Raw genomic sequence first — 213,564 nt, forward strand, 5'->3', positions numbered from 1 at the left:
AAACAGTGTAATCTATAGGTAACTTTAAGAAACCTTTGCCCCGGGACCAGAATTAGTGCATTTCCCCGCCCTTATTCCCACCCACAATCCGAAATAATCTATAGGTAACTGGCGCTGGGAGGGATTGGGGGCAGGAGGAGAAGGCGACGACAGAGGATGAGATGGCTGGATGGCATCACTGACTCGATGCAAGAGTCTGAGTGAACTCCGGGAGCTGGTGATGGACAGGGAAGCCTGGCGTGCTGCGATTCAAGGGGTCGCAAAGAGTCGGCCAGAATTAGTGCATTTCCCCGCCCTTATTCCCACCCACAATCCGAAATAATCTATAGGTAACTTTAAGAAACCTTTGCCCCGAGACCAGATATAGTGCATTTCCCCGCCCTTATTCCCACCCAAAATCCGAAATTTTTAAAATGCTTAGGAGTAAAACAGATAATACTAAGCCGGCTTAGAAAAAGAAAAAATAAGTTACAGGTTTTGTCTGTGTCTTTTTTAAAAAAAATTTTTAAGTGTTTCAGGTGTACAGCACAGGGATTCAGTTATATACATTCTTTTTCAAATTATTTTCCATTATAGCTTGTTATAAGATATGGAATATAGTTCTCTGTGCTATATATTATGTTCTTGTTTGTTTATTTGGGGTTGTGCTAGGTCTTTCTTGCTTCGAGGGGTACTACTTTTCTAGTTCAGTGGTCAGGTTTCTCACTTCATGGCTTCTCTTGTTGCAGGAGCACAGGCTCTAGAGCTCCAGGGCTTCAGTAGTTGCGGCTCCGACACTAAGGCACAGGCTCAATAGTTGTGGACCATGGGTTTAGTTGCTGGGCATTTGTGAGATCTTCCCTGACCAGGGATCTAACACATGTCACCTGCAATGACTGGTGGATTCTTTACCAGTGAGCCACCAGGGAAGCACTGTTAGTTTTTTATAGAAGGTTTTGTTTTGTTTTGCTTTGTAGAGAACCCTTGTTTATTAATTAACCCGTAGTCCAAATACTTTTTCATGGAATGGATATACGTTCAATTCAGTTCAGTCGCTCAGTCGTCTATAACTCTGCCACCCCATGAATGGCAGCACGCCAGACCTCCCTGTCCATCACCAACTCCCTGAGTTTACTCCAATTCATGTCCATCAAGTCGGTGATGCCTTCCAGCCCTCTCATCCTCTGTCTTCCCCTTCTCCTCCTGCCTCCAATCCCTCCCAGCACCAGTCTTTTCCAAAGAGTCAACTCTTTGCATGAGGTGGCCAAAGTATTGGAGTTTCAGCTTTAGCATCAGTCCTTCCAATGAACACCCAGGACTGATCTCCTTTAGAATGGACTGGTTGACCTCCTTGCAAGGGAGTCTCAAGAGTTTTCTCCAACACAACAGTTCAAAAGCATTAATTCTTCGGCACTCAGCTTTCTTCACAGTCCAACTCTCACATCCATACAAGACCACTGGAAAAACCATAGCCTTGACTAGATGGACCTTTGTTGGTAAGTAATGTCTCTGTTTTATAATATGCAAAAAGACTAGAGATCTCTTCAAGAAAATCAGAGATACCAAAGGAACATTTCATGCAAAGATGGGCTCGATATAGGACAGAAATGGTATGGACCTAACAGAAGCAGAAGATATTAAGAAGAGATGGCAAGAATACACAGAAGAACTGTACAAAAAAGATCTTCATGACCCAGATAATCACAATGGTGTGATCACTCACCTAGAGCCAGACATCCTGGAATGTGAAGTCAAGTGGGCCTTAGAAAGCATCACTACGAACAAAGCTAGTGGAGGTGATAGAATTCCAGTTGAGCTATTCCAAATCCTGAAAGATGATGCTGTGAAAGTGCTGCACTCAATATGCCAGCAAATTTGGAAAACTCAGCAGTGGCCACAGGACTGGAAAAGGTCCATTTTCATTCCAATCCCAAAGAAAGGCAATGCCAAAGAATGCTCAAACTACCGCACAATTGCACTCATCTCACACGCTAGTAAAGTAATGCTCAAAATTCTCCAAGCCAGGCTTCAGCAATATGTGAACTGTGAACTTCTTGATGTTCAAGCTGATTTTAGAAAAAGGCAGAGGAACCAGAGATCAAATTGCCAACATCCGCTGGATCATGGAAAAAGCAAGAGAGTTCCAGAAACACATCTATTTCTGCTTTATTGATTATGCCAAAGCCTTTGACTGTGTGGATCACAATAAACTGTGGAAAATTCTTCAAGAGATGGGAATACCAGACCACCTGACCTGCCTCTTGAGAAACCTATATGTAGGTCAGGAAGCAACATTAGAACTGTACATGGAAGAACAGACTGGTTCCAAATAGGAAAAGGAGTACATCAAGGCTGTATATAGTCACCCTGCTTATTTAACTTCTATGCAGAGTACATCATGAGAAATGCTGAGCTGGAGGAAGCACAGGCTGGAATCAAGATTGCTGGGAGAAATATCAATAACCTCAGATATGCAGATGACACCACCCTTATGGCAGAAAGTGAAGAGGAACTGAAAAGCCTCTTGATGAAAGTCAAAGTGGAGTGAAAAAGTTGGCTTAAAGCTCAACATTCAGAAAACGAAGATCATGGCATCTGGCCCCATCACTTCATTGGAAATAGATGGGGAAACAGTGTCAGATTTTATCTTTTTGGGCTCCAAAATCACTGCAGATGGTGACTGTAGCCATGAACTTTAAAGACGCTTACTCCTTGCAAGGAAAGTTATGACCAACCTAGATAGCATATTCAAAAGCAGAGACGTTACTTTGCCAACAAAGGTTCGTCTAGTCAAGGCTATGGTTTTTCCTGTGGTCATGTATGGATGTGAGAGTTGGACTGTGAAGAAGGCTGAGCACCGAAGAATTGATGCTTTTGAACTGTGGTGTTGGAGAAGACTCTTGAGAGTCCCTTGGACTGCAAGGAGATCTAACCAGTCCATTCTGAAGGAGATCAGCCCTGGGGTTTCTTTGGAAGGAATGATGCTAAAGCTGAAACTCCAGTACTTTGGCCACCTCATGCGAAGAGTTGACTCATTGGAAAAGACTCTGATGCTGGGAGGGATTGGGGGCAAGAGGAGAAGGGGATGACAGAGGATGAGATGGCTGGATGGCATCACTGACTCAATGGAGGTGAGTCTGAGTGAACTCTGGGAGTTGGTGATGGACAGGGAGGCCTGACGTGCTGTGACTCATGGGGTCGCAAAGACTCAGACATGACTGAATGACTGATCTGATCTGATCTGATCTGATCTGCTGCTGCTGCTGCTGCCAATTCACTTCAGTCGTGTCCGACTCTGTGTGACCCCATAGACGGCAGCCCACCAGGCTCCCCCGTCCCTGGGATTCTCCAAGCAAGAACACTGGAGTGAGTTGCCATTTCCTTCTCCAATGAATGAAAGTAAAAAGTGAAAGTGAAGTCGCTCAGCTGTGTTCAACTCTTAGAGACCCCATGGACTGGAGCCTACCAGGGTCCTCTGTCCATGGGATTTTCCAGGCAAGAGTATTGGAGTGGGATGCCACTGACTTCTCCTAATATGCTATCTAGGTTGGTCATAACTTTCCTTGCAAGGAGTAAGCGTCTTTAAAGTTCATGGCTACAGTCACCATCTGCAGTGATTTTGGAGCCCAAAAAATAAAATCTGACACTGTTTCCACTGTTTCCCCATCTATTTCCCATGAAGTGATGGGACCAGATGCCATGATCTTGGTTTTCTGAATGTTGAGCTTTAAGCCAACTTTTTCACTCCACTTTGACTTTCATCAAGAGGCTTTTTAGTTCCTCTTCACTTTCTGCCATAAGGGTGGTGTCATCTGCATATCTGAGGTTATTGATATTTCTCCCAGCAATCTTGATTCCAGCCTGTGCTTCCTCCAGCTCAGCATTTCTCATGATGTACTTTGCATAGAAGTTAAATAAGCAGAGTGACAATATACAGCCTTGATGTACTCCTTTTCCTATTTGGAACCAGTCTGTTCTTCCATGTACAGTTCTAATGTTGCTTCCTGACCTGCATATAGGTTTCTCAAGAGGTAGGTCAGGTGGTCTGGTATTCCCATCTCTTGAAGAATTTTCCACAGTTTATTGTGATCCACACAGTCAAAGGCTTTGGCATAGTCAATAAAGCAGAAATAGATGTGTTTCTGGAACTCCCTTGCTTTTCCTATGATCCAGCAGATGTTGGCAATTTGATCTCTGGTTCCTCTGCCTTTTCTAAAACCAGCTTGAACATCTGGAAGTTCATGGTTCACGTATTGCTGAAGCCTGGCTTGGAGAATTTTGAGCATTACTTTACTAGCGTTAATAAGGTATAAATATGTTTTGAGTTTTAAAATACAATAAGAGCTTTCTACTTGGCACTCAAGTAAATGATACTGGTGTATTGGTTTCATGTGAGTTTATTTTATGAGTTAATAATGTTTTTGTGCCCTACAAGTTTACTGAAAATGAGTTCAGCTAGGTGAAAAAGTTTTACCTGCAGGACTGGCCCCCCCAAACCCCACAAAATAGCTGTACCTGACATCTGTAAGGACCTGGCTTTGGATCCCTCCTGGCTTCCTTTAAGGGCTGAGAAATGTGTCCAGGACTCACCTACCATGAGTCTTGTTTTGATCACATTAAACTTGAGATAAGTATATTTTTTGTTTACTCAAAAGTTGTACTAGGTGTAAATTCCTTATTTTCCTAAGACTAATAAACTATTCACACATTACAACAACTATAAACAATAAAGCCTCTTCTTGTTTTCTACATCACTAATTTACAATTTACCCCATCCTAAGCAACCTTATAAACCTTTTTCTAGTCATTGTTCTTTAGTTGCTAAGTCATGTTTGACTCTTTTGTGACCCCATGGACTGTAGCCAGCCATTGTCTTCTGTGTATGGAATTTCCTAGGCAAGAATACTGGAGTGGGTTACTATTTCCTTCTCCAGGGACTCTTCCCAACCCCAGGATCGAACCCGGGTCTCTTGCATGGCAGGCAGATTCTTTACCTTTGAGCTATCAGGGAAGCCCATTTCCAATTAAATAAGTCATTGTACGTCCACGTTAAAGTGTGTTTCCAGAGAGGCACCATCTTTACTGGGCTTCCCAGGTGGTGCTAGCGGTAAAGAACCTGCTTGCCAATGCAGGAGATTTAAGAGAGAGAGATAGGTTGGATCCCTGGGTCAGGAGGATCCCTTGGAGGAGGAAATAGCAACCCACTTCAGTATTCTTGTCTGGAGACTCCCATGGAAAGAGGAGCCTGGCAGGCTACATTCCATAGGGTCACAAAGAGTTGGACAGGATTGAAGCGACTTAGCATGCACCATCTTCACTTACTCTTATTGGTGAAGCCTTATGCTTTTACCTATCAACTAGGTGATCTTCCTGTTATAATCAACCTTTTGGAATTTCCCCAGGTACGTCTTCAGTCTCTTTTACAAAAGCTTGTTAAAATGGTATCTGTTCTCAGTTCAGTTGCTCAGTCGGGTCCAACTCTTTGCAGCCCCATGGACTGCTGCAAACCAGGTTTCCCTGGCCTTCACCAACTCCCAGAGTTTGCTCAGACCTGGGAGTTGAGCATCGAGTCGATGATGCCATCCAACTATCTCATCCTCTGTCATCCCTTCTCCTCCTGCCTTCATTCTTTCCCAGCATCAAGGTCTTTTCCAGTGAGTCAGCTCTTCACATCAGGTGGCCAAAGTATTGGAGCTTCAGGTTCAGCATCAGTTCTTCCAATAAATATTCAGGACTGATTTCCTTTAGGATTGACCAGTTTGATCTCCTTTCAGTCCAAGGGACTCTCAAGTCTTCTCTAACCACAGTTTGAAAGCATCAGTTCTTTGGCACTCACTCTTCTTTATGTTTGAACTCTCACATCCATACATGACTACTGGAAAAACCATAGCTTTGACTAGGCAGACCTTTGTCAGCAAAGTAATGTCTCTGCTGTTTAATATGCTGTCTAGATTTGTCATAGTTTTTCTTTCCAGGAGCAAGCATCTTTTAATTTCATGATTGCAGTCACCATCTGCTGTGATTTTGAAGCCCAAGAAAATAAAAGTCTATCACAGTGTCCATCGTTTCACCATCTATTTGCCATGAAGTGATGGGGCCAGATGCCATGATCTTCGTTTTTTTAATGTTGAGTTTTAAGCCAACTTCCTCACTCTCCTCTTTCACTTTCATCGAGAGACTCTAGTTCTTCTTTGCTTTCTGCCATAAGGCTGGTATCATCTGCATTTCTGAGGTTATTGATATTTCTCCCGGCAATCTTGATTCCAGCTTGTGCTTCTTCCAGGCCAGCATTTCTCATGATGTACTCTGCATATAAGTTAAATAAGCAGGGTGACAATATACAGCCTTGATGTACCCCTTTCCCAGTTTGGAACCAGTCTGTTGTTCCATGTCCAGTTCTAATTGTTGCTTCCTGACCTGCATACAGATTTCTCATGAGGCAGGTAAGATAGTCTGGTTTTCCCATCTCTTTAAGAATTTTCCACAGCTTGTCGTGATCCACACAGTCAAAGGCTTTGGCATAGTCAATAAAGCAGAAGTAGACGTTTTTATGGAACTCTCTTGCTTTTTTGATGATCCAGCGGATGTTGGCAATTTGATCTCTGGTTCCTCTGCCTTTTCTAAATCCAGCTTGAACATCTGGAATTTCTTGGTTCACATTCTGTTGAAGCCTCGCTTAGAGAATTTTGAGCATTACTTTACTAGTGTGTGAGATGAGTGCAATTGTGCAGTAGTTTAAACATTCTTTGGCATTGCCTTTCTTTGGGATTGGAATGAAAACGGACCTTTTCCAGTCCTGTGGCCACTGTTGAGTTTTCCAAATTTCTTGGCACATTGAGTGCAGCACTGTCACAGCATCATCTTTTCAGATTTAAAATAGCTTAACTGGAATTCCATCACCTCCACTAGCTTTGTTCCTAGTGATGCTTCCTAAGGTCCACTTGACTTCACATTCCAGGATGTCCGGCTCTAGGTGAGTGATCTTTTTTGTATAGTTCTTCTGTGTATTCTTGCCACCTCTTCTTAATATCTTCTGCTTCTGTTAGGTCCATACCGTTTCTGTTCTTTATTGTGCCCATCTTACATGAAATTTTCCCTTGGTATCTCTAATTTTCTTGAAGAGATCTCTAGTCTTACATTCTATTGTTTTTCTCTATTTCTTTGCATTGATCACTGAGAAAGGTGTTCTCTCTCCTTGCTGTTCTTTGGAACTCCGCATTCAGATGGGTATATCTTTGCTTTTCTCCTTTGCCTTTAGTGTCTCTTTTCTCAGCTGTTTTACCATTTATTTAAATAGAGTGGATTAAAGATGTAGATTCAGTTGAAAAGATGGGTATGTGGAGTGGTTCCTGAAGTTAGATTCATATGGACTACTTAACCATGGTTGGTGGTTTTGTTTGTTTGCTGTTTTGTTGTTGTTGTTTCTGAAGTGAAAAATCATAATGCTTTATTGAAGAAACACAAAAGGACTTTCTTGGCAATAAGTTGTACTTGCAAGGAGAGAACTGGAGGGTTAGTGTGTATTCAAAAGGCCTGCAAAGAACTCAAGATGATAAGGTATCTTCACTCTAGTGCATTACCACTGATGTCAGGGAAGGGAGCTGGCTATTTGTTGTCCTCTTTCAAACACATGTTACTAACTCTTGCTTCCAAGTAACTGACTGTTGGAAACAACCTCACCTGTCTCCTATTTGCTCCTCCATATCTGCTCTCCACCCCTTCCCTGCTCTTGTGTCAGGAAGAGCTGACTCCGCCTGGATTACACCTGTGATAATCCCTTGTCCTGCTTGGTATCTCTGTGGATTCAGGTAGTGAGACGTATCTGCTGGAGATTCAAGGCCAGAAGATAGTGGGGTCATAGTCCTTATTGCCTAAGATGGATCACCAAGGGTTGACTGCAGACTCTAAACATTCCCTTTGCCTCTAGAGGCCTAAGTGTAATAATAACCACTAGCCCTTGAGGTAGTGCACCATCACTTGTTGGTTTTCCCTGACTCTTACCTGCACCTCTGTAAGTAATTTAATGTATGTGTGTGCTCAGTTGTGATTGACTCTTTGGGATGCTGTGGACTGTAACCCACCAGGCTCTGTCTGTCCCTGGGATTCTCCAGGCAAGACTACTAGAGCAAGTTGCCATTTCCTCTTCCAGGGGATCTTCCGGACCTAGGGATTGAGCCTCCTGGGGCTCCTGCATTGGCAGACAGATTCTTTACCACTGAGCCATTTGTTGGGAAGCTCTCAAATAATTTAATAACTCTCTTCAAATTATTCAGTTTGCACTTTCCACCTGATATCTGATGGGAACTTACCTGACCTCATTTGCCACTGCTGAACCTCTGTTAGGTTAAGTCATTTGGCCTGTCTTCTGCCAGATTCTGCCTCTGCTTCTTAGTTCAAAATAAATGAAAAAAGACTCGATTTAATTTATGTTTTGTACCCAGATCACACAGATCATTAGCCATCCCATGAATTATCTGCCCTTGGGTAGGCTCCCTATCTGGCCTGGAGAAAAAAGTTATTTGGTTCAAAATACTGCCATCAAGGCAATGGGGATGAGAAAACCAGATACCAGTAGGAATGTGAGAAAGGTACATCCTTTAACCAGGTTTCCTTCCCTTTTCCCTATCTTAGTGAGTGTACCACCATATAACCTAGGAGTGACCCTTTACTCCCTTAACCCTCACTCTCCATAATCTATTAATTTACAAATATCTCTCAAGCATCTGCCAAGCAGGTTCTAGACACTCACCAAGACCAGTTGATTGTACCTCCTAAGTGTCTATCACAAAGTCTTACTTTCTCCACTGCCACTACCCTACTCTAACTGCCTTTATGCTTCTGTAATACTGTTACATTGAAAAGACTAATGCTGAAGCTCCAATACTTTGGCCACCTGATTCTAAGTGTTCACTCATTGGAAAAGACCCTGATGCTGGGAAAGACTGAAGGCAAAAAAATAAGGGAACCGCAAAATATGAGATGGTTGGATGGCATCATAGTCTTGATGGACATGAGTTTGAGAGAACTCTGACAGATAGTGAAGGACAGGGAAGCCTGATGTGCTGTGGTCCACTGGGTCGCAAAGAGTCAGACATGACTTAGTGACTGAACAACAATACTGTTACAATCTTTTAACTGGCCAGCCTCTCTCCCTCCACTTAGACTTATTTAATATAATTACTGTGAAGATTATATAAGATAATATGTGTAAAATGCTTACCAAGAGCTTAGCTCAATACTACTACCTATTTTTATGCTTTTAAATGCATATGCTTAACCAACCATTAATTTTACTGCATTACCAAGGTTAGAAGTCTGATCTTTTTTTTTTTTATTATTTAAATGGGAAACTGGAATCTGGAACAGAGGTATAGGATTATCTTTTCAAAAAAGAAAGAATGGGTCTCTAAGGCTCAGAAGTAATGGAATATCTAAAGTAATTATACAAACTTGATGATCACATGTTCAAATGAACCTCTAAGAGGTGAATCTTGTTTTTCCTGTTTATAATATGTTAATATATATCTTCAAGGGACTTTCCAAAGTCCTAAATTTCAAGGATAAGATAAAACTGAGCCCAGAGATTTTTTTTAGACTTTTTTTTTTTTTGGTTGTGCTGGGTCTTCATTAATGTGAGAGGGCTTTCTCTAGTTGCAGAGATGGGGGCTTCTCTTGTTGTGGAGCACAGGCTCTAACCACACAGACTTCAGTAGCTGTGGTGCATGGCTTAGTTGCTCCACAGTATGTGGGATCTTCCCGGACCAGGGATAGAAACTGTCTCCTGTGTTGGCAGGGGTATTCTTAACCACTGGATCACCAGGGAAGTCCCCTAGAGATTTTTTTTAATTCATATATTTTTGGCTGTGCTAAGTCTTCATTGCTGCGTGCAGGCTTTCTCTAGCTGTGGCAAGTGGGGACTACTCTTAGTTGTGGTGCACCAGCTTCTCATTGTGTTGGCTTATCTCACTGTGGAGCACAGGATTTAAGACGGGTGGATTTCAGTAGTTGTGGTGCACAGGCTTAGTTGCCCCTCTGTATGTGCGATCTTCCCAGATAAAGAATCGAACCCATGTCCCCTGCACTGGAAGGCTGATTCTTAACCACTGGACCACTGGGGAACTCCCGAGTTTTTTTTTTTTTTAACTACCTATAAAATAACATTTTTTAAAAAGATTTTTAAACTAGATATGCTACTGCTAAGTCGCTTCAGTCGTGTCCAACTCTTAGCAACCCCATGGACTGCAGCCTACCAGGCTCCTCCACCCATGGAATTTTCCAGGCAAGAGTACTAGAGTGGGTTGCCATTGCCTTCTCCGATTGAGCCATTCTTACCTCCTATTGAAGAGCCTTAGACTCTGTTTATCATAATTGCTTTAATAATAAGCTAATTCTAAGGTAAGTAGTAAATGCTTCCACTTATCTCTAAGCTTCAACGTAGGATCAATGATAATGTGCTTTGCTCCTTCCCTTCACTTAATACAACTGAGGTATTCAATGTTAGATAAAGTCAGAATAAAAGCACCTTTATAAAAATTTGCTTTTTTTTTTTTTAACCTTATCTGTGTCATACAGATAGGTAAAAACCCTGTGCTTATCATAGCTTCAAAACAAAACTAGGCTACCTTTCAGTCAGATTGCCATTCCTAACAAGGTAGATCTCTCTATTTTTAGGTAGGTTCAAATTCAGACTTAAATTGAAGAAAATAGGGAAAACCACTAGATCATTCAGGTATGACCTAAATCAAATCCCTTATGATTATACAGTGGAAGTGAGAAATAGATTTAAGGGCCTAGATCTGATAGATAGAGTGCCTGATGAACTATGGAATGAGGTTCGTGACATTGTACAGGAGACAGGGATCAAGACCATCCCCATGGAAAAGAAATGCAAAAAGGCAAAATGGCTGTCTAGGGAGGCCTTACAAATAGCTTTGAAAAGAAGAGAAGTGAAAAACAAAGGAGAAAAGGAAAGATATAAGCATCTGAAGGCAGAGTTCCAAAGAATAGCAAGAAGAGATAAGAAAGCCTTCTTCAGCAATCAATGCAAAGAAATAGAAGAAAACAACAGAATGGGAAAGACTAGAGATCTCTTCAAGAAAATTAGAGATACCAAGGGAGCATTTCATGCAAAGATGGGCTCGATAATGGACAGAAATGGTATGGGCCTAACAGAAGCAGAAGATATTAAGAAGAGGTGGCAAGAATACACAGAAGAACTGTACAAAAAAGATCTTCACGACCCAGATAATCACGATGGTGTGATCACTCACCTAGAGCCAGACATCCTGGAATGTGAAGTCAAGTGGGCCTTAGAAAGCATCACTACAAACAAAGCTAGTGGAGATGATGGAATTCCAGTTGAGCTATTTCAAATCCTGAAAGATGATGCTGTGAAAGTGCTGCACTCAATATGCCAGCAAATTTGGAAAACTCAGCAGTGGCCACAGGACTGGAAAAGATCCGTTTTCATTCCAATCCCAAAGAAAGGCAATGCCAGAGAATGCTCAAACTACCGCACAATTGCACTCATCTCACACGCTAGTAAAGTAATGCCCAAAATTCTCCAAGCCAGGCTTCAGCAATACGTGAACCGTGAACTTTCTGATGTTCAAGCTGGTTTTAGAAAAGGCAGAGGAACCAGAGATCAAATTGCCAACATCTGCTGCATCATGGAAAAAGCAAGAGAGTTCCAGAAAAACATCTATTTCTGCTTTATTGACTATGCCAAAGCCTTTGACTGTGCGGATCACAATAAACTGTGGAAAATTCTGAAAGAGATGGGAATACCAGACCACCTGATCTGCCTCTTGAGAAATTTGTATGCAGGTCAGGAAGCAACAGTTAGAACTGGACATGGAACAAAAGACTGGTTCCAAATAGGAAAAGGAGTACATCAAGGCTGTATATTGTCACCCTGCTTATTTAACTTATATGCAGAGTACATCATGAGAAACGCTGGGCTGGAAGAAGCACAAGCTGGAATCAAGATTGCCGGGAGAAATATCAATAACCTCAGATATGCAGATGACACCACCCGTATGGCAGAAAGTGAAGAGGAACTAAAAAGCCTCTTGATGAGAGTGAAAGAGGAGAGTGAAAAAGTTGGCTTAAAGCTCAACATTCAGAAAACGAAGATCACGGCATCTGGTCCCATCACTTCATAGGAAATAGATGGGGAAACAGTGGAAACAGTGTCAGACTTTATTTTTCTGGGCTCCAAAATCACTGCAGATGGTGACTGTAGCCATGAAATTAAAAGACGCTTACTCCTTGGAAGGAAAGTTATGATGAACCTATTAAAAAGCAGAGACTACTTTGCCAACAAAGGTTCGTCTAGTCAAGGCTATGGTTTTTCCTGTGGTCATGTATGGATGTGAAAGTTGGACTGTGAAGAAGGCTGAGCGCTGAAGAATTGATGCTTTTGAACTGTGGTGTTGGAGAAGACTATTGAGAGTCCCTTGGACTGCAAGGAGATCCAACCAGTCCATTCTGAAGGAGATCAGCCCTGGGATTTCTTTGGAAAGAATGATGCTAAAGCTGAAACTCCAGTACTCTGGCCACCTCATGTGAAGAATTGACTCATTGGAAAAGACTCTGATGCTGGGAGGGATTGGGGACAACAGAGGATGAGATGGCTGGATGGCATCACTGACTCGATGGACGTGAGTCTGAGTGAACTCCAGGAGTTGGTGATGGACAGGGAGGCCTGGCGTGCTGCGATTCATGGGGTCGCAAAAAATCGGACACGACTGAGCGACTGATCTGATCTGATCTGTTCTGAATACACCAGTTTAATGAAAGTGAAAGAGGAGAGTGAAAAAACTGGCTTAAAACTCAACATTCAAAAAATGAAGATAATGGCATTCAGCCACATCACTTCATGGCAAATAGATGGGGAAACACTGTAAACAGTGACAGACTTTATTTTCTTGGGCTCCAAAATCTGCAGATTTTGACTGCAGATCATGGCTGCAGATGCTGACTACAGCCATGAAATTAAGAGATGCTTGCTCCTGGGAAGAAAAACTATGACAAACCTAGACAGCATATTAAAAAGCAGAGACATTACTTTGCTGACAAAGGCCTGTAGTCAAAGCTACGGTTTTTCCAGTAGTCATGTATGGATGTGAGAGTTGGACTATAAACAAAGCTGAGCACTGAAGAATTGATGCTTTTGAACTATAATGTTGGAGAAGACTTCTTGAGAGTCCCTTGGACTGCAAGGAGATCAAACTAGTCAATCCTAAAGAAAATCAGTCCTGAACATTCATTGGAAGGAATTATGCTGAAGCTGAAGCTCCAATACCTTGGCCACCTGATGTGAAGAACTGACTCATTGTAAAAGATCCTGAAGCTGGGAAAGATTGAAGGCAGGAGGAGAAGGTGATGACAGAGGATGAGATAGTTGGATGGCATCAGCAACTCAATGGACATGAGTTTGAGCAAGCTCTGGAGTTGGTGATGTATGGGGAAGCCTGGTGTGCTGCAGTCCATGGACTCGCAAAGAGTCAGACATGACTGAGCAACTGAACTGAACTGAACAAAATAGGAACTTTCAAAAGTTTAAGTGTCTTTCTTGAAAACTCTCAGCCAGTAATGCCTAGAGTTGACACTCAACAACTGTCTGCCTTTCCTGCCACATTATTTACTCTTTGTGCTTTTACAATAACTTGAAATAACACAAATAATAGTTAAGTAATATTTAATCTTTAAAAAAATGTTTTAAAAGTATAAGCTCAAGGAAGCATATCTTTTTCTCTTTCAGTTTTCAAAGAACAGATTTTCAAATAGTAGGGTATACAACAAATTAATAACCCTTCTGAATTCTTCAACCAGTTAGATTTAATATTAGTATAGCTTTATGAATACTGGCACAAATTCAAGTTCAAATCAGTGGTTGACATAAGAAGAAGTAAACTTTGTAGAGAAATTAAGGAAAAGTTTTTATCACCTTCTTAATATTTAACTGGAGAAGGCAATGGCACCCCACTCCAGTACTCTTGACTGGAAAATCCCATGGACGGAGGAGCCTGGTAGGCTGCAGTCCATGGGGTCGCTAAGAGTCTGACATGACTGAGTGACTTCACTTCACTTCACTTTCACTTTAGTATTTATCATAGTTTATTATTGGTAAATTAATAAATATGCACTGGGTGCTTACTGTGATCCAGTGGCTGGGCTAGACCCTTGGAATACACTGGTGAACCTGGTCACTGGTTAGTTCTGAAACTTATACAGAAAGGCAGAATGCATAGTACAGTAGCTTTCACACCTCGTGACTCTCTCTCTCTATATATAATTGAGTCAAAAGCTTCAAAACCAGTACTCATCCTTACTAAATGAGTAAGGATTTATTCTTTTCCATTTTAATTTTTTTCAAGAAGCCCTAAATTTCTTGATACAGGTACATATAGATTGTAACCTACAGTTAGAAAATAAAAATGACAGTGGCACTGGTTAAAATGAAACTACACTGCCTGCCCAGTTGCTTCAGTCATGTCTGACTCTTTGTGGCCCCGTGAACCCCTCCAGGCTCCTCTGTCCATGGGATTCTCCAGGCAAGAATTCTGCAGTGGGTTGCCATGCCCTCTTCCGGGGGATCTTCTCAACCCAGAAATTGAACCTGTGTCTCCTCCAACTCCTGTATTGGCAGGCGGTTTCTTTACAACTAGCACCCCTGGGGAGCCCATAACTAGACTGTTGTTGTTCAGTCATCTGGGTTCAAATAGCAGCTCTGCCACTTCCTAACAGTTATTGTTCAATCACTCAGTTGTGTCTGACTCTTTGCAACCTCATGGACTGCAACACACCAGGCGCCCCTGTCCTTCACCATCTCCCAGAGCTTACTCAAACTCCTGTCCATCGAGTTGGTGATGCCATCCAGCCATCTCATCCTCTGTCATCCCCTTCTCCTCCTGCCTTCAATCTTTCCCAGCACCAGAGTCTTTTCCAATGAGTTACTTCCTTGCATTAGGTGGCCAAAGTATTGGAGCTTTAGCTTCAGCATCATTTAATTTTAATTGGTTTATGTTGTGTTCTCAGGCTGCATCAGTTTTTCAAAAGTTGAGCCCTGCCCCCTTCCCTCCTGTTTCATTTATGGTCCACCTTGGAACTGTCATAGTGCCTGTGGATGTTTCATTTAGTTTGCTGTGTGTTGAAAGTGAAGTCGCTCAGTTGTGTCCGACTCTTTGCGATCCCATAAAAAGAAGTAAATCCTCCATCCATGGGATTTTCCAGGCAAAAGTGCTGGAGTGGATTGCCATTTCCTTCTCCAGGGGATCTTCCCGACCCAGGAATCAAACCCGGGTCTCCCGGGTTGCAGGCAGACGCTTTACAGCCTGAGCCACCAGGAACTATTAATTTGTTGCTATGTGTTACAATGAGCCTATACTGCAGCTCAAGGTTTAGTGGAAGATGACTCATCTGCCTTCTTGAACCCATTTCGTTCTAATCAGTTTATGTCATGTCCTTGGGCTATATCATTCTTTTAAATGTTATGCCCTGCCCTCCTTCCCTCCTGTTTTATTACTATTATAATAATTATTAAAGGAAACTAACAAAGAGCAAACAAACTCATTACTTACAGATTATTGATAAATGTTATGAAGGAAACAAATAAGGTAAAATTTAACTGACAATTAAAGGATGAGAAGAACCAGGCTCTGGGACAAGTATTTAAAGTTAAAATGAAAGTATTTAAAGTTAAAATGAAAGAAGTTTGGTGTTAAGGACTGAAAGAAGATGAGTGAAGAGGGAGTGTTTTTACTGAGGCCTGATAAGAGGACTGTAGCTAGGACACAATAAACAAAGCATGGGTTGGAGAGATTGGAGAGATAGCCTAAGGCAAACCTGCAGCTTGCAGAGGTGGTGAAAGTGAATGTGTTAGTTGTTCAGTCAGGTCTGACTCTTTGTGACCCCATGGACTGTAGCCTTCCAGGCTCCTCTGTCCATGGAATTCTCCAGGCAAGAATACTAGAATGAATTGCCATTCCCTTTTCCAGGGGCTCTTCCTGACCCAGGAATTGAACCTAAGTCTCCTGCATTGCAGGCAGATTCTTTTCCATCTGAACCACCAGGGAAGCTATAAGTGGTAGGGCTTGAATTTTATTCTCAGAGTAATAGGAAACCACAAAAAGGTTTCTATCATTGAAAACAATTGCTGCAAAATGGAAAATAAAGGGAGATGGGCAGTGACAAAAGCCAAAATGTGATAAAAATAAGTGATTGTAGCAGTCCAGGAATGAAACATTGGTCTGGATTCAAGTTGTGGCAGTACATATGGCAGTAGAGTGACTTAAGATTCATTTTGGAAATAGGACTTGCTGATCTAATAGCTGTTCAAAGTAAGATAAAGAAAAGAATCAAGTTCTAAATTTCTCCCTAGAATAATGGGTTGAGATAGGAGTGTGGGTATAGACACTTTGCCTCATCTTCTTAGTATCCTTAGCATGTAATTAAGTCAGAGAAATTTTTAAGAATTGACTGAGAGTAAAATCGGAATCAAAATGTGAGGACTAAACATGAAAATCAGGTTCAACCTCATTCGAAATTAGGGGAAAGCATGGGAATTCCCAGGCAATTTAGTGGTTAGGACTCCAGGTTTCCACTGCAGGGGTCACTGGTTGATCCCTGGTTGGGGAACTAAGATCTCAAGAGCTTTGTGGCATGGCAGAAAAAGAAAGAAAGAAGTCAGGAAAATACAGCTTAAAACCACTATAACCCATCAGTGTGGCTACAAAAAGGTCTGACACTTTCAAAATTATTGATGAGGATGGGGATTAATGAGAACTTTTATACAGTAGTAATATAAATTAGCACAACCATTTTGGAAATCTGTTTGCCAGTATGTAGTGTGGTTGAACATGAACATATCTCTGACCCAGGCATTTTACTCCTATGTATATACCCAACAGTAACTGGCGCACCAGAAGACATGAACCAAATGTTCATAGCAGAATTAGTTTGGTTTTGTGTGTGTGGGGGGGCAGGGGAGGGATGTGCCATGAGGCAGGTGAGGGATAGAACCTGTGTCTCCTGCAGTGGCAGTGCAGAGTCCTAACCACCAACCAGGGAATTCCTACTAGTATTTCTTACAATGAGAGTATTTTAAAATTTGAACATCTCAAAGTTGTGATAGACATATCTGTCCACCATAAAGTACATAGGCATGAAGATACCTCCTAACTCTTACTCTCCATTGCTCTTGAGTCTATGATGACCAAACCTGTCTTTTCATCAAAAATTTGCCTATTGAGGACTTCCGTGGTAGTACAATGAATAAGAATCCACCTGCCAATGCAGGGGACATGGGTTCAATTCCTAGTCTGGGAAGATTCCACATGCTGTGGAGCAACTAAGCCTGTGTGTCCACAACTACTGAGCCTGCATGCTGTGACTACTGAAGCCCATGTGTTTAGAATCTGTGCTCTGTAACAAGAAAAGCCACCGAAGTGAGAAGCTCTCACTGCAACTAGAGAAAGCCCGCACAAAGCAAAGACGACTCAGTGCAAACCAAAAATAAATAAATAAAAAAAAAAAAAAAAAAAAGATTTGCCTATACAGAAGGGATTTATGGATTATCTTGATCAGGACTTGGCTAACTGTAACCTCTGGATCAAACCCTGTCCACCACTTATTTTATACACGTGCAGTGTAAGAGTAGCTTTACATTTTAAAATTTTAATTTGATTTTTATTTTATATTGAAGTATAGTTGTGGCTCAGATGGTAAAGCATCTGCCTACAATGCAGGAAACCCAGGTTCGATCCCTGGGTCAGGAAGTTCCCCTGGACAAGGAAATGGCAACCCACTCCAGTATTCTTGCCTGGAAAATCCCTTGGACCAAGGAGCTTGGTAGGCTATAGTCCATGGGGTTGCAAAGAGTTGGACACGACTGAACCACTTCATTTCACTTCACTTCATAGTTGATTTACAATGTTGTGTTAGTTTCAGGTCTACAGGAAAGTGATTCAGTTACACATATTCTTAGATTCTTTTCCCATGTGGGTTGTTACAGAATACTGACTGGCTTTTACATTTTTTCCCTCTTTTTTGTTCCTTTTTTTTTTTTTTGTATCTTTGGATATTTTTTTAAAATAAAATAGTACATATTTAAGGTATACAGTATGATGGTTTGATATACATAAGAATAGCAAAATGACACTTTCAGTTCAGTTCAGTTCAGTCGCTCAATCGTGTCCGACTCTGCAACCCCATGAATCGCAGCACGCCAGGCATTGCTGTCTATCACCATCTCCCGGAGTTCACTGAGACTCACGTCCATCGAGTCAGTGATGCCATCCAGCCATCTCATCTTCTGTCCCCTTCTTCTCCTGCCCCCAATTGCTCCCAGCATCAGAGTCTTTTCCAATGAGTCAACTCTTCACATGAGGTGGCCAAAGTACTGGAGTTACAGCTTTAGCATCATTCCTTCCAAAGAACACCCAGGGCTGATCTCCTTTAGAATGGACTGGTTAGATCTCCTTGCAGTCCAAGGGACTCTCGAGAGTCTTCTCCAACACCACAGTTCAAAAGCATCAATTCTAAAGCACTCAGCTTTCTTCACAGTCCAACTCTCACATCCATACATGACCACTGGAAAAACCATAGCCTTGACTAGACAGACCTTTGTTGGCAAAGTAATGTCTCTGCTTTTCAATATGCTATCTAGGTTGGTCATAACTTTTCTTCCAAGGAGTAAGCGTCTTTTAATTTCATGGCTGCAGTCACCATCTGCAGTGACTTTGGAGCCCAAAAAGATAAAGTCTGACACTGTTTCCACTGTTTCCCCATCTATTTCCCATGAAGTGATGGGACCAGATGCCATGATCTTGATTTTCTGAATGTTGAGCTTTAAGCCAACTTTTTCACTCTCCTCTTTCACTCTCATCAAGAGGCTTTTTAGTTCCTCTTCACTTTCTGCCATAAGGGTGGTGTCATCTGCATATCTGAGGTTATTGATATTTCTCCCGGCAATCTTGATTCCAGCTTGTGCTTCTTCCAGCCCAGCATTTCTCATGATGTACTCTGCATAGAAGTTAAATAAGCAGGGTGACAATATACAGCCTTGACGAACTCCTTTTCCTGTTTGGAACCAGTCTTTTGTTCCATGTCCAGTTCTAACTGTTGCTTCCTGACCTGCATACAGGTTTCTCAAGAGGCAGGTCAGGTGGTCTGGTATTCCCATCTCTTGAAGAATTTTCCACAGTTTATTGTGATCCATACAGTCAAAGGCTTTGGCATAGTTTTACCATATATTTTTTTATGATGATAGCAGTTAAAATTTATGCTCTTAGCAAATTTCCAGTATTTTATAGTGTTTTTGTTTTTTTTTAATATCCATTTATTTTTTTGGCTGTGCCAGGTCTTAGTTGTGGCAAGCAGGATTTTTTGTTTGTTTGTTTTGGTACCAAATTAGTTTATTTGAAGGAATGGTACTAAAGAAAGAACTTAAGTAGATGTTTTGGTACAACTTATAGAAAAGATGCTGCTACTACTGCTGCTAAGTCGCTTCAGTCTTGTCTGACTCTGTGCGACCCCATAGACGGCAGCCCACCAGGCTCCCCCGTCCCTGGGATTCTCTAGGCAAGAGCTCTGGAGTGGGTTGCCATTGCCTTCTCCAATGCATGAAAGTGAAAGTGAATAGAAAAGATGATTATAACCCAAATATACATGTACTGCCTTGGTGACTAGGGAAGTCACCCCTGTGGCTACGGGAAGCCAGCTTGAGGCTTAGCTCTCACCGTGTCCCAGGGTGTGCTTGTCAAAGAGGTACTCTGCCATGCCAGATCCAGGGGCCCAGATCTTGCGCAGACTGGTTTTGTGGTCACCCAATTCTTTGATGGCTTCCACCTGCTTGTTCAGGTAATGCGTCTCCATAAAATCACACAGATGGGGGTCATTTTTTTCAGTGGCCAGTTTGTGCAGTTCCAGTAGTGACTGATTCACACTTCTTTCCAAGCATGGTGCACATTCCATTGCATTCAGCCCATTCTCCCAGTCATCGTGGTCTGGTTTCTTGATATCCTGAAGGAAGATTTGGCCACCTCGTCGGTTGTGCAGCTTCATCCGTTTCTCAGCATATTCCCTCTCCTCATGAGATTGGTGAAGAAAGTATTTGGCAAAGTTCTTCAAAGTCCCATCATCACGGTCAAGATAGTATGACATGGACAGGTAGACATAGGAGGCATTAGAGCTCCAGGTTGATCTGGCGGTTGATGGTGGCCTCTGAGTCCTGGTGGTAGTTCCAGCGCACCTGCGACTGGGATGCGGTCGTCATCGTAGGCGGCTGAGAAGAGGCGGTGGTGGTGGCCGCTGTGCGGCACTGGAGCAGCGGCGGGGACCTTGGGCCTGTTGGAGGGCACTGTCAGGTGGTGAGGAGTCCGGCTGGGGCGGGGACGAGCAGGCGGGGGAGGAGCTACCGGGTTCCCTTCGAGCACTGTTGGCGCAGAAAACCCGGGCGACTCTCCACGAAGACTGTCCATGCAGGAATTTCAGTTGCAGCATGGGGACTCTAAGTTGTGGCATATGGGATGTGGTTCCCTGACCAGGGATTGAACCTGGGCCCCCTGCTTTGAGAGCAGAGTCTTAGCCACCAGATCACCAGGGAAGTCCCTGATACAACATTAAGAACTGTAGTCATCATGTTGTATATTAGATCTCTAGACTTAATAAGCCAAACTTTTAAACGACACTTCTCCATTCACTTTACTCCCCCTCCCCCCACCCCACCAGACTCAGTTATTTGCTTGTCTTTCAGCATCTGTCAGGAACTCTTACAAGTAATGCAGGAAAACCTGAGAAAATCAACTTCCTGAGCTAGCTTGCAGACAGCTTACAATGAAAACCCCACTCCAGGACAGGAAAGGGCAGTTTCTGCCTTTCGGTACTTCAAAAATTGTCCCCGAGGTGGGTGCACCGTTCCTGGAAGTACTGCAGTATCAGGTCGTGAACAGAGCAAGTTCCTATTCCAACTCTCTGCTTCAAAAATCCATTTAATATATTGTTCTCGGATAGAGGATGTATCAGATATTAAACTGATAAGAACAGATACTACACTTGATCTTAGCCAGAAGGCTGAGAAGCCATAAATTCACTTTTAAATATGATAATGGCTGGGGTCAATAGCTATTAGCTTGGAATTTGACCTCCATCAATGTAATAATTGTATATTGCATAAAATTTTAAAGTCTAGAATATATTTGATGCAAACTTTAAAAATGTTGGACCTTAGACATCTTGTTGAGGTTCCCCTCCAAGGAAACCAAAGCCATAAGGTCAGTTGTATAATTGAGTAGCTTTTCAGAATAAAAATCTAGCTCCTTCTGACTGCAACACCTTTTCTAACCAGATCTTTCAGCCTAAAGGCCTGAATCTTAATTTTCCTCTTAACTTGTTATTATATCTTTTAGTATTAAAAAGTAAAAGGAAGTTTTTGTGGTACATAAAAACTATATGAAATTTAAATTCCAGTTGTATAAATAAGTTTTATTGGGATGCAGCATGCTCATACATTTATGTACTGCCTATGGCTACCTTTGCACTACAATGGTAGAGTTGAGTACTTGTGACAGAGACCATATGTGGTGCTTTAACCACTTTGTACTATTGCTAAAAGGCAGATATCCAGAGAATAGAGTCTAATCAAATGCTGTAAATGGCTTCCAAAGGATGGTGAATATGTTTAATTAAAAGCATTTGCCTTAAATGGATATCAATCGTTTGGCAGCACATATCTGCATGAAAAGTTGCTTTTAAAGTTGAAATATGTGAAATTTCGTTATGGAACAGCATTTACAGATGACTATTTGGAACAGATTTTGATGTAGATCTGGAGTGTTTTCTGACACCATCCATCAATTCTATTTCCTGACTCTCCTACACCACCTGGGTGTCCAACAGTTCAGTTCAGTTCTGACATGAACTACTTCAGAACTTAAAAAACACCCAGTCCCATAAGTCTGCCCTCACTTTAGTTTTTATCATTTTTTTCTTTTTTTTTTTAAACTTTTTATTTTGCATTGGCGCATGGTCAATTAACAATGTTGTGATAGTTTCAGGTGGACAGCAAAGGGACTCAACCATACACATACATGTATTCATTCTCCCCCAAACTCCCCTGCCCTCACTTTAGGCATCAGCAACAAACAGAGTACTCAGGCCCCCCACACTTTTGCCCAGCCAATTACAAATCAGAGGTTCCCACAACCTCCTCTTTAGGTTTGATAATTCATTCGAAAGGCTCATACAACTCAGGGAAACACTTTGTTTACATTTTTTAATTTATCATGAAGGATACAACTCTGGAACAGCCAGATGAAAGAGATGCACAGGGCAAAGTATGGGGGAGGAGGGACTGAGTTTCCCTCCTCTCTCCCAGCATGTCACACCCACCCTCCCCTTCACAGCACCTTGATGTGTTCACCAAAAGTTTCATCACTTAGCCATGTTGATTAAATCATTGGCCATTGGTAATTAATTCAGCCTCCAGTCCCTCTCTCCCATTGTACTGACTGTACAATAAAAGCCAAAAGAATGTACATGCTGCCAAGGTAACCTGCAGGCCAACCATGTATATCAGCCGCAGAGGTGTCCATAAGAACTCTACAGAGCTGGCTCGCGACCTGTTCACTAATTTCAGAGAGAGAAAGGGAATTATAAGATGTGCAAATAACTGCATGAATACAGGTAAAAACAGAACCAACTAATGGGGTAACAGAGGGAGGGAGGCTCTTCTTTGGATGTTTGACCCTAGGGCAGCAGGGGCCAGGCTGAACAGAAAAGGGAGCTGCACTAAAGCTCCCCTCCTTTTCCTGAAGGATCTCTCAGGGTAACAAGCAAAAGTATGACCAGGCCCCCAGTCTGGCCCCAGATCATCTATGGAAAGGAAAAATGTGCCCCCAGACTGGAGGAGGGCATGGCAACTGGAGGAGGGCGTGGTAACCCACTCCAGTAGTCTTGCCTGGAGAATCCCATGGACAGAGAAACCTGGTGGCCTACAGTCCATGGGGTTGCAAAGAGTCGGACACAACTGAGGCGACTTAGCATGCACACACAGGCAGGGGCCACACTGTCACCTGGAGCTCTGTTTGTCTCCGCTGGCTTTGCCACTGAACCAACTGTGTCACAGGATCTTCAAAGGTGTGAGTTTTCTAGCCAGGAAACTGGAGGTCTAATCCCAAATCAGCAGCACTCCTGCAGCCAGAACTCAGGCTTCACAGAAAAGTCTCAACTGCTGCCTTAGAAGCCTGCCTCTGCGAGCGTTTCTTTCCGATCTCTCCTCCTTCACTAGAAGAGTGACAAAACCAGTTGCATGGGGTATAAGTCACACGAAGCAGGACTTGGGTGGCCCTGCTTACCCAGAGGAATTGGAGCTGGGGCAGCTTCTGTGGCGTGGCCGGGGAAGCGGAGACTGAGCCACCAGGGGGCCCCTGGCGGCATCCCCACCGCCTGGGGTGGAGAAGGTGGGGGCAGCCTGCTCAGGGGGCCCGCACAGCAGTGACGGCGATCCCCTGGTCACCAGTGTATCCTCTGTCCGCGTGCTTCAGGGCCTTTGTACCTCCAAAGGGATTTTCAAACTCTACTATGTGGCCTGCAGATAGATCTAGATGCTTTCTTCATACAGGCATTTTCTTTGTGTCATTCATTTAAATTTCCCCACAGGTGGAGAATATCTCCATGACAAGATCCTTCATCACATGCTTCATCAGCTTCCTGATACGCACTTTGTGGGGTTTCAGGAAAGGTCTCTGCTTTTTTTCCTTTTTCATCTCTTTTAAGTGGTTTGCATGGGAAGCAGGAACACCACCTTTTGGCACATGTGCGTCGAGAGAGACTTAAGTGGCACAGGAGCTGCTGGGAGCTGGAGGTGCTAGACGGACTGACTTGCTGAAACTTTCCCTGCCCTTGAGCTGCTGCTAGTGTTGGGGTCACAGCTGGAGGTGGAGCAGGATGAAGATCTGCTGCTACCCTTGGAAGCACTGTGTCTATTGTTTTACCCCTGTCTCAATGCTTCTCACTTTACTCCTTGGTGCTCCTTTATCTTTAGAGCGATCCTTAGATGTCTCACTTCTAACTTGAACCTGGGAAAGTATCCCTAAAAGATGGCTGCTGCTGCTGCTAAGTCACTTCAGTCGTGTCCGTCTCTGTGTGACCCCATAGACGGCAGCCCACCAGGCTTCCCCGTCTCTGGGATTCTCCAGGCAAGAACACTGGAGTGGGTTGCCATGTCCTTCTCCAATGCATGAAAGTGAAAAGTGAAAGAGAAGTCACTCAGTTGTGTCCAACCCTCAGCGACCCCATGGACTGCAGCCTTCCAGGCTCCTCCTTCCATGGGATTTTCCAGGCAAGAGTACTGGAGTGGGGTTCCATTGCCTTCTCCCTAAAAGATGGCACTTCTCACCAAAGAATAGGATCTTCCACCAAGGCTATCGCTTCCCTCTCTCCTCAGCTGCTGAATCTAATGTACAGTTGATCCTTGAACAACAGGCGGTTGAACTGCTTGGGTCCGTCCAAAATACCTGGACTTTTAAAAAAGTAATAAACACCACAGCACTGCAGGACCAAAGCAGTGTTGGTAGAATATAGGAATGCTGAGCAGGGAATACTTTGGAACCAAGTACACCTAATGTGGGGCTGGCTATAAATTATAGAAGGATTTCTTGCTTTGCAGAGGGTCAAAGCTCCTAACTTAACCCCTGAGTTTCAAGGGTCAACTGTGGTTTAAAATTATAATCTGGTACACGGAAAAGAGCACTACACTCGGAATGGACCAGCTGGTAGTCCTTGAACTATTCCAGCATAAAAAATGAATCAGACCTGCTTGTTTTACAGACTGGGTTTGGAGAGGGTGGGGCACAAACAGTTGAGTACTTAAATATAATGAGATAAGGGTAAGATAAATGTAAGCTCTGGGGGTTATAGAAAGAAAAGATTAGAAACTTTATTGTTGTTGTTCAGTTGCTCAGTTGTGTAAAGCTATTTGGGAGCCCATGGAGTCTCCTCAATCAGGAAGATTCCCTGGAGAAGGAAATGGCAACCCACTCCTGTATTCTTGCCTGGAGAATCCCCATAGACAGAGGAGCCTGGTGGGCTACAGTCCATGAGATCACAAAGAGTCAGACATGACTGAGAGACTAACACACTAAAGTAGACATAGTAATTCTAGCCATTATTGTGAACTCATTTGTTACGATATAGCAAGATAAGTGAAAATATCTTTAAAATTGCAAAACATTAATAAATGTGTTAATATGAGCATCCATTTTAAAGAAACTTTTTTAGTGTAAAACAACTTGAAATTTATAGAAGTGCTATACCAAAGCCTTTGACTGTGTGGATCACAATAAACTGTGGAAAATTCTTCAAGAGATGGGAATACCAGACCACCTGACCTGCCTCTTGCGAAACCTGTATGCAGGTCAGGAAGCAACAGTTAGAACTGGACATGGAACAAAAGACTGGTTCCAAATAGGAAAAGGAGTTCGTCAAGGCTGTATATTGTCACTCTCCTTATTTAACTTCTATGCAGAGTACATCATGAGAAATGCTGGGCTGGAGGAAGCACAAGCTGGAATCAAGATTGCCGGGAGAATGACAGAAAGTGAAGAGGACCTAAAAACCCTCTTGATTAAAGTGGAAGTGGAGAGTGAAAAAGTTGGCTTAAAGCTCAACATTCACAAAACTGAGATCATGGCATCCGGTCCCATCACTTCATGGCAAATAGATGGGGAAACAGTGGAAACAGTGGCTGACTTTACTTTTGGGGGCTCCAAAATCTCTGCAGATGGTGACTGTAGCCATGAAATTAAGATGTTTACTGCTTGGACGGAAAGTTATGACCAACCTAGATAGCATATTCAAAAGCAGAGACATTACTTTGCCAACAAAGGTCCGTCTAGGCAAGGCTATGGTTTTTCCAGTAGTCATGTATAGATGTGAGAAAGCTGAGCACCGAAGAATTGATGCTTTTGAACTGTGGTGTTAGAGAAGACTCTTCAGAGTCCCTTGGATTGCAAGGAGATCCAACCAGTCCATCTTAAAGGAGATCAGTCCTGAGTGTTCATTGGAAGGACTGATGTTGAAGCTGAAACTCCAATACTTTGGCCACCTGCTGTGAAGAGCTGACTCATTTGAAAAGACCCTGATGCTGGGAAAGATTGAGGGCAGGAGGAGAAGATGACATGGTTGGATGGCATCACTGACTCAATGGACATGAGTTTGGGTAAACTTTGGGAGTTGGTGATGGGACAGGGAGGCCTGGTGTGCTGCGGTCCACGGGGTCGCAAAGAGCCTGACACAACTAAGGGACTGAACTGAACTGAAAGGAAGTAGCAAGATTTCCCAAATGACTTTCATTGATCTACACCTAAAATCTTAACGTAACTATGGTTCATTTGTCAAAACTAAGAAAGTTTCCCACTAATGTCCTTTTTCTGTTCCAGGATAGAAAACAATGGTTTTTAATGAATTAGAGAATGAAAAGTTAATATGGTTTGAGATACCACATTGCATTGTTTAAGAAACGATCACTTATGGTATTTGGGTGTAGTATCAAGGAGGAATATCCTCAATTATCTAAAAAGGAAAACACTTTTCCTTCTTCCAGCCAGATTTTATTCACATCCTTTTAACCTTTCAGAACAGATCAAATGCAGAAGTGGATATGGCAGTCCAGCTGTCTTCTCTAAAGTTAGATATTTAAGTTTCACAAGACTAAAATAATGCTACACTACTAAAAATATTTTTTTGGGGTATTGGAAAACAAGTTACTTTTTATTAAAACTGTTAACATTTGTGAGTGTTCCAGTCTTTAAAAGTATTTATTAATGTTTGACTGCATCTGGCCTTAGTTGCAGCTTGTGGGCTCTTCATTATGTCATGTGAGATCTTTTGTTGGGGTGCACGGACTCTCTCATAGCTTCCTTTGTGGCTCAGCTGGTAAAGAATGTGCCTGCAATGTGGGACACCTGGGTTCAGTCCCTGGGTTGGAAAGATTCCCTGGAGAAGGGAAAGGGTACCCATTCTAGTATTCTGGCCTAGAGAATTTCGTGGACTATATGTATATGTATAGTCCATGGCGTCCAAAGAGACGCAACTGAGCGACCTTCACTTTCATGGACTGTCTACTTGTGACACACAGGCTCAGCTGCTCTGTGACATGTGGGGTATTACTTTCCCAACCAGGGATCAATCCTGTGTCCTCTTGCATTACAAGGCAGATTCTTAACCATTAGGTCACTGAGGAAGTCCCAAGATAAGTTCAAGTCTTAACCTCCAGTACCTTGAATATGATCTTAGGAAATGGATTTTTGCAGATGTAATCTAGTTAAAATTAGATCGTACTGGATTAGAGTGGGTCCTAATCCAATGACTGATGTCCTTATAAGAAGAGAGTAATTTGGATACAGAAATGAGAATGCCATGTGAGGAAGGAGGCAAAGATTGGAATCATGCATCTACAGGCCAAGGAATGCTACAAATTGTCTTCAACCATCAGGAGCTAGGAGCAGGGCATGTAGCAGATCTTTCACTGTAAACTTCAGAGGGAGCAAGGACCTATGGACACCTTGAGTTTGGCCTTCTAACCTCCAGAACTGCGAGGAAATTTCTGTTGTTTGTGGCTGCTGCTGCTACTGCTAAGTCGCTTCAGTCGTGTCTGACTCTGTGCAACCCCATAGACAGCAGCCCACTAGGCTCCTCTGTCCCTGGGATTCTCCAGGCAAGAATACTGGAGTGGATTGCCATGTCCTTCTCCAATGCAGGAAAGTGAAAAGTGAAAGTGAAGGTGCTCAGTCATGTCCGACTCTTAGCGACCCCATGGACTGCAGCCTACCAGGCTCCTCTGTCCATGGGATTTTCTAGGCAAGAGTACTGGAATGGGTTGCTATTGCCTTCTCCTTCTTTTGGTTAAGGCCATTTTGTGTTACATTTTTCACAGTGACCCTAGAAATCTAATACAACATGTATTGGTTTATTATTTTAAAATTAATCAATATTTTAAAATATTTCTTAGTTTCAATTTGTAAAGTGGTAATATTGATAAATGTAATCCACATAACTGAAAGCTCCCTAGGGCCTTCACGTGTTAAATGTATAAAGGGTTCCTAAGATCAAAAAGAGAACCGTTGTCCTTTTTCTTCCCTAGATGCCTCAAAATCTTAACCATACCTATAATATCAGTCACCCTATAAACACTGGTGGTTCCAAGTCTTTTTTTTCCCCCCTTCTGTCCAGTTCTCTGCTCTGAGTCTCTGATTTACATATCCTACTGTCTATTTTTTAGACATCAAAAATCTGTATATGCCAGACTGGGTTCTAGATGCTTTCCCTCACACTGGTCTTCTTCCAGGGTTCTCTTCGAAAGGCTTATACCTTATACCACTTGCTTATACCTCATTCCAACTCATCACCAATCCATCATCTGAAATCCATCCAGCTCTCTCTGTATCCACCCACTGCTATCATAATCTTAGCTATAATCATTCTTCACCTGGGCCACTTTAATAGCCTTCTAGCTTATCTCTGCAAGGACTGCCGGCCCCCTACAACTTGTTCTTTTCATTGAAGCCAGAGTTAATTTCTTAAAACACATGAAATCATATATTTAATCTCCACCAACTTCATGTCTCCCCCACTTCATCCCCACCTGAAGAAAACACTTCATGGCTTTCTGTAGCTTTGCGTGAATACCAAAATCCTTAACCTAACCTACAGGACAATGCATGATCTAGTCATAACACTTCTAAAATATTTTTAGGAGCAGATTCCGTTAAACAGACTTAACTCTTTGATCAGTTCTTCTATGCTTAGTCACTCAGTTGTGTCCAACTCTTTGTGACCCCATGGACTGCAGCTTGACAGGCTCCTCTGTACACGGGGGTTCTCCAGGCAAGAATACTGGAGTACATTGCCATTTCCTTAGAGCAGCAGTTAAGCTAGTTTTATTTTTATACTGTTTTTTAACTAAAATAATTATGGGGGTGTGTGTCAATTCTTGTCCCTTTTAATTTTACATTGTGAATGTTCTTTAAAGATTTTTTTTTTTTTTGGCTGTGCCCCACAGCTTGTGGGATCTTAGTTCCCCAGGCAGGGATGGGACCTATGACTCCTGCAGTGGAAGTGCAGAGTCTTAAACCACTGGACGGCCAGGGAAGTCCCAAATTAGGCCATGTTAATCAAATGTGACATGGGTGTTCTGTATTTAGAATAAAACCTCTTGAACATAACAAGTAATTTTTTAAATAGACTTTTATTGTGAATATAAAATATCTGGAAATGATTTTAAAATTTCAGTTACAGAGTTAATAATTCAATGATCTTTACAAAAGAAAGCACCACATTAAAATTTACATTCATAAGACACAATCTAAAAATGCATATGCTAAAATGATTCAACAGTACTTACAGTTTTATCTTGGAATTTTTTTAAACCACAGATCTAAACTGAGGTCTCAAGCTCAGATGTCTTCAGGGCCAAGTGGGAAACACAAAGTAGTGAAGTAGTCTCATGTAAGAGCCTGGAGTCTGGTGAGCTATGGCAAACGGGGGACTGCATACCCAATACAAAGACTTTCTGAATTCAGAAGTTTTGGAGTTATGCACACTGAATAAAACAATTGTGGGCCAAGCTGGCCTGAATTGACTGTCAGTTTGCAGCTCTGGGCTAAATGAATTTCTAGCAAGTTACGTACCCAATCTTAAAAATGAGAACATTTCTTTAGGTAGTTGTGTGGATATGTTCTTAAAACATCTGACTAAGAGAAGAAATTTTTAAAAATACCTTTTTTCACATTTATTTAGGAGAAATTAGTTATGCCTAAGAGTTTATTAAAATTAAATGAATTTTATTCTTTTACAAATAGAAAGTTACATACATTATTATGTACATTATTGCTTATAGGAAATATTTATGTGAAAAATAAAGTACTGGGTTTGCTCAAGCCATTGCTCAGAAAGCATTCAATCACCTCACTAAATACATAAGAAAATACTTGTATTTCAGTTAACCAACAAGTTTATCTTTAAAGAATATTTTGTTGGAGAACTTTAGTAATTTCATACTGTCAGTATAAAGGTTCTAATCTAAACAAGTAAAATTTTACAGCTCAAACCATGTTTGTTCATTATGTCAAAGCAGTTTTACAGAATTTACAACATTGTATGCCATTGGTGACTTCACGTTAATCATTTAAAAATAGTTTTTAAAAATTAAGGTGATGGAGGCATTATAAGGACAAATAAAATCTCCTTTAAAAAGGCTGCAAAAGCACCTTATAATTCAAATATCCTTACTAGAGTACGACTACTTATAATAAAGTAACCCACAGACAACACATACTTCAAACAAATGCAACTCAAATACATTTATTCCTACCAAAATATCTTCTACTTTTAAAAAACATTTTAGCTCTTGGCTTCAGAAGTTTAACATAAAAAGAAAGCACCAAGTGTAACCATATAATACTTCTTTTTAAAAAGGTTTAAAAGTTACTAGTTATTATATCTTTTCTATAAAGTGAAGTGTATATGGGACAAATCAATTTTATAAGTGGCCATTAATTTCTGAAATTAAAAAGTCAAAGCTGTTTAAGTATCTGGCTTAAAGTTAGATGTTTAGCAAACTCTAAGTATGTATACAAGAAAATGTTAAGAAATTGTTATCAAGTAATGCAATAGGTCTGTGTCCATTTTCATTTTTCATGAATTGAAACTTTTCAAGTAGGGGAAATATGTTTGGCATTTTTTTTTTCTAACCTCATATTTGGCAAAGTTTTAAAGTCTTATGCATCTTATCTTCATTCTCACATTCAATTATTAAAAGCACTTAAATACAAAGCAATCAGGATTTCTTAGAATTCAAAGTTAACATTAACACTGATTTTACACAGAATTATCCATGGCAGAAAATTAGTATTGAAAATAGGATTATAAATTCACTATGGATCCATAGAAGAAACATGTTTCTCAAATCAAGTCAATAATAGAAATACCATGTAAGGGAATATGTACAACACAGGCTGACATATTACAAACCAAGTTTGATTTAGCAGTTCTTTAAAAACCAAAAGGGTTTCTATGAATGCCTTTATTTTAAATCAATAAATTATTCATAATAAAAATGTAAAGTTTTCATAAATAACAAGAGAATAGATAATTGATTTTTATGGGACTCCCACAAACTAACAAAATATTTAACATTATTTCACCAAATGTTGGTTTAGAATTATTCAAATGTATTTAAAGATAACAGTTGACTGATTTGTAATATAAATTCCAGGCTCAACTGACAGCAGGTAGAGTATATAGTGCTGTCTGCGCTTGTTCTTCACATCATCAAAGGGTGGAGCTCCTTTTGTGAGAAACATGATGGCTCCACTGGCTGCACAGAGTGATCCCATTAGTTGGCGTATTTATGGAGGAAGCGTTCAAATGCATCATAGATGGCTCGCCTAAAATTAAACATGAAAGAAAAACTTCAAGTATTTGGCAAAAAAGGGGGACAGACAATGCTTTTACTATAAGTTATTTCCAAATACCCTGTAGCTTGCAACCTGGCCTTGTCTCCAAACGGACAGGTACGTGAGGGTGTCTGGATCCATGTAATTCACCACTATTGGAAAACTTCAAATGTGCTTCCAACTTATGGTTCAGAAACTGATGGTTTATAAACTCAAGGTTGATAAAAGCCATCTTTTCCTGAGAAGCACTTTTTTTGTGCCTTGAAATTTATGTTATTTTAAAATACGATAAAATGAAAAGGAACTGGTTCTTTCTATTCTTTCTACTTGTTGAAAATTAACTGGCTATATAACTTTTCAAATGTCATATTCAATCTGTTTCATAGATTATGATATAGCACATGAACTCAAAAGCCTTAGTTTCCTACATTAACTTCACTAGGTATTTTAATATTTTAATTGGAAAGAAATAGTCAAATTGACCTGGCCCAAGTTCATAAGATATTATTTGTCAGGCTTATTTTGGCTTTTTTTCCTATTGTCAAATACATTTTCATTGTATAAAATTCAGAAAAAGAGAAAAAAGTCATAATCCCATCACTCTAAGGTATGTATGTTTAATCTTTTCCTACAGGCTTTTTTTTTTTTTAATGCTCATGTCTGTATTTTTTCCTCAGTTTAAATAATAACTGAGGAACTTCCCTGGTGATCCAGTGGTTAAGTGTCCACGCTCCCAATGAAGTGGGACAGGGTCTGATCCCTGGTCAGGGAACTAGATTCCACATGCCACAACTAAGACCTGGCATAGCCAAATAAATAAATAAAAATTTTAATAAATAAATAATAATTGAGATCATATTAATATTAATCCTATATTGTACTTGTTTGACTAAGCATTTCCCTACATCCTTAAAAAGATACTAAGATTAACTTTAAAACTGGCACCTGCTATGTACTGTGATTTCCAATTTGTTGGAAAGAAAAAGTTTTGTATCATTCTTGTGTGGCTCAAAAATATATAAAATGAGACCCAAGGTTGCAATCTGGGCTACTGTACATGGTATGAGAAGGGTTAGTAAAGGTATACATATGCATTTTAAATCACTTGAATAGTCTCTTACTCACTTGTACTATCAATCCAAACAGCTTAACCCAAATTCTTAGAGCACACAAAGGATTGGCTTGTTTTACTTTTAAATCTGATGAGTGATAAGGATGAATTTGTCAAGTTCTGCTATTCCAATGTCATCTAAACTTCGTTAGGTTTTAAAGTGACTAGTGGGGAGTATAAGTCAAATAGCTTAGTATTTATTCCTCCTGAGCAAGTTATTTAATCTTTTTTGTTCTCTGTGTTTCTGTATAAAAGGGGATATTAAAAGTAACACCAGAAGAAATCGCTCTAGTACCTGGCACATACTGATAGCTAACATTTATTTCTTTCTCAAATGAAGCCTTCAAGTGAGCACTGAGGAGTTTTTATAGCTGACTTTGATTACATCTATTCTTCTTAATGCCTCTCAGCCATACTCCCACATTTATACATAAAAGAGTAATAAAATAAATTTGATAACAATTTACTAAAGCAAGCATGTGGGTTCTCTGCATTCACATGTAACAGAACTTTAGACTCTTCTTGGGCAACCCTAGCAACCCTCCCTACGCACAATTTTTGTTTGCTTTTGTTTTAGTTTTGTTGTGCCAGAGGGTCACTTGAGTGTTGGGTAAATAGTCTGCTCACTGACTAACTCACTGCTTTACAAATGAGTATCTTTTTTTTTAAAGATCATACTATATAAAAAGAAAGTGTTACATTCTTGAGGACATTACAGACTTGAAGAATTAATCTGTACCTCAAGAAGGTGACATCTCTACACTGAACTACATAAGCAACAACATACAGATAATTATTTCTTAGATTAAAAAAGAGCTAAAAACATGTCAAACATACCACACACACAATTCTTCTATGATATGACTGTCCAGTTGGCATTTTTGGAACACTGCACAGGGCACTGGTCTAACCTCTTGATGTGAACTGATTAATGATAAATATTCTAATAATAACTGTTACAATCAAACGAACAGAAGTAGAAAAAAACTGGCATATCAAAAAACTAGAATAATAGCATAAAAGTTTTTATAAGTGAGTGAGTGAAAGTTGCTCAGTCGTGTCCAACTCTTTGCGACCCCATGGACTATACAGTCCATGGAATTCTCCAAGCCAGAATACTGAAGCGGGTAGCCTTTCCCTTCTCCAGGGGATCTTCCCAACCTAGGGATTGAACCCAGGTCTCCCGCATTGCAGGAAAGCTTTTATTTATAAGTTCTAACAAATATGGAGTCATACAAGATTATTAACAATAAAATCAGTATTTCACTTCTCATTTAAGGTTCAATATTTACTGGCTGCTGGAACACACTGCTAGATTATTCCATGGGATGCTCAGGTCATTCTGACAGAACATCAGAGTGGAGTGAAAAATTCATCATGAGTCAAAGCAAGTTTTACAAACCCTAGTGTTCCTCCCTACACTCTAAAATACCTGGTTATTAATATTTGAAGAGGGTAAAACCACACAATAAAACACGCCTATCACATGCTATTTCCTAGTTCTCTAGAAGGAAAAGAAAATAAGACAAGATAGGAAAGAGCATCACAATGTGAGAATTGAGACAAGCAGGAAGGAAATAAGAGGACTAAAATCTATAAGACAAATATCAATTTTTTCATATTTATTGAGAAAAAAACAATCCCCCAAACAAGTAACAGACACCATACACCAATTAGACCAATCATCTTACCTGAAGAGTCCTTGTTTAAAAAGATAAGCACTAATATGACCCCCTTCTAGATATCGGATTTCACAACCAGGCCAAATTTCTTGCAGACTTCGAACTCCTGTTCGTGGAATATAGGCATCTTCTTTGGCTTGAACCACTATGATGAGGCTTGGGTCAACTGGAACTAGGCACAGGATTTTTTAAGATGCAACATATATACTTTGAAGAAGCTCTAAGAATTTTATATATAAATACTGGTAACCATATTGAAAAGTAAAATACGCCATACAATGCAGTAAGTATGCAAAAAATACTTGCCAAACTAAAACTTTTGATCATTAAATTAAAAATCAACTATACTGGATTTTCCTGGTGGCTCAGTGGTAAAGAATCCACCTGCCAATGCAGGAGACATGGGTTCTATCCCTGGTCCGAGAAGATCCCACATGCTGTGGAGCAAACTAAGCCTGTGTGCCACAACTACTGAGCCTGTGCGCTAGAGCCCAGGAGCCGCAACGACTGAAGCCCGAGCACCCCAGAGCTGAGCACGAGAAGCCACCGCAATGAGAAGCCCATGCAACCAGGAGAGTAGCCCCCACTACCTGTGGCTAGAGAAAAGCCCACATAGCAATGAAGACCCAACAGAGTGAAAAATAAACAAACAAAATAAGTTTTAAAAAAATCAACCATACTAAACCATAACATTATAATATTCATCTCTAATACAGTAAGATGAGTATTCTAAAGAAGATACAAACCCCAATGTTTTTAACGAATAAAATGGTCTTGGATTTTCATGGATAAAATTTAAATATACGTTTAAATAACTCACTTATCTTAGAAAACACATTGTGGAGCCAACGATAAATGAAATTATCTTATAGCATACTTTAAAAATATTTCACACATTTTACCTATCATCAGCATATATTCTCAATTTCATATGAAAATTAATACCTGAGAAATTTGCTACGTGAGTACATTCGTCCATAACTCCTTTCATAAATATTAAAGATTCTTTCTGAAGATTGTTTCTTCTTTGTTCTTTACTGAGTAGGTGGCATGACTGAGGACTGCAACTTGTATAACTACTTTTGTTGGTTGAAAGTGTGTGATTGAAGCAGTCCATCTTAGAGGTATCTTGTAACAAGAGTCCTTCTGATGTGGCACTGATAGATGTTTTACTAGATTTATGGCACTCAACAGGTTTTTGGGACACAACTTGGTCCGTCATATCTAAATTTAAAGTTCTAGAAACCAGATTAAGGTTAGTTAGCTTGTCTGCACTGCTAGGGAAGCGTTTCACGAACTCTTGTCCCATTTTGAAAGAATCTGTCTGAACATATGAAAGAGAAGAAAATGTCATTTAATATAAAATAGGGTTTTATGTAACAACCCTGTCAAAACAAAGAGAAAACACATATATCCATCAAGGAATAAATGGACAAACGAAATATAATATATACATATAATAGATTATTACTCAATCTTAAAAGGGAATGAAATTCGGACACAGGCTACGCCATAGATGAACTCTGAAGACATTCTGCTAAATGAATAAGCCACACACAAAAGGACCATATTGTATGATTCCAGTTTTATGAGGAATCTAGAGCAGTCAAATTCATAGAGACAGGAAGTAGAATGGTGGCTGCCTGGGGCTAGAAAGAGGGATGAACAGAGTTTAGTGTAATGGGTACAGAGTTTCAGTTTCAGATCAGATCAGATCAGTCGCTCAGTCATGTCCGACTCTTTGCGACCCCATGAATTGCAGCACGCCAGGCCTGCCTGTCCATCACCAACTCCTGGAAGAGGAAAAAGTTCTGGAGATGAATGGTGGTGATGGATGGAGGTGATGGTTATACAACATTGTAAATGTACTTACTACTACTGAACTGTACACTTAAAAATGGTTAAAATGGTTAATACTAATGAACTGTACATTTAAAAATGGTTTAAATGGTAAATTTTATGTGATATATATTTTACCATAATAAAAAAAAAAACAGAAAAAAAGGCATCCAAATTTAACTGAGGACTAAGACAAATTGTATTTTATTGCTAAATGTTTCCTACTAAATGATAAAGATTATCATTTAGGCTGTGACACATTTTGTTTTGTTTGTTTTGGCTGCACCACTAGGCTCGCAGGACCTTAGCTTCCCAGACTAGGATTGAGTCTGGGCCCCCAGCAGTGCAAGTGCAGAGTCCTAACCACCGGACAGCCAGGGAAATCTTGCTTGTGTCATGTTTTTATTGTCACAGTTTTGAAATCCATGATTTGTTTTAACCTTAGAACTTCTAAAATTCTTAGGAGTGCATCCTAGCAGTAATACTTTAGTCACCCCAAATTCTTTTCTTAGGCTGAACTAAGACAAATTAAAAATTATCAAGAAAAAATATTAATTATTAAAATTCCCAAAGTATAATACACACTAAGTTTAAGAACTTACAATTTAAGTAAAAATAAAGTTTGTCAGATACTAAAAGCAGTCAAAGAAAAGAACAACAGCCTGGGAAAAATATATTTGCAACTTTTATGACAAAGAGCTAACTGCCTTTACAATATTGTAGTGGTTTTTGCCATACATTGACATGAATCAGACGTGGGTGTAGATGTGTTCCCCATCCTGAAAAATTTTAAGAATGCAGAATGTCTGGTAATTACAAGTATCTCAAAAGCTAAAATGAGAAAAATACAGAAAGTAAGTACTCATTGAATAAATATTATTTTGCTTTGAGGGAGCCAGAAAAGATTCCCTTCCAAGAAATAAGTAATAATGATAAAAGATGTAATTAATGCACTATATCTCTTTTAAGCCTTAGCATGCATTTCACCTCAGGACAATTCTGATTTTGACATTCTTAATCTCCTTTGTCTAGAACAGGACCCCATTTTAAGCCATTATTGGAACAGAGTTCATAATCGAAAGCCATTTTTCTCCACAGGATGTATTCATTTTAATACAGAAGCTGCAAAATGGCAAATGACTAAGTCAGTTAAAAAGAATCCATAGCATAATAAATATAAATTTACATTAACTGTCAACAAACTTCTACATGAAGCCTAAAAGTTGATACAGTACAGGTGAGAACATGATTCTTCCATGTTCTCAGACTTTGTTTACTAAATAATACTGTCATAAGATCTGAAAATAAACTTTAATGGGTCTTCCTAAAGCTGCATAATTTTCCAAACAATTTTCCTCTGATTACAGAGCCTGTTCATCCCCTCACTCCTTTTTCGTTTTTCTAAATTTTTTATTTTGCACTGCTGCTGCTAAGTCACTTCAGTCGTGTCCGACTCTGTGCGACCCCATAGACAGCAGCCCACCAGGCTTCCCCGTCCCTGGGATTCTCCAGCCAAGAACACTGGAGTGGGTTGCCATATAGCCTATTAACAATGTTGTAATAGCTTCAAGGTGAACAGTGAAGGGACTCAACTATATATGTATATGTATCCATTCTCCCCCAAACTCCCTTTCTATCCATCAATCCTTTTTCAGTCCTTTAACTTTCGAAATATTTTCTTGACATTTTTCCTTGGCCTCAATCAGCCTTGCCAATTTCTAAACCAGTGCAGCACTTGCCAGAAACAATGGAGTAAGGACTAAAATAACTGTTGTAAGGAAGCCATGTGGATCTTTTGCAAGCCTATACCACAACATACTCAGCCCAGGCCTGTACATCAAACATCTTTGTAGAGACCTTATGCTTGAGTGAAAGTGAAAATGTTAGTTGCTCAATTGTGTCTGATTCTTTGCAACCCCATGCACAGTAGCCCACCAGGGTCCTCTGTCCATGGAATTCTCTGGGCAAGAATATTGGAGTGGGTTGCCACTTCCTTCTCCAAGGGACTGTTCCCACCCAGGGATCGAACCTGGGTCTCCCACATTTCAGGCATGTTCTTTACTGTCTGGGCCAGGAGGGAAACTTGAGTAGTCTCTGATTTTGTCCTGGGATTATTAGCCAGTCACATTTTCAGGTGACCCTTGGTTGGTTGTCTTCTTTAGCTCTACCATACACTTCTGAGATAAGGCTTAAATTCTGTTATGTTCTCATGTACCTCAATTTCAGATTCCAAGCTCATGCTTGGAGGAATAAATATTATTTCTTTAAGGAATATTCTTCCATCCAAAAGGGACTGAGACTGGGTTTGATCTCCAGACCAGACCAGCGTGGCACCTGAAGCCATCTGCACTTTTCCTTCATACTGGTGTTTCCCCTTCACTCACTCACCCTTCCTCACCAACCCCCTCCTCAGCCCCCACCGCCATCCCACCTGCATCCGGCCCCTGGGGCCACACTCAGCTGACCCTCCCTCCGCCTGGGGCTCACATGGTGGGGGTGTGTGAGAATCAGGGGTGGTCCCCGCCACTCCTTGCAAAGTACCATGGCTGCCTCAGCTAACACTGGGGCAAAACCTGTGCAGTGGGTGCCACCAGCCTCCCCGACTCCCAACTCACCCAGATTATCAGTAACTTTCAAACTGAATGTGCAAAACTTTAAAATTTATGAAAAGAATGGTTACTTTAGGAGAGTAATCAGGAAGCAATTCATTTCCCTGAATTGGTAAATTGGTAAATTAAGGGAAAGAATTAACCCTTTCCTATATGATCTGAGGCTCAGGGGCAAAGAATCTGTGTGCCAATGCAGGAGACTTGGGTTCCATCCCAGGGTCAGGAAAATCCCTTAGAGAAGGAAATAGCAACCCACTCCAGTATTCTTGCTTGGGAAAGCTCATGGACAGAGGAGCCTGGCATGGGTTGCAAAAGAGTCAGATGAGACTTGGTGACTAAATAACAACAATATGAATTGAACTATGAGACAACCAAATAATTAGCAAAGGAAGTGACTTTTTAAAATAAAAGTATTTAAATTAATAAATGAAAAAAAAAAAAAGGACAGAATTAGAGTATCAGCATTTTGCAACTCTCAATGTAATAGACATAGGCATTAAGCATCAATGGCTGCTTACACCACAGGAAAGAGCAGCCAGACATTACCTGCTCCCTATACTCTTGACAAAGAACATGGAGGAATATACATGAGAATACAAACAAAAATCTCCACTGTGAGAAACTCTACAAGTAAATAGCCTATGTTCTTCAACAGATAAATTATAATGAAAAGAAAGGAATGAAGAAGAATTTATAGATTAAAGATACTTAAAAGACACATCAAATAAAAGATGTGTATCTAGGAATGAATATCTGGACAATAAAATTATCTTAAAGACAGAAGGAAGTAATTACTATAAAAATCAGGATGATGATAACTAAACAGTAGAGGGAGGAGGGCCTTTTGATTAGGACACATGAAAGACGTTTTTGGTTTGGGTGCTAAAGTGCTGAGCTGGGTGGTCAAGTTCTATTCTTGACCTATTACAAATGCATTAGCTATTTAATAAACGTAGTAAGCTATACATTAGCTTTGCATGATTGTGGTTAGGACTCTGTGCTCTCACTGCCGAGGGCCTGGGTTCAATCCCTGATCAGGGAACCAAAGTCTCACAAGTCATGCAGCACGGTCAAAAAAAAAAAAAAGAAAGAACAAATATACATATATTTTTAAAAAATCTGCAATTCTTTTAAAAAATCTGAATCATTAACCATGGTCAAAATCCACCCCCCGCCATGTTATGCAAAAGTTAAAAATACTTACTCCACAGTATTCAAGCATGTGAATAATTTCTTCTTCATAAACTGTCTGTGTATAATACTGCTTTTCTAGTTCCCTCCAATTAATTGATTTACTTAGCACGCCCTGAAATAACAAACTAAATTAAGATCAGATCACATCTGTAAAGCATGTTGTCCAATAGTTTGATTATTCTTACTGTGCAGAAAAAAAATTAACAAAGCAGGCTTGAGATTTCCTATCTCTGGACAAGCCTACTTATAAGGTTGGACCTATTTAACTAGTAAACAATAATTCTTTACCCTGATATAAAACTTCCAAAATGATGTGGGTCTCTAAGCCTAAACTGCTGATACAAACAATGCTGTTTCTACTAAACACTGGATTTCCTTCTGGAATTTCAGTATGTGAGGCTGAGAATACCTAAGAACTCTGACCTCTGATATAAACCCCGGACTTCAAGGCTCAGGTGAGTTTCATTGATGGACAACAATTTGCACCTATTGTCATAACTCACTGCTGAAGAAATTAAACACATTCTGAAAGACTCCTTTGGAAGCTTATGCTTGGTTTCTTCTGGACTGTACCCTGTGTGCCTTTTTCCTTGGCTGATTTTATAGTGAATCCTTTTGCTGCAATATGTTTTAGTTGTGAATATGACTATATATGGAGTCCTGTGATTCCTTCCAGTGAATCACCAAACCTGGGGGTGATTTTGGGAACCCTGAAAACTATTATGTTTAATTATATATAGCTATCTAAATATTAACTGCAATTAAATTACCGTAGTGAAGACCCCAGATGCTGTGGACCACGACAGACATGGAATCAATGGCATGGGCTTAGGCCAGTTGGATACTGCTAAGGAAGCCATCTGTAAGATAACACAGAGAGATTCAGTTTAAAGTTCACAGTCATTAAATGAAAAATATTTAATATTAAGAAGCACTTTGGGACTGGGATGGGGAGGGAGGTAGGAGGGAGGTTTAAGAGAGAGGGGATAAATATATACCTATGGCTGATTCATGTTAGATGTATGGTGGAAGCAATCACAATATTGTAAAGTAATTATCTTCCAGTTAAAAAAAATTTTTGTATAGTAGTTGGTGAAATAAAACATGAACACAAAGTCTCTTAAACACTCATGAGAATGTCTAGCAACCTCTCCAAATTCCCCAGATCATAAACTCAACAATGACATATAATTGCCTCCTAAAAAACCAATAAAGTATATTAGGAAATTTTAAGTATCTTTAAATTTTAAGACCCTTCACAGAAACCTACCTTCTACTGGGTAAATATAGAGCAAACATGCTGGGATGTAGATCCTGGGCAGTAGGCTAAGCACACTCATTACTTAAGTGACCTGCTCAGGCTGAGCAAGATTGTAACTAAAAATCTCAGACTTTTGAGGTTGACTGAAAGGTGTCAAGAATTTGGTGAACTACAAAGCAGATTATATAGCTGATATAAAATGATGCAGTATGTTTAGAGAAGTGAAATGTTACTTTTGGCTAGAGGAATTACAGAAGGCTTCATGAAATAGCGATCTTTTAGGGGAAAAGATAGACGGGGTCTTGTCTTCTATATAAAGAAGACGGTATGATCAAAGGCAGATGGTGAGAAATACAGGGTCTGGTGGGGAAACAGCCAATATACTTCAGTTAGGCTGGTCAATAGGGCACATGTATCCAGAGGAGTAGGGAGACAGGTAGGGCCAGAAAGCTTGATCAGGATCAGATCAGAGGTTCCTTTGTTCCATAGATAATGGGGAATTAATAAAGAAACCGGAACAAAGTAGCATTATTGTCAAAGAATTGATTCAATGAAGCTAAAAAGTATTTTATAAGATTGATTAGAGAGGGTGAGATTTGAGGTAGGGAAACCAGTTAATAGGTAGCAGTCCAGCTTATAAGTTACAACACTCTGACTTAGGTCATAAAAATGGAAACAGTACTAGATAGGAAAATCAATCTTTTGCCACCTTTCAGTTTCAGTGTCTTTAGTTGTTTCAAATTTGAGTTTTTGAAGCTAATTTTATCAGTTTCAGCCTTTGGTAATTGCTTTGAATTTGAGTAAGTTTTTAAACTTAATCTTATAACTCAAATGAATTATAAAAAATATGTATCTATAGATATAGATATAAACGTACTGAATGATTGTTATGTCCAAGAAATGAGCCAGAGGGTCATGTTCCTGGCCCTCACTGAATCAATTGCTTTACAGAGAAAATGGACTGCTAGACAAACAGCCACAGTGCAAAGAAATAAGTACATGTTACTGAAAAATGAAGTGTGGTCTGGGAATCAGGAAGAGCTTCTTCCAGCTCTAACCTGGAAGCGGAAGGGCAAGCTGCTACCTGGCTAGGTGATAAGGAGTGAGGGGGCACTAGAGGGATGCACAGCTAGTGCCAGTTCCATAGTAAAACCTTTGGCAGGTTTTAAGCAGGAGAGAGCAGAGAACAGATTTAGGAAGACCACACTAGTTATAGTGTGGGAAAAAGCTCTTAAGAAAAAGATTGAGGAGAGAAAAGACTAAATGGAGAAACCAATGAGGGGACTGTACACTCTAGAAAGCAAAGATAAAATAGGTTGATAGTAGGGGATGGAGGGAAGAGATAATCGAAAAGTGTTTTGCAAATCAGCTATCTTCAGGAATTTAATAGCAAAATAAGGCATTTATAGTTGAGATTTGAAAAGCTAATTTTTATTATCAACTTTTAACAAAATATTAAATCTAATACCTGAGACATAGCTGTGAAGTAAGTAGTAAAATCAGTATCTCCATAAATCACAAAAAAATCATTATTTAATAATTGGAATAAAAGTTTAGAATCTGTTCCTGCAGGATTTCCCTGGTGGTCCAGTGACTGGGACTCTGCACTCTCAATGCAGGAGCCCGGGTTGGATCCCTGTTCAGGGAACTAGATTCCATATGCTGCAACTACAAGATGCTGTGTGCTGCAATTAAGACCTGAAGAAGCTAAGTAAAAAAAATAAGAAGAAATATTTAAAAAAATCGGTTTCTGCTTTCACCAAAAGTAAAATTAATTCTATACCTAAAGTGATTTCTTTTCTTTTGGCCATACCATGCAGCATTAGTTCCCTGACCAGGGATCAAACCCACACCCCTGCACTGGAAGCATGGAGTCTTAACCACAGGACCTCCAGGGAAGTCCCTAAAGTGAATTTGTAAATAATTAGATTCTCTAGACCTTCCACCCACTTCACAACCCTCTTCAGTGCTCATAGCCCACAGGTAAGGAGACAGGGCAATAGTTTGAAGCTGCAGTTTTCTCTGGCATGGGTCTACTGTTAGATGCCCACAGAGGACAAGCCATAAATCCATTACCATGCTTGATTCCATAGATCTTATAAACATAACCACAATTAAATATAAGTTGAAATGAAAATGCTTACGTGTCCTCCCATGGATATTCCGGTCATTCCTAGAGGTCCATAACCCTCCCTCTCTAGCCAGTGCAAGAGAGCTGCAGACTCTAAAACGAGAGCTCCTCCCATCACAAAAAGGTCGGACACGTTTTTTAAGCTGGACCTTCTAGCCTCACAAAACAAAAGAGAAAATTATTTATGTTTTTACATTTTTATACACACAAATTTACAATAGGCAGCCAAAATGCATGTTTTTCTTTTAAAGGACCAGATAGCTAAGTATTAATAAAACAATGGTATAAATTGATTAAAATTAAATTGCTGCTAACATTGTTCTACATATTAATCACCTAAAATTTAAAAAGTTGTATCTGCTCTACAACATACAACCTTCATTGAATTTCAACTACTGAACTATTTCGAAATCCAGAGGAGAACATATTATTTATTTGACAGAACTTAAAAGTGTTAAAATATGTATGGGAAAATAATATTTCTATATTGTCAATTTTTAGTTAAATTACCACATCAATAAAAGGAAAAACAAATTTACAGTTGTCCCTTCTTAGGAAAAAAAAATTACAATAGAGCTTAAAGCTCACATTAAAAAAAAAATATATATATAAAAGAATTGAAACCTAATAGTAATTTTGTTTAGGTTTAATTGAAACCTAATAATAATTTTCATAGAACCAGAGCAAAAAACTCTTAAATTTGTATGGAAACACAAAAGACCCGAAAAGCTAAGGCAATCTCGAGAAAGAAAAATGGAGTCTGGAGGAGTCTGACTCTCTGATTTCAGACTGTACTACAAAGCTACAGTAATCAAGACAATATGGTAATGGCATAAAAACAGAAATCTAGATCAATGGAATAGGATAGAAAGCCCAGAAATAAACTCATGCACCTATGGTCATTTAATTTATGACAAGAGAGGCAAGAATATACCATGGAGAAAAGACAGTCTCTTCAATAAGTGGTGTTGGTAAAACTGGACAGATACATGTAAAAGAATGAAATTCAAAAACTCGCTAACACCATACACAAAAATAAACTCAAAATGGATTAAAGACCTAAATGTAAGACCAGAAACTAAGAAGTCTTAGTGGGCTTTCCTGGAAGTCTAGTTGTTGAAAATCTGCACTTCCAAGGCAGGGGGTACAAGTTTGATCCCTGGTCAGGAAAATAAGGTCCTACATGCTGCATGGTGTGGCCATAAGATTAAAAAACACAAAAACCTCTTAGAGGAAAACACAGGCAGAACACTCTTTGACATAAATCACAGCAATATCTTTTTTTTTTGGCTGTACCACACAGCATGTGGAATCTTAGTTCCATGACCAGGGATTGAACCTGTGCCCCACGCATTGGAAACACAGAGTCTTAACCAATGGACTGCCAGGAAGTCCAGCAATATCATTTTTGATCTATCTCCCAGAGTAATGAAAATAAACAAATGAGGCCTAATTAAACTCAAAACCTTTTGCACAGCAAAGGAAACCATAAACAAAACAAAAAGACAACCCACAGGCTGGGAGAAAATATGTGTAAACAAAGCGACTGACATACAGCCCATGCAGCTTTATGTAAAAAAAAACAAAACAAAAAACACCCACTCAAAAAAATGGGCAGAAGATCTAAAAAGACATTTCTCCAAAGAAGACAGGCAGATGACCAAAAAGCACACGAAAAGATACTCAACATCACTAATTATCAGATGCAAATCAAAACCACAATGAAGTAACACCTCATACCAGTCAGAATGGCCATTAACAAAAAGTCCACACAAAAAAAAAAAAAAGTCCACAAACAGTAAATGCTGGAGAGGGTAAGGAGAATAGGAAACCCTCCTACACCGTTGGTTGGAATGTAAATTGGTATAATCACTAAGGAGAACAGTATGGAAGTTCCATAAAAAAATAAATAACTACCGTATTATCCATCAATCCCACTCCTGAGTATATATCTGGTGAAAACCAAAATCCAAAAGGATACACTCATCCCAGTGTTTGCTGCAGCACTATTTACAATAGCCAAGACATGAGTGAGTGAAGTCGCTCAGTCGTGTCCGACTCTTTGAGACCCCATGGACAGTAGCCTACCAGGCTTCTCCATCCATGGGATTTTCCAGATAAGAGTACTGGAGTGGGTTGCCATTTCCTTCTCCAAGACATGGAAGCAACCTAAATGCCCACTGACAGAAGAATGATAAAGATGTGGTACATATATACAATGGACTATTACTCAACCATAAAAAAGAATGAAATAATGCCATTTGCAGCAACATGGGTGGATCTCAAGATTACCGTACTAAGTCAGACAAAGAAAGACAAATATCATAGGCTATCACTCATATGAGGAATCTAGTTTTAAAAGGATACAAACGAACTTATTTACAAAGCAGAAACAGACTTACAGATACTGAAAATAAACGTATGGCTGCCAAAGGGGAAATGTGAAGGGAAGGGATAAATCAGGAGTTTGGAATAAACATGCCCACAGTACAATATATAAGATAGATAACCAACAAAGACATACTGTATAGCACGGGGAACACTACTCAATATTCTGTGATAACCTATGTAAGAGAAGAATCAAAAAAAGAATGACTAGATGTATAACTGAATCACTTTGGTACACCTAAAACTAACACAATGCTGTAAATCAACTATACTCCAATAAAATTAAAATATTAAAAAAGGAACAAGGCAACAATAACAAAAGGAAAATAAATAGCAATGTAAAAGAATTCAACCTAATACTAGTCTCCTGGATTACTGAAATCTCGACTATTAGAAAAATAATTTTTATAAAAATACATGTTTTAATGAATTTAAACACACCAATTCAACTGAAACTTTGTTTTAGAAACTGATTGTACATACAAGTATTTACTTGTAAGAATTATTTTATGCCATATTTTTAGAATCCAGAACCATTCTTATATAATGATAAAAAATATGACTTTATTACTAAAGTGACCAAGTTATAATCTATTTTTCAAAATTTAATTCACATAAAGACATACTCCTATAGGAAACATTGCCAGAATGTATAAAAATTCACTTTGTCAATGGTTATTATATGTAGAATAATTATGTAGACTTATTTTAATGTAGACTTATTTATGTAGACTTAATTAATGTAGACTTATATTAATAAATATGTAGACTTATTATGTGCCTATGTAGAATAATTATGTGCAAAGAACCAAGTGCCATAGGAATGCAAAGCTTTGAAAAACAGAACTCTGGCTCCCAGAAGACCTTATCTCCACTGTCCTACCATATCCTCTTAGAGTTAAGTCCACAAAGCAGCTTTCTCTTTATAGAAACTATGCTATCTTTTGCCAAAATAAATTATATTCATCATCATAAAAAGGCCTATTTATCGCTACATTGGATTTCTATCCTTGTTCCAATTTTCTATTTATGATCATAGTTCTCCTGATTACTTATTTTAGCCTTGTATGGAAGTTTGAAATCTTAGTTTCACTTCAGTTGGTTCTTTTACATAGAAGTTACTAATGTAGGTTCTAGGACAATGGTTCTTTGTAACAATGGACTGAGTCTCAAATGGTTTAACCATTTTTGATGAAAGCAGGCATAGATGGCTTTGAGAGAGAGAAAGAGAGAGAGATGAAAGTGAGAGAAAACTGTTTATTATAATTTAAATTATAGGCAATTTCTTACTTAGGATGAATTGTTCAAGAAAAACAAAATAAAGTATTACATTTCTTGGGTATATAATATCTGATAGGATAACTTATAAACATAATTCTCAACAATCCTTCATGGAAGAAATTATTTAGTATTCCCACTTCATAAATGAGTTAACTGATACTTGGAGAGACCAAGGCCATACAATTAGCAAATGGTAAGTTATGATTCCAAAGTATATTTATGACTCCAAAGTCACAGTCTTCCTATTAAACTTACGCTGATTCTTAGAACTCAATAACCTCTTGTACTTTTTAACCACTTATATGACACACCTAGTTCTGAATTTATGGCATGGCTCCTGAGTAAGAATTCTTGGACTATTTAGTTTTGCATTTTAACTTTTCACAAGGTTTTGAAAGGAGATTCTAAACTACCCTTCACAGAATATAGGTTTGCCTCCACTGCACTGTGCTTTTGTCTGTACCTCCTTCACGTTCTCACCACTTTATAAAGACCTATGGTGGTGGTTTACTCGCTAAATTGTGTCCATCTCTTTGTGACCCCATGTACTGTAGTCTGCCAGGCTCTTCTTCCATAGGACTTCTCAAGCAAGAACACTGGAGTTGATTGCCATTTCCATCTCCAGGGGATTGTCCCAGCCCAGGGATCGAACCCAGGTCTCCTGCTTGGTAGGAGGATTCTTTACCACTGAGACACCTGGGAAGCCTGTTACGACCACTTTGAACACGTGACTTCTCTCTCCCCAGCACTTTCCATCTTCCTACTTCTTCACTTGAAGGTCTAACAGTCATTACAAGTTTAACATGTCCAAGGAAGAACTTTTGATCTCTTACCTACAATATCCAATTTTTTAACAAGTCGTCTTATTTCAACTTGTAAATTTTATCTAAAGTACATTAGTACTTCATTTCCTCTGCTACCACTTGACTTTAGTCAAATTTTCCCCTGCATTATTGAAATTAACTTATATGCAGAGTACATCATGAGAAACGCTGGGCTGGAAGAAGCACAAGCTGGAATCAAGATTGCCGGGAGAAATATCAATAACCTCAGATATGCAGATGACGCCACCCTTATGGCAGAAAGTGAAGAGGAACTCAAAAGCCTCTTGATGAAAGTGAAAGTGGAGAGTGAAAAAGTTGGCTTAAGCTCAACATTCAGAAAACGAAGATCATGGCATCTGGTCCCATCACTTCATGGGAAATAGATGGGGAAAGTGGAAACTGTCAGACTTTATTTTTCTGGGCTTCAAAATCACTGCAGATGGTGATTACAGCCATGAAATTAAAAGACGCTTACTCCTTGGAAGGAAAGTTATGACCAACCTAGACAGCATATTAAAAAGAAGAGAGATTACTTTGCCAACAAAGGTCCGTCTAATCAAGGCTATGGTTATCCCAGTGGTCATGTATGGATGTGAAAGTTGGACTATAAAGAAAGCTAAGCACAGAAGAATTGATGCTTTTGAACTGTGGTGTTGGAGAAGACTCTTGAGAGTTCCTTGGACTGCAAGGAGATCCAACCAGTCCATTCTAAAGGAGATCAGTCCTGGGTGTTCATTGGAAGGACTGATGTTGAAGCTGAAACTCCAGTACTTTGGCCACCTGATGCAAAGAGCTGTCTCACTGGAAAAGACCCTGATGCTGGGAAAGATTGAAGGCAGGAGGAGAAGGGAACGGCAAAGGATGACAAGGTTGGATGGCATCACCGACTCAATGGACATGGATTTGGGTGGACTCTGGGAGTTGGTGATGGACAGGGAGGCCTGGTGTGCTGCGGTTCATGGGGTCACAAAGAGTCGGATACGACTGAGCGACTGAACTGAACTGAATTGTAATAGTCTCCTATGTGAAGCTACTTTATTGCTACTCTTGCCCCAGTAAGCCAGATAGGCCTTTAAAAACATAGATCAGATCACTCCTTTGCTTGAAATTCTCCAGAGGTTTCCCAATGCACATACAGTAAAATTCAAAGCACGATTGTTGTTTATGTCATGTCCGACTCTTTGTGACCTCATGCACTGCAGCATGCCAGGCTTCCCTGTCCTTCACTGTCTCCCGGAAGTTCCTTTTCATTATATCATGTCCTCATATCTAATACTGCTTCAACCATGCACTCACCCCCTATAATTCTTTCTCCCATTTATCTGCTTCATTTTCTTCATGGCATTGATAAGCACCTAAAATTATCTTTTATTTTTATCTAGCTCCCATACTAGAATATAAACTCTATGAAGGTAAGAACCTTGTCGTTTTGTTGCTATCTTACCAGTGGTTAGGGTCAAATATCTATTGAATGAACCAAAATCAAACACAATATATTAATAAATTATGGAAACACAAGAAAACTGATTTAAAAGTTTATCATTTTAAAAGACAAGAAAATAAAAAAAGCTTATCTTCAGATTACCTATACTACACATTGCAAGAATAAAAAGAGTAGTGTTTCATTTCACAAACTAAATGTACCTTAAAAAGGGAAAGTCTTTTAATTTCTTTGGTTACAGTTTTACAAATACAATATATCTTTAGTCAGCCTATTAAAATTTCTTATTTATCTTTTTATTAGACATTGCAAAAAGCTTAAAACAACAATTTAAGATAATATGCGTTAAATTTTGAGTTTTATAACAGAAAATCTTCCCCAATAACACTTGGATATTAAACTTAAAAATGTTTAGCCTATCAAAAATTTCAGAATTGCTGAAAATTTAGTATAAAGAATGGAAAATGAAGGTAACACATACTTACATTTGGTCCTTGGGTTTCCTGCAGCCATTTAAGAATGTGGGTCAAAGAGAAAGTTTGACAATAATTAAATGTACTGTGTCTCAAAACACATGAACTTAAGCAAAACAGTTAAATTTGAAGACAATTTAATGCTGAAATTAACTATTTTCCAGTTATCTCATATAGGCTGTTTATAAGTTCTCAAGTTTTTCAACTTAATTCTTTTTCTTTTTTAAAAAAGCTTAATTGAAATATAGTCACAACCAGACAATTCACTCATTAAAGTGTACAACTCAATGTTTTTAGTATATTCAACAAGGTTGTGTAATTGTCAACTTAATTTAAAAATGAAGTTTATTGGTTTCTTTCTTCATGTATACATTTTTATAGAAAATCTTGAAAATACAGAAAAGCATGTTTGAAGAAAAACTATTTTATCTACAGAAAACCATAATAATATTTTGGTATACTTCTTTCCAACATTTTCACTTCTGCACAGTTTTTTTTTTTGCACAGTTTTTTAAATGAACTTACTGTTCTAGGTTTTTTTATACCTATGTCATATCATAGTTTTATACATTATTTTTGCATTAAAAATACTTTTCATTCATTATTGTAAACTTTTAATAATAACTTGCTAAAATCTACTGAATGACTGTTATTTGCCAGGCACTGTTCTAGAAAGGAATAATCATTTAAGACTTTAAATAACCTAAGAGATTATTCCCATTTATGAAGGAAAAGTTGAGGCACTAAAAGGTTCAAGGTTATACAGGTAGTAAATGGCAAAAAGTAACAAACATAAAATAACCAATCATACAACATTCCAATGTTATAAACCACAATTTAATTAACCATTTTTCTACTATTAGACATTTAATTTATTTCCAGTGGTTTTATCTTTAGAGTAAACGTCCCAGAATTAATATGACTCTGTCAAGGGATGTGAGATTTTTAAAGGCTCACAATGCATATGGTAAAAATGCTTTCAAAAAGTTGAACAGTCATCAGTAATGAAAGTGCCCATTTCACAACAGCCTCATGGCTACCGTGTTTTATTTTTAAAAATTTTTTGTAATTGCTGCTTTAACTTTACATTTCTGTTATTACCACCAATGCTGAACATTTCTTTATATCTGTGCATCAGTTTCCTTCCTTCTTCTGGGAATAGTCTGATGTCATCTTGAAATTTAAGTTAAGAACTATTTCTAAACCTCAACTGATATTTAAATGTAAATGCATTTAAAATATGAGCTTCCAAAAAAAAAAAAAATAAAATAAAATATGAGCTTCCTTTGTAAGTCAAACACTTACTTCCCATATAAAACTCAAAGGAACCAGAAGGGCAGTTTATCTTTATTATACAATAGAAATAAAATCTATAAATTGCCTTTTAAAAAGGTATGAAACAAACAAAAAAAAAGATATGAAACAATTTTTCACTTCTTTTCATTCTTGCTTCTTACTTCTTAAGCATTTTCTGAACTGACAAATTTCACTGCTGTAGAAAAGCTGGATAGTATCTATCATGCCTTTTGATAACTAAATCTATAAATAAATAAATAAAAGATTTCAAGGTATTATAAAAGGATATAATAAGGGTTTTCTAACAGCAAAGAGGCCATTCGGGCTTCTTTAATCATAGGACGAGCCATTAGTGTTCGTCGTCTCCAGTAATGCTAAGGAAAGAAAAGATGACTTACTTAAGAATACAGTAAGTAAATTAGAAGTTTGAGATTAACATATACAACTACATATAAAAATAGAAAATTAAGGACAAGTAGCACAGGGAACTCTACTAAATATTTTGTAATAACCTATAAGGGAAAAGAATCTGAAAAAGAATGGATATATGTACATGTATAACTGAATGACTTTGCTGGACACCTGAAACTAAGACAACATTGTAAATAAACTATATTCAAATATAAAATAAATAAATCAAATTTTAAAATATAATAAACACATCTATTAAGGAGAGTAGGTGGGTGTCATAATAAAGTCTTACATGATCTCCTGTTCCAGCAAGATGAATGCATACAGGTCTGTATTTGCTATTCCACTCTTTAGGCACAATAAATTGGAACCTATTTAAAATAAGACGGCACATCAGTGAAACTAAAAGGTTTTAAATACATACTTTGAATTCTTTAAAGTTCCATAATTAAATTTTTTGGGAGAAAAAATCATTTAGAATTTTGACATTTATATTGTAAGTGACTGATTAAACTACTGTTTGCCCAATGGCAAGAAAGATATTGTAAATTTGCTTTGTATTACAGTGTTAAAATATTTAATTATAAGCACAGAATTTAGCATAGTCATTTTCACCTTATTCAATACCACAACTTTATATATGCAAAATGAAATTTTCTCATTTTGTAAAGACATCAACAAATATAATTAAGTCCTAGAAAAGCAATTCTTTAGACAGGTCTACTTTTTCTCCTTGCAGGAATAATGCTTGGCTGTACAAGCTGTTGATGTATCAACAAAATAGTTCATGGTTATCTTTTTTTCAATTTGGAGTGTATGACAGGATTTATTAAAACTTTTATGTTTGACGGTAAAAGCAAACCACGCCCCTGCAGCAAATATCTATTTGTCGTCTTCTTATTATAGTATTTGGTCTCCTCTATAATGTTTTTTCCTATATGACTTTAGCCACTGTAGTAAGATATATACAGATAAAATTTACCATATTTAATTGTACAGTTCAGTGACATTAAGTACATTTACATTGTTGAGCAACCCCTACCACTATCCATTTTCAGAATTTTATCTTCCCAAACTGATTTATTTTTCTCTTCAGTTTTCTTAGCAGTTGACATTCTGGAATAATTATCATAGTAGAATTCTGCATTCTGTCAGCTCAAGGTTTGACCTCAGATGGTTGCAGTCTTGGGCAATATAAACCTGAATTCTGAGCTTACTTTGCCTGGGCAAGGGAAAACACCACTACTTGTATGTGCTTAGTCACTCAGTCATGTCTGACTCTATGCGACCCTTTGGACTGTGTCCTCTGTCCACAGGAATCTTCAGGCAAGAATACTGGAGTGGGTTGCCATTTCCTTCTCCAAGTGATCTTCCTGACCTAGGGATCAAACCCGAGCCTCTTGTGTCTCTTGTACTGCAGGCAGATTCTTTAACTGCTGAGTCATCAGGGAAGTCCTACCTACTGTAAATAAATTGTTAAATAGAATATAGACAAGTAAATTTAGGACAGTTTAATGATTATTTCTATTGTATGCTCATGCAAACTAACTCTTAATTTTCTATCTCATAGTCAAAACTACCAATGTTAACAGTTCTGCTTCATTTTGGGCTTCCCTGGTGGCTCAGTTGGTAAAGAGTCTGCCTTCAATATGGGAGATCGGGGTTTGATCCCTGGGTTAGGAAGATCCCCTGGAGGAGGACATCCCCTGGTGGGCTCCTCCATGGGTTTGAAAAGAGTTGGACACGACTAAGTGACTAAGCACAATGACTGCTTCTTTTAGTATTCCCAGCACTGTACTGCTTCTTGATATATTGAAGATTATGCTGGTAACAGTTTAAGTTCAAATGTATACTAAACTTTAAACTTTTACTCTCCCTCCATATTTTAATGGAAAAATACTGAATAATTACTGTAATTAAAAAGTAATTTGAAATAATGACATTGATATTAATTGCATACATCAACATAAACAACCTACTACCATAACTTTCTAAATAAAAATTCTTACCTAGCAATAACAGATTCAACTGGCATGATATCAGGCACATAATGGGCCATGGGGGAAACAAAGTGTCCATCTAGGATCTTACAATCTGATTGCTCTTCAATCTAAGAAAAAGCAAAACCAAGTTGTATACACAAGGATGAAGATATCTCAGTCTATCATAGATGTTTTTCTATTTAAAAGTTCTATTTATCTGTTCTGGAATTAGACAGGGATAGCTGCACATTTTGGAATATAATAAAAAACTACACTGAATTGTACATTTTAAAAGGGTGATTTTTCTGTATTTGAATTATTTCTCAATGTTTGAACACTGAGAGTGAGAGTGAGATAAGGTTGGGGGAGAAGAAGGATATCTCCAAGAAAGCATTCTAAAATCCTAACAGTAATTCCTCCCAGGGAGGAAAATGGAAATAGGGGGTAAAAAGTGCCCGGAGTTAGAGTTCTGATCTTTATGTGGTATGTTTTAAATTTGTTTAAGCCTATGAGTCTTTCTTCTCATTGGAGAAGGAAATGGCAACCCACTCCAGTGTTCTTGCCTGGAGAATCCCAGGGACAGGGGAACCTGGTGGGCTGCCGTCTCTGGGGTCGCACAGAGTCAGATACGACTGAAGCGACTTAGCAGTAGCAGCAGCATGAGTCTTTAGTAGAAGAAAAGAGAGAAAATGGAAATATTTAGCCACGTTTGAGGGAGAAATGTTCTAAATCCAGAAGATATAAGGAGCTGCTATATGGTATAGAGGAGGGATTTCCAATTTACAAGATTCTGTGTTTAGCAGTGAAAGTCTTTTATCCAATATACAAAAGAGATGAAAGTGGAGTTATTTTGGTTGATGGCAGTGAGGGATATGAAGTTTAACCATTTGCGGCTCCTCCCCAACAACACTAAATATCCAATTACATGAACCTAGAAATATTTTACAAAAAAACATGGCTGCTTAAAAACAAAACTATTTCAAACATGTTCTCATATTCTCTAATTTTATAGCATTTTCTTTCTACCCTTCTCTCAGCAATTAACTGTATCCCATAAGAATTCCCTGATGTTATATAACAATTGTTTGGCTAACAACTTCTCATGTGCTGATTCTCTAACTAGAGTACTTCCCTGTATTATTTGTAATTCTTCTGAAATGTTGAATAATTTACTTTAACTTTCTTGAGCCTAAAGATAAAAGATGAGGTTCAAAAAGATCCAGCCCTAAATATTTTCTTGTATTTATCTAAGTGTTAAAAATATGCTCCTATATATAAACATGCAGATAGTTATTGTAAGCATTCAGTTAGAATATATACAATAATAACATTAAAAAAATATTAAATGAAAAAAATCTATACTGTACTCATTGTTTTAGAATTCACTGTTATTATACTCCAACATTAAGCCCACTCTTGCCACAGTTATATAAAACCTGAATTTCTATAATTGCATTTCTTTCATTTGAATACCTTATCGATGTACACTGGATAATCACTTGAAACCAGATTCTGACATCTTTCTCGATTTCCAATAATCTTTCTGAATTCAAAGAGTCTATTATGGGAAGGGAGGAAAAGGGAAAAATTCATTATTCCCATTATATTGAGACTGTTGAAAAGTAACTAAAAATTAGCAAGTCCAGTTTACAAACTGTATTAAAATTTTATTTTAATAATTAAACAAAAAATTAGGCTTTGGTTTTTTTCAAGACTGAAATTTTGTTTCAGAAAAAACATGAGAAATATCATTGTTCTGAAAGTAATTAACATATGCAAGCCTCAAAATTAAAGTTGCAAATTCTGAATTTTCAGAAATCCAAATGTTTCCATGAGCTATATAGTATATCACAGTTTTATAGTCATCACAAATTCAAGTTACTCAAGAAAGTTCAGTCCTTGAAAACTCTAAGCAATAATTCAGATCAGATCAGATCAGTCGCTCAGTCGTGTCCGACTCTTTGTGACCCCATGAATCGCGGCACGCCAGGCCTCCCTGTCCATCACCAACTCCCGGAGTTCACTCAGACTCACGTCCATCGAGTCAGTGATGCCATCTAGCCATTTCATTCTCTGTCGTCCCCTTCTCCTCCTGCCCCCAATCCCTCCCAGCATCAGAGTCTTTTCCAATGAGTCAACTCTTTGCATGAGGTGGCCAAAGTACTGGAGTTTCAGCTTTAGCATCATTCCTTCCAAAGAAATCCCAGGGCTGATCTCCTTCAGAATGGATTGGTTATATCTCCTTGCAGTCCAAGGGACTCTCAAGAGTCTTCTCCAACACCACAGTTCAAAAGCATCAATTCTTTGGCGCTCAGCTTTCTTCACAGTCCAACTCTCACATCCATACATGACCACTGGAAAAACCATAGCCTTGACTAGACAGACCTTTGTTGGCAAAGTCATGTCTCTGCTTTTCAATATGCTATCTAGGTTGGTCGTAACTTTTCTTCCAAGGAGTAAGCGTCTTTTAATTTCATGGCTGCAGTCACCATCTGTAGTGATTTTGGAGCCCAGAAAAATAAAGTCTGACACTGTTTCCACTCTTTCCCCATCTATTTCCCATGAAGTGATGGGACCGGATGCCATGATCTTCGTTTTCTGAATGTTGAGCTTTAAGCCAACTTTTTCACTCTCCTCTTTCACTTTCATCAAGAGGCTTTTTAGTTCCTCTTCACTTTCTGCCATAAGGGTGGTGTCATCTGCATATCTGAGGTTATTGATATTTCTCCCGGCAATCTTGATTCCAGCTTGTGTTTCTTCCAGTCCAGCGTTTCTCATGATGGACTCTGCATATAAGTTAAATAAACAGGGTGACGGGGTGCGCAGGAAAACTAAACCAGTTGCGATTTGGTGAAGTCTTCTAATATCTTTGTGGGCGCAGGAGGGCCTAGAGGAGCTATCCTACGTTGAAGGTCAGGAAGGGCGGCGGTGAGGAGATACCCCTCGTCCAAGGTAAGGAGCAATGGCTGCCCTTTGCTGGAACAGCCATGAAGTGATACCCGACACCCAAGGTAAGAGAAACCCAAGTAAGACGGTAGGTGTTGCAAGAGGGCATCAGAGGGCAAACACACTGAAACCATACTCACAGAAAACTAGTCAGTCTAATCACACTAGGACCACAGCCTTGTCTAACTCAATGAAACTATGCCATGCCCGTGGGGCAACCCAAGACGGGCGGGTCATGGTGGAGAGATCTGACAGAATGTGGTCCAGTGGAGAAGGGAATGGCAAACCACTTCAGTATTCTTGCCTTGAGAACCCCATGAACAGTATGAAAAGTAAGCAATAATTACCAAAGTTAAAAATCTATGTCTGAGAGCTCTTTAAGTCTGAATTACTTTAAAAATAGTTCAATTTATGATTATGTGAGTTAAAACTTAACAGCAATAATTAGAGAGAAAATAATTTCTTTTTTTATTTAATAGTTAATGCTTAACTTACCAATCACTTTATATTTATAGAAAAAGGCTTTTTTAAAAACTGAAATGAAATTTTAAATGTTTACTAAAACAACGAACTTGGAGCAAGCATGCAGAGAAACTGCTTACCTTTTGAGATCCTCTGGCCTTCCCCATCCTCTGATAAAAAGTTTTGTAAGGAGTAGTCTCCGGTATAGAATATCTAACTTGCTCACACCCATCAGTAGCAAACAAACATCTACAAAACAAACATTTAAACGACCTTGAAATATTTTATTTTACTCAGCAGGTCAATTTTCTAACTCTCTCTTTACATATTAGGTACAAAGTAAAGATTGACCTACTCTTAGCAACTTTCCAATATACAACACAGTATTGTTAACAATAGTTACTATGCTGTACATTACATCCCTGTGACTTATCTTATAGGAAAAAAAAAATTGTAACTCTGGTTACAGACTGATGGATGTTATCTAAACTTGTAGTAAATGCATCACAATATATACATATATCAACTCATTGTGTTGTATACTTAAATATAACATTATATACCAATAAGACTGGGGGACAATGAAATAATGAGATTAAACTAGAACCTTGAATTTATTCTCTTGGGAATAAGATACAAGATACAGGAAAAAAGAACTAGGACGAAAGTAGAGAAGATGAAGTAGAGCTCTGAGCATCAGTAAACTGAATTCTCTAAGGCAGCACCTTCCCATTCTCAGCACAGTGACTGACAGCAAATACTCAATATCTGTTGATAACAATAGGAGTGGCTAATATGTAATACTGATTTATCTGCCAGTCACCATTTAAAAACTACACACACACACACACACACACGTTCTTGTTTAAACCTTCCAACATTTTTATGAAGAAAGATATAGTACCCCAAGACAAGGAGAGGATAGGTGATTAAGGTCACGCAACAAGTGGGAGACAGACCTGACTAACGCATGACTAAAGATCTAACTACTCTTCTGTACTACAGTGCATGAAAAGTCATAATTAATCAGTGTGACCTCTTCTGTACCACTTATCTGTCTTTCCCAAATAGTTCTGAAGCTTTTAAAAAAATATCTGCCTCAGTCTTTTCAAATCGAATGGTGCAGTTTTGATTTGCAGGCAAAACCTGATTCAGGTTCAGGGTTTATTCTACTTAGAAAAATGGATAATGGAAACTAAAAGTTCAATCAATGAGGTTTCATAAGTACTTACCTATTATTACTCTGAATGTTGGGGGAACCACCATTTACATCTTATATTTTTACTCTTTGATTTGTAACAAACAAGTTCATTTTAGTGCTCTTCTTTATATTAAGTGTACAATCTAATCCACCATCAACTGCACTAGCACTTTATTATTTTTATGACTGGACCAGCAAAAACATTTATTATTGTGAAGAAATTTCACTAGAATTCCATTCAAAACTTCTATCACCATTATTGTATTAAGATATTATCATATTATTGTGGCCATGTTAGTATATCAATGTATTGAAGGAGCAAATCTATCAAATACTAATCATATAGGACTTCTATAATTTATGATAGTTTATAGGAGGAAAATCAATTCCATTTAAAGAAGAGGATGAAAGCAAAAATCAATTTGAAGAATCCTTATGTACTCATTTATTTGCCACTTCCTCTGAAAAAGATTTTTTTAAACATTTCCTAAAACATTCTAAGAATTTTCAATAGTCACTTTAAAAGTTAATCCAGAACTGAATGACATCAGCTTCCTAGAATACCTACAGATGATGATAAAATACATTTTCGGCTTTCTTTTACTACTTTACAAAAGTATAGTCAATATTTTAAATACAGTCAAAATTTAATGTTAACAAGGGAGAAATGTCAATAATGTTGACATTATCTGTTAATAATTTTCTACTCAACTGGTTTGCATTGTTAATCAGAGAGGGGAACTCCTGTTACTAGTTTTTGTGGCAGTGGCTAAAGCCTTTGTGTGTTATTACCTAAACTTAACAACTTTAGTTTCAGCTGAATCTTGTGGGACAAAAAAACTTAAGAATTTCCTTACCTTAATGCACCAACCTCTTAAATAACATTTTCTCTCTCTCTTTTTTTTTTAAATAACATTTTCTGACTGAAAGATTTTTAGAACTGGACATGGAACAACAGACTGGTTCCAAGTAGGAAAAGGAGTCTGTCAAGGCTGTGTACTGTTACCCTGCTTATTTAACTTATATGCAGAGTATATCATGAGAAATGCTGGACTGGAAGAAGCACAAGCTGGAATCAAGATTGCCGGGAGAAATATCAATAACCTCAGATATGCAGATGACACCACCCTTATGGCAGAAAGTGAAGAGGAACTCAAAAGCCTCTTGATCAAAGTGAAAGAGGAGAGTGAAAAAGCTGGCTTAAAGCTCAACATTCAGAAAACGAAGATCATGGCATCTGGCCCCATCACTTCATGGGAAATAGATGGGGAAACAGTGGAAACAGTGTCAGACTTTATTTTTTGAGGCTCCAAAATCACTACAAATGGTGACTGTAGCCATGAAATTAAAAGACGCTTACTCCTTGCAAGGAAAGTTATGACCAACCTAGATAGCATATTCAAAAGCAGAGACATTACTTTGCCAACAAAGGTCTGTCTAGTGGTCACGGATGGATGTGAGAGTTGGACTGTGAAGAAAGCTGAGAGCCGAAGAATTGATGCTTTTAAACTGTGGTGTTGGAGAAGACTCTTGAGAGTCCCTTGGACTGCAAGGAGATCCAACCAGTCCATCCTAAAGAGATCAGTCCTGGGTGTTGATTGGAAGGACTGATGGTGAAGCTGAAACTCCAATACTTTAGCTACCTTATGAGAAGAGTTGACTCATTGGAAAAGACCCTGATGCTGGCAGGGATTGGGGGCACGAGGAGAAGGGGACGACAGAGGATGAGATGGCTTGATGGCATCACTGACTCGATGGACATGAGTTTGGGTGGATCCGGGAGTTGGTGACGGACAGGGAGGCCTGGGCGTGCTGCGATTCACTGGGTGGCAAAGAGTCGGACACAACTGAGCGACTGAACTGAACTGAACAAAATTATATACTATTTTCAAGCTTTCCTCAATTACCCATTTCTACATGTTTTACAAGTAGAACATGTTTTACATGTTTTACAACTACGTGGTATTCTGACATTAATACATAGTTTGCTGAAAAATCTTTTGCTGTCACCTAGTGAAGTCAAAGTCTGCATATGATAAGAATCGTCCTATGAAGTATGAATAACCAGATGTGATGTACTAGCAAAGAGCTGTGATGAAAGGCAATGTCATTTGAACATTCGCAGAGGCTGCAGAGATGGTGTAGAAAGGCAAAGCTTGGAGACTTTCTCAAGTAGTTAGGAGTTCACTCAATTTGTTGTTGCTGTTTCTGTAACTTTTTAAATAAACTGAAGTATAAAAGTAGAAATCCTAAGTATAACTGATTTATTTTCATAAAATGAACAACCTATATTTTATATAGATGCTTATAGTTAAAAGCAGTTAGAAAAAAGAAGGAAAGGTTATAAATAAAAATCAATGTTTTAACTGAGTCTTCAGGGAGATTAGTCAGGCAGATAGAAGATATGCAAACACAAAAGGGAAGATGTGAAAAAGTGTGACTTGCTGAAATAACACTGAGGGTCCAAAGAATAGGATCTCAAATGAGCAGGAAATACGTCATGCTATTATTAACATTTATCTAGTGGAGACTGATTGTTGACTTTAAAGATTCATAATAATTTTCTATAGAGATTGGATTTGAAGTCTTTACCTATCAGATTCATAGCAAAAAGCTTTCACCATTCCACTAATTTTAAAAATTAGTTTTTTATGCATTCCACATGTTTTCTTCAATGTTTATATAATCAAACCAACCCATTGCACCATATCCAAAAGAACTCCCTAAAACACTGCAGTAAATATAAAATTCAATTTTTTTAATGTTAAATTCCTTTTTCTTATCAGAGGTCACTTGGGATTTTGCTTAATGGGGGTTCATAGTTGGTACCCCTATCATCAAACTGAGTACTAACACATCTGTAAAAATTATTCTTAGCTTGTAGACCATACAAAAACTGGCAGGTTGGCCCATAGGCCATAATTTGCTTACTCTTGAGCTAGAAAATCAAATAAATCATAGGTATGTCATGAATATCACAACACTGTCAAAAATGCAAAGATAAACTAAAATTGCATAAATAAAATACAGATATTGATTTTAAGAGAATTCATTATGTCAGAAAATTTAAAGTGTTAGTTGCTCAGTTGTATGGACTGTAGCAACCCCATGGACTGTAGCCTGTCAGGCTCCTCTGTCCATGGAATTCTCCAGGCAAGTATACTGGAGTGGGTAGCTATTCCCTACTCCAAGGGATATTCCTGACTCTGGGATCAAACCCAGATCTCCCACATTGCAGGCAGATTCTTTACTGAGCTGCCAGGCATTATGTCAGAAGGTAGACCTAAAATTTGTATTCTATCTAAAATAATTTCAATTAGCCATATTCTGTCTTAAAATTTAGAATTTGGTAGCTGTAAAAAGTGGAAGCAAGGCAAAATGTCGTGTATACATTGTATGTATATATACATGTGCTGTGCTTACTTGCTTAGTTGTGTCCACCTCTTTGCGACCCCATGGACTGTAGCTCGCCAGGCTCCTCTCTCCACGGGGATTCTCCAGTCAAGAATACTGGAGAGGGTTGCCATGCCCTCCTCCAGGGGATCTTCCCAACCCAAGGATTGAACTCAGGTTTCCCACATTGCAGGCAGATTCCTTATCATGGAACCAGCAGGGAAGCCCCAAAATACTGGAGTGGGTAGCCTATCCCTTCTCTAGGGGATCTTCCTGACCCAGGAATGGAATGGGGGCGTCCTGTGTTGCAGGCAAATTCTGTGTCAGCTGAGCTACCAGGGAAGCCGGAAATATACACACAATGACGTATTATTCAGCCTTAAAAAAGGAGTAAAATTCTAACAAATGTTACACTATATGATGCTACATTTATGAGATACCTAGAGCAGCCAGATTCATACATGGAAAGCAGAGTGGTGGTTATCAAGGGCTGAGGGGAAGGGGAAATGGAGGAGGGTGATGGGTGTGCAGTTTCAGTTTTGCACACTGAGAATTCTACAGATGGATGGTGGTGACAGTTGCACCTAATACCACTGAAGCATACAATTAAAATGGCTATGTAGGTGAATTTTATGTAATGTGTATTTTACCATAAAAATATGAAACCATTTTAGAAGTTGGAGTTGATTTGATTTGATAGTTTCTCTTCAAAAATTTTCAGAGGAAGTAAACTGACAATTTCACTCTTAACAACTTTCTCAGTAAGCAGAAATAAATCATTTGTAAGTAATTCTATTGACCCCAAAACAGAACTCAAGGCTCTTACTATTCTCTCTAAAAAACACTACTGTGTAATTTAAATATTTGAAGACTTCACTAAGACCTTTAAATAAAAGAATCTGAGAAACAAATCTGAATCAAGTTGGTCCCTCCCCTCCCTCTGCCCCCACCCTCTGTCTTCTCACTTCCCCTGTCTTGAGGATTAGTTCCAAGAACACAGGCTACTTGGGTTTCTGCTTCAGGGTATCATGTAACTCTTATGAAGGTTGTTGGCTGAGCTGCATTCTCATTTGGAAGCTTGAATGGAGAAGAACCGGTTTTAAGTTCACTCAGGTTGTTAACAAAATTCATTTCAGCTTCATTATTTTGCTCAGCTAGAGGCCAGCCTCAGCTGCTACAGACTACTCACAGCTCCCTACCACATGGCTCTCTTCATAGCAAGTTCACAAAAGTCTACTTCTTTAAGGCCAACAGGACAGTGAGAGTGAGTGTGCTGACAAGATAAAGTCTTATACAGTCCTGCCCACTCAAAGGGAGGGGACTACCCAAAGAAGTAAACAGGAGGGCTACCTTAGAGACGGTCACACGGGGAGAAACCAATTGTACATCTCAGGCTTCTCTCAATGCCAGAGGTGACAATCACCATCTTCTCACTGTACCACCAACAGGAAAACACACAAATTGCATAGATCTGAATGAACATCTGTCTATAAGCAAGTAAGCTCTTGAAAGTTTTTCTAAATCACATTTATATATTTCCATTCACTCAAGAACACCTGCCCAGAGAAACAAACAAAATCCCTCAAAGCAAAATAAAGACCATTGCATCTTAGTATTTTTTTTTTTTTATAACATTTTGTTTTTTACTCACTAAACAAATTATAAAAGGTAAACTGGCTTCTAAAATGTTGTCCTCATCATATATATTTTCTAATTTAGTGCAATTATTAAAATCAAGTAAGTATATAAAGTTTATGTTTAAATTGCTTGATCAGCTTTTTTTTTTTTTTTTTTCTTTACAGGGTAAATGTCAATATGTGTAGTCTTTGATCCCAGTTCCTGGGGTGGAGCTCCTAAAACTTTTAGAATTCCCTGAATGATAGGAGTGTCTTTATGCTAATGAGGTGACTCAAGGTGAGGCCCTAGATAGAGTCAGGATAATTTCTGCCTGGACACCAGAAAGACGAACTATTTGGTCTACCCCAGCTGGGTATACTCAGCTCAACTCTGATATTAATCACCCACAGATTAACACCACAGGAGTTAGTGCAGTTCCCACCAGTTAAAGGTTCAGTCCTCCAGATGCCATTGCTTCCAATGCCAACCACATTTTTAACTGACTTGGCTATAGGGAGTTCCTGTGACCACTTGGGTTAATAATTTGCCGGAACAACTCAAAAGAACTACTTAAACCACTATACTATTCTTCTTCTAGCTTCTTAATAAGGGATACAACTTAGCAACAGCCCCATGAAGAGACAATTGAGGCAAGTTATAAGAGGGAGTGTGAAGTTTCCATTTTCTTTTATTCCAGAGTCAGCGTGCATCATTCTCCAACACAGGTTCATTAACCAAGAAGCTCTGCCATGCCTCAGTGTCTGTAGAGTCATCATCGGGGTCTTCATGATTGATTGGATCCTTAGCAATGTGATTCAGTGCATCTCTGGCTCCTTACTTCTCTTGGAGGTCAGGCTGGCCCGAAGTCAGCCCTCTAATCAAATAGTTGGTCTTTCTGGTGTCCAGGCAGAAATTATCCTGACTCTATCTAGGGCCCCACCTTGAGTCACCTCATTAGCATAAAGACACTCCTATCATTCAGGGAATTCCAAGAGTTTTAGGAGCTCCACCCCAGGAACTGGGATCAAAGACTACACATATTGACATTTACCCTGTAAAGAAAAAAAAAAAAAAAGCTGGTCAAGCAAATGGAACAGTTTATTCTTTAACCAAATAGCAAAATTCTGAGTTAGTGTTCCATATTTCAAATAAGGGCTTCCCTTGTAGCTAAGCTGGTAAAGAATTCACCTGCAATGCAAAGAACTGGGTTCGATCCCTGGGTTGGGAAGATCCCTTGGGGAAGGGAAAGGCTACCCACTCCAGTATTCTGGCCTGGAGAATTCCATGGATTGTACAGTCCATGGGGTTGCTTAAGAGACCAACTCTATATATTAAGATATGCAACTCTAGCATAAAGAAAAGACAATACTGAGTGATAAATGATAATTTTAATTATTTTATTCTTTCATCTTTCTGGAATTGTTAAAAAAATAGTATTGATACATTTTTGTGTACATTTATCACACTGTAGGAGAACAATGGCATGTCATTACAACACAGGACTTCATAATTTTCTGCAAGTATTTTAGACTACTTACTTTCTTTACAGTGGCAGGAAAAAAATGGGGGAGGATGGTCCATATCTTCCTGTTACATCCATACCATCAACAGCAATATGCATATTCCAAGTTAGTGTAAAAAAGAACAAAATCCCAACACTTGTGTTTTACGGTAACAAAAGTATATGAGACAACCCATTTTTCTACATCATATTCTTCTGAGTTGGTAACAGATAAACAAGCTAAAACAAACACACAAAAGTAGAAAGTTGCAGGGACTTCCCTGATGGTCCAGTGGTTAAGATTCCGTGATTCCAATGCAGGGGACATGGGTTCCACCCCTGGTCAGGGAATCAGGATAATGCATGCCACACAGCATGGCCAAAAAAAAAAGAAAAGGTAGAAAGTTGCCAAAGAACAGGAAAAAGTGAAAGTGAAAGTGTTAGTCACTCAGTGGTGTCCAACTCTTTGCGACCCCATGGACTATAGGCTGCCAGATTCCTTTATCCACTTCAGGTAAGAACACTGGAGTGGGTAGACACTCCCTTCTCCAGTGGATCTTCCCTACCCAGAGATTTAACTCGGGTCTCTGTCATTGCAGGCAGATTCTTTACCATCTGAGCCAGGGGAGACCCCCAAAGAATGGAAATGAACCTGAGAAAAGTGAACTCTTCAAATATTTTGTAAAGTACTATATTTATTGTTGTTGCCGTTTAGTAGCTAAGTTCAAAGTGTCCAACTCTTTTGCAATCCCATGGACTGTAGCCCGCCAGATTCCTCTGTCCATGGAATTCTCCAGGCAAGAATATTGGAGTGGGTTGCCATTTCCTCCTCCAGAGGATCTTCTTGACCCAGGGATCGAACCCTCGTCTCTTATATCGCCTGCATTAGGCAGGCGGGTTCTTCCCAGAAGCCCTCTGGGACTCTGGGGTTACACTAAAAGCTCAGTTGTTAAGTGGTGTCGGACTCTTTGCGACCCTGTGGGCTGTAGCCTGCCAGCAAGGTTCTCTGGCAAAAATAGAGTGATTTGCCATTTCCTTCTTCAAGATCTTAAACCCCATTTCATCACTAAGAACAATATAAAAGACCAAGTTTTCTGGGATGCTCTAAACTTGTAGGTTTTTCCAAGCGGGGCTAACTGCTATCCAGTGCCACCATAAACAGATTTTAATCCAAACCCAGGGTAAAGATAACTCCCATTTGCCATGAGAAGGTACCATCTGGAGCCACATCAGATACTTTTTAAAGCCCTCGACTGACATTAGTGAGCTTCTGCAGAAACCGGACCCACTTTCAAAGTTTGTATCAAGCCAGACTGACACAATTGTCATCTATACTTTTACATAGCCAAGGCAAAAAAGAAAAACAAAGTGAAACAAAAATAGAAGTTCTAGCACAGTGCCAAGGAATGAAAAGTCTTTCCTAGAAATGTGCTCCATTGCTAAATCACACTCAACATCTATTATGCCATCTAGTACTTTCATCTCTTATCACTCTGTACATAAGCATTTAAATGCAACCCTAATTGTTTCTGGACATTTATCCTCAAATGGTTGATAATGGAGATATGTGATACACACATATCTCAAAGGCATACATGAAATTATAACACCATGTATAAGAACTTTAATCCACAAAAATCTAGACTTAATTTTTACATTTTTAAATAACTTATTTTCAACACAAATTTAAGTAGCAGTTTATACTGGAGTTAAGATACACCTGATATCCTCTATTAAAATTTACTACCCTACCTTGACAAATTTAACTCCTTTTAACCTTACACTGCTGCTGCTGCTGCTGCTAAGTCACGTCAGTTGTGTCCGACTCTGTGCGACCCCACAGACGGCAGCCCAACAGGCTCCTCCGACTGGAGAAGAGTAAAAAAACAACTTTATTTATTTGTTTGGAGGGGTATCTAGTCTAGCTGTCTATCTGCTATGTATTCTATTCTAAGCAGTCACCTATGGAAATCCAACAGGCAGACTGTCTCATATGCTTATGTGAAACATTCAGCAAATAATCAAATTTCAAATTTAGTTCTACTTTTCCACGGGCTTTAAAAGAAATATTTAGGTTTTTAAACATTTTTTAAAAATGTTTACTTTGAGTGTGTATGTTTCCTAAGAAATGATTTGTTCTTTTTCTTTTTTTTTAATTGGTACAATTCACAAAGCTTATTTACATTTCATCAGTTGTTTCATTCCATGTACTTCTGCCATCTAAAGTCATCACTTGGAGGCAACAATGGAAAACAGCCGTGTCAGAAGACCTGGGTTCCTCCACTAGCAGTGTGACCTTGAGTAAGCCACCTTAAACTATAAAAGGGGAATAACAGCTGGCCTAATACATAATAGCAAATTATTTCATTTATATAAAAATTGATAATCTATTTTGAAATATTTTGAGAAATATGGGAAAAGATTCTTCTTTACATTTTTTTCATAGGAAGACTGGTGCTGAAAAGCACAGGCTTTATAGTCAAGAGTCCTGTGTTTATGAGATTCTAGTTCTATTGCTAATTACTTACACATATTACTTAATCTCCATATTTTCAATTTCCTTGTATGCTCGAGACAATTCCACTTTCGAGGATCGTTGAAGGGATGAAATGAAGCAATTCAGTAAGTATTCATTCAACATATATTATTTAGTAACCATTCTGCTAGGTGCAATATTGGCTAAAAATTCCTTTGTCAAATATATATATGTATGTATATATGCCATACACTGTGCTAGACTCCAGAGATTAAAAAAGAAGTCAAAGATATATTAAAGCAACATCATGACAAAAAATACTAATTTTACCCATGTACTTTCTTGGAACCAGTCATAGAAATCCGATATGTTTTTGTAAATTGTTACAAACAAATCTGCAAGACTGAATCCAGTACACAGTGTCAGGTCTGGATTCAGAAGATAATCCTGAACTAATAAACACATTTCAAGTTTAGTTGTTTACCAGTGGAATGTGTCTAACAGGATACACACAAGGTCACAAACAAGACAAAGATCAGAAGTGATGGTATATTACCATACAACACATTAACTAGTACAGGGCCTGGCACAGGATAAGTGCTCATAAATATTGATCAAAAGAATTGAATCTGGGTCCCAACTCTGCCACTTTCAGTGAGTGATTCTGGGTAAGTTATTAACTTCTCTAGGCCTTAGTTCTCTGTAAAGTAGAAATGTGTCTGCTTTACCTATCTCATAGGACTGTTGTGATCAGATGAAATCACATAAGAATGTATCTAGTGCTAATAACAAGGTAATTGTGACACACATGACTGCTGCTACCAATTAGCTTACTGGCCTGCTTGTAGGGGTAAGATGTTAACATGTAAGCGCCAGGAAAGAAACAGCACCATGATCTACTGAAACAAACAAAAACAACCCATAACATACTTCTTAAAATTGTCATATTCCTTGTGATGAAAAGAGCTGGTCATTGTCAAACTGGTGCTGTGTCTTTTCTAACCCCCAGGTTACAGCAGCAGACTCTGCTAAGTGACCTCTTGCAAGGCTGAAGCCCCCAGTCCACGCAGGCTGCAAAGGGTTCGAATCTGAGGAGCAGCTGGACCTCATCTCCATTCCAGGTCCTAATAAGGCAGCACGGATAAGGTGCCTTTGAAGTTAGCCGAGCAAAGAAAACCACGGCGCGTACACACTTCCACCTTCCACAAGCGGAGGGACAGCCCGCCAGCCCACCTCACTCCGGCTGGGACCCCCCGAGTCTCCCGCCAAGCCTTGCGCTCTCGGTACTTGCCTCCTGGCACGTAGGCAAGCGCTGCAAGAGGCTTGGGAAGCGCGGCCTGGAACAGCTACTCACTCAGTGGCCGCTTGGCGGACGCCTGCTGTCCAGCTGGCCGAGACTCCCAGCGCCACGGCTCCCTAGGCTCCTGGGACTCGCCGTCCTTCTGAGCCCCAAACGCAGTGACAACAGTCTCCCCAGAAACTGAGAAGCGAGAGGTAGACGACAGAGCCGTGTAGGGAGGAGGATGAACTCTGGGCAGAGTGGCTGTTTGGACACGCCCCCAACCCTCCCTGGAGGCGGAGAGGCTCGGACTCGAGAGGAGGATGAGGACTTAAAGCTCCGCCCTTAACCCCCATCATCCGCTCGGCACCGCCCCGCCGCCTGCGTGACTCCGCCTCTGACCCGGGGGCGCTCCGCCCTTTCTGGTCGCCTTGCGTGCCCGCGCACTTGCCGGCCTGTTTTGACAGCTTCAGGACGTCCTGAAAGGGAGGGAGCAGGAGTTGTCGCGAGAGTTGGCCCCAAGCCTTGTGGGAGCTGTAACTATGGCGAATTTAGGGGTCGATTCTGAGCAGGAGCCGCTCTTAGGGGACAGGACACCCGGAAGCAGGTGAGCGGATGTTGGGGGAAGGCTCCCCTCACTCTCCTGCGCAGTTGGAACTGGCGCCTTTCCCTGCGTCAGGCTTAGTGGGCAAAATAAGGGGTGCCAGAGCGGCTGCAGCCGGCGGCAAGTCGCGCGAGATTGCAGGATGCGCTGCCACTGTCTAGAAAGGGTATCGAGTCGCGGAGCACCTTTGAGCCGGCGGGTTCTGGTGAAGGTGTTAGAGAAATGCAAACTGCTTCTTGTGCTTTCACTCCGTTGGTGATGCAGCAACCAGTTGGCCTGTTACATAACCGACCACTGTATACGTTTCACGCTGTTTTAATCGGTACTTGGCCTTAATAGTCACTTGACTGATTGCCTGATAATGATACTTTTTTGCAAGTAAACCTAAGATGAACTCATCTTTGTCCTATGCCAAATGCATAAGTAATAACTAATTTTTAAGCATTTAGGTGATGAGGTGTATTTTGACCCTAGTTTATGGACTGTGATTCAGAATTGTTTGTTTCTTACTACGCAATCAAATACGTATTTTCACATTTAGGAATACGAAGTTAAGTATCATTTTATGTTATACATACATCATTATCACAGTAAGTTAACCAATAAGTTCACAGGTAAGCTTCAGCTGTCTACAAACATGTTAATTTTAGCTCTTTTGTCCCTCTTAAGTACCAAACCTTTTTTAAAAATCACTTCTTCTGAAAGCCTGTGGAAAATGTGTTCGTCGAATCCCCGATCCACTAAACAGAATATATGAAATGTAATTTTATTTAGTTTTTTTTTTGAGATTATTAAAATGAATATTACTTCGAAAGTATAGTGTAATAGAGTGACGTCCTCTGGGCTTAATGAAGCATTTGTGACTATGCGCTTCTATACTGATTTGTTCTACAGTGCCATACTTTTCACGTCGGTTTTTTTTTTTTTTTTCCCCTGCCTATTCTGTTTCTAGCAAACTATTTCTCCTCGTATTTTTGTTACCTGTTGGCAACCTCTGCTTTTGTTGGTGTCAGCAAACCTCTCTTCCCCCAGCTTTACTTGGGGATTTCTAATTTGCTGTGGCTTTGAAAATCATATATGTAAGTTTAATAGAATTGTGGGTAGTTAGAACACAGAAGCTCTGAATGAAAGCTAAAGATCTCTCCTACTAGTTAAGTGTATGAACTTGAGTGCATGGACTATGGGACTTTTAAATTTCTTAGTATTGTTTTGCTTCTTCCTAGTCCTTGGGAGTTTTCCACGTAGATTCAAGGATCCTTGAATTATGGTTAGATGTAGTCTTAGGGTACATTCTGTCACTTTGTCCAAATAAGGGTTACTCAGTCGTGTCCGACTCTTTGTGACCACATGGACTGTAGCCAGTCAGACTCCTCTGTCCATGGAATTCTCCAGGCAAGAATACTGGATTGGGTCGCCATTCCCTTCTCCAGGGGAATCTTCCTGACCCACGGATCAAACCTGGGTCTCCTGCCTTGCAGGCAGATTCCTTACCGTCTGAGCCACCAAATAAATCTACTTTAGGAAGGGAATTTTTTTTCCACTTAATTCTTAGCTTCAATTTTGTCCAAGTAAATGATAATGTTGTTATGGTTGTTGCATCGCTCAGTCATGTCTGTCTCTGCGACACAGTGGACTGCAGTGTTCGAGGCTTTCCTGTCCTTCACCATCTCCTGACGCTTATTCAAACTCATGTCTGTTAAGTCAGTGATGCCATCCAACCATCTCATCCTCTGTTGTCCCTTTCTCCTCCTGCCTTCAGTCTTTCCTAGCATCAATGTCTTTTCCAATGAGTTGGCTCTTCGCTTCACGTGGCCAAAGTATTGGAGTTTCAGCTTCAGCATCAGTCCTTTCAATGAATGTTCAGGATTGGTTTTCTTCAGGATTAATTGGTTTGATCTACTTGCAGTCCAAGGGATTCTGAAGAGTCTTCTCCAGCACCACAGTTTGAAAGCATCAATTCTTTGGTGCTCAGCTTTTATGGTACAACTCTCACATCTGTACATGACTATTGGTAAGACGTTAGCTTTGACTAGATGGACCTTTTTGGCAAAGTAATGTCTCTCTTTTAAATGAAGTGTCTAGGTTGGTCATAGCTTTTCTTCCAAGAAGCAAGTGTCTTTTAATTTCATGGCTGCAGTCACCATCTGCAGTGATTTGGGAGCCCAAGAAAATAAAAGTCTCTGTCATTGTTTCCATTGTCACCCCATCTGTTTGCCATGAAGTGGTGGGACTCTATGCCATGATCTTCGTTTTTTGAATGTTGAATTGTAAGCCAGCTTTTTCACTCTCCTCTTTAACCTTCATCAAGAGACTCTTTAGTTCCTCTTCACTTTCTGCCATAAGGGTGGTGTCATCCTCATATCTGAGGTTATTGATATTTCTCCTGGCAATCTTGATTCCAGCTTGTGTTTCATCCAGCCCGGCATTTCACAAGATGTATTCTGCATGTAAGTTAAATAAGCAGGGTCACAATATACAGCCTTGACGTACTCTTTTCCCTATTTTCAACCAGTCTGATGCTCATTAGGTTCCATTTAAACTCAGATGTTCTATCCATCTGAATTTAGATTTAGCATTTTTATGAATAAAAAGGGAGTATTTTGAAAATAATTCAGTAAGTTTACTGTCTTTAAAAACATAGTTTCCCTAGTAAAAGGAACAGATGTAACACTAATTAGTAAGCCCTGTTCTCTTTGAATAAATTGCAAAAACATGAATCTATTTCACCACCAACCGTTCATCACTAAGAAGGCTGATTCTGATTTACTGATGTGGTGAGTCCTTAGTGATCCCCACTGACCCTATCCATAGAGTTTAAGAGCACAGGGGTTGGTAAACTTTTCTTGTAAAGGCCTGTATGGTAAATATTTTAGGCTTTGCAGGCCAGGAGGCAAAATCAAAGTTATTATATACATACTTAGATGTATATAATACATCTAAGTATGTATATAATACTTATACATTACTTGTATAATGTATACAAGTAAGAAAGTAAGCTTCCATAAAATTTTTGCAGTAATGAAATTTAAAATTCAACAGTAAAAGTACAATTTTTTATAATACAGGTCTAATAGTGAGACGAATAGAATTCTTGTGAGGGTGGCATTTTGTTTAATTGGAGTTCAGAGTTAATGTTTTCTGTCATGGAATTAATCACAAGTATTCATCTGTAAAAACTATTCTTAGGTCACAGACCACACAGAAACAGGTGGTAGGACAGATTGGCTTATATAGACAGTAGTTGAATATCCTAAAGTCTTACAGGTGCTTAAAATTTTTCTTTGCAACTTCAGCCTAATCTCTGTAAAACAGATATTACTAGCACTCATGGTTGTATAGAAGATCCTTTATGAAACACTCTCAGTTTATTTCTGTCTTTTAATTTCTCTAACTTTACATCATTACACTATTCTACCAGTGACCACAGACTCCTTTCTCTTATCCTCTGTCAGTATGGGTTCTTTTTTGCTCTTCAGGAGTTAACAGATGCTCTCTGGTAAAGGTACGATTTTATTTTTTCCCTCAGGAAATCCAGTCTTTTTTTTGGCAAGTAAAGTATGGCTGCTTACCCAAGAATCCTTCTGTTAGATCTTGATCTATTGAGCCTAAATATGGTACCTTTTACTTATTCCTGTTGAATTTTATCTAGCTAAGTTTGGTTATCCATTTACTCCAATACGTTGTATATTCCTCATTGTTTAAGTCACAACTTTGATAAGCATGCTGCTGTTTGAGGTATAGTTTGAAATGAAAATATTAGACATGGTAAAACCCTTAGCACTGCAATTTTACTTGAAGGAGAGTCTCAAGTGGAGAACTAATACCAGAATACAGCAATGATAATAGAAAGGAACCAAAATGTTAAGTCACCTTGGCAGTGCAGAATATTTTCTTTTCCATTAATGATACAAGAACAAAGCCTTTGGGAAGTTACTCTCAGTCATGTGACAGGGTTGGTTGAATCATCAAGGTTAAGAAAATGTAGTAAAAATGATAACTTGATTGAAGGACAGTTATATTCTCCTATACTCCTACTATTTCCAACAAGGAAAAAAGATCCATTTCTTCACCAAAGTTTTATTTTTTGAATTGAAAAGAATGAAAAGTAAAATATTTGTTTTGAAACATTTTAAATTCAGAAAAATGGACAATACAGTATAATAAACATCAAATTACCCTGTCACTGTTAGCCTTTTCCACACTGTTCAAATCTCTCTTTCTACACACACACACACACACACACACACACACACACACACCTCTTGCCAAACTCAAAGTAGGTTGCAAACATTATGTCACTTTATCCTAAATATTGTATTCTTCAGCCTACATCTCCCCAAAACATATTCATTCTTTTACATGGCAGTTTATCACTGTTAGCACAGCTAAAATACACTATTAATTCAAAATATATACACTGTACTTATATTTTTCCACTTGTTCCAAAAATATACTTTATAGCTATTATTTTTTAAATCATATCTAAGTAATGTTCAAACTTTGATCCTTTAGGTCTTTTTAGACTCTACCATCCTAAAACTGTCCCCTGACTTTCTGTTTCTGTTCTTCCCAACGTTGAGTCCTCTGGCAAGTCTAGGTTAGTTTTCTGTTTTCTTTGGAACATCTCACATTCTGGATTTGTGGACTATTTCTGAGTAGATCCTGGTCAAACATTTCTGGCAAGAACATCCCATGGCTTATGTTGAGAACATCCCAGTATGTCAGGGTGCAGTGGATGCCAGGCTATCCCACTGTTGGGAATGCCAAGCTTGACTACTTGGTTAAGAGGGTTACTGGTATATCTCTCAATTATAAAGGCTCATTTTCCATTTTCTGACTAGTAAGTCACCTGACAAGTGATACTTGGAGGCCATGTGACCTTCCAACCAGTTATTTTTGGATTCGCTGATGCTCTTTGCTTTTATCCATTGTTATATGGAGAGTAATAGTGATATTCTATCCTCCTTTTAATATTTGATAGCTGTCATTGAAAGAGAAAGACTTTTGACTGACTTTCCAAGTCAAAGTTACTCAAAAAATTTTATTACATTTTTTTCAGAATCAAATAGTTTTCTTCTCTTGGTTGTTTCTATGACTTAGATAGGATCTGATAAAATTGATTATTTGAAAATGTTTAGGCTTATTTTAGTGATACTTTTCTTTATGGTTATCAATTAGATTTTTGTTCTTCAGAAAATAAAAATGAGTTCATTAAAATTATAGTAGTAACCCAGTACTTTAAATATAAGCCAGAATTCCGTGTGAGGATTGAATGGTGTATATTTTGCTGATATATGGAATGTAAAAAGTCGTTTTCTGTTATGTTTGTCTTAATTCTTTGAAAACATAATGCTCATATTAAGGTAAATTTGCTCTTTTTTGTATGTATATGTGAAAATGTAAGGAGTACAGACACTAATGTATCACCTGACAAAGGTAGTCTATATGACTAATATACGTACCCTTAATCCAGGTCACAGGCTTATATGAAAACTTAGCCCAGCCTGGAGGGGCTTGGTCTCTCTTCGGTCCACTAACAGAACTTGTCTGGTAACTCATGTTGGAGCAAAGGCAAGTGTTTCAGGAAGTCTCAGGGCTAGGAATGTCTTAAGTCACATCAAACCTTCTTGGTGTCACTTATATTAATTTTGCTTCAAGTATCCAGCCAAAGTAGTTTCCTACAGCAAAGTTAATTTGATGTCATCAAGTAGAGCATGTCATCATGGTGACAGTTATTATCTTTTTTTTTTTTTAATTAAAAATTTGTTTTTGGCTGTACTAGGTCATTGTTGCTGCTTGAGCTTTCCTCTAGTTGCAGCGAGTGAGATCTACTCTCTAATTGCCCTGCACCGGCTTCTCATTTTAGTGACTTCTCTTCTACCGGCTGTAGAGTGTGCAGGCTTCTGTAGCTGGGGCACCTGGGCTCAAGAGTTGTCGCTCCCGAGCTCTGGAGGGAGCATGGGCTTAGTTGCGCCACAGAATGTGGGATCTTCTGGAACCAGGGAATGAAACCATATCTCCTACATTGGCAGCTGAATTCTTTACCACTGAGCCACCAGGAAACCCCTGTTGTTCTTTTAATAGTTACTAGTTATTTGTCCTACCTGTAGGAGATTGAAGTAACTATTTTATTTATTTTTATATACTTTATTCATTTTGTCAGTTTAGCAAATTTCAACACTTTTGTTTATAAGTTTTGTAGCATGCCAACAATAGCAAAATAATTGGTTCACAAAATATTTTGCCTTTTCAGCTACCTCATGTCTCCCTAGTTTCTATGCACAATGATGCATAAATACAGTCCATGGAAATTAAAAGATATAATACTTATTTATAGATGAATTAATACAGTAGAAACCATTATTGGTAAATTAGACCTCTGTCATGTAATTTTAATGACTTTAGGAGAGAGAAAATAAAATTGTGCCACAGAAAGATTTGCATATAATGAGCTAACTTGATACTACTTTTTTTCTTCTTTACACTTAGAGAATGGGATATTATAGAAACTGAGGAGCATTATAAGAGCCGATGGAGATCTATTAGGATTCTGTATCTTACTATGTTTCTTAGCAGTGTAGGTAAGTATTAAATTATAAGTAATTTTAAAAATTTAGGTAAAATTTGACATATTTGACATATTTGAATGTCATTTAATTAAAAAAAAAATTTTATTGTGGTAAAATCCATATAACATCAAATGCACCATCTTAACCATTTCTAAGTTCAGAATGTTAAATGTATCTAGATGGTAGTAACCAGTCTCCACAAATGGTAGTAACATTTGTGTCTTGTAAAAACGGAAACTCTATACCAATTAAACAATGACTCATTTCCCCTTCCTCATCAACCCCTGTTAATCATCATTTTGCTTTCTGTTTCTATGAATTTGACTACTCTAGATATTCACATAATGGAATCATACAGTATTTTTTATTTTGTGACTTGATTTATTTCATTTAGTATTACGTCCTTAAGTTTCATTCGTGTTGTAGCATGTGCCAGTATTTCCTTCTTTTTTAAGGCTAATAGTCTGTTGTGTAAATTGTAGAGAGGGATAATTTTTCCTCTATTTTCTTAGTATTTACAGCTGGGGCCTGTGAATTAAACTGACAAAAGGCAGGTCAACAGGAGAAGATCATAAAAATTTAGTTGATGTTAATATTTTTTATGTTTCACAGGGGGCTTCATAGAAAAGAAGTGAAAACCCCAAAGAAACATTCATGATGTTATATACTTACTATTTTAATAAAGGGCTGTGATTGTGGAGAACTGACTAGACAAAGGAAAGGGGTTGGGCTTCTGGGGATGGTAACTGTGGGAAAGTGACTTGGAAATACATGGGCGACGCTAATGGAGGATGCAGGTGGTTTTGTAAGGTTTGTTTGTAACAGGCTTATCTCAGCACCTGTACTTCATCTCCAGTGATAAGAATGTTTTCTTCTTCCTGGTACTGGAAGAGTACATTTCTCAGGGGAAATTTATGCCCTATTTTTGGGCAGAAATAGGGAGGGCAGAGAGCCCTACTGTGTCTCCTGTTAGTTACCTTCAGCTCAAAATAATCAATATGCCAAAGCAGCATATTTTGAAATAACATGTTTTGATCCCCTTCAGTGTACACCACATCTTGTTTATCCATTTATTTGTTGATGAACATTTGAGTTAATTCAATGTCTTGTTTCTTAGAAATAGCTGCTGTGAACATGAGTGTGCAAATATCTCATTAACATCCTGCTTTCAGTTCTTTTGGGTATATAAGAAGTGAAATTGCTATATCATATGATAATTCTATTTTTAATTTTTTGAGGAACTGCTATACTTTTTCCCATAGCTGCTGCTGCATTTTACATTACCATTGACAGTCATGGTCCAAATTTTTCTGCATCTTCACCAACTCTTATGTTTATTTAATAGTAGTCATTCTAATGGGGCTTCCCAGGTGGCTCAATGGTAAAGAACCCACCTGCCAATGTAGGAGACTCAGGTTCAATCTTTGGATAGGGAGGATCCCCTGGGAAAGGAAATGGCAACCCACTCCAGTATTCTTGCCTGGGAAATTCAGTGGACAGAGGAGCCTGCTGGGCTACAGTCCATGCAGTCGCAAAAGAATCTGCACAACTTAACAACTAAATAGCAACAAGTCATTCTAATGGGCATGAGATGGTAGCTCATTGTGATTTTGATTTGCATTTCCTTGATGATTATTTACACTGGGCATCTTTTCACGTGCGTATTGGCCATCTATATATGATCTTTGAAGAAATGTCGTTTAAGTCCTTTCCCCATTTTAAAAAAAAATAATGTTTTTGTTGTTTTGTTTTTGAGCGGAGCCTGATGGGCTGCCATCTATGGGGTCGCACAGAATCGGACATGACTGAAGTGACTTAGCAGCAGCAGCAGCAGCAGCAGCAGCAGAGTTCTTTGTATATTCTGAATATATTTGCAAATATTTTCTACCATTCCAGGACTTTTTTTTCTTTCACTCTGATGATTGTGCCCTTTGTTCACAAAAGCTTTAAATTTTGGTGTAGTTCAGCAAATCTATTTTTTTCTTTTGTTGCCTGTGAACCTCATTTAACTTTTATATTGATACATACAAATAGTAAAGTGCTCAGTCATGTCCAACTCTGCGACCCCATGCACTATACAGTCCATGGAATTCTCCAGACCAGAATACTGGAGTGGGTAGCCTTTCTCTTCTCCAGGGGATCTTCCCAATCCAGGGAACGAACCCAGGTCTTCTACATTGCAGGTGGATTCTTTGCTGGCTGAGCCACAATGGAAGCCTGAGTGAAGTGCAAAAATCTTAATTTATAAAGCTTGATGCATTTTAACCTATTAACATTATTTTTGAAAATATATTTACTAAAAAGTTAATCTTTATCAGGAAAAAAAATTAAGAACTGTAATTGTGTTCGAATGCTAAGGAATATACATATTTTTTCTCAAATACTATATATATATATAGTATTTCTTAATACTGTGATAGTTTTTAAAGGAATGTTTTAGGGGATTAATTTTTTTTTTTCCAAGCTTGGACCCTCTAAGTCAATAGGCACTAATTTTGCAACTGCTTTCTTCCTGAGATGGATTTAGTGGTCATTTGACTAAATTTTTTTCCATATTCTTTCTATTAATCCTGGGTCGTTCTCTTGTTTTCTGTCACTTGCCAATCTTCCTTATGATTCAGCATTGAATAAAAACAGATTTTATATAAAGCTAAAACTAAAGAAAAGTACAAAATAAAGGATATTTTCAATATTTTATTGGATTGTATATTATTATGATCTCTACAAATATCAGGAAAAAAAATGTTGATTCAAATCGGTTTGAACAAGTATGTTAACAACCTGACAATGATGACCAGTAAATGTAGGACATCAAAACTGATCACTTTAATTTATATTGGTAATTTTTTCTTTATTTTTTCTGTCAATAAAATCCTTAAGAAAAGCAAACAAACAAAAAATTGGCTTGAACAGTGATGTTTTCTTATAAGATGTCCACAGGGGAACAACTCCAGGTGACCCTCCCTGGCTCTGCTTCTGAATAAGTATTTTGGTTTCGCTCTCTTCTGTGTATGGCCTTCATCCTTAGGCTATGGCAAGGATGCAGCAGCACTTCCAGGTGTCAGTCCTTTCACAGAAATTTTTACTGACTGAAAGGGGCTTATTTTTTAAACCTCCAAAGAGATGAGGAGTTCTTTCCTGGAGGTCCCAAAGTAGACCTCCCCTCGTTTCGCAATGATCAGAACAGGGTTACCTGTTAACTTCTAAACCCATCATCAGCTAGAATGTTGGGACCTAAGGACTGACCCTCTGGAATTTGGGGTGGACACAGTGTCCTCCAAAGTATGTGACTTTGTGAACGAGGATAAATACTTGAATACAACCAGGATTCTATCAGGAAGTGGGGCTGCAAATGAATGTTGTTTAGGTAGCAAGCTCTGCAACAATTGTTTTTCATTTAAAACACTTCTAATTTTTTAGTACTCAATTATCTAAAACATAAGTAATAATTTCAAATTGAACAGCAAAAAAAAATTTAACTTCAGATTTTAATTGGTTTAATTGGTTAAACATTTTACCTGTTTACAAGTTTCTTGATTGTGCAATAGTAGTCTTGTTTTCAAATATTTGTTGACTCTTTCAACCCTGTTTTCATTGAAGTCATTGTGTTAATTCAAAATACACTAAAATGAAACTAATAATTAAATTATTTTTTAAGTCAGACTTTTCTCAAATCTGGTGCTCTGTGACAACCTAGAGGGGTGGGAATGAGATGGGAGGTGGGAGGGAGGTTCACAAGGAGCGAGACGTATGTATATCTATGGCTGATTCATAGTGATATATGGCAGAAACCAGTGCAATATTGTAAAGAAATTATCCTCCAATTAATAATAAAAAATAAACCAGGCTTTTAAAAAAGGAACGAAGTATTGACACTGCTACAACATTGATGAACCTTGAAAGTATTATCAAAGAAAGAAGCCAGACAAGAAAAACACATACTGTATGATTCTGTTCATGTGAAAATCCAGGAAAGGAAAACCTATAGAGACAGAAAGTAGATTTCTGGGTTGCTTATGGCTGTAGGGGAGAGGATGGAGGGTAACAGAGGATAACTAAGGGTCCAGGGTTTCTTTTTGAAATGACTGTGGTATTCCAAAATTGACTACAGTGATGGTTGCATATATTTGGAATACTAAAATTCATTGAATCATACACTTTAAATGGGTGAATTCTATGTGAATTCTATCTTAATACAACTTTTTAAAAAATAGCTTTGATATGATTTTGATTGGATATGCCTAATATTTAAAATTGACAAATAGTATTGGAGTTAATCATTACAGTTGTGTGTGTGTTAAGTCTTTTCAGTCATGTCCGACTCTTTGCCACCCCATGGATTGTAGCCCTTCAGGCTCCTCTGTCCATGGACTTCTCCAGGCAAGAATACTGGAGTGGGTTTCCATGCCCTCCTCCAGGGGATCTTCCTGACACAAGGATCAAACCCGGGTCTCTTATGTCTCCTGCATTGACAGGCAGGTTCTTTACCAGTAGCACCATCTGGGAAGTCCAATGATAATCATCGCAGTTATCAAGCAATAAAAGCTAGCAGAGACAATTTTCTGTTACGGTATGCCCATCTTGAGGAATCCTGGTTCTTTTTAGCCACTGTCCCCTGTAAAGGTCATTTTCCTTCTTAGTCCTCCCTACAGTCAATTATTTCTCTCAAATAAAATATTACAAATTTAGCATTCCTCTATAACAGAGTGGCCTTTCCTCCATTTATTTTTGCTGTAAACGCTTAACAAAGCTTTCAGTAATTTTCAGCTACAATAAAGACATGTGAATAAGGAGAAATATAGGTCCTCTGCTTTTATTATGATAATTATAGTGAGGGACTATAATTATATATATATTTTCAAGTCTTAAGTATTTATTTTTCTTCTGATAAATAAAATCCCATTGCTTGATAAATTAAACATTTGTGGTAATAAATTTGTAAATTCAGAATGATGTTTTAAAATTCATGTTCAAAAAATTGTATCTGTAGTGATGAAATTGTAAATATAAATAACAGAATTCGCCTCTTCACAGGATTTTCTATTGTGATAATGTCAATATGGCCATATCTCCAAAAGGTTTGTACACTTCATTCTTCTCTTAAGTAGCTGTAGTAGTAACGTAACTGTTATGTAGTTTTCTAGGGGGTTTCTGTAGTATTCTGATTTAATCTTTACTAGAATAACATGAGCATAATTCCTCTAAAGAGGGTTATAAGTAAGGTGACCATATGCTTTATTGTGCAAACCAGAACACTTTTGAAGTGAGAAGAGTATTATAGCAGAATATAGGATTATATCCAGCAGTCCTAGGCAAACACAGATATATGGTATGTGTGTGCTTGTGTTCAGTCACTACAGTCATGTCCAACTCTTTTTGCAACCCCATGAACTATAGCCAACCAGGCTCCTCTGTCCTTGGGATTCTCCAGGCAATAATACTGGAGTGGGTTGCCATGCCCTCCTCTGGGAGATCTTTCTGACCCAGGGATTGAATCCTGTCACCTGCATCTCCTGAATTGCAGGCAGATTCTTTACCCCTGAGCCACCTGGGAAGCCCTTAGATATATGGTCACATCCTTATTAGCCATTTTCCCATCCTCTTCATACCCCTTCCCTGATAAAAAGGAAACTAGGTTAGACATAGTCTGAATTCCTAAAATGTACACATTTCATACTTTCCGATAGAATTAATTTGGGTTGTCAGGTGACATTGTGGAATGAATTGACAATATACATATTTTGATGCTGTGGTTACTGTCAGTAATGCCTAACGCGAGTCCTAGATGGGAAGGAGAGAGTGAAAAGAAGATGAAAATTTGGTGGGTACCCTGACATCAATTGATCATCAAGTCCTGTCAAGTCTACCTGTTACAAAAATATATTTGACATGTAACTGTCAGTTTTATCTTAAAATTCCAGTAATGAATTTATTTAAAAAAATCAGTATTTAAGTTGGAAGCATAATGAATCTATAATAATATTTCAGTCAAGGTTTCTGAAGGAATTCTTCTTTAATTCCTAATTCCTGTTCACTCCTTAACTTGCTACAATGTGATTAACTCCTCTGCTACCCTGAAACTGCTCTTGATGAGTTCTTCAAAGACTTACTCACCAAATAAATACTAGATACTTTTCAGTCCTTACTTGAGGTGACATTTGGGTAGTGCTTGACATTGTTGTCCTTTCTCTGCTTCTTGAAACCTTCTTTTAGCTTCCATGCCATTACCCTAACTCTTTATTCCTAAATTATTTTGTGTATTGTTCTTTATCTACTTGCTCCTTGTATTTTGGTTTTCTCCAGCAATGTGTATGTGTGTTTCAGCCCAAATCCTGAGCCTTCGCCCACATTATATCTATAATAAGTTTTAGTTTCATGAGTATTGATTTCATGTAAAATAATGTTTTAATCAGTTATAGTTAATTTTCAAAATGGCAATGAAAATGTGGTACTAAATCACTAAAAGTAAAATTAGTATTTTCCTTCTATATTTCCTTTAAAAATAGCATAAGAAAATAACATTTTAAGTTAACAATCATAAAAACTACTGTCCCTCACCTCGCTTTGGGTTAGAACGTTTTCCTATGTGCTTCTATGTCCCTTTCCCGTTAACACTTATCATTGAGTGTTGTAACTGTGTGTTACAGAGAGTTTACCTGACTTCCCTGGTAGGTTGTTAGAGTGGCTGGAGGGCTTCAGCAAAAATACTAGATATATTTGATGACTGTTTAGAGTTTAAAAATTATACTGTACTAAAAAATCCAAAATGAAATATAAGATGTCAATAAATTTTTTATGCCTGGTTTTTTTGCATGCTCACTTGCAAAATTTATTAGATACATGTACTTAGATGAGCCTAAGATGCTTCAGATCTTTGCACATTTTCCTCCTTTTTTTTTTTTTGGAATGATTTTTTCTCCTGCATCTCTCCTTTCTTCTGCCATTCCCCTCCTCCCTTCTTCTCCACTATTTTCAGGCCTTTGCTCCAGTGTCCCTTCTGAAAAGCCTTTTCTTACTGTCCCTCACCTCACTTTGGATTAGAAGGTTTTCCCTTGTACTTCGATATCCCTTTATCATTAACACTTACCATTGAGTGTTGTAACTGTGTGTTACAGAGAATGTACCAAACTTCTCTACTACGTTGTTAGAATGGCCGGATGGCTTCAACAAAAATACTAAACATAATGTGATGAATGTTTAAGGTTTAGAAATTATACTTATTCAGTGGTAAAGAATGCACCTGCAATGCAGGAGACATGGGTTTGATCCCTGGGTTGAGAAGATCCCCTAGAGGAGGAAATGGCAACCTACTCCAGTATTCTTGCTGGGAAAATCCCATAGACAGGAAGGAGTCTGGCGGGCTACAGTACATGGGGTCGAAAAGAGTCGGATGTGACTGAGCATGCAAAAACACATATAAGGAATTTATTGACATCTTATATTCATTTTAGATTTTATTAACTTAAAATTCTACTTCTTACGCTATCTTTAAAAGAAATATAGGAAGAAAATATTAATTTTACTTTTTAGTGATTTAGTGCCCCAGTGTCATTGTCATTTTGAAAATTAATTTAAACTAATTAAAGCTTTATTTTACATGAAATCATTACTCATGAACTTAAAAACTCTTTCCATACCGACAGAGTTATTAGAGTAGTATATGTCACAATTCTGAAGCAACATCTTCTGTGCTAAAATATATATTTCCATATATCAAAACTCTTGATTTCAGTGGTCTCTGTGTCTAACCTCAAAATTTTCAAAAAAAAAAGGTATTTGCACAATTAGGTCTACTCAGCATAATACATTGAATTTTGAAATTCACTGCTTTCAGCAAATACTTGAAATCTCTTCAAAAGAAAAATTATTGAGGTCACATGAACATATCACTAGTTCTTTAGCAATACAAATATAACATTTTCACCCAAAATCTTGTGAAATAATTTTGTCAAGTTATTTCATAATAGTATTAATATTATTATAATAATTATAATTATTAATAACTTACTGTGTGCCAGGCACAAACATGTAAATTATCTTTTGATTTTCTTAACAACTCTGTGAGGTGGTTATTATCACTCCTGTTTAACAGATAAAAAAACTCAGAGAAGTTATGTAGCTTGCCCAAGATCACAGCTAGAAAATGGCAGAATCAAGCCTATCTGAAACCAAAATCTGACTCTACAGTACTATGTTACCTACTGCCTTAAAATTTTTCATTCTTTCTCTTTCTAATTTTATTTATTGAAGTGTAGTTGATTTATAGTGTTTCAGATGTTCAGTAAAGTAATTCAGTTACACACACAGACATACATATCTACATATATATTTTTTAATTATAGATTATTACAAACTATTGAATATAGTTCCCTGTGCTATATAGCAATTTCTTATTGTTTATCAAAATTTTCATTATTAATTTGAGGTTACTATCTCTCTTATGATAATATGTTACCACATATTGCTTAGCTTAAAAGTCATCTCTGAGAAAGCTAAAAAGCTGGGCCACCCCTCTCCCCCCTGCCAGAAAAAAACCCAGAAAACCCAAACAGTAAATTATCTGTCTGAAAGAAATTTGCTACTACTGTGAATCTCTGGCTTGTGCTTCTGGCCATGGTTGATAGACCGCTATCAGCTGGGTGGTTCCTTAGGCTGTATTGCCCAGCTGCTACTGCTGCTGCTAAGTCGCTTCAGTCGTGTCCGACTCTGTGCGACCCCATAGACGGCAGCCCACCAGGCTCCCCCGTCCCTGGGATTCTCCAGGCAAGAACACTGGAGTGGGTTGCCATTTCCTTCTCCAATGCATGAGAGTGAAAAGTGAAAGTGAAGACACTCAGTCGTGTCCGACTCAGCGACCCCATGGACTGCAGCCTACCAAGCTCCTCTGTCCATGGGATTTTCCAGGCAAGAGTACTGGAGTGGGGGTGCTATTGCCTTCTCCAGTGTTGCCCAGAGTTGTGCTTAATTTCCAGGAAGAATCATATTCTTAAACCTAGATTTTGAATTGGGATAATGGGTTATCTATAGGTCCAGGAACATAGTGGGGGTACCCATGCATGAATTACAATAAAATATAATAATAAAGCTGACATCAGTAAAAATAAAATGCTAAGAAATATTAATGTTTTTATTGCATAGGTGACATTCATTTAGTGCATACTATGTGCAGATATGGCTCTAAGTACTCTACATGTATTGCCTTGAATAATTCTCATAACAGCTCTGTGAAGTTATCCTTATTTGACAGAAAAAGAGTTAAGCATGCTGGTTTTTTCCCCTCGGTCAAAAATGCAGGATTTTTCTAAATCAGATGAGTAGAACTTGATTTGGAATCTGCTTGGTGGCAGGGAAGTGTTTACTCAATTTGTATTCGTATTGCCTCACACAGGTTTTGTCACAGTGAAGGCCTTAATAGCTGTAATTGGATGAATAAGCAATAATCTATAAGTAAATAATTGAGGGGGCTTCTAGGTGGCATAGTGGTAAAGAATCCACCCGCGAATGCAGGAGACATAAGAGGTGCAGGTTTGCTCCCTGAGTCGGGAAGATCCCCTGTAGGAAATAGTAACCCACTCCAGTATTCTTCTGGACAATTCCATGGACAGAGGAGCCCGGTGTGCTACAGTCAATGGGGTCGCAAAGAGTCCGACACAACTAAGCACACACAGCGCAGCCCAGCAAATAGTTGAGAAGGCTTGGAACACATCTCAGCTCCCATGGCAAAGCTTTAAGATTTCTAGAACTTTGTCATTATTATTAACATGTTTAGAGAAGAATATTTTGAAATTCAATATATGCTTTGTCTTTTGTTTTAAAGAGAAGCTAACAGATCTGACTTTCGCTGAAGTGTGCAAAATCAAACAAGTTTACAGATAAAAAGTGTGTGTGCGTGCATGCCTTTGTGTGCTCATGCACAGGGCAGAGAGAACTAGAGATGGGGAGAGAGGCAGGCAGAGAGAGAGAGAGAAGGAGTGAGCAGGAGGGGTGATAGACATACACAGACAGACAGACATGGGGGTTAGGAGATGTTGCTAATCTAGACCAAAGAGATCCTGGAAGATTTTCCAAAATCAGTTATATCAGAATTGAATTGGGAAGGCCCTCCAGAAATTGACCACCTGAAGGAATGATCAGGGCCAGGAAGTAGGAGGTTAGAAAGGCATTCCTGATGGAAGGTGCAGTAGAGAAACCTGTGCAAAAGCCTGGAAGCAAAGAGCTTGACTCAGTTTGGAAACTTTAAAAAGTTCTGTGTGGCTGGAAGTTAGTAGCTGGGGAGGAAGCATGCAGAGAGATGAGGTTGGAGAGGAGAGACAGTGGCCAGCTAGTGAGCTAGTTTTTCTTAAGAAAGAGTTTAGGTTTTATCCTGAAAACAATATGAGGGGGATCATTAGAGGTGGCCAGAGGGCGGGAAACAGGATGCTGTTATTACAATGAGGGAGAAGCACACAGGAGCACAGCTAACAGTTCAGTTACTAAATTGAACTTTCTGTTGTAGTATAGAACCTGTATCTTCCAAACCATGTTACTTTCCTGTTACAATTCTAGCAGAATTCTAACAGATTGCAGTTTCCCAGTCATTGTAAATAGTATCCAACTAAAATAGCAGATACTGTTCCAAGTGTTACAGGCACCTTCAAGAATCAGTTCACTTCTGTCCATGCAATGGACACTTGACTATGATCAATTAATCTCCTGAGAAGACACTTTTATCCTTTGCTTTCAAATTACTGGACATCTAATATTAAAGTTTAGTTTTCATTGCTTTTTAAATTGTTACATGTAGGACATGAAGTTGTTATACTTATTCACTCTTATTTCTCATCTGTACAAACAAAAAATATACCTAAATATAGTCATTTTCAGCTATTTAAAAATACCTTTGGAAAAAAAAGCCCATGGTTTTTCTTGTTAAATTATTCTACCATTTAACCTGCATAGGTTTAACCTTATGTCCCAATACATAATGGTTCTTACTTTTCTAAATTATTATATAATCTACTGTATATAAAAACAATCTTCTGATTTATTCCATAGTCCCTTTGTAAGCTAGAATTCTCTGTTTTCTGAAAGTATTTTCTGAGTTTTAATCATTTAGTTCTTCCCTCAACATTCATGATATATAAATCCTCTTTGGTAGAACTCTGGATTGTCGATGCTGAAAGGAAGAATTAGTAGTAGGTTTAATGAGATAAATTTTATTTGGAATTTCATTATTGTGTGCAGTTAGTCCCAACAAATAATAATAAAAAAGCTAATAAACTGTAGCTTATTGAGTTGCATAAGGGTAAATAATTGTATTTATAAGAATTAAAGAATGGCATATAAATTTTATGATGCTATTGTTAGGTATATAATGTGAATATTTTTTTAACAAGTTTTTTTATGATGTAGAATTTTTATAGTTATTCTAAAAAATGAAGCTTCTTAAGCACTTTTCCTTGTGTACTGAATTGTTAATATAGTTAATGTCAGAAGCTTGAATTCCTTATTATAAGTAGTAGTGTTATAAGACTTATGCGTTAGAATTATTGATTTTATTTGTTTTAATAAGAAATGTTAAATGGTCAGAAAAAAATGTATGCAGCTTTTTAACTTTACTTTTCTTGGTTAACAATTCTTAAAGCATATTTCTTTTTTCTACAGATTGATCAGACTGCTGATGCAAGTTTTTTGGGCTGGGTTATTGCTTCATATAGCCTTGGCCAGATGGTAGCTTCACCTATATTTGGTTTGTGGTCTAATTACAGACCAAGAAAAGAACCTCTTATTGTTTCCATTTTTATTTCGGTGGCAGCCAACTGCCTCTATGCGTATGTCCACGTTCCAGCTTCTCATAATAAATACTACATGTTGGCTGCTCGTGGATTGGTAGGATTTGGGGCAGGTAATATGTATGCATATATATTTTTGATTGTTTTGAACTTACATTCATCCTCACATTCATGGCCTTTTCTCATCTAGGGTCACCTCTTTTCAGTCTCCTATACCTCATTCATCATACAGATGTCTCATTGCAAATATCTTTGCTATCATTTTGCCTTTTCTAATGATGTTGCCGTTACTTATATTTTCTCTTTTCTGTTCCATGGTTCTTCATCCTTCAAGATTCAGTTCAAGTTCTGCATCTTCCGTGAAGCTTTCTTAGGCTACCCTACACCTTAACAGATCTTTCCCTTTAACATGTCTCTGGCATTTGCTTATGTACCTTTTTGTACTGTTTTCATCCTTTATCACCAACTAGATAGTAAACTTGGTGTAACTAGAGACAAATGACCACTCTTAAAAATACTCTGTAGCCCCTAGCAGTGTCTCTTCAACATAAGTGCTCAACAAGTTTTTTTGAGTTAAATTGTTAGGATTTCTTTTTCTGTTTCTTATGTCATAGTATAAGTATGCCGAGTGTGTAGCAATTAGTAGTACTCCACTCACTCAATTCTTTCTCAGTATTTAATGATGAAAAAAATTTTAAGTTTCCTGTAATGCTGTTTTTTTTTTTAATTCATTCAAATCTTTAACCGTTTTTTCATATTAGTAAAAGTAATGGTTTCTATTAACTGATGGATTTATTGACTCTAAATGCTTTGTATAATCATAAAGAAGAAGCAGTGACTATGCTGCAGATTAATATTTCTTCCGTATAGAGTCAAATTAAATTGAATTTTATAAACTATAAAATATTTTCTTTTTTTTTACTTTACTTTCTTTTGGATTGTTGTGTCTTTTCTTAGGAAATGTAGCTGTTATTAGGTCATATATTGCTGGTGCTACCTCTCTTCAGGAAAGAACAAGTTCCATGGCAAACACAAGTGCATGTCAAGCATTAGGCTTTATTCTAGGTCCAGGTAGGTGTTCTTCAGTTGTCATTACTTAGATTTGAATTGGGTAAACTTTTGAAGTTCAAATGTTAGGTGAAATCCAAGAATAAAACCCCTGTGTGTGTGTGTGTGTTAGTCTCTCAGTTGTGTCCGACTCTTTGCAACCCCATGGACTGTAGCCCACCAGGGTCCTCTCTCCATGGGATTCTCCAGGCAAGAATGCTGGAGTGGATAGCCATTCCCTTCTCTAGGGGATCTTCCCGAGCCAGGGATCAAACCCAGGTTGTAGGCAGATTCTTGACCATCTGAGCTGCCAGGGAAGCCCATAAAACCCCATAGCAGATGGAAAAGGAAGGGAAATGATATTTTTTAATCCAGCTGTGAGGCTAAGCTCTTTATATGTGTTAACTCATGTTCCACTAGATTAAGTGTTATTAGTCCCCATTGTACAGATTAGAACACCAAGGCATAGAGAATATAAGTAAATTATCCAGGGTCACTCTGGATAAATGGGAGGCGTGAAATTCAGTCCTAACTCTTTGAATCCAAAGTGTATGTTTTGTCAGGTTATCATTTAGCTTGGTATCTCAGCAAGAGTTTCCTTTTTTTTTTTTTCCCCTGTTTATGAGAAACAGAGTTCTTTTAACTGAAGGATTTGAGGAAAGTTATAGCAAGTTCTTTACCCTTTTGCCTTTTGTCCTTACCTTTAAAGAAAATTTACTAGTCTGTTCTTTCCAAGCATTCATACTTTAGCTGAATATAAAAGTATGTTAATAAGATTTAATATTTCTGTAAGACCAGTTAATTTTCTGCTAAATGAGTAGAGAAATTAATTTTTATGCCTATAACAACATTGAAAAGACATATAATTTGCCCATGCTTTTAATATTGCAGTTATAAATGGCATAAATTTGAATGTAACTCAGTTTACTTCATCATCACCCCAGGCCGCTCTGGTTTCCATCATTTCTTCTCTTTAACAATAGAGAATCTAATTCATCATTCACCAAAATCTAATATTTCAGTTTGGTGTTCTGGAATAAAATATAAGAAGAGATCTTATTTTAAAACATATTATAAAATACAAGAGGGCGTAGTCTGGGTCTTTTTAAATTTGCCATTTCCCCTCAGTGTCTAGCATAGTACCTGGTATATAGGCTCAGGCTCTCAGTAAATATTTTGACCATCTAAAAAGCATTTTAAAGATTATTCAGTAAAAAATTTTGTATTAAAGATGAGCAGCTGTAAGCCTAAAAAGATGAGACGACTTTTCCAGTAATAACCACACCACTAAGTACAAACATTTATTCACTGCTTGTGGTTGTTGCTGTTTAGTTGCTAAGTCATGTCCGATTCTTTTGGACATTCAGTTTAGTTCAGTTCAGTTGCTCAGTCATGTCCGACTCTTTAGACATTAGCAGACAGATTCTTTACTACTGAGCTATCAGGGAAGCCCATTGACTGCTTACTATGTGCTAGATATTGTTCCAAGTGCTTTAGGTGCAATATTTTACTTAATTTTCATTCTAAGGCTATGTGTAAAGTAATGGCAGAACCAGATGCAGAATCTAAATCGGGAGATTAGATACTTTTCCAATCCAATTTTTGCCACAGATCCAAGTTGAAAATGATATTAAATATATAGTTTAAATACTTTATCCACGGTAATATTTAATAATATTAAGTTAAAATGTGGCATTTTCTTATAAGGAGATTGGTTAAAGTTTAATAATTTTTTATGGAATAAATTGTATAACTTAAATATTCTCAGTCAGTTCAGTAGCTCAGTCGTGCCCTACTCTTTGCAACCCCTTGGACTGCACCACTCCAGGCTTCCCTGTCCATCACAGAGATCTTTTTTTTAAAAAAGAAGATACATGTTATGTGAGGAGTAATCCTTTGTGAATGTCTGTACATCAGTGCTTCTCACCCATTTTTTACATCATTGTCTCCCAAAGGAGGCTTTTTAGACTTTTTTCTCCTAATTATTCCATCCAATGAAATTATAATATCACACATCTGCATCACATATATTTTTTGTACTGTTATATCTGTGTTTTGTACAGAAAAAGTAAATTTTTTGTCTCTTCCCCCCCAAGAACCAATTTTCTTGCTTCTTGAAATCCGTGTTGAGATTCCATACAGTATTTCCAATTTTGTGGTAAATGTTTTTCATATTTGTTTTATCCTGTACCTCCCATGTAATAATTCACATATACATATTTTGTTTTAATAAGTTTTTCAGACTTGTTTTGCACTCATTGGAGAAAAGGGCGTGACGTGGGATGTCATTAAGCTGCAGATAAACATGTACACAGCACCAGTTTTACTGGGCGCCTTCCTGGGAATTTTAAATATTATTCTGATCCTTACTATATTAAGGTAATTAGATAGAAATGATAAAACTACTCTTGTAAATTGTGAAAATAAATAAGCATTATCACTATTGAAGAATTATTTCTGTGATGTCTTTATTTGGTTTTTGATGTCTCTTGTACTTATATTTTTTAATAAGCAAATGCATGTGGTACTCTTAACTAAAATAGTGGATGATGAGTAAGAACAGATTATAAATTCTTTGAAGATTCAAAGTTTGGTCTTGATTTACTAATTATAGGTTTCTAAGTAAGGTAATAGCATGAAAGCAACATTTTAAGTAGATTAATGATTAGTATCAACCTTAGATACAAAAATTCCTCATAATATGTATTTCTTATCTTTTATATATCAGAAGAAATTTTATAAAACTACAGAAGTTTTGTTACTATATATTACTTTGGAGTGTTTTATCCAAGAGTCCACAGATGTTTATAACTCATGTTGAAAACCATTGGAAAACTTCAAATACTGATTAAGGTAGCTCATGTGTGCTCTTAGATTAATTATTTTTTCCATTTTATATGATAAAGTAATACAGTAATAGTTGTAACATATCATTTTAATTTTATTGGTTATATCATAATAATTTCATTACTCAGAAGGCAGTAAAAGAAACTATCAGAATGTGAAAAAATAGAAAGCTAATAATAAATTTAAACCATTCATCTATTATACTAAGCCTTTCATGGATACAATATTTATGTTTTTCTTTTAAGAGAACATCGTGTGGATGACTCAGGACGACAGTGTAAAAATATTAATTTTGAAGAAGGTACTATTAACCTGTTTGATTAAATTACTATAATATTACAGAGTATTTCTAATGATTCTATCTGTTTGATATTTACTTGAATCTTATTTCTGAGGACAACACAATGGGTAATTGGGGAAGGTCTCCAGAGTTGAAATTTACCTAATTTATTATTTTTACAAAGGCATACCTGTATCAGTGATTTGGTGTGCACAGCTGGCAGGGTAAAACCATTGCTAAAAATTACTTCATCTTGTTTTCCAAGAGCAATATCCTAAAATCCTTGAGATCTTTGAAATGAATTCAGTAGTTTTGCTATCAAATGTATCTTTCTGATTCAAGTATTTCTTTGTTCACTTAATCATCAGTATAAGTATGGTTTCTCTTTTGCATTTTTATTCTTTCGGTATACTCCACAAATGCACATTTTCATCCTATAGCTCTTTCTCTGGCCCATAAATAGGTTCCCAGTCTGGTAAGTATGTATAGTTTACTAAATAAACCATTATTTAAGTACTTCTAGTTATACCCTCTTTGGGGAGTGTCCCTTCGTGAAAAAGAATGCAATTTAGTCCTTGCCCTCAAGGAGTTTATAAAGCTTTGGAAAAAACAGTATTATTTTGCTGAGTTCTTTGATAGGCATTTTATTTAATTTTCACAGCAAACTACTGGAAGGTAAAGTTAAAAGTAGTTCGGAGGAAAGCCGAGTGATGAGAAGCTATAGCAAATTTTGAACAAAGGAAAGTATGATGTTAGTCACATTCCAAGTGAGGCTAATCCAGGTACGTGAAGACCTGAACTACAGCAGTAACTGAGAATGGAGAAATGATAGATATGAGCTCTCAAAGAAAAAAGAAAATCAAGATTCTTGACAGGCTGGATAGGTAATGCTAAACAATGGAGGAGGTTGTTGAAGATGTCTGCTAGGGTTTGATTCCAGATAGTTGAAAGAATGAGAGAAAAAGAATTTAAGAAGGGATATTGGCTGAAAAGACAAAACGATTTCAGTTTAGATCAAGCCAAATACAATGCTACTCTAGGAACAACTAAAAAATTCCAGAGGCATTTGTAATTTTGATGGTAGAAACCAAACCTAGAGATAGAAATTTGGGAGACATCCAATGAAAAACACTGTAGCAAAAAAGAGAAAGGAGGAAAGGAAGGGATAGATGGATCAAGTGTGGCAAAATATTGTTGAATGTAGGGCATAGATGGATAAGAATATGTTTGGAATTTTTCAAAAGAAAGAATGCATGGTGAAGGAGTACCAACAGTGGAAATAAGCTACTTTTGGGAACAGGTGTAAAATTGGATGCTAACTTAAAGGACCTATCAGATAAAGAGAAGGAGCAAGTTAAAGAGGATGTAGTTGGGGGCCGAGAAAGGGAAGATACACAAGAAGCAAAATCTTTCACAAGTTGAAGGAGATAGCCATATATAGATCCTTGCTTTATTGACTTTAATATGCTTAGAAAGCACCTGGGAACCGTGTGAAAACACAGACTGTTTCAGTAGGCCTAGGGTGAGGTCTAAGTAGGGAGAATCTACATTCATAATAAGCTACCATGTGAGCTGATGCTGCTGATCTTTGAACCACACTTTGAGTAGCAAAGACCTACAGCTACACTGTCCAGCGTGGTAGTCACTGGTCAAATTTGACTGCTTAAACTTAGTTACATTTAAGAAATTCCTGGAAATTCCCTGGCATTCCGGTGGTTGGGACTTGACACTGTCACTGCCAGGGTCCTTCTTGTCAGGGAACTAAGATTCCTCAAGCTGCACAGTGAGGCCAAAATAATGAAGAGTAATCTTAAAGAAAAAGAAATTCCTTATTTTCACCATCTCACTAGCTACATTTCAGATTTTTGTGTTGTTTTGTTTGTGTGTATTTGCTTGCAGTTCTTTGTGGCTTGCAGGATAGTAAACCAGGGGTTGAACCCAGGCCACAACCATGAAAGCACTGAGTCCTGACCACTGGCCTGCCAGGGAAATCCCACACTAGCAAATTTCAAGTGCTCAGTTGATGGGTATATGTGACTAGTGGCCAACTGTATTGGACAGCACAGAGAAAGGACATTTCCATCATGTCAGGGTTCTGTTGGACAGCACTGCTCTGAAACACAAATGAGAGTTTTAAAAGGAGTAATCTATTATGTTTCATAAGATTTCTAGGACCTTCAAAATAATTTTTATAAAACAGATGATTTTTAAATTTCAGTAAATGTTTAGATGAAATATATCAGGTTTGTTCCTCTTATTAAAGGTGTTATCATGGGATCAGTTTTGATTTCCAGTTACACAGTTTTTCAATCAATACGTTAATGTAGTGTTTTTTTAAAATTCTTATGATACCTAGTTAATTCCCGCAGTTTAGGATGCATCATTTCTGAGTCTCCCCACTAAAGCTAGCGCTGGTTGGAGGCTGTGGAAAACTAACCACCCATTTATAAACTATAGTCTAATTTGGGGCAATGTTGGTATTTGATTCAAAGGATTAAAGACTGGCTTAGGTGGTAATTGAGAATCAGGGAGGTCTATCCAAATAATTTAAGGCCCACAGGGACCAGAATCTACCCCAGAAAAGGAACTGGGCAAAGATGACTGGTTTTCTTTGTGTAAAAGGGAGGTTATAACCCTGTGTTGAGTATTCAAGGTGCCTAATTGCCCACAAGTATAACAGACTGATATTGGAAAAGAAACTCATTCTCAGGAATCTTGAGATATAAAGGCAGGCACTACTATGAAAAAAAATATAGAAATTTGCTACGTCTTAGGAAAGTTACCCCCTGCTCCTACTTCTGCTGTGCATACACTTAAAGATAGCATAAGTAAATATATTCTTGTATTATTTACCTCGTTTACTCTGAGTAAGTAGGTAAATTATTTAAAAAACATGATGAACATGTATGTAACTTCATATTTCTCAATTACATCAGATACAGCTTATATTGAGTTTGTTGCTTAACTTCATAGTTCAAGATCAGTGAATATCTGAACTCATTTGCCTTCCTAATTTATGAAACTGCCATCAAATCTTGGTAGTTCTTTGCAAAAAATATAAATGGTAATGTGAGGACTTTCAAAAATTCTGGTAAAAAATGCAACAATATTTAGTAGTACTAATTCACTGAAATTTATAATATGTATCCATTGAAGTGAATCATAGAACTGAGAACTGATTTAGTAAACTATTCGAGGTCTTCATGAAATCCTTGTAAATTTAAAATTTCAGTAAGGTAGAAAAAAAATTGCAACTGAAATGTACTTTGCATGAGATGATTTTATAGAATTCTATGGACATACAGTTCTCTTTTTGAGAGATGCCAAATAGAAAATCTGAGTATTTCCTATAGATAACAGAATTGAAATGTATGTCTTGGAAAGAAAATTCACTTTAATTTTCAATGCCATTTAAAAATTATTTCTATCATGTAAATTCTGTTACTTTTAAACTATTTTGAAGCCTAAAAACCATTTTAAATGTTTAGTCATTGAATTTTCTACGTATAATTTTTACATTATTTTAGTGTCATGAGAAAATTAAATATATAAATAATATAATTTTTCTTTTGTTTACTGTAGCAAGTACAGATGAAGTTCAAGTCCCCCAAGAAAATATTGATCAAGTTGCTGTTGTGGCCACCAATATTCTGTTTTTTGTGATTCTATTTATCTTTGCCCTTTTTGAAACGTAAGTTTTTTTCTGTTTTCATCTAAATCAGATTGTATAAATAATCTGTATTTCTTTATGCAATATTAATCCGGCTTATAGATATTCTCAAAAACCTTATGTGAGGCATATTTTTCTTATGATGTAAAAAGGCAAGTATAAATTATTTGCCTTTTAACTTGAGTGTAGTTAATTCTCTGTCGATAAACTTACTGCCTTATCATGAGTCTGTTTCACTATTCTTCCTTTCCTTTTGAGTTTTATGATAAATATAGTTATAAAACTGTGTATTAATTTACTTTAAGCTATGTAGTTCCCGACTTATGTATATTGGATTCAGTCTAGAAATTTTAACTCTATTTCAGCCCTAATCCTGAAAAAAACTAGTATATCTGCCTTGTGTAGGCTTTATTGACCTATAAAAGTTATCATATGGCTTTATTTTTAAAATAATTTTCCATTATATTATTAAAATAATATATTCTTGTTAAAAATATTCCAAACACTGCAACTGTATTTCCATATCCACTACTTTCCCTGGAGGTAGCCACTGCTAATACATCAGTGTGTGTTTTATTTTCCTAACAATTTTTTCTATACAACTGTAAGTATTGAGGTTTGTGTGTATGTGTGTGTCCATTAAGCCAACATAGAATATGTGATAGTATCATTTGACGGCTTGGTGTATTCACTTACCAATATATTGTAACATTTTTATGCTGGTATATTTTATGCCAGATCTACTTAATTTTTAAAAAATTATTGAGATATATGAAAGTTTTACCTCATCTCCTTTTGTGGGCATTTATTTTATTATGGTGAATATTGTTGTTCAGTCACTCAGTCATCTCTCTGTGGCTCCATGGACTATGGCACGCCAGGCTTCCCTGTCCTTCACTATCTCTCGGAGTTTGCTCAGACTCATGTCCATTGAGTCAGTGATGCCATCCAACCATTTCATACTGTTTCTCTCTTCTCCTGCCCTCAATCTTTCCCAGCATCAGGGTCTTTTCCAGTGAGTCGGCTTTTTGCATCAGGTGGCCAAAGTATTAGAGCTTCAGCTTCAACATCAGTCCTTCCAATGCGTATTCCGGGTTGATTTCCTTTAGGATTGACTGGTTTGATCTACTTGCTGTCCAAGGGACTCTCAAGAGTCTTCTCCAGTACCACAGTTTGAAAGTATCAGTAAAACTTTTTTTTTCAATTTTAAGAATTTAATTTATTCTCTTGTATATTTATTTCCCATTAATCCATGTTGAGCCATGTTAATGGTGGTGGTGGTTGTTTGGTCGCTTGGTTATGTTCAACTCTCTTGCATCCCTATGTACTGTAGCCCTCCAGGCTCCTCTGTCCATGGGATTTCCCAGGTATGAATATTGAAATGGGTTGCCATTTCCTTCTCTGGGGGATTTTCCCAACCCAGGGATTGAACTTGCATCTCCTGCACTGGCAGGCAGATTCTTTACCACCGAGCTACCAGGGAAGCCACGTGTTACTGGACATGTATTAAACTTTTAGTCTGCTATGATTCTTAGAACTTTTCTGCCATATTTTCTTTTTTTTTTTTAATTGAGATCAAATTTGTATATAATAATGTACTTGTTGATTAAGGTATACCACTTTACTTTTTGTTTTGGCTGCAATGGGTCTTTGTCCCTGTGCGGGCTGTCTCTAGTCACAGTGAGCAAGAGCCACTCCCTGGTTGTGGTTCGTAGGCTTCTCATTGTGGTGACTTGTCTTGTTGTGGAGCACAGGCTCTAAGGTGCCGGCCCTTCAGTAGCTATGGTGCCCAGGCTTAGTTGCCACACAGCATGTGGAATCTTTCTGAACCAGGGCAGTCAAACCCAAACCCTGCATTGGCAGGTGAATTCTTTACTACCAGGCGTGTCCCTGTTTTAATTATCTTTAATTATACAATTCAGTGACATTAAATACATTCACAGTGTTGTGCAACCATCACCACCACCCATCCCTGGAACCTTTTTATCATCCCAGACAGAAGCATGACTACACCCATTAATCAGTAAGTCCCCATTCCTTCTCACCCAGCCCCTGGTTGCCTCTATTCTACTTTGTTTCTCTATGAATTTGCCTATTCCAGATACTTCATATAAGTGAAATCATGCAATCTTTATCGTTTTGTGTCTTGCATGTTTCACTTGGCATGTTGTTTTCAAGGTCCTTCCATGTTGTAGCATGTGCCAGAATTTTATGCTTTTAATAACTGAATTATTCCATTGTATGTATATACCAGTTTTGTTTATCCATTCATCTGTCAGTGGAAATTTGGGTCATTTCCACCTTTTGCCTATTGTAGATAATGCTACTATGAACATTAGTATATAAGTATCTGAGTCCCTGCTTTCAGTTCTTTTGGGTATATACCCAGAAGTGGAAAGGCTAGATAATATGATAATTTTGTGTTTAGCTTATTGAAAAACCACTGAACTGTTTTCTAAAGCAGCTCATCTGATTTTAAAATAAAAAATGATGTTAAAAAAATGGTGATGTTCTGGCACTTGACTGGTGGTCCCGTGATTAAGATGCAATGCTTCCAATGCAGAGGATGCTGGTTCAAACCCTGGTCAGGGAACTAAAATCCCACATACCATGTGGCCAAAAAAAGTGATTTTTTTCTGAGATTTTTTTTCCACTTATTTATTCATATCATGCCTTATGGAAATTTCTCTTTTTCCAACTTTTCTCTCTTTGATGTTATTTGCCTGGTTAAATATTGCTGTAAAAATCACTAAGGCAAATGGAAATGCTCTAAATCTGCCCAAAACAGGTAACGCCTGGAGTTCTAGAGCAGAGTAAATAAAGGTTCACCGAGAGGCCACGACACCAACAGATGCCCCTTCCTAATGGAGTGGATGGGCTGAGGAACCTGCTGATGGTCATTACTTCCCTCTGGAGCAGTGGCCACTCACCTTGGCTGCATATTGGAATCACCTGGGATGCTTAAATAAACACCAATGCCTGGGTCCTACCCACCCCACACAGACTCTTACTTGGGTATAGTCTAATAGTGGAGATATTCTTTCCAAAGTCCCTGGCATTCTGATAAGAAGCCAAGTTGAGAGCCACTGCATTAGGAGATTGGATTGTTTGATTTAAGTCCTACATCACCTATCAGTCTAAGGGATAAGCTATGGGGCCTCAACTTTCCTTTGACTCTGTTTAGCCATAGCCCTTTATGTACATCCATATCTTTGTTAGAAAAAATATGTCCCATTTGTGGTAATTTTGGTAGGCTGAAATATGGATGGCTGCTATTATCAAGACACGTCTACCTTGTCAGATGTCTGCAGAAGCTTTCACTCTTGTTCTCAAATAAACTTTCTTTTTTTGAAAAAAAAAAGTGACTTTTTTTTTTTTAAAGAATGACTATTTTAAATATTTTAAAATTCTTTTTGTAGCAATTAACAGAAGGAGATAGAAAGTCAGAAAAGAAGATTGTCAAGGAAGGAGACAGATAGTCATATAAAGAAAGAGTAGCCTTAGATATAGGGAGAAAAATATGTGCATTCAAAGTTATAAAAGAAATTGAGGAAGAGAAAAAGCAATCCATAAGTTTCTCATAACTTAATCATAGTAATATTATTTCATTGAAAAGAGACCAATTTAAACCAAAATGCAACCATGACTTCTTATATTAGAATGGTAGGAATTATGGTTTGTTTTCTTTTCCTGTTTTTCAAACTTTTTGCAGTGTGGTATATTACTTATATAATTATAATAACTATTAAAAAATAAAAATGCAAACAGCCAAACTTAGTAGCCTGTGTTACTGTGATATTATGTTACAATAAAATGTCCTTAAAATGTGTTTCTATTTTTGTTTATGTAGATCTGATGTCATTGATAAAAGGGATACAAATTCTTAAATGTGTTGGTATCTAATGAAGCTTACTATTTCAACTTTAACAATGACTAAGGTTTAAATAAAATGAGAATTATTTATTTTTTGTTTCTATTAGCATTGTGACTCCATTAACAATGGATATGTATGCCTGGACCAGAGAACAAGCTGTATTATATGATGGAATAATACTTGCTGCTCTTGGAGTTGAGGCAGTTATTATTTTCATGGGGATAAAATTACTTTCCAAAAAGTAAGTTATGTGTCTTTGTTTTTATTTCACACCTATTTTTTTTTTAAATAAGGCATGAAACAGAGCTAATGATGTAAGTGAATGTATTAGTAAAATAATGTGAATCTTTTTTCTTATTATTGTATGAGTTTTAGTCCTTGAACGTTTGCAAACATTTAAAATTTATTAAAGGAGCATATTTCTATACCATGTAGAAGATTTTTTGGTAAAGCAAGAATATCTTACAAACTGAATAATTGTCTTCTAATGTATCTTTTGTATATTTTATTTAAAGTATCTCTGTAAGTGTATTTCATAAAATATTGTTCTTCTATGTGGTAATATATGTTATACAACAAGAAAGATTAATAGTTAAGTCTGGAAAATTCTGGTTAAAATAATCAAACTCCTTTACTCTAAAACTTCTAAATCTTCAGTATATATACTATATCATCATGACAAATAGAGAATGTAGCATTTCTCAAAGTTAATTGCAACTTTGATCATAGAACACTTTTTTAGTTTTTTTATTTTTAAAATTTATTTTTAATTGAAGGATAATTGTGTCACAGTGTTGTGTTGGTTTCTGCCATATATCAACAGAAAATAATAGGCACAGGTTTACGTATGTCTCCTCCCTCTTGAACCTCCCTCTCACCTCCCACCCCATCCCACCTCTCTAGGTTGTCACAGAGCACCAGGTTGAACTCCCTGTGTTATAAAGCAACTGCCCATTAGCTATCTGTTTTACATATAGTAATGTATATGTTTCCCTGCCACTCTCTCAATTCGCCATTCCACCCTCTCCTTCCCCCACTATGTCCATAAGTCTGTTCTCTGTGGATCATAGAACAGTTTTTTAAAGAAGCATTTTGCAAAAGTAAACTGTAAGGAAATTCTTGTATAAAATTTAGTTCATTCATATAGTCTGTGGTGGCATGTTAGTTGATGAATTCAGCTTTAACAATTTAATTATTCCTGAATACTTTAACAATGTAACTTTAATAAAGTTCTAAGATCATTTGACAAATACTGAGTCAGTGCATAGGGTTGGGTGCTATGGGGAATACTACGAAGATTCGTGTCTTTATAGAGCCAAGAAAGAGGCCAAATTATACAGTGGAAGTGAGAAATAGATTTAAGGGACTAGATCTGATAGAATGGTGACTGCAGCCATGAAATTAAAAGATGCTGACTCCTTGGAAGAAAAGTTATGACAGCATATTAAAAAGCAGAGATATTACTTTGCCAACAAAAGTCCGTCTAGTCAAGGCTATGGTTTTTCCAGTAGTCATGTGTGGATGTGAGAGTTGGCCTATAAAGAAAGCTGAGAGCCAAAGAATTGATACTTTTAAACTGTGGTGTTGGAAAAGACTCTTGAGAGTCCCTTGGACTGCAAGGAGATCCAACCAGTCCATCCTAAAGGAGCTCAGTCCTGAGTGTTCATTGGAAGGACTGATGCTGAAGCTGAAACTCCAGTACTTTGGCCGCCTGATGTGAAGAGCTGACTCATTTGAAAAGACCCTGATGCTGGGAAAGATTGAGGACAGGAGAAGAAGGGGATGACAGAGGATGAGATGGTTGGATGGCATCACTGACTCAGTGCACATAAGTCTGAGTAAACTCCGGGAGTTGGTGATGGACAGGGAGGCCTAGCGTGCTGCAGTCCGTGGGTTCACAAAGAGTTGGACACGACTGAGTGACTGAACTGAAAAAGGCCAATATACAGATATGGACATAGACATCGATTCATATTCAGTTAAAGTAATAGTAGATGTATTACATCTTGCTACAAAGATAGAGTGTCCTGCTGATATTCTTACAGGTTATCCAATTTCATACCTTCCAAGAGCTTGTATTCTATGGAAAGCCAGTAAACACAAGTATGGAATCAGGTCATAAGTAGTATAAAGAATAGAGCACAGGAAGAGAATGAAAAGTGGCATGGGTAGTGTTTTGATTGGCTTCTCAAGGAAAGCAGCTCAGTTTGAAGTTATATCTGGGTTGAGACTTCAGTGAAATCAGAATAGCCATTTCAGGGGCCTGGAACTCTTGCCTCAGAAGACTGACCTTCATATGATTAAGGAACAAGCAGGAAGGCCATTTTTGCTAGAGCAGAATGAGAGAAATGGCAAATGAGAGGAGATCAGGTTGGAAAGATATGAAACCTTGTAGGCATTCTGAAGGTGATGGGAAGTGTTGGGTTTCTTTTGTTTTAGGAACCTTTGATCTTGTTTGTGTATTTCACATTTTATTATGGAAAATTTCTAACATATGCAAAGGTGTAGAGAGAATCATGTCCTGAATGTCTAACATCTGTTATCCAGCTTCAACAGTTATAACCTTGGATAATCTTGATTCATCTATACCACTCCCTATCCTCTACACCTGGATGATTTTGAAGCTAATGTTAGACATCATTTCATGTCTTCCATAAATATTTCAGTATGTATCTCTAAAAGTTGAAGATGACAACATTATCACATCTAAAAAAATTAACAGTGATTTCTAAATATCATCAAATATCCAGTGTGTATTCAGATTTTCTACACTCTTAATTTTTTTTAAAATTTGTTTTGTCTTACATTATTTTATAGCTTACTCACTTGACTCAGGCCCTTGTGTTTCTTAAATCTCTTAGTATAGCTTTTAGAAGAGAGATAGAGATTCTTTCCTTTTATTAACTGATTTTTAAAATAACTAGTGGATTCTGTAACATCCTCTTAAGTTACCAAGAATATTTTATTTTAATATAGTATGTATTTATAGATTATAACATTTTTATGTGTTTCAAGTCATTGTCACTACTATTCTCTTTGGTATTCATGTCGTGTTTTTGGCCAGCTTCCTCAAACTGACTCTGAGCCCTTATTTTTGGCTGCACTGCACAGCATATGGGATTGTAGTTCCCCAGCCAGGGTTCAAACCTGTGCCCCTGTGGTAGAAAGGCAGAGCTCTATCCACTGGACAGCCAGGGAATTCTTTTATGACCAGTAGTCACTGATAATTTCTATTGTTTCTGGTATGGTAAGATGTCAAGGCTCATCTTAATGCTTCTTGTCCCAGACTTGAAATCAGCCAGTGTTCAGAGGAGTCCTAGTTCCTCTTAGTGGGAAATTATAGTTTGTATTTGTTTTAATTAATATATCACTTTAAGTATCAAGATATTATTTGTTTATAGTTTTAAAAATTATAAAGGTAATAGAACTATATGTTATAATATACTGTTTCATGTTTAAATTACAGAGTTTCTGTTCTTTAACAGGATTGGTGAGCGTGCTCTTCTACTGGGAGGACTCATCATTATATGGGTTGGCTTCTTTGTCTTGTTACCTTGGGGAAATCAGTTTCCCAAAATACAGTGGGAAGGTATAGCCATTCATAATTCTATAATGTTAGCCCCTGTTATTCATCTAAAATTAACAAGTAACACACTGTACTAATTTTGTTTTCATAGATTTACATAATAACTCAATCCCTAATACCACATTTGGAGAAATAATTATTACTCTTTGGAAGTCTCCAAGAGAAGATCACAGTGAAGAACCAACTGGTTGCCCAGTTGAACAAGCGTGGTGCCTGTATACCCCCATGATCCATCTGGCCCAGTTCCTCATATCAGCTGTGCTAATTGGAATAGGCTATCCATCCTGCAATGTTATGTCCTATACATTATATTCGAAAATTCTGGGACCAAACCCTCAGGTGAGTCCGTTATTCTGACGTTGCAGTTATGTGGGGTATATGTATACTTGCAAGCACTCACATTTTTTTTTTCCATCCATTGTCCATTTTTACATAAGCTGATTTAGGGGATTTTTATCATACTCAGCATTTTAAATTTAAAACCCCACCACTTTCATAAAGTACTTACAAGATTGTAAGCTGAAATTTAACAGAAAGTACTTTAAGTTAGAACTAAGGATGTTTTGAACTCAGATTATGAGCTCTAAGTTATTTTCATAGAAAAAATTATCTGAAGCATACTTTTCAGAAACTCATTGTTAAACTAGGCAACAGTTAGCCAACCAAAATTGATAGCCAAATTTGGATCTAGACTTAATTTCATGTGGTCCTAGGGACAGTTATTAAGAGATGAAAACACAGTAGTTGGAAAAGTATGCAGCAGTTTTGTTATTTTAAATTTGTTCTTATAAGAATTTCCATATTCATTATTTAAAACTTAGAAAAAGTATAGAAGCAAAATGGAGAAAAGTATCAAAGAGACAAGTACTACAGTTTGGTGAAATATACTTCCACTTAGAGTCTTTATCCGTGTGTGTGTGCATGGGTGTGTGGGCCTAACACAAAAATAGGACTATATCTTTGATACTATTTTTTAAACTGTTTTTTTAAATTATGCTGCAAATATTCTCCCATAACATTTTATATTAAGGAATTATTTTTTAATGGAGACATATTCCATCTTATGTATGTATCATCATTTACTCAGTCATTTTCCTGTTATTGTACATTTAGGTTATTTCAGATTTTACTTCTGACTTTCCTTCATGCGTGCTTAAGTCGCTTCAGTAAGTCTGACTGCGATTGTGTAGACTGTAGCCCGTCAGTCTCCTCTGTCCATAGGATTCTCCAGGCAAGAATACTGGAGTGGGTTGCCAAGTCCTCCTCCAGGGGATCTTTCTGGTCCAGGGACCAAACCTGCATCTCTTATGTCTCCTGCATTGGCAGGCAGGTTTTTTACCACAAGCACCACCTGGGAAGCAGTTATTTAAATGGCAACAAAATGAAAAACAGTATCTTCCTTTTTATAAAAATTAAACTGATGGTTTTGCATTTTCAAGGTAGAAATTAGTGTTTTTCTTTAAATAAAGCAAAGATTAAAAAAAGTTCATTATCACTGTTTTTAAACTAAAATCATAAACATTTTAGTAATTTCTGGATTTTTTAATCTATAAAGTTATATTTTCACATTTTCAAAATCAGGAATAAATGCATATTAGTTACAAAAACAATACATGATAGTTGCAGGAAAAGTCAAATAATTTGAAATGTATATAGCAGAAAAGGAAGGATCCCCTTAGCCCATCATACTATAGTTAACCACTTCATAGTGTACTTCATTTGTACCCTTCATGACTTTTGTTATGCCTTTTCAAGTATATCCACCCTCATGCCTTTTAAAAAAATATGAATTATATCTCAAGTATATAAAGTTTTTTCTACATTTTGGATTTTTTTCCCTTTAATATACCATGACTTTCTATGTCAATGCGAATAGATGTTATTCTCATTATTCTCATTATAAGATCTTATTCTGTATATGGATGGCCTTTTAAGCAACTGTGTAGCATTCCACTTATTAAATGTGCCATAAATTATTTACTTAATCCACATTTGACAGGTTATTTACAATTGGGGGGATATTAAAAGTAATGCTGCATTTTGGACATTGTAGTTGGAGCAGTGACATTGTGGTGACATGGAAATTAATACAGTGGAGTCAGCCAAATAGGGCTTCGAATCTCTTGGATAAGTTACTTGAATTTTCTGAGCTTTAGCTTCCTTGCTTGCTAATTTGGGATAATACCAATCATAGAAATTTGTGAACATTGGAAATAATATATGTAAAGCACCTAATGTAGTGTCTGGAAAATAGCAAGTACAAAACAAATGTTAGCCTTAAAAGGTAAGTTTATAAATCATTTCAGTAGACAGTGTTTGTTCTTTTATACACTTTTATTTTTCCTAAATAGTATATCAAATAAGTTTATCATTCATTATTTGTGGTATTTATAGAGAGGCACTTTGTAATTAATTTAAAAACAACAGATAGAGAAAATGACTACACCTGATTACGAGTGTGCTTCTCCCTCCACAGGGTGTGTACATGGGCTGGTTAACAGCGTCTGGAAGTGCAGCACGGATTCTTGGACCTGTGTTCATCAGCCAAGTGTACACTGCCTGGGGTCCACGGTGGGCTTTCAGCCTAGTGTGTGGGATGGTGGTGCTCACCGTCACACTCCTGGGTGTGGTTTACAGAAGACTCATTGCTTTTTCTGTAAGGCATGGAAGGATTCAAGAGTAACCTAGCTAAGACTGTGTGGAAAGTACACTTGTGTGGAACTTTCTCTTTTTTAAGACTCTTCTTGACAACTGCTACGAGTCAGTTTCCTAAAGTCAGGTTGTAGGTAATAGTGTATGTTGCAAAACAAGAACGTATATTGAATAAAATAGGGAATTCTATGTGTAATTGTGACTAGCAAGGTAATATGAAAATTCTAGATTATAGTTTTCCTTATCTCAAAAAAAGAAACAGTTTCCATAAGACCTTTTTTGGGGGATGGCATGAAGTCATGAATGAATAGATGGTGCTCTATAAATGTGAAGTTATATCCTTAAGTCAAACTGCAGAAGTGTCATTAAAATAATGAGAAGATCTATGCAGTGAAATCATAGGGAGAGTTCTGTATGAATTACCTGTGATAGAATGAAATCACAGAAATTATTTACCTAAATAGGGGGATTTTTATTGAAAGACAGCTCCTTTTTATTTACTAAAAAATATATTTTCTGTTATTATCAAGTTTTCCTTATAAAATAAAATCATGACTTAAAATTTCCACTTACCATGCCTGTCATCCTGCCTTAGCTTCTATAAGTCATGATTTTTAATACTATACTTTGCATCTTACTTTAGTTTTGGTTCTTACTAAGTAACCCCTAAGTTAATAAATGTGTATGAATAATGCTCATATTTGAGCAATAAAGAAAGATCATCAATAGATCAAAATGGATTTCACTACCTGTAGTAGGGATGACTACTTTTTTCTTTCAAGGCCTAATAATTAATTCAACTTTAGAAACATAAGCCAGATAATGTGTTATTATATACATATACTGAACACCAAAATGTTAAAATTATTGGCATTTTCCAACTCCCTTAAGTTCTAGAGAAAAACTATTATTTTATTTACTTTTTCTCTTGTCTCAGTAGTGGTAGGGAAGACCCAGCAGTTTTCAATCTTGTCTGCATAGCTACTCAGAACCACAGGATTTAAAATTTGGATAGGCTATGGTAGCCCCAATATAGTTATTTAATGACTATCTAGGTAAAATGCCTTTAACAGTTTACCGAGTTTACTAGAAGTTGGCTAAATTACACTATGTACACATCACTACCTCACACGAATCTGAATGCTGCTAAACGGGACTAGTACAGAGCTATATAGATGGATGATCTGTATTACCCCAAAACGCAAAAATGTTTCTAAATACTTTCCCAAGTGTTTCCTACTGTTATAAAAATTTTCAAAACCGAGAGTAAACATTATAATCTGCACTTTATATTGTTTGCTGTCCTTTCTTTGGTGGTAGTGGTGGGGTGGCTTGAATAACAAATTTATTTCTCACAGTTCTGGTCTAGAAGTCTAAGATCAAAGTGCTAGCAGGGTTGGTTTCTTCTGAGGCTTTTCTCCTTGGTAAGTAGTGCGTGCATACTCTGTCATGTCTGACTCTTTGCGACCCCCATCATTGTAGCTTGCCAGGCTCCTCTGTCCATGGAATTTCCCAGGCAATACTGGAGTGGGTTGCCATTTCCTCCTCCAGGGGGATCTTCCTGACTGAGGGATTGGAACCACACGTCCTGTGTCTCCTGCATTGGCAAGTGGATTCTTTACCACTGAGCTACCTGGGACGCCATCTTGGTATGTAGAGGGTTATCTTTTTCCTGTGTCTTTTTGTTTTTTCTGGCTTTATTGAGATATAATGGACATATAACGTTTAAGGTATACAACATGTTGATTTGATCCTTGAATAATGCAAAATGATTACAATAGCATTAGCTATCACCTCCATCATATCACATAATTAGTTTCTTTTTTTATGGTGAGAACCTTAAAATCAACTCTTAGCAATTTTTAAGTATACAGTAGTGTTACTAACTATAATCACCAGGAAGTTTGTACTCTTAGACCAACATCTCCCCATTCCCTTCACTCCCTTGCCCCTGGCAGTTATCATTCCACTCTGCCTCTAATAGTCTGGCTCTTTTAGATTCCACATACAAATGGTGTCATACAGTATTTGTCCCTCTCTATCATTATTCACTTAGCATAATGCCCTCAGGTTCCATCCATGTTGTCACAAATGGCAGAATCTCCTTTCTTATGGCTGAGTAATATTCACACACACACACACACACACACACACTTAACTGAAAACCTCCCTGGTGGCTCAGATGGTAAGGCATCTGCCTGTAATGTGGGAGACCTGGGTTCCATCCCTGTGTCGGGAAGATCCCCTGGAAAAGGAAATGGCAACCCACTCCAATATTCTTGCCTGGAAAATTCCATGAATGGATGAGACTAGTAGGCTACAGTCCATGGGATCACAGAGTTGGGCACAACTGAGCAACTTTACTGGCTCACTGGTTCCTTATCCATTCGTCTGCTGATGGACACCTAGGTTGTCAATCATCTCATTGCTGTTGTAAATAATGCTGTAGTAACATGAGAAGGCACATGTCTCCTGATATCCTGCCTTCATCTTCTTTGGATATATACCTGGTGGAATTGTTAGATCACATGGTAGTTAATTTTTTGAGGAATTTCCACACTCTTGCAGAGGCTATACCAATTTACATTCCCATCAGCAGTACATGAATGTTCCCTTTCTGTACACACTTAGTTTTTATATTTATCTTTTTGATGATAGCCATTTTTAACAAGAGGATATATTTCACTGTGGATTTTAAAAATTATTTAGGCTGCCCTTGGTGTCCACTGCTGTGAACAGGCTTTCACTAGTTGTGAGCGGGAGTTCCCCTTCACTGTGGTGCGGTCTTCTCACTGCAGTGGTTTCTCTCGTGGAGCACAGGCTCTAGGTGCACAGGCTTCAGTAGTTGTGGCACGCCGGCTATAGAGCATTATGTAGATCTCATTTTGGATCTTGTTTTAAGTCAAATGTAAAATGATATTGTTGAGGTAATTGGAGAAATTACCTCACTGGAGGGAGTGAGGTCAGTGGCTCAGTTTTGGAGCAAGTAGTGTCAGGGTTCCCAGAACCTAGTCCCCTAGCTTCATCAGGGTGGGTGTGGGGTCTGTGCTGAGCATGGGTGGCAGGGTGTCTTCTGGGACAGCTCATGCATTGTGATAACAGCCGTTGTTCCTAGCTGCAGAGCCTGAATCTCTGTCCCTCCTAGAGGGTCTGAGCTAATATCCTCTAATAAATACTTTCTCCTTAGGTTAGATTGTGTTTTAGTTTGTAACTAAAACCCCTGGCTGATATAGGAGGCCAGAGTAGATGTTTGAAGATGTGAAGGAAGCTATTGTCATAGTAAAGATGTGTGATGCTGGTGACTTCAGTTATGGAACTGACAGTGGAACTGGGAATTAAAAGCATGTTGAATGCAGTTTAGAGGTAGAGTTAGCAGGATTAATTTGTGACTAGATTAAAGGTAAAATAAGGTGTTAAGAATGAGTGCCAGGATTTGAAATGAAAAACTAGTGATGCAGATGCCATTTACTGGAATTACTGAGGAGAAACAGGGAAAGTGTGCAGTTGACCAAATGTTCTGATAGATAACAACAGCATGCCAGATAGATATGCCCATAAACAGATAAAAACACAATGTATTATAAAATGAGCTGAAAGAAACTGTGAGCGAAAGGCAAAAAAAAATGACAAAACTGTATTTTGAAAAACTGAGAAATGGGAATATTTCCCAATGAACTAGGAAAATAAGATAATAAGGTATGAAAATATTGCTGGCAGAGCTCAGGAAATAAGAAACTTAAAAAAATAATTTCAGACATGAACAAATTAGAAGGAACACAAGAGTAATAAGATGCCACAGATAATTTTATAATGGAAATTAAAGATGGAGGAAAATTAAAATACTAGAGATAATATGCATACGAAAAGGAAATTCAACCTGAAAGAAGGGAGTAAAGGAAAAGAAAAGCAAACAAGTAGAAAACACAGAATAAGCTGGAAAATAAAATTTTTTAAAAAGTTGGAAAATAAATACAACAGAACTGTAATGACAGTGAAATCAGAAATGATAATAAATGTAAACAAAGTAGACTACAGAGCATATTACATTGGATTGAAAAAATTTAGCTATATAGTATATATAAGAGAAATGCCTGAAACATAAAGACACATTAAGACTGAAAGAGATAATTTAAAAAAATACTTAAATTCAGTCAAAGCAAAATATATTTGAGTCTTTAGCTTCAAAATTAAGCTAAGAACTCCTTTATTTCTATTTTTAAGAGGAAATTCTTACATTTAATCATATTTTTCTCCCTAAGAGAATGGTTTATATAATTTTCTTCCCCAAAGTTGGATTGCCAGTGTATTAAAATATGTTAATTCTAATATTGTCAGATTGCTTTTTCATTTATACTCTAATCAACAACACCTGAGAACGCCCTCCTCATGGTAGCACTAGGACTTTTTTTTTTAACCAATCTCTTTGATAAAAGGAAATTATTTTTTAGTCTTATATTTCTCCAACTTCAGATGTGGTATGTTCTGACTCATTTATGGATTTTCTCCTTTGTGAATTATCTGTTCATATCTTTTGTCCTTTTTTTTTAAATTGGGTTGTCTTTCTTATTAACTGTGCAATTTATGCCACAAACTATTATCTTCTCATTGCTTTAGACCGCAACCTCCAAATCAGTGTTGAATAACTGTGACAACAGGTATTCAATGGAATGGCTCCAATATTCTCTGATTATAAAAATCAGCAGGAAAAAAAACACTGTGTAACAGTTTATTATATTTAAGTAGTTTCATTTTATTCCTACTTTACCTTGAGTATTTCATTAAGAATGGCTGTCTCACCATCGAATATTCTTTTTCCTTATGTCGCTCAGTCATATCTCTTTGTAACTCCATGGACAGTAGCCCGCCAGACTCCTCTGTCCATGGGGATTCTCCAGGGAAGAATACTACAGTGGGTTGCCATGCCCTTCTCCAGGGGATCTTCCCAACCTAGGGATCGAACCCAGGTCTCGCAGATTGCAGGTGGATTCTCTACTGTCTGAGCCACCATTCCTCATGTTAACTGCACTGTTGAATTCTTCATTGTTAAAATGTTTATCATTAATATATAGATATTTTCAGATAAAGGTAGAGAAACAATGTACTTACCATTTAAAAAGTTAATTTTTAAAATTCATTTGCCTCCTCTTAAATAGGCAATAAGTTTACTAAGTTATTTTAAATTAAGTAAATAAATCAATAAAGTAACTTATCACTATTTATTTTTTTAATAAAAATGCATTTGCAGAAATGTTTCATCACAAACTAGTGCTACAAAAATAAATATAAAACAAATATACATGTTTACATATGTTACTTATAACATATACATTATTTACATGTTTAAAATTCAGAAACTCCAGCATGTTTTGTCCATGATTCTTAACATGTCTAAAGTAGGGATAACAATAAAAAAGCACAAATATACCACACACCATCTATATTTTGGCTTCAAAAGACTGTTCAATACAAACATATAAACACAGTAATTTCAAGGGTATATGTTCTAAGAGCAAAGTTAGGTGTTCTATTTTAGTCTATGACCACTACATTTTGTGACTGAAGTTCCATTCTGCTTTGTTCTCTCATTGGAAGACAGACATCCTTTATGGTACAGATTAAAATTCTCTTTTACAGAAAGGCTTTCTGAAGAAGTTTTTTAAAATAAAAATGTCACTTGAAAGCCAACAAAAAAGTTATTTATTAAACATATATCTAAAAGGAGCTTTAATCAATGAAAACTAGGAGTTGGATTAGAAAACATCAAAAGGATGGAAGAAAGACACTGTAATTTCTGTTTGATGTATTCTGGTAATTTTTCATTTTCTCCATACCTAAGTGAAGCAGAAAAGAAAAAGATAAAATCATAACTTAATCACTTGGTTTGTATGAATACCAAAAGGCACAGTAATTTTTCAATGGCAAAAGGCAGTGCAGAAAGATTATACAAAATTATTAAGACACTAAATCATACTCATTTGTATCCTTTTAAAATAGATCAATTTCTAAATGTATTTAAATAATAAAATAGATCAAAAAACTTGAACAGATTTTATACAAGCTGAAAATCTAGATTCCTCATTAAGTTGAAGACCCTAAAGAAAATACAAGCTAAACACATTATAATAACATTTCCATTAAATATCAAGATTTTCCAAACTACCATATCAAGTAAAAATCTGAACTTTTATCTTGAACATTTTATACCTGTATCTTTCCACTTTCTAGAACATTTGGAAGATGTTGTTTTAACAAGACCCCTCAACCTGTGAGTTCTTTAAATGATGGTACTGCATATATACACACAAAAGCAGTTGGTAGACACCCACAAACTATGTGTATCCCAAGTATTTCCTCCACAATAAGCACTTTTCATAAAGTAGCATGTTTGTATTGGCATCATTGGCACCCTCCCTCTTTTTAGGAAGTTATGGTTTGAAATGTGGAAACCAAACCACTGCTTTTGTTGTTGTTGACAGATTTTTCTTTGTTAGCATACGTATTGTATTAGCCTGGCATATACCCTCATTCAGAATGAATATATACATTCAAAAAATTCTTTTAATCATTAATCCCTTTACATTAGATCAGGGGGTACAGCCTTTCATTTGGGAAAAATAGTCTGGTTATCTATTAAGATAAAGATTCTTTGTTTCTGTGTTCTTTTATATAAACTATTAATACATTACTTAGAACTCAGAAGTCCATTACTTCTGAAAAGAGTCAACTTAGTTAGACTGAAGGAACAGTAAGGCTAAAGCAATCTAACCAACTGGTGTGGATAATACATACCAGCTACCTTGCATTCCTGTAGATAATCATAAAATATGGATTTCAAAAGACCATAGCTGCTTTGAATATGTAACAGTTTAAATAATAAGATGAACTTTGTCAACATGAAAAGAGTAACTTATGTCATTTATTTCAACATATAGAGAAAAAAAATTATAGCAAAGGGCTGAATCTCAACCAGTATTTTAAAACTTACCTAGTTGTTTGACCATCTGGTGATGTATAACTAATAGAAGACACTCCTGCCTGCACGACCAACTGGGACCCATCATTAAACTGAACCCACACAGCTCCACTAGTTAACTAGAAAAATAGTAAGCATACAAAATTACTATATAGCAGAGCATACATTTTTAAAAGGCACTTGTGTTTAACAGGTTTTTCACATAGTTAAAAAATAACAACAAAAAAACAACCCTTTAGGTAACTACAAATTTGGGGCTGTGATGGCAGCAACATTTGAGAATACCCGTATTTTTTTCAGGTGATTCCTTTAATAGATAGGACATCAGAAATTAAATTTATTCTACATAAATCCTGTTTTCCATTAATTTCTACTAGGATGTCTGAACAAGTGTTTTTCCTTTCCCATAGTATTTCTAGCTAAGAACAGATTTAGAAAATTACCAATCAACACTTCATTAGATTACAATTTTCATCCATTCTTTGTTCTTAGGCCACAAGAATTTTTGTTCTGCCTGAGAACGTTACATCTGTGCTTTTGAAACTTGTTCCTTTAGTCACTAATCCTTACAAGTGCCTGCCACTCCAAACTGTACAGGAATCCAACACTGGGGTTTACATCCAGATTCTGTCAACTAACTAGTAGCAATGTGCAAGTCAACCTATCCATCATAAGCCATAATTTTACTATCTGAAAGGAGATGGCATCAACTTTACTAGGTTTTATTTTGGGAAATAACGTGACAATGTATGTGAAAAACATGGTACTACATAGGAGGTACTCACAAATGCTGCGTTCCCTTCATTTCCTACCTCCATAAAGGACTAAGCTGTATTTTACTTCACTGGTAAGTAAAAATTCCATGTGCTATACTCAAAAGTCTCCAAAATTCAAGTTTTCAGATAACATACACATATAGGTTTACACCTACATAAAATTCTTTAAGTTTGCAATTCAGTGTAGACCCAACTTTAAAATTCAAAAAATCTTTTCAGCCAAATCAAAGTTACTCTAATATAGATTACAAATACTTTCTAAAACTTAAAATGCCTGGACGTTCTCAAGTCCTAATGTTTAGCCATTATTATGACCTCTACTTGGTATCAACTAGTTATCTAGAGTTTTCCAAGTGTATACAAATAAAAAATTTTGAAAATTATTAATGACACACCCAATGCAAAAAAGGTGTAAAAACTTTCTTGCAAAGAGAAATCTTTAATTTATATTTTTTGGTCACTGCCAATCACTGTGGAAACCAAATTACTACATACTTAGAAAATTAAAATTCACTTGCTTAAAAGTTTCTCACCTGTGTAGCCCAACCAACATTTTTCACAAAAACAGACTTCAAAAGTTGTGCTGATTTAGGGAGACAATCTTTAAGACTTCTAGGAGAGCTGTTTGTTTCAGAAGCTGCACCCATAAGGCCAAGTCCTTCATTTGTAACCACCTACAAACAGTAAAAGAAAGGAAGATATCATTTCTAAGCATTCCAGTAAATGAACCTTAGCAAAAGTAGATAATGACCAGATTTTCATTATCTTAATTTATTAAAAAAAAAAAAAGGTAAAAAAATATTATCACGTTATAGAAAATAAATGCACAGGATAGGAAAAAAACATTTTCATTTTGGTAGACTTCTTTTATTCATTTCCCCAAAGATATAATTTTTCATAGCTACAATTAAATGTTTGTGAACACACACACACACACAGATCTATTTCTTTAATCTTGTATTTTACTATATTGCTATATCATCTTCATTGGCATGATAGTTCATTTGGTAAAAATATAAGTTTATTTAACCATGACCCTATCATGGATATTAAGGAAGTTAATGATATTTTACTAGCAAAAATAAAACTATATATACGTTAGTATCTTTGGTGTTTTCCCTGAGGAGTCAGGTTAGGCCTTGCTGAGGTAATGCTTAAACTGAGAGCTGGAGGAGGAGAAAGCAAGCCATTAAAGGGTTCAGGAAAAGAAAAGCAGGTCAAGTGAACAACATGTGAAAAGGCCCTGAGAGTTTGACATAATTAAGCACAGACAGTGCTGGGGTAAAGTAGTTCAGGATGAGGCTGGAAAAGTAGCTAGGTGATGGTAAGACCACAGGTGGTTTTAATTTTATATCAAGGACATTAGGCAATCATCAAAGAGTTTAAAAGTACAGAAGTGACATACATTTACTTACAGGAGGATTAAGTACTGGTGCCTGTTTTGGAGAAGCAGCACTATTTATGATCATTCTATTCAGAGATGGTGTCTCTCTCATTGGGTAGTTTGGATCCACAGGAGGAGGAGGTGTTAAGGCCTTAGGTGAACTAGTACTACTAGGTCTTCTGAAGGAGAAAGACATGTCAAATACATTCCCTTAAAGCTTTCAATTTACAGAAAACAGAAGAATGCTCATAATGTAAACACTAAACTTAAAAAATTTACACATTTTAGTCATATTTAATACATTTCAAACATTTACCTTCCTACGATTATGGGGAAAAAGGGAGCACTTCCACTTTTCTTTTCCTCTTCTGAAATTATGGATTCCAGTGCTAAACAAATACGGTGGCCCTGTTTCAAAAGAGTGCTTTCTGTCATTACTTCACCTATGTCATTTGTAATGTTATTAACTGGTTAAGAAAACACCTACTAAAAGTAGGTACATACCTCATTAGCATGGTTCATATACATTTTTACCTCCTCTTTTAAGCTATTAACTTCACTTTCACCTTTTAAGGTGTAAGATCTGCCAGTCTTTTCGATCACCTGAATTAAATCTTCTGTTTTGTGTATCTTTGCTCCTTAAAAATTAAGCAGAAAATGTTTTATCATTTCTATAAATATTCATTATATGTATATAAATATATATGTGAATATATATGATATTATATTCATTATCATACTCCAGTATACAATAGCTCCTAGATCAAGGTATCATTTACATTTACTCACTGGCCATTAATAAAATGAGGCTCTCAAAGTAGTATTCCAATAAATATATGCCATTTTTCTTTTCTGCATACATCTGGCTTAAGTTTGATACTTTTATATTTTTCAAAAACCACTACTCATACAAATACGTAAGTGAAGGACAGCTATAATTATGTGTACTGTGTGAGTATATATTCTGTGTCCCTTAGAACACATAAAGGAGGAAACTTTACAGATTAAAAAGTAAACATCTTTATAGATTTAGAAATTAAGATTCTCTGGTTCAACCTTATCCTTTTGCAATATTTATTATTCTAAACATCTGGTATATGTCCATTTAAGTTCTAATAAGAAGTAGCATATCAATCAATGTTGTTAAACACACACGCACGCACGCACGCTGTGCTAGGGAATTCCCTGGTTCTCTAGTGGTTAGGATTTTGAGCTTTCCTTCCTGTGGCCTGGGTTTTAGTCCCTGGTCTGGGAACTGAGATCCCACAAGCACATGGTGTGGGCAAAAAAAGAACCAAACTGTGCTGAATTAAAAAAACAAACCCACAATTACAAAGTTACAAGCTAAAGGGGAAAAAAATAACCATTTCTAAATGGCACTTACCATCATAAAACCAAACCTCAAAATCAGCACCAGGGGAATTCTCCATCAAAACACATTTAGCATATCTTGTAAAATAAGTAATTTTAGGAGATTTAGATCTTACAAGCTGTACAAATCTGGAAGCATATTGATATTTTCGCCAGTACTTTTCTAGGCAGACAAAAGAAAGAAGTTACCTAATCTTAGGGAATGAAAATGTTGACATAAATTCAGTAATGGTCTTAATATTTATTTCTACTCTTTCTCAAAAATTTAAGTCAAAAGTTAATAATTCCATTACCCATGGTTAATAATCCTATTAAAAATAAAATATTTTAGAGATGGAAGTCTACTATTTTAATGAAAACTAAAGACAGTATAATAAAATTCCCAAGATGTATGTAACAAAATCTGATGGATTAGTATCATGACTATTAAAAAAAAAAATCTCTCTTTGAATCACTGACTCCTTATTAAAAGTAAGATAATGACTCTAGGGAAGTTTTAATAAATGAAAAGAGTTCTATCTAAGATATCAGAACCAAATGACTTTGAGAAAAAGAAATGTAGCACTTTTTATATTAGTAAAGTACAGCATGCTAAATTTTTGTAGTTCCCTATAACCGTGGTCATTTATGGGTTTCCCTGGTGGCTCACGGAGAAGGCTATGGCACCCCACTCCAGTACTCTTGCTTGGAAAATCCCATGGACGGAGAAGCCTGGTAGGCTGCAGTCCATGGGGTCGCTAAGAGTCGGACACGACTGAGTGACTTCACTTTCACTTTTCACTTTTCTGCACTGGAGAAGGAAATGGCAACCCACTCCAGTGTTCTTGCCTGGAGAATCCCAGGGACGGGGGAGCCTGTGGGCTGCCATCTATGGGGTCGCACAGAGTCAGACACGACTAAAGCGACTTAGCAGCAGCAGCTGGTGGCTCAGATGGTAAAGAATCTGCCTGCAATGTGGAGGACCTGGGTTCACTTTCTGGATCAGGAAGATCCCCTGGAGGAGGGCATGGCAACCCACTCCAGTGGCTCTTGCCTGGAGAATCCCCATGGACAGAGAAGCCTACCGGGCTGTAGTCCATGGGGTCACACAGAGTTGGACATGACTGAAGTGACTAAGCAGCAGAAGCAGCAGTGGTCATTTATAATATTTAATAGTCTTGCCTACCTGCTTTAATTCTAATAAGGTTAGGTTAGATAGGTTCTCTCATTTTCTTTTAAGTCACCTTAGGGAAGTCTTACTGCTCAGTACTTAATTTTCTAATTCATAATATCCAGAAACTGAACTGGGAGTCAAATTTGATTAACCACAATTACAAGGCATCATTATGTAGCACAGAAAGATTTCAAAAGTAAAAAACCAGATACTTCACGTTGAATTTTTAACACTATTCTAGACAAATTGTAACTAAACAAGTGTACAAAGTATATTTGTGGACACATGACTAATATTCCAGAGTTTTTCCTTAAATAAAGTAAAATTCCATTTTAACACAGAACATGCCTGAACACTGAATTAGTAAGGTACAGCACATCTCACCAGATACAAAGTTATAACAACATAACTTACAGCCCAAATGAAGGCAAAATACCTACAATTTATGATATCCACATGTATAGAGTTTATGTCTATGGATTTATATAAATCCATTATCTAAATTTATTCCCTGGTAAATTTACATACCTGGTAAATTATCAAAACTGTACCTACTGATGTTATCAGTAGGTGAGGGTGGTCTATCAGCAAGAAGAAAACCTCTTCCATCATTTGGATAATAAATAGTGATCTGTCAAAAAATTTTAAGAATTTTAATTATATGCCATTAAGTTAAAGAACTATATTTTGTCACTAAAATTATAAAAAGAGCTCACATGAATATTAAATTTTATTTTTATTGAAAACACTAAATATTCTAAAAGTAATTTTTTCACTGTTTAAACTTAAGCCTAAAGTTTAGATTTTGTTACTAGTTATAATTATTTTTAAACCACACTATTTTAGTATGCTATTTTAGTTTTTGAATTCTATATATACTATCATATCAGGAAAAGTAATTTAAAAAATTGTTTTGTAATAGAATGAATGGAATGGTAAATACTTAGGTGATGAAGCTGCAAGATAATAAAAGTGATGAAGCTGCAAGATAATAAAAGTGAATCTACATTACCATACTCCCGTCACTAGATATCTGAAGAACTTCTTTCACATATTCTTGAGATGCATAATCCTTCAGAAGCTCCACACATACCTCCTCTGAATCAAGTATGCTCACCTAAAAAAAAAAACAAAAACTAAAATCAGTAACAATTATTTATCAGAACATTCTGACATATATATTAGTGAAAAGCAAAGTACTTAACCATGGCAAAACCAAAAATTAACATAAAATAGCTGCTTCACTGCAATAGTCTAGATCACAGGTGTATGTGAGCACAACTGTGAAACATAAGGAGTAAAGGTGAGATGGTATAATGAGGCGTGAAATAACCAGTGAGCAGAAAGGAAGCAGAAGGCAGGGTGGAGAATTTAAGGGCTTTGGAAAGAATAGCCCTCCAATTAAAGGCAAGACTGGGTGAAATGGAAAACAAGGGACAAACAGGATGAATAGGGAATTAAAAAGTAAATATCACTATTCCCAATACACACAACATTAAAAAAAAAAATCCTCTACTTATTTTTCATATTCCTGTTAAAACATCAATAGTTCGAGATGTTAAAAAGTTATATTTTCTAGTTTATCTTTTTGAGACTGGATTAAATATAGAAATGAAAACAAAAGATAAAATACTAATATTAATTTAGTGATTAGGATTGTGAATAATATTTAACACAGCATTTGGCCAATATTACTTCTAAATGTTTTTCATTATCAACAATTTAAAGTTCATATCAGTTCACCATTCTTAAAGTATCCAGAAGAAAACAATAGCTATTTTTCCATAAACATGCAATCTCTTTTCTCTTACGTGAGTTTATCAAGTACATATAAAAAATGCAGGGACATTATAGGGAACCGAAAAGATACCATGCTTGATACCAGAAACCATATACTCAAGGAAATCATACAGTGATTTAGAAAAATAACAGACATACCACGGCCTTTTTGGTTTTCTGTCGGATTGGTTTTAACCTATAAGCAGTCAAAGGAGATGTAATGCTTCGTAATGTACGCTTCTGATAGACCAACGGTGGCTCCACACCCCTAGTCTTGCTTTGTTCACAAGAAGGATCTAAGCCAAAAACAGATTCTTGTTGAATTATTTCAGGTTTAGTGTGATATGCAGTCATATATTTCACGGTATTCAAATGTTTTACAGAACATGCATTGTCAGAAGCATTGCGGCTTCTTTTGGCTCTTGTATCAGTCTAGGCATTTCCTGATGTGTCCTGCAAATCTGGATGGCCCTGGAAATCTGTTTGGGCTAATACTGTGGTGCTCAGTAGCTTCTCTTAAATGAGCTACAGTATACATAAAATAAAGCAACTTAGTGAATAATTAAAGTCAAGTCTACACAAAACAATGTCATGCTGGTTACAACAGCATAATTTTTTATGAAGAACAAAAGAAATCTAGTTTAAAAAAAAAAAACATAATTTTTCAGTTTAAGATATGGCATAAGGGACTTCCTGGCAGTCCAGCCATTAGGAATTGGAGCTTTCACAGCCAAGGGCCCAGGCTCAATCCCTGGTCCGGGAACTAAGATCCCACAAGCCATGCAGTGCGGCCACAAAAAGAGAAAAAAAGATATGGCATAATAGTGACTTTAAAAAAAGATAGTGACTTTAAAAGGATATTTTAAGCTAGCCTGCAAAGGAATACCTTTAAATCTAAGACTAAGAAAGAAAAGATACCAATATGAAATTAATTTTTCAATCAAAGCAAAAACTAGTCACCTACTAAATGGGTCACCTACTAATGCTAAACAAGCAACTGCCAATGCTGCAATAAATACAGATTTGAGAGGAGTTCCCAAATAATCATTCTACATAACATGTAAGCTAAGGACTATTTCATTTTTACTTACAAAATATGCAACTAAAGCTAAAACACACTGAAATATACTAAATAGCTTTAATATGATTAATACTTAATATTACAAATGTTATTTGTAGCTACATTTCTAAAAAAGCTCTTGTTGAACTTTACCTATTTAAATTTTATATATCAACAGTTCTAGAGTTCACATGGAGACAGACATTATTTTTTTAAAAGCCCTTAAAATGATTAGAGTATATAAAACTTCGTAAGGCAATTTTTCTAATGCTAAATCTAAAAATCTGTATCTAGGTTTTCCCCTTAAGTGACTTTTACATGCTTCCCCTCCTCACCACCATTATAATAGGAAATATCTTATATCAAGTAATATACTTTAAAATTGCAGCAGCACTACTAGAGTATTATAAACAAGGTTACCCCAGACATGTCCATGTTACCACACAAGAAGTATCTATAAACACAGTAGAAGGTTAAGTACAAGATTTAAGCACAGGGCAGTTTTATAGTTTAAAACACATAAGGTTGAATTATCAGCTTTAACAAGTACATACGAGAAGATTAATTATCTTTTGGGCTCTTGAAAATAATACACATACAAAAAAATAGATTTGTGGTGACAAAACAACTCTACTTAAATTACACCCATATATTATGTACTTTGTCTGAAGTAATATGATACTTAGTAAAAAATTATCCTCTCCTCTCCATATGTTTCTTCCATATGTTTCTTTTTTATTCTCACTTTTGCCCATAATTATTTTCCAACCCACTTCTGTGAATCTAGCATGTTCATGAAGGAGAAATGTTTAACTTTCAAACTCTGGGTCTATAAATGAAATAATGACTTAATGACAGCTGTTTAACAGTGTTTAGGTTTTAGTAGCTGTGTAGTGTATGCGAGGTCCCACTGGTATACTATGATATCCATACCCCCTTATAGTTAAAAATAAAATCAACCATCTTTTGATTATTTTATAGGCACTGATACAGGTACTAATTACAGAGCGACTGTGAGAGCAGAGGGGTTTAGAGACTGAAGTCTCTGAGCCAGAGCGTGTGTTAGACTCATGTCTCTTCTATTTATGGACAGTGTGGCTTGGCAAATTAAGCTTTGTGCACTCTAACTTCCTCATTTGTAAGACAGGGTAATAATAGTGTCTTCCTCCTATAGTTTTTGTGAGAATTTAAAAAGTTAATAATATATGTTAAGCATTAAAGACAGTGGTTGATAAATACTCAAAATGTATTGTTTTTACTATTATTATAACTAGGTTTATTCAAAATGCCATTATTTCCTTAAGAAAATCCAAAGAGAAAACTGCAATGCTTGCTAAGTGGCCAAATTATTAATATTTTATTAAATAGTCCATTAAAAACTGACCATTTATTTGCAGATTCCCAAACCATTGTTGCACCATTTCAGTCTGAGGTGTCTGTTCAGGAAATGGAAAGGGAGTTTTTCCTGGACAAAGATGATTGGAGCTAAAGAAAGAAAAAAAATTTTTCCATAAACTAATAAAAAATTATCTGATAATAACTTTGTAAGATAAAAATACTTTAAAAAGAGATTTCTTTTAATACGAACACCTAAAAACTTAGATTAATAGTAGAACTCAATATTTACATAACTAAATTGTCTCTACAAAGCTAAATTCCCATGCCAAAATGCCCAAAGCACTGTGACACTATTTCTATATGGCTACTATCCTCTTGTAATTTAAGAATAAAAATTAGAGGGAAAAAAAAAACCCAAACACTAGTCACTAAAAACCTAGTCTTCACATGAGAAGCAGGTAACAGTATGATTACTCGTCACTTAAGCTCAGCTACTCTGTGTGTGTGTTTATGTATGGTTACTGTTAAGAGTACTTTAGGGATCACACATGTTTAAAATATGATATACTGCACTTGAGACCTGCTTCATATAAAATTAAACATGACACTAAAAATTCCAAAGTATTAAACACATACTACAGATACATCCATGAGCACATATACTCATTTTAATTCTTAACTACAATTCAAAATTATCATTCTGACTTTCTCCCTATTAAAAAATAGAAATCATAGTTAAGAAGTGCCCCAGGAATATCTGATAGGATTAGAAAAAAGGTACCCCCAACCTAAGTTACAAGCAGCTTCATGTTTGTGATAATACAATGCTTATCTAAAAGTACAATGCTTTTGATAGAATTATTCTTACAGTGCTTGATTGTTATCAGGTCCTTCAAAAGATCCAGAACTATTGGATGTTTTTTCCTTAAAGAAGTGAAAAATATTAGCATCGTTGTTTGTGGGTGAGTATCTTTCATTTTCCTCCACTCCTGATCGTTTGGATTTTGAAAGCATTTCTGCTGAGTAACATCGTTCCATTGTGTATGTTTTCACTCTAGACTGACCATGAGAAGTCTCAGATCTATCAGACGAATGGGCTCTACGAAGGTATCGAGAATGTGGTCTTTCTTCTGCCTCTTGGATTACTCTTCCCCTTCCACTATTACTGGTTTCTTGTTCTTGATTGCCCCATGAAGTATAAAAGCTGATTCCATCTCCTGAAGAAGAAAAATCACTTGGATTTTTATTCTTTGGAAATATAGTCATTTTATTTGGGAGTGGCTGTTCAATCAAAAGTCGTCTTCTGTCAAATAAACTACCACTTATACTGGTACTGGAAGAAGCTGTAATTGCTGTAGAAATTGTGGCATGTCCACTATCAATCGAGTCTTCTACAGTTCCTAAATCCTTGCTTTTTTTTGAAGAATTTCGGGACATAAAAGGATGATCTAATACTGAAGACAGACTTAAACGATCTGCTGGATTTCTACGAAGTAACTGGTGAATAAGGTCCTTGGCTTCTCTTGACAAAAAAGTTGGCATTTCATAATCTGCCAATACTACTTTATTTAATGTGTTCTTGACTGTGTCAGTGTCAAAAGGCGGTCTCCCAATAAGTAACGTATAAAACATACAGCCCAAGGACCAAATATCAGATTCAAGTCCATGTGCACTTCGAGTTGCAATTTCTGGAGAAATGTAATTAGGAGTTCCACATAATGTATAGTGCTTTTCATGTGGCATTTTCAACTGAGCTGCCAGCCCAAAATCAGCAATCTTGATGTTCATATTACGTGTAAGTAAGAGGTTAGAAAGTGTGAGGTCCCGGTGTAATATACCATGTGAATGGAGATATAACATTCCTGTGATGATTTGGTGCATGAAGTGTCGAGCTGTTAGAATGCAAAAAATAAAAGTTACAACTTATAAAATCTGAAGATTCAGTATTTAGAATACATTACGAAACCCAAGCACATAAGCTAATATTACAATTAATGAACTGGTTTGTGGCTTAGTTTCACCAACCAAAATACCACTCTGATAATTTTATAATATTCTTTAATATTTCCCTTTAAGACATCGAGGCACTCCTTGTAATCTTTGTCTTTTACAACTGATGAGTTTTCTAATACAGTTAAGGGATACTTACTTTTATTAAGAATTGAGAATGACTAGGGTTAACTAGGGTAACCAGAAGTCCATAGAAATTAAGAGAAAATATTTATAATTAAACAAAAAATTCATAAACATGCTCAAATTTTAAAAAAGAGGAAAGCAACCTAAAGTTCCTTTGATGTCCCTATGTTCTGCACGCATACTCAGTCGTGTCTGACTCTTTGCGACCTCATGAACTGTAGCCCATCAGGCTCTCTGTCCATGGGATTTGGTTGCCATTTCCTTCTCCAGGAGATCTTCCTGACCCAGGGATTGAACCCGCATCAGCTACATCTCCTGGATTAGCAAGTGGATTCTTTACCACTTCACCACCTGGGAATTGGCCAGCTATACTTTCTCTTCTGTGAACAGTGTCCTTATATCCCTCATCCATTTTCCTATTCATTTGTCTTTTTCTTTTTAGGCATGCCTTATTTTTCTTTTTTGATTGCGCTGGGTCTTTGCTGCTGTGTGCGGGCTTTCTCTAGTTGCAGCGAGCAGGGGCTACTCTTCACTGCATGGTGCATGGGCTTCTCACTGTGTGTGCAGAGCATAGGCTCGTAGTTATGGCACATGGCTCAGGTTTCGATGGCTGGTTCTACAGCAAGAGCTTAGTCTCTCTGTGGCGTGTAGAATCTCCTGGGTCAGGGATTGAACCTATGTCCCCTGCATTGGCAGGGGGACTCTTAACCACTGTACCACCAGGGAAGTCCAGGCATGCCTTATATATTAAATGTTAATTGGCCAGCCATTTATTTTATAAATATTTTCTTCCTATCTTTAACTTTGAAATTTGTTGAAGTTGCTCAGTCGTGTCCAACTCTTTGCTACCCCATGGACTGTAGCCTACCAGGCTCCTTGGTCCATGGGATTTCCCAGGCAAGAATACTGGAGTGGGTTGCCATTTCCTTCTCCAGGGGATCTTTCCGACCCAGGGATCGAACCCGGGTCTCCTGCATTGTAGGCAGATGCTTTACCGTCTGAGCTACCAGGAAATTTGTTGACAGTATCTTTTGTGATATACATTCTTGGTTTTAATTAAATTGGTAATTCATTTCCTTCCTACTTTTTGTAAATTATGTCTTATATAAGAAGACCCTACTATATAAGAAGACCCTACAGTATTATGAAAATATACAGTATTCATCATCAATATGTATATGAATTTTTCAATTTGTATAATGTACTTACTTTCAGTCTAAGGATATAAACGTTTCCATGACTCTTAATATGTGTGACCAAATTGTTTTCTAAATGGGTTAAATATAGAATCAAATGGACAAAAAAGCCTGTCAACAACCATCTTTCTTAGATTTCAATCTAGCCTGCAATCTCAGTTAGCAGGGTAAGATAATTTGAAAACCATCATTTCTGGAACTTCCTTGGTGGTCCAGTGGGTAAGACTCCAAACTCCCAAATCAGGGGGCCCGGGGTTCAATCCCTGCTTGGGCAACTAGATCCTGCATGCATGCCACAACTGAGTCTGCAAGCCTCAATGAAGATTCTGGGAGCTGCAACTAAGACGCAGCACAGCCTAAATAAATAAATAGACAGATAGAAAACAATCATTTGTATGATGATACATGGACCTTACTTGATCCTGATCTGAAATATAAAAATGTTACTTCTAAGAAACTGTGGAAGCTGAAACTGACAATGTGTTTGATAGTAAAGAATTATTAGGTGTGATAGTGACTTTGTGCTTACTTTTTTTTTTTTTTAAGTCTGTCTCATTTAGAGATAAAAAGATGTCTATGATTTGCTTCAAAACACTCTGGGGCACTGGGGGAATAAGAAGAGTAAGATGAAACTATTTGACCATGAGTTGATAGTTCTGAAAGATGATTGGTAAGTTCATAGGGGCTCATATTACTCTCTCAGTTTAAATGTTTGACATTTTCTACAGCAAATGGGTTCAGAAACTACTTTATAATTTTCTAGATGTCAAAGGATACACATTAAACCGTGACCAATGATTTAAAATAAAGGATAGTAAATTTCTCCTACTTTATTTCTATAACATCTAAATTATTCACATGAATTAACAGCTGTTTAAAGTTTGGTGGGGGGGAACAGTCTCCTTTTGTAGCCTAAAGTAATAATTGAAACAGTTTTATTAAATATTACAAAATAGTACATTCGTCAAAACTACAAAAAGTAAAACTCATATCTACCAAAAATTTTTTTTAAAGGAAAAAAAAGAAGTATGGCTTACCTTCATTTTCTGAGAATGGTTTTCTTCTGTTTTTTAAATACCTGTTCATTTCTCCGTTATGGCACATTTCTAATACTAGGTACACATAATTGTTATCTTCAAAATAGTTATACAGCTGAAATGTAAAAGGGTGTAATAAATTATAATAGAGAAAAATTCAATGTCCTTGGCCACTTTTATAAAATGTGTATCTTACCTCCAAGATAGAAGGATGTTTCAATTGGCAATGTATTTTCACCTCATTTTGGACTCTCTGTACCATTCCAGCTTTGTACATGGCTTTCTTATCTATCTAAAATAACATGAGAGTTTCAAACATTCACGATAAACTTTCAAATGTGAATTTGTCATGTTAACTTTGAAAAAAGAAAATATACTTTGAAATATTATTTAGTCCTTTTATCTACTTTTTAGATCAATTTATTCTGTTGTCTGTTTTCCCCATGCACCCAGCAGAGTGCTTGGCAGAATGAACATTCAATAAATTTCTCCAATACATTCCAATATACTCTATCAACTTAAAGAATTTATAGCTCAACTATAGTATCTATGATAACAACAACAACACAAATTTAGCAAAGTTTTAAAAGAAAACTTCCCTTCCCTTTTTCTACTGGTTTAGGTGTTTATTAATCTGCTTTTATTACTCCAGTTAGACTAACTCCTAACAATCAAGAATAGTATTTTAGCTTGTTACAGTGCAAAACAGAATTATGCACAAGGGTATTCTTCTTCTTATAAACAAATTATTATTTGTTCTTTGATTTCTACCAATTACTCCAAGTATGCATAATTAGAACAGATACTAGATCTAATGAACATTAGTAAAGATAAGGCATTTATTTAAGATATCCTTAAATTCACCTGTTGGAATTACCGTCTTTTGCTTAAGCAATGGGTTTTTTACACCATAAAGGAAAGGCTGGCAGGTAAGGAGTTTCTAACATCTCAAGTAGCAAACCTCTCTAGTTATTTGCAAAGTAGAAGTGAGAAACTGATTAATATATTCTTACCATTTTGATTGCAACTTCCAAACCAGTGTGAATGGACTCAGCTCTATAAACACCAGCAAATGATCCTTTACCAAGCAGATTTCCAACTCTAAAATCCTTAAAAGTTAAAATTAAAGAATATGTGTGATGACTCCCAGAAGTAGAAAGGAAGAGAAATAGGAAGGAACTGGAAAGAGGATAAAAAGGATCGAAAGGAGAATTTGCATTTAAAATTCAAGCAGGTATTACACCTCAATACAGCTGGTGTCTGGGGTAGACAGCATGTTGACGGCTTGTGTGTCTGTGAGCTTCCAGGCTGGTTTCTAGATACAGCACCCTAATGATCTGGTTCCTTAGCCTCAGCAACCTCTTCCCTCCTCCCACCTCCAGCCAACCCCTGAGAGCTAAGGGCTGGAACGGAATCCCGCCGCAGGTCCCGCCGGAGGTAACCGCCATCCCCTTGGAGAAGGGGGAGACACCCTAGCCCAGCTCTAGCGCGGCAGCTCCGGCGGGATCACTGACCAGGGGGCGCCGTATCTACGGACAGAAGGGCGGGGCCGCAAGGGACTCACCTGTCCCACCGCCGCCGCATCTCCGAGGGGCGGGCCGCTCCGCCCCCAAACAGCCGGGCCCGGGTGGTTGGGACCCTCCCCAGGCACTTCGGAGCCCGCCCAGCAGCAGTTAGTTTCGTCTTATCCCCTTCCTGCCAGAGTCTCGAGACCCGGCACTCCGACTCCCGCCCGCCCTACTGGGGACTGCCGAGTCTTTTCACCTCGATCTTTTCTCCGATGCAGGTCGCCATATTTCCAGGCCGCGGCCCGTGCTCCCCGGATCAGCTCCCTTCACGCAGTTCCTTCGAGGCAGCACTCCAAGCAGCCAGCAGGTCTTGGCGCCCATCAGGCTCGGCTCTCTAGGGCGCCGCTCTTTGCGACGACAGCACAGCCACAGAAAGGTCTACCGGGCACCTTCTGACGCCTGGGCGGCGCCTCCGCGCTCCCATTTTGAAAAACTCCCGCCGGTGGCTGTCCTTAGAGGTTGGAGGTGACGTAAAGAGGCGGGTCGCTCCGAAGAGGTTGAGCCGGGCCGCGCATGCGTGGTAGGCGCCTTAGCCCTCCCGCCCCCGCACGAGGACCGGAAGTGTTTCGGAGTCCTGCAGTCTTGGCCGGAAGTGTTGGCAGTTCGGCTTTTGGGAGACCAGCTCCAGAAGGATAGAAAGAGTAACTTGGAATATGGACATTTACTTACTTCAAGGTGGGAAAAGGTCCTGCTTCCAATTCCGTAAAGAATTTAAAACAATTTTTAAATTCCAAATACTTAAAGTTGACGGAACAGCTTGTTGTTCAGTCTTTTCCGACTCTTAAAACTCATTAACTTAAGCAGTCCTTTATAGCTCAATGCTTACTCCGGTGTTTCATAACTGAAATGAGTGGACGCGGTACTTTTAAGAACATGGACTCCTTTATTTGTTTTGGTAAATTTCTGTTAATTACAATGCTATTTGTGTAATAACTCATGTTTGAGAGATCTTACACACGTGTGATAATGTATGTTGACTTAAATGCAAAAGGTATGAGTTACGAGTAAAGTTTTACTTGAGGCAAAATGAGGTTAATAGGCGGGGAGACAGCATTTCAGATAGCTCTGAGAAAATTGCTACAGAGGCAGGAGGGGAAGCTTAGTATATATATGTGATTTTGGTGAAGGGGAGTACAGTGCGGTCAAGCACATATTTTTTGCATAATGTTTCTGCTAGTCTCCTGCTACCTCTACAAGTACTTTAAATCATGTGCTGCTGCAGCTGCTGATTTTCAACACTCGTGAAAGGAGTTAGGGTGGAGGGTGGAAGTGAGGCACTCTGTGCTCTGTAAAAAGCTGGCAGAACAGGTCTTCAAATAGATATTTTCAGGAGCCGATTTTATGAGCCCAATTCTTATACCTCCTCATATCTAGAAAAACACTAGAATCCGCATGGTGAAGACTGTTTCTCCTGACTAGCAAAAAGCTGCTTTACGGTCTGAGCCACCAAGGGAGCCCCAAGAAGGAAATGGAAACCCACTCCAATATTCTTGCTTGGAGAATCCCTTGGACAGAGGAGCCTGGTGGGCTACAGTCCATGGTGTGGCAAAGACTCTGACATGACTGAAAGTGACTTAGCGTGCATGCATAATCATGCAAAATCCACCCTTCACCTTAGAATTCTCTTTTGGTGTTGTATACATTCTATGGGTTTGAAAAAATGTGTAATGACATATATCCATCATTATAGTATTTTCACTGCCCTAAAAATCCTCTGTACTCCTCTTGTTCACCTCTCTCCCACCCCCAGTGCTACCTGCTAAGTCCCTTCAGTCATGTCAGACTCTCTGGGTTCCACTGGACTGCAGCTGGCCAAGCTCCTCTGACCATGGCATTCTCCAGGCAATAATACTGGAGTGGGTTACCGTCCCCTCCTCCAGAGGGTCTTCCCAACCCAGGGATCGAATCCATGTCTCTTAACGTCTCCTGCATTGGCAGGTGAGTTCTTTACCTCTAGCGCCTGGGAGGAGAAGGCAATGGCAACCCATTCCAGTGCTCTTGCTTGGAAAATCCCATGGGCAGAGGAGCCTGGTAGGCTACAGTCCATGGGGTCTCTAAGAGTCGGACACAACTGAGCGACTTCACTTTCACTTTTCACTTTCCTGCATTGGAGAAGGAAATGGCAACCCACTCCAGTGTTCTTGCCTGGAGAATCCCAGGGACGGGGGAGCCTGGTGGGCTGCCATCTATGGGGTCGAACAGAGTCGGACACGACTGAAGTGACTTGGCAGCAGCAGCAGCAGCAGTGCCTGGGAAGCCCCACAAATCTTTTTACTCTCTCCATAGTTTTGAATTTTCCAAAATGTTGAATAGTTGGAATCATATGGAATGTAGCCATTAAAAGACTAGCTTTTAACTTAGGAAATATGCATTTAAGTTTCCTCCATACCTTTTCATCATGTGTTAGCTCACTTGTTTCAGTGCTAAATAATGTTCCACTGGGGCTTCCCGCATGGCTCAGCGGAAAAGAATCCCCCTGTAATACAGGAGACGTGGTTCAATTCCTGGGTCTGAAAGATTCCATGGAGAAGGAAATGGCAACCCACTCCAGTATTCTACCATGAAAATCCCATGGGCAGAGGAGCCTGGTGGGTTACAGTCCGTGGGTCACAAAAAGAGTCGAACGTGACTTAGTGACTAAACAATAATAATGTTACATTGTCTGGGTATATTACAGTTTATTTATCCAGTTACCTGTTGAAGGACATTTTAGTTGCTTCCCAGTTTTGGCAGTTATGTGTGAAACTGCTATAAATGTCCTCTTGCAGAATTTTCTAGCTACACATTTTCAACTCCTTTCAGTAAATACCAAGGAAAGCAATTTCTGGAGCATATGGTAAGAGTATGTTTTAATTTTCTAAGAAACTTCCAGACTGTCTTCCAATGTGGTTGTACCATTTTTCATTCCCAGCAACAATGAATTAGGAAGGTTCCTGTTGTTCCACATCCTCACTAGCATTTGACCTATTATCATTGTTCTGGATTGTGGACGTTGTAATAGCTGTGTAGTTGTATCTTGTTTTCATTTGCATTTCCCTGATGCTGTATATTGTAGGGCATCTTTTCATATGGTTATTTGCTGTCTGTATGTATCTCTTTGGTGAGGTATCAGTTGAACTCGGACTTATTTTTTTTAATTGAGTTGTTTGTTTTCTTGTTGTTGAGTTTTAAGAGTTCTTTGTATTTTTAAACATTCCTTAATTAATTTACCTGGCTGCCCTGGGTCTTCGTTGCTGTGTGCATGCTTTCTCTGGTTGTGCCAAGTGGGAGCTACTCTTGGTAGCGGTCCTCAAGGCTTTCCTTGCAGTGGCTTCTCTTGTTGCGGAGCACAGACTCTCAGCTCATGGGCTTCAGTAGCTGCAGCTCTCGGGCTCTGGAGTTTGGGCTCGATAGTTGTGTGTGGGCTTAGTCGCCCCACAGCATGTGGGATCTTCCTGGACCAGGGATTGAACCCACGTCCCCTGTAACAACGGGCAGATTCTCATCCACTGTGTTACCAGGGAAGTCCCAAGAGTTCTTTGTATTTTGGATAACAGTTGTTTAGCAATGTTGGGTTTGCAGCGTCTTCCCAGTCTGTGGCTTATCTTATCGTTCTTGATGCTGTCTTTCTTTAAAAAAAAATAATTTTATTTACTTAATTTGGCTGTGCTGGGTCTTCGTTGCTGTGCGGGTTTATCCCTGGTTGCTGTGAGTGGGGCTACTCTAGTTTCAGTGCTCAGGTTTCTTGCTTCGGTGCCTTCTCTTGTGGCTGAAAAAGGGCTCTAGGGCGCGCAGGCTTCAGTGGGTGCGGCACATGGGCTCCATAGTTGTGGCTGCTGGGCTCTATGGAGAAAAGGCTCAATAATTGTGGCACATGGGCCGTGTCATGTGGGATCTTCCTGGACCAGGAATCAAACCCATGTCTCCTGCATTGCTAGGCAGATTCTTTACCACTGAGCCACTAGGGAAACCTGATGATGTTTTTTGAAAAGCAAAAGTTTTTCATTTCTTAAAGAAGTCCAGCTTATCGATTATTTTTTTCATGGATTGTGGCGTGGTGTCGTATTTAAAAAGTCATTGTCATTCCCAAGATAATCTTTTTTCCTGTGTTATCTTCTAGGAGTTTTATATCTTTACTCTTATGTTTATAATCCATTTTGAGTTAGTCTTTGCAGTGGACATCACAGAGACATGACTGAGCGCGCAGGGGGACACACACCCCCCACCCCAGTTGTTTTATCACCATTTGTTGAGATGACTGTCTTTTGCTTCATCCTGTTGCCTTTGTTATCCTTTGTCAGTGATTATTGGCTGTATTTCTTTGGGTCTGTTTCTGGGCTCTCTCTTTTTTGTCATTGATCTACTTGTCTGTTCATGAATACCACACAGTTTCTAGATCGCTGTAGATTAGTAACCCTTAACTGTCGAGCAGTACCACTCCTCCAACTTTGTTCTCCTTCAGTATTCTATTGGCTATTCTGGATCTTTTGTCTCTCTGGTATACAGTTTAGAATTAGCTTATTGATAGCCATAAAATAACTTGCTGGGATTTTGATTGGGATTGCATTGAATCTGTAGATCAAAGTTAGGAAAAAACTGGCATCTTGACAATATTGAGTCTTCCTGTCTGTCATCATGGAATATCTCTCCATTTATCTAGTTCTTCTTTGATTTCTTTCATGAGAGATTTGTTGTATTCGTCATATGAATCTTGTACATATTTGTTAGATTTATACCTAAGTATTTCATTTTGGGGGTTGCTGCTGTAAATCACGTATTTTTCATTTCAAATTGCACTTGTTCATTGCTGGCATATAGGAAAGCAGTTGACGTTGTATATTAACCATGCATCCTGCAACCTTGCTATAATCACTTACTGGTCTCAGGAAGCTTTGTTGTTGATTTGCTTGGTTTCCTAAATAGGTGATAGTATCATTTGCAAACAAAGACAGTTTTATGTCTTCTTTCCAAACTTGTACACCTTTTATTTCATTGTCTTGTTTTATAGTATTGTTAGTACTTCCAGCATGATGTTGAAAAGTCATGATGAGAGGAGACATACTTGCCTTGTTTCTGATACCAACAGAAAGGCTTCTAGTTTCTCACCATTAAGTATGATGTTAGCTGTCGGTTTTTTTTAATAGATGGTCTTTATTGAGTTAATGGAAGATTTCCTGTACTGCTAGTGAGAGTTTTCATCATCAGTGGATATTAGATTTTGTCAAAAACTTTCTCTGCATCTGTTGATATCGTCATGTAATTTTTCTCTTTTAGCCTGCTGATGTGGTGGATTACATTAATTTTTGAGTATTGAACCAGCTTTGTATACCTGCAGTAAATCTCAGGAATTGGTCCTGAAAAGGAATTGGTCCATTTCATCTAGGTTATCAAATTTGTGGGCATAGAATTGTTCAAAGTATTTTTTTATTATCCTGTTCATGTCCATGAGATCTATAGTGATAACCTACCTCTCTATCATTTCTGGTATTGGTAACCTGTAACCTTTTTTTCTTAGTTAGCCTGAGTACAGTCTTAGGAATTTTATTGATCTTTTCAAAGAACTAGGTTTTGGTTTTGTTGATTTTTCTCTATTGATTTCCTGTTTTTAAATTTCATTGATTTCTCTATTATTGTTTCTTTTCTTCTGCTTACTTTTGATTTAATTGGCTCTTCCCCCCCCCCCCCCCAGTTTCCTAAGAGAGAAGCTTAGATGAATTTTATGAATGTGTGTATATATCTATTACTTTTGATTTAATTTGCTCTTTCCCCCCCCCTAGTTTCCTAAGAGAGAAGCTTAGATGAATTTTATGAATGTGTGTATATATCTATCTATATGTTTATTTTGTTTTTTCTTTTCCACTGTGGTTTATTACGGGATATTTAATACAGTTTCCTGTGCTATACCATAGGACCTAGTTGTTTATCCATTCTATATATAGTAGTTTGCATCTGCTAGTCCTAAAGGCCCAATCCATCATTTCCACCCTCACTGTCCCTCTTCACAAACAAAAGTCTGTTCTCATGTCTGTGAGTTTGTGTTTCGTAGGTAAGTACATTTGTGTCATATTTTAGATTCCACATATAAGCAATATCATATGGTATTTGTCTTTCTTTTTCTGACTTATTTCACTTGGTATGATAATCTCTAGGTTCATCTATGTTGTTGCAAATGGTATTATTTCATTCTTTTTTTATGGCTGAGTAATTTTCCATCACATGTGTATACCATATCTTTTTTTATCCATTCATCTGTTGATGGATATTTAGGTTGTTCTCTTGTCTTGCCTATTGTAAATAAGCGCTGCTATGAATACTGGGGTGCATGTATCTGTTCAAATTAGAGTTTTGTCCAAATACGTGCCCCTAAGTGGGTTGCTAGTCATATAGCAACTCTACTTTTGGCTTTTTGAGGAACCTCCATAGTGGCTGCACCAATTTACACTCCCATCAGCAGTGTAGGAAGGCTCTCTTTTCTCCACAACCTCGCCAGCATTTGTTATTTGTAGACTTTTTACTGATGGTCATTCTGACTGACCTTAAGTGGAACCTCATTGTTGTTTTGGTTTGCATTTCTTATAATTAGTGATGTTGAACGTTTTTATCATGTGCCTTTTGGCCATCTGTATGTCTTCTTTGGAGAAATGTCTATGTAGGTCTTCTGCCTATTTTTATTGCATTGTTTTGTTATTGAGTTGAATGAGCTGTTTACGTATTTTGGATAGTAAGCCCTTATTGCATCATTTTCAAATATTTTTCTCCCATTTTGTAGTTTGTTTTGTTTATGGTTTCCTTTGCTGTGCAAGAGCTTATAAGTTTGATTAGATCCCATTTGTTTAGTTTTGCTTTTATTTCTATTGCTTTGGTAGACTGATCTAGAAAACATTGGTATGATTTATATCAGAGAATGTTTTGCTGTGTCCTCCTATAGGATTTTTATGGTGTTGTGTCTTATATTTGAAGTCTTGAAACCATTTTGAGTTTATTTTGCATATGATGTGAGGGAGTGTTCTGATTTCCTTGATTTATATGAGGTTGCCCAGCTTTCCCAGCACCACTTGCTAAAGAGACTGTTTTCTCTCCATTGTATATTCTTGCCTACTTTGTTGTAGATTAATTGACTGTAGTGTTTATTTATGGACTCTCTATTTTGTTCCACTGATTCATGGTCTTTTTTGTGCTGATACCCTTCTGTTTGATGACAGTAGCTCATTGTAGTATTGTCTGAAGTCTGGGATGGTTATGCCTCTTGCTTTATTCTTTTTCCTCAAGATTGATTTGTCAATTCTGGGTCCTTTATGGTTCCATATATAAACTTGAGGATTATTTATTCTAGTTCTGTGAAAAATATAATGGGTATTTTGATAGGATCACTTTAAATCTGTAGATTGCTTTGGGTAGCCCAACGGTTGTAACATTATTAATTCTTCCAAATCAAAAGCATGGGGTGTCTTTCCATTTCCTTAAATCATCTTCAGTTTCCTTCTTCAGTGTTTTATATTGTTCTCAGCATATGGGTCTTTTACCTCCTTGATCAGGTTTATTTCAAAGTATTTTTTTGATGCCATTTTAAAAGGGCTTTTTTTTTGCTTTTCCTTTATGTTATTTCATTGTTTGTGTAAAGCAATGCAACTGATTTCTGTATTTTAATCTTGTATCCTGCTACCTTGCTAAATTCATTTATGGGTTCTAATAGTTTTTGTGTAGTCTTTAGGGTTTTCTGTATTTTAGTATCAACCATTTACATATAATGATAATCTTACCTCTTCACTTCCAGTTTGGATACCTTTCATTTCTTTTTCTTTTTTTAATTGCTGTGGCAAGGACTATGTTAAATAGAACTGATGGGAGTGGGTATCCTTGTCTTGCTCCAGAATTTAGCAGGAAGGATTTCAGTTTTTCACCATTGAGTGTTATGCTGGCTGTAGGTTTGTCATAAATGGTTTTTATTATGTTGAGATATGTTCCCACTGTACCCACTCTGGTAGGAATTTTTTATCATGACTGGATGTTGAATTTTGTTAAATGCTTTTTCTGCATCTGTTGAGATGACTGTGGTTTTTGTCTCTTCTTTTGATGTGGTATATCGCACCGATGGATTTGCAATGTATTGAACCACTTTGTGACTCTGGGATGAATCTTACTTGGTCATGGTGTGTAATCTTTTTTATGTGTATGTGTTGTTGGATTCAGCTTGCTAATATTGTGTTGTGAATTTTTGCATCTATATTTATCAAAGATACTGGCCTGTAATTTTCGTTTGTGGTAGTGCCTTTGCCTGGTGTTGACTTCCCTGATGGCTCATACGATAAAGTATCTGCCTGCAATGTGGAGGACTCGATTTTGATCCCTGGGTTGGGTAGATCCCCTGGAAAAGGACATGGCTACCCACTCCAGTATTCTTGCCTGGGAAATCCCTTGAACAGAGATCCTGGTGGGCTGCAGTCCATGGGGTCACAAACAGTCAGTAACACTTCACTTTGTCTGGTGTTGGTATTAGGGTGATGGTGGTTTCGTAGAGTGACTTTGGGAGTCTTCCCTCCTTTTCTTTCTTTTGGAAGAGTTTGAGAAAGACTGGTATAAGTTCCTCTTTGTATGTTTGGTAGAATTCCCCAGTGAAGCCATCTGGTCCTGGACTTTTGTTTGCAGAAACAGTTTTTTCTTTTTTATTACAGTTAAGTTCGGCTCTCTGCTTAACCGATTTCTTCCTGCTGTCTGTGTTCATTTCTAAGAGAATGGTGTTTGATGTCTCCAACTGTGATAGTGGATTAATCTATTTCTCCTTGCTGTTGTATCAGTTTGTGTCTCACACAGTTTATGCTCTATTGTTATATTTTATACACGTTATAAATTGTTACTTTTTCTCAGAGTATTCACCCCTTTATCTTATGTAATGTGTTGTTTTCCCCTTTATCCTATAACTTCCCTTAGAGTCTGCTTTGTTGGAGATTAATATAACCTCTGCTGCTTTCTTTTGACTAGTGTTAGCATGTTATATTTTTCTCAATCCACTTACTTTTGATCTGAGTCTTCATATTTTAAGTGGGGTTTCTTGTAGTAAGTTTAGATAGTTGAGTTTTCATTCTGACAGCCACTTCCCTTTGATTGATGCATGGGCTGCAAAGTAATTATTGATATATTTGGATTAATATTTACCGTATTTGTTACTGCTTTCTGTTTGTTGTCTTTGTTCTGTGTTCATCCATTTTTCTTCCACTCTTTTTCTGCCTTTTAATTAGCCATTTTATTTGATTCCATTTTCTCTCCTTTTTTAGCATATCATTATACTTTTTTTAAAAAATCATTTTTTAGTGGTTTTCCCAGAGTTTGCAGTATGCATTGACACTAATCTAAGTACACTTTCAAGTACCACTACATCATTTTGCTGTAGACTGAATGTTTGTGTCCCTCCAAGTTCATATGTTGAAACCTTATGGTATTTGGAGGTGTGAGGATTATGCAGTGAAGTGGGAGACCTTCCGAATGGGACTGGTTCCCTTGTGAGAGAACCTAGAGTGCTCCGTGCCCTTCCACCGTGTGTAGACGGAGTGACAGGACAGCGGGCTCTGAACCAGGGAGCAGTTTCTCACCAGGCACCAGATCTTCTAAATAACTTCTTTTAACATTTTTTGCAAGGCATTTTTTTTCCAAACTTATTTTGAATAATTTCAAATTTACAGAAAAGTTACAAAAATAATAGAGAAGGTTCTCTACCAGTGACCTCTGTGTGTCCAGGTGTACTATGTATCCTTCAGGACCTGTGAATAATAAACCTTGCTGGTTTTGTTTTTCTCAGAGTTTCATGATGTTTACTGCTGAAGGCATCTTGCAATCATAAGAGCCACAAGGGCTGGTTCAACTACAGCAGTGGTTCCAAAAGGGGAAATGTCCCTGTGCGGGACTCACTGACTTCTAGCCCATAGAAGAACACTGTTGATATGCTGATGCTGGTGCGAAACGCACACTGTTTTCTTTTTGCGTTTTCTTATTGCATTGTTTGTTTTAGCTGTGCTGGATCTTCACTGCTGCACGTGTGCGTTCTCTGGTTGCGGTGAGCGGGGCTGCTCTCTCGTTGCGGTGCATGGCCTTCTCATTGGCAGATGGATTCTTTTCTTTTAAATCTTAACATGTATTATTGAAGTATAGTTGACTTACAAAGTTTAAGGTGCACACAAGGTGATTCAATTATACATATATATTATTTTTGAAATTATTTTCCATTATAGATTATTACAAGATATTGACTATAACTCCCTGTGCTATATGGTAGACCTTTGTTGCTTGCTGCATATCCGTTTTCTTTTTAATTAGAAATCAAGCATTCTATTCATACTAAGTCAAACAAGTGGAATCAAAATGTCATAAATTTTTTAGGCAAAAGTTCATAAGTTTTCTAAAAAATACACATATATATTATATATACTATTTATACATATGTATACAAAAGCTTTTCTGTTATGTTTGATAAAGACTCTAGAAAACATCAAAAAAATAGAAATTGGAAAACATAAATGAATGGGAGCACTGAATATGAAATAGAAATAGTGAAACAAACTAGATAAAGTATCTTATAGTCCAGTTGTTTTTAAACACTGCTTCTCATTACAAATATATCTGAAGCTTTGGAGGAAAAAAAGCAATACCTGGGCATTTGTATTTTTCAAAAAAATTCCAAGATTATTCTGATAAGAATCTGGAGTTTAAAAAGTGATTACAGATTCTTCTATTAAATACAGTTTTGGTGATGTAGAATTATATTATTTTTCTGTGGACCTATCATGTAACAGTGGTATTAAGTGAGTAATAGTTACATAATTCCAATAGTAAAAGATGTTTTATCGGTTTTCACAGTCAATAGCCAAAAAATAAAAGATAATTATAATTGCAAGCCATAATGAGAACATGATTAACCTAACAACATAAAATAATTACGTACAATTTGGGGTGTCTAACCAAGTGATGTGGTAAGTGGCAGTGAATATATGCACATGTTTTTGAAATATTTATGTTCATCCTAAATATTCCCTCTCTTTCTCTCTCTCTCTATAACTTCACAAGGGTTGGATTCTCAGGATAAATGCTCACAGTTGAAATAAATGTCCTCAAGTGGCTCACATATGTATGTCTGTTCATGATGGGTATGAAGGGTGCATGGTTTTTCAATCAGGACTGTGATGTATTTTAGGAAACTAACCTTTTTATTTGTGGTCTGTGACTTAGTAGCTACTCTTATTTTATAGCAAATGATGAATGAGGACTGGCAAAATGAGTTTTCGTGGCTGCTTGTTTAAGGATGTGAATAGGCAGTCTTGGCAGCTGGAATCATTTGTGTCCACACGACAGGCCACAAGGCGCTTCCGTGGTGGCTCCAGTGGTAAAGAATCTGCCACCAATGTAGGAGACATGGGTTTGATCCCTGGGTCAGGAAGACCCCCTGGAGGAAGAAATGGCAACCCCCTCCAGTATTCTTGCCTGGAAAATCTCATGGACAGAGAAGCCTGGTGGGCTCCGGTCCATGGGGTCACAAAGAGTCAGATACAACTGAAGTGACTTCACTTGCACGCACACGTGCACGCCACAGGCCACGAGGCCTGAGTGCCACATCTCCCTTACGTGACGTTATTCGCCTCTGCTCGGAATCCGTTTGATTCTTGTGCAGTGTTTGCTGTAGAAAACTAACATGAGTAAACTAACTTACTCTACTGCTTATATTAAAATATTCCAGTTGACTTTATGATATAAGAAAACTTTTCATTTGGTGAGTTAATCAGTTAACAACTAGAAGGAGTGTCTTTGTTGACAAGGATACAGAGAGCTCAGACAGTTTCACTGGGAAAAAATGCTGTCATTCATTAGTTACATATATGCTTAGGTGTGTGGAGTATGTAGTATATGTGCTAACTCTTACACAGCACCCTTATCTAGCTCCTATTACATTCTAAGTGCTTTGTTCAGTCGCTCAGAAGTGTCTGACCCTTTGCGACCCCATGGACTGCAGCGAGGCTTTCCTGTCCTTCACCATCTCTTGGAGTTTGCTCAAATACATGTCCATTAAGTTGGTGATGCCTCCAAACATCTCATCCTCTGTCATCCCTTCCCCTCTGCCTTCAATCTTTCCCAGCATCAGGGTCTTTTCCAAAGAGTCATTTCTTTGCATCAGGTGGCCAGAGTTACTGGAGCTTCAGCATCAGTCCTTCCAATGAATATTCAGGGTTGATTTCTTTAGGATTAACTGGTTTGATCTCCTTGCAGTCCAAGGGACTCATAGAAGTCTTCTCCAATGCCACAGTTCAAAAGCATCAATTCTTCAGCTTTCAGCCTTCCTTATAGTCCAGCTGTCACATCCATACATGACTACTGGAAAAACTATAGCTTTGACTAGAGGGACCTTTGTCAGCAAAGTAATGTCTCTGCTTTTTACTTCACTGTCTAGGTTTGTCATAGCTTTTCTCTTGAGGAGCAAGTGTCTTAATTTCATGGCTGCAGTCACTGTCTGCAATGATTTTGGGGCCCAAAAATAAAGTCTGTCACTGTTTCCGTTGTTTCCCCAGCTATTTGCCATGAAGTGATGGGACCGGATGCCATGATATTCGTTTTTTGAATGTTGAGTTTTAAGCCAACTTTTTCACTCTCCTCTTTTACCCTCATCAAGAGGCCTTTTAGTTCCTCTTTGCTTTCTGCCATAAGTGTGGTATCTTCTGCATATCTGAAGTTATTGATATTTCTCTCGGCAATCTTGATTCCAGCTTGTGCTTTATCCAGCCCGACATTTCACATGATGTACTCTGCATATAAATTAAATAAGCAGGGTGACAGTATACAGCCTTGACATACTCCTTTCTCAATTTTGCACCAGTCCATCGTTCCATGTCTGGTTCTGTTGCTTCTTAACCCTCATACAGATTTCTCAGGAGGCAGGTAAGGCGGCCTGATATTCCCATTTCTTTAAGAATTTTCCACAGTTTGTTGTGATCCCCACAGTCAAATGCATTAGCGTAGTCAATGAAGCAGATGTTTTTTTCTGGAATTCCCTTGCTTTTTCTTGTGATCCAATGGATGTTGGTATTTTGATCTCTGCTTCCTTTGCCTTTGTAAAATCCAGCTTGTAACCCTGGAATTTCTCAGTTATTGTGTTGTTGAAGCCTAGCGTGAAAGATCTTGAGCATTACCTTGCTAGCACGTCAAGTTAGGACAGTTGTGCGGTAGCTTGCACATATTTCGTCATTGCCCTTCTCTGGGACTGACCTTTTCCAGTCCAGTGGCTGCCGCTCATTTCCCCAAATTTTCTGGCATATTGAGTGCAGCACTTTAACAGCATCATCTTTTAGGATTTGAAATAGCTCAGTTATCATTCCATCACCTCCGCTAACTTGGTTCATAGTAATGCTTTGTAAGGTCCACTTAACTTCACACTCCAGATGTCTGTAGGTGAGTGATCACACCGTGTGGTTATCCTGGTCATTAAGATCTTTTTTTGTATAGTTCTTCTGTGTGTTCTTGCCCCCTCTTCTTAATCATCTCTTCTATTTCTGTTAGGTCCATGCCATCTCTGTCCTTTATTGAGCCCATCTTTGCCTCAGATGTTCCTTTGGTATCTCTAATCTTCTTGAAGTGCTCTCTAGTCTTTCCCATTCTATTGTTTTCCTCTGTTTCTTTGCAGTGTTCACTTGAGAAGGCTTTCTTATCTCTCCTTGCTATTCTTGGGAACTCTGCATTCAAATGGGTATATCTTTCCTTTTCTCCTGCCTTTAGCCTTTCTTGTAAGGCCTCCTCAGACAGCCATTTTGCCTTTTTGCATTTCTTTTTCTTGGGGATGGCTTTGGTCGCCACCTCCTGTAGAATGTTACAAACTTCTGTCCATCATTCTTCAAGCAGTCTATCAGATGTAGTTCCTTGAATCTATTTGTCACTTGCACTGTATAATCATAAGGGATTTGATTTAGGTCATACCTGAATGGCCTAGTGGTTTTCCCTACTTTTTTCAATTTGTTCCTGAATTTTGCAATACAGAGCTGATGATCTGAGCCACAGTCAGCTCCTGGTCTTGTTTTTGCTGACTGTATTGAGCTTCTCCATCTTGGGGTACAAGGAATATAATCAGTCTGATTTTATTATTGACCATCTGGTGATTTTCATGTGTATAGTTGTCTCTTGTGTTGTTGAAATTGGGTGTTTGCTATGACCAGTGTGTTCTCTTGGCAAAACTGTTAGTCTTTGCCCTGCTTCATTTTGTACTCCAAGGCCAGACTTGCCTGTTACTCCAGTGTGTCTTGACTTCTTGCATTCCAGTCCCCTGTGATGAAAAGGGCATTTTTTTTGGTGTTAGTTCTAGGAGGTCTTGTAGATTTTCATAGAACTGTTCAACTTCATCTTCTTTGGCATCAGTGGTTGGGGCATAGACTTGGATTACTGTGATACTGAATGGTTTGCCTTGGAAACAAACAGATGATTGTGTTGTTTTTGAGACTGCACCCATGTACTGCATTTCGAACTCTTTTGTTGACTATGAGGGCTACTCCATTTCTTCTAACAGATTCTCGCCCACAGTAACATATATGATGGTCGTCTAAATTAAATTTGCCCATTCCGAAAGGAATGTTAATGTTCTCTCTTGCCATCTCCTTTTTGACCACTTCCAATTGACTGTGATTCATCGACCTAACGTTCCAGGCTCCTGTGCAGTATTGTTCTTTCAGCATCGGACTTCACTTTCACCACCAGACATATGCACAACTGGGTATCGTTTCCAGTTCGGCTCAGCCTGTTCATTCTTTCTGAAACTCTTTCTCTGCTCTTCTCCAGTAGGATGTTGAACACCTACCAACCTGGGGGTTCATCTTTCAGTCTCATATCTTTTTGCCTTTTCTTACTGTTGATGACGTTCTCAAGGCAAGAAAACTGAAGTGGTTTGCTGGTGCCTTCTCCAGTGGACCACATTTTGTCAGAACTCTCCACCATGACCCCTCTGTCTTGGGTGGCCCTACATGGCATGGCTCATAGTTTCATTGAGTTTCACAAGTCCATGATACATATGATCATTTTGGTTAGTTTTCTGTGATTGTGGTTTTCATTCTCTCTGCCCTCTGATGGATGAGGTTAAGAGGCTTGTGGAAGCTTCCTGATGGGAGAGGGTGGCTGTGGGGAAATTGAGTCTTGCTCTGGTGGGCAAGGCTATGCTCAGTAAATCCTTAATCCAACTTTCTGGTGATGGGTGGGGCTGTACTCCCTTCCTGTAGTAAGGCATAGAGAGGTCAAGTAACTTTATCCAGGTCACATAATTAATAAGTGGCCAAGGCAAGATTGAATCCAGGGAGTCTAGCTTTAGGGTTTAGATTCTGAACCACTGTGTCAGACTGCCTTTCTGTGTATTATCCCATTTTGATCGAGAGAGCACCTGGATCAGCCTAGTTAGTAAAGGCCTCACATTCCTTTCCTCGTCTAGGATGCAGTAGTGGTCTTCAGTGTGATGCTTACTAAACATAAGTTATAAAGGTGTCTATCACGCTTCTTTCTCTTCCAGGCTAGTAAAAATTTAGGTTCTTGACCTTGCAAAATGAGATGACTTTTTCAAACAGAAGGGTAGGCCCCAGGGTGAATAGGTACTCATTTTGGTGACATTACCTGAAGGTGACAGGGAAAGTTGAAGACAGTGGTATAGTGTAAAGCCTTCCAAGCTCATTATTTGCTCTAAGTTACGTGACACTTTTTCCTTTCAAGCGATCATTAAGTGCCAGGGCTTCCTCGCTGGCTCAGCCAGTAAAGAATCTGCCTGTAATGTAGGAGATCTGGGTTAGATTCCTGGGTCGGGAAAACACCCTGGAAAAGGAAATGGCAATCTATTTCCCATTCTTGCCTGGGAAATCCCATGAATAGAGGAGCCTGGTGGGCTACAGTCCTTGGGGTTGCAAAGAGTAGGTTATAACTGAGCAACTAACACTATTACGTGCTAAGTGCTTAACTGCATTATTTCATCTTTTCATCACAACAGTCCTAGCAGGTAGGGGTTTATCTGCTTTACACAGATGAAGAAACTAAGACTAAGGGAGATTAAGTAAAGTTTTTAACTCCAAAGTCTATTTCAGTGGTATTAGAAATTTTCAACTTCTTTTGTTTTTGCTGCTGCTGAATACTAAAAGTTTAATGAAAATCCCCCAAAGCAAAGCAGTGGTAGTGAGTACCCGGAAGTTACCGTCAGGTTTGTAACTGTCCTTCCCCAAAAGCCATCCCTGACTCCTTAATGCTTCACAGATCACATTTGGGAAACCACCGAATGTCAACCACTTTTTCAGCTTAAAAATACATGACTTGGTGTGGTTGACTGGTTGATGTCTCCTTTTATAGGAAGATTCCTAACCTGGGGACCTTGCCTAGCCACTTAAAGACAGACTCCCTTTTTAACTCAAGATATAGAAAGAAGTACACCTTCCTTGTCTGCAGGGTTTTCAGACTTCTCCAGCACCAGGTTGCTTTCCCAAATCTCACTTGAATTTGAATGTAATATTTTGAAAATACTTGTTATCCCCTTGTAGGTAATCAGTGGTAACTTTGAAAGTGTCCCTTCCCTACCTTCCTACTTGTGTACAAATATGGTGTGTGTGTTATATATATACATTTCCTGTTAAAGAAATGGGATTATATGTACTGCAACTTATATTTTTAACTCCCAGTTTATCAAAATTATTACTCAAGATAGCCACATATGAATTAAACTTACAATTTTACATACTGTGGACATACCAAAAGCCTGGTATTTTCATATAAGAACTTGTGACATTGGCTACTGGAAGCCTAAGGCCTTTATTTTTTGGTTACCCTCACCCACTTGTTTTTCCCTAGAGGATTCTGAGTGAGGCTTTTGGATATTCTTGGGGCTTAGCTAGCTGTTTGCAACACAAAACTGATGACCCCAGGAATGGGGGCACTGAGCTACCTTCCATGGTCCAAAGTGCAGGACTCCTTCCTTTCAGGCACTTTCCAGAGTTCCCTTCCCTGGAGGGACCCACTGTCCCCTCCATACCTATTCTTTTTTCTTTTAAAAATTTTTACTTAAACTAAATATATATATATATATAAATAAATTAGATTCTACATAGAATGTGGTGGTTTTCTTTCTCTTACTGATTTGCTTTACTTAGCATAATGCCCTCTGAGTCCACATGTTACAAATTTGTGTAAGATTTTTTTTTTCTTTTTTTATGGCTGGATCATATTATATATGCAAAATACATCTTCTTTAATTATCCATCAGTGGACATTTAGGTTTCCATATCTTGACTATTTTTAAACCGTACTGCAGTGAACGATGTTGTTGTTCAGTTGCTCATTAGTGTCCAGCTCTTTCTGCGACCCCATGGACTGCAGCACGCCAGACTTCCCTGTCCTTCACCATCTCTCGGAGTTTGCTCAAACTCATGTCCATTGAGTCCGTGATGCCATCCAACCATCTCATCCTCTGTCATCCCCTTCTCCTCCTGCCTTCAACCTCTCCCAGCATCAGGTTCTTTTCCAGTGAGTCGGCTCTTCGCATTAGGTGGCCAGAGAATTGGAGCTTCAGGTTTAACACTGAGAGGGGTGCATGTTATTTTTGATTTAGTGTTTTTGTTTTATTTGGATAAAAACCCTGAAACGGAATTGGTAGTGCATTTTCTAAGTTTTTTAAGGAAACTCCATACTGTTTTCCATGGTAGTTGCATCAATTTGTATTCCTAACAATGCACAAGAGTCATTTTTCTCTACATCCTCACCAACACTTTTAAAAAATAATTTAATTGGATAATTGCTTTAAGAATTTTTTCTATCAAACCTCAACATGAATCAGCCATAGGTATACACATATTCCCTCCCTCTTGAACCTCCTTCCCATCTCCCTCCCCAACACTCCCCTCTGTGTTGATACAGAGCCCCTGTTTGAGTTCCCTGAGACACACAGCAGAACCTGATGACAGCTCTTCTGAGAAGTATGATGAAGTAGTACCACATTGTGGGTGTTTGGGATTTTTTAGGTTTCTTTTATATTTTTAAAAAAATGGAAATATAATTGCTTTACAGCAATTCTGTTTGTGTTAGTTTATGTTTACACATTTCCCCTCCTTGAGCCTCCTTCCCACCTCACTGTCCATCCCACCCCACTAGGTCATTCACAGGGCACTGAGCTGAGCGTCCTGTGCTGTCTACAGCAGCTTCCCACTAGCTAGCTATTTCACCTAGCGTAGTGTATATACATCAGAGCAGCTCTAAATCCGTCCCACCCTCTCCTTCCCGTCTGTGTTTGCCAAGTCTGTTCTGTGTCTATTCCTGCCCTGCAGATAAGTTCATCAGTACTGTGTTTCTTGCGATAATATACAGTGTTTTTCTCCGACTTAACTTCACTCTGTAAGGTCCAGCCATGTCTCTGCTAATGGCACGATTTTGTTCCTTTTTTGTGGCTGGATAATATTCCACTGCACATATGTGCCACATCTTGATCCATTCATCTGTCAATGGACATTTAGGTTGATTCCATCAACCTAAATGTGTGTGCTATTACACCTGTAAACAGTGCTGTAATAATTAACACTGGGGAACATGTCTCTTCTGAATTATGGTTTTCTCAAAGTATATGCCCAATTGTGGGATTGCTGGGTCATAAGGTAGTACTGGGGTTTCCCCGGTGGCTCAGATGGTAAAGAATCTGCCTGCAATACAGAAGATCTGGGTTTGATCCCTGGGTCAGGAAAATCCCCTGGAGAATGGAATGGCTACCCTCTCCAGTATTCTTGCCTGGAAAATTCCATGGACAGAAGGATCCATGGGGTGGCAAAGAGTCGGACACGACTGAGTGACTAAGCACATTCCATCATTATGTTTAAGAAACATCCTTGTAAATACTACATGTAGTTCTTTAAGTTTATGGTACTTGCATTCCCACAGTTACTGATATGTAATTTCTCTTTGTTCTCTTTGCTTACAACAGGGTTTTGTTTACTACAAATTCTTTTATTTACTCTCTTATTTTCTCTTTATTTTTGGCCATGCTGGGTCTTCGTTGCTGCATGGGTTTTTCTCTGGGTGGGGGCTACCCTCTGGTTGCGGTGTACAAGCTTCTCGCTGCAGTGACTTCTCTCGCTGCGGAGCACGGGCTCTGGGGGCACGCAGGCGCAGTGGGTACAGCTCCTGGGTCCTGGAGCACAGGCTGCATAGTTGTGCACAGGCTTAGTTGCTCTGCAGCATGTGGGATCTTCCTGGACCAGGGATCTAACCTGTGTCTCCTGCATTGGCAAGCAGAGTCTTCACAGCTTAGCCACCAGGGAAGCCCCTTTTATTTACTCTTAATTTAACCTGAATCTTTTTATGTCTAAAACCAGTACACAAATCCTTTTCAGGGAGATTAAACAGGAGATCAAATGCTGCTTGATACAACTGGCTTCGAATTGCCTTTTGGCATTTGCAGGATGCATGAACCAACTTGAATCTATCTTTATTTCTTTAGGAGTGAGGGATTGAGGATAAAATATTAGGAATTACAGTCAACAGACATTCCTTCTTCACCTCTGGAAGGTTATCAACTCTTTGTTCATCACTAGGGACTGTGGGTTAAAAAAGCAATATCCTCTCCAGTTCTCCTGAAAATCAGGATAAGATGAACAGCTATAAACTGCCAGTTGTTCAGCCTTCTAAACTTTGAAAGTATTTATTTGTACTTATATTGGAAAGTTTAAAGTTTGTGGAGGTATACATATTTTCTGTGGATTAAGGATTTATTATCCTTTGTACACAAGTTGGTTCAAGCACTAGAAGATTAAGCATCAAATGCTGTAATGTAGACCCGGAAACCCCAGCATGCCATTTGATACATGTTCATCTGGAATAGCAAGTCTCAAAAAAGGGTTAAGAGAAACTCGAGCAGGGAGCTCCTCTCTGTGTACTGAAAATCTTTATAAAAGTTTTCTAGTTCATTTATTTCTAGATTTTCTTTTCCAATACAAAGTTATTCTGTGACAACACTTCCAGTATTCGAAAACTACTATTGTAGTTTTCAGAATAAACATCATTGGAAGGTTTAAAAAGTTTGCCTATTTACTCAACCCTCATTGCCAAGCAAATGTATATAAATGGCTCTGAAAACCTGTCCCCAAACCACCATCAAGTCACTGAAGATAACGTGAACATTAAGCCTCTGCTGTGCAAAATTCACAAGTAAGTTTACACTATGTCTTGACAGTGTGCACTTACTGCTGCTGCTGCTAAGTCGCTGCAGTCGTGTCCGACTCCGTGCGACCCCAGAGACGGCAGCCCACCAGGCTCCCCCGTCCCTGGGATTCTCCAGGCAAGAACACTGGAGTGGGTTGCCATTTCCTTCTCCAATGCATGAAAGTGAAAAGTGAAGTCTCTCAGTCATGTCTGACCCTCAGCGACCCCATGGACTGGAGCCTACCAGGCTCCTCCATCCATGGGATTTTTCAGGCAAGAGTACTGGAGTGGGGTGCCATTGCCTTCTCCGATGCACTTACTGTTAGTGAACAAATAGCAACTGATAAATGCATTTTGTCAGTTATTTGTTCACTAATATGATGATGCCATTTTACATACATAGAAAACCTTTTATATACTCTGATTCTGCATATGTAAACATTTTATTGGCTATGCTTTGTAAACAAAAATTGTATACCACCTATATAGGAGTTACATCGGAGAAGGCAATGGCACCCCACTCCAGTACTCTTGCCTGGAAAATCCCGTGGACGGAGGAGCCTGGAAGGCTGCAGTCTATGGGGTCGCTGAGGGTCGGACAGGACTGAGCGACTTCACTTTCACTTTTCACTTTGCTGCATTGGAGAAGGAAATGGCAACCCACTCCAGTGTTCTTGCCTGGAGAATCCCAGGGACAGGGGAGCCTGGTGGGCTGCCATCTCTGGGGTCGCACAGAGTCGGACACGATTGGTGTGACTTAGCAGCAGCAGCAGGGGTTACATATAAGAATGTTACCAACTTATCATCATAAACCATTCTCGTGTTTGCTCACTGAAGCTAAAGGTCTGGTATATGCAAAACCCAGTTTGTTGATGTTCGGCATTGCACTGGTCACTGTGCCAACAACAAACGGGGAAATTGAGAAATCAAATGTAGTAGTTTTCTTTAAAAAAACAATTGTCAGATAGTAGGAACTGAACTACCAGAAGGTATTTTATACTAATGACTGGAGTCGGAGTCACTATGTATATAAATTATTTTAATAATGGTTGGAGAAAAGAAAAATAATGTGGATACCATATTAGTACTAAACAATTCAGTAGCTTCATTAAAAAATTGCTTCTGTATTAAACAACAGTGGCTTCATCCAGCCAAATACAATTTTTTTTTTTTTTACTTTTACTGTGAGTCTCCTTTCAAGACACTAAGCCATAAAAGTATTTCAGGGGAAAGAAACAACGCTTTAAAGCTTCCTTTACTTAGATCTCCATTTCTAATTACATTTTTACATCTACATTCTGTGTGGGTCCATATGATTTCAAGAGCATGTTAAAACTCAAGTTCATGGAGGCAAAAAATGAAGAAATTCTAAAAAAACCCAAGGAAGATGCACAACACATGTATGTAATCCGAAAGCAGCAAAAAATTGAAGGTATCTTATCTTTTAACAACTATTTTCAATTTCTGACCCTTTTGTTACATTGATACTTGGATTAAAAATGAAGGATGCTGGTTACTTATAATACACAGTACTCACAAAATTGACTTCTTTTGGTCCAGAACTACTTAAAAGTATTCAAGGTCAGAATATGAAAAACCTATTAAGCCAATATCAAATTTTAGAGGTATTACATATGGAAACTTACAACATGGCTTTTTAAGTATGAATTTCAGAGTCAAAAAAATTTTAACAGTAAGATTTGGTTTTAAAGTAAAAAGACAGCTAATAAAATCAGTTATCAAGCAAAGTGATAGGAAAACTATTTTTTTAAATACATGAAATAAAAGACTTGAATAATCCAAAATAAAGCAAAATATAATGGAAATAAAATGATTATGTAATTAAATGAGAGGATAAATAAAAACAGGAACGACTAAGGTAATACCTACTTACTTTAGTTGTCTTATAGTATATAATGTATATAAGACAACTAAAGTATGTAAAACATTTTGAAGTTCATGAATCTCTTTATAGGATGAGTAATCAATACACTTCCCTAATACTCATCATGTGACCTAGGACATGATAGTAAATCAGAGATCCCAAAGATCATGCCATTAATGTTTTTGTCGATATGCATTTTGACCTGCATGACAGACTAAATCAAATGTTCATGATTCAATTATTAGTTTTCTTTCTTTGACTTGAAAGCTCCAAGTTATTTAATAATGTATTTTTAATATGTGCTTTTCCCTTTTAATGCTTACTCTAACAATATGCTAGAGGTCTGGATGGTGACCAGATCCTAGAGATCTGGAAGGTGAAAGAGCCATTATCACCTGCTGATCACTGACCACTGGCATAGATATTTAGTGGGGTTTTTTTCCCCTTCTAAGCAGTTATTAATATTCCAGACATTTCAGGTGCCCTGTTATGGTATGAAACAGTTACCCTTGAATTTAGCAAGGGGAAAAAAACCTTAGACATCTGGTTATGCTATAAACCCAGAGTTATTTGTTTTCGGAAACACGAGTATATGGAAGAATGTTAATTTTAGTTTACTTTATATTAAGAGATGTGAAAATAAGATAAAGCTTTTGTTTGTTTTGGTTAAAGACTTGGTTGGTTTTGATCTGCATTAAATCTTCTTTTTTTATCAAAAGAAAAGATTATGTGCTTCCTGGAGATTATTTTAAGATTATACTAAAGATTGACAAAACAAAAGGTAATTTCAAAGCTTTTTTTGTTTTTTGATCAAAAAGTCTGGATCTTCTGAAACTAAGATTAAATATTTAGTTTGATAAATGATAGTTGTAAAACATACTATAGTTAAGAGGATAATAAAATATTAGAATCAAACTTTATAAGCATTCCCTACACCTGTGTCATTGGAAAAGTCATCAGTGCTGACTTTAATCAATGTCATCAGATTTTAAATACTGATAAATCAATACAATTAGATTATACGTCTCATTAAGTTTTATAGAATCAAATACCACAAAACAAATTACACTTAAAACTTGGAAGTCTAATCACAAAATAACATTTCTTTTAGAATTGAATTTTTTTTTGTAAATCTCTAAAAGTTGAGAAAGATGAAGTTAGGTTTTTCTATCACTTGTAAATCTATGATATGTAAAATTAATAACAAGGCTTCAATTGTTGTGGACTCCCAGTATCTGCTGTTAAAAATAAAACGAAATCCTAAGGGTAATGTTTATAGGCTTGGTATTACAGTTCAAATTTATGCAAATAGAGGGATGGTTGTTAAATCTATTTTGGGTTAGTTGATCTTAAACATAATTTTTCAAAACAGTTGAAGATGTACTAATTTGGATAAAATATTTTCACAGTCACTTTATAATATTGATAATTGATTTCCCAAATTCACTTTAAAGACTTCTAGCTAGGAAATATAATCATAAATATACCAAAAACTGACCCCCCCAAAGTCTAAGAAATCTGTATTTCTTAATTTTTACCTTTTTAAAATTGAGATGATCTGTTACTCCAATAGCCTAATTCTTTGGTGTGCTGTTTGTAGTTATTTTAAAACTTAAGTATTCTGTACATAGCTAAGGAATTAAAACACTGCAAACTTTCATTATATTATTTAACAATCTTTGTTTTTAAAATCACTATGATTGGTTATTAGGAGTTGATTTCTGAAACCACATAACTTATATTTTTCCATAGAGTTGAAGTGTATTAATTATCCTAGATATTTCCTACATATTTAGTTCTTATTTGCATATTACTACAGGAAAATATCCTATTTTGCTATATGTTGTTTTTTTTTTTTTTCTTTCTTGGAGAATGGCACTGAAACATGTATGCTATATGTTTTTTAAAAAAAATCTTTAATTTTTTGTCTAGCATTGCATACTTCATACAGATTAAAATTAAACTGAGCCCATACCATCTACCCAAAACTAGATTAAGTAGAACATTTTCTCTTTTATTAGTGTACTCAAAACAACTAATTATAAGGTTAAGGGCTTTTGAAAATCATTTAAGTTGAATAAATGGGTAAGAAAAGTATACACATTATTTTTGGATATATTTAACTTATAAATAAAGTGGTACATAACTACAGGAACTGGAATATAATACTGATTAAAACAGAGAACTATATAAGCTAGTAAGGAACTGAAAATGTCAGGATGTACTAGACAGTTGAGATGCAGAAAGGGTTGTTTTTACATACTCGGAATTAGAGGTACAGCTCCTAACAAAGTGGGTGGAGATTTTCTTAAGAGAAAGCAAAAAACTCCTTACATGTACCTTATTCCCTTTCATAACTCTGATGCTGTTACTGAAGTGAACCTATATATACCAACATAGAAATGAAAAGTAACAATACATGGTTAACAAATGTTTCATCATTGCTAATGGATATAATTATTTCATTAGTTTGAAGACAAAAAATATATTGGGTCTATATGATTTTTTTAATGCAAAAAAGGGACATCTCCTTCCTCTGAAAGGATGAATAAAAATCCCTGCAAAATGCACTGGTCTGTACTCTCCTTTCAGTGCATACTACATTGTAGAAACAAAATCTCTCTTAGAGAACTAGTTGTGAGTAGTGACTATCCCTAAAGATACTGAACTCTCAATTTTTACTAAAGGAAAGTCAATATTAATTTTTAATATAAAGATGTAGTTTTGTGAAAAACAGAGCTTCTCAAAATTTTAACATAGGTCAATCTAGATGATTGGCATTAAGAATGCAAGTGCCCGTGCATTCTCTGTTTCTTTTCTTTGTAGGTTGAACAGTCTGCCTCCCATACTGAAAATTTTCAAGCTTTTGGACAGAACTGAACAGTGAACAAGTCTGGTGATGAAGCTTGGACTACTTAAAGTATCTTAGTTTCATAGTCCCTCGTCCCATATAAATATATGAAGCACCAAAACTGGAGCCAAGGTCTGAACAGGTTATGTAACAGCAAGAACTATAATTTAATCACATCATATCATATTACACTATGTAACATTCTATATTTGCCTGTTGATATGTAACAGTTTATTACAAGCATTATTTCCTAAGACTTATGTGGTATAAGTGTTTCTTTTCAAGTATTACGGCTTATAGTGTTTATGTTAACAGTAAATCACTGATAAATGTATATAATGCAATACACATTGTGCCATTTCTCCCTACCCTGTGTTAACATTAACAAAATGAACTAAGAAAACAAAAACTATTTAAAACTAAAAACAAAGGCTATCAACATCACAGTTGCACGTCTGAGTAAGTCAACAGCATTTCCCCCTTAACATGAAGGTATTTTCATCAAAAATGCTTCATCGTTTTTAGGCGAGCATTACTTTAGCAGCAGCTGGTCTTCAGGACAAGTAGATCAGACGTTTCAAGTGCAAAAGACACTGAATTACTCTGAGAAACATCAATCCACATGACTAATGAAAAGAAGCAAACTGCTGGTGTCACCTTAACATAAAATTGTGCATTTTCCCCTTCAGTGTGTGTTTTAGTTCATTTATGTGATAATAAAGTTTTGGAGTTCTCATGGCACACCACTGATACGGACTAGTTTGTCAAGGAACCTATTTGTAATGTTTAAATTATAATAGTACAATAACTACAAAAAGGTCAGTGCCTTGGTGGCTTTAAACCACATCAGTTTCAATGTTTTTAAAAATAATGATGCAATTAAATCTATGCTTCTGCAACAATAGTGCAATATAGTATCCTTTCCTGAATAAAGGAGCTGAGGTTTATCCAAGTAGAAGCTTTAAGTAAGGTAGATTGTTGCCAACTACTTATCAGTCTTGCATGTTTGACCTAAAATAGATTAGGAAAGCTTAAACTGACTTGTTAATCTATATTCAGCTAAAGCTTCACATAAGCAGCAATGGAAATGACTGTAAGTGCACTCAGTATAAAACACTTTTCAAAACTACTCCAAAAAACAAATGACAGAAGGTGGTTAAGAGCAACTAAACATCTGTTGTGTGTACCAGATGTAAAAGAAGAATGGACTCTGTGGTTACTTGCACTATTGGAATTACGTGAAGGTAAAGTTAAGACTTAGTCCACTTCCATCTCTCCAGAAGACTTAGTATGCTGTGAGTTGTCTTTTGTTGAATCTGGTTTAGTTTCAGCCCCACTCTGTCCATCCATTGGTCCGTTGTGTTCACTATTATCTTTTGCCTTGTCTTCAGCAACCTCTACTTTCGGTTTGGGCTTATAAATGATGGGGTTACAGAAATTATCGAGTTCCTAAAGACATGAAGAAAATTAATTATATTAACATAATTTAACAAGTTACCACTAACTTTCTGAAGTTCACATATAATTTCTAAATTTCCACATAATTCCACATTGTTGAATAGCTGTTAGCTCAGCTAGATAACCAACTAATTCTTAAAATACCTTAATGAATTATTTACCTTCTTGGCTAGTGTATGTCAGTGGTTTAAGATACTATTCTGTCTTTGATATAATAATACATTCTGTATTTATTGTTACTAAATTTCTTCCTCATAATTTATTTTGGTAGGGATAATCTTTATATATTTATTTATTTTGGCCATGACACACGGCATTCAGAACCCCCTGATCAGGGACTGAACTTGGGGTCCTTGGCAGTGAGAGCACAAAGTTCTAACCACTGGAATGCCAGGGAATTCCTAGGAATAATTTTTAATTCATTCCTTTAAATTAGGCCTAAAGCTCTGTTATGAGAAGTATGTCACATAGCACCTATTTCATAAGTTAAAATTTCTCAAAATTACTTGAAAACTATTTTCAGTTCAGTTCAGTTGCTCAGTCGTGTCTGACTCTTTGCGACCCCATGAATCGCAGCACGCCAGGCCTTGCTATCCATCACCAACTCCCAGAGTTCACTCAGACTCACGTCCATCGAGTCAGTGATGCCATCCAGACATCTCATCCTCAGTCGTCCTCTCATCCTTCTGCCCCCAAACCCTCCCAGCATCAGAGTCTTTTTCCATTGAGTCAACTCCTCGCATGAGGTGGCCAAAATACTGGAGTTTCAGCTTTAGCATCATTCCTTCCAAAGGAATCCCAGGGCTGATCTTCAGAATGGACTGGTTGGATCTCCTTGCAGTCCAAGGGACTCTCAAGAGTCTTCTCCAACACCACAGTTCAAAAGCATCAATTCTTTGGGGCTCACCTTTCTTTACAGTCCAACTCTCACATCCGTACATGACCACAGGAAAAACCATAGCCTCGAGTAGACGGACCTTTGTTGGCAAAGTAATGTCTCTGCTTTTCAATATGCTATCTAGGTTGGTCATAACTTTCCTTCCAAGGAGTAAGTGTCTTTTAATTTCATGGCTGCAGTCACCATCTGCAGTGATTTTGGAGCCCAAAAAAATAAAGTCTGACACTTTCCACTGTTTCTCCATCTATTTCCCATGAAGTGATGGGACCAGATGCCATGATCTTCGTTTTCTGAATGTTGAGCTTTAAGCCAGCTTTTTCACTCTCCTCTTTCACTTTGATCAAGAGGCTTTTGAGTTCCTCTTCACTTTCTGCCATAAGGGTGGTGTCATCTGCATATCTGAGGTTATTGATATTTCTCCCGGCAATCTTGATTCCAGCTTGTGCTGCTCTCAGCCCAGCGTTTCTCACGATGTACTCTGCATATAAGTTAAATAAGCAGGGTGACAATATACAGCCTTGACGTACTCCTTTTCCTATTTGGAACCAGTCTGTTGTTCCATGTCCAGTTCTAACTGTTGCTTCCTGACCTGCATACAGATTGCTCAAGAGGCAGGTCAGGTGGTCTGGTATTCCCATATCTTTCAAAATTTTCCACAGTTTATTGTGATCCACACAGTCAAAGGCTTTAGCATAGTCAATAAAGCAGAAATAGATGTTTTTCTGGAACTCTCTTGCTTCTTCCATGATCCAGCGGATGTTGGCAATTTGATCTCTGGTTCCTCTGCCTTTTCTAAAACAAGCTTGAACATCAGGAAGTTCACAGTTCACGTATTGCTGAAGCCTGGCTTGGAGAATTTTGAGCATTACTTTACTAGCGTGTGAGATGAGTGCAATTGTGTGGTAGTTTGAGCATTCTTTGGCATTGCCTTTCTTTGGGATTAGAATGAAAACTGATCTTTTCCAGTCCTGTGGCCACTGCTGAGTTTTCCAAATTTGCTGGCTTACTGAGTGCAGCACTTTCACAGCATCATCTTTTAGGATTTGAAATAGCTCAACTGGAATTACATTACCTCCACTAGCTTTGTTCCTAGTGATGCTTTCTTTTTTGTTTTTTTAAGAGAAAAGCACTTAACATTTAATTAATTTCCCAGCATGTGGCTTCAAGCCACCAGGACACAGGCCCCACCTACACCCTTAATCTTCTCCTCAGCTCTTCTGCTGAAGAATTTGGCCTTCACAATGACAGGCTGCTTTGGGAGCTTTCCTTTCCCCAGATATTTGTAGTAACCTGATCGCACCACATCAATGACAGGAGCAGCTCCTGTCTTGTTCTTGGCAGCATTTACTCGTGACTGCTCACTAACCATGGTCCACAATTTATCAAGATTGACAGTCAGGCAGAAACTCTGGTTCCTCTTAAGTGGTAATGCCTCATACCAACTTTCCCAAAGTATCCTGGGTGATACTTGTCGAAGTTGATCCTGTGATGATGCATGCCACCAGCATTACCTTGGCCTCCCGGGTGTTTCCGGTGTTTGCCGATGCGGCCGTGGCCATGGCTCACGTGGCCCCTAAGTTTCTGGGTCTTCCTTAGTCTGGATGGCATGTCGGCAGCCTAGACGAAAGAGCCCTAGTGATGCTTTCTAAGGCCCACTGGACTTCACATTCCAGGATGCCTGGCTCTAGGTCAGTGATCACACCATTGTGATTATCTGGGTCATGAACATCTTTTTTTTACAGTTCTTCTGTGTATTCTTGCCATCTCTTCTGAATATCTTCTGCTTCTGTTAGGTCCATACCATTTCCGTCCTTTATCGAGCCCATCTGTGCATGAAATGTCCCCTTGGTATCTCTAATTTTCTTAAAGAGATCTCTAGTCTTTCCCATTCTGTGGTTTTCCTCTATTTCTTTGCATTTATCGCTGAAGAAGGCTTTCTTATCTCTCTTTGTTATTCTTTGGAACTCTGCATTCAGATGCTTATATCTTTCTTTTCTCCTTTGCTTTTTGCTTCTCTTCTTTTTACAGCTATTTGTAAGGCCTCCCCAGACAGGCATTTTGATTTTTTGCATTTCTTTTCCTTGGGGATGGTCTTGATCCCTGTCTTGGTAGTATACACTAACTTCACTTTGGAAAACAGTAGCTTTTTCTGTCGAAGGAAAAATAAGCCATGGAAGTAAATTCAACTTAATAATTATTTCAGATATTATATCCTTGGTTTTTACAGAAATAAAAGACCATTTCAGTAATGCTACTGAAACACTTTATATTCTTTCAAGACCAGTGTCACAGAAATTGGGTGGGGTGGGAAAATAGGAGGTAACATCCTGGGGGAATGTTTTAGTTGGCAAACTGTTCTTGTCACACTCTGCCTCTCACCTGGTTAGGAGTAAGTTATAATAGATTCTCTGTAAAACTTTCTCAAAAAGGAAAATAACTCTTACTGCTTTATTATTAAAAAAAAACCCCAGTTTGGCACAGAAGTTGCTCAACATCACTATTCATCAGAAAAATGCAAATCAAAATCACAATGATATGTCTCATACCTGTCAGAATGACTGTGTTCAAAAAGAACACAAATAACATTTTGGTAAGGATATGGAGAAAAGGGAACTCTATGTACATTTCTAGTGGAAATGTAAATTGGTATAGCCATTATAGAAAACAGTATGGAGGTTCCTAAAAAAGCTAAAAGTTGAATTACTATATGATCGATCCAGCAACTCTACTCCTCAGTATCCAGAAATAAATGAAAAACTAATTTGAAAACACACATGCACACCAGTGTTCCTAGCAGCATTATTTACAATAGCTAACATGTGGAAGCAACCTACGTGTCCATAAACAGATGAACAGACAAAGATGTAGCATATGTATACAATGGAATAAAAAGAATGAAGAATGAAAACTTGCTGTCTGCAGCAACATTGATGTTACTGGAGGGTATTATGCTTACAGAGAGACAAATACTATATCTTATTACTTACATGTGTAATCTAAAAAATAAATGAATATAACAGCAACAGAAAAAAAGACAGAGAATAAACTAGAGGTTACCAGTGGGGAGAGGGAAGTGAGGGACAAGATAAGGATACAGGAGTAAGAGATACAAACAAATATGTATAAAAGAAATAAGCTACAAGGATACACTGTATAACAGAATATAGCCAATATTTTAGAATAACTTTAAATGAAGTAAAATCTGTAAAAATATTGAATCACTGCATATACACTTATAATGCTGTCAATCAAATATACTCCAATAAAAAAAAACCCAAACCTGTTTTTAAAATAAATCAAATACCTATGAGCATACTGAACCAGACTTTAAAAAATCACCTGATATTCCATCTCCTCTGGTGGTAGTGGTGTAGTTGCTAAGCTGTATCTGACTCTTGCTACCACATGGACTGTAGCCTGCTAGGCTCCTCTGTCCATGGGATTTCTAGGCAATGGAATGGTTTAACTTTTCCTTCTCCAGGGGATTTTCCCAACCTAGCAATTGAACCCTGGTCTCCTGCACTGCAGGCAGATTCTTTACCCACTAAGCTACCATCTCTAGATTATTAGCCTTTTGGTGAACATCCTTCTAGATATATGTCCATGCACACATATATCCAAACATACAAATCTTAATGAACATGCTAATTTATAGTGAGATAACTTTAATTTAGATTCTGTAATCCTTTTTCATGCATCATGCATAAATCTTTTATCTCAATATATGTACTGGGCTTCCCTGATGGTCTAATAGCTAAGAATCTATTTGCCAGTGCAGGGGACACATCAGGTTCAATCCCTGGTCTGGGAGGATCTCACAGCTGCAAAGCATCTAAGCTTGTGTACCACGACTATTGAGCCTGTGCTCTAGAGCCCACAAGCCACTAACTAAGCCCATACACTACAGCTACTGAAGCCTGTGCTCTGCAACGAGAAGCCCACACACCATAAGGAGAGTTGCCCCTGCTCACCCCAACCAGAGAAAAGCCCATGCACAGCAACAAACACCCAAAGCAGCCAAAATTAAATCTGCAAAATAATATTTATCTTTATTAAACACTATGGTTAACTATTATAATGTATATGCATCAGTTTATCTAATTTCTTACTGATAGGTATTTAGGTTGCTGCCAGGTTTTTGGTATCATAAGCAGGGGTTTATATACTTATGCAATAGTCAAAGTGAATTCCTAGAATTGTTATTTCTGCATTAAAGGTAAACTCATTTTAAATTTCTATACATTTGAAATGATTTCCCAGAAAAAAGCAGTAACAAATATAACCAAACTGCTCAGGGAAAGGTGTCCATTTCTTCACACCCTTGGCAATTATGGCAAAGATTGTAAATGTAAACAAATAACCAAATCAGAGAAAAGAAATTTGCATTTCTTAGATTAGTAACAAAGATGAGTATCTTTTCATGTTTTTTAGACATGTATTTCTTTGTCAGCTGTTTTTCCAATGTCTTATTTTTCTACTTAGATACTGATCTTTATTATAAAGTTTATCCCCATGTTTTTCATGATGTTTTCTGTAACTTTTGACATTTTCAGTAGTAACACGTTTTAACATGGAAAGTTTATCTCCGAAGTAAGATTTTACCATGAAATTTTATACATTTCAAACTATGTCAAAAACAAGCATATACCGTGGTTTTAGAATGGAGATTCAAAAGTTTTATCTAGCCTAGAAAAATCAGACATAATCTTTAGTTGTTGCATTGTTTTATTTTATTGCTTTATTTTACACTTAAAATCTAAAAGCTGTTTTGTGTGTAAGACTAATTAAATCAAGAAACATGATCCACCTAGAATCTTTTTACCCCCCCCCCAAATTAAAGATTAGCCTCAAATTCCTATTTCTGTTTTTCTGTAAGTTGATTACTTCTCAGAGTATGGCTCCCATTAAAAAATTTTAGTGACTGAATCCATTATAAAACAGAAGTTTATAGTTTCTTACCTTTGACTTTGCAACTATTTCTGAAACTTTCACCACAGGATCTTGAGTGAGACTTAGTTTGTTCTGTGCATTCATCTTACTGTTCAGCCAACTCATGGCTTCACTGATATGTTTTTCAACCTTTTCAATTTCAGCAGGATCCAAATGATCGTATCTTTCATCCTATTAGGGAAAAAAAAAAAACTTAATGAGAGGTTTTTCAATAAGCACCAACTTATTAATAATTTCTGAGTAAACGATTTAGACTCTTATTGTGTATCTCACACATACTCACATGAAGAAGCCATTTACAAATTACATAGAACTGAAGAAACAGAGAGAAAAATCAGTATGCCTTTTTAAGAGGAAAGGCCTTCTGAAGAAGTCAGGTTTGGAAAGGAATGACTTGTGAAGAATATTAAAACTGAAAAGTAGTTTTCAGAAAGAAGCTGCATGGAATTAAATCAGTCAAGGAGTAAAATGAAATAAGGTAAGTAGGCACAAGCAAGCTAGACAGAAAATTCTGACTCTATACAGCAGACTCTGATTAAGTTGTTGATAAGGAGAAATGAAAAATAAAATTGAAAAAGACACCTGCAGCTGTCACATGTAGAAGACAATCTAAGAAGTCATGGTTTAGACTGGTGGTCTCAAAACAGAAAGAAGTGATGGTGCAACATACGGAAGGAGGATCTCCTCCCCATCCATCTGTCTACATACTTTTAAAAAATCTCTAGCCTGAACATTTTCCCTGAACTCCCAACTCTATCCAACTTCCAACTTGAATTCTTATTTGAAAAGTTTGAAACAACTTACCTGTGTTTCAAATTCACTATTACCTCCCTATCTACTCTTCCAGGTTTTGCTCATCTTAGTAATTAACAACTTTATCCTTTCAGGCCGAAAATCCTTAAAGTTATTTTGACTCCTCTTTCTGTTTTATCTACATAAAAATTATCAGCCCTGCCTTCAAAGTATATGCAGAATTCCAGCCACTTCTTCCCCTTCCACTGTCCAGGCTTAGGGTTCCGTCACTTCTTGCCTGTGCTATTCTAATGATTTAACTAGTCTTTCTGCTTCTTTAGACTTAAATCATGCTGCTCCTCTGTTCAGAAGCCTCCAATGGACTCCTATCTCAGGGTAAAAACCAAGCTTTTATAATGGGCCCTGGGCCCTGCATGATCTGGGAACTAATAACCCCACCCCTACTGTTTTGAGTCCCCTTGGGTTCCTTGCTGTTACTCCAGCACTTCCTTTCCTTGAGATTTTGCAATTGCTTCCTGTCCCCACCCCTACTTTTAGAACATTTTTCTTACAATTATCATACATCTTGAACCCTCCCTCAGCTCCTTTAATTCTCCCCTCAAATGATGTCATCTTATTAGTCTGCCTTTCTGACAAGTCTCCACCTCTGGCAGTCCCTTACTTTTCCCACAGCTGTTAGCACCATCTGACTTCACTAACCCATTACTGTCGATCTTTTCCCACAAACATATTAGAATAAGTTCAATGTTTTGTTTGATGCTGTAGTTCCAGCACCTTGAAGAGAGCATGGAACATAATAAACTCAAAATTCTTGAGCATAAGTGAAGTCTTGCCTTGCTCTGAATAACAGTTTACAGCATCTTCAGGAAGCTTTTGACAGCATGGCAAACACTAGGTTGTAATAATAATAAACAGACCCTCCAATACCAGATTTGAAATATTCTTGGTGTTTCTATTTGTCTGCTTGTTCCTTCTTTTCCATTATCCTTACATTCTATTTGTACCTGTATGGACACTGACGTTGGCAGGCACATTCACAATTGATTGGTACCTGGATTATTCCTTTAGGTTGGTTGGATTGCACTCTATCTTAAAAAATGTACAAATCTTTTATTTCTAAAATAAGTAACCACCTTTCCCACACTGTGTAGTGAAAAACAGTGTAGCTGTTAAGGGTTTGTATGTTGATTTTAGACTGCTTAGATTTTATCCTGACTACATCACTACTTCACAAGTTGCTTAAGCACTGCTATTTTCCTATAAAATAACATTCTTGTCAGAACTGAGGTAATCCATGCAAAGTGCTCAAAATTTAGTAAGTGCTTGATAAATGTAAACTATGATAATGCCCTCCCCTAAACCTTTGGTGCTGGTCTCTCCAGCCCACTGATGGAGTTTTAACATCAGTGATAAAATCTGGGGGAATTACGGTGAATATTTAAAATTTTAATCGGCAAACTTGGGGGCTCCCTGGTGGCTCAGTGGTAAAGAATCTGCCTGCAGTGTAGAAGATGCAGGAGACTGGGGTTCGATCCCTGGGTCAGGAAGATGCCCTGGAGGAGGAAATGGCAACCTGCTCCAGTATTCTTGCTGGGGAAATCCCATGGACAGAGGAGCCTGGTGGGTCACAGTCCACAGGGTCACAAAGGGTCACATGACTGAGCACACACACAGAAAACCTGTCCTGAAGGGAAAATTAAACCTGCTGAGTTTAATAAAGTTATTCTGGAATACTACCACGCCCATTCGTTTACAAACTTGTGTATTTGCTCTTGCACTACAACAGCCAAGTTGAGTGTATATAGTAGGCCTGCAGAACCTAAAATGTTATTTGTTCATTTAAAGGAAAAGTTTGCCACCCTCTCGCAGAATGGCTGCGATCCAAAAGTCTACAAATAATAAAACAGAATGGCTGCGATCCGAAAGTCTACAAATAATAAATGTTGGAGAGGGTGTGGAGAAAAGGGAACCCTCTTACACTGTTGGTGGGAATGCAAACTAGTACAGCCACTATGGAGGACAGTGTGGAGATTCCTTAAAAAACTGAAAATAGAACTGCCTTATGATCCAGCAATCCCACTGCTGGGCATACACACTGAGGAAACCAGAAGGGAAAGAGACATGTGTACCCCAATGTTCATCGCAGCACTGTTTATAATAGCCAGGACATGGAAGCAACCTAGATGTCCATCAGCAGATGAATGGATAAGAAAGCAGTGGTACATATACACAATGGAGTATTACTCAGCCATTACAAAGAATACATTTGAATCAGTTCTAATGAGGTGGATGAAACTGGAGCCTATTATACAGAGTGAAGTAAGCCAGAAGGAAAAACACCAATACAGTATACTAACGCATATATATGGAATTTAGAAAGATAACAATAACCCTGTGTACGAGACAGCAAAAGAGACACTGATGTATGGAACAGTCTTATGGACTCTGTGGGAGAGGGAGAGAGTGGGAAGATTTGGGAGAATGGCATTGAAACATGTAAAATATCATGTATGAAACGAGATGCCAGTCCAGGTTCAATGCACGATACTGGATGCTTGGGGCTAGTGCACTGGGACGACCCAGAGGGATGGTATGGGGAGGGAGGAGGGAGGAGGGTTCAGGATGGGGAGCACATGTATACCTGTGATGGATTCATTTTGATATTTGGCAAAACTAATACAATTATGTAAAGTTTAAAAATAAAATTTAAAAAAAAATAAAGGAAAAGTTTGCTGCCCTCTCCTTTAGAGGGAAAAAAAATCAGTTTAATTTTGTCAAATCTTACTGTTACATCCAAATGCAGCTAACTTTTATATAACTAAATATTTGAGGCTAAAAAACAGTGGAAAGGCTAAGAGTAATAAGACAGATCTGGGCACAAATATAAAAGAATAAAGGACATGGGAGTTACAGATAAGCAAAAGACTGGAAGACCAAGAGCAACCAAAAGAGGCACCAAGGGACAAAAGGAATGCTGGCAGAGTCCGGTTTCAAAGATGCCAGTAAAAAAAGGCTCAACAAAACCTCTTTTTCACTGTATCAATAATGAAATCCCTAAGAAGAAAACAATGAATTTGTTCACTGGACTAATTCAGGGAATTCTAAAAGATTAAAACCACACAACTGCACTTTGGTAGCAACAACCGCTCTGCAGTTGAGAACTTTTAAGATTTACCCCATCCTCTGCATACCACACACATTACCATTACCACCAATTTACTTTGAGTTTTAATACCTTGTTTCTGTATGCTTCTATCACTTTCATGACAAGTTGGATCTTTTTTCCCAAGTCGTTTAAAGCTTTTGGTCTTTCTTCATGTTCCATGTACCTTACTTGAATAGGCTGGCCATATTTCTGTGAAGTTTTTTAAAAAGAAAACGTTATTAACAGAAAACAACTTTTATTGTGGTCCGCTGGAGGAGGAAATGGCAACCCACTCCACTGTCCTTGCCTTGAGAATCCCATGAACAGTATGAAAAGGCAAAAAGGTATGACACTGGCAGATAAGTCCCCCCTCGCCCCAGGTTGGAAGGTATCCAATATGCTACTGGGGAAAAGCAGAGGGCAACTTTATTCATAGCTCCAGAAAGAATGAAGTTTCTGGGCCAAAGAGGAAACAGTGCTCAGTTGTGGATGTGCCTGGTGGTGAAAGTCAAGTCCAATTATGTAAAGAACAATATTGCATAGGAACCTGGCAATAGATGTGAATTTGAGCAAACTCTGGGAGATAGCAGAGGACAGAGTAGCCTCAGTTCAGCTCAGTTGTGTCTGGCTCTTTGTGACCCCATGGACTGCAGCACGCCAGGCCTCCCTGTCCATTACCAACTAGACTTCACTCAAACTCACCTCACTGAGTCAGTTATGCCATCCAACCATCTCATTCTCTGTTGTCCCTTTCTCCTCCTGCCTTCAATCTTTCCCAGCATCAGGGTCTTTTCAAATGAGTCAGCATTTCGCATCAGGTGGCTAAAGTACTGGAGTTTCAGCTTCAACATCAGTCCTTCCAATGAACATTCAGGACTGATTTCCTTTAGGATGGACTGGATGGATATCCTTGCAGTCCAAGGGACTCTCAAGAGTCTTCTCCAACACCACAGTTCAAAAGCATTAATTCTTTGGCACTCACCTTTCTTTACAGTCCAACTCTCACATCCATACATGACTACTGGAAAAACCATAGCCTTGACTAGACGGACCTTTGTTGACAAAGTCATGTCTCTGCTTTTCAATATGCTGTCTAGGTTGGCCATAACTTTCCTTCCAAGGAGTAAGCGTCTTTTAATTTCATGACTGCAGTCACCATTTGCAATGATTTTGGAGCCCTGAGAAATAGAGTCTGTCACTGTTTCTCCATCTATTTGCTGTGAAATGATGGGACCTGATGCCATGATCTTTGTTTTCTGAATGCTGAGCTTTAAGCCAACATTTTCACTCTCCTCTTTCACTTTCATCAGGAGGTTAGTTCTTCTTTGCTTTCTGCCATAAGGGTGGTGTCATCTGCATATCTGAGGGTATTGATATTTCTCCCAGCAATCTTGATTCCAGCTTGTGCTTTATCCAGCCCAGCGTTTCTCATGATGTACCCTGCATATAAGTTAAGTAAGCAGGGTGACAATAAACAGCCTTGACGTACTCCTTTTCCTATTTGGAACCAGTCTGTTGTTCCATGTCCAGTTCTAACTGTTGCTTCCTGACCTGCATACAGATTTCTCAAGAGGCAGGTCAGGCGATCTGGTATTCCCATCTCTTTCAGAATTTTCCATAGTCTATTGTGATCCACAAAGTCAAAGGCTTTGGTGTAGTCAATAAATAGATGTTTTTCTGGAACTCTCTTGCTTTTTCGATGATCCAGTGGATATTGGCAATTTGATCTCTGGTTCCTCTGCCCTTTTTTTTTTTTTTTTTGCAGTTTTTTGTTTTCTTTATTTTGTAGTCACACTGGCTTTATCGTTAGAAGTAACACACACAATTGCAAGTTAAAAGAAAGTAAAGCTCCCCTACCCTCCTCAAGTCCTTTCTATTTTAACTTCCTCTGACAGGCTACCACTGTAACTTTAACTGGCATACTAATATATACATTTCTTGATTTGCCAGTTCAGACATTACTGGTGGTTTAGTCGCTAAGTCGTGTCTGACTCTTGTGACCCTATGGACTGTAGCCTGCCAGGCTCCTCTGTCCATGGGATTCTCTAGGCAAGAATAGTGGAGTGGGTTGCCATTTCCTTCTCCTCCTCTGCCTTTTCTAAAACCAGCTTTAACATCTGGAAGTTCACGGTTTATATATTATTGAAGCCTGGCTTGGAGAATTTTGAGCATTACTTTGCTAGCATGTGATATGAGTGTAATTGTGCGGTAGTTTGAGCATTCTTTGGCACTGCCTTTCTTAGGGATTGGAATGAAAACTGACCTTTTCCAGTCCTGTGGCCACTGCTAACTTTTCCAAATTTGCTGGCTTATTGAGTGTACCACTTTCACAGCATCGAAATAGCTCAACTGGAATTCCATCACCTCCACTAGCTTTGTTACTAGTGATGCTTGCTAAGGCCCACTTGATTTCACATTCCAGGATGTCTGGCTCTAGGTGAGTGATCAAACTATCGTGGTTATCTGGGTCGTGAATACCTTTTTGTACAGTTCTTCTGTGTATTCTTGCCACCTCTTCTTAATATCTTCTGCTTCTGTTAGGTCCATTCCATTTCTGTCCTTTATCGAGCCCATCTTTGCATGAAATGTTCCCTTGGTATCTCTAATTTTCTTGAAGAGATCTCTAGTCTTTCCCATTCTATTGCAGCACCCTAGAGGAGCCTGGTGTGCTGCAATTCATGAGGTCAAAAAGTGTCAGGCACAATTTAGCAACTGAATGACAACAAATACAGGAAGATGAATAGGAAAGAAAGGTGGTCAGATCAAAATCTGTCCCCTCTTATTTTCCTACATGGAAATGAGTTCCAGTGGTTATGTGCTTATTCAATCCTACACAGGGATGTCTCTATCGTATGTGCTCCTCTCATTCATTAAGATTACCTTTCGATTCCTCTCAAATCCAAAGAATGTTAATTTCTTTAAAGTTGGGTGTTAAAAGTTTAAAACTACTAAGAAAACCATAAGAACTATACTGCATCCAGAAATAATGTATTTGAAACTTGATTTCAAATATTTATAATGCGTATAACTCTGTACATGCAACCAGGTTATTGGGATTTCCTGGTATTTAATACCTATTGACTATTATTTATGTCATATTTATTCATTAGATTAGTATGTGTATTTTAAGTATAGTGCTTAAAAACAAGAAAGCCCTTTGGCCCCTCACCCCAGGTGCATAGAAGTAGAGAGTGTCTAAATTTTATAACAGCCTCTGTAACTGTGAGGAGGGGAGTACATTAGAAAAAAAGATAAATATTTTCTTCTGAATTCATTACATACATAAATAAAATCAGCTTATTTTAGAGTAATTTTAGGTTTTCAGAAAAGTTACAAAGCAAACAATGGTAAACCAAGCACCTTTTATTGCTTTTTTCTAATGTTAGCATCTTACAGCATTATGGAACATTTGTCAAAACCAAGAAATCAACACTGGTGTATGACTGTTAAATACTGACTGAACTGCAGATTATTTGGATTTCATCCTTTTCTTTTCCAGGATACCATACTGCATTTAGTCTATTTTCATTGTACTTTCAATTGTAAATGTTTTTGAAAGGGGAGTAAGTTATAAAAGCCATCTTATAAAAATAGTAAAGCCTGTGAAAACTTCTATAACATTCACTTCTATGGTTACGTATATATTGGAAACAAAATAATACATTCTTGGAGCTTCTGGGCTTTTCAGTTATTTCTCTTGGCCTCAGCTGTCTGGCTTCTTCCTCCAGCCCAATTTATATATATATTCCTTTAAAGGAGATGAGGGGTAAAAAACACCAAGAGGCTAAAATATGGTAAAGCTTAGTTTTGCTTTCATAAGCGTAGGCTTTCAAGTTGCTTTTTAAATATTCCCTTTGGAAGTAATTTATTGCCAAGATACTAACCTTTAAACAATTTTTTTTACATGTACCCCAATATGCATTGCAGCACAAATTACAATACCCAGGACATGGAAACAACCTAGATTCCATCGAGAGATAAATGGATAGAGAAGATTTGGTGCATTTATTTTCTTTTGCTTTCAAGTTACATAAATTCTTTTGCACTTCAACCTCCCCATCACTAAAGGGCTGCCTTTCCCCATACTCTAGAAGTCTTTATTAATGTCATCACTTAGCATATGTGTATTTACTCACTACTCAAAGAATGGTTCAGGGACCAGCAGCATCAGAATCTCTCGGAAGCTTATAAAAAATGCAGAATCACGGACCCAACTTGGGTATACTGAATTTTTTGCATTTCAGTAAAGGCCCCAGGTTATTTATGTGCACATTAAAGCTATGATCCTCACTAAGATGGAAAGACTAAAATTTCCTGTCATCCTTCCAATCTAAACTTCTACACTTTTGAAGCTTTTTGTTTTTTGTTCTTCCAGGTTGGGGGCTGAGGGTTTGGTGGCAAGCAGGAGGAAAAGAGTAATAGTGTTTTTTTCTTAAGTCTGACCACTGACCTAGAAAAAGGGGACCTGATGGACACACCTCCTTATTTATTTTTTAAAAGGACACTGAAGACCAGGGGTACTATTTTTGAAGTTCTTTTGGCCTGGTGTCCCCAGGAGTGTGAACATACAAAAGGGCAGTGTGTTAACTCCTCAAAATCAGAGCAGTCGAGGGGGAGAGAAGCAAAGCACGAGCGACTCCTCTAATGGATAAGGGGTTAGGGGTCAGGTTGACAAGTCACTTCTTAACAACATCTCAGAAATCATGGCTTATATAAGAGTAATATTAACACTCTGGTCATGTGCTAATTGGAAGTGGTCAAACAGGAGATGGGAAGAGTGAACATCAACATTTTAGGAACCAGTGAACTAGAAGACTGGAATGGGTGAATTTAACTCAGATGACCATTATATCTACTGTGGGCAAGAATCCCTTAGAAGAAATGGAGTAGCCCTCATAGTCAACAAGAGAGTCCAAAATGCAGTTCTTGAGTGCAATTTGAAAAACAACAGAACAATCTCTGTTCATTTCCAAGGCAAATCATTCAATATCACAGTAATCCAAGTCTGTGCCCCAACCAGTAATGCTGAAGAAGCTGAAGTTGAATGGTTCTCTGAAGACCTACAAGACCTTCAAAAACTAACACCCCAAAAGATGTCCTCTTCATTATAGGGGACTGGAATGCAAAAGTAGGAAGTCAAGAGATACCTGGAGTAACAGGCAAATTTGGCCTTAGAGTACAAAATGAAGCAGGGCAAAGGCTAACAGAGTTTTGCCAAGAGAACGCACTGGTTATAGCAAATACCCTCCTTCCAACAACACAAGAGAAGACTCTACACATGGACATCACCAGATGGTCAATACCAAAATCAGATTGTATTCTTTGCAGCCAAAGATGGAGAAGCTCTATACAGTCAGTAAAAACAAGACCGGGAGCTGACTGTGGCTCAGATCATGAACTCCGTATTTCAAAATTCAGATTTATATTGAAGGAAGTAGGGAAAACCACTAGACCATTCAGGTATGACCTAAATCAAATCCCTTAACGATTATACAGTGGGAAGTGACAAATAGATTCAAGGGATTAGATCTGATAGATAGAGTGCCTGAAGAACGATGGACAGAGGCTTATGACATTGTACAGGAGACAGGGATCAAGAACATCCCCATGGAAAAGAAATGCAAAAAGGCAAAATGGCTGTCTGAGGAGGCCTTACAAATAGCTAAGAAAAGAAGAAAAGTGAAAAGCAAATGAGAAAAAGAAAGATATACCCATTTGAATGCAGAGTTCCAAAGAACAGCAAGGAGAGATAGGAAAGCCTTCCTCAGTGATCAATGCAAAGAAATAGAGGAAAACAATAGAATAGGAAAGTCTAGAGATCTCTTCAAGAAAATCAGAGATACCAAGGGAACATTTCATGCAAAGATGGGTTAAATAAGGGACAGAAATGGTATGGACCTAACAGAAGCAGAAGATATTAAGAAGAGGTGGCAAGAATACACAGATCATCAGATCAGTCGCTCAGTCGTGTCCGACTCTTTGCGACCCCATGAATCGCAGCATGCGAGGCCTCCCTGTCCATCACCAACTCCCGGAGTTCACTGAGACTCCAGCCATCTCATCCTCTGTCGTCCCCTTCTCCTCCTGCCCCCAATCCCTCCCAGCATCAGAGTCTTTTCCAATGAGTCAACTCTTCGCATGAGGTGGCCAAAAAAGAACTATACAGAAAAGATCTTCATGACCCAGATAACCACGATGGTTTGATCACTCATCTAGAACCAGACATCCTGGAATGTGAAGTCAAGTGGGCCTTAGCAAGCATCACTAGGAACAAAGCTAGTGGAGGTGATGAAATTCCAGTTGAGCTATTTCAAATCCTGAAAGATTATGCTGTTAAGGTGCTGCAGTCAACATGCCAGCAAATTTGGAAAACTTAGCAGTGGCCACAGGACTGGAAAAGGTCAGTTTTCATTCTAATCCCAAAGAAAGGCAATGCACTCATCTCACACGCTAGCAAAGTAATGCTCAAATTTCTCCAAGCCAGGCTTCAGCAATACATGAACCATGAACTTCCAGATGTTCAAGCTGGTTTTAGAAAAGCCAGAAGAACCAGAGATCAAATTGCCAACCTCCGCTGGATCATGGAAGAAGCAAGAGAGTTCCAGAAAAACATCTATTTCTGCTTTATTGACTATGCCAAAGCCTTTGACTGTGTGATTACAACAAACTGTGGAAAATTCTGAAAGAGATGGGAATACCAGACCACCTAACCTGCCTCCTGAAAAATCTGTATGCAGGTCAAGAAGCAATAGTAGAACTGGACATGGAACAACAGACTGGGTTCCAAATTGGGAAAGGAGTGCATCAAGGCTGTATACTATCACCCTGCTTATTTTATCTATATGCAGAGTATTTAACATATATGCAGAGTATATCTTCCCAAATGCCAGGCTAGATAAAGCACAAACTGGAATCAAGATTGCCGGGAGAATATCAATAACCTCAGATATGCAGATGGCACCACCCTTTTGGCAGAAAGTAAAGAAGAACTAAAGAGCCTCTTGATGAAAGAGGAGAGTGAAAAAGTTGACTTAAAACTCAGCCTTCCAAAAACCAAACCACAGCATCCAGTCCCATCACTTCATGGCAAATAATGGGGAAAACAACAAAAACAGTGAGAGACTTTACTTTTGGGGGCTCCAAAATCACTGCAGAGGGCAACTGCAGCCATGAAATTAGAAGACGCTTGTTCCTTGGAAGAAAAGCCATGACAAACCTAGACAGTATATTAAAAAGCTGAGACATTATTTTGCCAACAATGGTCTGTCTAGTCAAAAGCTTTGGTTTTTCCATTAGTCATGTATAGACGTGAGAGTTGGACCATAAAAAAAGCTGAGCACCGAAGAATTGATGCTTTTGAACTGTGGTGTTGGAGAAGACTCTTGAGAGTCCCTTGGTCTGCAAGGAGATCAAACCAGTCAATATCCTGAATATTCATCAGAAGGACTGATGTTGAAACAGAAACTCCAATACTTTCGCCACCTGATGCGAAGAACTGACTCATTTGAAAAGACCCTGATGCTGGGAAAGATTGAAGGCAGGAGGAGAAGGGGATGACAGAGGATGAGATGGTTGGATGGCATCACTGACTCGATAGATATGAGTTTGAGCAAGCTCCGGGAGTTGGTGATGGACAGGGAAGCCTCATGTGCTGCAGTCCATGGGGTTGCAGAGAGTGGAACACAACTGAGCGAGTGAACTGAACATCTGCTAAATTTTCATATCTGAGTATCATAATAGACAATAATGATTATGCATTATTGAATTTGAATTATCATGTAGCAATCCTCACCTCCTAAATGAAGAGAGAGCATTTCCTGTTACACATATCTGCCTTAGAAATTTCTTATGTATTAATTAAACACATATACTGTGTTCTTACACCATAATTTTTAGGACAATTTAATGTCCTGTTCAACACTAATATGGACTTTTAAAAAGTTTACCTTTAATTCTTGAAGCTTATCCATATATACTTGTTTAGGTTGGTCCTCTCCTTCTTCATAAAGCCAATTTTCTGTGTCCTCCAATATTGCAGATAGTTTATTCAAGTCCTAGTTATATAGTTAAGAGATACTGATTGAAAATACTCTCCTTAGGAATAAAAGTCATCAAGCAAGGACAAAATGTTTTTCAAATATAAAAAATTACTTTTTTTCTGGTTTCTTATTTATAAACATGTTTTCACTAGACTCTTGAAATTTGGAAAAATAACTAAGAACCATTCCTAAATGTGCTTCAAAGAGTGACAACAAAAACATATTTGCAACATTTATTTATATATTTATATTAGCATGCTCAAGCAAACATTTTAAATAAGTCTAATAAAAAACTACAAAACTTAGACTTACTTCTTGAGTGATGAATTTTTCATAGATAGTGCCAAGCTTGTCTCTAAAATCATATACATATTCTTCAACAGCATTCTTCGCATCATTTCTTTCTTTCTCTAACTTATCCTGCATTATCATCTTCCCCTATTCAAAAAGTTTTACATTAGTTGCCATGAAAACACTAGGGAAATAAAAACCAAAACCATAATGAAATATCACTTCACACCTACTGCTGCTGTTGCTGCTGCTAAGTCGCTTCAGTCGTATCTGACTCTGTGCGACCCCATAGACAGCAGCCCACCAGGCTCCCCCATCCCTGGGATTCTCCAGGCAAGAACACTGGAGTGGGTTGCCATTTACTTCTCCAACGCATGAAAGTGAAGAGTGAAAGTGAAGTCACTCAGTCGTGTCCGACTCTTAGCGACCCCATGGACTGCAGCCTACCAGGCTCCTCCGTCCATGGGATTTTCCAGGCGAGAGTACTGGAGTGGGGTGCCATTGCCTTAGGATGAGTATAATCAAGAAATGGAAAATAAGTATTGGTGACTATTTGTAGAATTTGAAACCCTTGTACATTGCTGTTGAGAATGTACAATAATGTTCCTGTTAGGGAAAACTTTGGTGGCTCCTAAAGAAGCTAAACCAAGAATTAGAACGTGACCCAGAAGTTTCACTCCTAGACATGTAATTAAAGAACTGAAAGCAGGAACTCAGTTATTTGTCACCCAATGTTCACTGCAGCATTATTTACAATAACCAAAAGGTGGAAACAACTCATTTGTCCTTTAACATATGAATGGACAAATAAAATGTATATATGCAAAATGGAATGTTATTCTACTATAAAAAGAAAGTTCTGACACATGTTACAAACTTGATGAACCTTGAAAACATTACGCTCAGTGAAATAATACAGACACAAAGAATAAATATTGTATGATTACATTTATATGAGTTATACAAATTCAAAGAGATAGAAAGTAGATTAGTTTCTTGGGGGTTGGGGAAGGGAGGAATGGTTGAGTTATTAGTGGTTAGAGTTTCTGTTTGGGGTGATGAAAAAGTTTTGGAAAAGACAGTGTCAATTAAAAACTTTTTTTTTAAATAGACTAATGTATGTTAGTGTTCAAATCCTAGGTTTCCCATTTATTAGCTTTGAAATTGCAGCAAAATTGCCTAACCTAAGCCTCAGTTTTCTTATCCTAGAGAGCATACATCTATACATCTTGTATGGCTACTAATAAGATTGACATATTCACATAAAGTATTCAGGACAGTGCCTGACACATAACTGGTACTGAATAAACGTTGGCTCTGGTAAGTGATACAGGATAGTGGCTGTAATCCTGAGCTTTGAGACAGACTACTGGGCTCCAAAACAAAGGTTACTTGCTGAACTTGGGAGATTGAGTCTACTTCTGCCAGTTTCCTCATCTTTTAAATGCAGATCTCTAACAGTACTTTGATTTTATAGGTTTGAAGATTAAAGAGGATATCAAAGTATTTAAAGATGTTAGCAAAAATTATTAAATCAAAAGCCAAGAAAGAATCTGTAATAAATATTTGTACTTTAACAAAAACATAATATTTTAAACATAATACAATGCACTGATATTTGTAAATTTGAAATAATAAGACAATTAGCACAACATTGTAAACTACACTCCAATAAAATTATTTTAAAAATAAAATGAGGCATTTCAAAAATTTGAGAAAAAATCTTACACACAAAATTTATCATAGCCGCACTTCCACACAATTCATTTCTTTGGCAAAGCTAGTCTCAAATAATACAAATTCAGAATTATTTGGGATCTCTAGAAATGCTTGCTTCACATAAAATGTAGCTTTTAACAATTCATGAATAGGTGACATAGGTGGGTATTAGAAAAAGAACACTGTAAAGTCAAAATCTCTTGAGGAAATTCCTAGAATAATGTGCAGCAGCTGGAGAATATGCAGCACTTCCAAAGAAAACTGCTGGTCAAGCCTGTAGAAACTAACAACTACCACCTAAATGTAAATTAAAACAAAAAAACAACTTTTTACACAACTATTGGTAAAGAAACCAAACTCTTTTCCTCAAGAGAGTATAAAATGAAACATATAAACATGTAAAGAAAATTTGAAGAATGACAACAGTTTCTAAAAAAGTATCAAATGGAAGTAAGAAGACATTCTGAATTGAACCTTAATCTTTAAGGACCACACATTTGAAGAGGGGAGCTGGTAATACTTCCCTATACAATGTCTGCTGAGTGTGCTACTGTTAAGATACAATAAAAGGGGTAAGAATTATTAGTGCTGGAAAGGCCTTTCTCTGTAGTGGAGACAAGCCATGTTTTTCATATAACTAAGGTGAAAGCTACAACTGTACATGACACTAATACAGCTCAGCATTTTGTCCAAAATAAAGCAATTCAATAATCTATTTAATAATTTCTTATGAGTTATAGACTAGTTCCCTAAATTTGAGGGATGATTATTCTACAAAAATTTCAGAATACACCACCACCGATTTCAACATCAATTCAGGTTTATATACCTCATTTTCAATGTAGCTGTTGAGGAGATCTTGGCCCAGCTGCCTACACAGGCTACTCTGGATAGGCAGATCAATACTCTTGACTTTCCCTTTTTTAATGTTCTGGTTCAGTCGCTCTTGTTTCTCTGAGAGACCAGACTGCAAAAGCAATGTAAGAGAAGTATAAGTTTCTCTAGCTTAAAAATAGATTTAAGAGGCTGATTTCTGATGAAACAAAGTAAAATCAAAACTATTATCTACCATACCTTAAAAATATTATTTTAATACTGACAGTATTTTACATTCTTGTATACACCAAATCTTTCTACATAAAAAAAATCCTGGGCTGGGAAACAAACTGAAACCACAATGAAATACCATTTCCTACCCACTAGGATGACTTATAATGAAAAAATAAAAGAGGAAAATAAGAGATGGTGAAAATATAGAGAAATTGGAATCCTTATACATGGTTGACAAGATAGAAAAATATGACAGCCATTTTGGAAAATAGGCAGTTCCTCAAATTGTAAACACAGAGATATCATATGACCCAGCAATTTCAATCCTGGGCATGAGCACAAGATAAATGAAAATATATATCCACATAAAACCTGTATATGGTTGTTCAAAACAGCATTATTCATAAAAGTCAAGAGGTAGGAAAAATCCAAGTGTCCATCAGTTGATGAATGAATAAATGTGGTATACATCTGTATGATACAGTATTACTCAACCATAAAAGGGAATGAAGTACTGATATATCCTACAACCTGGATAAACCTTGAAAATATGCTTAGCAAAAAGAAGCCAGTCATTAAAGGATCACATACTGTACTGCTGTCTAGAACAGGCAAGTGTATAATTCAAAAATATTAGTGGCTGACTAGGGCTGGCAGGGGGAGGGTTTGGGGGGAAATAAAGAGTTACTGCTAATGGGTGGGGTTTCTTTTTGGAGTGATGAAAATGTTGTAAAATTGTGATAATGATTACATAATTGAGTACATTAAAAACCTTTGAATTGCACTCTTAAATGGCAGAACTGCATGATATGTAAATTATGTCTAAATAGAGCTGTTGAATAAAGACGAAACACTGAATAAAATAAAAAATTTAGAAAAATAGGTTTCAGGTTTTATATTGCTTGAGAAACTAAGATTTAAAATCAAGTCTTTACAGCCTTTGGAAAAAAAATCTATACAAACCATCCCAAATTAAATTATGTTTGGGTTAGAAAAATCTGTCGAAGATGGTAGTATAGAGCTGTAGCCAGCCATCTGGGTGGTTGGTGCATGGTATTTCTCCCTTCTCTTTTATCAGCACTCATTTTCTCAGTAAAATAATGACTCTTAATAGCTATTTATCCTTTAAAACTTTACTTCCAAATATATAATTTTTGCACTAAGAATGCTTTATGATATGCAGCATGCACCACAGAGTGGTTAGTTTTGAGGTGCTGCATTATTGCTAATTTAAGTTTTCTTCATTTGTCCTATTCTAGTTTCTATTTTCTGAGATTGTATGATTTTTAATGAGAAAAAAAAGTTAATGAAAAGACATAAAAAGACACAGCCACAATAATAGTATACTGCTTTCCCTAGTGGTTCAGATGGTAAAGAATCTGCTTGCAAGCAGGAGACCCGGGTTCAACCCCTGGGTCGGGAAGATCCCCTGAGAAGGAATTGGCAACCCACTCCCGTATTCTTGCCTAGAAAATCCCATGGACAGAGAGGAGCCTGGCAAGCTACTATCCATGGGGTTGCAGAGTCACACAAGACCGAGCAATTAAGCACAGTAATAGTGGAACAAACCTTTGTTTTGGTTCCTGTATGGTCAATTTCTTCCTCTGGAGTGTGTTCAGCATGACATTTTTGATGACCTCCTTCTTCTTGGTCAACCTGCATTTTATCCTGCAAAGAAAATAAGTAACTGACAATATCTCTAGTCTCTTTCTTTTTTCTGTTTTTGGTAATGAACAGCATATCTTAAGAGTTCAAGCCTGTTTTCACATGTGTGAAGATAATAAAGTAGAAGCTCACTGTTTCTGAAATGGGAGTAACTATTAATATAAATACTCAGGTTGACAGTAAGTAAAATGAAAAGATCTATTTGATGCTATGTGAATAAATCTTATTTTTCACCCGTGACCAAATAACTGCAAATACATGGAAAATTGTTCTTAAGTCAAATTCATAAACCAAGATTGACCAAAAAAAAGAACGTTAAACTTGACACAAAAAATGTTCATAAAGAACTTAATGTGGGAAAATAAACTGAAAAAGATACAAAATTTATGTATTACACATAAATTAAATTGTATTTTTAAAATCTAGGAAAATACTCAAATACATAAAAACTGTCAAAGTAGATGTCTCTGAATTATCAAATGTAAACTTTTACTTTTTTTTTTAAACCTGAAAGACAAATTTCCAAGCCATAAGACTGCCAAAATGGATTCCCAACTTGGCAAAAAAATCACAAGTATTAGGTTTTTCTGGTCTTCCTTAATCTTACCCACCACTATCCTCCTAAAAGGAAGAAAGTTTGGCACTCAGGAATTGGGATAATTTAGGTGTTCAGATATACATGGAGTTAAACATTATTACATATAATGTCCATAAGGTTATCTTGGCTAATGCTTATTTGTGCCCAAAGAGAAAAACATGTTAGACGAAAACTTAGAGCAGTGTTCTTTGTTAAGTCAAGAACTGAAATTCCATCCCCACTGCTCCCTGCCCTACCTCCTTCCAACTCTGTAATTTTCCCAACCTTATGATAGAGAAGAGGTGAAAAAAGTGTTACAGTGCCGGGTTGGGGTAATGCAGATAGAGACAACAGATACATTATTAACTATTTCATGTAATACTAAGAAAACAATGTTTCTAGTTAAGGCTGAAATACTTTATCACTTGGCATTTTAAATTTAATACATATATATTCCTATCTCTAAAGAAAAAAATAAATCAATTAATTTGGTTAAGGTATTTCTAAAACTTTCTCACATGTATAACCCAACTCATCTAAATCACATAATTCAGTTAATGATGTCTGAATTGTTCTATACATATTTGTCCTTTGTGCTATCAAGAACATTAGTAGCCCAGCTATTTATTTAAAAATTGCTCCAGTATCATCTCTAAGTTTTCTTATAAGCCACTGATACCTATTCTACAAATTTTATTATTTTTTTTTCTGTATTTTACCAGAAGGAATCAGTAAATTATTTTCAGACAACAACCAAGACTAATATTCCTTTCTTGAATGGTCCTTATACAATTTAATGTCAAGGGGTCGCAACTGCCAACTCATGCCATGAGGAGTAATAATCAAGTTCATACATGTACAGATGATGAGAACTTTTCATGATTATTGCCACAGGCAACAGTGAATGTATAATGTCATTTGCACGATCCATCCCAATTTCAGGTATATTAATAAGGAGAAGCTTGTACATCTTAACAGTTGATCTGAGAGTAATTTGGTAATCTTTTACAATACTTTTAAGAAGATTCATAGGAATATTATGCCTAGTGGGAAAGTTAATAAAAGTGCCTCTAGACTTGGCTTCTCTGATTTTAAGCTTCATGAGGGTTGAGACTGTTTTGTTATACTATTCACTGCTGTATCTAAACACAAAATTTAGGTACTTTTAGTTATTTGACAAACAAATAAAAAGCACTTAAAATCCAGAATTATTATCTAATCTGTCCTGTGATCTACTTTCTCAATCTCTTTTTCTTGTTACTCTCCCCTTTTCTATATCTTATTATCAGCTACCTTTGTAACAAAAAAGGTATCCTTCCCTCAGGGCCTTTGTACTTGTTATTCCCTTTGTCTGGACGCCTACCTGCACCTTGCTCCTTACTCTGCCTTTTCTCGAGCTAGCTTTCCTCTTTCCTCCTCACAGGTGGCTGTCCTCATTACTTAATTACATCTCCTACTATTAATTTCCTTTATATTTATATGATATCCTGTTGCTTCTTGCCTGTGCTTTTCCATTAGAATGTAAGGGACAGACCTTCTTTATCCTGCTTCCCAATATATCTTCAGTGCCTAGGACAGTACCTGGTACATATAAGTTAATCAGACATTTTGAATTAAAAAATAGATAAAAAGATAACCTAAATGGTGAACAGTTGAGGATCAGTTAAATTACGGTATGATAGTCTCTTTGATCCTTCACTGTGTAATGAAGCCTAAGTTGTGATACCTTCCTAATATGTCCTGCTACTGCTGCTGCTAAGTCGCTTCAGTCGTGTCCAACTCTGTGCGACCCCACAGACAGCAGCCCACCAGGCTCCCCCGTCCCTGGGATTCTCCAGGCAAGAACACTGGAGTGGGTTGCCATTTCCTTCTCCAATGCATGAAAGTGAAAAGTTAAAGTGAAATCGTTCAGCCGTGTCCGACTCTTAGTGACCCCATGGACTGCAGCCTACCAGGGTCCTCCATCAATGGGATTTTCCAGGCAAGAGTACCAGAGCGGGGTGCCATTGCCTTCTCCCCTAATATGTCCACATAGTTATAAATACCTAGAAGAAAAGTGTTCACTTTCTGAGACATCTTTTTACTGTTCTGAAGAAAAGCTGGCAATCTATGCTACAGTTTTTTAGGAAAATTGAAGATATCTTAATTTTTAATGAAAAAAATGAGGCCCATAACATAATCTCTCATAAACTAACTTGCATGCAAAGAAAAAAAACAAAAACAACCACTGCTGCTCACTTATACATACCTAGGTTTCATCTGCCAGCAATGTCAGCAACGAGGAACAGTAAAAACGATCTTACTGTCTTCTCATGTTCTCCTCTAAAGCTTAAATAATTAGCTTCCAGGGTCTACTTCGAATTTACTCACTCTACTCGAATTTTTGGAGGGGGAAGGGAGAGACTGCTTAATGATAGTATTCAAACCTTAAGCTTTTAAACTTCTGGATATAGAATTAAAGAAAAAAGTCCTAGAGAGAACCACTAAGCAAGACAGTACATAGGATGTTTTCTACACAGAAAACAAGAATAAGGAAATAAACTACAATTTATTCAACATGGGTTATATCGGCTAAGGTAGAGATTTAAAAGGAGATGATATATGTGAATGTGCTCTCCAACAATGCTAACTATATGACCCATAATGTCAGTAACCTTTTTTTTGTCCCTTGATTATATAAATTACAGAAGATACGCTCAGGAACATCTCACTCAACTGGAAGAAATACTTTATATGGAACACCAAGTACCTGGAAATATTCTCTAGTAAGCCAAAAACACTCTTGTAAGCAAATCAATCTCTGAGTGCCCAAAGCAGATGCTATAAATTCATGCATTTTATACACAAGTGAGTTTTTTAAGTACACATTCAGAAGTCATCCTAAAGGGCTGGCGAACTGGATTTCAAGCCCACATACAAATAGAAGCAGCATATAAGAAATGCGAGAGGTGGAAAATGGGTGCCACAATCTCCTTGTTTTTAGTGCCCAGGATTCACTAACATTACACAGAGAAAACTCAAGGTCTAAAACATTACACAGAGACTTTTTAGAAAAAGAGGTGAAGAAGTTAAACAGCTGTAAAAGAACTTACTCCAAAAAGAATACAGAATGCTTTAAATTTTGGTAAAACTAAATCTTAATGGATTAAATTTACACGTCTACCACAGTTGTTGTAAACCATAATTAAGAAAATTAACTTTTCAACCTATTATTCTTATGTTTATTCATGAAAATTGACTATCCTTACCAACATATTGGGACAGTATTTCCTTCTCCTTAATTCAAGGAAGGAAGGATGTAACAGGAAAATAATACATGTGAAGAAAAATGAAAGAAAATGCCACACTTCTTAAATGAAGTAGTGGTAGAATTCTGATCATTCTGAAAGAAAAGATTTTACAGTAATTTTTAGTAAAAACAGACAAAAAGACAACTTTTAAAAATGGGAGAAACTGTCTTGAAATTTAAAATGTTAAAATCCACTCTTAACATGCACAAATAGATGAAAAATCGAGGGCAGACATCCAATTATGGTTTGAAAAAAATCTAACCAAAGTCTTTAAAGTAACTTACAAATACTATATATAAAAAGAAGAAAACTTTATGTAATGGAATACAATCACTTTCTCTTAAGATTCTTTCACTGATACTAAGCCAACACAACATTAGAGTCACATTAACTCTTTCATAAAGAAACTATCAAGAATCTATTGTAATGTTACTGAATGTACAGCACGTTTTTCTGTTCAGACCCTAATGAGCGACTGAACACACACACACAAGAGTTATAATTAAGACACTGTATATATTATTAGAGGAGCCTTTTAAAAATAGTATTTCCACATACCACATCATCTTTGCTTTCATTCTTAAAAGAAGTTTCTGTCTCCATAGGAACATCACTCTGATCTCCTTCTATATTTTGCTTCTCAATTACAGATGCACTAGCCACACTGAAGATTCCATGGATATTAATACGAACTTTAACCTTAACTTTGGAACTATCACCATCAGATTGTGGGAAAACATTCTGAATAGTAAAGTTCCCTTAAGGAAAAAAAAACTTTGATCAGAACATAGCCTCAGATTAACTCATTCAATTCATTCATTCAGTAATTTTACGATCATTTTCAAATGTTGGCAAAAAAAATCTTAAAATTATGATCATATTCTGATTAATTATTGTGGGGCATGCATTTCCCCCAATCACCTTTTTTTAATATAATAAACCTGGTACAAATAAAAACTCAAAAGGTTGTAAACCAATTGTCCTTCAACTAAAAATAAAAAAAAAAAAGACTCAAAAGGTTAAACAACCTGCCCCAAGTCATCAGTGACAGGAAAGAGAGTTAAGGATCTTAATCAAGCACAATCTTGACTGAAGGCAATATCACTTTTAGGTTTTACAATATTGCCATACGAAGACCAAAATAGCAAAATTAAATTTTTGAACTTTAAAACCAAATACATATTACCTGTTTGTTATAAACTGTGCAAATCATCATCTTGGTAATTCACAAAGCAATTTAAATTTCCTTTTCCTGGAACTTACCTATAGCAAAATTGCTAAGCTATACAGTCACTACTACCTAGTTTACACTAATTTTTTCAGTTTAAGAAATCTGGTGTTTTAGGGCTTCTTTGGTAGCTCAGTGCTAAAGAATCTACCTGCCAATGCAGACAACATGGGTTTGATACCTGCTCTGGGGAGATCTCAGTAAGAAAAAAAGAAATCTGATATTTTATTTTTTAGAAAAAAATCTCAAATATATAATGTTTCCATGGTAAAGAGAGAATATTAGGCAGATTTTTAAAGGTTGAATTGTGACCTTCCCTCTAGCCCCAATGCATATGTTGAAGGCCTACTCTCCAGTAACCTCAGGAAATGACCTTATTTTGAGACAGGGTCTTTACAAAGTAATCAAGTTAAAGTGAAGTTATTGGTGGGCTCTAATTCAATGACCTGGTGTCCTTATTTGGAGATGGATACACACAAGAGGAGAAGGACACATGAGCATGATGATGGCCATCTATGAGCCAAAGACAAATGCCTGGAATGGATCCTTCCCTCACAGCCCTCAGAAGGAATCGATCCCACCACCACCTTAATTTTGAATGTTCCAGCCTCCAGAACTGTGAGACAGTACATTTCTATTGTTGAAATATCTAGTTTGTGGTGCTTTGTTATAGAAGCCCTAGAAAACTAATACCATTTTCAATAGTTACTTCTACTGTTTTAAATAATGTACTTGAAATATTAATACTGTCCTCATTTTAATCAATAAAAGTAGCACATATAGAAAATTTTAAAATTTTATTTTCTTTTAAATGATACAAATCATACTTTTTTTGGTATCTTCTAAAAAGATAACTCAGCTGAAATGGATATTAGTCTCCTAGTTTCACTTTCGTATTAATCCAGTAATACTCATTCTATCTGTTGCCCGTGGGTCGAACCAGTAATACTCATTCTAGTTGTTGCCAGTGTGTTGAACATGAGTTTAAAGTCACAATATGTAGTCAGTCTGACAGCATTGACTACATATTCAAGTTTACTGATTAGCTTTTTCATTAAAAAATAACCATCATCCAACCTCTCAAGCCAATTACAGAACATTTTAAATATAGATGTTAAAAATGAATTAAAAATATTCAAACCTGTTGTTATCCAGAAATAAAACTCTAAGCACCAAAAAGTGCATGTTTAGAAAAAAGTACGACTATCTTTGTTTAAAAATCCAGTGTTGGGTTAGCTGAAAAGTTAATTTGCTTCCTTGATTCAAATACTGTTAAGAGGCTAAATTTTATGGAAAAAAAAAAAAAACTGGGAGTTTTCTTACCAATTCTTGGATCCGGATAAGGCACTTCACGTAAATTAGTATAAAATGCTTCTAGTTCAAATGGTTCTTTCTTGTGGAAAGTAATGACTTTTGAGAATGGGGCAGGATGGTTCTTACAGAATACTTCGCATTCCCTAAAATGGAGCGGGAAAACAGTTAAACAGAGAGCTTCCTATGAACCTAATCACAGAATCCATCTCATTTTTAATTCATAAGCAGCAATTTTAAATACCTCTGCACAAATGTTAAGAAAAAGAATTATTGGTTTTGCTACAAATAAACATACAATGAATTTTGACAAGTTTATGGCTCAAAGTTTTAGAATGTCTGTCATAGTAACAGATAATTCTCTCTTACTAAAATGGGAAAAATTACCTGAGAGGAGGTATATTTTAAGGCCAATTTATAGGGATTTTTGTTGTTGTTGTTCACATATGAGGACCAAATTCTGTCGATTAGTTTCTAAAACACTTATCATATGTAACCCTTTTTATTCTAGCTCCCTTAAAAATACTTTTAATTGGAAATAATTTCAAACTCATAGAAAGGTACAAAAATAAAACAAGGATAAGGAACACCTGTATATCTTTTACCTAAATTTGTTACTGTTTTAACCCATTTATTTCATCATTTTGAGTACACACACACACAGTTGTATGTGTACTTTTTTTTTCTGAACAAGCTGTGGGTGTTACATACATGATGGCTCTTTACCCAAAAATTTTTAAAGGTATTCTTCCTAACAGGGACATTCTCTAATATAACCACAGTACAGCTATCTACTTTATAAACTTTTAAAACTTTAATCTATAAACCAAATTCCAAGTTTTTCAGTTGATGTAACAATGCCCTTTATAGTATTTTCTCTTACAGGAAGCTTTAAAAGCTACAAAAGCAATTCCTATTTTTTAAACAGTGTAACAGAAATGACTTATAACTACTGTTTATAGTGACCCAGAAAATCACTCTTTATTATTATGTATACCACCATTCGGAGAAGGCAATGGCACCCCATTCCAGTACTCTTGCCTGGAAAATCCCATGGACAGAGGAGCCTGGTGGGCTGCAGTCCATGGGGTCGCTACAAGTCGGGCAAGACTGAGCAACTTCACTTTCACTTTTCACTTTCCTGCATTGGAAAAGGAAACGGCAACCCACTCCAGTGTTCTGGCCTGGAGAATCCCAGGGATGGGGGAGCCTGGTGGGCTGCCGTCTATGTGGTCGCACAGAGTCGGACATGACTGAAGCGACTTAGCAGCAGCAGCAGCATACCATCATCCTATTAATTATGTATGGTTTGAAAATGTCACTTTTATGGACCTTTACCTCTATCCTACCAATACCTTCTACTTTCTTATTGTAGTCACTAGAATATATTTAAACTTGCAATGTATTTTCTTATAAATTTTTTTGGATCACTTATACTACACTTAACTGAAATTAACTTTAATAAATAATATTTCTTGCCTCAAAGTTGACATTAACATATGTCCTGCAAAACCTTCCAATTAGGTTGATAATCCATATTTTTTAAATTTTGCACAAAAATTTCAAGTTCTAGGGAATGTGTAGAACACAGAACAAAATCTTAAAAGCAACTTCAAAACCTAAATACAGGTTTACTTTATTATACAAACTGTACTTCTAAAAAGTCAAATATAGTATCAAATACAGATTTCTATTTTGGAAGGAAAGTAAACAATTTAAATGCTGGGCACTTCATGGAAAAGGAAATGCTAATGTCAAAGCACAGAAAGACTAGCTTATTACAGTCAGAAATGAAAATAACAAAGTGCTAATTGTCTTTACTATTAGAATGTTACATTTAAATATACAGGAGAAAATGAGCTAAAATAATTATCTCATACAATGTTATTAGGAATATAGCTTGGTATATTCTTTTTAGTGAATAATTTGGCAATATTAGTTAAAATAATGTTCATAACCCTCTGGCTCAATTTCAGTCCTACATAGTTACCTTAGATATATCAAACACAACCAAACAAGGAGATATGTACAAAGATAGTCCTAATAGCACTTGCTTACAACAGGAAAAACATAACTTTACAATATACTGGTTAAATTATGGCACCTACAATTGTCTGAAAAGTTACTGTCTGTTGATATGGAAAGGTGATATATATTTGAAAAAGCAATTTTTATGGATATATACACATGATCATGTAAATATTTTAAAAGTACATGTTTTTGTTTGGATATTGAAAGAAAATGACTTGATAGATACATGTGTGTGTGCTCAGTCATGTCCAACTCTTTGTGACCGTATGGACTGCAGCCTGCCAGGCTCCTCTATCCATGGAATTTTCCAAGCAAGGATACTAGAGTGAGTTACCATTTCCTCCTCCAGGAGAATATATACTCAGCTGTTAAAATAATTAGTTATCTCAATAAAATGGGCTAAGAGAGTTGGAGTATAGCAAATAGAGGTTTTTTTAAGTTTTTATATTTCTATACTGTGATTTATATTTGAAACTGAGAATGTTTTACTTTTATATTAACATATTAACTAAAAATATGCCATTCATGGTTTACAGATATATCATGTTTTTATATTCTCCTTGTTTCTAAAATAATAAAGTGTTTGACAAGTTTAAGGAGTATCAGTTCAGTTCAGTTCAGTTCAGTCACTCAGTCATGTCCGACACTTTGCGACCCCATGAATCACAGCACGCCAGGCCTCCTGTCCATCACCAACTCCTGGAGTTCACTCAGACTCACGTCCATCGAATCAGTGATGCCATCCAGCCATCTCATCCTCTGTCGTCCCCTTTTCCTCCTGCCCCCAATCCCTCCCAGCATCAGAGTCTTTTCCAGTGAGTATAAATTCCTCTAATTTAGAAAAGTAGGTTCAAAAAAAAGAAAAGTAGGTTCAATTTCTTATTTTGATAAGCTCTAACCAAGGCTTTAAAAGTAACTTACCCAGTTCCATCTTCAAAAGAGGTCTTCCATCTTAATGTGATTGAATAAGGAACAATGTCTGTTATGGAAAATTCACGCACTTTAAATGCTGGTGAGAGAATTGCACACTGAAAATAAGATGGATACCATATTTAAATAGAAAAATGCCAAACATACCCCATGTTACCATGACTGCTTAACAAAGTTGTTATAATAAAACTGTTCCATTTAAAAAATTTCTGGGTTTTTGGTAATAACTAGTAAAATTTTAAAGTGTCAGCGCACTCTTTCTGTGACTTTACAAAAATTTATGTAAAATATTTTTTAATCTCAAAAAAGTAATTTTAAATAGGAATAAACACAAGAATTCATAAAATAAATGTCTTCAGTGTAGTTAATGGCATAGAGTCCTATGACAGCTTAAAAACAAATTGGATAGACATAACCTTTATTTATCAGGAATAATTTTAATTTCAGTTCAGTTCAGTCGCTCAGTCGTGTCTGACTCTTTGCGACCTCATGAATCGCAGCGCACCAGGCCTCCTTGTCCATCACCAACTCCCGGAGTTCACTCAAACTCATGTCCATCGAGTCAGTGATGCCATCCAGCCATCTCATCCTCTGTCATCCCCTTCTCCTCCTGCCCCCAATCCCTCCCAGCATCAGAGTCTTTTCCAATGAGTCAACTCTTTACAGGAGGTGGCCAAAGTATTGGAGTTTCAGCTTTAGCATCAGTCTTTCCAATGAACACCCAGGACTGATCTTGTTTAGAATGGACTGGTTAGATTTCCTTGCAGTCCAAGGATCTCTCAAGAGTTTTCTCCAACACCACTTTAGCTAATTGTTGAGTGGTTGGACCACATAATAAATTAAAAAGTTCTTTGAGGCCTATCACCGTATTTCTGGCAAAATAAAGACTAATAATCATACCTGTAATGCACATCCTCTTGCAACAGCTTCATCAGCATTTAATGTGGTACTTATGTCTTTAAGAAAGAATTTAGTGATTTGCTCTTTCACAGCAGGAATTCGTGTTGCTCCCCCTACAATTTCTATACTACTTATGTCTTCACGTTGTAAGTCTGGAAAAGAAAATGTTTCAAAAATTAAGACAGTCTTTATAAAAAATGTGAATAGTAGACTCTGGAAAGTACTTTTTTAAAAAAATGAATTTTTTTAATTTACTCAAAACAAGGTAGAACAAAAAGAAAATAAAAATAAATTTGGAAAAAAGCAAAATTTAATAGATATTTATTATCTACATATCAGGCACTGTACTTGGTCCAGATGATGAAGTGACGATAAAACAGACAAACACTTCATGGACTTTAAAGAAACTGTTCAGAGTCCTTCATTTTTTCTAACTTCTACCTCACAAATCCCCATAGGAACTAGTTTTTAATTGGTCATGAAAAACCTTAACAAAAAGCAGTCATGTTCTCACTTCTACTTCTGATCAATCTTTAAAAACTTACTTATAAAAATACCTTCAAATATAACTAGCATTAGTTTTATGATGTAAACAGTATGGGCCAGGATGAGTTCTCATAAACTCTGATGTCTAGTGGCCCTTGTCTTATGAATAAAGAATGAGTTATAAACTCCTTCTCTAAAATAAGAAATACTAACCTTAAAAAAAAAAAACAAAACACATGACTTTTTTATTGCTTTTACAAATTTCTACCCCATTAAAGTAACACCATGGTACAGTTTTGATGGTTAGTTCAGGAACTTTCACTTACTTGCTTGTTCCATTACTGCTTTTAATGGTGGTTCAACTCTGGCTAAGAGGGAAGCACATAATTGTTCAAACTGAGCCCTGTGGGAAAATGAAATAAAAGTCATTATTTGGGGGTACAAAAGTAGAGCCTATCTTCTGAAATAACAGAATGAAAAAAATTAGACACGATCCAAACATAAAATGAGGAAACACTTTTCAATTGAAAACATACATGGTACCTGTTCATTTTACTAGAAACATCAAGGTCATTCATGAAACACTCAATGTTCAGTGGAAGATCTGATGCATTTGCACTCATTAGCTTCTTTAGTTTTTCACATTCCTGATATAAACGCAACAAGGCCCGAGAGTTTTCTTTCACATTTATCTTATATTTTGTCTTGAACTCTTCACAGAAGTAGTCTACTAAAACCTCATCAAAGTTCCTGCCACCCAAATATGGATCAAACGTAGTAGCCAAGACCTGTTTAATTGAAAAACCAGAACTGAATTTTCAGAAATATTACATGCTTTCAAAAATTAAACCTACCTGAAAAAACCTTTTAAAATTAAAACGAAAGAATTTTTCAAAAATTACAGGTGTGCCAAATTTGGAATCACTTATATTAATTATATTTAGCCAACGTATTTATCCATTCTGAATTATCTCCTTTATAGATCTATATACCTATGTGGGAGAGTACCTTTAATTCTGAAAAGTTGAGTTGCAATGACTAAAAGTTCATTATCTCACATTCTTTGGTTCTACAACAGCACTGAACAGATGGGCCAAAAACCAAGCTTAAGAGAGCAAAGAAAGAGTCCTAAGTATGTAACCAAAGACAAAAGAGCCAAGAGAGCCAATCCAAAGATTAAATATAAAATATTTTAATTGATCAAACATGGAGCTCTGCTCAGTGTTTGTTATGTGGTAGCCTGGATGGGAGGGGAGTTTGAGGGAGAAATGATAAATGTTTATGTATGGGTGAGTCCCTTCAGTGTTCACCCAAAACTATCACAACATTGTTAATTGGCTATACTCCAATACAAAACAAAAAGTGCTTTTAAAAAAGTTTTAAAAAAATGTTTTACAAATTTACAAATCAAGAATCACTGCCCCCAATCCCCTAAAAAGCCAGACTATTTTTATAAACATATAGAAGGAACAAAAGAGCATGTAAGGAACCAAAAAAGAAAATTAAAAAAAAATGAAGAGGAGAGACAAGAATTTAATAAGCTTGTTGAACAACTGGCCTCAGCTAAGCAGTCTAATAGAAAAGGAGCAGAAAAGTCACAGACTTCAATGATATAGCTCTTGAAACCATAGAACCAAGACATCTAGTCTATCTCCCTGTGGCAGAGGGTAAAAATCTAGTTATAATAGTAATTGCCAGAAAGTCGAGTTCCACATTGGTGTGTTTCAGCCTTTTGCATAAGGATGGGTGGTGGAATAGTGGTAAACATCACAGTAGGATGTGAGCATAGTCTGAAGGGGCTGTCGTCCCACAGATTAACATGGAGAATCAGTGAACAGACTCCTATATTCACTATGAGTAATTTCCCTTTAATTTTATGATTACAAGGATGTTAATATAGTAATATACACTTCAACACAAAAGGCTCTAAAAGGTTCTGGGTAACCCAAAGCATTTAATCTTCTGAGCAAATTCTATACATGTGTGTAATAGGGACAGAGAGTGTGTGTAAGTCTGGGTAAGAGAATTAATGTAGAAATGAATATAAAACCAAAGGCTATAAAAAGATAAGCACAGAGAGATAAATAAAACCATAGAAAATTTTGATTAGGATTCTTGGATAGAAAGGTTTCTAAAGACAATGGGAATCATTTTAGAAAATGTTTCCTATGTACATTTATAAATATGTAATTTATGCTCCCTGATAGGTGACAAACACCTCAACACTAATAAAAAATAGCTAACACGTAATAACCGCAATATGGTATTCCAAGCATCTTATAAACTTTAATTCATTTAATCCTCAAAAATTCTATGAGATACTTACTGATCATATCCTCAGGTGAGGAGCCTGAGATTTGGGGAGGTTACATAACCTGCTCAAAGTCACAGTTTTTAAGTGGCAGAACCAGGGTTTAAATCCATGCATTACAGTTCTCAATTTAGTCTTATATGCTCTTAACCATTAAATTAAATATAGCAAATCATTTACTTACTTTAAGTTTTCCTTTGTTAAAAGCACAAACTGAGACCTGATAGGCAGAATGTCCCATATCAATAAATATTACATTTCTTGGTTTCTCATCTAATGGAGGAAGATCCTGTTTATAAATTCCATATGCTAGAGCAACTATGCAAGAACAAAGAATGAGATTAGCAAAGCAATCGCTTGGAAAACAATAAATAAGTCATGTTGATACTACATTTTAGTTAGCTTCAAAGTAAAATAGCTTTTCACAATTTGGTTAATGTTTTATTTTTTCTACCCTATAATGTTAATGACCCAAGAGTCAGTGGAAGACATGTTTAATCTCTGCCAAAATGCTGTACTCCAAAATGATAAGCTTATAAGATATCAGGACATTACAGAGTTATTAAAAATAAATGCCTTGTACTAATTAGGAAAAAACTATAATAATATTTTAATGACAGTGATTTTCAAATTGCAAACGGCTCACCTGCAGTAGTTTCATTCATTAACCTTAAACAATTTAAACCTGCAACCTGGGCTGCAGCCATCACAGATCTTCTCTCAGCATCAGTGAAAAAGCTAGGAATCTGGTATTGCAAAACAATAATCAAGAGTATTAGTTCATTGTAATACATTTTACTTAAACATTTCATCAACTGAAAATGAAAATAATTACACCAAAACTTATGTAAAGTAATAAATGATGCTCTAATTAAATAAATGAGAAAAAATACTGTGTTTTTTTTTTTTTTTTAGGTTGTGCTTAGTCGCTCAGTTGTGTCCAATTCTGTGTGACCCCATGGACTGTTCCCTCCCAGACTCCTCTGACCATGGGGATTCTCCAGGCAAGAATACTGGAGTGGGTTGTCATGCCCGCCTGCAGGGGATCTTCCCAACACAGGGATCGAACCCAGATCTCCCGCATTCCAGGCAGAGTCTTTACTATCTGAGTGACCAGGGAAGCCCTTTTTTTTTTTTAAGGTTGTCAACTGCTATATCAAAAGTTTTGACCTAAAGTATGAACACAAATTTAAAGCAATTAGTAAAATAGAGGAATACTGTGGAATTTCAAAAATATGTTCATCTAAATCCATCTCATGTTGGTCTATTCTATAAAAATACATATTTGTTTATATTTTAATAATGAAACATTAACAACCCAAGAGTCTGTTAAAATGAGATTGGTTACATATGTTATATCCACATAAAGAAATTTGATGTGGATGTTAGAATCAGATCAATCTGAACTGTCATGGAATAGTATCTTTATTACATTAAAAAAAAGGGGGTGTACGTATAGCATGATTTCATTTTTGTGTGTGTATGTACTACTAGAAGAATACACTCCCAAATGATTACAATGGTTATATTCCAAAGGGAGAGGAAACTATATTGCAGGTGCAGGGGCTTACGATGAGCATGTGTTTCTTTATAAATCACCAAAAAACATTAGGTTATGTTTCTATTAAAAATAAACTCATAATTTAAAACATAATTAAGACTACATATACTTAGTATTATCAAAGTAAGAAGCACTTTCCTTTGGTCTAGAGATTTATAAAAAACTGAGTACATTCATGTACAAAATGACTTGGGACTCTTCCAATTTCAAGTTAACTGCTTTCTGAATTCAGAAATTTCATTTAATAGATGATAACACTAAAAGAACTTGAATTTTGACAAGTCTGTATATCCTGATTTTGGTACTATCCTTCTGATAAAAATTTACATTATAAGCTATGGTTCACTTAATATTCACTGAGAACTTATGTACCAGGTGCTTTTTTAGCCATGAGAGATATGACTACATAAACAGAAAAAAATTCCCCTTGTATAGTTCACACAGGCTTAGTGCACTAATTACAAAGTTAATAATGGCCAAGAAATTCACAATGCCATATTCTGATACTAATTTCTGACATAATTACTAAGTTCACTGAAAAGTCATAATATTCCATTCTTTTGATGATGTGAGGCTTGAACTTCTGTAGCCAAGTTTAACAGTACTAAGAATACATTCACATTTAGGTGACAACATGTAACTTAAAACCTAGTTGTCAATATATAGCGGGATCTCAAGAGATAAAAGACCGGGTAAATGATTAAATGTTAAGAATCCTTAAAAGACAGATCTTTTCTTTCTGAAAAATAATGCATGATCTAACCTATATGTGGAATCTGAAGAAGTCAAATTCATAGGATAGAATAAAATGGTGGTTACCAGGGATAGGGTAGTGGGGGAAATCAGAAGTCAATGGTCAAAGTGTATAAAATTTTATTTATGTAGAATAACTTTTAGAAATCTAATGTATAGCATGGTTACAGTTAATAATACTGTATTATATGCTGAAATTTGCTAAGAAAGTAGATCTCAGGTACTCTTGCCACACAAACACAAAAAATGTCACTATAGGAGATAGATGTACTGTTTGACTACAGTGATCATTTTCATCATGTATATCAAAGCACCATGTTTTTCACCTTATATACAAACCATTTTTACCTTAAAAGCTTAAGTTGATTTTTGAGGGGTGATAAACATGTTTATTATACTGACTGTGATGATGTTTCACGGGTATATGCATATGTCAAAACTTGTATACATATGCATATGTATTTATGTATACATGTTAAATACATCTAATTTATCATTTTTAAAAAAGGATCTTTCTTCCGGATACAGAATATACACAATCTCAAATTTCCAACTGGGCATTTTCAACCTTTGATGTAAGTGTTAAGGTTCCCTGAAGCTGGGATGTTTAAGCGCCACCTAGAAAGATTCTTAAGGGTAAGTGGCAGGTACAGCAATCACCAATTAATCACATACATTAGTTTTTTTCTTTAAAGATTAGCTGATTATCACAATTAACTTTATGGGAAACTCTTTCCTGAATGAAAAAATTGGAGGTTATTTACTAGATAAGGGAAGAAAAACATTTCCATATAACATTAATATACTGGAAAATATGATTCAAGAGTGTTCAGTACTGAGGTAAAACTTACTGAAATCACACAGTCAGCCACTGGTTTCTTCAAAGCATTTTCTGAAGTCTCTTTAAGCTTAGCCAACAGCATCCCAGTAACCTGCTCAATTGCAAAAGGTCTTTCTTCTTCTAGGTATCGCACCTGAAGCCCAAGTGGAGATATTTAATGAGTCATTTATTCATCTAGTATTTCATCTAGTATTTAATGAAAAAGGCAGAGTCCTAACTCAATGAACTTACATACCAAAAATATTGCTCTAGTATCATCATATCTCATCTCTGAAGTTCCAGTGCCTTACCCATAGTATTACATAGTATTACAACCAGATCCCCGTCTCCCACAAAAGCAAGTTTTATCATTTACTATTCTTGTAAACAAATAAGGGGAAAAAGGTCAAATTATCTTTCTTTAAAATGAAAACTTTAGTAATACAGTTTTGTGAAAAGAAAATGAGAACACAGGAAAAAAAATTTTATTTAAAAAAAGAAACTATATATGTATTACTCCAAGGCCTCAGGGGATAATTACCAAGGCCTCAGGGGATAATTAAACATTAGAGATGCATACATGGAATTTTTAAATTTAAAAAAATAACAATTTCATACACAGGTTTGACTAGTTTGAATTTAAGCACATAAAATGAAACTTTACAGTGCTTGACCAAGGAATACTATGCTTTATTCAAATAAGCAAACTCTTTCATAATGACAACCACAATATTTATAAGCAATAGAAAGTTAACTTAGAACCCATACAATAACTACAACTAATTTACATAAGAAAAGGCTATGTATTTAATCTCTGTATCCCCAAAAGCAAATAATTTTATACTAAAACACTAAACTTTGGAAGAGCTTTAAAGAACTTCTCAGGCAGTACAATGTAGGTATTTATTTAACTGTGTAAATATGAATAACTATATAATATTTACAATGAAACAGACCTAAACTTGATACCCATTTGTTTCCAAATCAATTTACAGGTAAGTTTAAAACCAAGAATTACATGAAATTATGTGAAATTTAAACATAGGAAGAGTTCAATGCACGATGCTGGATGCTTGGGGCTGGTGCACTGGGACGACCCAGAGGGATGGTATGGGGAGGTAGGAGGGAGGAGGGTTCAGGATGGGGAACACATGTATAATTTTTTTTTAATTAAAATTGAATAAAAAAAAAATAATAATAATAAAAAAAAGATAAACATAGGAAGAAATGAAGCATACCAAAATAAGGAAAAATGAATCAAGTACCATGTGTCTTAGTCTGATTATAGGAGGCACAACAATACAGAGTTATTTTGAAGAATATAAAAGTTAGATGAAATAAACATTAAAGCATATTCAAACAAACGTCAGAGTAAATAAATGGATAAACTGCTTGAGGCACTGAATGCTAAAGATCTTCAAAGGATGAAGAAACTTAGTTCAACACATGGTTGAGTGATGTTTTCAAAGCCTCTTCAACCAGCTTACATGCACTCACTATAACTGCATAAAAATTATATCACTTAAAAATTAGGTTTTGACTTTCTGTAAAAATTATTTTGTTTTTAATCAAACTACTCACAAAGCGTAATTTTTAATTTTCTTTTTAAAGAATAAAACACTTAAGTAGTTTAGAATAAAACTGTTCCACATAGTCATTAACTGGAAGTTATCATATCTAAAGGACACGTGAACATTACTCTTTATCACATTTATTGCTATCATAACCCATCAGCTTCCTAGTCAGCACATCTTGATCCACAAATTTCACCTAAAATATGACTTCCTAATTTTCAATTTGTCCTTAATCTCTTATTGTGTCTTTTTCTGAACTATTGTTAAGTCTCATGTCTCCTTACTACAATTCATCATCCATCCTGTAGTCAGAACCCTCTTCTAAACATGGAAATATGTGCACCTTAAAACATATATATCAATTTGAAAATCAGCTATTAAAACTTTTAGCTCTGAGATATAAATCTTATTGCATAAAGTTTATCCTTCTGAAGTGTGCAATTAAGTGGTTTTAGTATGTTCAAAGTTGTATACTGATTATCACTAATTGTAGTACATTTTCATCAACTTAAAAAGAGTGCTCCATTAGTAGCAGAAGAAGTAGAGATACCCATTCCTAACAATTAAGAAGTAGAGATACCCTTAATTCCTAACAACCATAAGTCTATTTTCTGTGTCTACTGATTTGCATAGATTCTGGAGAGCCACACAAATGAAATCACAAAATATATGGCCTTTTATATCTGTTTTCCTCCCCCCAGTTAGCATGTTTTCTAGATACTGTCTTTTTATGGCCAGATAATACTGCCACTGGATAACTATACCACATCTTGTTCATACACTCATCAGCTGGTGGACACTTGGTTTGTTCCCACTTCTTGGCTATTATAAATAATGTTATTATGAACATTAGTGTACAAATTTTTGTGTGCACAAGTGGTTCAATTCTCTTATGTATATACACCTAAGAGTAGAACTGCTAAGTCATACAATCTATCTGTTTTGGGGTATTCTGTTAGTTTTTGTTAACCAATCTAAAACTCTCTGTCTTAGGATATAGAAGTCAAAACCTAGAATCCATCTCTTACTTGGAAGAAGAATTTGCTTTAATATTCCTAACACAAGATTCTTCTAAATTAGAGCAAACTCATTATAGCAGTTAACATACTTTTGGGCTTATTTTTCTAAATCACATATGCCTCTGCCTTTGTCCCTTAAAAATGGTTCACCTCTAAAAGTTCTCCAAATAATAATACCTTTTTCTTGACAATAAAAGTATTTGGATTAAAAAGATTATTATTCTATATCAGATTTTTTTTGGTGCAGTCACTAAAGCACACTACAAAAACTGCCTGTTTCTTGGTATGCATGTATTTCACCTAAAGGAAAAAAGTTAAATTTTTTTAAAGTATTTAAAAATAGGCAATATTACTGCATTTGGTTTCTTTAATTTGAACAAATGCTTGCATTCTGGGAATATAAACTTACCTTAACCCCTGCACTTCCATTCGGCATCTTCTGCAGCTCATAGGGAAGCCTGATCCTTTCAGTTTGCACAATAGGATCGTCAAAAGATCGCCCATGAAGTTTTTTGAAACCGTGAATTGTATTTCTTACATTCGTGACTATCTGTTGGCAGTAAACACTTTTATCAATTACTGAATTAATGCAAAGTAAACTACGCTAGTATTTGTGAATCACCAAGTCTCTTTATCCTACACATCTGTATAAGTTCAGAATTACACACTATCATTTAATTTTCTGGTTTCTAATTGATAGAAGTCCCCTTGGACAGCAAGGATGTCAAACCAGTCAATCCTAAAGGAAATCAACCCTGAATATTCATTGGAAGGACTGATGCTAAAGCTGAAGCTCCAATACTTTAGCCACCTGATTTGAAGAGCCAACGCACTGGAAAAGATGCTGATGCTGGGAAAGACTGAGGGCAGGAGGAGAAGGGGACGACAGAGGATGAGATGGTTGGATGGCATCTACTCAATGGATATGCGCTTGAGCAAACTCCAGGAGACGTAAGGACAGGGAAGCCTGGTGTGCTGCAGTCCATGGGGTCACAAAGAGTCAGACACAACAGAGCAACTGAACAAATTGATAGAAACCACTATCTCCTACCCTTGGAATGTTAAAAACAAATACTGGATGCCTGGGGCTGGTGCACTGGGACGACCCAGAGGGATGGTATGGGGAGGGAGGAGGGAGGAGGGAGGAGGGTTCAGGATGGGGAACACATGTATGCCTGTGGCAGATTCATTTTGATATATGGCAGAACCAATATTGTAAAGTTTAAAAATAAAATAAAATTAAAAAATAAATAAATAAAAAGAAAAAAGAAAGAAAAAAAAGAACAAAACTTCTCAAATACAATGAAAATCTATCTACAACTCATTTATTTGGCTTTCTTCAAGACTTTCAGGCTAATGAATTAGTATCTTTGATTCTTTCCACTTTCATCTGTGTTTTTATTAATATTTACACTATGTCTTTTATCACCCTGTTTTTCTTTTACACTAAATATCTTCTGTGAACTTTATCACGTATTACTACATTGCTTTCACTGCTAAAAACTTCTCCTAGGCTAGTAAATTAAAAATCCTTCCATATAGCATGGTGCTAAGTTAATGTGTCTTCATTTGTAAATAGCTTGTATTTTGGCAAAGTAGTTTTTTCTTTAATTAGAACATGTAGTTCAAACTACAGAATATCACTGAGATCCAGTTGCTGTCCTCTTAGTGACCTTCAATTATAAGATGAAAACTACAGGGATGCTGAATTACTATATTGATCTCTTTAGCTTTTTAGGAAAAATAACTTATAGTTTGCTTCCTTCAGAGACTCTAAGCCCTATGATACCTTAAATCAGCCAGAAGACGAGAAGTAACTTTTAGTGAAGGGGTCATTTGGGCACAAACATTTGGTTATGTGCAGTATGAAAATGGAGGAAAAAACCATATTCACACTCAGGCCGACTGTAAGACAATTTGATTAAAAAAATCTTAACAACAATTCCTGGATAAATGAGTCAATTATGTCTACAAAGTCATGAAAAAAAAATAGCTCCATTAAACAGTTATTTTGTAATAAAGAAAAGACCCAGGTATATATTAAAAGGTAAAAACTAACTGTTAAGGGCATTTGGTTCATGGCAATAAACAAAGTCTAAGAAAAATAAACCTGTAGCATGGAATGTTAGAGTGAATATTTTATGCAAAAGGATTTCAGAAGCCTAGAAATACGAATAGTTAAACAGATTCCATGTAAAGTGGCAGCCACAGAGAATTAACTCTGGAAACCAGTTTCTCCAATTTTTCCCACCTTCTTTAACAAAGATATCATTCACTTGTTGTAGAAGTATGTATTCTAGATAGCATGCTGCTGCTGCTGTGTCACTTCAGTCGTGTCCGACTCTGTGCGACCCCAAAGACGGTAGCCCACCAGGCTCCCCCGTCCCTGGGATTCTCTAGGCAAGAACACTGGAGTGGGTTGCCATTTCCTTCTCCAATGTATGAAAGTGAAGAGTGAAAGTGAAGTCGCTCAGTCGTGTCTGACTCTTAGTGACCCCATGGACTGCAGCCTACCAGGCTCCTCTGTCCATGGGATTTTCCAGGCAAGAGTACTGGAGTGGGGTGCCGCTGCCTTCTCCTCTAAATAGCATATCCCTCATTAAAAGTGACCATACCAGGAAAACCTGACGCCATTTGACAGCATAACCTAACCTCACAACTAAGAATTTTAAAAAAATAAAATTCAAGAAATACTTTACAATCCAAAGCAAAATATATTTAGTAAGATACAAAAATATTAGGATCTGTCAATTTCTTTATTCTCTTTTTTAACTTTTAACTATATAAACTGGGAGCTTAGCCGCCATTATGAAGTTAATTCTTCTTATAAGTCAAAACATCTACATTAACAACTCACCTGGCTCTTAGCTGCATTTCCAATGGCTCGTGTTCTTGATCCCAAAGATATACACGCTCTGAACAGGGAAAAAAAAAAAGTGTTCCCAAGGTATTTTTACATTAATGTACTACTACTGTGCTTCTCTTTATACAAAAATGAATTTAAGGATGAATATAATCATGTAGTATTCAAAAAATAGGTTATTGAAATCAGAATTTTACATATTTTTAAACTTTCCTAAGTAATAGAATAGTTGTCAGAATGTTAGAATTTACAAAAGTGTGCTAATAGTTGGCAACACTATATTGGTCCCCAAATTATTTTACTGGTCCCTAAATTATTTTTCAAAATTTTCAGTAAGTCTATGACTTGGATCTAAATCCTGGCTCTGCCACTTAACAGCTGAGTAACCTTGTAGGAATTACCTAACCATTATTTGCCTCAGCTTCCCATCAGGAAGACAGTGTTGATAATAATACCTACTCAGAGAGGTGTGTGAGGATTTAGTGACTGACTATAGGTAAATGATCTCTGGAACCAGAGATCAAATTGCCAACATCTGTTGATCATCGAAAAAGCAAGAGAGTTCCAGAAAAACATCTACTTCTGCTTTATTGACTATGCAAAGCCTTTGACTGTGTGGAAAATTCTTAAAGAGATGGGAATACCAGATTGCCTGACCTGCCTCTTGAGAAACCTGTATGCAAGTCAGGAAGCAACAGTCAGAACTGGACATGGAACAACAGACTGGTTCCAAATAGGAAAAGGAGTTCGTCAAGGCTGTATATTGTCACCCTGCTTATTTAACTTCTATGCAGAGTACATCATAAGAAACCCTGGGCTGGAAGCAGCACAAGCTGGAATCAAGACTGCTGGGAGAAATATCAATAACCTCAGATACGCAGATGACACCACCCTTATGGCAGAAAGTGAAGAGGAACTAAAAAACCTCTTGATGAAAGTGAAAGAGGAGAGTGAAAAAGTTGGCTTAAAGCTCAACATTCAGAAAACTAAGATCATGGCATCCAGTCCCATCACTTCGTGGCAAATAGGTGGGGAAACAGTGAGACACTTTATTTTCTTGGGCTCCAAAATCACTGCAGATGGTGATTGCAGCCATGAAATTAAAAGACACTTGCTCCTTGGAAGAAAAGTTATGCGCAACACAGACAGCATATTAAAAAGCAGAGACATTGTGCTGCCAACAAAGGTCCATCTAGTCAAAGCTATGGTTTTTCCAGTGGTCACGTATGGATGTGAGAGTTAGACTACAAAGAAAACTGAGCGCCGAAGAATTGATGCTTTTGAACTGTGATGTTGGAGAAGACTCTTGAGAGTCCCTTGGACTGCAAAGAGATCCAATCAGTCCATCCTAAAAGGAATCAGTTCTGAATATTCATTGCAAGGACTGATGCTGAAGCTGAAACTCCAATATTTTAGCCACCTGATGTGAAAAACTGACTCATTTGAAGAGACCCTGATTCTGGGAAAGACTGAAGGCAGGAGAAGGAGATGACAGAGGATGAGATGGTTGGGTGGCATCACTGACTCAACAGACATGAGTTTGAGTAAACTCCAGGAGTTGGTGATGGACAGGGAGGCCTGGAGTATTGCAGTCCATGGGGTCGCAAAGAGTTGGACATGACTGAGCAACTGAACTGAACTGATAGGTAAATATGTTGTTTTCATTCCTGCATTTAAATGTATTAATAATTCTGCTTATAAAAGTGTAGAGCACCATTTTTATCAAAAAACCATTTCATGCTGTGATTCAAGAAAATGTTTCCATGGTTTCAATATTAATTACAGATTGTAATTCAGGTGTAATTCATTCAATCAACAAATATTTACAGGCATTGTGTTTATACTAGCTACAATCCAATGTGCTTGGAGAATTTAGTCTATCAAGAAAATTAACATATAAAATTATGAATGATACTAGCAAAAAAAGAGAATAATCACTTGTAGATAATATGGCTTAGGAAAAGCAAGTAGAAGATGTGATTTCTTAATTAAGACTTGAAAGAAAAGAAAGCATTTTAATATGTATCTGGTTTTATGGAAAAGGACATTACCAGTATATAGGTATACCACCTATTCTCAATATAACAGCCTGAGTGATCTTTTAAAGACAAAGTCCTCTGCTAAAAACCCTGCAATGGTGTCCTATTTCCCCAACAGCCAATAAACAGCCATGGTTTGCTTTGTAGCTGCTCTACCCTGTAACTTCAATCTAGGCACAGAAGTCTCCTTGCTATTTCTACAGCAGGGCAAGTACATTTCTGCCTCAGGGCCTTTGTACATGCTATTCTCTCTGGAACACAGGCTTTGAGCTCTCATTTCATGTCTCTGGCTCAAGTATCAGCTTAATAGAAATACCTTTTCTCTCTTACATAAACAACATTCTCGCTCCTCCCCAACACACACATCTTCTGTTTCCTCATTTTTCATAAATGTATCACCATTTGATACAATTTTTTTTTTTACTGACTATATATCCACATTGGGGTGTAAACTCTGTGTGGGTAGATAATATATGTCTCATTGCCTTGATCTGCAGTATCCAGTATGGTAGCCACTAGCTAGTAAAATTTAAACTGACTAAAATTAAAAATCAGTCACATTTCAAGGGCTCAATTTTCGAGTGTTTCAAAGCTACATGTGGCTATTGGATATGCAAAAAACAGAAAGCACATAGAACATATACTGTAGAATAGGAAGTTCTACTGGATAACACTGCTATCTGTACAGTGTCTGGTACATAACCAAGGTACTTACTGAATGAATGGAAAAATGGCTCCGAAGGGTAATGCTCATTTGGAGACTAGGAAGAATGCAACTTTACTAGTTTCATAGCACATTTTGGTAGATCTATCGGGGCCAGATTATATAGTGTCTTAAATGATATATTATAAATGTGAAATATAATTAGGTTTTAAGAGATCATTAAAAGCTTTTGAATAGCAGAAAGAACACGCCATGCTTTAAAATATATGTGTGTGTATGTATATACATATGTGTATATGTATTATATAAACTGAAAAGGAAAGATCCCAGAACAGTGCTTTTCAAGGGCTGAACAAGATACTATTACATTGCAGACACTGGATTCTCAGTAAAGGCAAGCAGTTAAGTTTGTCAATTTAACAGATGAATGCTGAGTAACTACTACATGCCTGGCACTCTGTTGGGTAAGCAGATCTATAATAATGAGGGGCAAAAAGTCAGACATCATAATGGCTCCCCTGGCACTTACATTGCTGTAGACTCACTCCAATGTACAAAGTAAACTAGGCGGTACCCAAATGAGCACACATGGCAATGAAGAGTCGACAATAACAGGAATTGACCTAAAAGAGGAGGATCAGGGATGGCCTACCTGAGAAAATGATGAGATTTGAAAGAAAAGTAAACAATGACAGATTCAACTAGGGGAGTGTTTGGCAGAGGTCATTTACACTATAGGAATGGGAGTAGCACTAGAAGTCATCAATAATCTCTTATCAGGACAGTGGCAGTTGAGATAAAAGGAAAAGAAGTAAGAGATTTTAGGAGCTAAAACTCAAAGGACTTGGTGATGAACTAGATCTTCAGAGTGCAACAGGCAGCCACCAGAAACACACGGCTATTACGCACATGAAATGCAGCTAGTCTATATAAGTAATGTGCGCTAACTGACTATACCACTGGGGCCCCAGTGCAGCTAGTCTGAATCGAGATGTACTTAAAGTATGAAACAATATCTTATTAACTTAAAAACACTGATTACATGCTGAAATAAGATTTTGAATATACTGAGTTAAATCAAGTATATTAAAATTAATTTTGTCTGTATTTTTATTGAAACTATTAGAATATTTTAAATTATGTATGTGGCTCACATATATTATATTTATTTTTACTGAATAGTGCTGGAATAGGTAATAGGGAGAGGTAAGTAACAGGAATAACATACAGGTTTCCAGTTTGCATTGGAGGGTAGATAGTTGTGCCATGCAATAAGACAGAAAATGCTGTAAGAGGGACTGTTTGGGGATGGACCATCACAAGTTCTATTTTGGCTATGTTGAGGTTGAAGTGCCTTTGATACATCCAAGGAGGTATTTATTTAGAACTAAATGTTAAATGTGATGAACTGATACACGATGGAATCGAAGTTACTTTTAATTGTGATCTGGTAAAAATAGGTAAACAGGATATATTAAGAATCAGTGGTTCAGGTGACACCTTCATTTTTCTTGCAAATAATTCCTTGATTCAACATAGTCTCTGCCAGAGTAGACTTTGCATGCCTGATACAGAAATCCATGTAGATGGTTGGCATTCCATTCTAAACTCATCAGAGAAAATACGGACTTGCCATCTCTTGGCCAGCTTTATTTTGGGAGTTGAGACCCATTTTGCTGTCAACTCCATTATCTGGATACCCTTTGAAAAACTTAATTTTTCAGCACAAGGATATCATTACTTTAATGCACAGAAAATCTTAGGTTGATTCCAAGAGTTAAACTTCTGTTAAAACTCTTAGATCCAAGTAAGATTGATTCAACTATCATTTATTGCTGTATTCACTGTATTTGCTGTATTCAGTGCTGTATTCACTGAAATATGTTTTATGCCTATATCTTCTCATGAAGAAAGCCACAGTTATCATTATCAGACATTCTCTTCAGGTTAAAAGCAGACAACTTGTAAAGTTCAAAAATTTAATGTTATAACTTGGAAATACCCAGTTTCAATACAAAGAAAACTCTCCTCACATACTGCATGCGTGCCAAGTTGCTTCAGTCATATCTGACTCCCTGCAACCCCACGAACTGTAGCTCACAAGACTCCTCTGTCCATGGCGTTCTCTAAGCAAGAATAATAAAGTGGGTTGCCATTTCTTTCTCTAGCTAAAGGTCCGTCTCACATACTAAAGGTCTTCAAATTCCCTCAAATTTTTTTTCCCCAAAAGATTCTATAGCACAGCCATTATATAAGTATCTGTCAAGGATTTTCAGAAAAATCAAAGTATAATTTAAATACCTATTCTCTTTCAAAACTTTTACCTAATTTTCAGTAATACCAAGGCAAACAGACATATTATACTATATATTAGGTTGACACAAAAGTTTTTCTAGAAAAGGATATTCAACAGTTTATCCAACTATATATCACAAAATCCAATTACACTTTTTATAGATTATTTCAACTACTATTTAGAAAATCCATTTTATACCTAAAAGGAAAAAAAAAAGAGTTTACAATGCAGCTTAAATCCATTATATTTAGGCTGATGTTGCCATTGTAACAGTAGTCCTAGACTCTCAAAGAATGCCACAAAATTAAACAAATAAGTAGAACTTCTAAATGTTCTGTATAACTTTTAGTAGACGAGGGGCATAAAAATCAAAAGACAGGATGTTACTTAAGAAAGCTATATTTGTATTTTCCCCTAAAATCTAAAATTAACTGTCTTTCTTATAAAGCCAAGCATGGTTAGGTTGGAGAACACACACACTGCCAACAGACCATCAAACTTCTCACCTAAGAGGTCAACACTCTAGATTTGTTTGCTTCTTTGTAAATCTCCACTAAGGAATCAAAACCTCTTGATCTTATCACTGACACTTTTAAAATAGCCCTATTTTTAGAAATTTCCACTTTCCCTTGTCAGTTCCATAAGATCACAATTACTATTTATAGTCTCTGCTATCACTGAGTAGATGCAAAGAAATACAATAGCTGAATTAATAATATAAGAGGACAATCAATTGGTTTAAATAAGGGGTTTGTTCCTTACACAGCCAATTTGGCTCTGAATCAGACTGTCAACCGCTGAGGAACTCCTTTCAACTATAGCTGCCACGATGTCTATAGAGCAGGGTTTCTCAATCTTGGTACTACTGACATTTGGGGCTGATTTTTTGTTGAGGGACCAGGGCAATTTTGTGCACTGTAGGATTTTAGAAGCATCTCTGGCCTCTACCTGCTAGATATTAGCTCTCTTCTGTTCCTTCTCCCAGTGTGACAACTCCAAGTATCTTCAGACATTGTCAGATGCACCCTAGGGTACAAAATCTCCTCCAGCTGAAAACCACTGCATCATTTCCCAAATAGTGTTCTGTACAAAGTAATCCCTTAGTGGTTCAAATAAGCTGAGGAAAACATTCTTTTCTATTTCAATGCCTCTAAACAAATTAAGGATTTGAGACTGTGACAGTAAAGAAAACATGTGATTATTATTTCTCAAACTTAACTATCTGGAAAAAAAAGTAAAGGAATGATTGTTACCATTTCTTTTTTAGTTTGCTACTTAGAAATATTAGACTAGGAAACAGGAACCCACTCCAATATTCTTGCCTGCAGAATCCCATGGACAGAGGAGCTTGGTGGTCTACAGTCCCTGGGGTCTCAAAGAGTCCAACACGACTGAGCAACTAATGCTTAGAAATATACAATTTTTAGACACCTATGATTTAGTAATAATATAAACTTTTCAATCTTTCAATATGGACAATGAATAAAATATTTTAACATATAAAAACAAAAATTCCTTTAGTAGTCTCCAAATGCTTCTAATAAGCATAACTCCCAAATTAAATTTGTTCTTAACTTAAAACCATCAACAGAAATCTGCTGCATGTGTGTGTGTGCTCACGTTATGTCCTACTGTGACCCCACTGATTGTAGCCTTCTGGACATCTCTGTCCATGGGGTTTCCCAGGCAAGAATACTAGAATGGGTTGCCATTTCCTACTCTAGGGGATGTTCCCAACCCAGGGATTGAACCCTCATTTCCTGCATTGGCAGGCAGATTCTATACCACTGTCCCACTTGGAAAGCCCCTACAGAAATCACACACACATTTACATAGCTGATTTAATTTTTATTTAAAAAGCTGATTAGGTACTTTAAATTAGACACACTGTTTAATTATTACAGTATTTTGAAAACTGATTATCTTACTCAAAATTCATCAGTTCAAAGACAAATAACAATGCATAATAATTTTGTCATTTTTATTATGACTGCCTAGAACAAAGATTTGCAAATTACCACTTACCACAAATTTTTGTAAATAAAATTTAATTAGAACATAGCTATGCTCATTAATTTGTATTATAATGACCACACACTAAGTGAAGTGAAAGTCGCTCAGTTGTGTCTGACTCTTTGTGATCTCATGGACTATAGAGTCCATGGAATTCTCCAGGCCAGAATACTGGTGTGGATATCCTTTCCCTTCTCCAGGGGATCCTCCCAATCCAGGGATTGAACCTAGGTCTCCCACATTGCAAACAGATTCTTTACCAGCTGAGCCACAAGGGAAGCCCAAGAATACTGGAGTGGGTACGGGTAGCCTATCCCTTTCTCCAGCAGACCTTCCCGGCCCAGGAATTGAATTGGGGTCTTCTGCACTGCAGGCAGATTCTTTACCAATTGAGCTATCAGGGAAACCTAACCTCATACTAATCACATACTAAAAGGCATGTTAAACATCTTAAACTCAATGTATATTATGTAATTTGTACCTATCATTCCTGCCTTCTAGAATTTTTTCAGAATTTTTCAGCTACAAATTCAAGGCAATGACTAGAGATTCATTTTGTTTTGTGGATAATATTCATACTAAAAGATTTCATAGTACTAGCTTTGGCCATGTTAAAGTGTGGGACGTCTGCCCATCCACTCATTTAGGCACAATTTCATTTAAAAAAAATTTCACTGAATTTTTGTTTGTCAACAGCAAAATACTTTGTAACACACACTAATAGACATGTACAGATAAATGGAATACTGTACATACATTAAGAAGAATGAGGTAGAGTCATATGAGCTAATTTGAGATGTTCACATTATATTTTGAAAAAGCCAACTGCAGAATATATAAATGTAATTCTACTTTTGCTAAAAAAAATCCCAGTTTAATACATATACTCACTATGTATAGAAACACACATATTAAAGTTTAGGAGGTAGCTGGGAAGAGACAGAGGAGATATACTTTATGTAATTCTTCAGTATTTAAAATACTTTAAATTAATGTAATCTCACAGAACATACAAACAAAACCATTTCATATGATACAAAGAATAAATAATTTTAAAAATGTAAAAATTTTCTCCTAACCTGAACTGCTATTACTATTAAAAAGTCCTCCTACCCAGCAAGTCACTGTTAATGTCTGGAGTTTCCCGTTTTCCATGTAGAAAAATTTTTTATTTTCAGTATCTCAAGGTAAGTGATTTCTACTTTTGTGCATTGAACAGGACATCTCACATATCTGAGATGTGGTGTATAAATAATATTTTCCCATATTTTCAGATTATACGTATGTTGATAAGGACAGAAAACCAGAGAACTGTTTAGTCTGCTAAGTTGGATCCTGCAGAATTTTAATAGTAAAACGAATATATACATCTAACAAAAATGTCTTGAAATAAGTTTGATTAAAAGATCCATTTTCTTTATTGTAAATTAAGTTCATAAAAATTCAAAACATTACAGACTATGTATTAAGAGACACTTCTATAATCTACTTCCAAGAAATACCCACTATTAATAGTCTTTCCACACCGCTTTCCTCCATAGTTTTGCACTAACATTTTGTGTACCTACTTTTATATCAATTTCTAAATTGAAACAAGATTTTTATATCTTCTTAAAATAACTTAAAAGCATACTAAAATAACATTTTAAAACAAGATAATATTTCTTAGAAACTAGACAGTAACAGATGACTTTACTGATGCTTCTCTATACAGTAAATGCCCAGACAGATAATTTGTTCCAATACAGCCCATTGCCCAATATATAGATACCATCTGTATGCCAACAGATAATGTAAGGGCACTGGGTTTCTGGGGTCAAAGAAGCCTGAAACTAAATCCATTTCACTGCTATTTCTTGGCCAAGATATTTAATTTTGCTTAAGGCTTCTTAGGAAAAAAGATAGCTAGTATTATCAAACTCATAGAATTGATGTGATACATATGCCAGTGCGAACAATGCTAAGCCCATAGAAATCATCACTAAATATCAATTTAAAATGCAGGGAGCATGTTTTAGCTGTGAGAGTTGGATCATAAAGAAAGCTGAGCACCGAAAATTGATGCTTTTAAACTGTGGCGTTGGAGAAGACTGCTGAGAGTCCTTTGGACAGCAAGGAGATCCAACCAGTCCATCCTAAAGGAGATCAGTCCTGAATATTCATTGGAAGGACTGATGCTAAAGTTCTCTGGCCACCTGATGCTGGGAAAGATTGAAGGCAGGAGGAGAAGGGGACGACAGAGGATGAGATGGTTGGATGTCATCACCGACTCACTGGACATGAGTTTGAGGCAAGCTCCAGGAGTTGGTGATGGACAGAGAAGCCTGGTGTGCTGCAGTCCATGGTGTCGCAAAGAGTCAAGACACAACTGCGTGACTGAACTGATGTTTTATCTGACCACATGCTTTAATCTGATATTGAATGAGGATTTCTGGCTCCAGTTTTCTTTTCCCATGTGTGAAACTAACCACTTTGATATAACTGAGTCTGAGATGGAAATTCCAATCCCTACATCTACACTTAATTGAAGAATATAAACATATTCAAGGCCTGAAAAATGTGCACACTCAGTAATTCTAATTCTAGAAGCTTACTTGAAGGAATTAAGGGTCAAAAATTTAGTTACAAATATAGTTATTGCAGCACTGCTTATAAAAAGAAAATATAAACAACCTGAATACCAATAAGGGATAATAAGGAAATTCAGTGTTTAATTATACAAACACTGAAATTGAGTGCTATGTGCTAAGCCACTTCAGCTGTGTCTGACTCTTTGCAATCCCATGGACTGTAGCCCACTATAGGCCAAAACTTAATTATCTTTTTCATTAAATTGTCCTTGGTTTATACATAGGATTCTCCCATGCATACATAATTATGTATATTAAAGAATGAAATGTGAAAAAGTGTGGATGCTGAAACCAACTAAATCAAACATTTTCTACTTTTTTTCCCACACGATCTTTTTAAAATGTATTTGCATCTTAGCAATGCCTTTGGCATATTACATTGATGTTAGCAAAAGGACACACAAAGAATTTTTTTTTTTTGCAAAGCTAGTTTATATGTATTATTAAATACTGTGGTATATCAGAAAAGTTTCAGGTCCTCCAGTAGTTACGCTTTTTGCAAGATAGGCATTAATGAATAAACATTTAGGAATCAGGAAGGGCTATGTTTTCGCTCAATAACGTAAGCCCCACAAAGTAAACACACACTGTAAGAGCACCAGACTACAATGAAGTACTAGTTCAACAACAAGAAAAGGTATACTCCTGAAACACACGACAGTATACAACTCCAGAAAGAAGGGCAGAGTTGCTGATACAAGCGAGGGATACAATCCTTCCACTTTTAGAACGTTCTACTTTGGTTTAGCCTCATTAAATCTAGATATTAGAAGTGATTCTCTTACATACAAATCAGAAAGATAACCTCAGCCACACAGAATTTGCCAATGTGCTTAAGAAGATTAACAGAGACTTTACAAGACTTAAATGAGCAAGCCTAATTTCTAAAGAACTCTCTTTGAAAGTGTGGCCAGGCTCTTTAAATTTAAAGAGTCATGGAACCACTAATAAGATTTTTGAGCCTAGAAATGCAGTATCTGTTTTACAATTCTGGTTTCTGATCTTTTAGGATAAGGCTTTAAAAAGGTAAGGGGAACATCCATCCGACCTCTCATTTTTTCTCTATAGGCTAAGTTCCTGAAGCCAAAAACTGCCCGCATTAACCTTTACTCTGATGAAAGAGGAGAGTGGAATTTCCTAGTCCTTTTCTGGCAGAAGCCCATATCTGCTGTGACTTAAAACGCTGTAGAGATGAAGTCATCAGTAGTTCACAATTTACGCTTCACTGTCTCATTGTGCATAAAGCCAGAGAAAGATGTAAAAAGAAGCAAGAGTTCTAACAGTACTATGAATATTAACTGACCTATGCTCACGTTTGAGACTGTAAGTATACAGGAATTTCAGCAAAAGAAATATAATGCATATATCTAGAAAAAGGTGGTATAAATCTTCTAGAATATTCTTTAAAAGAAACTAAAGCACAAACTGCTCCAAGTAAACTATCGTCAAAACCTCCTTGACGTAATTTATTCATAAAAGATTAGCAATATAATTATTTAAAGGCTTAGCTTAACACTGATCTTGGACAAGATTAGTCTTATGTTTAAAGTAGTATATTTTGGACCATTCAGAAAGGTCAAATCAACATGTTTGGTTGCTTAACCATAGAAAATAAGACACTGGCAGTTAGTTACCTCATAAAATTACCAGTAACAGGAATCTACAATAAGAAGCTAGTTTTTCATATCCCTGTCTTACTTAATTATATTATTTGCTAACTTCCCAGGCCACAGAAACAATGAAACATGTGGATACATGTTTCCATGACATAATGCCACTCCTTCTATTCTTTCATCAAGTGTTCATAATAGAATCACTTCACAATCATGTTTATACAGGACAGATGCCTCTGACTCTCCAACAATTCATTCTGTAGAAATACCCTTTCGACAGGTTCTAACTCCACTACTTTCCTTTAATGGATGAACATTACCGACACGTGGGCAATGACTCCCATCCCTGATTCTCTCCCTATTAATGCACCACTAACCTACGCCCCTGGAAACCCGTCCGATTACCCCCAATTCTCAAGGACACTGAGGTAAAATCCCTTCTTTTAAAAAACAAACAAAAGAAGCCCTTCTGGGCCAGATGAACCTGCAACTCATATTCTGACATTTGCATTCTAAGCTTTCATTTCTTACTTTTCTGAGAGAAAGCTGTGGCGTTGACAGATGGGCAAAGGAGGAAGGGGAGAAACAATAAAGAATTTTTTTACTGAGCGAGCGCGGATGCCTGCCCTCGGCCAATAATCCCAAACAAGCCAGGCGAGGGGGGAACTAAAGATCTTTTTCTAATGTTCAGAACGTCGTGGTGGTCCCGCACCAATCCTTTTCCTGAAAACTAAAGCAGGGCCGCCGGGGGACCGAGGCGTGGTGGTGGGCGCGCGCGGGGGCTGAGGGGTGGGGAGGCGGTGAGGGGGGGTGCGTGGGTACACAGATGCGCCAACTATCCGAGTTAAGTCCCTTGTCCTTGAAGGAAAAGAAGCTTTGCAGAGCGAGGTAGTCCGACTCCCACCTGGGCCCGCCACCCCGCGGACTGCAATTGATGGGCTGCACCTGTCATCTCAGAGTTCGGCGCATCAGAAGAAACCAGCAGGCGGGACAAATGCGAGGGTCGGGAGGAAACGTTTCCCAGGATTACCACCAGACCGGGCACTTACGGCGTACACCTGTCGCTGTACTCATTGGCGATGGTTTCGATGCCGCCACTCCTCGCTACTGCAATGTAGCAGTTGAGAAAGCCGAGGTCAATGCCGACCACAGACATCCCGCCGCCTAAAGGTAGGGGTGATGGTGCAGAAGCCCTCGGTGCGGGGACCGCGTCCTTTTCTGGGCTGTTGCTCCTGGAACTACGACTCCTACGAGAAGCAAAGGAGAGATGACCCCAAGTCGCTGCGCATTAAATCTAGGGCAGCGCGTCGGGGAACCTTGGAGGAAGGGAAAGCCGCCCGCGCCGCAGCCTTCGCCGCCCAGGTCTCTCTCCACTGCGGTTCGGCAGCCTCCAACCGGCAGTTACTGGGGTCTGCGCCTGCGCGCTCAGCCGCCGGGGCGGCGCGCGAGCTGCCCCTTCGTGCCCGAGGCTGCTCCTGGCCCTGACTTCGGTCTCTTCCGTCAGCGCTCGGGCAACGGCTGCCCGAGGAGCTGCGGGTTCGAGAAAGATCTGGAAAATGGAGGCGGCTAAGCCAGCAGGAGTGGGAGGGAGGAGAAGGGGGAGCGGGGAGGATCAGGCAGGAGAGGAGGAGGGGAAGCGGAGCCGGTTGGCTCGCCACCGCGCGGCTTCAGGGCGCACTGCGGCTGGACGAGGTGCGAGCCCCGGCCCGGCCAGAGGTTTGCCCACGTGTTTGGAAGAACCCCTTTGGGTTGTTTTGGCAACTGGGCATCGGCGTGCTGCAGCCGCAGGGCACTGCCCGGGCCTGCCCGGCGTCGGGCGCGCAGCCTGGCGGTTGCTGGCTCGGCGCCGCCGCCTCGGTCTTTTCCTCCGAGGGGCCCGCCCGCAACACCAGCACCCACCCGACGGCCTCGCCGCCCCGAGGGGCCCATGTGCTGCCAGCCAGCGCGCTTGCAGTCCCGCCGCGCGGCCCCGCCGCCCGCCCGCCGCGCCCAGCTCTGTGAGGTGGCGCCCATTGTGCGGCCGCCGGTGGCCTCGCCTCGCCTCTTCCCCAGGGGCGCGCGGATCCCGAGGGAAAGGGGTCCTATGTTGTGTGAAAGCCGACTGAACAGTTTACCCCAGCCTAACAAGGGCTTGAAACACCAAAAAAAAAAAAAAAAAAAAATGTCAAGAAACAACACGCATGCAACTCTCCCTTGGTATAACTTCCTTCACTTTATCCTAAAAGGAGCAGCCTCCTCCACTAACCCTTACTTACCTCTGAAAACCAGTTTTACAGGACAGTAATATTAAGTGTGTGTGTCCTGTGACACCAGGCAAGCCTGTGCATAGCCGCCACCCTTTGGTCCCCAGAGAAGAAGCCTCCAGTAGTTCAAGTGGCTTTCTTCTTTTGATCAGGATAAGTAGTGGTGTCTGAAATTTAACCAAGTTATAGTTAACACTTACAAAGTTTGGCTGCCCTGTTCCTTTTCATTCAATTCTTCCTGAGTGTTTTCTTCCTTCTTGTTCAGTTCTTTGTGGGTTTCCTGTTCCTTGTCATTTGGTTCTTTGTGGTCCTGTTGGTCGTCGTTCAGTTCTTCGTCGGTTTCCCATTCCTCGTCATTCGGTTCTTCATAGTTCTGTTCCCTGTCATTCAATTCTTCCGGGATTTCCTTTTCTTTCTTGCCCAATTCCTTGTGTGATTCCTGTTGCTTCTTGCTTGATTCTTCATGTGTTTCCTGTTTCCCGTTTGTTGGTATCATGAGAAAGACTTTTTTACGAGGTTTTTTCATAGGCTCATTGTCCTTATTTGTCCACTTCTTAAAAGAACTGAGACTTTTTACCACAATCAGTGCTGCAATAGCAGCAGCAGCAAGGGTGGCTATAGCTCCTGCTGCTGTTGCTATGAGGAACATGAAATCCATTTTCAAGGGCGGTACTGAGGAAACTGTGATGTACTATAATGTTCAGCAATGTTTTGGCTCCGATCTGTCTTCATTAAAGAATTACATCTCTCTTCCATCTCACAAGCACACAGGAAACATGGTAACTCCCGACGACGACGCCATCCTCTGTCCTCTCTGCGGCAGGTGTCACGGCCGCGTCTCCCAGCAGGCAGTGCGTGAGCAGGGCAGGGATTGGGTGCTGCTGCTCGCAATAGAACCCGGGCCCCAGTGCTGCTGGGCGGCCCCTGGCGTGTACCCACTCTCAGTTCCCCTTGTAGCCCCCGTCCTGTTAGGCCTGCCACCATCTATTTATTCTAGAATATCCTGAAATTCTCCTAGGACCATTTAGTTCTCCATTGCTCTCTGTACAACTTGAGAGTGTGAGAATAATTTTCCTATTAAAAAACACTTAAAAGAGCAAAAAAGAAACAACTGGGGTCAGGAGCAAGAGATTACTATTATTATTCTTTATCATTTCTGGGAGGAAATGAGACCACCTCCTGTCTGAAAGCATGACAGGTTTGGTGGGTCACAAGAATTGGGTTGTGGTCCCAGCTTGGTCTAACTTAACTAGTGGTAGGACCTCTGGCAAGTTACTTAACTACCAAGCCCTAGGTTTAAAACTTGTTAAAATGAAGAAGATACATGTAACTATAAGACTGTTGTTATTATTGTATAATGTGAACATAGTCACAGTGCCTGGCACCAAAAAGGCCAATACATGGTAGATATGCCCAGCTGCTGTTGCTGCAATGTAGGGATTTTGTGGAGTTACGTATATTGATCAGTGAGTGTATCCAGCAATCCTTCTGTATTCTTATAACTTCTAGTATTCCTAGAGATTCCTGGATTTTCTGTATATAGAACCATATGGGCTGGGAAATAACTAATACTTTTTCATTTTTAATCTTGTTTTCTCTTATGTTGCCTATCAGTAGTACAATGAAGAATACAAGCTGTAATGGCAAGCATTCTTGTTTTGTACTTAACATTAAATACATCCGTGTTGACATTACAGAACCTGAATTTATCCTCTTTTCCTTGCTAAGCGGTTTCTCCTAAGTGGATACTAAAATTTAACAAATGCCATGCATCATCTATATTTTGAAATGATCTTTTTTTTTCTCATCAGTTAATGTGGTGAATAATATGAACAGATTTTCTAATTCATATTTCCAAATAGATTTCTAATTGCTGCACTCCTAGGATAAACCTGTTAGGCCATCCATGATGGTTCTGTTTTAGATACATTTGATTTAGCTTGTGATTATTTAGAATGCTTATATCTGTAAGGTTTAATTTTCCTTTATTCTTCTTGCTAATATCAAGATTATACTGGCTTAATTAAAGAAGTTGAGAATGTTTCCTCTTTTTCTTTTCTCTGGTCAAGTTTTGCAAAGACAAGCCTGAAAACCATTTTGACCTGGAGTTTACAAGCAGATTTATGACCATGGGTTTAAGCTTCTTTAGGGGATATAGTCTATGTTTTCTATTTCTTGTATCAATATTTATATTTTTACTGAAAAGTGACCATTTCATCTAGGTTTTCATGTTTGTTGGCATAAATTTGATTATTCATTAAAAAATATCCCTTCTACAGCTATATGTCCAACTTTCTCAATATTATTTGAATCCCTTTTCTTGGTTCCTTATCAGCTTTACTGATAATACTGATACTAGAGAAATGTGTCTGTTGACTTGCAATTACTGCGCTCCAGAATTAAGCAGACGTACCTACCTAGTTTGGAGAAGGAAATGGCAACCCACTCCAGTACTCTTGCCTAGAAAATTCCATGGATGGAGGAGCCTGGTGGGCTACAGTCCATGGGGTCACCAAGAGTCAGACACAACTGAGCGACTTCACTCACTTACTCACCTACCTAGTTATAGTAATACACATAGTTTTGTATACATTGGGATCTGCCCCTGAAACATTTTAAGGAGGAAGAAACCAAAATGTGTGCAGGCTCCCAAGAACA

General features: G+C 37.4%; 4 protein-coding genes, 1 long non-coding RNA gene, 1 other non-coding gene and 4 pseudogenes across 18 annotated transcripts; 2 read left to right on the plus strand and 8 right to left on the minus strand.

Annotated features, from left to right (window-relative positions):
* Positions 1-19,614: 19,614 nt before the first annotated feature.
* Positions 19,615-20,699, minus strand: LOC107133282 (ferritin heavy chain-like; annotated as a pseudogene).
* A 186-nt stretch (positions 20,700-20,885) lies between these two features.
* LOC112442103 (uncharacterized) lies at positions 20,886-21,066 on the minus strand (annotated as a pseudogene).
* Positions 21,067-29,208: 8,142 nt separating this feature from the next.
* Positions 29,209-68,510, minus strand: ABHD18 (abhydrolase domain containing 18). Of its 10 annotated transcripts, none has more exons than XM_059876054.1 (15): positions 68,310-68,510; positions 66,232-66,347; positions 62,712-62,794; positions 56,908-57,016; positions 54,833-54,917; positions 53,387-53,487; positions 51,670-51,748; positions 51,254-51,340; positions 49,683-49,708; positions 43,277-43,415; positions 40,642-40,731; positions 39,882-39,983; positions 35,175-35,553; positions 34,239-34,401; positions 29,209-31,427 (listed from the first exon to the last, which is right to left on the minus strand). In XM_059876054.1, exons 4-15 carry the CDS (start codon positions 56,997-56,999, stop codon positions 31,376-31,378), a joined length of 1,395 nt encoding a protein of 464 aa, XP_059732037.1. In that variant the 5' UTR covers positions 57,000-57,016; positions 62,712-62,794; positions 66,232-66,347; positions 68,310-68,510; the 3' UTR covers positions 29,209-31,375. The 10 variants fall into 10 exon arrangements, with proteins under 10 accessions (XP_059732037.1, XP_059732038.1, XP_059732036.1 ...); XM_059876055.1 differs by lacking the exon at positions 66,232-66,347 and adding an exon at positions 67,886-68,079; XM_059876053.1 differs by lacking the exon at positions 66,232-66,347.
* LOC112442023 (small integral membrane protein 15-like) lies at positions 35,938-39,872 on the minus strand (annotated as a pseudogene).
* LOC112442093 (small nucleolar RNA SNORA42/SNORA80 family) lies at positions 43,080-43,213 on the minus strand. The gene has a single exon (XR_003030111.1). It is a non-coding gene; the product is annotated as a small nucleolar RNA SNORA42/SNORA80 family (small nucleolar RNA).
* Positions 68,511-68,747: 237 nt separating the features above from the next.
* MFSD8 (major facilitator superfamily domain containing 8) lies at positions 68,748-106,423 on the plus strand. The gene is made up of 12 exons (NM_001205823.1): positions 68,748-68,841; positions 75,328-75,419; positions 80,442-80,485; positions 87,051-87,291; positions 88,136-88,249; positions 90,460-90,604; positions 91,318-91,373; positions 94,935-95,043; positions 99,003-99,137; positions 102,382-102,485; positions 102,574-102,821; positions 104,959-106,423. Exons 1-12 carry the CDS (start codon positions 68,777-68,779, stop codon positions 105,163-105,165), a joined length of 1,560 nt encoding a protein of 519 aa, NP_001192752.1. The 5' UTR covers positions 68,748-68,776; the 3' UTR covers positions 105,166-106,423.
* Positions 106,424-110,338: 3,915 nt separating this feature from the next.
* Positions 110,339-127,366, minus strand: PLK4 (polo like kinase 4). Of its 3 annotated transcripts, none has more exons than XM_010813736.3 (16): positions 127,102-127,353; positions 126,351-126,446; positions 125,534-125,629; positions 125,338-125,452; positions 121,837-122,860; positions 121,015-121,115; positions 118,730-118,866; positions 117,804-117,908; positions 117,320-117,422; positions 115,652-115,801; positions 114,772-114,905; positions 114,584-114,675; positions 114,299-114,443; positions 113,417-113,557; positions 112,120-112,226; positions 110,339-110,965 (listed from the first exon to the last, which is right to left on the minus strand). In XM_010813736.3, the coding sequence occupies exons 1-16, from the start codon at positions 127,129-127,131 to the stop codon at positions 110,863-110,865; spliced, it is 2,679 nt and encodes an 892-aa protein (XP_010812038.1). In that variant the 5' UTR covers positions 127,132-127,353; the 3' UTR covers positions 110,339-110,862.
* A 117-nt stretch (positions 127,367-127,483) lies between these two features.
* LOC112442024 (uncharacterized) lies at positions 127,484-152,042 on the plus strand. Of its 2 annotated transcripts, XR_009491024.1 has the most exons (3): positions 127,484-127,580; positions 128,656-128,843; positions 151,762-152,042. It is a non-coding gene; the product is annotated as an uncharacterized lncRNA (long non-coding RNA). The 2 variants fall into 2 exon arrangements; XR_003030007.2 differs by lacking the exon at positions 128,656-128,843.
* Positions 148,075-211,750, minus strand: HSPA4L (heat shock protein family A (Hsp70) member 4 like). Its single transcript, XM_015475394.3, has 20 exons — positions 211,107-211,750; positions 209,713-209,910; positions 197,403-197,460; positions 194,955-195,095; positions 191,984-192,106; positions 189,465-189,564; positions 189,003-189,136; positions 187,051-187,295; positions 186,834-186,910; positions 186,022-186,173; positions 185,113-185,219; positions 182,173-182,306; positions 180,180-180,379; positions 175,659-175,757; positions 173,869-174,006; positions 171,342-171,467; positions 170,937-171,044; positions 163,081-163,200; positions 159,102-159,263; positions 148,075-153,235 (listed from the first exon to the last, which is right to left on the minus strand). The coding sequence occupies exons 1-20, from the start codon at positions 211,562-211,564 to the stop codon at positions 153,044-153,046; spliced, it is 3,072 nt and encodes a 1,023-aa protein (XP_015330880.2). The 5' UTR covers positions 211,565-211,750; the 3' UTR covers positions 148,075-153,043.
* On the minus strand, positions 153,244-159,095 carry LOC132342592 (large ribosomal subunit protein uL15-like; annotated as a pseudogene).
* Positions 211,751-213,564: the final 1,814 nt, after the last annotated feature.

Source organism: Bos taurus, chromosome 17, assembly GCF_002263795.3.
Source record: "Bos taurus isolate L1 Dominette 01449 registration number 42190680 breed Hereford chromosome 17, ARS-UCD2.0, whole genome shotgun sequence".
Taxonomy (NCBI): Eukaryota; Metazoa; Chordata; class Mammalia; order Artiodactyla; family Bovidae; genus Bos; species Bos taurus.

What these genes read in the sequence shown, in the direction of transcription:
- MFSD8 (NM_001205823.1), top strand. Translation starts at nt 68,777, where the DNA reads ATGGCGAATTTAGGGGTCGATTCTGAGCAGGAGCCGCTCTTAGGGGAC. An exon ending in GACAGGACACCCGGAAGCAG is followed by an intron (nt 68,842 to 75,327) that starts GTGAGCGGATGT and finishes CTTTACACTTAG; the next exon opens with AGAATGGGATATTATAGAAA. An exon ending in TCCCAAAATACAGTGGGAAG is followed by an intron (nt 102,486 to 102,573) that starts GTATAGCCATTC and finishes TTGTTTTCATAG; the next exon opens with ATTTACATAATAACTCAATC.
- ABHD18 (XM_059876051.1), bottom strand. Translation starts at nt 56,999, where the DNA reads ATGGGTGTGAGCAAGTTAGATATTCTATACCGGAGACTACTCCTTACA. An exon ending in ATCCAGTGTACATCGATAAG is followed by an intron (nt 53,488 to 54,832) that starts GTATTCAAATGA and finishes GCTTTTTCTTAG; the next exon opens with ATTGAAGAGCAATCAGATTG. An exon ending in AGGAAACCCAAGGACCAAAT is followed by an intron (nt 43,416 to 49,682) that starts GTAAGTATGTGT and finishes TTGTGAGGCTAG; the next exon opens with AAGGTCCAGCTTAAAAAACG.
- HSPA4L (XM_015475394.3), bottom strand. Translation starts at nt 211,564, where the DNA reads ATGGATTTCATGTTCCTCATAGCAACAGCAGCAGGAGCTATAGCCACC. An exon ending in TTAACAAAGGAAAACTTAAA is followed by an intron (nt 187,296 to 189,002) that starts GTAAGTAAATGA and finishes TCAATTAAACAG; the next exon opens with GTCTTGGCTACTACGTTTGA. An exon ending in ATAAGCTTCAAGAATTAAAG is followed by an intron (nt 163,201 to 170,936) that starts GTAAACTTTTTA and finishes AAAACTTCACAG; the next exon opens with AAATATGGCCAGCCTATTCA.
- PLK4 (XM_010813736.3), bottom strand. Translation starts at nt 127,131, where the DNA reads ATGGCGACCTGCATCGGAGAAAAGATCGAG. An exon ending in AACATCCTTCTATCTTGGAG is followed by an intron (nt 125,453 to 125,533) that starts GTAAGATACACA and finishes TTTACATTTCAG; the next exon opens with CTGTATAACTATTTTGAAGA. An exon ending in AGAAAACCAAAAAGGCCGTG is followed by an intron (nt 117,909 to 118,729) that starts GTATGTCTGTTA and finishes TTTTTTTTTTAG; the next exon opens with GTGAGCATACTTGATTCAGA.